The 288,358-nt window shown below is 33.1% G+C and overlaps 9 protein-coding genes and 2 long non-coding RNA genes across 17 annotated transcripts in view; 6 read left to right on the top strand and 5 right to left on the bottom strand.

The window, feature by feature from the left end:
* The window catches only part of LOC143193753 (choline/ethanolamine kinase), a 22,908-nt gene extending 2,378 nt beyond the window's left edge, over window positions 1-20,530 (top strand). The window contains exons 3-9 of the mRNA XM_076400105.1: window positions 13,373-13,563; window positions 13,683-13,828; window positions 16,064-16,218; window positions 16,285-16,409; window positions 16,639-16,789; window positions 16,849-16,993; window positions 19,365-20,530. Coding sequence (XP_076256220.1) covers window positions 13,373-13,563; window positions 13,683-13,828; window positions 16,064-16,218; window positions 16,285-16,409; window positions 16,639-16,789; window positions 16,849-16,993; window positions 19,365-19,466 — 1,015 coding nt within the window. The 3' untranslated portion in view covers window positions 19,467-20,530. The remainder of the gene's footprint in view (window positions 1-13,372; window positions 13,564-13,682; window positions 13,829-16,063; window positions 16,219-16,284; window positions 16,410-16,638; window positions 16,790-16,848; window positions 16,994-19,364) is intronic.
* A 2,174-nt stretch (window positions 20,531-22,704) lies between these two features.
* Window positions 22,705-92,478, bottom strand: ABCD (ATP binding cassette subfamily D). 4 transcript variants are annotated; one of them, XM_076400094.1, is made up of 12 exons: window positions 92,310-92,478; window positions 26,608-27,352; window positions 25,556-25,695; window positions 25,267-25,447; window positions 24,961-25,211; window positions 24,678-24,902; window positions 24,155-24,313; window positions 23,972-24,100; window positions 23,785-23,913; window positions 23,448-23,658; window positions 23,265-23,390; window positions 22,705-23,205 (listed from the first exon to the last, which is right to left on the bottom strand). In XM_076400094.1, exons 2-12 carry the CDS (start codon window positions 27,180-27,182, stop codon window positions 23,016-23,018), a joined length of 2,316 nt encoding a protein of 771 aa, XP_076256209.1. In that variant the 5' UTR covers window positions 27,183-27,352; window positions 92,310-92,478; the 3' UTR covers window positions 22,705-23,015. The 4 variants fall into 4 exon arrangements, with proteins under 4 accessions (XP_076256209.1, XP_076256208.1, XP_076256207.1 ...); XM_076400093.1 differs by lacking the exon at window positions 92,310-92,478 and adding an exon at window positions 75,281-75,549; XM_076400092.1 differs by lacking the exon at window positions 92,310-92,478 and adding an exon at window positions 59,131-59,387.
* A 2,219-nt stretch (window positions 92,479-94,697) lies between these two features.
* Window positions 94,698-99,477, top strand: LOC143193744 (BRCA1-associated protein). The gene is made up of 11 exons (XM_076400098.1): window positions 94,698-94,894; window positions 94,946-95,222; window positions 95,276-95,440; window positions 95,497-95,672; window positions 95,725-95,830; window positions 95,892-96,008; window positions 96,059-96,150; window positions 96,300-96,483; window positions 96,540-96,689; window positions 98,972-99,167; window positions 99,225-99,477. The coding sequence occupies exons 1-11, from the start codon at window positions 94,831-94,833 to the stop codon at window positions 99,330-99,332; spliced, it is 1,635 nt and encodes a 544-aa protein (XP_076256213.1). The 5' UTR covers window positions 94,698-94,830; the 3' UTR covers window positions 99,333-99,477.
* A 3,171-nt stretch (window positions 99,478-102,648) lies between these two features.
* Window positions 102,649-111,090, top strand: LOC143193743 (uncharacterized). 4 transcript variants are annotated; one of them, XR_013005088.1, is made up of 12 exons: window positions 102,667-102,963; window positions 103,235-103,297; window positions 103,357-103,485; window positions 103,535-103,720; window positions 104,867-105,038; window positions 105,198-105,227; window positions 106,627-106,794; window positions 109,485-109,740; window positions 109,791-109,920; window positions 109,984-110,153; window positions 110,209-110,519; window positions 110,573-111,090. XR_013005088.1 is itself a non-coding variant. In XM_076400096.1 (11 exons), the coding sequence occupies exons 1-11, from the start codon at window positions 102,682-102,684 to the stop codon at window positions 110,258-110,260; spliced, it is 1,638 nt and encodes a 545-aa protein (XP_076256211.1). In that variant the 5' UTR covers window positions 102,649-102,681; the 3' UTR covers window positions 110,261-111,090. The 4 variants fall into 4 exon arrangements, 2 of the variants coding, with proteins under 2 accessions (XP_076256211.1, XP_076256212.1); XM_076400096.1 differs by having other exon boundaries at window positions 102,649-102,963; window positions 110,209-111,090; XR_013005089.1 differs by lacking the exon at window positions 105,198-105,227.
* Window positions 111,091-111,991: 901 nt separating this feature from the next.
* Window positions 111,992-113,228, bottom strand: mRpL44 (mitochondrial ribosomal protein L44). The gene is made up of 5 exons (XM_076400100.1): window positions 113,068-113,228; window positions 112,781-113,017; window positions 112,524-112,726; window positions 112,154-112,463; window positions 111,992-112,095 (listed from the first exon to the last, which is right to left on the bottom strand). The coding sequence occupies exons 1-5, from the start codon at window positions 113,138-113,140 to the stop codon at window positions 112,010-112,012; spliced, it is 909 nt and encodes a 302-aa protein (XP_076256215.1). The 5' UTR covers window positions 113,141-113,228; the 3' UTR covers window positions 111,992-112,009.
* A 259-nt stretch (window positions 113,229-113,487) lies between these two features.
* On the bottom strand, window positions 113,488-216,627 carry LOC143193752 (uncharacterized). The gene is made up of 10 exons (XM_076400104.1): window positions 216,471-216,627; window positions 216,253-216,412; window positions 216,064-216,195; window positions 215,725-216,004; window positions 213,973-214,158; window positions 212,898-212,996; window positions 209,963-210,143; window positions 209,735-209,903; window positions 114,405-114,564; window positions 113,488-113,772 (listed from the first exon to the last, which is right to left on the bottom strand). The coding sequence occupies exons 1-10, from the start codon at window positions 216,596-216,598 to the stop codon at window positions 113,597-113,599; spliced, it is 1,671 nt and encodes a 556-aa protein (XP_076256219.1). The 5' UTR covers window positions 216,599-216,627; the 3' UTR covers window positions 113,488-113,596.
* On the top strand, window positions 132,845-133,274 carry LOC143193750 (uncharacterized). Its single transcript, XR_013005091.1, has 2 exons — window positions 132,845-133,078; window positions 133,145-133,274. It is a non-coding gene; the product is annotated as an uncharacterized LOC143193750 (long non-coding RNA).
* LOC143193928 (uncharacterized) lies at window positions 143,529-153,888 on the top strand. The gene is made up of 3 exons (XR_013005141.1): window positions 143,529-143,534; window positions 149,076-149,274; window positions 153,742-153,888. It is a non-coding gene; the product is annotated as an uncharacterized LOC143193928 (long non-coding RNA).
* On the bottom strand, window positions 156,104-156,790 carry LOC143193751 (uncharacterized). Its single transcript, XM_076400103.1, has one exon. The coding sequence runs from the start codon at window positions 156,615-156,617 to the stop codon at window positions 156,396-156,398; it is 222 nt and encodes a 73-aa protein (XP_076256218.1). The 5' UTR covers window positions 156,618-156,790; the 3' UTR covers window positions 156,104-156,395.
* A 77-nt stretch (window positions 216,628-216,704) lies between the features above and the next one.
* Window positions 216,705-217,513, top strand: LOC143193748 (uncharacterized). Its single transcript, XM_076400101.1, has 4 exons — window positions 216,705-216,862; window positions 216,913-217,039; window positions 217,095-217,188; window positions 217,241-217,513. Exons 1-4 carry the CDS (start codon window positions 216,797-216,799, stop codon window positions 217,371-217,373), a joined length of 420 nt encoding a protein of 139 aa, XP_076256216.1. The 5' UTR covers window positions 216,705-216,796; the 3' UTR covers window positions 217,374-217,513.
* Window positions 217,186-218,047, bottom strand: LOC143193749 (mitochondrial import inner membrane translocase subunit tim16-B). The gene is made up of 2 exons (XM_076400102.1): window positions 217,739-218,047; window positions 217,186-217,681 (listed from the first exon to the last, which is right to left on the bottom strand). The coding sequence occupies exons 1-2, from the start codon at window positions 217,966-217,968 to the stop codon at window positions 217,525-217,527; spliced, it is 387 nt and encodes a 128-aa protein (XP_076256217.1). The 5' UTR covers window positions 217,969-218,047; the 3' UTR covers window positions 217,186-217,524.
* Between the last annotated feature and the right edge of the window lie 70,311 nt (window positions 218,048-288,358).

The raw sequence follows: 288,358 nt of genomic DNA, 5'->3' as shown, positions 1-288,358 counted from the left end.
AACATTGTTTTTCAATATTCATATAGTCCATTAAAATTCATACTTTCGTCAAATATAATTCTATAATTTTAGAGGAGTGGTTTAATATAGTCCCGAAATATAAAAGACAACCTCAGCATTCATATAGTCCATCAAAATTCGCACTTTTATCAGACTTTATTGTAAAAACGATAGTTATCATAGAAATCGTTTAGTACAGTCCCGAAATATAAAAAGCAACCTCACTGTGAGTTAAAATTACTTTTGAACACATTTGATGTAATCTCGAAATATAAAAGTAACTTCCGTATGAGTAAAAATTATTTTTGAATATTTATATAACCATCAATATTTGAACGCTCGTCAAGCTTTATTCTAGAAGCAAGAGTCACTATAGGCTTAATCCCGAAACTTTTACTTTAACTTTTAATTTAAAGTGCTAATAGAATATGTAATGTTAAAGGAACATAAAATTGTTAGAAAGAAGTGTGTTATATAAATTATTACGATTTTTATATCTTTTAACACAAACAACAAGAACGATGCTTGAACAAACACACCATCACCCCAGAATCAGAAAACCGATAAGACACGAAAATTTCCACTATTTATAACCGGTATTGACAACCAGTTCGAAGATTTGAACAACGAGAAAAAGATAATAAATTTGTGAAGTTAATCACTAGACAGACTCCCTCGTAAATTATCTTCAATTGTTTTACAATCCTTAGTCACAGCCGTTCAGATAAAACGATCTTGGCCGTTTTAGTGGAAAAGTACTGGACGTAATTATTTATAAAGTTATTGTGAATAACAATCTTCGTTATCAGTCGTGTGTGAAGAATTCTGAATTAGAATAATAATAGTTATGAAACTAAACTGAACCCTAAGAATCACAAACATTACCATAATAGAACTGATCAATATAACATTAATTGGAAAATTCCTTCGAAATGTTGATAACGTTTATATACAAATTGTAAATAAACATTATTTCGTACCATTTTGTAACCTTGTATTTCTAAACTAGATTTTGTTTGTTTAATATATCCAAGACAACTAGTTTACTTGATTATTTTAAGTGTAATCTGGTGGATGTTTTTGAATATTTTGTCATTGAGTTATCTTCTTAAAGTCGGGAATGGAACAGACTGAAGTTTTTTTTTGTTTCTAGCAACTTGTTTTCTAGAAATCAATGTCTTAAGTTATTTACTCTTGTTTCATTGTTAAGATCACTTGGTCAAGTTATTACATGGTAAGCTCGTATATGCAACTGCAAAATTATCGTTAAATCTTATCTTCTATAGATATCTCAAAATTCAGAGAATACTGTGAGTAATAGGAAACTTGTGAACTGTATCGATTCGCTTTTTATCATTCATTTTGCAATATGCCGATATGGGAATGCAGCTGCTATATATCTTGTTTTTGTAGCACGTATACATTTGGAGGCGGTCCAATTTTCAACATCTTTGAAATTGTTTTTGTTTATTTTTGTTTATACTCAAAATGACTAATCATTAATCAATAACTCTTTAATTCAACATCGTCTATATTCATCAAAATATTACTAATAACTATTACTGTTATCTGTTAGAGATCCTTCATGTTTTAATACAATAACAGTCTTAAAAATTTTAAATGAAACCTAAATATAACAAATACATTGCAAAAAATTTACTAAAATACTAAAAATGTGTATGAAGCAACTTGTAAGAACAAAGAATCAGAATACGAACTGACCTCTGTAAAGTGAACGTCTTTAATATCGCCAACAACTAGTATTTCTGCTGTATTATTCTCAGAAACAAAATCATCTAATATTGTTGTTCATAAAAGTCAGTGTTCTCTAAATAAGTGTTTTTTAAATTTGTATTATTTTAGCAATAATTATTTAAATAAGCACCAGTTGTTTGTTCGACGTAAGATGTAATTCACAATAGATAAATATTGAATACATTTTCCTTAGAAAATCTCGCTTATTATCTACAAAACAAAAACAAGCGTAGAAAAATAAGATCAAAACGTTATCTGTTGAGTAAGTACGCTTTATTTTTCAAGTATATACTTGATAGAGATTTGTTTACGGAAATAGTATAGTAGGAATATAGGTAATGCTCAGTAAGTGATTAATAAAACGTGTAATCAAATTTTGATGTATATAAGCTGTAATAAGCATTCAACTTCATCAGACTATCTAAACTTGGTGTCTTATGACTAATATTTGTTGTGATTGATATAAAAATGAACGGTATGAAAATGACTTCTAGAAAACCTTTTAAAAAGTTCCACAAATGAAATTAAAATCTTTTAAAAAGTTTCCACACGCTATGGTAGCGATAGGTTAAAACGCATATTGTTTATTACATCGAAACATAACAAATATACATAAATCATAGTAAAAACAAAATGTATTAAAATAAATTAACTAATAACAATATCAAGTACAATTTCAATAAACAAACTGCAAAATAAATAATAAAAATACGTAGATAACAGTGACTAAGTAAAAAGGTGATATATACTTCTCAGAAAGCAGATGCAAATATTATTTGTTGTTTGTAGCAATTAATAATGATGTCAAAATTGATCCGTGAATGTTGTTTTAGTTTTATTAAGCATTTCTTGAATATTTTTATTTTTTTATTTTATTTTTTTATATATATTTTAAAGTATCCTTTTATCAACTATGGGCTTTATCTGGACTGGGCCTGAACCACGGTCCTCAGCAGACCAACTTTAGAAATCATCCCAGAAGACATCCGGTCTTATCCGGCCTGGTCACTGGCGTGACTGGGATCATTTTCCTTGTCGGATTTTACACACTCGTGCCTAGAACATTCACAAATCTTAAACAATCACAAACATAAATTTACGACCATGCCCCAGCAGGATTCGAACCCGCGGCTATCGCAACAGTAAGAGGACCGTCCCATCGCCTTTATCACTGCGCCATCAAGCCGGCGTTTCATTTTATTGGTGTTCAGTATTTAAATTATTTAGCGTTTTCAAAGTTTTGTTAGAATGCTTTAGATTTAGATTTTTCAAAAAAGTTTTAATGTTTTTTTTTCAAGAAAAACACTCTTAATTTATTATAGTAAATGTAATGCATGTATTATAAAATGACTTAAAACTACAATTAAGTACACAGTTATAATAGTTTGCAGGTTAGGGTTGTTTTTGATTATATTTACATTGAACTCTTTTCCATACTACCTATGAGTTAGAGTTCTAGGCGCGTTTGTAGTTTGTAGAAAGTATCCCCTGGAGGTCCAATCCACCTAATTAACAATTGTATATCCAAGTAATATATTTTACTTTCATTAGAGAGCCTATTTACCTTTTACGTTTAGTTCTTGTGTCTTTCGGTACATTGTTTCCTTGTAAAAACATTTTGATATCACTTTATTTCTCATTAGTTTGTTCTCTTACTATCTTTCTTGGTAAAACCAAATTTAATCTTTGCATTATACTTAATACATTTGCCATATCCGCAAAACAGTTACTATTCTTGCGCTCCTGACACATTTTAATCAAATGCTCTTGTATATTCGGAACAATTACACACATATCAGTGCACATAAATCTTTTATACTCTACAATATGATCTCCTTACAGTTATCATATATTAATTATATACTCACCTTTATTTGTTTTTATTCTCATCACCTTGTCTTAGAAATTGGCAGCGTTGATTTTGAACAAGTGAATAAGTAACTGCTCTAGCTTTTGTGTTACATGATATTATTTAGTAATAATGAACAATATGTTCATCGCTGGGCTAGAATGCCATCAATTTTTTTAAAACACATAAAATATCCGTGACGTAGTCACCTTAGACATCTGGTGATTTTAACCCATTTGAAAAATATTGTGTTTCTTGCCAAGTAATATTCGTTGCATTAAGAGTGGCAAAAAATAAATCGTAAATATAAAAATACTTCGTCACTATTCCGACACTTTTTTCTAATTATCACCTGATATAGCGTGTTTTATTATATTATTGCATTTACTATACAATAATCTTTTTTTTTAACTTTAAAAATGCATTTATTGATGAAAATTGGTATAATATATATTAATCGAAATATTTCCATTCTTTACAAACTTTCCCCATCTTTCTGATAAAATCTATAGCATTTCGCGAATCGTATGCCAGCCAAGCCATATTGAATCATTCTGAACAAGTGACAATTCGAAGACGCTATCAAGTATACTAGGTAGGCCATATCTTTTCATTCAACCTGCAACAGAGTAATATTCTTAACTCTTGCAACGTATGGTTGAACGTTGTCATGCAAGAACATGGTTGCTTGAAAGTCATTGGCTTCGAACTTCTTAGCCGACTTCGAAAAAGGGGGAGGTTCTATATTCGCCTGTATATATTTTTTCTCTAATGTATGTTCGCCGATTTCTCCCTCAAGTATGGACTAATTTTCGAAATTCCTATTATATTCGAAAGAGTGCATTTCTGAGGTGGTACCGTTGGAATAAAATTAGGATCTGATGGGGGGATGGGGGAAAATCGAAGGAAAACTTCAACTTTCAAAGACACGTACAACATTTTCACATATTTGGTAGTAATAGTTAAAATAATATTGTAAATAGATAAATAGGTTTAGGTAGGTATTAAGCTAAATTGTGTGTATATAGTAGAATATTAAATACGTGTAATAGATAGATTAAATAAGGTTTTTGTTTATTTTTATTTAGTTATTACAACGATTATTATGTACATATTTTATTTTAAAACTTTTTTTTGTGTTAAAAATTAAAGTCTGATTATTTTTTACTTTTTAGCAAGTTCTAATAATTATTGAATTTTAATTATTAATAATTTCTTGAAAAATTTTTTGAAAGATTTCTTTCTTAAATTGTACTTAATGTATCTCTTATTTTATGTAAATAATTGCAATATGGAATTAAATGCAAGAACCTACTGTATTATCGGTATTTTAAAATAATTAATTAGGTATCTGTTTTTTTCCTCGTAAATTTCTATCCGTATCAAATTGAATTCTGATTATTTTTTAAATAGTTATAAATCGCCATATTAATGATACACAGTTAGGGTAAAATATACATAGTAGTATTAATGTCAAAAGTAATTAAAATAGTCAAGCTGTTCTGATTAGTGGACGATGAAGCTGAGTTGATGACTGCAATTTCTTGTTCTCTTTTATTCACGAATTATGTATCTCACCAAATAAAATCGGATTTTAATTATTTTTTTAAAATGCCCGTTATTCTTGTATTAGTGTTAAACAGGGTTAAATGCTATGATAATTAAGCAATATGAATGGTTTATGCAAAGGTAAAAGAAATTTTGCAAAGGACATACTACCTATAACCGATTGTCTTGCTTTGGAACAAGTTTTGATGTCTTAAAATTTCAAAACTGATTTTCTTATGTTCACGCAATCTCTCGGAACTTTATCTTGGTAAATTGCAAGTGCAACCGCATAGTTACGCATCGTAGGTCCACAATAGCTTCAAAATTTGTTATTTGTTAACAAAACGTTAAATAGTAAAAAAGTACATGTAGCAGTAAAAAAGATCTACAAATGGACTGGAGACTGGAAAATACAGCTTAACCAAATCTGTTCATGTTAATTTTGCGTTATATCACTTGACGGATGCCCGATTTCTCAAGCAGAATAAGCTAAATACTTCGGCGTCCATCTTGATGATAGATTAAATTGGAAACAATATGTTAGATAAAAAGCAAAGCAGATTAGACTAAAAGTTAAGTAACTGTACTGGTTAGTCAGAAGATACTCTCAACTTGGTCTAAAATCAAATATATTGGTTTATCTGTCAATTATAAAGCCAATTTGGTCCTTAAGATAAGGTTGCACTAAAACATCACACCAAGTATGCAACAAAAACAAAAGTTCTACGATTGATTACCAATGCTTATCACTAAGTAATCAACGAAGGACTGGAAATCAAATGGATATATGAAATGATACATGATTTCGCCATAAAACATGAAATAAGATTGCTAAATCACAGGCAACGTGGAGATGATATGTTCGCATATTGAATTATTCTAATCCACTTCATCCAAATGATTCATTTATTGAAATTCGGTGAATATTTATGAGTTGCAAGACGATTCTAAAAAACAGGAATTTTCATAATCTTTGAAATTGGCAAAATTTAAAAATAGTGTTCAATTTATAAATAATTTGTGGTATTCTCTGGATTTAGCATCGCGTAATTTCTATTATAATTTCACTAATGGCGTGTTCAAAAAAGGGTGTTTGCTGTTGTCTGTATAGGACATCAAGAGGAAAAAATAGTTAGTCTGTTCTGATTATACGTTGGATAGAATTCGATGAGTTCTAATGAAACTTCTTAATTAGACATATCGGGGATTTAAATTAAGCGTCGTTTCAGTTAAGCTCGTTTCGCTTCAATCGCTGATGGATTACGAATTTCATGTTTGTTGTCAATTGATTTCAATTGTCTAAATTGGCAAGGGAAACCAAAATAGCTACATCCACACACTGTTTTCAGGGCAAGGCGTTATAATTACAGTAAAATAATGATGATCTCATACTTTACCTAGAATAAGACATGAATAGTAATGAAAAAATGCATCGTTTCAATCTATATGATCAAATCATGCTTTTATTTTGGTATTCAAACGTTTTATTAAGAGACCGTCTATATTTAGTTAATCTTCGGCCGGAGATTCCTCCCAAAAATAACCGCAACTTACTGGAAATCCCACCCAGTCAACTAGACGAAATTAATGTGGTTTTATATAACTCTCCCAGAGGTTTCTTTGATACGGAATAATATATTGTAATTATTTCCATTAGACATAAAAGTTTTTTATCGAATTATTTTTCTGCTTGCATTTTTAAACTTTCCTTATAACACTGAAGGTGATATATAGTATAAAAATGGCCTAGAATACAATTAACCAAGATACTTATAATCAAAAAGAACTATGTCTTGTTAATATGGAGGGCAAGAAAAGGCATCCCAGCGACGCACTTACAATATGTTGTTAATCAATATAAGTAAGTAACGTGGGTGTTTTGGTAAATTCAGGACTTTTTTACGTTCATTTCATACATCTATAAATTGTTTCCAAGTTTGAATTTGATCTTCATCCAATAACAAGTTTACAGATGCTCTTTCATTGGAACCATGTCGGTCACTATACATTTCAACAAGTAATCAGTGAATTTTAGTGGCTTTTTTCTTTTGATTAACTTGGTAAAACTTTTTTTTGAACCATTTTGTAAGCTTTTTATCGATGGACTTTGATACAAAATAATGAAATGTAATTATTTACATTAGATATCTAATTTTTTATCGAATTATTTTTCTGCTTGAATTTTTAAGCATTCCCTATAGCACTGAATGTGATATATAGTATAAAAATAACGTGCTATTAATCAAGATACTTTTAATCAAAACAATGTCTGGTCAATATGACGGGCAAGAAAAGGCATCCCAGCGAAGCACTTGCAATACGTTGTTAATCACTATAAGTAAGCAACATCTACCTAAGCTTCGTTCTCTTCCTAAAAGCTCTTCCAACTTTCAGTTCTTTTCCAGCTGGGTCTTTTTATAATGGAAAGCCAGAAGTAACACTTCTGTGTATTTATGTATAATCTATGCCCAAATAGAAATCAAACACTAACAAATTTTGCCAGTAAGGAGTGTCTCCAATAAATTTGAATATTTTGTTTTCAGTTAAATACTGAAAAGTTGGTGCTGCTCTATCAGACAGCGGGTTATCTTGATGTAAGATGATTCTCTTCCTTAGTTTATGCATCTCAAGCCTCACCAATATCTGAGTTTCAAAAATTAAAATGATATCGACAAAAAATTGTATATTTTCATAAATATATATTTGTTTTGCATGGTTAACGATATTCATTCTTTATTCTCTGTCTGTAAATCCTCATTTAAACCAAACCAACGTATGGTATATACATACTGTATTATTGTGAACTATGTGACGAGTCTATAATTGAATTTAATGATCCTATTTAATAGCATAATTGCCCTGCTACCATCAGGGTTCATTGTTAACTCGAACATTATTGTATTTTTCTTGAAACTGTACTGTTCTATCTGCTAGTAAATTTTCCACGCATTAACTCGATAGAGTCAACGCTCTTAGCTTCATTGAAACAAGAAAGAGATAATATAAATAACCTACTTATCGTCTCGATCTTAATGATGCTGGTAATTCCTTAGTTTGTATGAGTAAACTTGATGCATTTTTTTAATACTTCACTGATTGCTTAAACATTTCAACATTTCTTACATCCAGCAAGTGCAACTTATTAGCTTGATAAATATTAATTACTGTAATATAACACTGATGTTTCTTTATTGGCTTGATGAACGATGATGGTGGTTTATCATATTTAACTGCATTGTTTTCTATATGTACAGCGTTTGATTTACATAATCTAGCCGAGTAATCTAAATGAATGTATGAATATATTAGTGATGTTTGGCTCATTTTATATTTAACGTGGAAACATTTAATAAATATAAAATATTAAAAAAATTGAACCGACTTGAAAGTGAAAAAATAATCAATCAGTTAGATTTTTAACACAAAAACCACGTTTTTAAATAAAATATGTACTTAGTAATCACAGTACATAGTACACAGTACATAGAAGTCGGTTAAAAATATAAGTAAAAACAGAAAGGTATGTTTTAAATTAAATATTTTATGGATTATTTGTGTGGTTTATTATAATTCATAATAAATGTTTGCTATACATCACGTAGTAAACATATATTGGTTTTTCCATTAAGAAAATACATCTAAGCTTTTAAGTGTTTGGTATATTCCATTTACTGTCTGTATCATTCTCTTGTCAGTTATGTAATTCTCAATAACAACATAGGACATATTTGATACAATTGTTATCTCGTAACCCAGAAAAAAATACCGTTGTAATTTACTTTACATTGCATTTACGTTGGTACAGTTTTATGACATTTGAATAACTAAAGCACCAGTGTATTTCATAATTTTTATATTTTAACTTATATAATAACTTAATAATAACTTTAATTGTTTTTATAACGAAACACTTTACCCCAATAGCATTCACCATCAATGTTGTCTTCATGAAGTTCAAGCCCGTGTTGATCAAACTCCAAATATTTGTTCAAATCAACATGAGATCCCTTGCAGATTGGGGGAATTTTTCACAAGTTGGCAACGCCGGACAGTCCTTAAACAAAAATGTCATAATTTTGTCACGTTATTGGGGCATTATGTCCTTGTAATCTGTCAATAAAATTTCAAGTAAAATATCATTGGCTCGTGAGCAGTTGTATAAAAATCGAAAAATATTTTTTCAAAAACACGTAAATCAACACCAATTCGATTTACATTCCACGAATTAGTTTACAAGAATGTCCGATGCTAGAAAACAAGTTCAACAAACAATATTCTTCCTCGTAATCGTTCAATGCATACAATGTTGTGCGAGATATTTGTTGATTTTTGCCCATTTAATACGCCAGATAGCGATTTGTTTGTTTATGAAATCAATCAGAGTGCGTTTTATATTTAGGTTTGTTTTGTTATGTTACGAAACAGCGGCCACTGGATGGAAAACAACGTAATTATTCGAGTTCTTCAGTAATCAACACCTTTGAGAATTTTTTTTGGATAAATAACGAAGGATTGTTTAAATTGTTTCGTTTAAAAACATAAACAGACGATATAGGTATCGTAATTTAATAATAACATGGATTTAACGTCAACAATTGTTATTGTCACGTAAGTGTTTAGCATGTATAACTTTCTAAAGAGAGAAGTATAAAATGATTTTTTAAAAGAAATTATGTTAATGTTTGCCAAGTATATAAGATCTTAGCATTATCGTCATCCAGTCATTACTATTCAGTGATATGGCTATAAGCCCCTCTATGGTATTTGTCATTTGCTACCTCAATGCAATTTTCCATAATGCTTCCTTCTTAAGTGGTCTCCCGCTTCTGACTTCTCTACAGTAACCTTTTTGTCCATTTATCATCTCCTATCCAGACTTTTGCTATCCGACTCTGTAGTTTTTTGCTGTATAATATCCGTATCCTGAATTTTATCTTCAGATTCTAATTTTCGAAAACGTAGTGAGATATACGAGTCAAATACATACCTATCTAGTAATTTTTTCCTTCATATTGTTCGTAATGTCAATCTAAGATTTTAGACCCAAACTTAATTAACTTTTGATGGATGTACATACACTGGTACACTTTAACTGTACTAGCTCAAAAGGTTTTTGTCTCTTCAACAATATTTTTGCTATTGTGCACTCACTTCTCCAGCTCCAGCTACGATGAATTTGCTATACGTACAAGGGAAAAAAGCCAAAGGCCGCACGCTTGATAAGCTGCCACCAAGAGCCAGCAGAAACCGCTTTCGGTGGCGTTTATGTATCCTTCATATTATCCCTAGATCATAACTACATATCAGTAATTCTGACCACATTGGCATTAGTTTCTGATCTTTAAAATAGTTACAATTTATATTTACAGTTGCAATCATAAAACTATTATCTTTGATTTAATGAAGAATAAAATAGAGGACAAAATAATAAATAAAGAACAATAAATAGAAAATAGTACATCGATAATAATAAATGGAAATTAAAAAAAGAAAGTGAATTACTCTGTGAACAAACTCACTATTTGATGAAACTCAGATTGGACGACACCAAACACAGTAAAATAAACTGAATAAAAAAGAGGTAAAGAGACTCTGAGCGTCGTGTCAAATGCAACCCCCGAAGAAACGTAATTATTTATGTTACTAAATATTCGTAAAGGCAACAGATTCTACAATTAAAAAGAAGCGACCATTTCGCCTAGTTCTTACTCCGCTATAATCCTTCAAACCTTTTTTAAAGAAATATAAAGGAATCAAAATTAAGTTCGTTAGTTCTAAAATATCGAAATACCCGATGAGATTCCAGGTACCATAAATATTCGGAACGATTTATGTATTTGTGTTTAAAAAAATATATCGAGAAAATATAAACAAATAGAAATTGCTTTTACGGTATTAAGCATTTAAATCTTTAGAATTCCAAATTATTATCGTAAAAAGAAATTGCCCTTGAATAGAATAGTTTGCCAAACAAAATCGCCATGCACTTTCGGAGTCTTGCCGCCGCTTCAAATTTAGCTCGTCGATGTGCACCGCCGTTGAAAACTCGTTATTACGACCTCGGAGGATTCCAAAATATTCACGCGAGTTCGTCCCCTGAAACTGACCGAAATAGATACTGTGAACGAACAAAATCCGGCCAATAAGTGGCGTCAGTCCGTAGTATCGATGACGCCAAGAAATCGTTTTATCGTGTGCCGTTGAACTTGGAGTTGTTCCAACATTACTCAATATATTTTTCGATGAAGCCCTGTCCCGAAAATTAGATATTACCGATGCCGCTACGTAACGATGTCAAGATTTCTGAGAAACCGTGTCGCCAGAATTGTTTAGCTCAAAAAAAAAAACATAAAAATACGCTACAAAATTCTATAAAAATGCAGCTAGTCCGCCTGATCTGCGTGGTTAGATGCTTCACATTGAAAATTCCGAGAATACCTTCACTTACTTGACACTGAAGACAGGTTTAAACGTATGACAACGTATTTTTTTCACAAAATCTAGAACTCTAAATTAAAACCAAACTAAATTAAAAGTGTTCCTTTTAACAGAAATGAATTATTATATATAAATCAAGAAGATAACAACTATTACATAGCTATTTTTTATACAAGCGCGTGCCGACTGGCTATAAATAATAGATACAGACATCAATAATTTACTGAAATACTTTAATGAACTATAAATCAACATTAAAACCTTTTTTTATATTAATCAATTTTAAACTAAATCCCAAATTACAAACACTTGAAAATATATTTTAAACCCTGTTTTTGTTTTAAATAATATTAAATTTACAGTATGTACGATAAAATAATCTGTTAATAGTAGGCCTTGTAACAGATGCAATAATCTTGGATCAAATTTAAATTAGATAATTGTTACTAGTGTTAAAATACCTCCTTATATCAACAATAACATACTGTTCATCAATTTACAATATTCATTAAACTTATTGAATGATATTATAGTAGGCTATGATACAGAGATACTAAACTAAAATATATTGGTTCAAATTTAAAACTTTTAAAATTAAAACTATTTATTTATTTGCTATAAATTACAACATACATACAACAATAATCAACTCTGATACGATATTCAGTCATAAATTAATCACAATCAATTGGAAACCGTCAAAAATATTATATTCAAGAACAATTGCCGGTCGAATTGACCTTTCGACCTGCGCTCGTTAACGACAAGTTTATCGTTACATATTCAAAACTAATTAGCAGCGAAAACCGCTAGGCTAGCATAAATCCTACCGATAAGCATCAATAATAAGGTGTTATGTTTTTTTAGACGTGTTTTAAATCACCTTGAACGGATAATTTCGTAAACAAATGATGGTACTGTAAACTTACGGTAACTGTGTAAACAACGGGGGTCAATATTTTCATTATTAATAATATCGAAACGTTTTTCATCACTTATTTTATGCGAAACTTTCGTTTCGAGAAAATTCATTTCTGAGATCCAGTGAACATTCCTATAATAAGGCCAATTACAGTCTTCTGCCGATTAGGATTTTTTTGTGAGGTTATATTTTAATTTGTGCATAAAAGTAATGATATAGAGTGTTCACGTTTCGAAAGAGAAGATACCACGAAAAAAGTTAAGATTAAACCTGATTTTTATTAAAAAATAAATTTTATATATTAACGTTTAGGGTAAAAATGATGTGGCTCAGTGAATGGAGGTAAAACGAAATAAAACAGTGGTGTTTACATAATGTGACCGTTATTTATTGGCAAAACAAAAAATGTGAAAATACAAATAAATAAAACGGATGGCAGCGGAGTTACCTGAAGACGAGGCTTGGGCAGTCGATGGTGGCACGTCTAAACCAAACGAGGGTTGAGCACTGAATGACCGAAATACCCTTCAGTAATATCCCAGATAAATGTCTCGGGGTTGCCGCCAGCTATTCGGTGTCGGGTTCCAATTGGCACCCCGCCCGTGTTCAACATCTGGGATTACATTTCTGGGTATTTTGTAGACCGTTATTCCACGGTGTAAAATTCGACATGCCTCAATTCGCTACAAACGGATTTTTATTACAGTATAAAGCTGAATAAGTGTTCGATTATTTGTACGTATATAGTTAACTGTTTTCGGTGTTTTTTCAATTGCAAATCGTTTTATAAATTCCCATTTTTCTTAATTCTATTTAATAATTTCTTTTATAACTCTTTTAATATATGTTTTGTTCTTTAGTGGAGGACTGTCAAATTTGTTATACCACATCTCCTTACCGGCCAACCTGTATGATTCCTATGATGATACTAAGAAACACCACAACGAGCCTAAGGAAGTCCTCATCCGGATTTATGGACAAACTCATGGAGAGGGTGCACTGGAGGCTTTGATCACCGAAAGTGTTATCTTCACTTTATTGAGCGAAAGAGGTAAGTTCCCATTCTTCTATAACAAATAAGATGATATACTAGGACGAGATAAGTTATGATAAAGATTGTTAAGCTAAATAAATTGTGATTATAGATATATTATATTGGCACTGTTCTAGGACTTGGACCAAAACTACACGGTATCTTCCCAGGTGGCAGAATCGAGGAGTACATCAACGCTCGCCCTCTGCTCACCAGCGAGCTGGCCAACGAGAAGTTGTCAGTTCAAATAGCCCAGAAGATGGCTCAGTTGCATTCCATGGAGGTACGTATCCACCAGCGCTAATCCGTTTAGTTACCCTCTTTGTTTCAGGCTCGAAGTTAAAAAAAGTTATTATGGGAATAGGTAACCATTTTTTTGTTTATTTTTTGTTGTACATGTTGGTCAATTTGTCTTATACACGAGTTCAGTATCAACTGTTACTGAAATGAAACTGTTCAAAGTCGTGGACGATGGTTTTCTTGCTTTTGGTTGATTTTTTGTCGATTATACATTGTTATGCAACCTTGTAATCAACAACAGGTAACAGTTGTTTTAAGTGAACTAGAGAAAGGAACACGGACAATGTTTGAAGCTTTATATAAGTATGAAATATGCAACTCATGCCAAAAAAACCACGACAAAACTTAATATGCGTTACTACTAAGTTTATAGATTCATGAAATATGCTAATGGCGAATATTGATATCCGTCGTATTTAATTATACCACAAAAAAAGTACCTTTTTCACTCAATTATTATTGATGGTTTTACTGGTAGCTGATTTAACTAGAAAAATTTCCATTTATTTTCAACACGTACAGCGGTTATTTATATGCATTTGTTGTTTACCATTAAAATCTTAATTATAGATCAACCAGCAATCTGTGCTGTTGTCAACAGATCCTCTTAATTGGGTCAGTGGAAGATTTTCATCGTCTCACTGTTCTGAAATCCATAAAATTAGACGCACTATATTTTTCCACGGTCTTGACGACCTCGCCATAAACGAAAACAACTTCAAACGTTTGAAATTTCGGCGTCGTCGTTTTTGTCACGTCTGCCCGTATTCGGGAAATGTGTTTTCCTCGAGTTCGCTTGTTGTTTTATCAGGGGTTGCATAATAATGTCGATGAGGACTTAATCGGTTCGTCTCGAACAACAACATGTTGAGATAAACCTCGTTCTGGTTACTCGAGAGTTTTTTTCAAGTTCAAGTTTTCTACTTATTATCAATTGTTCTCTTATCGACACTTTAAAAATACAGCAAATTCACGATGTTATATGGACTGGTTGTAGAATTTATTTTTGCTTCCATTTCCAGTCACGAAGTTGCAACACCAGACTACATTCTAAATCACCGATGTTACGTTGTATGTGATAACGTTTATGACTACTTGGAGCCATAAAAGGCATAGATAAAACCGAATGTTTAACGAACGGTCATTGTTCAACTGTTTGTCTATTTGACATAGCAAATATTTGCCTTCATGTTTCATGTTAAAAGTGTAAAAATTTAAATATCAACGCTAATTACAATTTTATATACTCCTAAATTTCGAAAACTTTCTATAACACCACTGTATACTGTTAAAATAAGACCTATTAACTTCAATTCTTTCATCAATTAGATATCGCAATACGAATCACACCAAACATCAAATAGATCATAGTAACCTTCGCTGAACTACACACTCATTTGTTCCATTATTAATTTGCACAAACAACAACCATTAGCAAGGATCATTTGATCTACTACTGCGAGATAAAAAATGTGTTACTATTGTTTGTATATATTTATATATAGATATATATATATCAAATCATCTATCACACATATGGGGTATGTTGTTATTATTTGTTCTAGCCAATGCATTTTCACCCCTTCTGTCTGACACTAACGGCCCACCAGTTGGTCGCAAAAAGGGGGTCGCCCGGGGAATCTGGGCCCAGGCCCAAACCACGGTCCTCATGGAGTACGCACCAGTGCTCTGGCAGTAGGGAACCATTGATTTTTATTTTTGTATTCTCTCTCAAAAACTAAAACTTAAAACTGAGCCTAAATCGAGAATGTTTGGTCTTGAGGAGCTTTTGTTATTGTTATCGGAGAAATATCGTTCTGAAAAAAATATATATTAACGAATATATCACATGCACAATTTACCCAGCATAATTTGCAATCTTATCACTTTTTTTTATCAGTACTAACACTTTTATCGCACTTCGTACCTGTAACGGTTCTTACAATCAAAACGGATCAATAACCATGTTATTGTTATGTCTATTGTTATTGCACAGTCATTATTCAGTATCAAAATTAAATAAAATTTCTTGTACTACTCAAGCACCCAACAATTTCTCCTAAAACAAACTTAAACTTTAAAAGGAAGATATATATTACTGTTATTAACAAGTAATGCTTCAAAGTTAAAAACTCTAAACTATTCACTCATCAGTATCGATAAGAAACTGAACATTTTTCGTTGATAGGGTCCTAATGAATGGTAATTTCAATTTCAGGTGCCTCTACATAAAGAACCCGCATGGCTGTGGAATACCATCGACAGATGGCTTAAAACTTGTGATAAAAAATTGAAAGGCGATATTCCTCCCTTCATAAAAAATCTTTTGAAAGGTGTAGATCTGAGAGAAGAAGTTAAATGGTTGAGAACAAGGTAATATTCAATTATATCACCTGTTGGAATTATCATTGTTATTAACAAATTGTCCTTTCTTCATAGACTGGAGCAAGAAAATAGTCCTGTAGTATTTTGTCACAATGACATGCAAGAAGGCAACATACTGATGTTTGTGGACCAGCAGGACAAAGAAAACAATCCTCTCGAACAACAAATAGTTATAATAGGTAAGCGCTAATAATACTAGACGTACTATTTAATGTATTTCCCAAATATGTATAGTTCTAAGTGATCTATTATCACATCATGTTGCTAACAGAAAACATTTCTATTTATTCTAGATCAAGTGATAATAGAATGTTTTTCCATGACTATATTACAAATCAGCAATATTTATTTAGATCTTATCGACCAGACTCTTTAAATTTTGTTTAAATCATCGTTTAACACTTTCAGATTTTGAATATTGCTCATACAACTACAGGGGCTTCGACATCGCCAATCACTTCATCGAATGGGTGTACGATTACAAGGAAGACAACGAACCTTTCTTCAGAGCCAACACCAAAAACTACCCAACCGAAAAACAAAGATTGAACTTTATTAGGTATGCGGCCAGTTCGCGTCTATTATTTATTCGAAACAACTAACCTTCGACTGTTTCAGGGCTTATTTGGACGAAAGGGGTTCGCGAGAGAACCCAAAGAAAGTCTTGAGGGAGGTAGAAGTTTTCACGTTAGCCACCAACTTCTTCTGGTCATTGTGGTCCTTTATCAACGCCGAAACTTCTCAAATTCCCTTCGGTTATTGGGTAAGTTTGGTGTTATTTGTTCATTGATTTCAAAATATCTATTCTATTATCTAAAATATTATTCTATTCGTTAATTTCACTAAATGCCAAGATAAGCTTCAGTCAAGTTTCGATAAATTTGCTTCGAATTTCAATCATTTTTTAAATACTATACTATTTGTTTTTACTATACTATTTTTTATTGTGTATTGCTTGTATACTCAATTTTATGTAGGGATTTTAGAAAATATTGGTTTGTTGTAACACTCTTTCAGAGTACTTGAATGAATATCTTCTTTAGATACATAGGACAGAAGGAACACTTTATTTTGAGCCTTCTGAATTATATAGTCTCTTCAAAGTTATTTTGTATATACGTCATTTAAATTTGTGACATCAAAATGTGACAGTGTTGCCGCATCAACTCTGAATTTTAGTTCAGTTTGGCTTTGATATACAACAAAATTCTAATCTAAATAAAATAATTGAACAAATGTTATCAAATATTATTTACTTTAACATCATAGTACATCTAAAAATTACAGTTAATTATACAGCCACAATAGTTTATAGGTTAGGGTTATAGCCTCTTATCACTATTGCTTTCAATAAGTTTGCATACGTCTGACAACCGGACGACTTTGACAGGCTCATTCGTTTACGTACTCGAACTAATCAGACAGAATTGTGTCTCTTTTTAACTAGAAAAAAATTAGAAAGAAACTATTGTCTGGTTCTAAAACGAATTTACAAATTGCGACAGGCAATACATTAAACATCTTGATGGCATATGTACAAAATAATATATTATAGTAGAATAGACTAAAGCTATAATAGACTGGCTAACAGTGCTCCACAGTTGAATTCCATATAACCAAGTAGGCTTTATTGAGATTTACATATGTTCTTTATGAATATAGGTGTCAGTCTACATACAACTAAAAGTCTGGGAACTAATCAAAGATTGTATTTTACAATATTTAGGTCTTCAGGTTTTTGGTTTCCCAGTCTCTGTACCTTTTCTACAGTTTCGTGATTTTATGAAACTTTTATCGGCGCTTTTACGTCATATTTGTAGACCTTCCGATAAAACTGTCAATGCACTTCATCAAAACTTATAATGCAACGTTGCCGCATCAATTTTAAGTTCCCTTATATTTTGATTCTGACAACAAAATACTAACATAATTAAAATAATGATATAAAAATACATTACATATATTTTATTTTAACATTATAGTACATCTAATGCATGTTTATTGAAAGACTTTTAAATAAACAGCAAAAAATAGTTTGTAGGTTAGAATTGTTTTATTATATTTATATTGACATATAACAACGATGTCGATCAGTACCAACACAAATCGAATTTTATAAAGTGATTTGGTTACATGTTCGGACGCATCGACGGCATTCTGTCTCTTTTTAACTAGAGTAATGCTAATTAGCAAAGAAGAAATGAAACTAAATTTAACATTACGTTCGACGGTGTTGATGACGTGCATTGGCTGTTTTGTTGGAAGGACGATACGTCTCTTGTTATTGTATTAAGTCTCTTGATTTATAGTTTCTTAAAACTTTGAAGAACAATAGTAATAAGCTTATGGGTGAACAGGTGGTAGAGATAATTTGAGTCACTTTCTAAAAGTTACGTACAGAATTTATTTCGCAATATTACATTAAATTAAAATGTTATTACTTTTATAGGCTTTATGCTTTTAAATTACAAATGTGATTTAATAAGTTTTGCTTAAATAATTTAGTGTACACCCTCAGTGTCTCGTACATTTTAATAGTTTAGTTCATTTGTATAATAATGAACACCTTAGTTTTCAATAATTTATGAAAATTACGGTCTGTTCTTTACGTTGATTTAATCATTTTAAGTCTATATAATTTTATTCAAGTTATTGTCATAATTACTTGGAAAATTCCCTTTCGAATTTAGTCATAAAAATAGTTATCAAGTGATTCAACAAGTAGTCATTGGTAATTAATAGGCCAATCTATTTATTATTTTCATTAAGACTGGTAACTATTTTATTGGTTTTTTAAACTAAACTATTATTTTGTATATCCTCCTCAATTTAGAATATGTTGAAAATATTTTTAAAACAATAAATAAGTGTTATATTAGGAACAGAGTCACATATATATTTTCTAAAAAGAATTAAGTTATATTTTAATTATGTATACAATCAATTAACAATAAACTCAGACACAGACACTAAGTATAGCCGCATAATGCGGATTTACCCGATATTCAACGAACATGAATCGTCTATCTGAGCTGTCATTGGTTTCGCATTTAGTAAAATTAACGTGTGGTGTGTTTATTCAGTTATAGTGATAAGTGTTATAGAACGTGATATTAACTGATAATTTTTTGCAGGAATACGGTTTCAGCAGACTGTCGGCGTACTTCCAACTAAAGGAACGCCTCTCCTGCAACCTGCAAATAAAGAGAAAGGTGGAATGTCTAAGCCTCGACTGAGACTAAACAACTGTTTTCGTCCTTCAAAGAGAGTATTCTCGCGTCCTCCCGTTTGATACGAATGGGGGGATCAAAAACCACCAACTCCTGCTCCTGGCTGGTTTAAGAGTGCGAGAGAGGCATAGCTCCACACAAGAACTAGCAACGAAAGATAGAAAAAAATCAACAAACCGGGAGATATGCGGCTCTCGTCATCTTAAACCATCCTCTATTTTATTTCAATGACAACTTTAGAAAAGTACAACATCTCGCTTTTCCTAGAGTTTTAGAATTGGTTGATTTGTTCACATTCACGTATTGAAGAAGAAGAAAAAAACAAGCCGTATTAAAGTGGACATTCCGTAAAGATTATGAGACCAATCTATCGATAGAGATCGTTCAATGAAAATTGAGTTTGAGTGAAAGAGACTGTAACATTGTGAGCGAGGAAACCCATCACTTTCCGTGATATCTATGTCGATATATTTTTAATATATATATACCTTAATATTTAGATATAAATATAATGCACCAAACTTAACATTTATGGCACCTACCAAGATACTTTACTGTAGCAGATCTATAGCACGGCCTCTTTTTCCAAATTCTCAGTATTTTCAAGATACATTTTTTGGCTCATTCGTAAAAAAACTCTAAAAAATAATAATCGAATTTAAAAATAAGAATTATTTCGAATATTATGTCTATTTACATTTTTTATAAAAGAAATGTAGGCCTGGAGATAAATTCCGTTACGAGATAAAAGGCGTATTAATTTTATAATACCTTTAAAACGTACTTTAACGGCATTTATATGAAATAGAGCAGATAAATATTACAACTATTTTACTTAAGAATACTTTTTTACCTTAAATATTTCCGTAAAGTTTTTTACGTATTTTTATATACCTTCTCTATTTCATAACCTCTAAAAATGTGCTTAATATTCAAGACTGAACTGTCAAGGTCTGAATGTCAATTGCATTTTGTTTCTAACCGTCGATCATTATATACAAGTATTAGTTTATATACATATTTTGGTTAGTGAATTGTTTTTATTATTTTTTAATAAATATTAATTATAATTTGGTAGTTTTTTTCTAAATACACTCATCCTACATACTGCTGATCATCAAAATTTTACTTCATAAGTGAAAAATAGTTAACTAGTTATTTCATGTCACTCTAGATCAATGACGGTAAACCGTTGACATGGGTGCTATAAAATAATTTGGGCAAGTTTCAATAAACAATTGTACCTAATTTAAGGAAAACAAAATAACATCTAGTCAACTATGACCCAAATAAGTGTTTTCCATTCAAACTTGAAAAAAATCATTGTAGATTCGTGTATATCTAGAGCAATTTCTTAAAATTGTATTAATCGGATATTAATGAGATGGCTATGGAGGAGGTGGGTATCATGTGGGTAAAAAACCCAATTCACGTAGAACACTACTAAACAAGTATCAAAAACTCAATCACTCAACAGTTCTGGATTTAACTAATAACATAAAAGAAAATTTAAGACAGACAGGGCAAAATTCAACTTTACTTATCAAGATACTTTCTCTCAAGAGTCATTCAGTCCAGTGCTTTCTATTTTTCCTATACTTCATCCATGTAGTCTGTTTAAGATAACAGTGAACTCACGTCATCATGAATATCGAATGTGTTGCCTATCACAAATTGTAAATTCGTTTTAAAATCAGACTTTACTTTCCTTCTCATTTGATTCTAGTTAAAAAGAGATACAATGCTATCTGATAAGTTCGAACATTCGAATTAACTTACAAAATTCACCTGGTTGTCAAACGACTGCACAATTCTTCAATACATCAATGATAATAATTATTAAAGTTATAGATATTATAAATTATTATTATTATTTATATTATAAACCGGCAAACTATTTGGTTTTTTGCTTGTTTTCATAAATTTAAATTTGCTACTTATCATTAATTACTATAATTTATATTTTATTTTTTTTGTTTCATTATTTTATTTAATGTTGGATATATAAATAATTGGGTGGATGCGCCTACATCTAACGCCCTCTGTCGGTGTATATATGGCATAGTTGATATTAAAGTAGTTTCCTGTAAATTATAATAAACGCTACGGCGCATGCTCGCACTAATGCCATCCGGGCAGGATGAAGATCCCGCCATCTTGATTCATTCTGTGTTGGGGCTTTGACCGATATGTTTGTCGAAATAAATAGAGAGTGACTCAGTTCAATCCAGTCTTTTAATTGCCCAAACACCTTCACCAAATCGATTCTACACAATCGGTTCTAACATTAAATAATTTAGTTATAACTCAAAATCAAAATGAACAAAAACTCAAAATTGATGCGGCAACAATTCGACGTCTTAACGCCATACATTTAGATGACGTAAGTTCACTCTTTTATTGATTGGACTATAGAACGGTTTGTCTTTGCCTAAAAATGGGCTCAAACTTCGACAATAGCTTTTTCATTTGAGCCAAGCCTCTTTTTGGAGCTTTCTTTAGATTTCTGCAAATAGCCAGCAGTCGAAACTATAAGATGGGTGACAAAGCAATTGGTTCGATTTGACCTTCATTTTAGTTAACTGGTGACAAGCTGAATATATAGTCTTCCAATAAAATAGCCAATGCACGTTATCAATACCGTCGAACGTATTGCCAAATTCAGTTTATAAAAACGTAAAATCCCTTTTAAACTCGGAGCATTTTTCTTTGTCATTTTACTAATTAGCATTGCTCTAATTTAAAGAAAAACAAAACGAAATCTGATGACGAAATCGGCATCTAAAATCCGATTTGTGTTGGTATTGTTAGCACCATTGTCATATGTCGATGTAAATATCATAAAACAACTCTAATCTACAAATTATTGTGGCTGTTTTATTAACTGTAGTTTAAGTCTTTCAATATACATTAGATGTACTATAATATTAAAATGAACTATATTTTATAACGTTATTTTTGTTTCATTAATTTATTTACAATATATGAAAAGTTATCAGAATCAAAATAAACGAAAACTTAAATTTGATGCGGCAACGTTGCATTATAAATGTTGATTATGTACATTGGCTGTTTTATTGGATGGTCTATAAAAATTGTTTCACTAAAATTACTGCAACTTTTAAATTAAAACTAAACGACAGATGTGTCGCTTGAAGGTTAGATCTATTAAGTTAGAGATAGCAACATTAGGAGACGTCATCTACATGTTATGGCCGGGATATATTATAATAAAATGAAAAAATTATTGTAGGTTCTCTTTATTTTTTCTTAACGACGTGTTTATAATATTGAACATTAATGATCACCAATGAAACGTAAAGAATCACATTATTTCACTATCGTCTTAAATATGACAATAAAATTTAAACTATATATTTACACATACATAAAATAAATAAATTCGTTATAATTTCTTCTAAACGCCCACCATAACCAATTTTGTTCGGTGTGTTCGGTATTCAACCTGAGAGAATTTTGTTCTGCTGTGTTTAGGGCATCTTGCAGTGTGAATGGAAGACTTTACATATCGAATGACAATTATTTGCGATGCCATCAGTTGTCACTCTCGTCTTCGCCTAGTAGTTTATTAATTTCGATTAATCTTGCTGCTTTTTCGGGAGTGTCCGTTTTCTTCAGCAACTCCTGTTTTTCTTGCTTAAGTTGCAGGCGATCGGCACAATTCAGTTCGGAAAACTCCCAGTTGCCTTGACCGTCAAACTGAAGAATGTGCGTATGGAATTTCCTAAAATATTTAATATTAACTAAATATTGTACGGTGGTTAATAGATTCTTAAGATATACCATAGAGTCGGTCGGTGGGTGATAGTAAGAAGAGTTATTCCCATATCAATTGCTGTCTGGTACATGTTGCTTTCAACGTCAATGGATACTGCAGAGGTACATTCATCCAGAAGGGCGTATTTTGGCCTACAAATCGAGATTCGATATAGTGTTAATCAATACGAGATGATATTTGATACTTACTTGTGGTAGAATAATCTCGCAACTGCCATTCGTTGCTTCTCACCGCCGGAGAGAATGTCCGTCCAGTCTTTGACCTCGTGGAATGTGTCTCTATCCACTATGTGCTCCAAATATACCATGCGCATGATCTTCCTTAAATCGTCTTCGGTAATTTGTTTGTTGATCATGTCGGCGTATGTGTCTGGATAGATTATTTGGTCCCTTAAATTACCTGAAAATAGTTATAACAGTGCTAATTTATAAAATTTTGATAATTTGGCGAAGGAGAACGCCTTCGCCAAAATGTAAAAATGCGTTATCTAAATCCTTATATATTGTGTTAAAGATATTTACATACCGATAACCATGTAAGGCCTTTGTGGTATATAAAACATTGCATTCTTCGGCGTGGTAAGTTCACCACCATATATAGGCCAAAGACCATTCAATATCCTAAACAAACTGGATTTTCCACATCCGTTGGGTCCTGAAATAATTATCACATCATATATATCAGTGAATTAAATCATTTTGAAACATTTTACCAGTTATAAGTAAGTGTTGTCCAGGTTTCAAATGAAAACTCAATGTCGGACACACTACATCGCAGTTTGGCGTGACTATGGGAACATTATTGAGGACAATTTCATAATTCTTTGAAATTATTAATTTTCCTGAAATAGCACAAAGTTATTTCTGAGAAATATACAGTGGTAATTGAAAGTGACCTTTAGCTAATGGCTGATCCCCTTTAAACTCCACCTCAAAACCGTTGGATTTTTCTTTCTTCATTATAACTGTTTTGTGATATATACCTCGGCTAGCTTCTTCTAATACAGCGAACATGTTTGCAACTCTTGCGGTATGACCAGCTAGTTCAACAATATCTACAAAGACATAATTGATTTATTGTTTTAAGGTATAAATCAAAATAAAACGCTCAGAAATTATTGATAAAACTGTTATGTGTCCATGAAAAATTGATTAATTATGATAATTTTAGACGATCTGGACAATGGATAGAGACATGTCTCTTTAAATAGCTTTGGATGGAAGTTTTTAGCGCATTCACCATATAGACCAGACAATAGTGGCAAAAAAGTTTAGAACCACAAAATATTTCGTTACAATTTTCTACAGGGGAGATTGCTTTCTAAGTCTCTCTATTTTGTGATTAGAACAGAGTAATTTTTTCTAGAGCCTGACAATTTTGTAGTAATAAAATGTCCGTAAAAATTTGGATTAAATTACCTTTATAGCTGCTCATTAATCTCTCTACTGCGTTTGACCCAGTAACAAGAAGATTTTTAGCAGTGGTGAAATAGTGTGTCCTTTCAGCTACCGGATCCTGGGCAGTGTCTAGATCCGGCAAGTTTGATTCATCACTGGTTTTAGTAAGACTCGCGGTTAATTCTTTTTTCGGTTTCTTTGGCATCACTTGTGGTAGAAAAACAGGGAGTGATACTACAATCATACCTGGAAAAGAAATGAAAAATGTTAGAATGGTGTTTAGGAAGGATTTTAACTTTTCTACCTGTTCCAGACCAGACGTATTTCATTAAGAATTGTTCCAACATTACGAACCACAGTTTAACACCAAACATGTGTTCTAAATGTTGTGTCAATATTCTGTAGGCACTTCGAAGATGACTCTGTTCTACTTTGTGGCCGTTGTAGAATGCAATCTCTTCAGCGTTGGATACTATTCGTCCATGGACATGTCGCAGATATCCCTTCTTTTCAGCCTCTTGAGCAACTAAATGACCAAATCTGGGAGATACTAGCCTGCAATGTTTAATAAAGATTAGGTGTTAGGCTTGTAACTAGATACAACATTTACCTTAAAACTAAAGCTGACACAACAACCACTCCACTGATGATAGCAGGTCCCAGTAGCAAGTTTGACGTTTTCGATTTCACCAAACTAGCCAGAGCCACTGCCATCAACAATATATCGAAACATGGTTTAGTTATCTGTCCATACAAATGTGACACGGTGCTGGCTACAGTCTCAATATCGTCTAAAATAAAATCATATTGTATGTTTCACTAAAATATGTTATAAGGGTGAGCATCCTCGTTTTTTCTTGAATTAAGAATAAATCAACTTTCATATATTCATATATTACCTGTAAGTCTTTGAGCGCAGTTATCTAATCTGCCATCTAAAACAGTCACCCGATAATAGCTTTGGGATTTGAAGTACAACTTGTAGGAATGGTCCACCAATCTCGTTCGAAAACTGAGTGCTATTCGACTCTCTAGGTACCTGTAATTATCATAAATGAAAGACACCCATACAATTTGGTAAACAGAATAATTAGTAAAAAGTATTTATGTCGAATTATGTTTTTGCATATTGCGAAACAAATGAATATTCTTGAAATATGTATGTGCGTGACCTTCTCGATTTCTATCGACAAATTAATAAAATATCCCAATAAAGTTTAGAAAGACTCTGGTTGACCTTTGGTTTTTTTATAATAATGGATGATTTTGTTATCGTTACAAAAATTACCGCGTATATCGTCTTTAATTAACAAGCGACAGCCAGCCATTCAAGAATTAAATTTGTAGTTTTCTCAAAAAAAATTGATACAATTAATCACATTAAACTGGTTAAAATAGACAGTTAGAGACAGAAATTTACATTATCGACTGGTATGGTTTTATATTAAATTATATTTTGATAAATACTAAAATTGAAAGTGGATAAATGAAGTCCATGACTCACTAGGCTATGTAAAGTAAGACTAGTAGAAGACTGTAGAACTAGATGAAGACTAAGACTTATAGTAAATGGAGTTTGATATATGTTTGCAGGTACTTCGTTTCTGTAACTACATTTTATTCGGTCATTTTGCAAAAGCCTAAAGAATATTTTTATCTTAGCTTTGAAGATGTAGAATTTAGAATTTACAAAACACCAGTTGATGGATATTGTGTTTTTCTTTGTTTAATTCAGTTTAATGACAGTTTTAGTGGTAGTTGTGATTTTATAACAGCTAAGAAAGAACATTTGGATTGACTTAGAAGTTGTAGGATTATGTGGCATGAATAGACGGTATGATAAGGATAGGAACGTATTGGGATTAAGAGTGTTTGAAAATTTTGTGAAAATAGATAGTAAAAATGTTTAGTTATGAATTCTTGAAATGTATATATTTAGCAAAGGCCTTACCTTATCATACTGTTGATGAATGTAGCTGGTATAGCAACCGCAAACCACTTAATCAGTTGTTTAATAAAATTCTGCGGATCTTTCCTCACTATGTATTTGACAATAGCTCCCTCTAAGTTCGCCACGTATATACTCAATATAGTTCGCAGGAATAATGACATAGTGTGCCCGCCTAGCAAGAGAGTCTCCGTACACAACGGACTGGGGATCATGATCCTGATCAGCTTGATAAATTGCAGAATGAAGGCCAGATTGAAGTTGGGAATGCTGCTCCTCAGGTAATTCCGTCTGGACATCGCGGCGTTGGTTTTAGCATCGCCGTTTTGTTGTACCACCCCATTTTTGGCCAACCGTCCTTTGTTCGAAGGACCGACGCTGTTTGAAATGACTAGATTGTTTTTTAAACTGTCGGCCTCCTTGTTCGGCTTGGAGAAATAGTTCTCTATGGCGGGGTACCCTATTTTATATGCGTAGGCGACTAGAGCCGCCCCAATCACCACGCTGGATATGTTCGATTGGTTTCGATGGAACGTTTCCTCCCCTTTTTGCAAGAATTTCGATATAATCGACGGCATCTCGTTTCAATCTCGCTGTTATACCGGTAAAATCGTAAAATGTGATGTTAGTATCGTTCACTGATATCTTATTTAACTAGAACTGAGGTGTGATTGCTCTGGTGATGTGAAGTTTCTCTTGATGTATGCATTTTCTTCAGTCACAATGATGATTATCAGCTATCGGTAACCTGAAATAATAAAAGATGACAATCAGAAATCTGAAGTATTTGAAAAATGAGCTTTTTTTAAAGTATGTTGGAATAAAAGAATCTAGTTCTGGAGAATCCTGGCATGCGCTCAAGGATTTGAATTTGCGGCGTTGTCAGTTGTTGAAAATTGTACGTATATTTGAAGAATATAATATAAATAGAATGCATTATCTTGAATTTACAAGTTAACCTAATATTTCTATTGTGATCTAAGTTAAAATGTTTTGGTACATTTTTCTTCGCCTATAATAAAAAAAGTAATATGAAGAAAGATAAGCATATACGAGATAAGCATATATTCCTAAGCATATACTATATATAGCATATATCCCTAATCATAATAAATGAAGGACAATCTGAAATGTTAAAAGAAAATAGGCATGACTATATAGAGTTTCCATGCCGTTCTTGTATATCAGAGATCTTCGATGAGGAAACAATGAAAGTATTTTTTAGTGCCGTACAAGATGTTTCATATCTTGTACATGTTATACTTAATACATTATACTATATATTATACTTAAAATAATAGACAGTAAACTTAGTTAAATTTGAATTTCAAGTGAGATTTTAGGTTAGTTTGTGAATTCGGGAATATACATTATACTCTTCATCTATACGAACAATATAAAAGAACCATAACTTTAGTTTGTTATTATAGTGTTTATCTATTTATAAATAATTAAATATTGTTTTATTTTCTCTTTTTTCTTTCCAAAATTATTTTAAAATAAAAGATGTTTATAAAAAGTTCTTCATATTACTTTTTTTTTGTATTATAAGGGACGAAAAATGTACCAAAATATTTTAATATAATAACAGATATCTTTGGTTCATTTCGTTATTCATGAGACTGTTTTCAAAACAAAGTAATGATTATAAAAACTAAAAACCTAGAATTTGATTGATTTATTGGAATAAAAACAGTAGCATCTCACTGTACTGAAGAACAAAATTAAAAAACACCCCAAAATTAAAATCCTTGAATTGTCACTGTCATCATTTGAATCTTTAAATTCGCTACATTTTTCTAAGAAATAAAAACCACTGAATTCTAGATATATTGTAATCCAGTCTCCATTCGATTATCTTTTATTTTTGTCGTTGTCTAGTTTTTTGAAGAATAAAATTTCTTGTTGAATAAATATCATTTTCAAGACGATATTTATGATGATATTTCAATGTTCATAATGTTTAGCAATAACCTAATATGAAATTCACGACTATTAGAGTGTCTAACACAATCACAAAAATATCATACAGCCAGTATCATAACTATTATTTGAACAGCAGCAAAATGAATTAGCATAAAATATTAATAGATATAAAAAAAACGAAAAGACGGGCTTTTGCTTAAAAACTGATGTTGATAAACAAAATTCTTCAAGTAGATCCGTCTTTTATAATAAAAATGCAAAAAAACATATTGAATATTAAATAAATTATTATATTTCTGGACTATGACAGTACCTTCGAATTTATAGATATATTTACAGAATAAATATTAATTTTCCATATATATTATTCAATATTTTAATATAATATTTTTAATAAAATTTAATCTGTATAAAGAGTTGTCTACATATCATTAATTATCGACAATGACACCACCAACAACAATTGTTTTAAAAATGAGCTTTAGCCCCAAGATATTATCGATAGAAATATGCAGCAAGAAAAAAACGACTAGATAAAATCAGTTAGGTTGTTATTTCAGTGTAATAATAAAATTTATTTCGTATTTATTATTACGCAGTTTTAAGTCAATTAGTTTGGATGGATTGTCTGAAGTTTATCAGGAAAATATGAGTGGAATTTTAATTATGTGCTTACTGTTTTAAAGGTTGCCTAAACAAAGAGCATCATTATTGTAACGTAGATTTATAATTAGTGTTTTTGTGTCTTAAATAAGATCTTTTCCTAGAACCGTCAAGTGATGTTTAGAAATCTTGCTAATATATGTGACAACAAAATTTCGTAAAAATATATTGCATGAGATCGTTATAATGTATGAAGTTAAACAATGTTAACGTAACTATATCTCCAATTAATGTTTATGTGCTGGTGTATAATAAGTTATATAATACAAATAGTAATTTTAAAATAATGATTTATACTCAAATATTAGAAATAAGAGAATGTATTAGGTATGACATTTAATATAAACGGTTGTGATAGATGACATTGCTAATATTTAGTAAAGCTTTGGAGTGAAGTACAATAAAAAGAATATTACGAAAGAAGATTACTATTTTCATACTAACGTGGAAGCAATACAACTACTGGATAACGGGCAGTAAATTGAAGCTAACCAAACTATACGAACTGATATAAAGTGTGTCCTTTAGTGTAAACTATACCTTAAGTTATTATAATTTTATAATTGAGGAATACATATTGATGTATTTATCTCGCACTCGTCTTGCTTGTGAATTAATCCAAGTACAAATGTAGTAATAAATCAATTTACAATTAAAATTGTACTAAGCATATATAATAAAGAAGTTATCAAAAAATTGTGTATATACACCTAAGCCTATTTCGGCTGGAGTTCCACAAGTTAGTGTCTCGGGATCACTCCTGTATCTGTTCTACACTGCTGATATTTCAACAACAAAACAAACAGTATTTGGAACATTTGCCGACGACACAGTGATCATGGCAAAAGATTTATCTCTGTCTAAGGCTTTAAAAAAGTATAAGTAGCGGTCAACAAGATTTACAAATGGACTAGGGACGGGAAAATACAGCTTAATAGATCCGAATCTGTCCAAGTTTATTTTGGGTTGAGACCAAATGACAAAAACCTAATTATATCATATGACGGGTGCCTGATTCCTCAAGCAGAATCAGCTGAATACCTTGGAATACATCTCGATGGTACGTTAAATTGCAAACATCATTTTAGACAAAAAGTAGAGAAGATTAGACTCAAAATCAAGCAACTGTACTGGTTAGTTGGAAGTTGCTCAATTATGATCAAGGTTGCCAAATCATAGTAACGTGGAACTGATATATCTACTGGACAACACGCAGGAAATCAGAAGACTGAAGCGAAGTTATAGAGCTTTCCATCACCCGAAAAACTATGCATTAAAGAAATAAGAGAATATTTCAAGTTTGAGAATAAAAACGAATCGAAATATAGTTGAAATATATCTATTTAGGATAGCGTATAAGGACTAACAGGGAATTTTTAGAAAAATTTACTGACATACCTAAGTTACGCCAGTTAAGTTCACACATTATAATTCATAATTTTGAGTATAAGTACACAGAGGTTTTTGTTATCTTCAAATGTATTTTATATCTGTATATTGTCGATTTGAACAAGTGTATACCGGTTTACGTAGTAAGACCTGCAGTGATTATATCTATAAATAACGAGCTGAAATAACAGAATTATTGCTTTAGGATCTTCAGTCAAACTCAAAGATCACAAAAAACTTACGATAGTATAACAAATCAATTGAAAATTTATAGACAAACGTTTAAAGTACCTGGAGATTCTGTAATATCGTGAAACATCATATATTAGTAAAGCAAAACCAAAGAAAAGAACTAATAGTTAGCTACCACTTTATTTAATTTTTTTTAAATATTTATATCATCACTTTATCTCTCTTTATTTACAAGATTTTTAGAATTGTGTTAGTGCCTTTTTAATACCAATTCCAACTTGCAGTAAAGCCAAATGTAATGAGTCTTCATTATTATTCATTGTTGTAGATTTGAAGGAAAGTATGGATTTTTGCTTTAATTGCAATATAATATTACAAAATACAGTTAGAGGTTAGTTTATGTAAATATAATACAACCAATCCACTCTATACTATTAGTCAGTAAAAGAAGGATTTCCTTTCACAAATACTAGATTTTTAAATGTACCTTCTACAAACAAGAGGCTACTTGTTGGGGAATTAATAAAACCTGTTACAGAAAACAATCTTTGTACAGGCCCTGATGGGTAAAGACTTGTATTGTTATATTATATGAACTCATTTTTATATTTGGATAGAACTCTTACTCCATTTTTTATGATCACTGTTCCTGTTAAACTGCATAAACAATAAAATCATCATATTCTTTTCTAACATCACGTTAGACAATAACAGACCAGATTAGACTCAAAGTCAAGCAATTGTACTGGTTAGTCGGAAGATATTCTCACTTTTATTTATCTCACAAGTCAAAGGGATTGGTTTATCAGTCAATCATAAAGCCAATATGGACCTATGGGGTGCAAATATGGGATTGCACTAAAACATCAAACCAACTAGTAAACCAACGCAATGCTTATCGCTACGTAACCAACGAAGAGCTGCTCGATGACCTCGAAATCAAATGAATTCACGAAGTGATCCAAAATTTCGTCTTAAAACATGAAATAAGGTCGCTAAATCACAGCAATGGTGAAGCAATAATACAGCTGCTGGACAACACGTAGTAAATCAGAAGATTGAAGCGAATCGAACCAGAGGTACTTGTTTAGTGTATAAGTGTACTCTTAATAGCTTAAGTAGTTTGGTTTCATTTAAATTTAGAAAATAAATACTGATTGTATATTAATGCAAGTACAACAGAACAGTATTAATGAATTAACTGTAAATTAATCAGTACATTTAATACATTTTTTCTGGACATTGCTGTAAAAGCTATCCAGCGTTAGTTTGTACCCAACGCAGCCATTGATAGGATCGCTAAATGTGTTTTGAAACCATATATATTTTAAATACTATGTACAAAATATCTCGGCATCAGGTATTTGAAATACCAATTACAAATTACATTTTTAAGAACTAAATTACGTATTTGTATTTCAGTTGTGTATTTTAATTTTAAGTAGTTCAAATACTGTCCAATATTAAACAAAACCATGTGAAAAACATACACGATTGACCGACATTTTTTTCCACACATCTAATCATGCGAGATCCATTATCTGCCCGATTGAGCTCCACTTGACTTAAAACTATTTTCACACCACTTTTTGAGGAAAAACGTTGAAAAATAAGTTAATTTCTATGGATTTATGTTTTATTTCAGCGAATTCACCGAACAAACTGTTATATGAATGATTTAGAAAAACAACGTACGAAATGTAACCAATATTATCTATTTTTGACAAATTATTTAAAAAAGGAAGTGAGCAGTCATAAACATCAAGATTATGACACGAGTAAATATTTGAAGGGAATTAAAACATCCCGAATTTGTCAAAAATATCGATTAAAAATTCATATGTAGTTTATTCATATTTTTTATGTACATACGTCATCAAGAGGTTTAATGTAGTGCCTGCCGCAATTTGTAAATTCATTTCAGAATCAGACAATATTTTCCTTGTCATTTTATTCTGATTAAAAAGAGACACAACGCCATCTTAGTCGTCCGGCTGTCAGAGGTATTCTAAATCAATAGTGATAAGAGGTTATAACTCTAACTTATAAACTATCGCGACTGTATAATTAAATGTAGTTTTTTAGATGTACTATAATGTTAAAATAAATTATATTTGATAACATTTTTGTTCAATTATTTTATTTAGATTAGAATTTTGTTGCATGTCAAAGCCCAACTGAACTAAAACTCAGAGTTGATGCGGCAACACTGCGGCGTTTAGACGTCACAAATTTAGATGACGTATGTACAAAACAACTTTTGTTCTAGCGCAATAATACATCAATTTGATTAAACAAATTAAAATTGCCCAATAACCACCTACATATCGATACAGCATTATTTTTCGTTAAAAGTTTAACAGGCCAAGATCACAATTAATATATAAATATTCTGTTGACCCCGATGACCTTTGAAATGGAAGATTTTCGGATAAATCCTGTCTAGTAAGTTGTTTTAACGCAATTTAAATTAAACCGATTATCTAGTAGATTATATGTTTACATTAATATGTTAATAAAAATATAAAGGAGGCTGTGTCTTGCATAATATTAATTTCTAAATAATTATCGACATATGTAAATTTCGTTCTGAAAAAATATTTTTCCCAATATAGATTTAATCGTTTTTTAAACTAAATTATTAGAATAATCTTTGAATTTGTGATACGTGTTTATACGAATAACATTGATGTTTATAAACATAGCAATTATATAACTTAGTTTATTATTAAATACTAATTTTAAGGATATTAAAATAGCCCTGTTTAATTCTATATTTTATCTATCTATCGAAAACAAATATAAATGATAATTTTTTAGATAAATACATATATATAGAGTTGTATGAGAATTTTATGTTGTAAGTATAAATTGTTATAAATATAGAGACAAAGACTTTAAACTGATGGGTTGGTAGTAGTTAAAATAATATTGTAAAAAGATAAATAGGTTTAGGTAGGTATTAAGCAAAATCAATACATAGTATAAAACAAAGTCGCCTTTTCTGTCCCTATATCCCTATGTGCGCTTAAATCTTTAAAACTACGCAACGGATTTTGATGCGGTTTTTTTCAATAGATAGAGTGATTCAAGAGGAAGGTTTATATGTATAATACATGCATAATATACTAAGGCAACATTGCTAATTTTAGAGGTTTCTAACGTGATGTCGTAAATTAACCTATTTTTTTAGGCTTATTTATCAATTAGCAAAAACGCTGCCTAACCCTACGAGTTAGATCAAATTAATGTACTACAGTATTGTACACCATAAAAAGGTCTACAAAAAAGTCCGCGATGGTATATGTTTATCTTTTAGGGATAACCCACATTAACCATTTTTATTGTTTACTTTTTACGTGAGAAAATTATTTTACGTGAGGCTTATTTACGAAGCTATTTTAAGCAATACGGCATTAATCCTTATCGAATTAAGTACCTTAAATACAGTGTGTAATTAATATAGATCAATATGGTTCCTTACAGCATGTAAATTAAACAAATATTTTCGGAGATATTACAAATTTAAAATTTGCGTTTAAAAATGTGTAATGTAATAAAAATTGTATGAATTTAGATATTCCAAAGATAGCAGGAAATCTTCATAGTAAGTATAGGGGAAGAGGAATTGTTTTACTCCAAATTTAATGCGTGCAGGCCAAGGGCAGTAATGAATGAACCAAAAATACTGGATCGATTTTAATCATGTTTTCATTGAGTGACATAGGCATATATATTTTATGCCCGTGCGAAGTCGGAGCGGGCCGCTATGTTTTTATATACAACGTTCATATTTTTTCTGTAGTGTATTTAATTTAGTATCAGCATTGCACCCGTGCGAAGCCGGGGCGGGTCGCTAGTTTTGTATATAGTAAAATATAAAATACGTATTGTAGATAGGTTAAATAAGGTTTTTGATTATTTTTATTTAGTTATTAATTACAACGATTATTATGCATATATAGTATTTTAAAATGTATTTTTTTTTTATGTTAAAAATCTAAGTTTGATTATTTTTTAATTTTTAGTGAGTTCCTTATTTATTTTTTCAAGTCGGTTCAATTTTTTTTGTTAAAAATATTTTATTTTTCCCTTTTTAGTGTTAGATATTTACTCAATATATCAACTCATTTTATTTCATATTACAATGGGTAGGCCAAGTGAAAGTGCAGCCCATATGAGGAAAAATAGGAATAAAGAAACAATGATTGAAAATAAGAAGTGATTGATTTGATAAATGTTCTAACTAAACAACAACAAAAAGCAATTGTCCCTGCTAGGAATTGTACCCGCAACCTCCGTTTGGGAACAAAATGTACCTTACAACCACTTACACCATAGAAAAAGTTGTTTACAATATTTCTACGAGGTCTTATACGTTATAGTTAGTGCTTAAAATAATTTTCCGTCACATCAGCTCAGCAATGACATTATACACAAATATCTGATTATTTTAAAAAAACAATATGAGATAATTTTGCACGTTCCTTTGAAATGTGAGCGTTTCCATCGATTTCCACACCCCCTCCCCCAACACACATCCTGATTTGGTTCCAACAGGACTTCGGAAGAGCACTCCTTCGAATAAAAAAAGAATGTTGAAAATCGGGCAACAATTGACGGAAAAATCGACGAACATATATTTAAAAAAAAATATATATATATATACAGCCGTACATAGAACCTCCTCCTTTTTCGAAGTAGTTTAATAAAAAATATTGTACCGATTTCTCATAATAAGCCACAAAATTAAAAAAAAGTTTAATTATTGGCTTACTATAATGAAAATGATCCTATAGAATCTCCATTTTCAGAGCGTAATGACTTTTGACGGAGTATATAAATGAGGTATCTATAATTTACATCTAGAGTGATCTATGGAGTGGTAACTTTTAAAGCGTTCTAGTATGGCTTCACTGAATAAGTATTACAAAAGATAATCGACTAGAAACCATCTATTAGGAAAATCCCAAGGTTATTGTATGGTTACGTTTTATCAAATTAAATGATTGCTTCTTTATTCAAGATAACTGAAAGCTGTAATTAGTACTTCACTGAGTACATCACAAAAATCAACATTCAAATCAACACAAACAATCTGATTCGTACATTTGTTCATATATGACTAAATTATTCTATTACTAAACTTACATAAACTGTCATACCCCATAGAGGACCAACTAAGAAAAACGAAACACGTCTGCCATCGCCTTTCAAAAGTTTAGAATGACAATTGCATATTTAATTATTTTTGTCTCAGACATTTAAAAAAAAAACGATCTTGGTACTCTCGGCATTTCCAAGATAAACAACATTAATTGTTGTTGTAATAAATGAAGCTCGGCTGACGTGATAACAAATTAATTTACGATGATTAAGGTTTCATTTCGGGATAGACTTTGTTCATTGTCAATCGCGAAACTGATAAAGTATCGATTATTTTGAGGTTATGGTGGAGAAACTTGACGAAATTTGGTTGAGAGTAACAGGTGCGTATATAAATTTGACAGCTGTCAGATCATTAGTTTGTGAATTATAGCATATTGAATGAAGCAACTTTTATTATTGTGAAAAAAATGGATAAAAAGGAATTTCGCGTGTTGATAAAATATTGCTTTTTAAAGGGAAAAAATACAGTTGAAGCAAAAACTTGGCTTGATGCCGAGTTTCTGGACCCCACCCCAGAAAAATCAACCATCAAAGATTGGTATGCTAAGTGTAGACGTGGTAAAATGAGCACTGAAGACGGTGAACGCAGTGGACGCCCAAAAGTGGTTGTTACCGACGAAAACATTTTAAAAATCCACAAAATGATTTTGAATGACCGTAAATTGAAATTGAATGAAATAGCAGACACTCTAAAGAAATCAACTGAACGTGTACATCATATCATTCACGAATATTTGGGTATGAGAAAGCTCTGTGCAAAGTGGGTGCCGCGCGAGGTCACTTTTGACCAAAAACAATGACGGGTTGATGATTCAGAGCAGTGTTTGAAGATGATCAGGCCTAATAAACCCGAGTTTTTGCGTCGATATGTGACAATGCATGGCTCCATCATTTTACTCCAAAGTCCAATCGACAGTCACCCGAGTGGGCTGCATACGATGAATCCGCTCCAAAGCGTGGGAAAACGCAACAGTCGCCTGGCAAGGTTATGGCGTCTGTATTTTGGAATGCGCGTAGAATAATTTTCATTCACTACCTTGAAAAAGGAAGGACCATCAACAGCGACTAATACATAGCGTTATTGGACCGTTCGAAGGACGAAATCGCTGAAAAACGACCGCATTAGAGGAAAAAGAAAGTGCTGCTTCACCAAGACAATGTACCGTGTCAAAAATCCATGAATTGTGCTTCGAATTATTTCCTCATCCACCGTATTCTCCAGATCTGGCCCCCAGCGACTATTTCCTGTTCTCAGATCTCAAAAGAATGCTCGCTGGGAAGCATGGAAAGGGAAGCGCGAAACTGGAGCCTATTTTGAAGCAAAGGACAAATCGTACTACAAATATGGTATAGAAACGTTGAAGTCGCTAGAGTCAGTGATTATTTTAGGGACCATATTTTACTATTATTTTAATTTGAGGGACCGCCTCGGAAGGGCACTCTTTCGAATAAAAAAATAATTTAGAAAATCGGTCCATATATATATATATATACAGCCGAACATAGAAACTCCTCCTTTTTTGAAGTCGGTTAAAAAGGATAATTTCACCTACTAGTGGAATGTTAGTAAAAATTGTAACTTAAAAGCAAATATGTTTTAGAATTCATAATTCATGATAAATTGTGAATAACAGAAACCAGATATCAAATATGATTATAGCATTCCAAGACAAATAGTAAACGGGTTTAAAAAGTTTTCAGAAACATTTTGTTTTACTCAACAATATCCTGGCTGATATAAGTTCCTAACATTTTATAAAATACGAAAACAATAAATAAAATTAATAAAACAGTTTGATTGTATTTAACTTGCCTTAGCATTTCTTCATAAGTGAACAATTTGGTTTCGTAATAATTCAATAATTGTTCAAGGAAATTTTAGGTTCAGTTTTTCTAATGCAAGAGGAATTTTATTCGAGGATTACCTGTAATTTACCTCAGTTTTTATAACAAAAGAATAATTATTTCATTAAAAGAACGGACCTACTCGTAGACATCAAAAAATATAGCTAATTCAAGTATGAAATGCTCCAATAACTAGCTTATTCGCCAGATTTGGCTCTCTCTGGCTTCTGGCCCATTTTCATTATTATCCATAAATTGGAAAATCGTCAGTAAATTTAATTTTAGGGTAAATGATGTGGCTCGGTGAATGTAGGTAAAACGAAATGAAACAGTGGTGTTTACATCATGTGACCGTTATTCATTGAAGTAATATAAAAAGGTGGAAAATACAAAATAGATAAAACGGATGGGAGCGGTGTTACCTGGTCACTAGGCTTGGGCAGTCGATGGTGGCACGTTTAAACCAAACGAGGGTTCAGCACTGAATGAGTCGAAATACCCTTCAATAACATCCCAGATAAACGTTAGCTATTCGTTATCGGGTTCTAGTTGGCGCTGCTGGCACCCCGCCCGTGTTCAACATCTGGGATTATATTTCTGGGTATTTTGTAGACCGTTATTCCACGATGTAAAATTCGACATGCCTCAAGGTCGCTACATAATAATCTAGTATCCTTGGCCGATCAACCTGTACACTAGTAAAAATGGTAATAAAAAAATTGTTCGGATATTTAAGTAGATAGAACAAAATTAATCGGAATATGACGCATTCGTTGCTATTGAACAAACTAACACATTAATTACTATGGTATCAGCATTAATTCCAACTATTTTTTACTGATTCAAATATATACATATTAAAATATATTGTTTTTCCGGTTTAATTACAAATAATTAATGAACCCAATTAATTCTATATATTTTCCTGGTTATTCCATAAAAAATCTTTAAAACTGTATAACGTATACATAATTATTCATAGAAACTGGAATGATAATTGTATTAATTGGTTGGAATTATGCGGGTGATTGTTTCATCAATACATTTGTTTTGAAGATACTTTATTTTTAATGAACCGGAAGGAAAACAAAATGTTATACTAGTTGATACCAGCCTGCTTTGCGGCACACAGGATAAATATTGAGTATGGAATATTGGTGTAAAATATGAATAAAATCCGCGCGAGTTCAATTTTGACCAAAAACGACGACGAATTGATGATTGGGAGCAGTGTTTGAAGATGATCAGGCCTAATAAAGCCGAATTTTTGCGTCGATATGTGACAATGGATGAAATATGGCTCCATCATTTCTCTCCGAAGTCCATCCGAGTGGACTGCATACGATAAACCCGTTCCAAAGCCTGGGAAAACGCAACAGTCGGCTGGTAAGGTTATGGCGCCTGTATTTTGGGATGCGCATGGAATAATTTTCATTGACTACCTTGTTTGAAGGACGAAATCGCTGAAAAACAGCCGCATTTGGAGAAACAGAAAGTGCTGTTTCACCAAGACCGTGCCAAATCCATTAATTGTGCTTCGAATTGCTTTCTCATCCACCGTATTCTCCAGATCTGGCCCCCAGCGACTATTTCCTGTTCTCAGATCTTAAAAGAACGTTCGCTGGGAAGAAATTTTCGTTGAGTTAAGAGGTGAAGAAGCAAAGGACAAATCGTGCTACAAAAATGGTATCGAAAAGTTAGGGGATCACTATAATCAGTGTATCACCCTTGAAGGGACTAGGATTGACCTATTATATATTAAGTATTACTTCTAGTATTCTAAACTTGAAATTCACTTTTAATTATTTTTTTAGTGTTTATTTCTTTTGTTCAGACAGGCGTCATTTGAAAACAAGCGTTATATTTATTAATTGTACAGATATAATGTTCTGAGACCAGATTCTGATGGATAATTCAAAGGTTCAGGGTACCCTCAATAATAGAAGCCACTACAGCGCTTTTTGAGATGATAGTAAAAGGAGCCCAGCATGCGTGTTGATTGGCCAACTAATGCTGATGCCCATTTATTCTAAACTAACTTGACATATTTTACAGCTATATGTTATTATTTACAAGAGTTGTGGTTAGGAAGTAATTTTTATACGAGTTAATTATATAATTACAAAATTTTACTGAGGGAATATTTAGTACAGAAAATTAGCGACCGTCAATTCGAAAATAACTGTATGAGGTATGAATTATTAGTAAAATGTTACAATTTTGATTTTTGCATTGTCTCTGTAAAATTTTGTTAATTGGGCAAAGCTGACTTGAAAAGCGGTTTTCTAAAACTACTTGGTTGAGTTCTTCGTCAAGAAATCTACAGTGACGGAATTATTTAAAAAAATCGCAAAAACGTTAATCGATTAAAGCGTTTGAAATGTATATGAATACATTCCCCTTGAAAAGGTTTAAAAAACCAGATTTTATTTCTTCGTCATCTTATTAGTTTTAATTTATGATATCAAATAATGAAATTTATTATCAATTTACAAGGATGTGGTTAAATGTTAGTTCGACAACATACATATTCCTACGTCCTAAATTTGAGATAGATAGTATAATTGTAAAAAGGTACGATTTGCTTTCTATAAAAGTATCAAGATTTGTGGTTTTTCCTTTATCATCTTAACAAGCGCCAGTCAAAATTTGCCAAGAACCAAAAAAAAATCGACGAGTAAATCATAATTTGGCCAATGATGTTTTAGTTCATTGAGCTCCTCATAGAATTCCGTTCCTCATTCCTTTAGTACTCATAGGTTGTTGAAGCTGTGAAACAGAAAGTGGTAAGGAGGATATTAAACAAGATGATAGAACAGTATTCAATAAGCACTATTTCCAAAAAATATTCATATGGAACATTGTAGACATACAGGACGATTACACATTAAATATGAAAAAGTATGGCACGCAGGGCTGTAGGTTTAACTAAAAGATCTTCTCCTTCATCCTCACAATCAGCTGTTAAAATATTAACTTACAGATAAACAGTTCACATCGACAGTTACAAAACAAGGTGATGTGCCCATCACTGAACTACAATTAATATATCCAGAAATTTTACAATGCAGTGTATTTTACCGTGTATAATGTTGATCTGTCGATGATAAAAACTACTGTGATAATATATGTAGACGAAGAAGTAGATATATACTTATATACATACTTGCTAAACGAAAACTACCTGAACTAAAACTAAACCAAACGTGCTGGCTTGTCGAATATTGGCAAATCGAAGTATATTCGATAACTGTATGCTGATAACTGCTATACAAATCAATGCTTACGCCTGTTTGGTCCTACGGGATCCAACTATGAAGTACTTCTAGTAAATCTAATATAGCCAACATTCAATAGTTCCAAAACAAAGTATTGCCTGTTATTGTCCATGCTCAGTACCACATTTTTGGTGAATTGATACAGCGCTATATCTCTGTACAACCCATAATGGGTATAAATCAAGTGTTAAGTACTTCGAAAGAATATTAGTGCACCCTAATGTACTTGTCTAAATGTGAATGATAACGGTGAAGGGTGTAGATTAAAACATTTACTGCTGTCCTATCTGATGAATAGACTAATATAGACCATAGAGCAAGATTTAGAATAATATATTTTAAACAGGATATAACCATTAAGGGTAGAAAAAAAAAAGTGGCTAGTAAGTATGAAGTCAATATAAAATATTTCAAAATTTGAAAAAAATCAAAGCTAGTTTCCTTTTGTATTACCTACAGTTGAAACAAGAACACAATGGATGGTTTGAACCTCCCTATGTGGTTTCCAAGCAATTTTGAGGCCAAAAACCAACGAAAAACTGCACTTTTCGGACTATATGATCATAAAAATTAGTAACATTCGTAATTCACTCATTTACCAGATTTATTACACTTTAGGGTAAATGATGTGGCTCAGTGAATGGAGGTAAAACGAAATGAAACAGTGGTGTTTACATGATGTGACCGTTATTTATTGACAATATAAAAAAATGTGAAAAATACAAATGATAAAAAGGATGGCAGCGGAGTTACCTGTTGACGAGGCTTGGGCAGTCGATGGTGGCACGTCTAAACCAAACGAGGGTTGAGCACTGAATGACCGAAATACCCTTCAATAACATCCCAGATAAACGTCTCGGGGTTGCCGCCAACTATTCGTTGTCGGGTTCTTGTTGGCGCTGCGGGCACCCCGCCCGTGTTCAACATCTGGGATTATATTTCTCGGTATTTTGTAGACCCTTATTCCACGATGTAAAATTCGACATGCATCAAAGTCGCTACAACACCTTTCGCATGTTATTCATTCAAGCGACAAAATCTTTTGAACAATCTAGTATGCAATTACATTACTTTACAGTATGTACATAAAATTCCTCCTTATAACAGATTTGATACTAGATAATAAAGAAATGTCATGGGCAAACTTAAAATAAATCATTTTTGATAAAAAAAAACTAGAGAATATTTCAATCTTTGAACTGTAAACAATTTATAAATCAAAAATTAAAATAATAATGTTGGATATACCCAAGAAAAAATTTATTTAAAAATATTGCCTAACAAGGTGTTTAAATTACTTGTTATGCCCAACAATATGTTATATATATATTTATATTGGTACGTAACTTATAAAATATGGTAAATGACATTAAGAATTAATGTTATTCAGGTAAACAGGTATTTCAAATCTCAAGTAGATGGCAATTGGTCTTTTAATATACTCGATAAACGCCTGAATCTATCTGGTAAAAATGTTTCGTCGAGACTACTTTAGATTCAATATCGATTATTATGAAATATACTCTTTCTTGTCAATACTATTTTTATTAGTAGCAATTTTTATTAGTACTCTGACCATTTATTCAAAATCAAAGGGCAATGTATCGTAAAAAATCGGTACAATATGTATTATATAAACTATTTTTCATCGTTTTCTATAACTTTCCCCCATCTTTCTATCAATATGACAATTTGACCTGGGTTTTCAAGTTTTTGAGTCCAACAAGTCAGTTGTCATTCGTTGTCTTCGAACTTTTTTGGGCTTCGAAATGGTTCTGCGTCACTGATACCGAAAATCGCAACTTTTAAACTGCTGAGACCAAAGCCATACATTTGAACATCATAGGATCAGCATCACCATAAGGTTTTAAAAGCTGTTTTATGAGCTTCGGCAGCAGATTTCTTCAAATCAAATATAATGAATGTTAAAACCATCGAATAGAACAGTTTGTTTATATTGATAATTTTTCATCAATAGATTTCCCTGATCAAGCTACATATAAGCACCTAATACTTTCACTAAATTATGATAAATTATTCAAATATAATATAACAATCTGCTTTTTTCAGTTGAAAAAGGCAACGTTGGGTGAAAATGGCGGGCAAAACAGGGTTTTTCATAGATTTTCACTAGATTCAAGTCATCATGTCGCAGAACAATTCAATATCATTGTTTCTTCTATACGGACAGTTTGTATTCAATATTTCACGCAAACGTATCAATATCAACATTTTTCACCTGTTGCGTAAAAAATTGAGCTTCCGAAGAGGAAGAATTATTTGAATAAACTTTGAATATATTACATTATACCAATTTATATGTACGACCATTTAAGGATAACCATGTCAAATAAAAAAACATCAAAACTAAAATTTATATATTCAAATATTAAGATTTCAAGGTATATACAGTTATTTAATAATTTTTTTTTTAAATTTTATTAACAAGTTCAGAAAGCATTTAGAATAAACTCAATAATATGCTAGATGTCAAAGAAAAATAGCTCCAATATCCAATCAAATATTTATCTAGAAACAATTAAAAATGACATTTATTTTAATGAAATGCACGTGTGGATATATCTTTCTTGTAGACTCCTAGACGCAGAAGCAAAGCAGATATAAGCAGATTCTATCACATCAGCAACAATTTATTTCATATAAAGCTATTAAAAACCGTAATAAAATATTTTATGATTAAGTAATTATTCTACTAAAGAAAAAAACTAATGTGCCAACGACATAAAAATTGTTTAAAAAAATTATGGGCTTTACAACTGCTTAAAATTATTAAATTTCATGTTAATTCGCTTATAAGTAAATGTATATATATATGTACTTAATGTTCCTTTTTACGATCGTATGATTTCTATGTTCAGCAGACTTTAAACTTTATTAAGGACTTTGATAATGATCTGATATTATGTTGTTTCATATAAGAAAAATGATATAATTTAAAATTGAGAGATAAATTTAAATTAATTCAAATTAATGTTTGTGAATTATAATTATAAATCTTTATGTCCTTTGTTGTTTTTAATGATCTGCTGTAACAGTTTTATTATATACTAGCGACCCGCCCCGGCTTCGCACGGGTGCAATGCTGATACTAAATTAAATACACTACAGAAAAAATATGAACGTTGTATATAAAAACATAGCGGCCCGCTCCGACTTTGCACGGGCATAAAATATATATGCCTATGTCACTCAATGAAAACATGATTAAAATTGATCCAGTATTTTTGGTTCATTCATTACTGCCCTTGGCCTGCACGCATTAAATTTGGAGTAAAACAATTCCTCTTTCCCTATACTTACTATGAAGATTTCCTGCTATCTTTAGAATATCTAAATTCATACAATTTTTATTACATTACACATTTTTAAACGCAAATTTTAAATTTGTAATATCTCCGAAAATATTTGTTTAATTTACATGCTGTAAGGAACCATATTGATTTATATTAATTGCACACTGTATTTAAGGTACTTAATTCGATAAAGATTAATGCCGTATTGCTTAAAATAGCTTCGTAAATAAGCCATTTTCTCACGTAAAAAGTAAACAATAAAAATGGTTAATGTGGGTTATCCCTAAAAGATAAACATATACCATCGCGGACTTTTTTGTAGACTTTTTATGGTGTACAATACTGTAGTACATTAATTTGATCTAACTCGTAGGGTTAGGCAGCGTTTTTGCTAATTGCTAAATAAGCCTAAAAAATAGGTTAATTTACGACATTACGTTAGAAACCTCTAAAATTAGCAATGTTGCCTTAGTATATTATGCATGTATTATACATATAAACCTTCCTCTTGAATCACTCTATCTATTGAAAAAAACCGCATCAAAATCCGTTGCGTAGTTTTAAAGATTTAAGCGCACATAGGGATATAGGGACAGAAAAGGCGACTTTGTTTTATACTATGTAGTGATGTACTTATGTATACTTAATGTTCCTTTTTATGATCGTATGATTTCTATGTTCAGCAGACTTTAAACTTTATTAAGGACTTTGATAATGATCTGATATTATGTTGTTTCATATAATAAAAATGATATAATTTAAAATTGAAAGATAAATTTAAATTAATTCAAATTAATGTTTGTGAATTATAATTATAAATCTTTATGTCCTTTGTTGTTTTTAATGATCTGCTGTAACAGTTTTATTATATACTAGCGACCCGCCCCGGCTTCGCACGGGTGCAATGCTGATACTAAATTAAATACACTACAGAAAAAATATGAACGTTGTATATAAAAACATAGCGGCCCGCTCCGACTTTGCACGGGCATAAAATATATATGCCTATGTCACTCAATGAAAACATGATTAAAATCGATCCAGTATTTTTGGTTCATTCATTACTGCCCTTGGCCTGCACGCATTAAATTTGGAGTAAAACAATTCCTCTTTCCCTATACTTACTATGAAGATTTCCTGCTATCTTTAGAATATCTAAATTCATACAATTTTTATTACATTACACATTTTTAAACGCAAATTTTAAATTTGTAATATCTCCGAAAATATTTGTTTAATTTACATGCTGTAAGGAACCATATTGATCTATATTAATTGCACACTGTATTTAAGGTACTTAATTCGATAAGGATTAATGCCGTATTGCTTAAAATAGCTTCGTAAATAAGCCATTTTCTCACGTAAAAAGTAAACAATAAAAATGGTTAATGTGGGTTATCCCTAAAAGATAAACATATACCATCCCGGACTTTTTTGTAGACCTTTTTATGGTGTACAATACTGTAGTACATTAATTTGATCTAACTCGTAGGGTTAGGCAGCGTTTTTGCTAATTGCTAAATAAGCCTAAAAAAATAGGTTAATTTACGACATCACGTTAGAAACCTCTAAAATTAGCAATGTTGCCTTAGTATATTATGCATGTATTATACATATAAACCTTCTTCTTGAATCACTCTATCTATTGAAAAAAAACCGCATCAAAATCCGTTGCGTAGTTTTAAAGATTTAAGCGCACATAGGGATATAGGGACAGAAAAGGTGACTTTGTTTTATACTATGTAGTGATTAATAACTAATACGATACCATACCATTTTAATCTGAAAAATCTTACAGTAGAACGCTGATTTTTTTGAAATGGAACACTTGGAGTAGCGCAAGTTGTCTCTCAGAGACGTACCTGTACCACATCTGTATTCCGTAGAGGCAAACTGAACGGACTAGCATCTTATACAGAGTTGCTTTCTGGGAGAGCGAGGTATGATACTGTCTGGTGCCAGGGGATAGGGAATTTTTCGATTTGGAGGCGATATGCACGGAACTCCTTCTTGCTGTGAAACGGAATAGCCTGAGTTTTGCTCGGGTTAATCTGCAGTCGCCAGAATTTGTACCACACATTTGTCTGGCTGGGTTGGACTTGGAGCCAGTCGCGGATGGCGGCGGGACTGTAACCGGTGGTGAAGAAAGCTGTGCCATCTGCATTAAATGATGTGTGTGAAAGGGAATGGGTTTGTGAAGTGGGAAATCAGCCATGTAAAGGTTGAACAGGGCTGATGCTAGTGGAGCACCTTACAGGACTTCTGCGGAGATTTGTTTTCGAGGAGACTGCGTCGCCGATCTTTACTTGAAGCTTTAGAAACATCTAGAAAGATGGCTCCAGCTTTGTGACCTTTTATAAGTACCTGATGGATGGTTGCTTTGACGTGAGTAGCTTGATGAGGCTTGAATGTTTGCCACGGAAACCAAATTGTTTGTTCGTAATCAGAAGGCATATTAACACCGGTAGATATTTGTAGTAAGACTTTCAGCTCCTAAGCTTTCTAAAAACTCTTTGATACTTTGATCGGGGTTTTCGTCCAATACGTATCACAGTTCAGTGCCTTCGACGATTCTTATTCCTCCATGCCATCCTTGGTCATTTATATCAAAATAGCCACTTTTAAACAGTCGTGAAGTTGACAAAGTAATATAATCATAAATTGTTATAATTGCCTATAAATTAGTTTTAAAGGATTTTTTTTATTCGAAGTTTTATTGCATTTTATTCAATTTCAAGTATTATTTAGTGATAATTTTTTCCATTTTCCAGGCAATGTACGAATTCCATTTCGATAGGGCAATGTATCTTTTGAGCCTGTGAAGTGAAGTTCCTCAGTCAAAACTTCATCGAGTAATGTCCTTAAAACGTCACCCTTATTTTTTTTTGGTTGTCAAGAACAGCCAGTCCTCGGTGTCAAGAATCACCACTTTTAAAACCTCGAAACCAGTATTCACATGCTGAAATCGATTCATGTTCACAGTACATGATGTAAGCATCACAGAGAATTCGATGATGTTTAGCCACCTTTTTCTTTAAACTGAAGTAAAACAGTAAAACTTCCTGCAAATGCAATTTATTCGGTACAAATGTAGACATTTTCAATGTACTAAGAACATTTTTTCTTCTACATGATAATAAAATTAACATATCAACAAATTCGACTAGTTAATTAATAATAAATTTCGATTTTTTCATAATCTGAACGTAGCTTGGGGGGATCTAAAACACGTTTTGTTTCCTTGAATCTAGTCATCCTTGTAACGTAATTAGACTTAACTCTAAAATCCCTGTCGGTAGTTCCGAATGTTTGCAATTATTCAGATATTAATGGCAGAACGATGGTATATTTAAAGCTGATTGCATTGGTCAAATGCTAAATGATTAATTTATATTCCACCTATGGAGGTTTGAATGCCACATGTGGTATACAGGGTCAAGATCAATACGATCGATGAGCTGGGTACGTGATTGTTTTCTTAAAATATCTGATTGGTGGTTCTTATTGACCTGCTGTTGTTTGTGTTGACGTTGTCATATACTAAGTGACTTGGCAAATACACAATCATAGATTATCTGTTTGTGTCCTTCAGCCACATATTTTTGTGAAGTTTATAGACCATTAAAATTGTTTTTGTATGTCCAAAATTTATTAAAAAAAGAAATTTATTCAGCTATATTTCTAGGCGTAGATAAAGCCTTCAAGTATAACACGAGAGTCTCAACGACAAGTTAGTGACATTAACTATTACATCTTAGATTAGATATACTTAACAGGTTAATTGAAAAGTCCCCGGCCTACCACAGTAGAACAAACTTTTTTGGCAATTTTTTTTTATTCCACATAATTGCCTTCAATTCCCTTTCGATACCATTTTTGTAGTACGATGTATGCTTTACTTTAAAAGAGAAAAATCACCTCTTCATTTTATGAGATTGAGATTGAGATCTGAGAAGAGGAGATAGTCGCTGGGGCCAGATCTGGAGAATACAGTGGATGAGGAAACAATTCGAAGCCCAATTCATGGATTTTTCACACGGTGCATTATCTGGGTGAAGCAGCACTTTCTTTTTCTTCAAATGCGGCCGTTTCTCGGTAATTTCATGCTTCAAACGGTCCAATAACACTATGTAATAGTCGCTGTTGATAGCCCTTCCTTTCTCAAGGTAGTCAATGAAAATTATTCCATGCGCATCCCAAAATACAGACGCCATAACCTTGCCAGCCGACTGCTGCGTTTTCCCACGCTTTGGAGCGGGTTCATGATGTGCAGTCCATTCGCATGACGGTCGATTGGACTTCGGAGTGAAATGATGGAGCCATGTTTCATCCATTGTCACATATCGACACAAAAACTCGCGTTTATTACGCTTGATCATCTTCAAACACTGCTCTGAATCATCAACTTGTTGTTTTTAGTCAAAAGTAAGCTTGCGCGGCACCCACTTTGCACAGTGCTTTCTCATACCCAAATATTCGTGAATGATATGATGTACACGTTCGGTTGCTATCTTTAGAGTGTCTGCTATTACATTCAATTTCAATTTACGGTCATTCAAAATCATTTTGTGGATTTTTGGAATGTTTTCACGTTCACCACGTCTAAACTTAGCATACCAATCTTTGATGGTGATTTTCCTGGGGCAGTGTCTAGAAACTCGGCACCAAGCCAAGTTTTTGCTTTAACTGTATTTTTCCCTTCAAAAAGCAATCTTTTATCAACACGCGAAATTCCTTTTTATCCATTTTTTTTTCACAATACCAAAATTTGTTTCACTCAAAATGCTATAATATACTATATATAATAATAACTAATGATCCGACAGCTGTCCAATCTATACACGCATCTTTTGAGGATTAGGGCTAGCTAAAAAACATACGGATTTAATTTTAGTAGCGCCATCTATGTGTCAAGTCGGGGACTTTCAATTGACCTGTTAGTACAATCTTAATTTACAAATTAATTTATTACAATTGTTCTGTTGTACTTGCATCAATGTACAAACAAGAATGTCAGTTAAATATATTACTATATATTTCCTCAAATTAAAATTGGACTACTTAAGCTATAGTTCAGAGAAACACTTGTACAATATATAAATTCATGTGCTTTGGTTCTGATAATTATTGATAAGTAGAAGTAACGATTTCGGTGTTTCAGTTTTTTAAATTCTTCACATTTTTACTCATATAGAATATTTCCTTCAACGCTAGCCTTGATCATGCTTCCATTACAATTGATAGTTATCGCTCGTCATAATTTTGTTTGTTTTTAACTTATAATTTATCATCTTGATTTTTTGTTTTGAAAAATCAGGTTTAAGAAAAATGTTATTTAGAATACCAGGAAATTACATTTGTACTGTCGGGAGTTGTAAGAGAATTCCGTGTTGGTTGCGCCATCTATTGAAAAACGTTACGAATAAACAATTAATATAAGAAATATGGGTATAAAAAATCAATATCCATGTATTGTGAATAAAATCGAACTGGCAAATATTGTAAGTTAACGCTAGTCCCAGTAGTAAACTAGGTTATTATTACTATCTGACATCCGCTAGAACATTTTAAAATTCACTACGAGTCATGGAACGTGATGAAAATACATAAACCATCAGTGTGAAAATAGTTTTGATCGAACTACTTTATTTATCACAACCTTTATTCTAATTTATCATTTCGGTAAAGTTTTTGACGTAATAGAAAAAACCCGGATGATAATTTCGAAATAGAATAAAATTTCAGAGAATTACTGTTAGAGTCGAAGTTAGATTGCGGTAAAATTACAAGAAATGATTTGCTCGGGTCTCTTACTGACCAGATCTAGTCCTACCGATTATTATTTGTTCCCAGTTGTTATGTAAATGTTTACGAAAAATATTTGATACAAAGTCATAATATAAGTCACATATCTACCTGCTCTTAATTTTATTCATAGAGAAATAGAGATTTAACTTTATGGGATATTTTGGGTATATTTTTCGCGACGTCCGATATGTAGATGTCGTGCCATAAAATATCATCACAGAGAGAAAAAACCTAATACTAACACACTAGTTTGGGTTTATTAACAAGCATTCAACAATTGACCAGGTCCACAGAATAACACATGTTATTGAAAAAGCCTACGAAAGTAAAAAACTATGCTCAGCCATATTCTTAGATGTTGCACAATCCTTCGATAATGTTTGACATGAAGGCCTTGTTCATACACGACAGAAAATGTTAGTAAAACAACAAACCGAACTACTAAAATCGTACATTACAGCCAGAGTTAAACAAGAAGAAGCTTACTCTACAATAAAAGAAGCTAAAGCAGATGTAGCACAAGGAAGTGTACTGGGGCCAATGCTTTATCTACTCTACACTTGTGATATACCACAAATGGAGAATATTACGATGGCTACATTTGCTGATGATACTGCGATTATAGCTGTCGGAAACAATAGTGAAGAAGCCACGCGAAAATTACAAAAGCCACGTGACAATATTAATAATTGGACACAAGCTTGGAAAATAAAAAATTAACGATAGTAAATCTGTGCATGTGCATTTCCCTACAATCAGACCGTACAAGCACCAATAACATTAAATAATACTATCATTCCATATAGCAACAACGCTAAATACCTCGCAATGAATATTGATGCAAAACTTCGCTGGAAGGAACATATAAAGAAGAAAAGAAAAGAACTGGAATTGAAATATAGAAAAATGTATTAGCTAATTGGAAGAAAATCACAATTATCAATACATAATAAATTCCTATTATATAAGCACATACTGAAACCTATATGGACATACGGAGTTCAACTATGGGGATGTTCTGCAAAGAGTAACATAAACAAAATACAATTGTAAAAAACCAAATACTACAGGACTGACTACCTACATTGAGATCTTCAGATACCCACAGTCAGCCAAGAAATCAAGAGAATTGCAAGGAGGCATGAGGAAAGACTCCATTTACATGAGAATATTCGAGTATTGCAAATTTTGGATACCACCAGAGCAGGGCACAGATTCAAAAGAATCGAACCATCTGATCTTGTGTGGTGTTGTGTAGAGAGGCGCATATAATAAAAAATACAGCAGTGACATGTAAAAACATTATTTCACCAGAGACTGAGATAGAGCCGATTGATCCTCCTTGTTATATACCTAGATTTAACTTATCATAAAGACAAATCGTAGGTTATTTTTTAATTTTGGAAATGAATCCCTTTCCGGAAGAAGCTACACAATCGGCCATACAGTTTTATTCTTGGATCAATTATTTGATAGTTGAATCTCCACTAAAATAATAGCTCCTGAATGCAAACCATTAAGAGAGGATTAACCAAAGTTCAGTACACTAGGAAAAAGAGATACAGAAATTAAATACTGCTGAAATTTTATTGGCCAAGCAAATATTACTGAATAAAATTAAATATTACTAAATAAATACCACACCTAATACTGTTTTCCCTTAAAGAAATTATTTAAAATTCAGTTTCTTATACATTTCAAAAATCCACTTAATGCTAGCGCAATGTTCAGTCACTTGTATAACATATTATACGTCTATTTTTAATTTAATCGCCTGCAATATAATCCAATTAAATATTAAACCTAGATATTACTAAATATCAATGCGCTAAGGTTTTGCCAATAACTGACCAAACTGGTTTGATACAGTGACAGTATCATAACAAATATTTGTTTACAAATACATATCGACTCGAATCATCCGAGAAATCGTTTCTTATTAATAATAACAAAATAAAGTAAAATTTTAGTAAGAATTGACGAAATTTTCAATGGAAAATAAAATGATTAAAATATGGTGAATGCGCCACAAATAAATATTCAGTATTCATAATAATATTGGAAAATCGTCTGAATTGGAATGACAAATTCATTACATGAGCTGATTGCATTTTGTCCAAGGATGAGAAAGTCTAAAAGTACTGTCTATTATTATTAACTGCTATTATTGACGACTTTCTAGTAATATCTAAGACTATTTTATGGCTACACAAGAACATACTCATTTTCGATAATGTCCATAAGTCTACATGTCTTCTTTGGACACAAAAATAGATATCACAAACTGGTAATTTCAGTTCTGGAAAAAGAAAAAAAATTACGAGAATGTTTGCAACATTTGTAAAATTTGGCATTTTTCAACAATTTTTTTCTATCGCCTTTCTCTTCATTACAATGATAATCATCAGCAATATCAACTAAATACGACTACCATCTATAGTAAATCCATCATAAAATCCACGACATATAAAAATAATAATCAAGAGACCCGCTCAAAAATATACAACAAATTAACTAAAAATAGAATAACGAAGTTATTATCAGAAATACTTGCATATAATAATCTATTACTTATAATCATAAGATAATAATATATCATGACAATAATAACGTTTCCTGTTCAAGATTTGTTCAAATACTTAAGGATGTTCGTATCTATAATCTATATTATCAAAGTTTTAAACAATGACATAAATTTATTACACAATTGGACGTTGATTTTTATTCGGTTACCAGTCAACTGGTCATAGGTTGGCTTAATGAAGTGCTACAATGTTTATTATGAAGGGACTTATTTTGAGACTAATAATTATAAAAAAAACCTTATCCAAAAGTACTTGAAAATGTGTTTTTAAAATATCCGCCTGCATAAAAAATGTGTTGTTCCATTCCACTTGAGACTTCTACTCAAATGTTCTCTTTGTTAGCGAAAATCTTATCTCTTGAATCAAATGTTTTTTTGCTTGAATCGATTTTAATCAGAGAACAAATGAAGGACAGCTTTAAAATATTTATATTTTTTAAATTCTATAGATACCAAAAGTTGACATAAATGCATTAATTTTCTTGATAATCAAGTCATGAAAATGTTCTTAAATTAATTTTATACTTTCGTTGAGATTCAACTCTCGAAAACAAAAATTGTGCCAAAAACTTTGTAACAAGTGGGCAAAAGTACCGCTACCATTATGTGACGTTCAGCTCAAATTCGCTTTAACTATTGTGTTATGAAGACGTCCAAATTTTATTATGGATAAATATACGCCACAAGAACAAGCAGAAATAGCGACAATATTTATTGAAAATAATCATTCCATTATTTCCACTCTAGTTGTAGAGTCTCCAGAAACATCTATTCAGAAACGTGGTTCCCAGTTGCTTATTTCCGTACGCAGTTTAAGGCTAATTTTGAGAACTGATTTAAAAATGAAAATGACCAAGGTTTGCAGTTACTGTTGCTGCTGAACGGTACCAAGACATAATTCGAATTTTTTGTGTGCCTGAAATGGAAGAGCAAGAACTAGAGGACATATGGTTTCAGCAAGATGGGGCCACAGCACACACAGCTCGTTCAACAATTCAATTATTGAATGACTTTTTTCCACGAAGACTAATTTCGCAAAGTGTTGATTTAGCATGACCAGCCAGATCTCCGGATTTAACAGCACCAGTCTTTTTCTTATGGGGTTTTTTAAAATCAAAAGTTTAAGTGAATAAGACCCAAACGATTCAACATCTTAAAGACAATATTCGTCACGAAATTGAAGAAATTCAGCCTCAGATGTTGCAGGATGTTATAAAAATGCATTAAAAAGAGCAGAAAGAGTTGCGAAATGAATCGCGGTCACTATTTAGCCAATATAATGTTTCAATCACAATGTAAAAAAAATTAAAGGCCAAATAAACTTTGTATGAAAACCAAACTTACTTATCTTTTCTCTGAGCAAAGTTATAGGCAATCAAAATGGTAGCGGGACTTCTGCCCCCACGTTGTACATACAAAACAGTTAGTTTTTAACATATTCCTTCTTCAGTTCATAGCACTTAAATACATTGCATCTGATTATGACAGTTAATGAATCCGTAGTTTTTCTTGTATTTGGCATAGACCTTCATCCACTAATCCTGCCAAGTCTTTTTCTTTACATTCTTTGGTCAGCTCGAAAATTGTGCGTCAAAATTACTTACTGAAGTGATGGTTATATTATATAACGGGAATCAAACAATAATACTTATTGCCCACGGGCAGATTGTTGACTTTCCAAGAGATAAATAGAATTAAAAAAAATTAACTTTATATGTATAAATTTGCTGAGAAAAAAAGCTGTAAACTAATAATATACCAGTAATAAGTCTGTTTTCAATATTTCAGCAATTATACCATAATGTCGTCTTCATTAAAATTATGAGCTAATACAGGCAAAATAATGAATACTATAATAAAATCATTTGTTTTTAAGATTCGTAATTCAGTCAGCCAGTTCATTTCTCGCAGTAAGCCATGTATTGATCGACGATTATTTTTATATCCGTTTTATTATAATACTGATTTTATCTAATTTCGCGGTGATTAGATAAGGATAATTGGTACATCCCAATAACAGAATATATGCATTTGATCCATTGAGTTGAAATTAATACCAAAAAAAATCGTAATTAGTAATATTAAGTACTGATACAAAAACATCGATTCTGTATTTGTTTATTGTCTGGAAGTGATATTATTAAAAATTATCAGAGACAACATATTTCATTTAAAAGATGTAAATAATGATAACCTATTTCCAGTATTAAACCTGCTATCTTCTCTGATCTGCCCTTCTAGCAGACTTCCCATCTCCAGGTGAAACGGCTTCAAGTTTTCCAAAATACGCTCCTCAGGAATCTTAAAAGCTCCATGGTTTATCAAAAATAATCAAATTCACTCAGAGAAATTGACACTCCAGAAATCAAGAACTGGGGGATCCAACAAACGTTGTCCTGCTTGAACATTGGCTTTATGTTTGTATGGAACAAGTTAATTAATAAAATTAATACTAAAAGACAATCACAATCACAATTAGTGACTTTGTTGTGATATGTTTTTATAACCAATTCATATAGCTTATATAATTGAAAAATGTTATACCAAAACAATTCTGGAAAGCTATCGAAGCGCCTCTGTGAACCTAAACCATTTTTAAATCTCCATAAACGCAAACAAAATATTTCATCTAAATTGGTCTAACAATTTAGGAGTTCAATTATATACACATGGGCAGATTGAACGGTGAACGAGAGAGAATGAGGGACCTGTTTTCGAATAGATAAGAACCCTAAGTGTCGCTTTGTATTGCTGTTCAACAAGACGCCTCTTCTTTTTTGAATAAAGCAGTTTATAAGTAAAATAATGATTCGTTACGTCATAATATAGCAACTTAATTTTGGTATATGAAAAAGCTTTTTCCAATTCATTTTCATTATGTATCACTTCAAACTCATTTAAATAAAATACCACTATGGTTGAAAACATGACCATTCAAAACAAATGAAACAAAACCTATCCAGATAACATTTAACCTAGGTAGAAGAATATGCCCACCGGTGAATATCAATAATTGTTATTTCTCCTAGGCAGGGGATGCTAAATATCTTCGCAAGCATCTTGACGGAGGTCTAACTTGGAGGAAGCATAAACTTGCTAAACGAAAACTGTTCAACAAGACTTCTTTCTTTGAATCAATCAGTTTATAAGTAAAACAATGGTTCGTTACGTCATAACATAGCAACTTAGTTTTTGTATATGAATAAGCTCTTTCCAATTCATTTTCATCATGTATCGCTCCAAACTCACATAAATAAAATATCACTATGGTTGAAAACATGGCCATTCAAAACAAATGAAACAAAACCTATCCAGATAACATTTAACCTAGCTAGAAGAATATGCCCACCGGTGAATTTCAATAATTGTTAGTTCTCCTAGGCAGGGGATGCTAAATATCTTCGCAAGCAGCTAGACGAAAACAAAACGACGTTACCAGCAGATAAAAAGGTATTGCAGTATGAATCATCGCATCTACTACTAGGGAAAATTGTAGTAAAACCATGTAATTAGCATTCAACGGTTCCCAAATAAAGTGTTGCGTGGCACTGTTGACGCTATGTCTCTCATGAAGAGATACAGTACGATATCCCTTCATGAGACACGTTTGTACGTTTGTGCTAAATGCTTCGAAAGAATGCGCGAATATGATGTATGTAATTGTTGGCTAGATTGTTGAACCACTAAGAGTAATATTTTTTTTTGAAAAATGTATCAGTATTGTTTTATAAAGGAAATTTCAATGAATTAATTTTAACGTCCGTGCATTCACTAGTTAAAAATAAGGACATCATTAATTTTAATCGATCAAAATAAGTTTTCCTGTATATACATACAAGCAATATATTTCGAAATCTCATAATTATGATTATTGAATTGTTGTTAATTAAGGTCAGTTTTAAGCTTCTCAATTTACAACCTCATGTAAAATGTATTAGTAGTTTGTGGATGAAATAAAGATTATATTTGAAATATATTTGTTGTTTATATTATTAGATACACTTACAAATATGCCGTACCAATTTATGTTATTCGATAGTTTCTCCATATACAAACAATACTGTCTTAAACATATTTATAGAAAATGTTGTTATACAACGTGTCAACATTGACTTAGCTGTCGAGAAAAGCCTCTGGGATGTCATAAATATTCCCAGAATAGATAAATTTTACTTAAATTTCGCTGTGGATAATCAGTACATTGGAAATCCAATATCATACATATTGCAGAATAAAATAGAATAAAATATCGATAACAAATTCCGGGCTACTATCTATAGAGACTTCAGCTCATACTTTAGCTTCTTCCATTCTCATTATCTCATTATCATAATTCGATTTTGCAGGACATGAGGACATTTTTAAATATAATTCATATATAAATATATATATATATATATATATATATATATATATATATATATATATATATATAATAAGACAATTTCCAAGATAGGCGATAAGAGTGGAAACAACTAAAGGCTAGAACATATAACAGTATGCACTTGGTTAAAATATTTGAGTAAAGAAAGAATACTAACTCTTTTGCAGATGTGGCAAATACGTTAGGGAGAATGTAGTTTTATCAAAAAAGATGTATACACAGGTAGTAACAGAACAAAGTAGGGAGAAATACAGTGATATCAAAATGACTTTTGACTGTATAATTAATTGTAGTTTAAGTCCCTCTATAATATATGCATTAGTTGCACATAATGTTAAAATAAATAATATTTGATAACATTTTCGTTTCATTATTTTATTTGGATTAGAATGTTGTTATGTCAGAGCCAAAATGAACTAAAACACGTTAATGCGGTGTTGTTTTGACGTCATCAATTTAGATGACGTGAGTTTACTGTTTTACTCATGGATTTTAGCTGTGATGTGTGCTATGTGATTTGTAAATTTTAAAAAAATCGTTCTTTTCTTATCAAAAAACAACATTTCTAGAATAACTAAGTATATCATAAAGACTGTATTTAACGACATTTAATTGCCTGGTCACTGAATCAAGGAACAATTGATCGTTAAAAGAATGTTGCGAACTATCGACTGTTTAGTAATTGACTACTTTTTACTATCGACTATTTCAGTGGCTATTTTTGTTCGACTGATTTCACCACTTTTTACCAGTGACTGTTTCAGTCGACTGTTTTTAATCGCTTTTGGTTCTACTAGTTTCATTCGACTGATTTTTAACGCTCTAGCTCTGTCGTCCTAGCCGTGATCTTGGCAAAAATGTACCCAATTTATGCTTACATAGATTTATGTGTAATATGTAAAGTTTTATGATTTTTTTGGTAGTTTGCTTGTAAATAACAATATATATTAATATAGCAGAATTTCGGAGCGATTTTTTCAATATTGTTAATGTAATAGGACAAAAAAAATAAAATTGCGAATGATAAATAGTAAAGTACTTTTGACTGTTTTTATGACAATCATAGGTAATATTTCGATTAGTCTCTCGATTTTTGTTAAAAAATATTTCCGTTCAATAATAAATAAAGCATTTACTTTATTTAAAAAAGCTTTAGTTGTTATTGTGCGTTTATTTTTAGTTATGTCATGAATTAGGTTTTTTTCTCTGATTAGGTATATGTTTAATTTTTATTTAGTATATATTGTACTGTCTATATTTATTATAGTATATTATTTGAAAATAGCAATTAACATATTAAAATACGATAAAACATTTGTAGGGTATTATTCCATTCCATTCCTTTTTACACATCCACAGAACACTCAAATATCAAAGTAATTCTACTTCGTTTACAATGCATTAATTGCATGTTAATAGTATTTAACAATTATTTTTCTATTTTCGTTTTCATTTTTAAAGCTAGTATGTGAAGGAATATGTACATCTTCGTCTCGCTTATACTACCGTTGGATAATATAAGCACATATAAAATTAAGTGGTCCGAGCAATTCTTTCCGTCGTTTCCTCTCTCGCAATTTATATAAGAAAGGGTTCGTATATCTTCGTCTGACATCACGAATTGAACAAAACAGTCGAACCGTACATTTGACTATCGACTGTTTCGACTGTTTTCAGTCGATAGTTCCCAACGCTAGTTAAAATATTTTAGCGAGGTCGGACTAAAGCAAGGAAACGAAGCTGACTCAGTCCAGTTGACCGACGGCCGCGAAGCCTATCGAGATGATGTGAAAGTGGATTTCGCGCAGATTTGGTCCTTGAAATTTTCGTTTCAGTTTCGCTTTTCTGGCCAATGTACCACAATTCGACTCAATTCGTATGTGAAATGTTACGTGTATCTCTTACGTAAGTCGGCGTACGGCGATCCGCGAAGGTTACCGCTTCAAAATCGATAAAGACATTAATACTACTTACTCGTTAATATATAATCACCATCGATTGTTCCACGACACCCACTATTACCGAAACAAAATCGAATCTGGTCGGGAAAATGGCCAGCCGCGATTCTACACGTTTCCCGTACGTGAACAACGACGATTTACACGTGGTGGCTCATCAACACGCTCTTAGTCACCCGCGTATCGTGCTTCGGCTTTGCTCTGTTGACTGGTAGCATCAAACTACCGACACGATATGTACCAGGCCGCGAAATGATTCGCGTCTGTTTCCATTCGCCACGTTCTTCGGTTATGTTGTTGTCGTGTTGGAGCAGCTGATAACAAACGGCGCGTTTAGCGACGGGAGGTTGAGGTGAGGAGGGGGGGATTCTATGCCAAGACGTAATGAGACGTCGGGCCTGACGACTGTGAATTTCATTCAGTTTTTCCTGTGAAAAAGTAATATACTGAAAATGTCTTTTAGAGAATTTAAACAAAAAACAATCGAAACGATTGATCAATAACAGGTCAATTGAAAAGTTCCCGGCCTACCATAGTAAAACAAGTTTTTTGGCAAAATTATTATTTTTTTATTCAACATAATTCCCTTCAAGGGTTGATACCAACCTTTTGATAACATTTTTGTAGTACGATTTGTCCTTTGCTTCAAAATAGACCTCAGTTTCGGCGATCACCTCTTCATTCGACGAAAATTTCTTTCCAGCGAGCATTCTTTTGAGATTTGAGACAGGAAATAGTCGTTGGGCAACAGCTCTGGAGAATACGGTGGATGAGGAAGCAATTCGAAGCTCAATTCATGGATTTTGGCCATCGTTTTCACTGACTTGTGGCACGGTGCATTGTCTTGGTGAAGCAGCACTTTCTTTTTCTTCAAATGCGGCCGTTTTTCGGCAATTTCGTCCTTCAAACGGTCCAATAACGCTATGTAATAGTCTCTGTTGATGGTCCTTCCTTTTTCAAGGTAGTCAATGAGAATTATTTCATGTGCATCCCAAAATACAGACGCCATAACCTTGCCAGCCGACTGTTGCGTTTTCCCATGCTTTGGAGCGGGTTCAACGAATGCAGTCCACTGGGATGACTGTCGATTGGACTTCGGAGTGAAATGATGGAGCCATGTTTCATCCATTGTCACATACGGACGCAAAAACTCGGGTTAATTACGCTTGATCATCCTCAAACACTGCTTCGAATCATCAAGTCATCGTTGTTTTTGGTCAAAAGATTCAATATTCAAAGGGTCAAATATTCATGAATGATATGATGTACACGTTCAGTTGATATCTTTAGAGTATCTGCAATTTCAATTTACGGTCATTTAAAATCATTTTGTGGATTTTTTCGTCGGTAACAACCTCTTTTGGGCGTCCACTGCGTTCGCCGTCTTCGGTGCCCATTTCACCACGTCTAAACTTAGCATACTAATCATTGATTGTTGTTTTTCCTGGGGCAGTGTCCGGAAACTCGACATCAAGCCAAGTTCTTGCTTCAACTGTATTTTTCCCTTCAAAAAGCAATATTTTATCAACACGCGAAATTCCTTTTTATCCAAACAACAAAAAAAAGTTGCTTCACTTAAAATGCAATAATTCACAAAATAATGATCCGACAGCTGTCAAATTTATACACGTATTTTTCGAGGGTTAGGGCTAACTAACTAAAAACATATGGATTTAGTTCTAGTAGCGCCATCTATGTGTCAGGCCGGGGATTTTTCAATTGGCCTGTTATTGTGGATTGAAGGTACTTTTTTTATAGGCTTTAGAAAACGAAAAACATTAATTTACTTTAAAAAACAATTTTATTTAATGGACAGAAAAGGCGACTGGTTGAACGGCGATACAACGCGACACTGAGAGTAAAACCAGATAGAGGACAGAAATAGACAGCTCATAGTTCTAATAAAATTATATTTCAGTATCGCTCGTATATGTGCCCGCCGGTTTACCCTTAAAGATGTTCGAAATGGTAATGTTTCTACCTAAATTTCGATGGTTCCATTTCCGACCAAAAATTACGAGCTATAGAAATCAACTCGGAGATTTAAAAGACCAATTATTAGAGTACCGCATATTAAAAATGACAGAAATGAATAGGTTCGACGCAACAATGAAAACACTGGATTATTCGCAGAACATTTAGCTAACGTATCCTACCCGAATGATATAGAATCTACAACGGATACAAATCCTGTTTATCAGCCCGACGTAGCTGTAAATCTGATGTCACCAATGGAAGTTGCCACAGAAATTGACAACAACCTCAATCCTAAAAAAGCTTCTGGAAATGATAATATTTCACCTGGTTTATTGAAAGAGTTGCCACGAAAAGCAATCATCATGTTAACATTCAGTGTCTATTTGAGACTGAAGCCTGTTTCGAAATGTCTTAAGGTTGCTCGAATAATTATGATCAAAACACCTGACAAACCTGGCAGATATCTGGATCTTACAGGCCTCAGCAGCGAAATGCTACCTGCGATATCAAAATTATTTGATAAAATGCTGTTGAAACGTATTAAACTCTTTATAGAAATACCAGATTGCCAGTTTGGATTTCGAAATCAACACTCGACAATCGACCAAGTGCACAGAGTACTAGCGGTTATGGAAAAGAACAGAAATACTACCTGGACATCTAACAAGTTTGCTTACAAACTTTGCAACAACTAATATACATTAATTGTAGGAAATTGTATTATAGAGCGTGAACGTTCCTCGATAATATATGCATTAGATGTACTATAATTTTAAAATAAATTATAATACATAACATTTTTGTTTCATTATTATATTTTGATCAGAATTTTGTTATCTGTCAGGGCTAAAATGTAGTAAAACTCAGAGTTACTGCGGCAACATCACTACGTTTTGACAAGTCACGTGTGTCACTACTGTTTTGAATTGACTATAGTTATCAATCACTTGTTTAAATGAATGGAAGTACAATATAATCTGGTGGGAAATTGCCACAAATTCACTTTTTAAAAGTATAAACTATGATATTTTTTACGACTTATAATGTTTATAATGTCTCCTGAGTACTTTAATTTTATTTGTACAATGCACAAGTTGAATGACCTCGATATTAACATGATGAAAAAATCGTTCTTCATGGCTTCCGACGATTTTGCGTGCGGTTGGTTTGAGCGTGCCTGGGAATACATCTATCGGCGGTTTCTCCAGTAGTAGAACGATACGAGAAGACATACGAGACAATGCAAAAAGATTATCATCGCTGTTTACGAACGTCAGTCATTATGGATCAGAATCTAAAAAAAATAGCAGGAGACGAAGTTTGATGGACGTGGCGTAGTTCAGAGAGGAGTTGAGGAATGATATGATATGTTGCGTGTAATATCCTGAAACCCGTAATTTATTATTTATTATAGCAATCCAGCAAATTAACACTAATAAGCTATTTGTTTTTATCTTAATTTGTTATATTTTAAAAGTACAAAGTATTTATTCTACTATGGACCCTTTGGGCTTAACATCTATATCACGGTTTTTAATTTGCACTTAGTATTTCTTATAACTTCACTGAACCATGTTAGATCAAATGGTTTTACTCTGTTTAATCTTCTGACTAAGCTATAATTATCATCTAGAAGCTTGAAAATCTCAACATTGGCGTGCCGATGAGGCTTCCGTTCATATCTTGGGTTTAGTCCTTGATAACTTTATCGACAGTTTCTGCCTTCAAGTCCTTACGCAGGTAATCGTTACGAAAGTACCATGGAGCATCAACAATATCTCGCAGTACCTTGTTTTGGAATCTTTGTATTATATTTCTATTGCTTTGGATGGTACAACCACAGAGTGGAACGCCATAAGTCCTGGTACTGGTTTCAAGACTTGTTGGTAAAACAAAAGATTATTGCTGATACTTGACTACTTGATGAATCTTATATACTGGCTTGTGTTAATTTCTTTTGTTGATGAATATGCATTAATTTATTTTGATGCGCCATGTGTCTGTCCAGCGTTGTATTTGAGCAATAGCTGTTTGTAACTTTTCGGTTTATTCAGTGTTTTATCTTCAATGGCTAGGATTGCAGTATCATCTCCAGATGCAATGAAATGCTGTGAATGTGGGAATTGTACAATATTGTTTCCTGAAACCAAATTGACGATCCGGAATAAGATGCTTTTCCTCAATGATTGATTTTATCGTTTTTTAAATAATGTGGACATTGTTGACAATAGCGATATTGGTTGCCATGACATTGTTTCATGAGGTGGCTTTCCTGGTTTAGGAATCATAATTGTTTCAACGCAAAAATGACTGAATAATTTTGATGAATATCTAAACTTATTATATAATCAATCAGCAACATGTGATTGAATTAGCTCCTATTGCGAAATCACTGGATCATATTGTTAATTCATTAACTTACATACAACAACAAATAAAAGTGTATTAATATATTATTACTAATTGTTCCTGATGGTGGCTTAGGTACTAGGTACACTACTTAGGTACTATTTTAGAAAAACCTATTAGTCCTTACCTATTATCTAATAAAATAAAAGTTAATAGAACTTTTCAGTGTTTTTAGCATTTAGTACTCTTCCCTACGCAACTAACTACACAAGATCACACGTTGTCCTTCCTCATGTCATGTTGTGAAACGCTTAAATTTCTCTATAACAGCTGGAATCCAGAAGGTAATGTAAGTAATTCTGTAAGTATTTGGATGCATCCTCAATAGTTCTCAGGACTTTGATATTATTGCTCGTAGAATATCCCAATAACTGAAGGTCATATATCCATAGAGATTTTAGTATTTGCTTGTATAGCAGTAACTTATTATGTACAGTCATCCAAGATTCATCCCAAGTAAGTATTCTCCATATCTAGGTCCACTTAAGCTAGGAGGGGGGGTTATGTTGCAGTAGGATAGCTACTGCAACACAACCCCCCTCCCTCAGTCCGGATTTATCACCTCTGCAACTACCACAGCCACTGAAAGAAGCCCTTGGAAGCCAAAGATTCAACACTGACTACGAGGTAGAGGAGTTCGTGCGCACATGGCTGTTCGAGTTGCCTAAGGAATTTTTCGATACCGGCATCAAAAAACTTCCGGAAAGATGGAAAAAATGCGTAACTAGTGAGGGGAAATACCTAGAAAGACTGTAAATTTTTTGACATTTTTGTAAATTTTTTTAATAGTAAATAAACGTGTCAGAGTATTTGTCTCGATCATATATGAAACACCCTCGTATTATTCCTTGTATGTTATGTGTTTCAGAGTCACTCGCAAATAACATTTTCAAACTATAGTACGTCACATGTACAAAGAAGGCACTGGGTCCAAAATACATTCCTTGTACAACAAAAATTGAAAAAACCTCTGAGAGAATGTATTTTAAAAAGTGTTATAGATCTTTCCTCACATAACGTACCCATTAAAATATATTGTTAAATAGTGCAAATCGTAATTAAAGTTAATACTAATGTACGTGTTGCAAACAAAAGCATATTATTATCTCTGTTATTAATATGAAATCATACAGCATACAAACCCAATTAATTTAAACTGAAATCATTAATACTACCCTGAATTAGTTTTTATCAACGCTAAGTTATTATTATAATAAAATGTAATAACAAAGTTTAAATTCATTTGAACTGAATTTGCTACTGTATAAGTACCAGTTGCCATTCTATTACTAGATGGTGGTATATATTGTGATGAAAATGCCAATTATCAATGTAAAATAATAGTTTTCCAACTTTTAGTTTTATATTTATTTAGTATGTACACATTCTAGTAATGGAACGCTTAAAATATGATTTATACATACATTACTTTTGTTGTTTGATTTGGAGAAACTTGCTGTCGAACACTTTTAGAAACTTATGGTGATATTGCCCTACCATAGCCACAATGATTTTTTCAATAATATTAATTAATTCCTATAGGAAGAACACAGTAAGGGGAACAATGGCCCGTAAGAAAAACTGGACAGGCAGATATAACAATTTAGTAAATCCTAAAAAGATACTTTTATCCCAACCAGTCTACCACTAACAGGTCAATTGAAAAGTCCCTGGCCTGACACATAGATGGCGCTATTAGAATTAAATTCACATGTTTTTTAGTTAGCCCTAACCTTCAAAAGATGCGTGTATAAATTTGACAGCTGTCAGATCATTAGTTTGTGAATTATAGCATTTTGAGTGAAGCAGCTTTTGTTATCGTGAAAAAAAAATGCAGTTAAAGCAAAAACCTGGCTTGGTGCCGAGTTTCCGGACGCTGCCCTAGGAAAATCAACAAATATGATTAGTATACTAAGTTTAGACGTGGTGAAATGAGTACCGAAAACGGTGGACGCAGTGAATGCCCAAAAGAGGTTGTTACCGACGAAAACATTAAAAAAATCCACAAAATGATTTTGAATGACCGTAAATTGAAATTGAATGAAATAGCAGACACTCTAAAGATATCAACTGAACGTGTACATCATATCATTCAAGCTCTGTGCAAAGTGGGTGCCGCGCTATGTCACTTTTGACCGAAAACAACGACAAGTTGATGATTCGGAGCAGTGTTTGAAGATGATTAAGCGTAATAAACCCGAGTTTTTGCATCGATAGGTGACAATAGACGAAACATGGCTCCATCATTTCACTCTGAAGTCCAATCGACTGTCATCCGAGTGGACTGCACACGATGAACCCGCTCCAAAGCGTGGGAAAGCGCAACAGTCGGTTGGCAAAGTTATGGCGTTTGTATTTTGTGCCGTTTGAAGGACGAAATCGCCGAAAAAACGGCCATATTTGAACCCAAAACAATGCACCGTGCCAAATATCTTTGAATTGGGCTTCGAATTGCTTCCTTATCCACCGTATTATCCCGATGTGGCCCCCAGTGACTATTTCCTGTTCTCAGATCTCAAAAGAATGCTCGTTGAGAAGAAATTTTCGTCGATTGAAGAGGTGATCAAAATGGTATCGAAAAATTGAAGGGTCGTTATAATCAGTATCACCCTTGAAAGGGACTTAAAAATTAGGACTAAGTTTTGGGGAAAGACTATGTAAACTACCAAATAGGCTTCCAACTATAAACTTATTGCAGCTAATAAGATAGACATGTTGAAAACTATTGATTGTCTAATGGATTTAGAGTACAGTTCTTAAACAATTATCTTGATTTTTTTCTTGAAAACTGAATCCATGTCATATTGTGACAAAATTGTGGGTGATAAACTTTTTGTTGTTGTTCGTCGTTGTCCTACCAGTTTCTAAGGCTGCGTAGTAAAGTAAATCCTTCAAGCAGTAGTAGAACCTTCTTTAAATATATACAGGACTATTCCCAAAAGTAGATTTAGATATAATCAACGTTATAGTTTATCTTTTAAAATAGATTTGATTCATCATCATTTCAGTCTTATAAAGTATATTTAACGATGATTGGATTCTCATTAAAAACATATTTATGTTAATTGATATGTTCCATCAACCTCTTGCATTTACCAATATCATTAAGGTAATAAAGGAACATTATAAAGTAAAGGCGGTAGGATCTGTATGGTTTTCTAATTTGTCTAAATTTAACTATTCGGATACCTGAAAGTGCTATGAACAATGACACTAATATAGATACATACAAATTTATATTATCTGCCATTACGTGCTAAAATAACACAAAAGTAATTTTGTTGATATTGTCAAATTTTTAAATATGTTACATGTTTTTATTAATACTTTAGTTTTACTTAGATTTTTGAAAAAATTTTGAACCAGACATATACAGTATATTAACACATATAGTCCATACAAAATAGCAGTGAACTCATGTCATCAAGATGTATAACGTAATGTCATTTGCAGTTTGTAAATTCGTTTTAATTTTAGACAATATATTCCCTGTCATTTTATTCTAGTTTAAAAAGAGACAAAATGCTGACATAAATGTCTGAAAAATTCTTCAAAACATTAATGATAATAATTTCAGGTTATAAATCCGCAACCGTTATTTTGGCGCTTTGTTTGTTTTTATAAATTTAAAATCACTGCTTATTATTACTCTGGTTTAAAATGCCGAGGCCTATAAAGTCAGTCAGAAACAGATTAGGGGGCCCCTTCTTACTAGTAAAATTTGTTAGAGAGGTCAGTGAAGTTTTTATTGGTAATATTTTTAGTATAATAAACATTAGTATTAAAATATCTCGAAACCTTGATATTAGTTCTGTTCGAGATTAAATTTATGAAATGTATAAAAACAGTTTGTAGTTTTTTCAACATAAACACAATTTAATATAATTATTACAGAGATAGCTGTCACTCTAGAAAGTATCAAAAAATATCCATAGTAGGCATATTTTAACATTTGAGGGATATAATTCATTCCTTAATACACTGTTAGGAAACATATTATTTAAATAGTGTAAAGATAATCCCTGAAGAGGTCTAACAGAACTTCCCGCCATTGCTTTAAAATATTACAATTTTTAAAAGCATATAATAAAATCAAGGGAAGAAAAAGGTAAAAGTTAGAGTAACATTTATTACGTCTTACTGTCGTCACACTGGTGGAAAAGATCTCAAAGGAAATAAAATCTTTAATGAAAGTAAAATTAGGCGATAGCATAGGAGATTTGGAAAAGACTTTAATGTAAATATACCAAAACAACTCTAACCTATTGTCTCTATACTATTGTGGCTGAATAATTAACTGCAGTTTAAATCTTTCGATATTATTAGCGTTAGATATGCATACTATAATATACTTATATATGTACATATACAATAATGTTAAAAGGCAAAATAATCTAAAAGTTAAAGTTAAATGCGGCAACATTGCGAAGTTATGAAGTCATAAATGATTTAGATGACGTTAGTTCACTGCTATGTTGGATATACTATACTTAATGGGATTAATAATATATTAATAAACTCAATATGTTGTCTCAACATACCTATTATTTTTTACATTCTTCAATTACAAATAAAATGGTAGGCAGTTAGCAAATAATAGTTATTATCAGATGTACTATATATTGTTTATTTCCTTGCAGTCCTGTAGAACGATCCGGAGAAAGCAGTTCGATCCGCGGTAAAATCATTCAAGGTCCTTGTATTTTGTCAATGATCATGGTTATGCTTTATCTTTTATTCGTACTTTTTTGACAAAAAACAAAACATCTTTATCCGAAGCGTTTTTCGTCACAGATTCATTCTTTCCCCAACACTTTATTGAATTAATTCACTATTCCAGCCATCTAGTTAACCGTGCAATTGCTATTTTCCTATTTTTAATACTATTAACTTAACTATCCTATTACAAAAGCAACCAATGCAATAACAAATTAATTTATAGGCCAAGTAAACCACATCTGACATAATTAAACTAAATTAATTAATGATCAGTCCAATTGGCGACCGTCCGCTCATTCTAGAGCAATATGATGTCACAATAGTAGCGTGGATCTAAGACGGCTGCGAGCCTTGACTTTCCTTTTTCTCTGTTTACATTTTTAGTTTACCACATTTGATAGTTACCGTAATTTAAAAAATTGATAATATCTAAAAATAGCTATTATAGCAGCGGACTTAACAGCAAATAAAATGATGTTTTTAACGATTTATTATGTTTATTGAAGAAATTTTCGGTATTTAACAATCTATCTACAGTTACAAATCTTTTTTTTTTCGTCAGTTTACGGCTACTTCAATGTTTTTCAACAATATAAAAAAGAACATCTTAAATATATTACGGCGATTCAGCCTTTAGTAGTAGATAACCTGCGATACAAATTTAATATAAATTAGTGTTGGGATGTATCGACTGAAAACGACTATCGACTGTTTAGTAATTGACTACTTTTTACTATCGACTGTTCCAGTAGCTATTTTCGGTCCGACTGATTTTGTTGCTATTTACTATTGACTGTTTCAATCGTGTACTTTTAGTTACTATTTTTGGTTCTACTAGTTTCATTACACTGATTTTTAACGTTCTGGCTCTGTCGTCGTCCTAGCCGCGACCTTGACAAAAATTTACCCAATTTATGCTTATATACATAGATTTATATGTAATATATAAAGTTTTATGATGTTTTTGATAGTTTGCTTGTAAATAACAATATGTTGTATATTAATATAGCAGCATTGGAACGATATTTTTCAATATTGTTAATGTAATAGGGTAAAAAGATTAAAACTGTGAATGATAAATAGTAAAATACTTTTAACTGTTTTTATGACAATAATAGATAATATTTCGATTACTCTATCGATTTTTATTAAAAAATATTTCCGTTCAATAATAAACAAAGCATTTACTTTATTTTAAAAAGCTATAGTAGTTATTATACGATCATTTTTAATTATTTCATTTCTATATATTTTAATAATTTTTATTATTTATTAAAATACGATAAAACATTTGTGGGGTATTATTTTATTTCATAGAAAAATTTCATTCCTTTTTACAGATCCACCGAACATTCAAATATAAAAGTAATTCTACTTCGTTTAAAATGAAATAATTAATTGCATATTAATAGTATTCAATAATTATTTTTTTCCTTTCCTTTTTGTTTTTTTGACTATCGACTGTTTCAACTGTTTTCAGTCGACAGTTCCCAACGCTAATATAAATGATATTTAATAGAGCTTTACTCCAGGATGATTAACGATAATAATAGTAATTTTAGTTAGTGACCCTCGCCAAGATTGAACTAGACTTTTATTATAATGTTTGTTCACCTTATTCTTAGTTGGGCGTAATGGCTTCGTCAGTGGGCGTTTTTTGTTTTTGTATCTTTGTTATTGTCTGTTCAATGACCTGCTGTCACTACTTTTTCTCAGTTATTTTTAGTTCTTTTATATAATTTTACATAATGTTGTTCGGCTTTCAATGGCACTGCATCATAGAAACACTGTGATCAAAAAATAATAATAGAAATTAAAGAATAATCGTCAAGATTCATTACCACGTCTTCTTCCCTCTTTACAATCTCACTATCAGATTTATAAATTAATTTTAAAGGATTTATAACAGATGTTTTCCATACGTTGTGGAACCTCCTCATTTGGACGTCTACTGTGTTCTGCATCATCGGTATCTCTACGACCACGTTTGAAGTCAACAAACCCAAAGTTTTGTTATTGTTTCTGATGAAACGGAGTCCTTATAATACTTTTCAAGCCACTGTTATGCGTGAACAGTATTTTCCCCATCAAGAAGCAATATAAAATTAAAACACAAAATTGTTTTGAAAATAACAAAAGTAGTGTCACTCTTAGTACAATAACTCACAAACTTATGAGTAGAATATCATGACGTTTTAAAAGCTTTATTTTGAATGCTTATACTAACTGAAGAAGAGGTGGATGCAATAAAAAAATAGCGCCATCTATGTGTTAGGCCAGATACTCTTGGCTAGAAATCAATGGAAAATATTGAATAAAGAGTGCATATATGTCGGGAGTCGTGAAAACCAGTACTATTCCGTACATATTAATTACAATTTGACTATTTAATAAAAAATTGTGTTCTGTGTTCAGTTCAATTATTACGTCTATATACGAGAGTCACTATTTATATTTCGGGAACTGGCAACACTGTTGTCATGTGAGTCCATCTGACGGTTCCATCGTGAAGTTTGATATTTTTGATGATATACGTACTCAGAACATTTTGTGGCACGGACGCTATTTGTTTACTTTATATTTAGTTGAAAGTTTCATCTTGTCAAAAAATGGAACTGAATCGTGAACATTTTCGTGCGATGATTTTTTACGATTTTCGACGTGGATTATCACAACAAGAGTGCATCGATCAACTTAACTTGACTTTTGGCGATGAAGCTCGATCAAAAATCGCCATGTATGGCTGGTTTAGTGAATTCAATCGTAGTAGTAGTTCGCTGTCCGACGAGTTTCGTGAAGGTCGTCCAAAATCGGCTGTTGTGTCAGAAAACATAGATGCTGTGTGCGAAATGATAACCAAAATCGTCATGTCACCTATTGTGAGATTGAGGCATCCCTAAGTATTAGTTCTACCATCATATATGCGATTTTACAGGAACACTTAGCTGTGCGAAAGTTATGTTCGCGTTGCATTCCACACAATTTGACAATCGCTCAAAAAAAGGTTCGTGTTGATTGGTGCAAAGAAATGTAAGTAAGAAAGTAAGCAGCAGTCGATTGTATGGGTGTTCCAAGATGAACCAAATCCAACAAAAGTTGTTCGCGCACGAAGCACTTCAAAGAAAATGGTGGCCTGTTTCTTCGGGAAAACTAGTCATATTGCAACAGTGCCTCTAGAGGATCGTAGAACAGTAAATTCTGATTGGTACACAACCATTTGTTTGCCAGAAGTCTTCGGTGAAATAAGGAAAACAAACAAAAGACGCCGGATTGATCTCCCGAAGAAGCTATTGTGTTCAAAAATCATGTTTTGAAAATACCTCATTCGGAATGGAATAAATGCTTTGAAAATTTATTTAAGCGTATGCAAAAGTGTATCGATCATCGTGTCGAGTAATTTGAAAAACAATAAAAATATTGCGAATATATTAACTTTTTGCTTAACTATTTGTTTTTTTCTATTCCCGAAATATAAATAGTGAACCTCGTATAATATCTAAATATAATTCAGCAAAAATAATAATATATAAATTTCTTAACAGTATAGAATGCGGAAAATGTTTCTGTAATAAAACATTATACATAACAAGAGTTTTTGATATCTCTCAATCTGATATATAAGATTTGTTATCGACATCATTATCTTCGCATTTTTTAATAAAACATTTACGACAAAATATTGATGCTATCTTAACAAACACACTTATTTCGCAACTGTAACATTCACACTGCGTAGAAGAACATGGCCACCACTCAATATCAACAATTGCTTAAATGCTAAATATCTTGGTATGCATCTGGACCGACATCTAAACTGAAAGAAGCACATAGTTGCTAAACGGAAACAACTTGGACTTAAACTCTACCAAATGCATTGGCTTATCGGGCGCAAATCCAAGTTATGACTAGAGAACAATCATCATGTAAGAATAAGTGGTGAACAGATTATAGATAAGAAAAATTGTTGTTGCTTAAGAACTAATAGTAATTCATATCGTTCTGGACACGTATATCAAATTACTAGAGGTAATTCTACAGGTTATTAATATTATTCTGTAAATTTTAGTGGTATTAACATGTGATTTCAAGTTTCTTTAGCAAATGCATTTCTTAACAAAGCACTAACCAGATATTGCAAGTAGTAAATAAGTTAATTTGTGCATCAAAAGTTAAAATGAATGTTGCAAGGAATATTAACAATTATAAAATAGCTTCAAAGAATTTGAATTCCCCATTGGTTAGTGAGTTAGTTCCTACCAAGGCCGTAAGAGACAAAGTAGGAGACAGTAGACAACAAAAAAAAGATGAGCTGTCTGCAAGGGGAGATCAAAGAGTGGGATAAATAAGCAAAGAACGAAAATGAATTATTTAAAAATTTAGGTAAAAAATTATACTTTTAATCAGCCTGATGTATTTTATGTTTTTGAAATATATATCTTAGGTGAGAAAAATGGATAAGACTATGTGAATACATAAATGAATAATGAAAATATGTGGTAGTTAAAATGAAACTAACTACATAATTTACATAGATGGAACACATGAGACAAATACAGCAATCATTAAGATTATAAAACTTGTAAACAGTTAAAGCATTTGTAGCGACCTTGAGGCATGTCGAATTTTACATCGTGGAATAACGGTCTACAAAATACACAGAAATATAATCCCAGATGTTGAACACGGGCGGGGTGCCAGCAGCGCCAACTAGGACCCGACAACGAATAGCTGGCGGCAACCCCGAGACGTTTATCTGGGATGTTATTGAAGGGTATTTTGGTATTTCAGTGCTGAACCCTCGTTTGGTTTAGACGTGCCACCATCGACTGCCCAAGCCTCGTCTCCAGGTAACACTGCTGCCATCCGTTTTATCATTTGTATTTTTCACATTTTTATATAGCCAATAAATAACGGTCACATAATGTAAACGCCACTGTTTCATTTCGTTCTACCTCCATTCACCAAGCCATATCATTTACCCTAAACATTGATAAATATTATGATGTTTAACGATTAATGTAATAAGATATGTGACTATATGACATTTTAATCTTTGAACTTTGCATCAATTATTTTGATTATTTACACTATAGACCTAAGTTGAAAAATCAATAGTTAATTTAATGATTGTAACTGTATTCCTTTAATATACATTTCTAAATTGTAAAAAATAAATTACCTGATTGTATTATATTCTCTATTTTATTAAAATCATGTGTTACTTTATTTATTATTCCACATTTGTTTAAAACATACAAGTAAAGAAAGATCATGTGTACTTATATTTGACGCTCTGAAGTTGTTACAGTTCTGAAAATAATCTTACTTTGTTGATTATTGAAACTTAACGGAAATTAAATTTAATCATTTAATATTGTTATAATTTGAAAAAGGTTAGTTAGTGTTGGTTCATGAAATAATTATTTTAATATGTTTCATACAGACATAACAAGTCAATTGAAAAGTCCCCGGCCTGACACATAGATGGCGCTACTAGAATTAAATACATATGCTTTTTTAATTAGCCCTAACCCTCAAAAGATGTGTGTATAAATTTGACAGCTGTCGGTTCATTAGTTTGTGAATTATAGCACTTTGAGTGAAGCAACTTTTGCTATTGTGAAAAACAAATGCATAAAAAAGGAATTTTGCGTGTTGATAAAATATTGCTTTTTGAAGGGAAAAATACAGTTGAAGCAAAAACTTGACTTGATGCCGAGTTTCCGGACACTGCCCCAGGAAAATCAGCCATCAAAAATATGCATGCTAAGTTTAGACGTGGTGAAATGAGCACCGAAGACGAATTTTGAATGACCGTAAATTGAAATTGAATGAAACAGCAGACACTCTAAAGATATCAACCGAACGTGTACATCATATCATTCACGAATATTAGGGTATGAGAAAGCTCTGTGTAAAGTGGGGGCCGCGCGAGCTCACTTTTGACCAAAAACAACGACGAGTTGGTGATTCGGAGCAGTATTTGAAGATGAGCAAACGTAATAAACCCGAATTTTTCCGTCGATATCTTACAATGGATGAAACATGCCTCCATCATTTCACTCCGAAGTCCAATCTGGTGGACTGCACACGATGAACCCGCTCCAAAGCGTGGGACAACGCAACAGTCGTCTGGCAAGGTTATGGCGTCTGTATTTTGGGATGCGCATGGAATAATTTTCCTTGACTACATTGAAAAAGGAAGGACTATCAACAGCGACTATTACATAGCGTTATTGGACCTTGAAAAAGGAAGCGTTATTGGACCGATTTAAGGACGAAATCGCCGAAACACGGCCGCATTTGAAGAAAAGGAAAGTGCTGCTTCACCAAGACAATGCGCCGTGTCACAAGTCAGTGAACACGATGGCAAAAATCCATGAATTGGGCTTCGAATTGCTTCCTCAGATCTGGTATTGTCCAGGTCTGGCTCCCAGCGACTATTTCCTGTTCTCAGGTCTCAAAAGAATGCTCGCTGGGAAGAAACTGACGCCTATTTCGAAGCAAAGGACAAATCGTACTACAAAAATGGTATTGAAAAGTTGGAGGGTTGCTATAATCAGTGTATCAACCTTGAAAGGAATTATGTTGAATAAAAAAAACTATTTTTGCCAAAAAAACATATTTTACTAGGGTAGGCCAGGGACTTTTCAATTGACCTGTTATTTATATTTGATGCTCTAAAGTTTTAAGGTTTTGAAAATAATTTTATTTATGATACTTTGTTGATTATTGAAACGTAATAGAAACTAGATGTAATGATTTAATATTATTATAATTTGAAGATGTTTAGTGAGTGTTAGTTCTTAGGATAGTTATTTTAATATTTTTCATACAGACAAATATTGAAAATACTGTGAAAAAAAGTTTTATTAACACATCATTTTTAAATTATCCCCTTTATTCGGTCTCTTTATTCACGAGACGAACACCAGTATATTATAATCATAATAAATGCTTATTACCCACTAGGCAGATTGTTAAACCACTATGAGTAATAATTTTAAAAAATCGTGGCTGGCTGTGGAATAAATATTATACAATAGAAAGAATCAACTTACGTCTGACACAACACTGGGCATCAAACACAACGCTAGAACTACAGAAAGTCTCTTCTCGCAAGGCGATCACAAACACGTCCAAAAACAAAGGTTCCGTTCGCGATTTAAAATAGCATGCTGCGATTTTCGAATGGCGTTCCTTATCAACTCGCGTTGCCAGAAATAATCGGCTCGGAACTGATCTACGACGCCGGTGAACTGGGAATGAGTGCAGCCAGCGATCACGTCGTACGCGTAACTCCAATTGCACGACTACTAGGTGGAGGAATGAATGACGACAAGATCTCAGCTAGCTCCCTGCTGCTATTGGTCAATCTACGAAGGTGAATGATGGTATCAGCTGATTCGAAAGGAGTGGGAAAACGTACCATGTTTCATTTTATTGATAGTGATTTGATAAAAAAAGAATTGTTGTTGTTGCTACGTACGTACATACATTTATTTACGTAAAAGTGAGTTTTATTTGTTTATATTTTTTCGATATTTTTTTCTTAAAACACAAGAACATGTAACATTCAAGGAAATCATAAATCGTTCCTAACAGATTAATTGAAAACTCCCCGGCCTACCATAGTAAAACAGATTTTTTTGGCAAAATTAGTTTTTTTATTCAACATAAATCCCTTCAAGAGTGATATACTGATTATAGCGACCCTCCAACTTCTCGATACCTTTTTTGTAGTACGATTTGTCCTTTGCTTCAAAATAGGCCTCAGTTTCGGCGATCACCCATTCATTGAACGAAAATTTATTTTCAGCGAGCATTCTTTTGAGATCTGAGAACAGGAAATAGTTGGTGTGGGCCAGATCTGGAGAATACGGTGGATGAGGAAGCAATTCGAAGTCCAATTTGTGGATTTTTGCCATAGTTTTCACTGCCTTGTGACACGGTGCATGGTCTTCGTGAAGTAGTTTCTTTTTGTTCAAATGCGGCCGTTTTTCGCGATTTCGTCCTTCAAACGGTCCAATAACGCTATGTAATAGTCGCTGTTGATGGTCCTTCCTTTTTCAAGGTAGTCAATGAAAATTATTCCATGCGCATCCCAAAATACAGACGCCATAACCTTGCCAGCCGACTGTTGTGTTTTCCCACGCTTTGGAGCAGGATCATCGTGTGCAGTCCACTCGGAGGACTGTCGATTGGACTTCGAAGTGAAATGATGGAGCCATGTTTCATCCATTGTCATATATCGACACAATGACTCGGGTTTATTACGCTTGATCATCTTCAAACACTGTTCCGAATCTATAATTAGTGTATCACTCTTGAAAATATCTATCGAATTATATTATTTCCTTCCCTTTATATTATACTGTTTACATGCTACTTAAATAAACAAACTCGCCTTTACGTTTTAATTAACGCAAAGAAGAGAGAAAATAACTTGTATTTTATTTACAACATTGTTTTTTCTCCTTAACAACTCAACAGGATCCACGATTGGACCGTTGTCGAACCAGCATTATTCTTTCGACAGATAGATAAAGATAAAATAATTCAACATATTTTGATTAATACATGTTGTACCATTACTTCTAAATAAATTCCTTTTTAAAATGAAAAAAAAAAACAAAATGCATTCAAGCGTTTGACTTATCTTTTTAATAACTCAAAATCATATCACATTCGTGTCGTGTTTCACAATCCTAACATTGTAGAGTAGGAAAGTTTTTACATCACGCTGAACGCCGAATATGATGCAACTTCTTCAATTAAATAGGCGTTATTCGACAAACAGTTTTACGATGGTGAAAACGGACTTTTTTTAATTGTTTAATTATGCAAGAAGCTCAAGTTCACTGAACGTTGTGATATTTTACATCTTCCATTTTTTAATTATTCGTTCAACATTGTAAAAACTAACGAGGTAAAGGTCTACCATCAAAGGTCGGAAAGGTAACAGATCAATTGAAAAGTCCCCGGCCAACCATAGTAAAACACATTTTTTGGCAAAATTAGTTTTCTTTATTCAACATAATTCCCTTCAAGGGTGATACACTGATTATAGCGACCCTCCAACTTTTTGATACCTTTTTTGTAGTACGATTTGCCCTTTGCTTCAAAATATGCCTCAGTTTCGGCGATCACCTCTTCATTCGACGAGAATTTCTTCCCAGCGAGTATTGTTTTGAGATCTGAGAACAGGAAATAGTCGCTGGGGGCCAGATCTGGAGAATACGGTGAATGAGGAAGCAATTTTCCATCCAGCCATCGTTTTCACTGACTTATGATGCGGTGTATTGTCTTGGTGAAGTAGCAGTTTCTTTTTCTTCAAATGTGGCCGTTTTTCGGCGATTTCTTCCTTCAAACGGTCCAATAATGCTATGTAATAGTCGCTGCTGATGGTCCATAATGGATGGAAAATCATTCCATGCGCATCCCAAAATATAGACGCCATAACCTTACCAGGCGACTGTTGCGTTTTCCTACGATTTGGAGCGGGTTCATCGTGTGCAGTCCACTAGGATGGTTGTCAATTGGACTTCGGAATGAACTCGTTATTGTTTTTGATCAAAAGTGCGCTCGTGCGATACTCACTTTGCACAGAGCTTTCTTATACCAAAATAATCGCGAATGATATGATGCACACGTTCAGTTGATATCTTTAGAATGTCTGCTATTTCATTTAATTTCAATTTACGGTCATTCAAAATCATTTTGTGGATTTTTTAAATGCTTTCGTCGGTAACATCCTTTTTTAGGCCTCCACTGCGTTCACCATCTTCGGTGCTCATTTCACCACGTCTAAACTTAGCATACCAATCATTGATGGTTGATTTTCCTGGGGCAGTGTCCGGAAACTCGGCATTAAGCCAAGTTTTTGCTTCAACTATATTTTTTCCCTTCAAAAAGCAATATTTTATGAGCACGCGAAATTCCTTTTTATCGATTTTTTTCACAATGACAAAAGTTGCTTCACTCAAAATGTTATAATTCACAAACCAATGATCCGACAGCTGTCAAATTTATATACGCATCTTTTGAGGGTTAGAGCTAACTGAAAAACATATGGATTTAATTTTAATAGCACCATCTATGTGTCAGGCCGGCGACTTTTCAATTGACCCGTTAGCTGCTGTACACTGCTGATATCCCAACAACGCAAGAAACAGTACTTGTAATATTTGGCGACATAATTATTAGGGAAAAAGATATATCTCTGCTTAAGGCTGTAGAAAAAGTACCAGTAGCAGTCAACAAGATCTACAAATGGACTAGAGACTGGAAAATACAACTTAATAGCTTCAAATCTGTCCATTTTAATTTTGCGTTACGATGAAATGACAAAATTTTAATTATATCACTTGATGGATGCCCAAGTAGAGTCAACTAAATACCTCGGCATTCATCTTGATGGTAGGTTAAATTAGAAAAATCGTGTTAGATAAAAAGCAAAGCAGATCAGACTGAAAATCAAGCAACTGCACTGGTTAGTCGGAAGATACTCTCAATTTAACCTAGAGACCTAGAGAATCAAAGAGATCGGTTTGTCAGTCAATCATAAAGCTAATTGGGATTCTATAGAGTGCACTTATGGGGTTGAAGTAAAACATCAAACCAACTAGTAATCCAACGTTGTCAAAACAAAGTGCTAAAATTAATTACTAATGCTTATAGCTACGTAACCAAGAGCTGCACGATGACCTCGAAATCAAATGGATTTACGAAGTTATCCAAGATTTCGACTTAACAAAATAAAGTTACAAAAACCACAGCAATGTGGAAGCAATACAACTATAGCTACAGGACAACGCGCAAGAAACCCTTAAGTACGTAGTTTAATTTTATTTTAATTTGTAAAATATTGATGTATTTATCCCGTACTCGTCTTGCATGTGGATAGGTCCAAGGACAACAGAACAGTAACAATACATTGATTTGTAAATTAAATTGTACTAACCATATCTAACGTAAGATGTAATTAATAAAAAAAGTGCACAGTTGTGGAACAAACGCGTCTCTGGAATGAAAAGTGAACGGATTTCTCTCTTAATTTGTTTAGCCATCGCATTGTAACAAAGCGTTCAATTAAACAATTAAATGGACGAAAATTGGCTCGATTCGTATCAATAAAAAAATGACGTGACGTACCCGTCACACTTGACCTTTAGCAGAGTTAATTAGTAGTTAATGTCCAACAAGCCGATGTTCTAACAATAAAATATCGCAAATATAGAACATTTAGGACCAGTTCGAGTTAATGTAAATTATGTTAATTACGTGGTGTTAGTATAAGTGGACAATTTTCTGTCTAATAAAATTGCATATGCATGGTTTATTTGTTAGGTATTTAAAATACCAAATTCGTCAGTCGTCAAGATGACATAGTTTTCTATTATATAGGTTTTCTGGTATACAATTTTGCCACAATAAGTGTTTCGAAAAATTATTTTGATCAGGTATATTGACCGACTGATCCAGAGAACATAACATCTAACTATATGGAGTTCGAAGAAAACTTTGTCCTAAATTCATATTAAACACCAGTGGTTCTGACAGTGAGTGAACACATAATAAGAAAAGAACAAAATCCAACGATAACAAACAAGAGGATTTGTTGAAGAACCGAACGATCATTGTAATAATTTATTGAAATCATTGTAGGTATCCAACAAGCTGCTTGCAATAACACTCCAGAAATTAAGAGTACAATTAAAGAAATTAAGGACAGCTAAATAATTAAACTGTGAAAAAAAACGGTAAGAAAATACAACGCCTGAAAATAAAAATATTTTTAACAATATAACCCAAAGGTAGAAAAGGAAAATACTGTAAATTAAAAACAAACGCATAAATAATTATTTGAATTGGACACGCAACAATAAAAAAAAAGTGGAAGCATTTGCTGACCATCTAGAAGAAACCTTCACACCAACCGAAACTGACATCGACAGGAAATGTGAACAATCGAGGATTTAATTAGTCACGCCGAAAGAAGAAACCAAAGTTGTTAAAGTTGACATTAATCCAAAGAAATAACCAGGTTATGATTTAACAACAGGGCAATGGTGCCTGGGCTAGGCATGATAAAGATAATGCTGAAGTTTTCTCTAAACACTTAAGTATTTAAACCCGTCTGAAATATCCCCAACAGAAGAAAATAACATAGTTGACTTTCTTAACACTCCGTTTCAAATAGATTAGCCACATGAGAAATTTACTGTTAAGGAAGTTAAACAAACAATAGTTACAAAGAAATTTTGACTTAATTACTGGAAGAATCCTAAAAGAGCTCTCAGAAAAGTGCATGAAGTTAATAGCGTTTATATTTAACGCTATGCTAAGGCTTAATTACTTTCCTAGCACTTGGAAAGTGACTCAAATCATCTTAATTCTTCAGCCAGGGAAAAAATCAGAATATTAGATTAAATACATTAAAAACCCAAAATAATCATAGGCGAGAGAAATATTATTCCACGACCATCACCGTACCTCACAGACAGACATTTATAGGACCAAAGCTTTTTCAATTTAACATGCCCTACAGTGTCCCACACCTTGTCAAAGGCCTGAGAAATATCGAGAATTACAATATTTTATATTCTGTTATTCCGTGTTTCTTACGGAAGCCAAATTGATGGTCTGGAATAATACTACTCTCCTCTGCGGTTATCAGGAGTCTCTTAATGTATAGTTTTTCGAAAAGTTTACAGACCACAGGTAACAGGCTTATAGGACGATAAGAGCAGACGTCTTCTGATTTTTCCCAGATTTAACAATCATAATGATTTGAGCCACTTTCCAAATTTTATGCATATAGCACTCGTAGATATAAAACAAAAACGCACAAATTAATTTAAAATTCATAGCCTCGCATTTATTAACAATAAGGAAGTATTACGATTTGTTTCATATAATTAAAACAAAATGCCGAATTAATTGACATGGTACTCAAAACTGTTACGGATTAGAAGTCATAATCAATCTGGCTTATAAATATAGGCCGTCGTGAAGAACGAAGATCGAAGTACCGTTGAAATGATAAAACATTAAAATAAACGTTGACAGGAGAAATAGATAAAATGCAGAAATATTACAGTAACTTATAAATACTGCAAATATATCTGATATAATTGCATAAACATTTGGTAGGCTAACGGTGAATATCCTGTTTCAAACTGTATGATAATATAATAAGGAAAATGTGGTCATTTTTCATATGGAAGCCAATTTCCATCAGGTTATATTTTAGACAAACTTTTTAACGGTAATGATTTTATTCAAATACGTTTATTCCCCATTTATATGCCAATTCAATTAACTAAATAAGACTCAGATTATCTCCACATTATATTTTCTATAAAATAAATTCAATGGCTACTTTCATTTTTGGAATAAAGATAGGGACAAACGCTGTAGATGGCGCGCATGTATGTTTTGAAGCTCATGGCTTGAGTATGTGATAGCTGGGTCCCTTACGAACAGTGCATAGAGAAATAGAGATTTAACTTCATAGGAAATTTTGGCGAAATGTTTCGCGACGTCCAACATGTAGATGTCGCTCCGTTTAACATATTACTTGTTTTATCCGCTTGTTGAACCGTCGAATTTACACAGTCTATGCCCGGCAAAATTTACAAATATATGTTAAATTGTTGTACATTGAGTGAAAGAAATGTCCAAAAATCCTTTGGAAATGACGTAACTTAACTAATAAGTCTATTGATGAACATCAGAAGGTTACAATAACAATCAAAGTTTATCTTTACCAATTTTAAGGGTCTAGAGTCGAGATACTGATTCACAGTATTGCTTAGAATACAGAATACCGCATTTGACAGCAACAATCCGACTCACACTGTCTAATCAGATGCGTAAGATTTCTACTAATTTTTTCTCCATCATAAACGATCTGATACAGATATATAACACAAATATTTATTTTTACACATTTCAAAGTCAGAACCCCTTTTATAAATAGTATTAAATAATCTTGGGTGCCTCGTATTTAAATTAAATATATAAAATGACACTATCAAGTATTTACATTGTACTTTCATTATCTTTATTGGTTCAACATTTACGGTATGAATCACTAACAATACAAAGGTAACATTATTTGATTTATTAGAATTAAATTCGTCACGAACTAAATTACAGCTACAATATTAAGGTCGTAGCTTTCCTTGATCTATTAAGTCTTGATTTCTTTTAGAAAATGTATATTTAATGTATTTTGAAGTTGTCGTATCATATTTACGATTCCCTACAATTATGTGGTAAACAATGCAAGTTACAACAGCAGTAACTATAAGCACTGGGTATATTTTTCATATTTCCTTGCGACAGGAGATATTTTCACTTAATGACAGTGTTTTATTCAAAATTGTAGTTTTCTACATTAATTACATTTTTACTTGTTTTAAAGACATCCACTGCAGCCAACCATATATTTTTGGAATCGCTATCATATCTCCGCTATTCAACTTGGTTTCAATTGTTTTCCTATAAGGGATATAGGAAGTATGATGAGAAACACTAGTAAATCAAATGAGAACATGAACATGTCTCCAAAATTGTCTATAACGCTAAATCTGTATTTTCACTATGACAACACTAAAGTTATTATGTAGCACAGCTCGCATAATACTCTGCTTCAACACTAGCACATGAGGACCTCTTACGAGTTTTATCACTAAATAACCTTTGTTCGTAGTCACTGGCAAATTTGGCGACCAACCCGGTCAACAGTACTCATGTGAGGATCCTGATAGATGTATCTGATTCGGTAATACAAACAGGTCAACTGAAAAGTCCCCGGCCTGACACATAGATGGAGCTAACAGAATTAATTCCATATGTTTTTTAGTTAGCCTTAAGAGAAAGATGCGTGTATAAATTTAACAGCTGTCGGATCATTAGTTTGTGAATTATAGCATTTTGAGTGAAGCAACTTTTGTTATTGTGGAAAAAATGGATAAAAAGGAATTTCGCGTGTTGTTAAAATAATGCTTTTAGAAGGGAAAAAATACTATTGAAGCAAAACCTTGGCTTGATGTTTTTGTTTAACCCCATATTTGCACCACATAGGTCCAAATTGGCTTTATGATTGACTGATAAACCAATCTCTTTGATTTTAGGTCAAGTTGAGAGAATCTTCCGACTAACTAGTATACTTGCTTGATTTTTGAGTTTGATCGCCTCTGCTTTTTGTCTAACACGGTTTTTCTGGCCTGCTTGAGGAATAGGTCCACCGTCAAGTGATATAATTAGGTTCACCGTAACACAAAATTAACATGGATATATTTGGAGCTATTAAGTTGTGTTTTCCGGTCTCTAGTCCATTTTTAAATCTTGTTGACTGATACTTGTGTTTTCTCTACAGCCAGGCAGAGATATATTTTTTTCCATGACTACTGTGTCGTCAGCAAATGTTCTGAATACTGTTTCTTTTGTTGTTGGGATATTAGCAGTGTAGAATAGATATATGTAGAGTGGTCCCAAGACATTGCCCTGGAGAACTCCAGCTGAAATAGATTTTAAGTGTTGAAAATGCCCCTTTGTGAGAGACCCTAAATTTCCTGTCGAAAAGATATGATATCCAGCAGTAGCGTAGTAATTCCGCGGTAGCAATTTGCTCATTTTGTAGATTAATCCCTTGCTTGTGAGACGTCCAGGAATATTGCAGGGTAGTATTTATTTTCTTCGAATGCCTTTTCAACAACCACTATTATAGTCATGATTTGGGATAATGACGAAAAATTTTGAGAAAAATTGCTGGACGCCATCCACAGTAAAATGTTAACGGTAATAAAAATGACGTGAAACATTTTTCGATACTGTAATGTTATTCAACCGAACACAGTTTGATATCCAACAATTTAAATAATGAGTTGTTTCGATATGTAGCAATTAAATTAATTAATGCCAATTTCCAGCAAGCTAACGCATTAATTGAAGTACCATGAAATAATGCCGCTGCGAAATTTGCTCGTATTTTATTTGATATATATATATATATATATATATATATATATATATATATATATATATATATATATATATATATATATTCTTTGCGATCTACTATGCACAATTTATTTTTGAAATTCCACAGTTATTATAACTGTTTCCTGAACTAATATTTATCAGCCTGTTTGATTATAATTTCTACTCCATAACTGTGCGATAACAACATTATAATGAGATCGGCCTGATTACAAGCGGCAATAAGACTGTTTTTTTGCTAATAGCTCTTGTTGTCCCCATCTATAAGGTAAAATTACCGTGTTTGCTTCATAGTAACGCTGGTATACGTGCTGTTTGCATCGTTCTGATACTATTCCTTTTTTCGTTTTATGAGGAATGATGTGTTTTCTTTTCAGAGCTCATATAGGTTGGTTGCATTATTTATGACAAGATTACTGTTCAGGATGTCAGAGAGGAAATAAGAAACATTGTTAATTCTTATTTTCTTATAATATCTGCCTTTTTATAGCATTATGACGGTATTTTGGGTCTCGCTGGCTGAATATTTTATTGGCACTGCCTGGCTGCTGGTTTACTTGGGACAGGAAAAAACCCTTAAAAAAATTTTTCACTCTTATGAGCTTTTTAAACATGTAGGAGCAGTATTCATAGGAATAGCCTTGGCTTCCATAACGAAAACATCGCTCAACCACAAACATCTGTAGTGGCTCGACAAAAAGTGACGTTGTATAAGACGACAATAAATATTGGCAGGGAAGTTTTGATGCATCCATCGTATAACCCAGACCTCGCTCTATCCAACTAACACTTGATCCGATCTCTGAATTTTTTTATAATGATATAAATCCGTTTTAAAAATGAGTTTGTGAATGTTATTTGGCTCAGTTTTTCGTCCAGATATTATTGACTAGTATTAATGAATTTTGAGTTTTCCTTTGATTTTATGTATATTTTTTTATTAAAAATCTCTTAGAACGTCAACAATCTGCACGTGGGAAATAAGTATTGTTGTATGATTTCCGTTATATAATATAACCATCCTAACATGTAGAAGGTCACTTCAGCAAGTGATCTACTGTATAACTTATAATCAAAATCTTATTTTAGATACTATTCTAACTTATTTCAAAGTCTATCCTAACTTATTCTAATAACTATTCTAACTTATTCTAGGAATTATTAAATCTCACTCTATGTGTCTATTAATCAGTTCGTATGGTAGTTTGCGTTTGAGCCTACGCACTTCACCGTCATCGCGCACATTTAACTGTTTGGCGAGTGGTATGCACTAATAAGCTTTCAGAGTACTTCGCACTAGCACTTCGAACCATACTCGTTGTGGGTTCCAGATTATAGGTCCAGATGGGCCTAAGTATTGACTTATACAGCAAAACCTTGTTGTCTAATGATAATTTAGATTTACGCCCTATCAGCCAATATATTTGGATTAGTTTAAGCCCAAGCTGTTTGCGTTTTGTCACTATATGTTTTTTCATGACAGACGTCGATCAAAATGATTTCCCAGATATTTAACGTTGTCTGCTTGCGGAAGTTCATGATTATTCAATTTTACTGAGGTACATGTTCTTCTACAAAGGATGAATGTCACGTGGGTAGATTTTGTCTCATTGGCTTTGATACGACATGTTTTCAACAACAATTCGGCTTTGTTAAGATGAAGTTGGAGGTTTCTTGCGTCTGATATTGGATCCTCGTGTGATGATAAAACCGCTGTATCGTCAGCATAGCTTACAACAGTATTTCTTGAGGTCGGTGGGCCAGGAACACTATCCTGCGGCAAACCCGAATATATTGGGTGTAGGTCAGTGTATTCGTCACCCTGTCTGACAGCTTTTTCAGTTTAACGTGCAGTCCAGTGTGCCGCACCTTGTCAAAGGCCTGAGAAATATCGAGAAATGCAGTGGAGCAATATTTTTTATCGTTTAAGTTGCAGTTAATTTGGTTGACTAATCTATGTATTTGTTCTGTTGTTCTGTCTTTATTACGAAAACTGAATTGATGGCCTGGAATAATATTTCTCCCCTCTGCGATTAATTTGAGTCCCTTAATGTATAGTTTTTCGAAAAGTTTTTAGATGACAGGTAACGGACTTATAGGACGATAAGAGGAGCCGTGTTCTGATTTTTTCCCAGGTTTAACAATCATAATGATTTGAGCCACTTTCCAAATTTTATGTATATAGCACTCGGAGATATAAAACAAAAACGCACAAATTAATTTAATATTCATAGGCTCGCATTCATTAACAATAAGGAAGTATTACGATTTGTTTCATATAATTAAAACAAAATGTAGAATTAATTGACATGGTACTCAAAACTGTTACGGATTAGAATTCATAATCAATCTGACTGATAAATATAGGCCGCTGTGAACCACGAACATCGAAGTACCGTTGAAATGATAAAACATTAAAATAAACGTTGACAGAAGCAATAGATAAAATGCAGAAATATTACAGTAACTTATAAATACTGCAAATATATCTGATATAATTGCATAAACATTTGGTAGGCTAACGGTAAATATCCTGTTTCAAACTGTATGATAATATAATAATGAAAATGTGGTCATTTTCCATATGGAAACATCAGGTTATGTTTTAGACAAACTTTCTAACGGTAATGATTTTCTTGAAATACGTTTATTCCCCATTTATATACCAATTTAATTAACTAAATAAGACTCAGATTATCTTACCACATTATATATTCTATAAAATAAATTCAATGGCTAGTTTCATTTTTCTAATAAAAATAATTTAATACGAGGGTGATTCTAATATGATGGAGACAAACGCCGTAGATGGCGCGCATGTATGTTTTGAAGGTCATGGCTTGAATATGTGATAGCTAGGTCCATTACGAACAGTGCATACAGAAATAGAGAATTTAACTTCATAGGAAATTTTGGCGAAATGTTTCGCGACGTCCAACATGTAGAAGTCGCTACGTTTAACATATTACTTGTCTTATTCGCTATGCTAAGAGCCGCGACGGAATCTGATTGGTACATTTCGTTCTATGGTTTGTTTATTTCTCACGTCATTTTCAATGTGCCCTATATTGAGAATAGTGTGGTTAGTTTTCTATAACGTTTATTAAATTAAATTTTAGTTTATTAACTTAAAAGGACGGAAATTTTTCTGAGTTTGCGAAATCAGTTCGGTAATGAGTTCCTGAGTAGGGCGGCCGTGTTTAGATGGGCCAAAGCATTCAAGGATGACCGCGAAACTGTCGAGAATGAGCGGCATAATCGTCGACCGCGAGCCAGCATCACACCAGGCAACATTCGCCGCGTAATCACTACATAGTATAAAACAAAGTCGCCTTTTCTGTCCCTATATCCCTATGTGCGCTTAAATCTTTAAAACTACGCAACGGATTTTGATGCGGTTTTTTTCAGTAGATCGAGTAATTCAAGAGGAAGGTTTATATGTATAATACATGCATAATATACTAAGGCAACATTGCTAATTTTAGAGGTTTCTAACGTGATGTCGTAAATTAACCTATTTTTTTAGGCTTATTTAGCAATTAGCAAAAACGCTGCCTAACCCTACGAGTTAGATCAAATTAATGTACTACAGTATTGTACACCATAAAAAGGTCTACAAAAAAGTCCGCGATGGTATATGTTTATCTTTTAGGGATAACCCACATTAACCATTTTTATTGTTTACTTTTTACGTGAGAACATGGCTTATTTACGAAGCTATTTTAAGCAATACGGCATTAATCCTTATCGAATTAAGTACCTTAAGTACAGTGTGCAATTAATATAGATCAATATGGTTCCTTACAGCATGTAAATTAAACAAATATTTTCGGAGATATTACAAATTTAAAATTTGCGTTTAAAAATGTGTAATGTAATAAAAATTGTATGAATTTAGATATTCCAAAGATAGCAGGAAATCTTCATAGTAAGTATAGGGGAAGAGGAATTGTTTTACTCCAAATTTAATGCGTGCAGGCCAAGGGCAGTAATGAATGAACCAAAAATACTGGATCGATTTTAATCATGTTTTCATTGAGTGACATAGGCATATATATTTTATGCCCGTGCAAAGTCGGAGCGGGCCGCTATGTTTTTATATACAACGTTCATATTTTTTCTGTAGTGTATTTAATTTAGTATCAGCATTGCACCCGTGCGAAGCCGGGGCGGGTCGCTAGTAATAAATAAAATAGGCTTGCCCACATTCAATGAAAATGTTGTTGGTACCTTTGCAGATGACACTGCAATCCTAGCCATTGAAGATAACAACAATTGAAGAATCAAGCATAAGTCAGTATATATCAATCAACAAGTAATCCCTACAGCCAATCCGGAAATACAGCCAAATATCTAGGCATGTCCCTTCGTGTTAAACTAAGAAGATCTCATGTTAAAAAAAATGTGAAGAACTCAGGCTCAGGCTATAAAAATTATTGGTTATTGGTTACTAAATATTCAGCCTTGTCAGTATATAATAATCTATTGCTTTATCAACAAGTCTTGACACCAATCTGGACTTGTTGATAAATGGTGTTTAACTCTGGTATTGTACTAGCCAAAATAATAAGAATATCACAAAAATATTCCAGAAGTAGGTGTTGCGAGATATTGTTGATGCTCCACGGTACATTCGAACGACAATCTGCATACCGTTATCACTGTCGATACCGCTATCAAGGAGTATGTGCAAAGACACAAACAGAGCTTCCATCAATGCATCAATGCTAAGATTCTCGAGCTCCTACATAATGATGGCTTAGTCAGAAGATTAAAGATAGTAAAACCATTTGATTATTTCAGTGAAGATATAAGTAAAACTTAGTGAACATTGAAAACAGTGCCAAAGTATATGTAGACTAAAAACAGGTACTTTGAAATTTTAAAACTGTAGAAAATTACAATAAAAACAAATTGCTTAATAGTATTAGTTTACTATATCGCCATAATATATAAAAATGATCTGAATAGATGCAAGCACCTAATATTTCAAAACTAATCGAGATATACGTAAAATGTTGGGACCGTAACGAAAACAATTTCGAATGAGACGAAATGGCCTGATATTTCCACCGCTAATTATTTTATTTTCGATAAAAACAGTCGAGACAAGCTTTCTCCCAGTTACGATTACAGTTTCGAATCTGTAAATCCGACGAGATGCAACAAATTATGCAGGTATTGAGAATTTGTGAAAACGGCGATAAAGAACCGCGCACACGACGTTGACAAGTTATGGTCATTTCTCTCCCTGTTTACTATTGGTGTTAATTAACCAATTCAGGATTATTACTCTATCAGAGATTTATTTTCGTTCTTAGTTACTGCACATCTGGGACAGTTATTTAGATTCATTTGTTTGATAAAGGAATTTTTCCGTTTTTGTTGTGAATATAATAATTGTTGAATTACTTGGTTTAATTCACTAAATAATATTCGAAAAGCTGGTTCAATAGAGTCAAAAAATAAGCCGTCCTGAAGGATATTAGTGATTCACGAAATTGGTATCAATTAGTTCCTTGGGTATTCACTATTATACTTGAAATAAAGTAAACTGTATTTTCATTACGTACATTGTAACAGGTTAATTGAAAAGTCCCCGGCCTGGCACACAGATGGCGCTAATATAATTAAATCCGCATGGTTTTTAGTTCGCCCTAACACTCAAAAGATGCGTATATTGACAGCTGTCGGCGTCTATATTTTGGGATGCGCATGGAATAATTTTTATTGGCTGCCTTGAAAAAGGAAGGACCATCAACAGCGACTATTACATAGTGTTATTGGTCCGTTTGAAGTACGAAATCGGAGAAAAACAGCCGCATTTGAAGGAAAATAAAGTGCTGCTTCACCAAGACAATCCACCGTGTACAAGTCAGTGAAAACGATGGCAAAAATCCATGAATTGGGCTTCTAAATGCTTCCTCATCCACTGTATTCTTCAGATCTTGTCCCAAGCGACTATTTCCTATTCTCAGATCTCAAAAGAATGCTCGCTGGGAAGAAATTTTCGTCGAATGAAGAGGTGATCGACGAAACTGAGGCCTATTTTGAAGCAAAGAACAAATCGTACTACAAAAATGGTATCCAAAAGTTGGCGGGTTGCTATAATCAGTGTATCACTCTTGAAGGGAATTATATTGAATAAAAAAAACTAATTTTGTCAAAAAAATGTGTTTTGCTACGGTAGGCCGGGGACTTTTCAATTGACCTGTTACAAAAAAGTAATCAAAGTTTATCCTAAAAATTTTATGGTGAAAATTTATGATTTCCACGAGTAGTTTTTTGCTAGTAGGAGCTCGTGTCAATGACAAAACATGTCCCATGTATGTGAAATAAAAATCTAAAATTTACGGCCGGCGATGGAAATGTTATCTATCTATATACGAAGCAATTATTATGAAAACGACAAAAAATAACCGATGTTCTATGATGAAATTGCTGTTTAAAATGTGGGACGATGCATTTTGTGCAAGCTCCAACACCAATAGCTGAGTTAGAGGTCATAGTAGTAAATCATTCCGTCGAGAAATAGTACGAAGTACTGGGATACCACTGTATTTGTTAAGTATATACGAATAAATCAGTCTGATATTCAACAAAAAAATGCCACAAATTAAGTAACATAATGTAAAACTGACTTATTTAAATGTCAAGTTGAAGAAATCTGCAGATGTTTATGTAGATGCCAATGTTTTGATAGTTTTTAGAATCGCAATATGTAGTCGTGAAAATTTGAGATTTTTTGCCATTTTCAAGTTTTTTATCATAAATTCCGTTGAAAAAAACCGCAGATTAATGAAAATTATAGGGATTATAAAGAATTCTAATTTTAAGACGAATCGGATGGTAGTACAATAACTTTCATACAACATATTTTATGAGTTATACAATGAATACTGCATTTTCAAGACATGGGTGGCTCTTTGTACATAAAAAAGTGTATAAACAACACACATACAAAAAACTAAAACAAATATTACCCGACATTATATTATTAAATTTCTCTCGATTAATATTCATACTTTTTTGTTCAATGTTTCGAACTGCAAAGGTCAAGATCCTTCAGTTTCCATTCAGCCGACTTTCGCTTCTCTCCCAGCGGGCATTAAATAATGCAAAACGGCATGTAATAGATTACGGCACCTATCAATGCACAAAAGTAAACGGGACCTGCTGAAGGAAACGGCCACTGCAACTTTCCATTTCTCACCATCTCTAATCTCTAGCCGTATAACAAGTTACGTTTCTGACCAGCTCAACACGAAATGTACGCGGCAGCTTTCTTTTAGTAGTTAAACGAGCGAGCACCACGTTGTGTAACAACTTTCTCTGACGACTGAGATGTTTATCTAACAGGTTACTTAACACGAAAAATTACGATTTTCATAAATATTACATAATTATCTAACATTTCCCACGCAATTTATGTATACCAGAAGCGTATTTAAACAACAGTTTCCTTATTTATAATTACAACTGAAAAATTCTGTATTTTAAATGTATTCCAAATGAAATAAAATAATACAACAAAATCAAACCACCTAAATGTGACATTCCAGAATCTGTTTTTAAACTGCAAACATTCATATTTATACAAAACAATAATATTAGCATTTAATAGTAAATTATTACTCAATTAACTAAATGATATGTAGATACATTCAGTTATAACATGGGTATGAAACAGGTTATATTATTTCCAACTATAATTCATAAACAATAAAGGTAAATCATTGATTATATCTAAAGAAAGTATTTCTTATCTGACACATACTTAATTTCGCGGTAAAATTATAGTTATATAATTAATAACTCCCTAATTAATACGATAAAATTCATATAAGATTATGGAAATAAACATTCACTTCAAAAATATATAAAAGCTCAATTGACTGTAATTTTCACCCAGCCAGAAGAAGCTTAAATAACATTTAACAGTAAATATTTGGGTTAATTATTTATTAATATCGTTACAGGCACGTTTTAAAAACCACACTGCATAGTAAAGATCATTAAACTATATTTAAAAATAATCCCATGCGCCGGTAATAAATACTATTATGTTCAAATACTTACCTATCAAAATGATTTTTACCAAAGTTGACGCCTTCATAATTAACACAAATCACAGTCGATTAATATGTAAGACAATAAAATATAATCATTTCAATAAACCCCTAATATAAAAATAAACAATATTACTTCAGAAACAGCTGATTTTGTTATTCTTTGCGAATTTCAACGGACAGACAAAGAAGGAACTATTCTATTTCTAGGTTAAGTTAAAAAGTATTGGTCATAATATTCTCAGAATTATCAAAATTGCTGTTCTATTTTACACATTTTGTATTGAGTTTTATTAAGCTTGCAATATCTTTATTTAATAGAGTTAAATATTACAGAAATATATATCTTCTGTAGTAGTTCAAATGAAATGACACTAAAATTCGGCTTGGTTAAAAACTCGTCGGTTTATCTGCATGCGCGCTTTTGAAATTTGTTTAACTCTGCTCATACTGAAAATACTATGGAAAATGTATGAAAACAAATTTCTGTAATATATCAGTTTTAAATTACTCTCTTTATTATAAGAGAAACATAATTTAATACATTATGGTCGAACTTCGGCAACAGGTCCGTCATTTTTGTTCGAATATTCAACATGTAAACTAGATTTAGCAGCAAAGTAGACTTGTTTTTCTTAACATAAATGTTATCTGATGACTACTCAAAACTTAATGAATTTACTTTTAAACTCTGTCCTATAATCATCAAGTTGGCATTTATGTATGTATGCTATTAATAAGGTTCGTCCATCGATCGATGGACGAACCTAGTATAAATAAATAGGATATCAAGAATAAATATAATACAAGGACAAATAGATATTGTTACAGACATTAAAGAATGTGACCAGTGAAATTTACATCTAATGAAGATTAATTGATATTAATATGATTGATTAAAAGTAGGTAACAATGACAGAGGAAAGTCAACACAATTGACAACTCTTTGATGAAAATGGTAATCAAGTATTCTTTTGTCTTTTATTGGTTGAAAAATATTTTTACTTTTCCATTTTACCTTTGGTTTTCTGATCTTGCAGCATTTTTGTAAAATGTTCTGAAACTATCTTGTGTAAAAGGCTAAGATTCTCATCATTAAGAAGCAAAAGACATTATTAAAACATCTTAAATCCTTTTCATGACCAGCATGTGTCTTCCAATAGTGCACAGTTACACCTCCCTGCTCATGAAAACGACATATTAAACGTGATGGGCACATCCCATTGATTTTTATGCTTTCACCGGATTTCTCTGCCCTTTTTTCATATTTTGGAGTGTATCCTAAAAACAAATCGCGCCCATCATTTTGCACTATGCAGACTTTTAGAGAATTTGAATTTTTCAAGAACATATTAACATTTTTACATTCCAGGATGATATTTGGTACTTGATTTTATATACTGAGCTCCAATTCCTTCATTTTCATTCCATATATTATATTCCTGAACGTTAGGAAAATCTACTAGCACAATTTCAACGTTTATAGAGTGCTTTTCAGAAATATGTGTTCTAAACATTTGGTGTGTTTTGGATATAAATAACGACATATATGAGGTTGATGGTTTGTTTTCCATGTCCCTCTCCATTCTACAATATACTACACAATATGAATAATCAAAATTACAATATACTAACAATAAAACTGTAAATACTAGTAGAGACATACCTGAAATATTATTATAAACTAGATATAGATAGCTATAAGTGTAATGGAACTACATAGCTATGAGTACCGGATTTTGGTAGCTGCTATAAATATACTAGAAAAAACTAAACTTATATTCAGAAGTATTAGGTAGGACTTTATATATAGCTAACGACTTCTACAAGAGAAAAACTATAACAAAAAACAAATAATGAAACAGAGGTTAACTCCTAAACGAACCCTTGAAAAAGTTCTTGAAGAAAAATATTTTAAGGGGCAATTTCGAAATAAGGGGGCGTGCGCAGTGTAGACCAATAATAGTAAATGAATCTTGAATTGACCATATGATTATTCCAATCACGTGACTACCTATTCCAACCACGTGGCTGTTCTGTCAATCGTTGGCGCTCTCACAGATTTAAACAATTTTTCCAAGGTACGCATGTGCAGATAGACCAATAAGAATCCTGCTAAGCCGAACTTTATTGTGGACTCTTCAAATGTACTAAACTAGGGCTGTCGACCACCAAACAAAATATCGATATATCTTTATATATATGGAAGAAAAGAATATCCATAATTTTTTGCAATATATGTTTGATATTTTTAACAAACCCTTACAATTAAGTACTGAAATATACCAAACTTTTAAAATAAAAAGACATGCTTTATTTAAAATATTAAATGGTTTTTTATAATATTTAAAAAATATATTTAATTTAAAAAAATTATCGATAAATCTTTTTTTCTCTACATTCCTATACTAAATATAACTGTATTTGACATTTTATCTTGTATTTGGCCAGAAAATTGTTTGTTGTTCAGGGATTATGAGAAGTTATTTTTCTAAAAATATTTATATATAAAGACAAACAATCAAATTTCAATGTCTGATTTAGTTTCTAAATGCGTTTTACGCGTTGAAGTAAATGATTCAGATCAAAACAATGGTAGTAATCACTTTCTATATTATTTATTTTTTAACAATTGTTTTACTTCAGGATCGCAAGGTGCAGAGGCACTTTCTCAGGACACAGATGTAAGGCAGAAGAATAGAGGACAACGTAAAGCCCGAGATATTAGCGTGGAGACGTTTCCGAGTCGTTTAGAAGGTCATAGAGAAGATTGGGGTCTTTTACCAATATCGTCTCGCGAACAAACACCATTGACTGAAAAGACTGCTATAGAACTAGCAGAAGATAAGGGCGAAATAGGTTTTTTTAGCGGAAATCCATTTGTTGAGGTTACCAAAGGAATATTGCATTTATATAAAGAAGAGTATGGGCAATTTTTTATGTTTTACTAAGGATTTATATTTACATGTTTTGTAGCACCCTAAGTAGTAGAAAAGAAGCTCTGACACTATGTCTTGTTGGTGTTCCTTGCTCTATGACTTGCCATGATATTTTGGCTTTTACTGCACCATGTCATGCTGATATTTCCCACATAAGGGTTTTAAAAGATTCTCTTCCTAATCAATATATGTGTCTTTTAACGTAAGTATTAATTATTCCGTTTTACTTGATTTTTCATACTTTTGTGGGATTTTTAGTTTTCGAAATCACGATGCTGCTATTGAATTTTACTACACATATAATGGAGCGCCATTTAGTACTCTTGAACCTGATATCTTATGTCGCATAGTGTGGGTTTCTAGGGTTGAATGGGCCCATGATGGTGTTGCACCTCCAGGCCACACAGAATTGCCTATATGCCCTGTATGTCTAGGTAATCAGTTGATAACTAGTAAGTGAATTTATACTCAAGCATGTTATTTTAGAAAGGATGGATGAGTCAGTTGATGGTGTATTAACAATATTATGTAATCATGCATTCCATGCAAGCTGTTTAGAAAAATGGGGAGACTCAACTTGTCCTGTATGCAGGTAAACATTACAAGATATAGATCATTTTGATATTTAATTGTTGTGATTGTTGTTTGCATAGATGTGTTCAAAGTCCCGAACAAACGGAAACATCAGAATGTGAGAGATGTGGCAAAACTGCTTTTTCACCAGAAGCATTATGGATATGTTTGATATGTGGGCATGTAGGATGTGGAAGGTAATAAATGGTATTGTTAATATTAATTAATAATATGCGTGCTTTTAAAGATACCTAGGAGGTCATGCGGCATCCCATTATAGAGAAACCGGACACACTTATGCATTACAACTAGGGTCACACAGAGTTTGGGATTATAAAGGTAAGTCAAAACTATTCCCTTTCATTTATTGATCTAGTTACTTATCACTTATAATTATCAGTCCAATTTCCTTTTCACAATGACCAATTAATTACAGATTAATGATAAATTGGAGCACTATTAAATCATAAAGGTCTGGGTTTTTGTAGGTGATAATTTTGTTCATCGTCTGCTACAAAACAAAGCCGACGGCAAATTAGTAGCGTCAGAAGGCCCTCCATCAGAGGCCGAATGTGCCCAGGAAAAAGTAGACTCTGTACAGTTAGAATTCACGTATTTATTGACGTCTCAATTGGATGAACAAAGAATGTATTTTGAAGATAAAATGAGTTTGTATGGATCTAGTCTTTCACTAAAACCTATGTGTACAATAGGACTGTATTTTTCAGGTTAGAAAATCAACTTCTAGAGGAAACAGACCATTTGAGACGTACTGTCACCAATTTGTCAGATGAAGGCAAACAACTGAGGGAAAAGCTTCATAATGTCACCAGGGAGAAGCAGGCTTTGGAAAAAAAGTTGCAGCAACAAAGTGTAAAGTAAGTACATTTATTTGTTCAGCATTATCACCAATTCTGTGTCTGAAAGATTATTTGATTCAACATGAATATGCTGTCCTGATGTTGTTGCAAGACTTCAAATATCCTTCACCAAACTCTGCAATTCCAGTTCAGACTACCTAGTTTCAGAGGCGTTTATTCTTTTTTAATCTTAATTCTCATCATGGTTGTTGCAAAGAAAAGCACATAATTTACCCCAAGCATAGCATCTTCGATTTTGTTATCTGACCGAACAGTGTCCTAGTCCCTTTTGAGAATTATGTCTGTTAATAACCTCTGTATCTGGTTATAATTTTATCATTTAACATCTAGTTCTTTGTCTATCTAACATTAGTTTACATTTATCAAAATTGATGAGTTTTGCTCGTTTTAATTCTACGATTTGCTCAAGAAGTCTTATTTCAGTCAGATATTAACAATTGTGTTCTGAAATTAACTGATGGTTTTTTGGCACATTCAACACTTGTTGGGATACTTATTTTTCTACTCTGTCAAAATTAATATTAGCGTTTCAAATATTTAAAATGTATTCCTTACTGTATATCATTGCGCTTCGATAAATAATGCCAGTTGCGTTTGATAGTAAGAGACTTTTTCCTTTTTGCCCTTTATAGCCATAGTGGCACTGTTTCATGAATGAGATAGTGGTAATATTTAAAGTCAGATCATCACATAAAATTGTCGAAGAATTGTTTAATATCACAACCAGCTGTAATTAATTGATGTCATTTTACTCTTCCATAGCCAACTTTCTTAGTTCTTCTCAAGATTTCAATTCTCTGTTTAAAAATATATGCGTGTTGAAATCTGCAGCAGAAATAATGTTCGGTATGTTTCATTCGGAAAATATATATAGGTTTGTCGCGGAAAGTGTTTATTTTCAATATGATCCAATACATTTTTATTAGTGCCGCAGCACTACTAGTTTACAGATGTCATACTGTAACAGTATCCAAATACCGTTTTTAACGTAACGTAACAACTTTCGAAGCTGAAGTAAAGTGACAGTCACTTCATACATTGGAAAGCTATTTTTTTCGGGTTGTTCTTTGTGAGCGTTTTGAAGAATCATTTATAGAATTCTCATGGTCGCTTTTCGAACAGGTAATATATACTTGTTCTTACTTACTACTTATTCCTCGGTGATTTTACAATCTCAGCCATTTCCTTTTTTAATATTGGAACTATTGTATCTCATTTTGACGGTACTATTTCCCAATAATGTTTCCCCATCGGTCATTTTTTCCAGTTGGTGTTACCTCCAGTATCAGTTAGTCCACTCCAGAAGTTTTACTAAACTTTTATTGTTATCCTTAAAATATCAATTGTTGGCTTGCCATCAAGAAAATCATTCTCTACAACGTCAATTATTGGCCGAGTAGCTAATCTTTGCATTATGGCAATCACTTAGGAGATTGGAACAATATAGCCACTACCAAATCAGCAGCCACGCTATTCTAATAGATCTCCCTTTTTAATTATAACTGGAACATTTTTTAAAATTAAAGAGTATGAGATTAATACATCAGTATAAATTTCCCAATTTAAAATAAAACTACTTAGGTTTCTGATTAGTCTTATGATTTCCTGCGTGTTGTCCAGTAGCTGTATTGTTTCCGCTTGCTGTGATTTAATGACCTTATTTCTTGGATCACTTGTCATTGTGCAGTTCTTCGTTGGTTACGTAGCGATAAGCATTGGTAATTAATCGTAGAACTTTGTTTTGGCTGCCTTTGATTACTAGTTGCTTTGATGTGTTAGTGTCCCATATTTGTAAAAAAGTATAGAATTTATTATTTAAGTCGAGCAACTAACGACTTTGAGTCTAATCTGCTCTGCTTTTTATCTTACATTATGTTTTCAATTTAATCTACAATCGAGATGTATGTCGAGGTATATAGCTCATTGTGCTTGAGGAATCTGGCATCCATCAAGTGATATAAGCAGATTTTTGTCATTTCGTCGCAACGCAACACTAGCATGGATATATTTGGAGCTACTAAGCTATATTTTCTAGTCTCAAGTCCATTTGTAGATACTTTTGCCATTATATCTCAGGTTGGCTGGTCAAGATCTGCTCAAGTAAGTAATTTTTAGTCGTACATTTAAACTAATTTGTTCCTGCATTATAAGTCTAAATGTGTCTTAGTAAAATTGTTAGTAAGATTGAAACAAATGAATACAATTAAATTGAAGATTTTTTATTGAATAATAAAATATGAATAGAGTATAATTAATGTTTGACTAATGTTTTTGTTTAGATTATCCACCACATTACACGAACTTAATGAGGAGAGACAATTAGGCAAGGCACTGCGAAACAATCAGCAACAGTGGCAGACCAAACTAAACAACTTAGAAGAGAAATTCGACGAACTCAAAACATCCAAAGATAAAGAGATAAACGACCTGAAAGAACAAGTTCGAGATCTGATGTTCTTCATTAACGCCCAACAAGTAAGACATCGCTAAACCCGAGAAATTTCTTATTTTAATGAATTCACTTCTATTAAGGTTATCGAAAAATCTGAAAATAAGGACGAAATCGTCGAAGGATCGGTCACCATTGGCGAGGCACCCCCTCAGTCGTCAAAGAACAAGCATCGCAGAAGAAGAAAATAAATATGATTAATTACAATTCTAGCTGTTTAAGTCTATTTATATTTCAAGTGGTTTATTGGCAAAATATTATAAATCATCATTCATTGAAGTTAATGTGATATATATAGTAGATAAAAATAAAGTATTTGTGGATTTTTTCAGGAAATATTTTATTTCGTGTGTACATACAAAATCGTCTTCTCCTTGGATTTTTTTGTAATATTTAAATTGATTATAACTAATTTTATTAAGACGAAACTTTTATTATAAAAATATATGAAATCTATATACACAACTGCACCTCAGAAAATACAACAAAACGACGTCACAGTGAATATGATACATATATAGTAATAGTCGTTAAACCTTTGTAAATACGACATAATCATTGGCATTGTTCTCTAACCTTTTGTTTCTGCCTAATTATCAATATAATAATATTACGAGAAAATTACGTCTAGTAATTGAATGTATAGATTAATAGTAGTGATTAACGTTAATTCTCTTAATAGATGGTTTTAGAGTTGCATATCTATAATCGTACTTATTCAATGGAGCCATGTTATAGCGCGTTTGAAAGCTAACAGTCCATGAGATATTCTAGTTTAAAGCCAGTGCCATCTGTTTCAAACATCGATTATAAAACAGTTTTGAATCCATACCGAAAAAAGATCGTTTTAAGCTTCATGAAATAGAGCTATTCTTGAAAGAAATGATTAGCAATGAAGAATGTAACAATTTCCATAATAATATGCGAAACAAATTGTGGTCCAAGAATCTTCACAAATGGTAGCAAAAGCCGGTTTGGTTGGCGCAATGGTAAAGGCGAAAGGATGTTCCTCCTACTGCTGCGATAGTCGCGGGTTCGAACCCTGCTGAGGCATGGTCGTAAATATATAATTGTGTTTGTCCTTAGGCAAGAGTGTAAAAACCGATAACGAAAATGATCCCAATCAGGCTGGGTAAGACCGGTTGAATGATTTCTTTTCTTAGTCACTCACCTGTGAAGCAGTTAAAGCCAAGGACCGTGGTTCATAGCCCACGTCAGATAAGCACTTGTTCGTAAAAAAGAGACTAAAATTTATATAGAAAAAAGTGGTGAAAAGTCGACATTAACGACAAGGAAGGCGAAGTTAGTTAAACTAAGCTGTAAAAATTGATCACTAGGACATTTTTTCTATGCTAGGAATGGAGTTGTCTTCCATCATCATCACACACATCATGACTATTTCAGAAAAATTGAGAAAAATTACCTTTAACTGTCTTAATGGTGAAAATTTGGTTTTAAAAGAAGCTTGAGAATATCACTCACTTTTGTTGGAAAATTGGCAAAAAGTCATCATAGAAAAAAATGGCAGACCAATCAAAGCAAAGTATTTTCCTTACAGGTTTCTACATAACTATTTTAAACTAACCAATCAAACTCACGTTGTAAGCGCCGCCAATAATTGGACTAAGCGAAACTTTGCCCCACTACTTACCATTGCAGTTGCACACCCCTGAAAGTCATCAATCAAAACGAAATATGTCATTATAAATATATAACCTTTGAAAAACATTTTTCCTAATCCATCATTATCTCACCATTTTTTTCTAATTAGGCGTTAATTAGTAATTAGTTGTTAGTACAGTGCATAATATTGAGAACAAATATACTTAATATTTGAATATGAATTAACACTACTTTATGAATATTTTTGAAGACTATTACAATCAGTGTGAATAATTAGTGTGCCAGTTTAAAATGAATAGTCCTAAATATATTTGATACGAAAGTTGTCAAAAGAAAACTACTTTTTAAAATATTCTTTTTATTTTAAGTAAAATTTGTGCTGCTTTATATGGAAAATCAATCAGTGCAGAACTATGGTATTAATTATTTCGTCATTAATTTGTAAATAATACCGTGTAGATATAACAGTAAAATTACAATGGTGAACAAGGAAGTGACGTCAAAAGCTGATCTTGTTCTTTTCATTGTCAATACGATGTTTACGGATTGCCTAAACACTGTTAATTTATGTCGTATATGAAATATTTAATTATGTGTCAAGGAAACATTTAATACGCATCATAAAGATATAATTCCCCATAAACTGATGTATCTAACGGAAACAAACATAATCAAGTTAATTGACGTGCGTCGAATTTTTTAAATCGCCCGTTTTGTTTCTTTTTAAAAACTTCATAAATATCGAGCATACTTAATTTGTTTTTTTTGTATTTTTAGAAATTGTATTAATAGGAATATTTAGAAATACGAAGCTGAAATATCACTACTCATTTGGAATAATAAGTCATGTCATATAAACAATTACAAACATAAAACATATGTCGCGCGACATCCACAAGAGAAAGCAGTCTTAACATCCGTATTTAAAGAACAAATACAAGGGATTTTTAATATACTATTGGTCAGAATATTTAAAAAAAAACAATGATCTTAATTATATTTTTTACTCATAATTTAATTATATACAAAATATTTTGTCATGCTTACGTATTTCCTGATTTGAGAAATATGTAGAACTGATTTTATCTATCATAGTTTTTTTAATAGAATGGAATACCATTTAGAAATAACCTTTAAACATCCTTGTTATTTTAATGTAAGTATGCGTATTTAGGTGTGCTTTAAATATTACCTCCTTGATTTATATCTAAAATCAATGATACATAATTCTTGTTCGTTAATGTTTTTGTTACAGTGTTTTATTATATGAACAATATTTTCACATTTTTGCTTTTAAATTGTAATGCAAATTGATATAATAAATACCTACCCCTTTATGCTTTTATTAATTTTAACAAATGGACCAATTTATACATCGGTTGGATTTTACAAAAAAAAAAAACAAACATTTATGATCGTGTATAACGAACGCAGATTTTAAAAATTCTGTTGACAATGTCAGCTTCGTGGTTCTATTAATTTTTTCCTCTATGTTTGAACAAGTCTGACATTAAAGGATTTTTATATTTAAAGTCAATGATACTTAATGTTTGTTCGTTATTGTTACAAATTATTTTTTGTTTATTATATGGATAAAATTTTAACGTTTTTTTTAAATGTAAATTGAAACATTAAACACGTACCTCGTCGTGTCTATAAATTCTACAAATGAAACAAATCATTTTCGGTTAGATTTTACAAGTACTCTTTAAGATTATTCATAGAACGGTTATTTATTTTAAAACCGTATTAATGTTATTTATTTCACCACTTTAATTAATTCTTCTCCATCTTTGTCTATATAAACGTCATATTAAATGATATTTGTACGTCAGCTATATATTGTTTGGGACGTTTAAGGTGTAAACTTTTGTTTTAGCCCTGGTAATATGAAGGCGGTAGTTCAATTGTAGTCACATGATCAACTGTCAACAAATACCAACCAAAACAACGCGCAGTAGAGGATCAGCTGCTGTGAGTGTGGTTCGCGTCGCCTGTACTGGTTCTGCGTGTGGGCATTTCGGCCTCAACATGGGAAATCTTCATAGTCATAGCCTCTCGAAGTCGGGCGATAGCACCCCGAATTCCATGACTTCATCCCACAATGGGTCCCGAAAGAGCATTCGCCGAATCAGTTCTGCTGCCGAAATTCAAGAAAAACCGTTGAGCCAAATGCTACCCGTCGAAAGGCTGGCCATGGTGACGCATTTTTGTTCTTATCTTATCTAATATTTTCTTCGTCATTTTTACGTAAATTTCGATTTTCGTGCCACTTTCTCTGGGAAAGTCGCCAACAGAAAACTACATTATTTCGAGATAGCTATTTGGAAAGTTGGTATTAGTGTTTATGTCAACAATATTTTATTTATTGACTCTCGAGCGCGATTTTTAAAAACAGAAAACATAAAAATGCTAAAAAATTACCGGAATGTTTCTTATCCAGTCTGTTATATTATTTGTTATTTTTTAGATATTAACAGACAAGTCACAAACAGAAGAGCATATAAATGGTGTAACAAAAAATGTTTTTTATGTAAGATCATTTTAATCATGTCGAGAGACCAAACAAAAAATTAAATCGCCCTTTTTTAGAAATATTTATTTCCTAGATATCCATTGCTAGCTGATAAATTATACAGCTACTTCTTAACTAATTCCAAAGTGAAAACTGATTTTTTACCAATCGATGTGTTTCGTAGTCAGTGTGATAAATACCTATCCGTAAGTGTTACCTAGCCTTATGGAGTAGTCTCTAAAATCTATTTGACAGATTTTAGATGATGATGTGATTCGAAACACGTTCGTCCAAATGTGGAGCACATTTGACGAAGACAAAAGTGTATATATTATAACACCGGATTCGTTTAATTCGCTACTGATGTGTGCTTATCATGTTAGCATGGATCATTATTCTGGCGGGCCCCAGATGTGCCTGTCCATCAGTAAGACATTGAAGGTAAGTAGACAGCCTGGTGTAGCTTTTTTTTTTAATATAAGCACATAATGTGTAATTATAACTAGTTCCTTCTAACAATAAACTCATTTCTAAATTGAAATTAAAAATCTAACTATCCTGTTCCTGCCAGTAGAAATACACACAAATTTACTCAGAGTGAAACAATGTGTAGACAATCGATATATATAATTTTAATTGTTTTATTTCATTACTCGTTAAGCAATTTTCTTTCCTTAGTTTAAATTGATGATATTTTTATATAAATGTTATTATTAAAAAGTATTTATAGTTGTTATAGATAGAAATTAGTTTCCCATAACATTCTGTTGTATCTAAAATTAATAAAGAAAATAAAGTGTATATATGTACATAGAAAAAATTCCATTTCATACAAACCATTTGATTATCTCATTAACGTATGATTTGTTTCATCGTCTATAGCTAGGTAGTGGTGTAATTTTATATTGTAATATATACGTATTGTATTGTTTGTATGTTAAAATCTTGTAAGGTTTCCGCTAGCTTTAATGAATTCAAGCAGAAATAGTCCAGTCTCCTAACACTTAACTGGAAAAAAAGGGCAGTAGATGAATTAAAGCTTAACTATATCCAGCACTTTTATTTCTATTGTCCGTGAATGTTTTTTTGCCTTTTTTTAATACGTTTATACTTTTGATATTTTGTTTGCGTAAAATATGTGATTTGTTTTTATATTTTTATCTATTATTCACTTGTTTTTATCTTTTATCTTCACTGTCTTCTATTTAAACTCTTTTGTTTTCTCTTTGTTAATTCGTATTTCCAGGTTTTGTTCGCTTATTAATTCCTTTCTAATGCCCCCTAATTTCTTATTAACTATATTAAAATTTATCTTGTGTATCATGGGCTTAATGAAGGTTGGAGTGGAAATATGGGTGATAAATAGCGTAGATGAATGAACATGTTTTTTTTGTTTTATTGCATTTGATGTGAAATAACTAATGTTATATATTGTATGAATATGTTGATATGGTGAATTAATGGGATTAAATTGTTATAGTTTTATGACATCTCATCGATTTAATATTTTTAATGAAATGTTTTTCTTCAAAATCAAACTATTGTTTTAGACAACCCCTTTTTTAATAATAAATGCTTTGCTGGCAGGCGGTTGTTGACGGATGCTTCTATCAAAAACCCAGTCTTTCTACGCAGTATGTATCCCATTGGTTGGCAGACAACGCTGCTCGTTTGTTATTACCGCTGCACAGGTACGCAGTACACTCGATCGCAACATCATGGCGGACCATAGACCAGAACGAGCAACCAGAATCCACAGGTAAATAGAGTTGACTATAGATCATTATGAAATCGGTTCCATACTCACCGAATGGAAGTCTGTCTGTCAGGAAGTTACCTCGTGTTGAAATATTGCTCAGTTATTTTGGACTTTTTTCATTATCCTGATTTAATTATATCCAGAACAATTTTGTTTTAGGGGAATCTGAACGTATGGTTATACCATCAGGTAAATTTGAGATCTGATTAATGTAATTGTTGCTTTTTTATGTTGTGACGTGACGTTTCCTTGTTAATTTTTTCCGATGTTGCTATTTCTTATTGCTAATAACATATATTTTCCATTCATTCGAAACGCTGACTAGGATTATGCAGTAAACAATACCATGAGATTTTTTCTTGTATAGAGTGTTAGTAATTTTAATCTACTAAATATTATGGAATTTACTTCGGTATTTCCATGATAAAATACTTTTAACATAGTTGAATTATTTTAGTAACAATTTAATGAACAGCTAATATGATAAAAACTGCTTGTTGATTGTGTTGTTAAATTGTTAGACCAGAAATTAATTTTTATCATGTATTTTTTTCATTTCAAGAGGCAATTATGGAGGCATGATCACTAATTTTGAAAAATAGTCTAGTGTATTTATTATTTCTGTGGGAAATACAGAAAAAGGCTCGCAGTTGTCATGCGACGTCACGTCTATGTAAATAAATCTGAAACACTAAAAATCAAAGTTAATGATTTTGCTGTGTGTTAATTATGAATTCCAAAGTGCATTGTATACGATAATATGTAAAAGTACTCCTAACAAATTATTTGTTTACGTCCAACATAAGATAAGGCAATTTTTACGGCCTCATTCACTTCATTGGATATTAAAAAAGAAACTTCATATAAATATCAGCTATATTTTAGATTTTACTGTATCCCAGGTTTTCATCGCTTTTAAGATTAATGAACTTACAGCGTCATCGTCATAAGATGTCCTGACGAAACTAAAATAAACGATTGAAATATCATAGCGTCTGTTATAGTTAATAAAAACAACGTTTAAGTAACATATAGCTTCTAATGCTAAACTACCAAGAATGACTGATTTTATGATGTCAATGTCAATGATTCCTTAACTCAAAATCATCAATTTTTTTCTTTCGAATTGATATTATAAACTTTTTTGCCCGACGAGCAAAGAAGCTTCTATTGTGAATTACGTTTACATCGTTTTGGATCTCTCTCAAGTCATGCAATTGTTTTTCATTTGTTTTTTTTATTAAACTCCTAGCCAACTAGCAAGTTTGTCAATTTATTTTTTTCTAATTTTAATATTTGACGAAATTTGACCAGATGAAGAGAAAATTCTCTCTGATTCTTCACTAGTTAAAAAAATACTTTTTAAATTCTATTGCATTGACAGCTGGTACATGATGCAGCAGTACACAAGTTTTTGGCGGATTTACTAGCTGATTTCTTCAAATCAGGCGGAAAATAAATACATGTTGAAAACATATTTTTTATGCTCCATGGAGACATTAAAACTACTTAGGCATTGACAAAAATTAATATCTGGTCGCAATTGTTAGTTAAATAACATAGTTTAGTTACTTATTGACGTCCTTAGGTTTAGAATTAGCTACCCCAGTACTAGAACAGTCTGGACCCTTCGGACAAGGCAAAACGCCCCATCCACACCTTTTGACCATGAGTATGTCCTGGCTTTTAGCTGGCGCTTTGCCACCCATTTATTCTAGGCCTAAGAGGGCTCACTCGCCCAACAGCAGCGGAACAGGTAATGCGTTTTTTTCTTATATGGATGTAATTAATTTGCAGTTGTATTTGTTTTTATTTAAATCCAAGGCTATTTCCATCTTTTTGCCTTTTTTTCGATAAATATCGTACTCAAATATTTCCTTTTGTGTCTGAGTGGGTTATTTTTTTTGTTTCTCGCCTTTAAACTGACGGATACAAGTGCCGAAACTAATTAATGAATTAATTAACTTTGAGAAGTTGGCGTCGCGGCATTTTCGTTATAATTTTGTTTTAAACGATGTGGGATCAATTAGTAATAATAATGTTTTAATGATGATGGCATTTCTAACGATATATATAGTTAAGTTGTTTTTATTAATTATGAAATAATGGTTTTCTAGTGGCACAAAGAAGGAAGTGCTATTTTATACCATAGCATTTTTCCGGATGATCAACGTGGTGGTCATCGGATGGGAAAGTCCCCATACAGGACGGGCTATTATTGGTTTCTCTTTGTGGTGGGTATTTCTATGATTCTTGGAGTTTACGCAAACGAACAGCGGTCAGGTTTGAGGTCCCGCAAATCCACATCTAGGTTAATGGTAAAATAACCACTGTATATTCGGTCACAGAAGTACGAGGAATTGGCCAATACAAGTAAAACAAGTTTACTGCGTATTCGAATTGATTGTATCGCTTTCAGAGTAGCCGAAATGCCAACGAAGAACCCAATTATCAATACATTTTAAAAGGCTTTCTCGGCAGTATGTTGTGTGTTCTCTCGTGTAATCCAAGAAGTGTCGCTCAATTGAAAGTAATATAGAAGAGATATAAGACTTCATCCCTGACAACTTTTTGTACTCTAAAATCTAACCGCTATTACATAGCCCCTCTAATGAAACAGTCAATGCACGCCATAAAATTTTTTGTCAGTATGTTGCAGTGTTGTCCCATCAAATTTGATTTTTAGTTTAATCTAATTATTATCACTAATGTTTTGAAGAATTTTTCAGACATTTGGCAACATCAACCCGACGCATCAGACATTCTTTCAGATAAATTGGGAAGGAAAAATCCGCTCCGGGTTTATAAAGAGTATTACATTTTTACAAACTGCGATTGGCAATATATTTGACGGACATCATATATGATGTGTTGCCAACGAAATGACTGCAATTTAAACAATGAACTTTCTATTTTAACAGTTCCAGCAAATTGGACATCCTTTTCTTTTCGACCAAAGTAATTAGGTCGTTTTGACACATCTTGTATAAATGTATAATTAAAAACGCCAGTGAATCAAAATGAAAAAAAAAAAAAAGAAAATGATTATATAACAGGTTAATTAAAAAGTCTCTGGCCTGAAACATAGATGGCGCTATTAGAATTAAGAGTAAATTGAAATTGAATGAAATAGCAGACACTCTAAAGGTATCAACCGAACGTGTACTTCATATCATTCCCGAGTAATTGGGTATGAGAGAGCTCTGTGCAAAGTGGGTGCCGCGCGAGCTCACTTTTGACCAAAAACAACGACGAGTTGATGATTCGGAGCAGTGTTTGAAGATGATCCAGCGTAATAAACTTGAGTTTTTGCGTCAATATGTGACAGTGGATGAAATATGGCTCCATCTTTTCACTCCGAAGTCCAATCGACAGTCATCCGAGTGGACTGCACACGATGACTCCGCTCCAAAGCGTGGGAACACGCAACAGTCGGCTGGCAAGTTTATGACGTCTATATTTTGGGATGCGTATGGAATAATTTTCATTGACTGCCTTGAAAAAGGAAGGACCATCAACAGCGACTATTACATAGTATTATTGGACCGTTTGAAGGACGAATTCGTCGAAAAACGGCCGCATTTGAAGAAAAAGAAAGTGCTGCTTCACGTCAGTGAAAACGATGGCAAAAATCCATGAATTGGGCTTCGAATTGCTTTCTCAGCCACCGTATTCTCCAGATCTGCTCCCCAGCGACTATTTCCTGTTCTCAGATCTCAAAAGAATGCTCGCTAGGAAGAAATTTTTGTCGAATGAAGAGGTGATCGCCGAAACTGAGGTCTATTTTGAAGCAAAGGACAAATTGTACCATAACAATGGTATCGAAAAGTTGGAGGGTCGCTATAATCAGCGTATCACCCTTGAACGGAATTATGTTGAATAAAAAAACTAATTTTGCAAAAAAAAAGTGTTTTACTATGGTAGGCCGGGGACTTTTCAATTTCCCTGTTAAAATGTCAACCATAGAGTACTTTGTAATTGTAAAACTGTAGCAAATTGGTATAAAATATAGCTTATTTAGTGTTAATTTACTAGATTACTATAATGAATAATTTTAAAAAATATAGTTACACGAGACAAGCAAAATGAACAAAAAATACACAGATGCTATGTTTTCTGATGCCAATAGTTATTTTTGTTTATGATATGTCGTGGGATTCGTATACTGCTTGGAAAATGACAAATTGTATTGGCCGACGACAAACAATACCTTGTGCCATAAGCGTTCAGTTCTTTAACATATTTTGCGACGAATTTCGAGAAAAAAAAAACGCGGGAATCGAAAGTTTTGTACGCCGATTCAAAAACATAGATTATTTTTTGCGCATTTAATATAAAAGGAAAACTATAAAATACTCTTCTGTTTATTTTTGGGCTTTATTATTTCAAGATGCATATAGTGAGTGAAGTCTATCCTCATTCACTGTTGGTGCTTTATTTTTATAGCTTTAGCCAGTATGGCCTTCCTGTCCAAGATCGCTTGCGCCATACCATCGCATTGGGTCCTTATTTACGATTCGGACGAACAAGGCTTGGGCGCGAACAGATTCCTCCACCACGTCCTGGGTTACAAGGGCCCGACCATCATCATTTTCAAGGTGGAGAACGACCAGAAATTCTGCATCGCCGCGCCGTCGGAATGGAAAGAGTCCCATCATTATTGGGGTGGCGAGGGTTCGGCCATCTTCCAACTGTTACCAAAGTAATCCGGAAATACACATTTCAACATATCGTATAACATTCTACTCCTAGGTTCCAGTTGTTAGAACGAGGCTCTAAGTTGCTTTATTTAAATACCATGGTTCGAGGATACGCCCAAGGTCTGAGAGCCGGTTCCGATCCAAGGGCGCCGATAATAACCGTGGATGCCGGCTTCGAAAAAGTAAAACCCTCAGATATCATTCAGGCTATCCGCAATTTTATTTAAATTTTTCGGATTATATAGATCGAGTGGAAGAAGATCCCCTTTTATATCGAAACCATCGAGGTCTGGGGTTGCGGCGACCAGGTGGAGCGAGAGAAGCAACTGGAGGTCAAGAAATGGGAGGTGAAGGAGGCTGAGAAGCAGCGGGTGGTTAAATTGAGCGCGGCCGACTGGTTGGATCATCCCGACAGGTTAGGGTGGTGATTTTCTTTGACTAGACGACGACCAACGGTTTCTTTATTTCAGATATCTATTGGAACTAGCCGGTAGGCCTCAGTACCATCAAAACCAGACTTAGTGCCATGGAGATTGTTCCATAGAAAACCTTCAATATATATTTAAGTAGATCGCCCAATATAAAGTAGACCTAATAACTATTCCTCTGTCGCTACTTAAACTATATTGCTGTTTCAGTGATTGATATTATGGTATAACATGGACATCTAGAAGTAGAGAATCTTACCATGTTATACATTCTTTAAGTGATAGTAGTTGCTCAATTTCTTTGTAATTTTGTTGCACTTAATTGGTGAAATACTTATACATTTTTTTAAACTGTTTTATGCACTTGTTTTTTGTTATAGTAGATTTATGCAAATTTTTTTAATAGATAAAATCTCAACTATTTTTAGAATGTTTTAACGATTTCAAATATATTTTCCAGCCAGCATGGTTTAGAGCTTTGGAGGTTTTAACGCGTTAACTATGTTTTTATACAAACTAATAGCTTGTGCCTTAAAACGCGAGTTAAAATTTTTATAAGTGTACATAGAACTTGGAAATTGGAGATGTTCTCCACATACTCCTTTTCTTTCGTGAAAACTGACATTAGAAACAAAACAGTATTCCACTCTTGTAAATTCCATAATTTTTTTTATTTTAGAATGTTTTATTGGCATTTTGAAGTGTTTTTATTTGGAATCACATGGTACTACCTTATCCGAACATATTTTTTGGTAAGGTGTTTAATAAACATTTCAGGCCGATTTCGTTTTTCGGATCTTATCTTATTTTTATCGCAATGTGCAGGGTGTATTTTACTTAAGTTATACATTTATATTGTTCAAGATCATGTAACGTGTATATTACTTAAAATTTTATTTTTTAATAAAATATTTGTTAACCATTTTTTGAGATATATCTTCATTGTTCATTAAATCCTACTATTTGGGATATAAAACACCTTAAGTGTTTTTAAAGGCTGTATATTCCATTGTTATAGGTTGACTTACAACTTGTTACAGTTACGTTGTCATGGTAACTGTCAATTAACTATCGTTATGGAACAGTTGATAAAGCATTTTCATTTTTAGACGGATTTAGTCTAATTTTGTGTTCGCGAAATACGAATAGGCGATGGTTTGACTTAAAATTAGAATATCCGTTATGTTCTAAACGATTTTGCAGGGTCTGGGTTGAAACCATTTGAAAAAAAAAACAAAATGTTTCATTTGAAGGATTAAGAAGAAATAAATCGGATTAAATGTCAAATTATATTTGACAAATGACTTCATGTATGCTATTTTCACTCACTCGTTTCCAAATGTCATAATGTAAAGTTTTAAGCGATTATATTGTTTTTGAAAAGGAGCCCAATTGATCATGTTATAAAAGTTATATAATTTGTAAAATTTTTGTTCACTATACTAGAAAAACACTTGATTTGTATTTAAATTTTTCAAAATATAGATTTAAAAAAATTTAAAAATAGATGGATTAAAATTACTTCCTATACTTAATACTAATGAAAGGTAAGTTTTTAAAAATTTTGAAGTTTAAAAACCAAGTTATACCTGACGAATGACTATGTATGACTGCTCAATAATATGATTAAATAATACAATATGCTTGTATTTTTCATTATTGATAAATTAAGAAATTGCTTGAACTAGTTTTCTATGAGAGTTCTGGTTTATGAGTTCACAAATATATACAGTTTTTTAATGGGGCTAGCGAATCTTCGATAATAAAAATGGGCATTTCATTAAAAAAAACAATTGAAACAAAGTTAATAATAAATAATCATAAAAACTATTGTCTAAATATATTAATTTGAATTATGTTTACAATAAATTTTCTGAATCGCATCTAATGCGGCAGTATCTTTGGCTATCTTCACACTTTCTCCCCAACCTATAGTGAAATATGTAATATTTATAGTTAATGCTACTTTTGTTACTATATCACTTACCTATTCCAAGTAGCTTTTTGTCAGCTTTATTATATAAACCTACTTGGTAGTTGGCTAATATAGTATTTACTGCACTCTGATTACACAACCTTGGCTCAACTTCTTTTATTCCTTTTTCCTCCAGCAATTTCATGAGATAGTCAAAAGGCCTTTCTGGTGTCCAAATATCATAGACATCCTTCCCATTCATCTGTGCAATCACAAAATCTTTCACAAATAATTGTGCCCTTTCTAGACCACTGGATGATTCCAATGCCGCTACTATAGCTTTGAAAGCATCAGCTAATGTTTTTGTTTCTGGTGGATATTCCTACATATTAATCAAATATAACTAAGAATTACTAATGCATAAATTAAAACAATTACTTACCACAGATTTAACAAGATCTGTAAGACCTAAGTATTTAGCAACATGCCCCAATAATTTATCACTTGTTAAGTAATTTTGAATGGCACTTGTTACATCTTGGGGATATGATTTCAAGTAAACCTCTCCTATATAATTATATATTATTTTATGGCCCTCTGAAGCCAATTGTGTATTGCTTTCCTCCGGAACATATGATTCATTTCCTAAAAAAACATTTTATTGCTATCTTTAAAAATAATATTAATATTACAGCTTACCTTCTTTCTCAGCTCTAAATTCCTCAACATTAGCATATTCTCTTTGTACTAACGCTTCACGTAAGAAATTATCCTTAAATGTTTCTCCTACTCTTTTTCCAAAACAATATAGTTCAACATCATAATTCCATTCTAGGTATGAATACCTTGGTTTAATTGGGTCTGGGCCAACCTTCTTGCGACGTCTGTTGATTTCCTTAATAGTTGGTGATACCCATCTTTTGATATTTCTTGAATCTTCAAAATCAAATATTGACATATAAAGGCTTTAAAGTAAATTTACTTACTTATAAGTTGAATTGGTATTAAATTCTGATTTATTATGCGGCTAGTAAGATTTAAAGTCTGTCGACAAAGCATAATTTCTTGGATACTTGTTTTAATACCTATTTAATTAATATCATAGATTAATATTAAATATCCCTAACCTAACAAGGTTTATTGACTAACCTCAATCTTCCTCTTTTTAGCATGCGCGCTGTTTTGTTAGTTGCCTGGATTATCTGTGTGTTGTTCCGTGCCAATGCAACGCAACTTTTTTAAAATTTATTTTCTGTGAACAAAATACTTAAACACGTCATTTTAGGGTACTAATTTAACTTTTTAATATTAGATTTATTGGGTGACAATACCAAAATTTTTATACACGTCATTTGTCAAATGTGATTTGATTTCAATCAATTTTTTAAATCAATTATTTGTATAGCTTTGAATTAAATAGATGCGATATATTTGCAAGTTAATTTTATACAGTTATTAGAAAGGTAAATATAATAGAATATATAAATATATAAGAATTATATAAATAAAATGTTATCACTTTTGACCAGCAATATCAGCGCCAGATTCTGACTCAGTACTGAGTTCATCTTTCACGATTGCCTTGATAATTTCTGTTTGCATCTCCTCATTGGTTTGAGAACTTTCTCGAAGTACTGTCATCATTTGGGGGCTGTACTCTTCCACCTTATCCAACAGTGTTTCTGGATAACCTATATATCGAAATATAATTTAAATAAATTAGGACTTTTTTATTCTGTCACTAGATGTCACTTAATGACATTGACAATTGATCATTCAATAAGTCCCAGGGTAATGTAATAAAATAACATTTAGACATCATTTAACTTTTATCAAGTTACTTGCCTTCAAAGTGACACATTCAATACTAGACACATCTTATTTTTATATCTTGTTATGTATGATCTGGTACTTAAAAAAAATATTTATATATTGCTAAGAGAGGAAAATATGATAAAGCTTGATTTTTATAGTTGGATGTTTTAAAAATCTTGTACGTTTTACCGGGCTAGTGTTGATTTACCACTAGAATTCCGGAATATTAAACAGTAATATCTTAATAATAAATCAGTTAAAGTCAGTAAGCAAAATATTGATATTTCGGATTTATGTTATTCGTTAATTGTGATTAAAGTTGGCATTGGTTGGCGTTGTTTGCCAATGCCAGAATTTATAGCAGAAATATTGTTAGCCAGTTTTAACGATAAATCTCTTTCATTAACGGTGTAACACAATAACCCTATGGTTTTGTTTACGGCCACTTAACAGGTTGATTTTTTCTTTACGCCGGTTTTTATTGGATAATTTAGTAGATATTTTTTACCTGGAGAATAGAATCGAACAATTTCTTCTGGAAAGCAAGAATTTATTACGTTGATGTACTCCATTAACGTTGTGCCCGGTTTTGCTTCTAACTGTTGTACCTTTTTTAACGCTCCTGACGTAACGAACAGCCTCCTCGCCTTTGCGTCGTGTGGTAAAACCTGTTTAATACAAATGACTTTAATTAAAATTACGAACGAAAGACATAAAATGTGTAAATAAACGAAATAAACTCGATGTTTGACGTATAACCATTGTAAGTTCGTATTACGTAAATAAATTAAATTACTAAAAACTTTATACGTATTTTAATTGATATTGACAGGACAGTAACAGTAGTTCCTGTATAACCGGAAATATATAAGTTATTATATTATCCTTTTTATTTGATTAATTTTGGATATAAAAAATATGTTTATAGATAGTTATAATATCTAAAAGAGACATTTAAGAGACTTTGTGTATGTGGGCTTTTTATATAAAATATTGGGTAAAAATATAAAATAAACTTGACGTTTGCTTTAAATGATATTGACATTGACAGTAATTTGATATATAACGTATCTAACGTAATCGTACGATGAATAATAGTATAAATATTATGCTTTTTATTTGAATAATTTTCAATTTCAAAAATTTGTTTATAGTTGTGTTAGTTAAAATTGATATCTAAAAGATTTTTGGCGTATGCGGCCATTTTTACATAAAAAATAAATTCAGATTAGGTAAAACTATTATAAAATAAACTTAATGTTTGTCTTAATTAATGATAAAGGCAGTCACAGTGACGTGAAGTTTGACGTATACTTGGAAACAAAAAATAAAAACAAAAAATGCTCACCGGATAGAAATTTCGCTCGAATGAAGAGGTTATCGCTGAAACTGATGCCTATTTTGAAGCAAAAGATAAATAGTTCTGCAAAAGTGGTATTGAAATGTTAGAGCGGTTTCCCTTGATGGAAATTACGTTGATGAATAAAGCCAATTTTGAACAAAAAAATCGGGTTTCTTTGTTACGTCCGGAACTTTTCAGTCCAAGTGTTATGTTATTAGTTTATTTTTGGATTAAACATTTTCATAGTTATATTAGTTATATTCATATACAGGATACTTATGAATATTTTTTTACTATAAATTCATACTGCACACAGTTATATAAATATTGAAGGTCAACTCAGTTTCTAATATGTTGTCTCCACAAAATATAATAGTTTAATATCACGTAACAAGTTATTGGTTATTGATATTCGATATACTCGCCATACGGCTAATGTGTAGTTTTCACTAATTTGCTATAGTGTAAAATGACATCCACGATAGGAATTTTATAGTTGTCTTTGTTGTATCTGTTTTATATTTAATGAGTTTTCTAAATATGTAAATAATTTATGACAATAGGTATCTTGTAATGGTTACATGTATAATTTTCTTTATCGAAGGGTATTGGAGATAAGTATATAACGAATATATATATCAAATATGTATTTTAAAATGATACATAATGTTAGGACTGTTATTTTTTTATTGCTCTTAGTGGCTCCACAATCTGTCCAATAGGCAATAAGTATTTCTTATTTTTATATTATATATTATATTATATATATTTTATATTATGGCATGTAGAATATCGAATATCACTTCATTAAGTGATCTATACTATCTTAATTAATTAGTTTTTTTCTAAAGTATATATATATATATATATATATATATATATATATATATATATATATATAACAATAATCAGATCAGATGGTGTTACAGGTTTTAGTTTACGCACTTCACTATCACGTCGCATATTTAGTTGATTAGAGTACATTGGGATGCAATGACACTCTTTCGAAGTACTTCACACAAATACGTTGAATTACACTCGTGATGGGTTCTAGTGGAATATCGCTTGACTTCATAGTACGTATTCTTCATAGTATTCTTACTTCATTTGAAACATAGTACGGAGCATCAACAATAGCACGCAACACTTTATTTTGGAACCGTTGAATGATGGATATATTAGATTTGCTAGCGGTACCCCATAGTTGGATTTTATATGACCAAATAGGCTTGAGTATAGACTCATACAGACAGCAATACCTTGTTATCTAATGATAAATTGAATTTGCGCCCGATGAGCTAATACATTTGATATAATTTTAGTCCCAGTTGTTTTCGTTTAGCGAGTATGTGCTTCTTCCAGGTTAGGCGTCGATCTAAGTGCATACCAAGATATTTAACATCTTGTGCTTGGGGAAGTTGACAATTATTGATATTCACTGGTGGTCATGTTCTTCTACGCAGGGTAAAAGTTAAGGGTGGATTTTGTTTCATTGGCTCTAATGCGCCATGTCTTCAACCACAGTTGTATTTACTCCAGGTGGGTTTCTAGGTTCATTGAAGCTGTAACTGAATCGTTATGAGAATGCTCTGTCGTCTGCGTATGTTGCCACAATAGTTATTTTTGTGGCGGGTAGAAGGACTGTTAATAACAGGTCAATTGAAAAGTCCTCGGCCTGACACATAGATGGTGCTACAAGCATCATTTCAAGATCTGGCCCCCAGCGACTATTTCCTGTTCTCAGATCTCAAGAGAATGCTCGCTGAGAAGAAATTTTCGTCGAACGAAGAGGTGATCTCCGAAACTGAGGTCTATTTTGAAGTAAAGGACAAATCGTACTACAAAAATGGTATCAAAAATTTGGAGGGTCGCTATAATCAGTGTGTCACCCTTGACGGGAATTATGTTGAATCAAAAAAACTAATTTTGGCAAAAAATGTGTTTTACTATGATAGGCCGTGGACTTTTCAATTGAGCTGTCAAGGTCGCGGCTAGGACGACAGAGCCAGAATATTAAAAATCAATCGAATAAAACTAATAGAACCAAAAATAGTAATTAACAGTACACGACTGAAATAGTTGATAGTAAATAGTAACAAAATCAATCGAACCGAAAATAGCGACTGAAACAGTCACTGCTAAAAAGTAGAATATCTGTTGAAGCAAAAATAGCGACTGAAACAGTCGATAGTAAAAAGTAGTCGTTTACTAAACAGTCGATAGTCGTTTTTAGCCGATAGTTCCCAACGCTAATAGTTACACTTCTTCCCAATTCAATCTATTATTTTTCTTCATTGTTATACTTCTCCATGGTGTTACAGACACAAGTACCTACGCATCGCTTGCAACATAACCTAAATATATCAAATTAAACATCACAAGGAAACATCGTCCCGGCATTTTTATAATACGATTAAAGTCCTAGCCATTTTAAACTCGCAATTAGCAGGATTTAACTTCTGCATCCTGCTTTTTCGATTATAAAAACGGGAGCCCATGCTCCTGGCGCATCTAATTACAGATGTTGCGAATTTATGCAAATAGTCTTTGTTCGCCGCTTCCACGAAAAAAAAAAAGAGAACAACAACAAAACAAAATCGGAACTTTATTTGCGATAAAACATTCTTCGAATTCCGACGGGGTGGGTTCGTTTGTGTTTTATTAAAATTCCGCCGGCGCGTAAATGGAATTAAAAGCCGTTCATTGGGCTCGCTCTTGTTTTATTTTTCGTTTTACTGCAACCCGTCCCGTTGCGAGATAATGGTGGATGCGCGCTGGGATGATCGATGCCGTACTTAGCGGTCCTCGTATCTCAGACGAGATTAAACGATTTTATTAAGGACCTAGCCCTCTAGCTTCGCGATGTTTTCATATAATGAATATATGGAAACGACAAGTTTACCAGCTCAAAGCTTTTAGGTGCTTAGGAAGATTAAATAGAGCACACAATTTAGATGTAAAGTGTTAGTAACATAGTTACATATTTCTATATGAAGTTCTTTACAAGACTGAATCAACTTAAGAAGATTTTTATTACCAATTTCATTATTGTGTTGTTTTGATATAATGGTGAATGCGTTTCCAGCTTAATTTACCATTACGAAGAAGACGATTTAACGATAATGAGATGCTAGCCATCATTTCAATCTGTTATTAGAGGAGGCTTTTTTATATTGTCCTAGACCAAGAAGAGGATATTTATCAATTATCAAGAATTAGTTGGCTAGATTGGCATATAATGGTGAATGCGCCAATGCGAAAATTTTTTTTATAGAGGACGTGGTTTTATCGTTGCAAGTAACTGCTGCAACTTATTCTTTTAAATAGCTTCATTATATTGTCAAAATTTAAGATTTTTTCTAAATATTATGTAGAGCTGGCACTGTTTTGATATAATGGCGAACGCGCGTAGAAATTCAGTTTATTTATGGAAATGGCAATTCGATCGGAGATAATTGAATGTCATTTATAACACGCTCGCCTATTTTAATTTGTGATTTATGATGGAGATTTTCATTTCTAAATCAGAACGGGTCACTTCTCTTTCGATAAAATGGCGAATGCGACACCAATGATCTATGGAGTCCTTATCCATCGTCGCATTTCTTGATGGGATTACGTGCTTATATTATAAGGGTCAGCTTTACTTTGTTTCAAGGTAAACGTATGGTAAACGTCAAGTTTATTAGGTCAAGGGCAGGGCTTCTGGATACTTATGGAGATTACACAGAATTATTAAAGATGCGGGCCGCTACGGTATACAAGCAGATGCTAGGTGTTTGAGGTGGCTTAACCTTACGTGGACCGGATAATTTTATACACTGGCAGTGTTGTAAACTTCTGTACAGGGATTTCTTTCGGGTATTGGACATTTTAATTTCGACTCAGGCTAAATTTAAGACGTTGGACTCTATTAGTGCGTGAGAGAAGTATTTGTAACTGCGTAATTATTATTGCATCATAAATTTAATGAAATATTTCCAAAATGTCTCGAATAAGTTGCTCTCATGTTCTTTTACGTGCATGTGTGTATTTTGATCAGCGATATCTATTGGCGAAATTGAGTAATATCAATGAAAATAACTGTTAAACAACTAAACCTAGTTGTTAGTCTTACTGGTCTTGATATATATCTTCATAAAATAATAGCTTTCAATCTATATGATACATAACACCATCATGGAAAGCTCAATATCGCATTTTCGACATTTATGACTTTTGTTATTTGATGTAATGAAATCAGATGCCGAAGCTTATCAAACGGTTTTTGGAAACTTATGGTGACGTTGCTCCATCATAGCCCAACCGTCAGTTTTGGTTTAAAAATGGAGAACAATTCGGAGGACCGAAATGGTTCGAAGACTTGAATCAATTGCTGGGCTTATCGGGCAAAAACCAGTTTAAACTTTCAAAGAACTTCCAGACAGCTTAGCGGTTGATGAATAATAACTATTTCCAAATGTTTACGTGTGATGGGAAATAACCAAATGGATTAAAATGCTGCCAGATAAGTCAAATTTGTGTCAGTAAACTTTGTTTCTTGATAAGAAAAATATCATTTGATAATTTGAATACTTTATTATTTTTTTTTATTATCTTATTATTAGATACGCTTAGTACAATCTTAATTATTATTACAATTAATTTATTACTACTTTTCCTATGTGCTTGATTTCCTATGATCAAAATAAATTGACAATTGTTGTGACTAGTTGATTGTTTGACTAAGTATTTGTTTGTTTAAAGTAATTTTATTATACTGTTTATTTTATGTGGTATTGTGGTATTATACATTTTTCAGAATTTTTTTTCTCGAAAAATGGTCATAATGGTGTCGGAAGAACGATATTGGTTTGGCACTCAGCCAGTCATGGATCCATTTTTGCACTTCTTCAGCATATCGAAATTAACGTTCTCTGATTTAAATGGCATACGTTCTTAGAAGTACTTTCAAAATAAGAGAGTGAATTTAGCGGTTGATGAATAATAACTATTTCCAAATGTTTACATGTGATGGGAAATAACCAAATGGATTAAAATGCTGCCAGATAAGTCAAATTTGTGTCAGTAAACTTTGTTTCTTGATAAGAAAAATATCATTTGATAATTTGAATACTTTATTATTTTTTTTTATTATCTTATTATTAGATACGCTTAGTACAATCTTAATTATTATTACAATTAATTTATTACTACTTTTCCTATGTGCTTGGATTAATTAACAAGCAAGACGAGTGCGAGAAAATACATCAGTATGTATTCCTCAATTATAAAATTATAATTATTAACTTATAGCTATAGTTTACACTAATAACACACTATAAATGTTCACACAAGTTCGTATGGTTTTGTTCGCCTCAATCTCCTGACATCCTGCGCGCTGTCCAGCAGTTGTGTTGCTTCCACGTTAGTATGATTTAGTAATCTTTCTTCGTGTTTCAAGGCGAAATCCTGCACAACTTCGCAAATCCATTTGATCTCCAGGTCATCGTGCAGTTCTTTGTTGGTTACGTAGCGATAGGCATTGGTAATCAATCGAAAAACCTTGTTTTGACAGCGTTGTATAACTAGTTGATTTGAATTTTTAGTGCAACCCCATACTTGCACCCCATAGGTCCAAATTGGCTTTATAATTGTTTTATAGATCATCCTCTTTGATTTTAGATCAAGTTGAGAGTATCTTCCGACTAACCAGTATAGTTGTTTTATTTTGGTTCTAATGTGTTTTGCTTTTTGTCTAACGTGGTGCATACTTTATTATGCATTTTTTATATTATTTAGTTAATACATTGTTACTAGTCGTTTCCGTCTAATCTACAATTTGTCTTTATGATAACTTCAATCTAGGTATATAACTAGGAGGACCCATCGGCCCTATCTCAGTCTCTGGTAAAATAATGTTTATACATGTCACTGTTGTATTTTTTAATATATGCATCTCAATAGACAATACTACACAAGATCAGATGGTTTGATTCTTTTCAGTCATAAATATATGATCTCAGCAGTCGACAGTAATTCCGCAGTAGTAATTAGCCCATTTTGTAAACTAATCTCAAATGCCATATCCGGTCAAAAGCTTCTGAGACGTCTTAAAAGGTATGAATAACAATCATCAACACCTTCAGTCTATATCCAATGTCTCGGAAGAGTACTTTTTAACGTACTGCTGAAAGTTTGCTGTCGATATCACAGGACCTTGAATATTCTTCACCAAACGCCGTTTCTGTTCGTTCATAAAGGACAACACAAACTAAAAACTTTCAGTCGATTTCTTCACCATAATTATCTTCAAAGCAGAAACAGTATGTTCCAATAGACCATTCGTCTTGTTTCAATTTAGGAGCATAGTGTAGATCAAAGTCTCGTCCATTAAGTCGAAATGATACACAAAATCCTTTTAATAATTTTAAAAGTAGACTTCGAATTTGCTTTCGTTCGTTATTAGTACAGACCTCCAAAACCACACTGCTAGAGACATTCAATTAGATACCAGATACTTCTATTAATTTTTGTTATATAACATATTTATTACATACGCTTAGTACAATCTTAATTTACAATTAATTTATTAACTACTTTTCTTTTGTACTTGGATTAATTCACAAAGAAGAGGAGTACGAGAAAATACACTAATATGTATTCCTCAATTATAAAATTATAATAACTCATAGCTATAGTTTACACTAAAGGTATACACTTTATAAAAGTTCGTATGGTTTGGTTTGCTTCAATCTCCTGACATCCTGCAGTTGTCCAGCAGTTGTATTGCTTCCACGTTAGTATAATTTAGTAATCATCTTTCGTGTTTCAAGGCGAAATCTTGGATAACTTCGCAAATCCATTTGATTTCCAGGTCATCCTGCAGTTCTTTGTTGGTTACGTAGCGATAGGCATTGGTAATCAATCGAAAAACCTTGTTTTGACAGCGTTGTGTAACTAGTTGATTTGAATTTTTAGTGCAACCCCATACTTGCACCCCATAGGTCCATATTGGCTTTATAATTGTTTTATAGATCATCCTCTTTGATTTTAGATCAAGTTGAGAGTATCTTCCAACTGACCAGAATAGTTGTTTTATATTGGTTCTAATATATTTTGCTTTTTGTCCAACATGTTGTTACTTCTATTAAATGTCAATATTGATATAAAAGCTTTTAAAATGTTTAAAATAAGGTATCGGTTTTTACAAGAAAACAAGAACACGCGTAACTAAAGTATAGATCGAACCTTAGTAAATATGATATAAAACGGATTAAAATTTGCGGAAATAAAATAGGTATTGCATCCTTTATATAATAGGATTTGCTGGGATTATGTTAAATGTCTATAAATAAATTTGCGTTTTCAAAGGGAGAAACTGGCTCACTCAATAATTTGATTATAACAAGATCCGATTATAACTGACGTATAGACCGGCATATTTTTTCCATGACGATTTTCATGCTCCTACTGTTTCTTTAATTTAAAATTGATAATATGGATGATGGAAAGGTCCCCCGTTGTGACCAATATGTGGCGTCACTAACAAAAAATCGATGGGATGTTTCGGCTGAACCAGTCCTCAGGGTATTTAAAACATGTCAATTTAGTGTCATTTTGATGATTAGATATCGAATTATTTGGTTTTACATGATCAAAATACACTGAAACTGTTTGTGAGTAGTTGATTGGGACAAAGAATTTGTTTATTCTTAATTATTTTACTATACTGTTTATTTTATGGCATTATATATTTTTCAGGAAACTTAATTTGTATAAAAAATTAATGAAATTAGTCTTAAAATAGGCATTTATTGAGAAACATTGATACAATATCAATAACATATTTCTAGTCACTCTCTACAACTACTTTTTTGGCCTCTATGTGGAGTTACTAACAAAAAATTTATATGATGTTTCAGCTGAACCACGGTATACCTCTCAATTTGGTGCCATTTTGATGATTAGACATCAAATTATTGGGTATTACATGATCAAAATACATTGAAAATTTTTGTGACCAGTTGATTGTTTGACTAAGTATTTGTTTGTTTAAAGTAATTTTATTATACTGTTTATTTTATGGCATTATATATTTTTCAGGAAACTTAATTTGTATAAAAAATCAATGAAATTAGTCTTGGAAATATTTCCATTGTTTTCTATTAGATTCTTGTACGTATTCTGATCATATTTCCGCTCAAAAAGGCATTTATTGAGAAACATTGATACAATATCAATAACATATTTCTAGTCACTCTCTACAACTATTTTTTTGGCCTCTATGGAGTTACTAACAAAAAATCGATATGATGTTTCAGCTGAACCAAGCTGATGATTAGACATCGAATTATTGGGTATTACATGATCAAAATAAATTAACAATTTTTGTGACTAGTTGATTGTTTGACTAAGTATTTGTTTGCTTAAAGTAATTTTATATTACTGTTTATTTTATGGCATTATATATTTTTCAGAATTTTTTTTTCTCGAAAAATGGTTGTAGTGGTGTCGGAAGAATGATATTGGTTTGGCAGTCAGCCAATCATGGATCCATTTTCGCACTTCTTCAGCATATCGAAACTAACGTTCTCTGATTTAAATGGCATACGTTCTTAGAAGTACTTTCAAAATAAGAGAGTGAATTTGATGGCAAATTTCGAGGGCCAAAAATGTAGTGGAAAACTAAATGATGTTTGAAGATGTTGAGTTGTAAGTTCAAATGCGACTAAATCGTGTTAATGAAGCATTGAATATGAACTGTCATTATCTAAGTATTTTGTAAAAATCTATGAAAATCTACATGGAAATGATAAAAAAGCCCTATTCCATGCGATGTCCCTCACCAGATATTGTTTCTACAGACAGCTATCAACCAGTGACAATAGACAATGATCATTGCATAACTTTTGCAGAATTATGTCTCAGTTACAAAGAATACTAAACATATATTTGTATAATCAATGATAAAACATAATACTACTAGTAAAAAATCCTGACAGACAAAATATTACGAAATATAGTAATTGTTGCGTGAAAGTGATAGGAGAATTATGTAAAACAATACGGTTGGAGCTTCACAAAGGTATCATTCATGGAAAAAGCTTCGATTGCCAAATACTTTATAACGGAAACCAACATTATGCTGCGAAAGAAGTGGTATAACGATCATAAAACTTGCACAGATGATTGGAGCAATGTGGCATGGTCAGAGGAATCATCATTTTCATTGTTTCCTACAAACGGTCGGGTTTATATATGGAAAACCTCAAAAGAAACCGACCCGGACTGCCTGCTTCTTATAGTAAAGCATGGGGAAGGTTCCGTTACGTCACGTCGGGTGTTCATATTATTTTGGTCACCTTCTGTTGGTTTTATATGAAATAATAAACATAAGTTACGCCAGGATACCTCGACATTCTTATACTAATTGCTTTCTGAAAAGGTTTAAAATATGCTTGTATAATTTTCTTAAAATATTTAAAAGTTCGCAAAAAATGCGACTGTAAAGTTCTTTTAAAAAAATAAATGATAACAGACCTTTCCTGTTTACCAATCAACAATGTTAATAAAAATAAATATGACGTTATTAGAACTAAATTCCTTAAATACTCTAAACGAAAATGATTATCAGGACTGCGAAACGGGCAAGACAGTCCTGCAATTACGAATAATAATCTTGCCTTTGTATAGTGCAGCGTAGGTGTTGTCTCTAGGTTATCCAGAACAAAAGTAAAATCATTTTTATTGTGTCAACGCCAACTGCTGGTTACCATTGATTTATTAGTGGTGATAAAGCGACAGTGACACGTATATGATAAAAATAAGCCGGTATTACTTTTAAGTAATCTTCAAGTATAGAATCAGTTCTAAAAATAAATCGGCTTTTCACGGATATTCCTTAAACTAGCGACCCGCCCCAGCTTCGCACGGGTGCAATGCTGATACTAAATTAAATATACTACAGAAAAAATATGAACGTTGTATATAAAAACATAGCGGCCCGAACGGACTTTGCACGGGCATAAAATATATATGCCTATGTCACTCAATGAAAACATGATTAAAATCGATCCAGTATTTTTGGTTCATTCATTACTGCCCTTGGCCTGCACGCATTAAATTTGGAGTAAAACAATTCCTCTTCCCCTATACTTACTATGAAGATTTCCTGCTATCTTTGGAATATCTAAATTCCTACAATTTTTATTACATTACACATTTTTAAACGCAAATTTTAAATTTGTAATATCTCTGAAAGTATTTGTTTAATTTACATGCTGTAAGGAACCATATTGATCTATATTAATTGCACACTGTATTTAAGGTACTTAATTCGATAAGGATTAATGCCGTATTGCTTAAAATAGCTTCGTAAATAAGCCATTTTCTCACGTAAAAAGTAAACAATAAAAATGGTTAATGTGGGTTATCCCTAAAAGATAAACATATACCATCGTGGACTTTTTTGTAGACCTTTTTATGGTGTACAATACTGTAGTACATTAATTTGATCTAACTCGTAGGGTTAGGCAGCGTTTTTGCTAATTGCACATAAGCTTAAAAAAATAGGTTAATTTACGACATCACGTTAGAAACCTCTAAAATTAGCAATGTTGCCTTAGTATATTATGCATGTATTATACATATAAACGTTCCTCTTGAATCACTCTATCTATTGAAAAAAACCGCATCAAAATCCGTTGCGTAGTTTTAAAGATTTAAGCGCACATAGGGATATAGGGACAGAAAAGGCGACTTTGTTTTATACTATGTAGTGATATTGAGACGGCTATCCTTATTAGGTGGGTGAACAGGGCTTCAGAGTTACAAAATAACTTTAAATATTATTTTATTATTTTATCCTTAAAAAAAAAACCAATCATAGAGGAAAATCATATTATTCCGGATCCCATATCTGGTTGCAGAAAACAATATTCCATAATTGATCAGGTGGAGAAAATTACCAATATCATAGTAATACCAACAAGAAGGGTCAAACAAGAAGATGCCTATTCTGACTTGAGGAAAATACAAGCAGGTGTGTGCCACAGGGATGTGTCTTTTATTGAGTGAATTGAACAGTATCCGGCCTGGCACATAGATGGCGCTATTAGAATTAAATCCATATGATTTTTAGTTAGCCCCAACCCTCAAAAGATGCGTGTATCAATTTGACAGCTGTCTAATCACTTGTTTGTGAATTATAGTATTTCGAGTGAAGCAACTTTTGTTATTGTGGAAAAAATGTATAAAAAGGACTTTCGCGTATTTATAAAATATTGCTTTTTGATGGAAAAAAATACAGTTGAAGCAAAAACTTGGCTTGATGCCGAGTTTCCGGACATTAACTCTGGAAAATCAACCATCAAGGATTGGTATGCTAAGTTTAGACGTGGTGAAATGAGTACCGAAGACGGTGAACGCAGTGGACGTCCAAAAGAGGTTGTTAGCGACGAAGGCATTAAAAAATCCACAAAATGATTTTGAATGACCGTAGATCGAAATTGAATGAAATAGCAGACACTCTAAAGATATCAACTGAACGTATTTTAGTAATTTAATATAGTTGAAAGTAAAAATTAGAAATTAATAAAAAAACCAATGATTTTTTCAAAAAATTTCCAATTTTTTAAGATCCTATTATAAGGTATAGTCGATGTTATAATTGTGAAGGAATTGTGGATAAACTGTTTTCACACCTTTAGTTCAGTAGAAACAATTTTGAAGCTTTCATGATTTCCTACGTTATTCCCAATATTGAAATGGAAAAATATACAAATAGTTTCCGTTTTTTACAGAAACTACGTCTCGCGGAACCCTAATATCCCCAACACCAAAAAAAAAACCGAATTTATTTATATATTTCAACATGCACGTAAGAACTACAAAGATGTTTCGCGAGACTATTAAAGTGCGAAAGAGGAAAAAACATATCAAAGGAAACATTAAAATTCCTCCAGTGGTTTTGAAGTAACAACGTTTCAGCGCTAATGATGAACTAATGCGAGTTTCTTATTAGAAAACGAATATTCTCCCAACTAGACTACATCATATTTAATTTATAAACAACAAGGTCTTGTTGTTTCTCTCCAAAATAAACTACAATAGTAATTATGCCTAAACGTTAAAAGTAACTGCTTTTAGTTGGAATTCCATTGATATTTCTTATTGTTATATATTTACATTTTAGGTGTGTCACTTAATCTTAAAGGATATCTGAGTCTTCAAAAATTATATACATACATACCACTCCAACTTAGAAAATGTAAAAACCTATAGCAAACAGTGCAGAATTGGGTCTGTATAACAATCTTGGCTGATTTTTTTTCTGAAATGTGATTTTGTAGGAATGAAAATTAACAACAACCTGTAACTAGTACCACCAAAAATCCTGTGTGTAGTAGACCCAGCAAAACTTCTGGTTCTGTCTCTAATATCTCAAATAACAACGTTTGAAAACTATGGCGTGAGCTTTGAAGGAGGGTATAGACAGATTTGAGAAGAAATCTGGCTTAATCTGAAGAAGTTTGTTGTCCCTGAGGTTTGGTTTGGTGAGACTATTTATGCATAGCTTTCAAATTTGTATCTGATAGTGCCACAAATATGTGAAATAAATCAGAAAATGGCATCTAGGCATGAGGAATGAACGTTCATATGAGTATGAACAATTATACGAGTAATTTTTCTGTAGAGTCCATGATGGCAAGTTCGAAAAGATGATAGATAAAAATGGAAGAGTTTGCTAGTGAGAAGTATTAGTTATGAAAGCTCTAAGCAGAGGAGAAATAAGAGGATGTTGATGGAAAGGCTAATGATATGATTTGAATAGGCATACCTAAGTGATGATTTTGACACAGAAGAAAAAGTGCGTTCTGTGCAGCCAAAACAATTTGAAGGCATGCTCAATGATGATCCGTATAAAACGTAAAAGGAATATACAGAATTGTTAGGAAACCATTATTAATCGCTTGATGAACATGGAGATAATCTAAAAGCTTGAATATTTTGTGCTGTATGGGTTGTATGATGCCAAGACATTGAAAAGCGTTGGGATATGTGTGAATTGATGCTACAACGGCAAAATCGGAAAGGTTTTATGCATAATATTGCTTCTGGTGATGAAAAGTGGATCCATTATGATAATCCAAAGCGAAAAAACCATGAGAACTACTTAGTCATCCATCAACATCAACATCAACAATAAAGCCGAATATAGCTTAACTAAAGCTCAAAGTTAATGCTCTGTATTTAGTGGGATTAGCTTGGTGTGGGTATCATATAACAATGCAAAAATGTAACAAATAACAATGTTTTTCTTCAGCATGACAACGCTCGTTGCAAATAAGGTGAAAACATACTTAGTAAAGTTAAAATAGAAAGTGCTATCCCGTCCGTCGTATTCTGCAAACTTTGCTCTTTCTGATTACTACTTGTCTCGATATATGATTCGTGACCTGTCGCCGCAACGCTTTATTTCTTTTGAAGATAGCCAAATATGAGTTGATTCGTGGATAGCCTCAAAATATATATCGTTACTTCGATATGGGAAAGTAGCGGCTATTGATGGACAATAGTTGGAATAAAATATATTGTACCGGTTTTCAACAATAATGCTTCTATTAAAAAAATGCTATGAAACTAATTTATAGGTCTAATAATTATGCAGGCGATTATAATTAAACTTTTTGCAGGAGTAGACAGTTATAGATTTGGAAGGAGAGGTCTGAAAACCGGTAGAAAAAGACGAAGGTGAGATATGAGGTTATGAGTAAACATTATTAATTTTTCATAAAGCTACTTTTGAGGTAGACTATGACCAAGAATTCTCTCGTACTGCAAATAAAACTGACGCTAAAACGCTAACTTTGAAACTGAATTTCAATGTTAACCTCTTTGGGTTTATGTTAAGCGTTTTTGGTGTTCGCGACACCAATAATGAATTAGTAAACAAATATGTCCTCGTACATACACTAACTCCTCTCCGAAGAACCAACATTCTTACCAAAAAAAAAACATACGAGTTTTGATTAAGAAAATGCTTCACCAAAACCAGCGAATAAAATGATCGTAACTGCAGATATATTCAAGCAATTCTGACTCAGTGTGTTTGGTTTCAAGAGGATTATTTTCACTGGCCTCAAAAAGTTATATTCGGCGTTTAATTGTATGAATCAGTGAGATACTGAAATACATTTTATTTTAATAAAATGCGCCATGTTATTCGTCTTTTTTTTTCGGTGCAGGCACAGAATAATTGAATTAACATCAATATGACTAAGACCAATATAAAAATAAAAAACAAACCTGCTTGGATTTGTGCATTTTTACAACTTTCTTTCTTTGTTTTTCTATGGCAGGAGGTTTTGGTTTTTATGTCTAAAATAACATATTTTATGGTTTCTGGCGTGCATTCGATATATAATATTATTTTTGACATCACTGGTCTAGCCATGATTGTTAGCTGAATTATTCTATCGTTCTTGAATAGTATCTTCTGTGAGTTGAAAGATTTAGTTTATGAAATAGGGTAGGGTAATGTAGCTGTTTAGTGAATTGGTTTGGTCTTTGGTAGTAAAAATAATATTGCCAAGAAACAAATTTGAATTTGTGCCTTTTTATTACTTTTTTTTGTTTTTCTATGACAAAAGGTTTTGGTTTTTATGTGTAAAATAACCTATTGCAATAAGAAAAATAGCAGTTAAGCGTTAAAAATGCTATTTTTCCACTAATTGATAAATAAAGGGGATATAATTTTTATACATTATATTTAATATCTTAAAGAATAAAACTTTCAGTATATTCCCATTTAAAATTGTATTATTGGGTTAATGACAAATTTTTCATGTTTGTTAAAGATAATAATTGTCAGATTAGATATTGTTTTTTTGTGCTTTGAAAATGTTTCATATGAGTATTAACCAATATATAAATACAATATTATTTTAAAACAACTTTTTGTTAATTTTTGTTAATAACTGATTACTACTTTATATATGGTAGAGCGCATTCTATGTTTTTTTATTTTGTGATCGATACTTTTGGCACATTTAAGAAAAATGGCGTATGAAAAGTAAAAATTCGTAAAACATTATATTGGCGGTATTTACCAAACATTGACCCATCTGATCATTGTCTCTCTATTACTCTACGTAGTTTAGTTGGCACCGACTAGTAACAATAACAGGTCAATTGAAAAGTCCCCGGCCTGACAGCTAAATTTCGTTACTAGAATTAAATCCATATGTATTTTAGTTAGCCCTACCCTCAAAAGATGCGTGTACAAATTTGACAGCTGTCGGATCATTACTTTGTCAATTATAGCATTTTGAGTGAAGCAACTTTTGTTATTGTCAAAAAAAATTGATAAAAATGAATTTCGCTTGTTGATAAAATATTGCTTTTTGAAGGGAAAAACTACAGTTGAAGCAAAACTTAGCTTGATGCCGAGTTTCCGGACACTGCCTCAGTAAAATCAACTATCAAGGATTGGTATGCTAAGTTTAGACGTGGTAAAATGAGCACCGAAAACGGTGAACGCAGTGGACGCCCAAAAGAGGTTGTTACCGACGAAAACATTAAAAAAATCTGCAAAATGATTTTAAAAATATCAACTGAACGTGTACATCATATCATTCACGAATGTTTGGGTATGAGAAAGCTCTGTGTAAAGTGGGTGCCGCACGAGCTCACTTCTGGCCAAAAACAACGACGGATTGATGATTCGGAGCAGTATTTGAAGATGATTAAGCGTAATAAACCCGAGTTTTTGCGTCAATATGTGACAATGAATGAAACATGGTTCCATCATTTCACTCCGAAGTCCAATCGACAGTTATTCAAGTGGACTGCACACAGTCCAGGCTGGCAAGGTTATGGCGTCTGTATTTTGGAATGCGTATGGACTAATTTTCATTGACTACCATCGAAAAAGGAAGGACCATCAACAGCGACTATTAGATATCGTTATTGGATCGTTTGAAAAAGAAAATGCTGCTTTACCAAGACAGTGCACCGTGTCACAAGTCAGTGAGAACAGGTCGGTTCCTCATCCACCGTATTCTCCAGATTTGGCGCCCAGTGGCCATTTCCTGTTCTCAAATATCAAAAGAATACTTGCTGGGAAGAAATTCTCGTCGAATGAAGAGGTGATCGCCGAAACTGAGGCCTATTTTGAAGCAAAGGACAAATCGTATTACAAAAATGGTATCGAAAATTAGGAGGGTCACTATATTCAGTGTATCACCCTTGAAGGCAATTATGTTGAATCAAAAAAACTAATTTTGTCAAAAAATGTGTTTTATTATGGTAGGCCGGGGACTTTTCAATTGACCTGTTATAATAAGTGATTTAAAAAAACGTTATTTCGATAAGGCTTATGCTCCTAGTCTAAAAGTTGGATGAAATCGCTGCAAGAACGACAATAAATTGTTATAGACAATATTTTGGATACAACAGAAGATTCTCTGTTTTATAATAAATGCCTAGTTTATGATATATACAGTAAGAGCGATGAGATTGGAATTTTGAATATTTTTCAATTTCAATTTCCAAATAATCTGAATGAAATCTAAAAAATGTAGCGTGAACATAAGAAGACAGGTATTACAGTGTACTTTATAACGGTATTATTTACGGTGAATAATCGCAGCTACGTCTATCTCTGTGTGGAGTGCTATTTTCAAATATTTAATCTAGCTTGGGTCCACATGACAATATCGACGTCACGATACCAACAAATCCCCAAATGTTTACACGACAAATTTTTCATAAAAATTTAATGATAGCGCCGATAGGCTTGGCTCCAATGAAAACCAATTTCTGCGATGAATGTTAAAGGGGTCCGGGAGGGACAAGCGCGAATATTTCGTATAGTCGCAGTGGAATACTTTTCCAAATGGAACCGGCAGTTGTAATTTTTTTTTAACACGAAAAAGCTTTTTATTTCTGTTGATTCTCAATAAATTTTTAAAAATATCACGGAACGTGCAAGGCTACTCACTATTAATATGAATTTTGTTATTCATTAAAAGCAAAATTATTAATTCTTCATAAAGCTACGTTTGAGATAAACTATGACCAATAATTCTCTTGTACTGTAAAAAAACTGATACTAAAGCACCCACTTGATTGATTTTTAAACACTATAGTTAATGTCCAAAGTTAGTCCGTGTTAGTTAGTGTTCAAAGCTAGTTTGAAGCTGAATTTCAATGTTAATCTCTTTGGATTTATGTTAACCGTTTTTAGCGTTCGCGACAGCAATATTGAACTGCTAAACCAATATGTCGTCGTACATATACCAATTCACCTCGGAAGAACCAAAATTCATGCCAAAAAACATATGAGTTTTGATTAAGAAAATTCTTCACCAAAACTAGCGAATAAAATATTCGTAACTGCAGATATATTGAAACAATTCTGACTCAGTGTGTTTGGTTTCAAGAGGATTATTTTCACTGGCCTCAAAAAGTTATATTCGGCGTTTAATTGTATGAATCAGTGAGATACTGAAATAAATTTTATTTTAATAAAATACGCCATATTATTCTTTTTTTTTTCGGTACAGAAATTAGGGACATGCAGCTTTTTGAGGGATATAAGGCATCCTTTTATACACTCTTACAGGGCATAGGGTTTAAATGGTGTAAAGATAACCGTCGTACAGGTTTAATATAACTTCCAATCATTACCTTAAAAAGAATTAAATTTTTAAAGGCATAAAATAGGACCAAGGAAGAAACTATTTGAATTTGTGTATCTTGATGAAACTTGGATATTTCAAAATGGTTCATTGTGACACTCTTGGCAAGACGGTAACAAAAAAAACTGTAAAGACAACAAAAATTGATGGAAAAAGGTAAAAGTTACAATAACATTCGATTAGGTTTTGTTGATCATTATATTTATTAATAATTAATTGCAGATGTATTACTGGTCGAGAAGGATATTCCATCAAAAACTGCTTGGATATGTGGGAGGAAGCATTTTCAACCATAACACCTTGGGATGGACCCGATTAGATATACAAAGGAAGTAATTGATAAATGGGGGAATTCACAATGTCACATACAATTCACAAAATTAACAGTTTAGTTATTGAATTGAACAATGAGTGGGAAAGTGAAAGAGACTGAAGGAAATTTTCAGGATATGTGATAATGCTGTACAATGCTAGAAATTCCTGAGGCAGAGTGATGAGAATGGAAACAACTAAAGATATGAACATAATTAATTGAATAGAACTGTAGAAAATGGTATTGTAGGGCGTAAAAGATTTGTGTGCACAGATATGATTGTAATTGTTCTAAGTTATATGTAAAGTATTTTGTAGATATGGTAAATGTATTAGACAGAATTCAGTGATTAATTTTATGAAGATTGGTGTACACAGATAGTAGCAGAAGAAATTAAATATACAGTGATACCAAGATGACTTGACAAGTAAACACACCATTGAAGGAAATAAGAACTAAACGAAAAAAGTAAATTTGCTCTCGAATGAAAGTAAAATACGTTTATCAGATAAACAATTGTTAATTAGGTGGATTAGGCCTCCAGGGGGATACCACTACATAAAAAACGTGCCTAGAAACTCAAAGATAGTGCGGAAAAGAGTTCAATGTAAATAAACCAAATCTTACCTGCAAACTATTATAGATGCGTTCTTAATTGTAGTTTTAAGTCTTTCGAAAATATATGTATTAGATGTATTATAATGTTAAAATAAATTATATTTGATAACGTATTTGTTCAATTATTTAACTGAACTAAAACTCAGAGTTAATTCGGCAACATTGCAATATTTCGACGTCACAAATATCCATGATCCATTACTAAAAAAAACTTTGAATAGACTATAGTAGTGTGTTTTCATCCTTACCAAAACCAAAAATACGAATTAATTAATTTATTTAGAAGACGAAAAAGAAAAACACGTTAATAATTCTCCAGATCTGACCCCCAGCGACTATTTCCTGTTCTCAGATCTCAAAAGAATGCTCGCTGGGAAGAGATGTTCGTCGAATGAAGAGGTGAGTGACGAAACTGAGGCCTATTTTGAAGCAAAGGATAAATCGTACTACAAAAATGGTATCGAAAAGTTGGAGGGTGGCTCTATAAGTGTATCACCCTAGAAGGAAATTATGTTGAATAAAAAGGACTAATTTTGTCAAAAAAATGTGTTTTACTGTGGTAGGTTGGGGACTTTTTAATTGACTTGTTGGAAATTCCTTTCCCGTCTTCCTTATCAATTACTCTCAAGGGGAACTGCAATCTTTCCTTTATCAGCTTTGATTTAATTTATCTCTGAAGGCAGAATGCAAGAGCGGCATGATTATAGTGTACGAAAGCGACCACAAGCTATTTATTCCTTTTGAACTGATATGGCGCTGTACGATTAGTAATAATATAGTATGCTGAAATCAATGTTAATTAAAGCCTAAATTGTTTAATAACATCTACAAAGAATCTATTGTCATATCTCCGTGGAGCACTGTTTACCATAACACGGTTACTATTTTAATTTTGAATAATAATATCATCTGTTGTTCACAACATTCTATATTACAACATATCTGCCAAAAATTATATTTGATAACAAAGTTGTTCAATTATTTCATTTAGATTAGAATTTCGTTGTATGTCAAAGCCAAACTGAACTGAAACTCAGAGTTAATTCGATAACATTCCAATATCTCGACGTCACAAATATCCATGATTCATTACTAAAAAAACTTTGAATAGACTATAAAAGTGTGTTTTCGTCCTTACCAAAATCAAAAACACGAATTAATTAATTTATATAGAAGACGGAAAAGAAAAACACGTTAATAATTCATTTCTAAAAGTAAGTCGATATTTGCATATTCCAGTTTCAAAACTGCAACGGACAAAGAACAATATGCACGCCTAGTTCGCCTCGTGAATAATTCATTGGGGTTTCAATCAAGGCGCATAGTTTACCTAGACTGAGCGAAAATAAATTTCCAGCCAGTGTTTTTCTGCTCGATTATTACGCCGGTCCGGAATGACACGCAGCACTCCAACAAAAACAGACACCCACCAGAGGTTATAATCCCGCTGATGTATGGTAATAAATGCGTCGCATCCACTCGCCCCTTAAATTCATCTTCGTCAGCTTTCGTCTATAAGTTAAAGCACGTGTTATGTAGATTTTTCTCTCGGTGATAACGTTTTACCACTCTTTGGTATCTTCAACGGTATTAATTATAACAGAAACTGATGGCGGGCATTGCTCGATATACTATTTATCTCATTTGGGAGTCATTCCTTCAGAACAGTAAACCTTTTTACGATCAGCTATATTTTTAAACGTAGCGAAAGTATTTAATAAAAGGGACCATATATCTATAAACTCTTTAAAATGTTAAATTCAGAATAAAGTTCTGAGAAATATTGTGGATGCACCAGCCTGAGGAAATTAAGAGACTCGCAACAAGATACGCGGAAATACTCTATTCCCATGTAAACATCGTGTGCAACAAGTGCTGTAACTCTTAGACAACCAAACGGTGTGATCTTGCGTAGTTTTGTAATGAAGTGAACTAAATGATAAAAACACTGAAAAGTGCTATTAAGTAATTATTTTATTAGATACTAAATAATATATTCCTAGTCAACTATCTGGTTTTCAGTCACTGCAGAGACAAATTTGAAGTTGTAAGTTAGTATGATACGTCCGAGCATGTAACCTAATCAGCCCATAAAATTTATCGGATTATTAGATGTCTCTAAAATTCTTCAAAAAATTAGTGATAATAATTAAGCAAAAAGTTTAGAATTTAACAGGTCAATTGAAAAGACCCCGGCCTGACACATAGATGGCGTTACTAGAATTAAATCCATATATTTTTTAGTTAGCCCTAAACTTCGAAAGATGCTTGTATACATTTAGACAAAAAGGAATTTCGCGTGTTGATAAAATATTGCTTTCTGAAGGGAAAAATACGGTTGAAGCAAAAACTAGGCTTGATGCCTAGTTTCCGGACACTGCCCGAGGAAAGTCAACCATGAAGGATTGGTATGCTAAGTTTAGACGTTGTGAAATGAGCACCGAAGACGGTGAATGCAGTGGACGCCCAAAAGAGGTTCTTACCGATGAAAATCTACAAAATGATTTTGAATGACCGTAAATTGAAATTGAATGAAATAGCAGACACTCTAAAGATAGCAACTGAACGTGTACACCATATCATTCACGAATATATGGGTATGAGAAAGCTCTGTGTAAAGTGGGTGCCGCGCGAGCTCACTTTTGACCAAAAACAATGACGAGTTGACGATTCGGAGCAGTGTTTGAAGATGATCAAGAGTAATAAACCCAAGTTTTTGCGTCGCTGTGTGACAATGGGTGAAACATGGCTCCATCATTTCACTCCGAAGTCCAATCGACAGTTATCCGAGTATACTGCACACGAGGAACCCGCTCTAAAGCGTGGGAAAACACAATAGTCGGCTGGCAAGGTTATAGCATCAGTATTTTAGGATGCGCATGACAGAATATTAATTACTTTCAAGGGGAACTGGAGTTTTTCCTTTATCAGCTTTGATTTTATTTATCTCTGAAGACAGAAATCAAGAGCGGCATTATTATAGTATACGAAAGCGACCCCGAACTATTTATTCCCTTTGAGCTGATATGGCGCTGTACGATTAGTAATAATATAATATGCTGAAACCAATGTTAATTAAAGCCTAAATTGCTTAATAACATCTGCAAAGAATCAATTGTTATATCTCCGTGGAGCACTATTTACCATAACACGGTTACTATTTTAATCTTGAATAATAATATCATCTGTTATTCACAACATTCTCTATTACAACATATCTGCCAAAAACATTTCAAAATTAAATTAATAAAAGACCCATTTATGTATTATTATAGCTTACTTTGATAGTATTTATTAAGTCAGTTCAATAAAACTTTTGATAATGTGTTTAACAGTTAAACAGTCTCGAAAAAAGTATTTTCGAGAAAAACGCGTTTGAAATGTTGCCTTTGGACGCTGAGTTAGATAGTTAGAAAACAGCTATATCTCCGAAAATAATTTAATTTTTGAAAAATCCTCTTAAGGGCATATTCTTACCTTTTTTTTTAAAGTTTTTTCAAATTTCTTGACCAGAATATCCCCTTAAAAGACAATAGGACGTCGGTAACAACTATAAACACAACAAATTGATAATTAGGAAGCCCACACAATCAATTACATGACGTAATGGCAAATTAGCAAGTTTTATCCACAACAGAGCAATTTCAACGTCAGTTACAAGCCTATATTAATCGAAAACATGAGACAATACACTTCCAATTCAGCGAACGACAGATATTGAACATGTCAATTAGCCGTTAATGAAACTCCGACCGGGCAATTAAACGAATGCATCTCCAGTAAAGTAAAGGCAGCCCTGTTTGTATTTAATAAAATGCATCCGGTATTGTCGAATACCTGGTAAACCATTTCACCATTTCCTCGTTTTAACCGGAATAAATCATTGAAGTCAAGGTAAGTAGAAAGTTACGAGGTGATAGAAGATTAAGGTTAACTGGTATTTTATTTGTTATATCAAGGAAAAATAGTACGGATTTTTCTCTAACAATGTCAGTCTCGTATCCTCGGACCAAAGCATTCTAGGTAAAATACATTACATGGAAAATATAACGCTAAGATTTTTTTCTAAGAGTTGTTTAGGTTTTGTGACGTTATCTTTAAATTTTTGGGGTGCTGAATCCTAAAATGATTTCGTTTTTGTCATAGGACTATACGTTTCTTGACAATTTGAGACATTACAGTTGAAATAAAAGAGAATACACTTTACAAATATTATTTACAAACCATTATCGATACACATATTTTTTAATCTTATATACGTTCACGAAAACCTTTTATTTTTCCCAGTGAGGTTTCTGTTTTTATTTGTTTTGTCCCCCTGAAACGTTTAACAGTAGTCTTATATCATTGAGCTACTCCATTTACTTTGTATTTTTCCTCCATGCTCTTCATTCTCATCTCCAAATTATTCGGAAAGTAGTTGGAGAATGAAGAAGGCATGAATGAAAAAATATAAGACTCATTAAGCAACGTAAAGCTAAAATATTTTTAGCATTATTTTGACGTTTTGTTTATAGCTAGGATTTTTGTGTTTGTCTTCAAATTTTTCTATAGCCTTTTAAATGCAATCCATCCTTCTTTTTGATGACCGTGATGAATTATGGGTAAGTCGTCTAATGTCTGACCTGACGAAAACACTTTCCTTCACCTTTGGTTCTTAGAGACATGGAAAAGTATATGTATTTGAAGTAATTTGTAACTTTGGGAAGTGATTTTATAAATTGCTTTATCAATCTCAACTTTATATACAGCGGTGGTAAAAGAACTTTATGTTCCAATACGGTAGGGATGCCAATGCTTCTTGAAGTACGTTCTTCTCGCTAACATTAAGACGGCCAATGCTTTTTGTTCATATATAACATAATATGTCGCAAAATATAACTTTTTGAACCACCATTGTTCAGATTATAGATTTTAGTAATATTATTGAGATATTGGCAGATGTAACAGATTAACCTTAAAAATATATGAGGCGTGGTTTCAAAAATTCAAGTGGTCTTTTCGATGCGCAAGACAAAGAATATTCTGGTTGAGAGAAAAAGTTTGAAAATTCGAAACTACAAAAGTTATTGAAGTTAGAGGCTGATTTAGAGTTAAGAGGCCCAAGAAACGATTAGCGACTGATTACGGGCAATGGGCAATACGACCACATCAATTGAATTACAGGCAAATGGAAAATCGAAAAATCGTCTGTGAAATATTTCTTCAAGGGTATAATCGAAAGTTATTTCTGTATCGAGTAGTAATGAGTGATGAAAAGTGGAATTATTGTGAAAACCCTAAGGGCCAAAAATCATGGCTATAACCTGGAGAAGCCGGCTGATCGACTCCAGGACCAAATCGTTTTGCTCAAGGGACAAAAAAGTGTGCAAAATGTATAGAATCAAATGGCTAATACTTTGAATAAATAAATTATTTCATTTTCTTGAAAATTATGTAGATTTTTTCGAAAAAAAGCGGTACACCTGATATTAGTAATTAAGAAAAATTATCTAAAAAACTATCCGGAAGCTTTTCCTGGAAATATTTTGGTTTATTTTTATTAAAATTCATTTTTAATCGTAAACAAGAAATATATTAAATTGTACAACTTTTCGAATATTCTTCAAGACCTCCATAGACAAATGGAAGGACATTTAATGATTTTATAAACAAGCGCAAACGTAGATCCTCATCACGTATCGATCATCACGTCCTCAATAAATATAACAGCCGACTCCTGTGCTGCATTTTGCACAGATAATAATATCGATTGGATGACACGTTTTATTTGCCTTTTCTCCCTCTGTTACTCCACGTTCCGCACATACCCTATCATAGGATCGATCGATATTTTATCTCTCGCTTTATAACGTTCCGTCTTAACCTCAACCTCAACCTCAACTATAAAAACGACCCCGTCTCGCAGGGGAATTGCGTTCGCTGTTTATTATTTTATTTGTTGGCTTGTTTTGCGTACGCTTAAAAATACACGTTCTAAACTCACTCACCACAAGGTCGATGCGGTCTTGGGGAGATGTATTGGGGTTTTGTGGGGCAGTAAATTTGTACCTTTTTTGCTTTTAAATTGATGATTTTATGGAAACAAACAAATTTTGTAACGAAATATCCGAAATATGTAGTTAATTGGAAGAAAATCTAAATTATCCGTATATAATAAGTTGCTGGGTCTATGTACGAGGGTGGTTCAAATATGATAGAGAAAAACGTGCTACCATCTACATGGCGCACACATGTATGTTTTGGAGGTCGTGGCTTGAGTATGTAATAGCTGGGTCCCTTACGAACAGTGTGGTATAGTTTTCGTCGGGCGTGCTATGACCATGAGTGAACGTCAAGTGCCGAGCGCCGTAGCGTAACGTATTGTCATTCGTTTTTTAGTGTGGAAAGGCGTTAAAACGACGGAATTTTTTCTGCGTTTGCGAAATCAGTTCGGTAGTGAGTGCCTGAGTAGGGCTGCCGTGTTTAAATGCGCCAAAACATTCAAGCATGATCCTCGACCGCGAACCAGCATCACACCAGACATCATTCGCCGCGTATAACAACTCATTTTGGAGGACAGTAGGATGAACGTTCAAGACATTTCGGCCGAAATCGGCATCAGTATTGGTAGCGTAGAGTCTATCATTCCACGAACACCTTCAATATCGCAAAATAACGGCGCGATAGGTTCCTAAACTGTTGAACGAGCAAAAATTTACGCGGTTAAATGTTTCTCGCCGCTTGCTGACCCGATACGAGGCGGAGGAGGACGGTTTTTTAACGCGAATCTTCAGTACAGACGAGACATGGGTACACTATTGCACTCTCGAAAGCAATATGTTGTGTAACGAGTGGAGGAAGAAGGAGAAAGAGGCGCCAGTCAAAACGAAGACAACCAGGTCCGCGGGTAAGGTTCTGTGTACGATGCTCTGGGACTGGCGACGCGTGTTTTACGTCGATATCCTGCGCACCCAACGTATCATTGATGCTGCATTCTACTCCAACCTTCTGAAGGTTACGAAGGTTACTTCACGAAGTGCGATTCTTCTCCAGGGTAACGCTCGCCCTCATACCGTGCGTCTCACGCTCGATACAATATCGGAATTAGGGTTGGCGGTATTGGAACACCCCCTCTATAGTCCGGATTTATCACCCTGCGACTACCACATGTTTGCACCACTGAGAAAATCCATTGGAGGCTAAAGATTCAACACCGACGACGAGGTAGAGAAGTTCGTCACATGGCTGTCCGAATTGTCCAAGGAATTCTTCGATACCGGCATCAAAAAACTTCTGGAAATATGGAAAAAATTCGTAACTGGTGAGGAGAAATACCTAGAAAAACTGTAAATCTTTGTAAATGTTTTCAACAGTAAATAAACGTGTCAGAGTATTTGTTCTATCCACCCTCGTATAATGGAATTCAGTTATTGGATGTTTTCTGAAAAGTAAAATCAATATTAAAAAAAAATCTATTTATTACATTTTTACTAGTCGTTGCCAACTAAACCTAGGTATATATCTAAGACGACCTATCAGCCCTATCTTACTGTCTGGTGTAATAACGTTTATGTATTCACACTGCTGTTTTTTTATTAAATGCATCTCACTATACTGCATTATACAAGATAAAATGGTTTGATTTTTTTGAGTCTGCGTCCTGTTCTGGTGTTATTCCAGAGTTGTATTAATTCGATATGAACATGAGAATGGAGTCTGTCCTTATGTCTCCTTGAGACTTTCTTTCTGAGCGACAGTCCGTATCTGAAGCTCTCTGTATAAGTACTCAGTCCTGTAGCATCTGGGTGCACCTACAATACTTTTCAGGGCTTTGTTCTGAAAAACTTGTTTTGTACAACGTAGGGCAAAAATCCAGCATTCATTTTGATTGCTTATAACTTTGCTCAAAGAAAAGATAAGTAAGTTTGGTTCTTATTAAAGTTTATTTGGCTAAACATTATCATAATTATATTAAATTTATCTGTCTATTTAAGGTATTTTTCATGACATCCTGCAACACCTGAGGCTAAATTTCTTCAATTTCATGACGAATATTGTCTTTAAGATGTTGAATCGTTTGGGGCTTATTCACATAATTTTTTAAGTTAAGAAAACCCATAAAAAAAGTCTGGTGCTGTTAAATCCAGAGATTTGGCTGGCCATGTTAAATCGCCACTTTGCGAAATTAGTTTTCGTGGAAAAACGTCATTCAATAATTTAATAGTTGAACGAACTATGTGCGCTGTGGCTCCATCTTGCTGAAACCACTGAAGGTTCTCGCTCTTCCATTTCAGGCACAAGAAAATTTCGAATCATGTCTTGGTACCGTTCAGCAGTAACAGTAACTGCAACACCTTGACCATTTTCACAAAAATAGGGACCAATGATGTTTCCAGCATGACTACCACACCATACAGTTATTTTTAGTGGATGTAATGATGTTTCACATGAATTAATTGAGGATTGTGTATTCCCCAAAACCGACGGTTCTGTTTGTTGATGTGGCCACTGAGAAGAAAATGAGCTTCATCGCTCAGTATCAATTTAGGCAAAAAATCTTCAATTTCACCAGACAGCCTTAGCATTACTGTGCTTAACTCGTTGATCAGGATCTTTCGGTAACAATTTTTGGACAAATTGAATTTTGTACGGGAACATTTTCAAATCAGTTTTCAAAATTCACCATAAATGGCCGTAGAAATATATAGAAACTGGGAATCACGTCTACGAATTGATGTTTCTGGAGATTCTGCAACATTGTCGCGCACCAGAGCCATATCTTCAGCGTTACGAGGCGTCCGTTGTTCTCCAGAACGAAGCCTGTCCGCTGTCGCCTCGTATTGTATTACGAAAATATGTAAACGATAAATTGTGGTTTTGTGAGGCACTGGACGATGAGGATTTTCGATGCACTGAGTGGCAATAATGGAACGATTATTTTCAATAAATATTGTCACTATTTCTGTTAGTTCTTGTGACATATATTTATCCATAATAAAATATGGACGTCGATACAACCCAATGGTTGAAGCAAAAATCTAATATCTCTAGAGATGTTGATATAAAGTTTTTAAAACACTGCAATTTCTGTTCATACTGTTTCTGTGTGATCTTAATTACGTACAAAACAAAACGACGAAAGCTTATTGAAACGAAATTTAACATTTTTATCGATTCGTATAAATGTGCGCCCGAACAATTTTATAAAACCCACACCACTGGAAGTCGGATCATCGATATTTCTACGTTTTACAACGAACATATCTTAGTCTCAACTATAAAACGCCTCCATCATAGCATAAATTGTGCTCGGTGTTTATTATTTTATTCTTTGTTATCTGCGCACATGGTATAATTGACCTCAGACGTTTGTTAAATATCATTTCGGACTGTGGAGCATATTTTAAATTTATTCGAAAATCACGATCGGTTTTTGTTGTTTCGGGTTAATCGTTCTTGTGAATTAAAAATAAAGAAAATTCGCTTTTTTCTTTGTATATTTATGATAAACGTAACGATCTTGATGCAAAAAATAAACCATCAACCTTTTGGATATTTTACTGACTGGATCTGAACATGAAATACAAACAAGCGTTGCGGGATTCGAACCCGCGACTATCGCAGCAGTAGGAGGACTGTCGTATTGCCTCAACTACTGCGGTACCAAGCCGATACCAACAAAAGACGCACATAATGGAAGTAATTTAGTTTTTTTTTTCAACTTTTTTTATTCAACATAATTTCCTTCAAGGGTGATACATTGATTATAGCGACCCTCCAACTTTTCGATACCATTTTGTAGTACGATTTGTCCTTTGCTTCAAAATAGGCCTCAGTTTCGGCGATCACCTCTTCATTCGACGAAAATTTCTTCTTAGCGAGCGTTCTTTTGAGATCTGAGAACAGGAAATAGTCGCTGGGGGGCAGATCTGGAGAATACGGTGGATGGATGGATTTTTGCCATCATTTTCACTGACTTGTGACATGGTGCATTGTCTTGGTGAAGCAGTACTTTCTTTTTATTTAAATGCCGCCGTTTTTCGGCGATTTCCTCCTTCAAACGGTCCAACAACGCTATGTAATAGCCGCTGTTGATGGTCCTTCCTTTTTTTAAGGTAGTCAATGAAAATTATTCCACGCGCATCCCAAAATACAGACCCAATAACCTTGCCAGCCTACTGTTGCGTTTTCCCACGCTTTGGAGTGAGTTCATCGTGTGCAGTCCTCTCGGAAGACTATCGATTGGACTTCGGTGTGAAATGATGTAGCCATGTCACATATCCATTGTCACATATCGACGCAAAAACACGGGTTTATTTCGCTTGATCATGGGATGGTAATTATGGTCTTGCAATACCTATTAATTTATATAATTTTTCCACAAAAATCATAATACCTAAACAGCATTTTCTATTCATCATGTTTCATGATTCACCGACTAATGAATGACTTTGATCATTACAATCTTGAAATGTTTGATTATTTCCATTTTAGAGAAACAAAAGACACTCTAAATTGTGGAAAAAGCAATGGAGTATTCATTAATATAATGCTCTTACTACATTATTTCGCAAGTCAAATCTGTCTCAATAGTATTACTCGCCTGATTTTATGTGACATGTATTTTTTCAATGCCTGTATCCAGATCTGTGTTCAATGGGTCAAGAGTATAGACCACTGAAGCTGTGACAGGGAATGCCACAAATTGAGAGAAAACTCTGAAGAAGATCATTTCTCATCCTTCACGACTTTAATCGTGTGGAAAAACGAATGAATTATTCATCAGCAAATGATTCCATAATGATTCCCATTATTTTACAGTCAGACCTCGTATAATGAAACAAAGGTCCATAAATCAAAGTTGCTTGTTGCTTTTAGCAACATATCTGTGGCGAGATCCGCTATAAATACACTTTAGTTGCTGTCTTTTGTAATCATTTACATAAATTACAATTTATCAGTACATACGCGATATTCGGTAAATAAATAACGAATATGGGAATATGCATATTACCGCTGCATTTTCGGAACACGCGGAATACATAAACCGAACTATTTAAAACACCGGGAAAACGATATTACCGTACTAATTGAAATAATAACCTGTTGCTTCGACGCCGTAATGAAAACAATACGGTTGACGTCAATTTGCGAGAGTCAAGGCTATTTTCAGAGGTCCAAAGGCGTTTTCACATCAAATTGGTTTTCGTGCAAAATATATAAATGCACAAAAATATAGTCCGGAAATTGAATACCGTTTCGTAGTTATTAGTATTGATTTTATGAATGAGTTTAAATGCAAGTTTGGTTCCGATGCAGAAAATACTCTTTAAAAATGTATGTACCCCACGGCTTTTTTATATATATATTAATGTCTCTCTTTTACCAACGAGGGTTTATTTTGACTGGACCTACTATTTAACGTGGGATCCGAACCACGGTCCTCGTTATTAAGCCTCGCCATGACCGACTGGCTAGTGACCAACATAGACGAAGACATTCGGTCTTACCCAGCCTGGTTATTGGCGTGACTGGGTTATTTCTCGCCGGATTTTCCACTGTTGCCTATAAACACATTTATAATTACATTCACTAACATAAAGTACATCCATGCCCCAGGAGGATTGGAACCCACGACTATCGCACCAGTAGGGGGCGACCCTGCTGCCTTTACCACTGCGCCAACCAAGCGGGGCCCCCCCACAGCTTTTAAGGCCTTTCAGAGCAGATGCCAAGACTAATTATACGGAGTGACTTAGAAACAATGATGCTAACATCTTAAAGAATGGAGGCTGGGGAGTTATCAGTGCCTAATACCCCACAAGGAAAAACAACGAGCGTTCTGTAGCCATTGTTATTATAATTATCTCCGATCTTATGATATTTTTCGGTATTTCTTCCATGTCATATTCGAACTAAGACCGAATACCCTAAGTTTCAGCGCATTAAGTCATTAAGTAACAGAGTTAGGCATTCAAGGGAACAGGATAGGCACAAAAGACGCGACTTCAAGATTGCAAAACGGTTATATACACTGAAAATCCTGCATAAACGTTACGTAAACGTTACTCTGCTTTAGATCCACGTTGCAGTAACTTTTCCAACTCTCTTTTCAACTGTATTTGTATAAGATTCAATTAGTTCGACTTCGAAATTGAATTAAATTTTCATCAAGAAGATGAAAACATGCATAAAAATCTTCAATAGCTTGTTTTCACACAATTTACGGGTTTGCTGGTATAAATTTGTTCACGTTACAAATGTATCAAATTAACAGGTCGATTAAAAAGTCCCCAGCCTGATACATAGATGGCGCTACTAGAATTAAATACATATGTTTTTTAGTTAGCCTTAACCGTCAACAGATGCGTGTATGATAGCTGTCGGATCATTAGTTTGTGAACTATAGCATTTTGAGTGAAGCAACTTTTGTTATTGTGAAAAAAATGGATAAAATAAAATTTCGCGTGTTGATAAAATATTGCTATTTGAAAGGAAAAAATACAGTTGAAGGAAAAACTTGGCTTGATGCAAATTTTCCTGACACTGCCCCAGGAAAATCAATCATCAAGGATTGGTATGCTAAGTTTAGACGTGGTGAAATGAGCACCAAAGACAGTGAATGCAGTGGATGCCCAAAAAGGTTGTTACCGAAGAAAACATTTAAAAAAACTACAAAATGATTTTGAATGACCGTAAATTGAAATTGAATGAAATAGCAGACACTCTAAAGATATCAGCTAAACGTGTACATCATATCATTCACGAATATTTGGGTATGAGAAAGCTCCGTGCAAAGTGGATACTGCGCGAGCTCACTTTTGACCAAAAACAACGACGAGTTGATGATTCGGAGCACTGTTTGAAGATGATCAAGCGTAACAAACCCGAGTTTTTGCGTCGATATGTGACAATAGATGAAACATGGCTCCATCATTTCACTCGGAAGTCCAATCGACAGTTATCTAAGTGGACTGCACACGATGAACCCGCTCCAAAGCGTGGGAAAACGCAACGGTCGGCTGGCAAGGTTATGACATCTGTATTTTGAGATGCACATGGAATAATTTTAAATAACTACCTTGAAAAAGGAAGGATCATCAACAGCAACTATTGCATAGCGTTATTGGACCGTTTGAAGGACGAAATCGCCGAAAAACCGCCGCATTTGAAGAAAAAGAAAGTGCTGCTTCACCAAGACAATGCACCGTTTCACAAGAAAGTGAAAACGACGGAAAAATTCCATGAATTGAGTTTCGAATTGCTTCGTGATCCACCGTATTCTCCAGATGTGGCCTCCAGCGACTATTTCCTGTTCTCAGATCTCAAAAGAATGCCCGTTGGGAAGAAATTTTCGTCGAATGAGGTAATCGCTAAAACTGAGGCCTATTTTGAAGCAAAGGCCAAAACCTTGGAGGGTTGCTATAATCAGTGTATCACCCTTGAAGGGAATTATGTTGAATAAAAACACTAATTTTGCCAAAAAATGTGTTTCACTATGGTAAGCCGGGGACTTTTCAATTAACCTATTATGTTGTTATAACAAAAAAAACAACACAGTAAACTTTAAAGCCCCTAAACTGTCGTCTTCATCAAATTTGTTATATAATAAGAATCTATATTAGGAACAATTTTTCATAATTCGCAAGATTTGAATGCATTAGAAAATCTTTCAAAAATAACCTATACTTTATACAATACTATTTTCAAATTATTTTTAAACGACCAGCTTGGTACTTATATCTCAACTGCTTGTTATGAGCCACGTAGTAAATAGTCACAGATGTTTAATTAATTAGCCAATCGAACCAATTGATCTGATCAAAATGGCGTTTGCTTTTTAATTTTATTCTAGGAATATTATCGATTGCCTGGATATAATAGTTCTATAAATAGAATTTAAAAACACTGCAATTAGCAGAAGGATTTAAAGGAGATTAGAAACTGATTGGTCGATCGTAAAATTGCACGCAAGTTAATTTGGTACGCTAATAATAGGTTAATGTTAATATTGAATAAATATCTCATTACCAGAAATAGGAATACAAGTAATAGTTTTTGTCGTAGGAAATGAAAGGGCATGATTTTATTGCTTCAAATATATTTCATATTTCAATATGGTATGTACAGGGGTTGAACAAAATAATATAAATACTTGACATGTACACAATATTTATTCATTAATATAATGTTGAGCTGCCATTTTCTTTTAAAACACCTGCAATTTTTGGCAGAATAGATTCTAGTAGACTGTCTGAATAGTTTTCAACGGAATTTTGTCACATTCTTGTATCAAAATATCCACCAAATCCTCCTCTAACACTCCTCAATTGTATTGAAGTCTGGCGATTGTGCTGGCCAAGGAAGATGCTTGATGAGTTAGGACAAAATAAAACTGGAATGAAGGTTTACATGAGGTGACCGTTGTTTATTGACAAATAAAAATATTGAACATACAGTAGATTAGAATTTTTTTGTATGTCAAAGCCAAACTGAACTAAAACTCAATTGCGCCGTTTTGACGTTACAAATCTCGATGACGCATATATAAATCAACTTTGAATAGACTATACTTTCGCTCCAACACAGGAAAATATTTCAAAGAGAGAACCATGGGTACATGTTTTGTTTATACATTATTTTAATAATTTTGTGTTATAGTTAGACATTTTATAGTATATTGATGGTGTCAGGGCCCCTATTGTAATTATACATCGGTAGAAACTCCCAACAAGTTGTGTATTTATCGGTAATTTATTCACTGAAATATCATTCTAATGTAAGTATTTACTATTTTAAGTACCTTTAATTATGTTCAAAGTCTAATTAACATAATATCGAGGTAAATAACACTGTTGATAACATTTGGGGTTAGGCTCAATTGTTTTGCTTATTGTGTATATGGCTCCCTAATAATTTTGTTCTTTTTTCAGTTACCAAATAATATACAAAATTATATTCAATATAATGCAACTGGTTTGGTTGTATAAGTGTGCATGAAGTTAGTATATGTCTCTACAAAATACGAATGGCAACTGGACAGAAGAAAATGGGCTTCTCCATGAATTCACATTGATGATTTAAACATGATGTCGATATATATATCGACCTTGCTGAGAATTTCGCCATCTAACCATGATGGAATTTGATTGTTGAATGGCTGAATTTAATTAATATTTTTTTAGAGACAGAGAGGGAGAGAGAGAAGAGAAAGAAAGGGAAGATCGACAAAATATTTAGCCAGTATTAAACCAGCTTGAGAGATTGTTAGTTAAATTACAAACCAACAGCTTATATGGAGTTCCTTATAAGCTCTCGCCATATAAGGTAACCGCAAAAGATAATCATCGCGTGGCGGAACTGAAGAAGACAACCCTAATAACCTACAAATACTTCCGCGACCTACGTGGCAAAGTTGTTTGCCTCACGCCGAAAGGAGGTAAGGCCGCAAATAATGGCATCGAACCGTTTTTTTACAACTCATTAAAAGTTTGTTATTGTTGCAATATCAGCCCACATGCCGATGGCATTGGTGGTTTATTTTTAATGGTGTTTATTTTACATAGGCCAATAATTTGTATTTTTAAGAGAGATCTAATTTTAAATATCGAATTTAGTATGAGATGAGACACTGTATCTAGTTTATAGTATGTCGCTGGTGGCATTTCGAGATATGAGCTCGAAATATTTTGTTAGGTTTTGGAGTCGGTTGCGGCCGCGACTGAAATTATCAGGCCTATCAATTAATTTTAAAGGATTTACAATAGCAGGCACTGTTACAGTATATTAAATCACATCGGGTACTTTTGTGTCCAACTTCATGGTGAAACCTCAATGATAGGCTTCATTTTTCGTGTCATTTCTTCGGAGTATGAACAAAAAATGTTTTCAGTCAGTTGAAAATGTCTGAATTTGTACTGAGTAAATTGAATTTGTGGGAGGTTTTATTTTTTTGACTTGAATTTGAAGATCGTCGAAAGCTTATGGCAAACATACTGCATGGGTTTCAACATGTGAATACTGGTTTCGCTGTTTTAAAAGTGGTAATTTTGACATCGACGACAAAGAGCATTCTGGAGAGCCAAACAAATGAATTAGAGGATTCGAAGGCATTATGATCGACAAAACCATCAGTGGGCATCGCTGTCGACTGCTATTCATGCACTTAAGCTGACCATTGCGGCAGTAATGAAGCAGCAGACACAACAGTGTTACTTCTTCAATTTGATAACACTCGACCATATGTTGTAAAACCGGTAAAAATATACTTGGAAACATTAAAATAGGAAGTGTTTTGTATAACTGACGTATTCTCCAGACTTTACTCCTCCTGTTTACTACTTGTTGCGACATTTGAGTCATTACCTATTTGAGAGGCGCTTCTCATGGAGATACCAAAAAATTGTCGATCCTTTCGTGATGCAATCCGTAAATTACCTGAAAGATGTGGAAAAATAGGTGCTATCGATGGATAATAATGTGAATAATATAAATTATACCGAATTTTCACAATAATGCTTCAAGTTAAAACAATTCTTTAAAGCTAATTTAAAGGCCTAATACTTAATCAAAGATATGTTGGATACTTTTACATTAAGTTAAGACAGAATAAATTAATTAAGTTAACACACAGGATTATTTAAGCTGCAATACTGAATAATAATCCAGTAGTTCATATATGAGAATATTGCTAATCACACAGTCATTATGACAAAATACAGATACTCTTCCTAGATCTATAGAAAAAGTTCAAATGGGAGTCAAGAAGATTCACACATAAAGCTTAGTGTAGTGAATAATAAAATAAAAAAGTTGGGTTAATAAAAAAGGGTGATACACTGATTATAGCGACCTTCCAACTTTTCGATACCATTTTTGTAGTTTGATTTTTCTTTTGCTTCAAAATAGGCCTCAGTTTTCGCCATCACCTCTTCATTTGATGAAAATTTCTTCCCAGCGAGCATTTTTTTGAGATCTGAGAACACGAAATGGTCACTGGGGGCCAGACGGTGCATTGTCTTGGTGAAACAGAACTCCCTTTTTGTTCAAATGCGGCCGTTTTCCGGCGATTTCGTCCTTCAAACGGTCCAATAACGCTATGTAATAGTTGCTGTTAATGGTCCTTCCTTCTTCAAAGTAGTCAATGAAAATTATTCCATGTGCATCTCAAAATACAGACGCCATAACCTTACCAGCAGACTGTTGCGTTTTCCCACGATTTGGAGCGGGTTTATTACGTGCAGTCCACTCGGATGACTGTCGCTTGGACTTCGAAGTGAAATGATGGAGCCATGTTTCATCCATTGTCACATATCGACGCAAAAACTTAGGTTTATTACGCTTGATCATCTTCAAACACTGCTCCGAATCCAAAATTGAGCTCGCGCGGCATCCAATTTGCACAAAGCTTTATGCTTTATGCACAGAGTGATATAATGTACACGTTCAGTTGATATCTTTAGAGTGTCTACTATTTCATTCAATTTCAATTTAGCGTCATTCAAAATCATTTTGTGGATTTTTTAAATGTTTTCGTGGGTAACAACCTCTTTTGGGCGTCCACTGCGTTCACCGCCTTTGGTGCTCATTTCACCACGTCTAAATTTAGCATACCAATCCTGATGGTTGATTTTCCTGGGGTAGTGTCCGGAAACTCGGCATCAAGCCAAGTTTTTACTTCAACTGCATTTTTCCCTTCAAAAAGCAATATTTTATCAACGCGCGAAATTCCTTTTTATATATTTACTAGCGACCCGCCCCGGCTTCGCACGGGTGCAATGCTGATACTAAATTAAATACACTACAGAAAAAATATGAACGTTGCATATAAAAACATAGCGGCCCGCTCCGACTTTGCACGGACATAAAATATATATGCCTATGTCACTCAATGAAAACATGATTAAAATCGATCCAGTATTTTTGGTTCATTCATTACTGCCCTTGGCCTGCACGCATTAAATTTGGAGTAAAACCATTCCTCTTCCCCTATACTTACTATGAAGATTTCCTGCTATCTTTGGAATATCTAAATTCATACAATTTTTATTACATTACACATTTTTAAACGCAAATTTTAAATTTGTAATATCTCCGAAAATATTTGTTTAATTTACATGCTGTAAGGAACCATATTGATCTATATTAATTGCACACTGTATTTAAGGTACTTAATTCGATAAGGATTAATGCCATATTGCTTAAAATAGCTTCGCAAATAAGCCATTTTCTCACGTAAAAAGTAAACAATAAAAATGGTTAATGTGGGTTATCCCTAAAAGATAAACATATACCATCGCGGACTTTTTTGTAGACCTTTTTATGGTGTACAATACTGTAGTACATTAATTTGATCTAACTCGTAGGGTTAGGCAGCGTTTTTGCTAATTGCTAAATAAGCCTAAAAAAGTAGGTTCATTTACGACATCACGTTAGAAACCTCTAAAATTAGCAATGTTGCCTTAGTATATTATGCATGTATTATACATATAAACCTTCCTCTTGAAACACTCTATCTATTGAAAAAAACCGCATCAAAATCCGTTGCGTAGTTTTAAAGATTTAAGCGCACATAGGGATATAGGGACAGAAAAGGCGACTTTGTTTTATACTATGTACTGATTTCACAATAACAAAAGTTGCTTCACTCAAAATGCTGTAATTCACAAACTAATGATCCGACAGCTATCAAATTTATACACGCATCTTTTGAGGGTTAGGGCTAACTAAAAAACATATGGACTTATTTCTAGTAGCGCCATCTATGTGTCAGGCCGGGGACATTTCAATTGACCTGTTAGTGGTGGTAAAAACCTTTTTGGAAAAAAGACGACATATTATAGAATATTAATAATAATAGTACATACATAATTTTTAGAAAGGAATAAAAATGCTTAAAGCAAATATACTAAAGTGCAATTTCAAATCCTTTTGTTCAATGGCGCAGGAAATAAATAATGGCGAAGAACGGCTACTCTTCATAAACAATATATGAAGAAAATATAGATTATAAATATATCAAGCGAAGCAAAAAAAAACTGGGACCATGGGAACCACAAGAAAGTCGCTAATTGAAGAAATATTTATTCTGTAACAGCCGAAAACAAGGCAATAAAAATTCCTTACTTTTTTCACTAACTCTTTTTCTCGGTTTATTTGAACAACATAACACACAATGTTGGAAGTCTGATAGTCAATTTTTAATGGTGTTTGTTTTTATAGGCAATAAACAATAAATGAATGAGTTTTCATGTTTTTTCTGTCATCATTAAATTTAATAATTTTTTTAAAAAATATATTTTCTCCTTTTACCAACTATGGGTTTATCTGGACAGGGCCTAAAGTTTAACGTGGGCTCTGAACCACGGTCCTCGGCATTATACTTACCGACTGGCGAGTGACCAACTTTAGAAATCATTCCAGAAGACATCCGGTCTTACCCAGCCTGGATAATGGCGTGACTGGGATCATTTTCCCTGTCGTATTTTACACTCTTGCCTAGGATCATCACAAATATTAAACAATCAGAAATATAAATTTACGACCATGCCCCAGCAGGATTCGAACCCGCGGCTATCGCAACAACAGGAGGACCATTCTGTCGCCTTTACCACTGCGCCATCAAGCCGGCTTAATATATTTTTAAAAATTTTTAAACCATCAATTCTTCTTTTTGAAGTTCGTAAATTTTGTTTAGTTTCAAAATTTTCCATCTGAATAATCCATTCATCTTTTATATGGTATCATCATTTCATTACCTAATACCTACCATCTGTATTTACCGGACACTATTTCTTTTCATTAAGCAACAGAAGAGAATTACTTAACCGCATAATTTTCGTTCAGCCCACAATAAAACTTTGTTTTCCTTTTTACTAATATATTAATAATCTTACTATATTTCCAGTTTTAATTCTGAACAAAATACCTTAACAATGATGTCGAAACATTAAATGTCAATGCCAGTGACCTTCTGAAGGTTTCTAGTTTATTATAATGATGTTGTTACAAACCTCTTCCGGATATAACGGGAAACCAGAATACGATCTATATAACAAAGATTCATTTTAGAAGTACATTGGAATATTTTTGGATGGTTTATTTATTACTTTACAATAAGCTATAAAGGATAAAATATGAAAACTTCTATATTTCTTGTATTTGTTTTTTGTGTTTATATATAATATATACAAATAAAATAAGAAATGTATTTTAATATAATCCAAATATACTTCTTATACGTCTGCCTTGCATATGTAAGTAAAATATATTGATTTTCAGCATAAAAGGTGGTTGTTATTTTATATCGTCGATAAAATAGTTGATATTTTTGTTTGGGTTTAAAGAACAACGTTAGTAAACATACAGATAGTAATAGTTAAAAAAAATGTATGCAATCCATATTAAAAAAAATATCATTTAAGGAAAAATCCAATTCAACTTTATCAAGATGCAATTTTTTATCAAAAGTTTTTATAAATTTTCATCTGCAGTGCCTGTAATTTGAGTTTAAATGTATGCTAAATGTTTACATGTCTATTAAAATAAAATAAATTAACTCACGGTGAAGGGAATAAAACAACTTATTTAAAAAAATAAAATAGATATATCAGAAAAAGTAATATTCAGTCCTATTTTATTTACCATATATAAAATTAATATTAATACAGCAGTTGCTGTATTAATATATAAGATAACAACTATTAATTAATTATACCACAAATCTATTCATAAAAAGTGTTAATAAACGGTGTGTGACTCTTTAGTAAACGGTTCTAAAAAAGAAATTTAATAATTTATATATCATATAAAGATAATTCAATTATATCATATATATTTTTTAAATTACAATATTTGAATTTCCCAGTAGGCCTTGAAACAAGTCCTATATTATTTATCATATAATATTTTTTCTTTAAAATATTATTATTTAAAAAATGGTCAAATTCATAAGAAATATAAGATATATGAAATGTTGGGTATTAATGAAATTTTTTATCAATAGTTTATATTAGGATTTCTTTTATTATCATATATAAAATTGATATTACTACAGTACTTAAGCTGTTAAATAACAACTATCAATCTATTATACCACACGTATTATTTAGGATAAATTATTTGAATTGTCTGGTAGATCTTAAAACCATCTAATACCAATTAATCAATCTAATGTGACTCTTCAATTAACGACTTTCAATATAGTTTTATCATAGAATATGTAATTTAATATAATATTCTGTTATTTTCTTTTAAATAATATTGATTAAAAAATTGAATTTATTAATATTAATATAGTAGTTAAGTTGTTAAATAACAATTATGATTATTAATGAATTACACCACATATATTATATAATATTTCTGGTGGACCTTAGAGCCATCGAATATCACTTAATCAATCGAAAATAGCTCTTTAGTCAAGGATTTTCAATAAAGCAATTATTAATCAACAACTAAATTAAGTTCGGTCCTGTGTTATTATGTCCGTATATTTTGTTTAAAAATTGTTATTTTGAAGTTTCGTTATTTTCATAGCAATCCTTATAATATATAAAAAGTATATGTTAATTGAAAATATCTATATCGGCATTAACTTGCAATCCTTTAGTTAAAGGTCTAGTTATATCAAATTACAATTGTGTCCTACGTTATTTATCATATATCGTGTAAAAGAAATTTATTTATATGGGTATTATATTGAAATAATTTAGTTAAGGATTTATGAAATAAAATCTTACTTAAAAATAAAATAATTTATATATGATATAAAAATAAATCCATTATGACATATATATTTTTGAATTACATTATTTAAATTGCCCAGTAGACCCCAAAACAATCTATTCAATATCACTTAATTAATCGAATGTCATTGAAATTAATACTACCTGTTCTTATTTTCTTTAAAAAAATATTGACTGAAAAATGGTCAAGTTTATTGATATTAACACAGTAGTCAATTTGTTGAATAATAATTATAGTAATCAGTCATTTATACCGCATATATTATACAAGTTGCATTATTTAAATTATCTGGTGGACTTTACAGCCATCCAATATCAATGGGAAATAGCTCTTTAGTCAACGATTTTCCATAAGGAAAACGATTATTAATCAATCAACAACAAAATTAAATTATACCTTGTATTATTATGTTCTTTTATTTTCTTTAAAAATTGTTATTTAGAGGTTTATTTATAGAAAAATATTTATATCGGCATTAATAAATTGCAATATTTCAGTTAGAGGTTTAGGGAATAAAAAACTTATATAAAAATTAGATAATTATATTAGAAAAAATTACATTATGTCCTACGTTATTTATCATATATCATGTATATATAAAATTGATATTAATACAGTAGGTAAGCTGTTGAATAACAACTATCAATCAAACATATTACATATATATATTTGGTATCTTACATTATTTAAATCACCTGGTCAAATGTAACACCATCTTCATCACTTTAATCGATATACATCGATATGTATCGCTCTTTGATCAATAATTTACAAGACGCACGCACACATAATACACTCGTGAACCACCGCGACTCATTCCTCCCTCGTCTCCACTTCGTCCCCGTGCTTGACCACGTTATAGTTCGATTTTTTGTTCTTCAACATCCTGAGGAAGGAACCCATGGCGAAGATCGACCTCCTGTGCCTCTGGATGATCTCCGAGTACAGCGTCTCCCTCAGCACCTTCCTGTCGACGTCCCGCGGCTTGATCTGGTACTGGTTGCTGGCCAGAGGAATCGCCCTGCACTCCATCATCGATGCTAGACTTGAAGGTTCGCGAGGAGACCGTCGAAGAATCTTTCGAAAGGAAGTTACGAAACTAGACTTCGCCCGTACGCACCACTGAGACGTTCTGCTCCTGGCGGCGATCGCTTTTCGAGTGCGCTTTGATTTCTGACAGGAGCGCGCCTCACTTGTCTCCGGCACACGCGATTATTATTTCGTCTAGGCCGTGTTGATTGTTTCGCGGTCGTGCCGTCGCCGCTTCCGGCAAAAACCGAACGTTCGATATACGTCGGTTTTCAAGAAAATTTTCAACGGGAACTGTTCGATGTGACGTAATAATAATATACATCATCGGTAGGTAGTTGTTTAGATATTCTTGGAATGAGGAAACGGAAGTGGATGTATGTAAAAAATTATTTTTGATTTTATATTATAGGGCCTGATATTATAATGTAGCGTTGGGAACTATCGACTGAAAACAGTCGAAACAGTCGATAGTTGCAAAAATGTCGAAACAGTTGATGGTCAAAAAACTAGCGAGTGAAAATAGTAATTACTATATATTCAGTCAAATGCGCGGGTTCAAGTGTTTTTCAGACGAAGATGTACGAATCCTTTCCTGTATAAATTTTATATGTGGTTACAGTTTCCAACGGTAGTATAAGCGAGTCGGACATGTATAAATTCCTTCACGAACTAACTTTAAAAAAGAAAAAGAAAACATAATTACTGAATACTTATAATTATAATAATAATACATAACATGCAATTTATAATTTAATGTTACACGAAGTAGAGTTACTTTTATATTTGAATGTTCTGTGTGTCTGTGAAAAGGAATGGAATTTTTCTATGAAATGGAATAATACCCCACAAATGTTTTATTGCATTTTAATGTGTTAATTATTATTTTTAAATAATATTCTATAATAAATATAGACAATACAATAGAACCTAAACAAAATCTAAAAACTAAAGATGTACAACAACCATAAATATTATATAAAAATTAAACATATACCTGATCTGTAGTACAAAAAAAAACTGATCCATGATATAATTAAAAATGATTTGAATGAAATGATCTGAAAGCAGTCGATAATAAATAGTAACAAAATCAGTCGAACCAAAAATAGCGAGTGAAACAGTCGATAGTAAAAAATAGTCAATTACTAAACAGTCGATAGTCAATTTCAGTCGATAGTTCCCAACACTAGCCTAAAGGTATCTAACACCTTAGAGTTTAAAGATTATGCGAATAAATTCGGTTTGAAGGACATGGAAAGAACAAATTACTTTTGCCACCTAACCCATCGTATCCATTTTTAATTAAAAACTTATTTTTTCCTTTTTAAACAGAATTTTGATAACACGTGGAGATACTTAAGATTAAAACGAATCAAATCGTAAATGGGGTGTACAAATAAGTTTGCCGTGCTTTTTTTCTAATTTTAAAGTTTTGTTTTAAAAATTAGTACTTTATATTTTAATTATAGTGTTATGTATAGCAATTAAGATTTTAATCAGAAAATCGAAAATATATGGGATAACTATATCAGAAACTATCGAGTCCATAAACTTCACTGTGGACAATCGGTCCAATGTATTTTATTTAAAGTTACTTTTTCTTTTCTTCAGGCAATTTAAGGGATCCATCTCGAAAGAACGACGTATCTTTTGAAGTTATCGACGAATCGAGCCATCTTTTTGGTATCTTCATAATGAGTGCGAGCTCAGGCAGGTTACGACTTTTATGTCGGAACAATTAATAGTCAAAAGGAACAAGGCCTGGTCAATATGACGGGTAGGGTAGCACTTCCCATTTGAATGTTTTTAAGGTATGTTTATGACGTTTTCGCTGTGTTTTCGGCTCAAACACATAAATTGTGGTCGTTGGCGATTAGTGATTTCATTAGGTTTTAGCAGCTCATAGTATATTGCACCAAGCTGATCCTGCCATATACAAAGTAGAATTTCATATATGATCAAAAGCCTTTCAATGTTTCTTGGAACAACATCACTATAGCTTTCAAAAAATCCCTCATGTGCTAAGTGAAAACTGTATAATTTCAAGTCAACCCACTACAAAAATGTATTAAAAAAAGAGTTAATTAAACATCTTAAAAATGAAAAATGATGACGAAACACAATGTCAATGCCTGTGGCACACCTCTTCCGGACATAACAGGAAATTAGAATAGGATAGAGATAACAAATCTATTTCAGCAATACATTGGAATATTTTTTGTGGTTACGTTTAATTTTTACAATAAATTATACAAGATATTAAATATTATTTTTGCATCTTATATAATATATCAAAACTTTTTGTATAGTGTTTACACCATATATACTACAATTAAAATAATAATACAAATGTTATATGTTTCATTATTATAATATTCTATGTGATACATTTGCCTTGCAATATAAAACCAATATATTGATTATCTTCTTTTTAATTTTCTAGGTTTTATGAAGTTTTATTGTGAAAAATCGGTACATTGCAACAGGTCAATTGAAAAGTCCCCGGTCTGACACATAAATGACGCTACTAGAATTAAATCCATATGTTTTTTAGTTAGCCCTAATTCTCAAAAGATGTGTGTATAAATTTGACAACTGTCGGATAATTAGTTTGTGAATTATAGCATTGTGAAGCAACTTTTGTTATTGTGAAATAAATATATAAAAAGGAATTTCGCGCGTTGATAAAATATTGTTTTTTGAAGGGAAAAAGTGCAGTTGAAGCAAAAACTTGGCTTGATGCCGAGTTTCCGGACACTGCCTCAGGAAAATCAAACATCAAGGATTGGTAAGCTAAGTTTGGATGTGGTGAAATGAGCATCGAAGACGGTGAAAAAGATTGTTACAGACGAAAACATTAAAAATACACGAAAGGATTTTGAATGACCTTGATGAACTTTTGAAATTGAATGAAATAGCATACACTCTAAAGATATCAACTGAATGTGTACATCATATCATTCAGGAATATTTAGGTATGAGAAAGCTCTGTGCAAAGTGGGTGTCACGCGAGCTCACTTTTGACCAAAAACAACGACGAGTTGATGATTCGGAGTAATGTTTGAAGATGATCAAGCGTAATAAATCCGAGTTTTTGCGTCGATATGTGACAATGGGTGAAACATGGCTCCATCATTTCACTCCGAAGTCCAATCGATAGTTATCCGAGTGGACTGCACACGAGGAACCCGCTCTAAAGCGTGGAAAAACGCAATAGTCGGCTGGCAAGGTTATAGCGTCAGTATTTTGGGATGCCCATGAAATAATTTTCATTGGCTACCTTGAAAAAGGAAGGCCCGTCTACAGCGACTATTACATAGCGTTATTGGACCGTTTGAAGGACGAAATCACCGAAAACCGGCCGCATTTGAAGAAAAAGAAAGTGCTGCTTCTCGAAAACAATGCACCGTGTCACAAGTCAGTGAAAACGATGGCAAAACTCCATGAATTGGGCTTTGAATTGCTTCCTCATCCAGCGTATTCTCCAGATCTGGTCCCCACCGACTACTTCCTGTTCTCAAATCTCAAAAGAATGCTCGCTGGGAAGAAATTCCCGTCGAGGTGAGAGGTGATCGCCGAAACTGAGGCCTATTTTGAAGCAAAGGACAAATCGTACTACAAAAATGGCATCGAAAAGCTGGAGGGTCGCTATAATTAGTGTATCACCCTTGAATAGAATTATGTTGAATAAAAAAAACTAATTTCGCCAAAAAAATATGTTTTACTATGGTAGGCCAGGGACTTTTCAATTGACCTGTTAATTTATTCAAAGTATTGTCCATCAATATGCGCTAGATTAGTGTACGAGTTAATTTTGAGGAGTGAAATATATTGATCAAAAGAGGAGTTCTTTTATAATTTTCTGTTGCCTATAACCAACCGTTAGTTGTATAATTAACAAACCAATAACAATAATAATCAAATGAAAAGCAGGAAACCTTCTGGCTTACTGTTTATTATGCTTCATTTTTAATTCAGATTTCATATAATTTCACTTCAGCCTAGTATGTTTTATTTATACATCTTTAATACTTTAAATTTTCTATCTATCAATTAGTCTACCCTTATTGACCGTCCTTCAGTATGATTTTTTAGATATTTTGTATACTGTATATTTTCTATACTATACAGACATAAGATTCAGATATAAACATAGCATTTGGACCCTAAAAAATCCATGAGACTGATGGGTCTATAATTATTTTAATACCGTTGCTGTAATACTTTTAGAGAATAAAAAGAAATTTCGTTTAAAACATAAAATTTAAGCTTCCAAAAAACATTCGATCAATATTTTCGTCTAATCTTATAATACTTAAGTAGTTTAGAAGCGTTTAATATTAAGTACAGTTGTGAATATAGGTGTATATGTTATAGAGTGAATGACTGGTATTTAATTTCAGATGTTTCAGTGGATAACTAATTGTTATAATTTCCCAGATGTTTGACAAAATTTGAAGTTTATAACTTCTGAAAACTCCGCTTGCTTCGAGCTTGAAATTGTTGCAAAACATTAGCAGAAAGACTTGTTTTAGATAATTAAGACTATAATTAATTTAATTATTATAATTGTCTAAATTTTTTAAAATTATATTTAGTTGTGGTAACTATAAATATGGTAATTACGTAAATTTTAACTCTATGAAGTTCTTTTCCATATAAACATTAACTAAGTTATATAACATACCCTTTCATGTATTCAATGTTCTTAAAAAGGGAAACAAAGTTCTGGCTGTTCCTTTTTTATATTTTAGGGTCTCAACTCCTTTATCAACTACGGTTTACCTGGACTGGACCTACTGCTTAACATGGGCTCCAAACCATGGTCTTCAGCATTAAACCTACTGGCCAGTGACCAACTTGGATGATCTTAGTCGGCCTGGTTACTAGCGTGACTAGGATCACTTTCTTTGTCGGATTTTACGCTCTTTCCTTTCGTATAAAATGACCGTAGCTCGGCAAAATTCGAGCCCGCGACTAGCTGTTATATTGTTAGGTTGTCGGAGTTGCCATTTGAAATTGCAATGTTTTCATTTTTGCATAACAACTTTTATTGTAAATATTACACGACGAATTTCGGTATACCTCCGACAAAATAGTTAATCTACCGTAAAAAAAGTAGAAATGACAACACCGCCTGGTTTTGTGAACGTACCTATTTGTAGCACATATTATATAAATTTGAACTATGTGCACTTCATTTCCGTATAAACTTTAACTAAGCAAAGAAAAGCCGATCATAGTTTTGACTTTAAGAACTTATAACGCTAACTCTATGCCTTTTTATATTTTTATGCATTTCGTGACTGACTTGAATGATATTAAAATGCTTAAGGTTAACCAGCTTTTACAAGAAATTAAAAAACATATACCATCACCGATTACATCTTCCCCTCTAGGAAAATTATTTAAAAGTGCCAGCGCATACACCGTAAAGGGCGTACTGATTTCACTTTCGCTTATTCTAAATTAATAATGGGCATACGCTTCGCAGCTTCTGATTAGATGTTCACTCTTGTTCATAATTCAAGTGCTTTAGCTTCATCCCTGATTATCTCTTCCTTCTTTCTGAGCGTTACAACGTCTTTACACGGTGTCCAATAAATGACACGACATTATCATAGTAGTCTTAATTCCATATAAGAAATCGAGCATTGAAGAAAATATTGTGTTATTTGTATCACGAATTTCAGAAAGTTGCAGTTTACTACAATTTAAATAATATTTAGAAGTTTTTAAATAGCTCAAAGGGTGAACATTATTTGCTATTGAATGGTAGATATTTATTTGTACAACTAAAACTTACAACTAACTAACAACAACTTAACTTGCTTAAAATTACGTGAATTATGTAAAAATTTAAAATATTTAATATTCTATGGTTATAATATTTTTCATATTGAATGGATTAATTTCTAATAAGATTCATCCGAAGTTGACGAAGACTCTGCTGCTTCCATGTCAACCGTTAAAAATTGCACATCCATCCTCCAATCACGCCTACTTCAAGTACGGTTTAGGTATGTTCATAAAAACCAAACAGTGTTGCCAGTTCTACCTCTTTTACGGTAGATTTACTATTTCTTTCGTGTCTGATTTTGTAATTTCTATTGCAAAAATTCTAATAAAAAAACCTGTAAAAAACAACAACATCCTGACAATATAACAGCTACAAACTTTGAAAATTACAATAAGTGAGGAAGAAACAACGCATTTTTATTTAAGAATACATACAATAAGTTATTCGATTGTAGAAAAAATAACCGTTATGCTGATTTTTTATTATTTTAAGATTTTTTAAGAAAAAATTAAGTAATTCCCGTAATTTGCATTGATAGAAATTTAGTTTTAATGTATTTATTAATTAATGCCATAAGATATGTATTAGGTGCCTAGATGTATTTTAGTCAGCGATATCTACTAGTCAGATCTCTGGATTTAACAGCACCAGACTTCTTCTTATGGGCTTTTTATAATCAAAAGTTTAGCCGCTATATTTTTTCAATCATAACGAAAAAAAATGTAAAGACTAAACAAACTTTTTATTAAAACCAAACTTACTTATTTTTTCTTTGAACAAATTTATAGACAATGAAAATGGTAGCGGGACTTTTACCCCGCCTTGTCTAAACTAATTGGACTTTTACAGCGCATCATATACTTGTATCATATCTAACTATTAGCTTCATGCACTTTTCCATATAAATTTAACTGTGTCAAGTCTCATACTTTTGTGTGTACTAAACGTTATCGAACCAGGGATTCAAAATTTTTCCTTATCTTTTTATATTATACCTGAAAATGATCTGGTCTTTGAATGACCTCAAAAGACCTGTGGTTTCCCGACGTAGAAATCAAGTGGTGTCAGAATGATGGAGAGCAGCGTGGGCTAGCGATAAACAATATTTTGAAAAATAATAATCCACACGATTCTTCAATAAAATAACCTCGTTTTTATTCAAGAAAATCACTCAATAACAAAATAATATAAAAATAGAATCGAGAATAATAGATCATTAAAAGCGCGACTGTTTATTGCCATTAAAATTACAAGATATGGTATTGAAATATGGTTTAAAATAAATGATCCCGTAAATATTATTATGATACAATTTAAAACATATTCGAAGATGCGTATAATCGAGGGTATAATGCAATAAATTAATATAGGTCGTATAGTATTCCCTGTTTATTTCACTAATTGATTTTCTGACCTAGAAACTACAAATGCTCGATATGATAAACAATAATAATGTTGTGTTTGAAGTGTTATTATTAGGTAGATTATTATTAAAAGCACTTATTGAGAATAGCTGACACAGTATATATTAATAGAAATATTTCCTCTCATTTCCTGCGAATTTTTCCTATTTTCTTGACAACATGGCAATTCTTTTAATGTTGTCTTTGTTTCCCACTCAGCTCCTGTGTATGTTGCGCAAGTCTCTTCTAATAGTATATACAATAATGTATTATTTTCTGTTTTACTGTTTGCACACCGATATCCAGATACATATACTTGTTGCTCAGGCTTTGAGAAATATTGAATAAGTTCTTTAGAGTTTTGCTCTTGAACATTTCCAATATTTATAATATATGGGCTGGAAAGACCCCGGTCCCTAACATATAGATGATGCCAATTTCATTGTATTTACCACTTTTTCAGTTAGTATTAACCTTCGAAAGGAAGCTGTAAAAATTTCATGATATTCTACTCATAAGTTTGTATGTTATAGTGCTAAGAGTGACACTGTTCTTGTTATTTTCAAAACAATGGACAATAAACAATTTAGTATTTTAATTTTACACTGCTTCTTGATGGGAAAAATACAGTTCAAGGAACGCAATGGCTTAAAAAGTGTTATAGGGACTGAATACCAATTACCAATGACCAATTGGTTTCCTGACTTTAAATGTGGTCTTAGAGATTCCGATGATGCAGATTCAGAACGCAGTGAACGTCCAAATGAGGCGGTAACACCAGAAAATATCAAAAAATATCCATCAAAATCAATCCAACGTCCAAAACAAAGTTCTACGATTAATTATCAATGTTTATTGCTACGAAACTAACGAAGACCTGCACGATGACCTTGGAATCAAATAAATTTACGAAGTTATATATAGAATATCATTCATGTTGATTTTCTTCACTTATTGATATAATTATATAATTACGATCAAAAATTTACATCATCATTTGTACACAGTATTTACCTGAGCTGGCACCGTTATGTCCACGTGAGGCCTATCCAAAAGGATTAATCCATATTCTCAACGATACCTCTAATAAATAATGAATATACTCAATGTTTTCTTTTTGAAAAGCCGTGCTTACTTTGTAACAAACCTTGTAGATGTTTGATTAATCATAATTATTTAATCGATTGCTTTTTTACGTAAATAATTGATTAATAAATCAATCAATAAACAATAACTTATTTTGAGTTTCAAAATGATTATAGGATGCTTCGCTAGGTTTTTCGAAGCATTAATATTTTCCTGTGCCATTAACTGAAACTTCTAATTTATTTAAAGACGTTTTAAATTAATTCTAAAATCCAATGAATAAATATAGCCCGATAAATCCTTCAAACTATTGATTAATGTGCTCTCATATGGAGGCTTTGTTAGATTTGAAATTATCTTATTAATTTGGCTACCTTCAAGTTACAAACGATATTCTACGGAACACATGGACTTGCCAAAGATGGAGATATCAGCACTCAGCAAGTGAGAATAAGACTTTTTGTTGTTTCTAAATGAGAATATACTATTATTGCATTATGTGCTTACATGTATTTTCATCATTTTTTTTTGCTTCTTTTGAGAAAAGTTTTGTATTAATAAGTATGTATTTATTCACAGATACTTCGAAAAAAATGTATTTTGGAAGTAGACAAAGATTACTTGCTATGGAAAGCAACTCGGCTATTTAAAAGATCAATTATTAGAGTAGCGCCTATTAACAATGATGGACATGAATGGGTTCGACGCAACGATGAAAAAGCTGAATTATTCGCAGTACATTTAGCTAACGTCTTCCAAACAAATGATATAGAATCTACAATAGATGCAAATCCTGTTTTTCAGCTCGATGTATCTGTAAATATGATTTTTCCAACGGTTCCAAGTTGACAGAGAAATGGACAACAGGAATTGATGATATTTCACCTGGTTTATTGAAGGAGCTCCCACGAAAAGCAATAATATATATTCGATGCCTGTTTGAAACTGAACCATGTTCCAGAATGTTTTGAGGTTGCACGAATAATTATGCTTAAAATACCTGAAAACCAGCAGAACAAGTTGGATCTTATATATTTCACTGCTACATGCAATATCAAAATTGTTTGAAAAACTGCTGCTTAAACGTGATAAACCATTTACAAAAATACCATATTTTCAGTTTGGATTTCGGAAACATCATTCGACAATCGACCAAGTGCACATAGTAACAGCGGTTGTTGAAAAGGCATTCGAAGAAAAGAAATACTGCCCTGCAATATTCCCGGATATCTCACAAACTTTTGACCGGGTATGATAATTGGGATTAATCTACAAAATGAGCAAATTGCTACCGCGGAATTACTGCCGACTGAATCATATCTTTTCGAAATAAAATTTAGGGTCTCGCACGAAGGGGCATTCTCAACATTTAAACCTATTTTGGCCAGAATTCCATAGGGATCAGGAAGTTCTTGAGACTCGTTCTTGAATTACTGTCGACTGTTGGAATCATATAATTTCGAAAGAGTCTCGAATTCTCAACATTTAAAAGTATTTCGGCTGGATTTCCACATGGTAGTGTCTTGGAACCACTCCTATATCTGCTCTAGACTGCTGATATCCCAACAACAAAAGAAACAGAACTTGGAACATTTTCCAACTACAAAGTTATCATGGTAAGAAATGTATCTCTGTCTAAAGCTGTAGAAAAAGTACAAATAACAGTCAACAAGATCTACAAATGGATTAGAGATTGGAAAATACAGCTCGGTAGCTCCAAATATGTCCATGTCAATTTTGTGTTGAAGCCAAATGACAAAAACCTAATTATATCACTTGACGGATACCCGATTCCTCAAGAAGAATAAGCTAAATACCTTGGAATACATATCGATGGTAGTCTAAATTGGAAACATCATGTTAGACAACAACAAGACTTTTCAGTGAATCCAACGAAGGGCCGTACGATTACCTCGAAATCAAATGGATATACGAAGTGATCTAAGTTTTCGCATAAAACATGATATTATGTTTCTAAATTACAGCAACGTGGAAGCAATAGAACTACAGGACAACAGGCGGGAAATCAGAAGATTGAAGCGAACCAAAGCATATTCTTAACTTTAGCTTAAGTAGTTTAGTTTTACTTTAATTTGGCAAATACATACTGATGTATTAATCCCGTAAGTACAACAGAAAAACAGTAATAAATTAATTTGTAAATTAAGATTGTACTAAGCATATCTAATGTAAGATGTAATTAATAAAAAAAGTATTTATTTACATTAAGCAAAATATTTTCCATTATTTTCTAGTAACTATGCAGTTTTTTCGCCATTCTGAAAATGTATACTAATGAAGATATACTGTTTTGATCTGAATAAGTGATAATTAAAAGGTGCTATGCCTGGGATGTACGCTGGGTGCAGTAGAATTTCCTATTGACTTACAATAATGTATCATTTACAACTTTTGTAGTGTTCTGTTTCAGAGACCTAGCGTTGTCATATTTAGTAAAATATCTTTTTGATACTGAAACATCTTTATTGTCCCACAGTGCAGGAGAGAGGAGTCAATCAGGTTAAACGAACTGTTTAGTAAAACAGATGCGAAAGTTCATATGAAGGGTCTCAATAGGCAGTTGACCCAATTCGGTTGGGACCTTCTCACAAAAAACAACAAATTGTGGGAAATTAAGAGGATCTTCTATCAATCCATAAATTATAATAGCATCAGTAGATATAAGGCAAGCATCCTCGCCCGATTACGAATAGGGCACTGTAAATTAACTAATGAATATTTGTTGAAAGGACGGAGCCCACCCCTGTGTGATTTATGTCAGATTCAGCTTAGCGTCAGACACATTCTTCTGGACTGTCAAAAGCATGATGATCTTAGGAGACAACTGAAGATGCCGAGAACATTGGAGCAATTGGCCCAACCTGAACAGCTAAACCTACTGATTGATTACCTGCAGACCTGCAGACTGCAGGTAATGCAGACTGCAGACCTACTTCAACATTTGTAACAATCATTTATAATTATGTAATTTATATATTTTATAATAATTGTTTTATAAATTTATAAGGCTATGGAATTTAATTATTCAGATATTCCAGAACAAAGCACTGACGACCGTCTGCGAATAGCTGGTACGTCAAAATCAACCCACATCTCGCGATGAACATTGAATATATCTTTTATATAATTCAGATTTAATTTTAATTTAATTTTAATATTATTATATTATATTATATAATTGATAATACTATGTAGGAATATATAATAGGTATTAATACACGAAAGTTTTTAAATATTATCTGTGCTACATAACTGTTGTCGAATCTTTAAATAAAAAAGAATTTTCTCATAAATATATAGGGAAAATCCTATATAGGTACAAGGTAGCTTTTCGAAATTCTAAACAATCTAACCACAAGAGTCAGAAAACATTCAATAGTGTAAAAGTCGACTGATATTGTTATAAATATTAAGAAGATGGGTAGCTAAAAATGTTTAAGGACTAAAAGATTCAGGTTAGCGTCAGACACATTCTTCTGGACGGTCAAAAGCATGATGACCTGAGGAGACAACTGAAGATGCCGAGAACATTGGAGCAATTGGCCCAACCTGAACAGCTGAACCTACCGATTGATTACCTAAAGACCGCAAACCCACTTCAACATTTGTAACAATAATTTATAATTATGTAATTTATATATTTTATATTTGTTTTATAAATTTATAAGGCTATGGAATTTAATTATTCAGATATTCCAGAACAAAGCACTGACGACCGTCTGCGAATAGCTGGTACGTCAAAATCAACCCACATCTCGCGATGAACATTGAATATATCTTATATATAATTCAGATTTAATTTTAATTTAATTTTAATATTATTATTTTCTCATAAATATATAGGGAAAATCCTATATTGGTACAAGGTAGGTTCTCGAAATTCTAAATAATCTAAACACAACAGTCAGAAAACATTCAATAGTGTAAAAGTCGACTGATATTGTTATAAATATTAACAAGATGGGTAGCTAAAAATGTTTAAGGACTAAAAGGACTGAACTGATCCAAAATGAATGGAAAATAACTAATACTTAAGCTTACTGTCAAGATTATTGTAACCAGTGATGAAAAATGAATCTACTTTGACAAGTATTAACCTATATCCCGACTAATTGAAGAATGTAAACGAAAAGTGAATAATAGATGCAAATTTAAAAGTGAGAAACATATATAAAGCCATGTTCTTATCCGTTACTAATATAAAATTGGTTGTTATTTTTTTTTTTTGCCAAATAGTTGGTATTAAATATTCAGTTTATACCGGAATAGTTAGATGAATGCATAGTTTCTAAAGCAACACATTATTACTATATTTCAAGAAAGACAAAACGAAAAATGGACACATTTTGATTAAGCTTAATTTGCGCCGGCTTCGTCGCGCAGTGGTAAAGACGATGGGACAGTTCTCCTACTGTTGCGATAGCCGGGGGCATGGTCGTAAATTTATGTTTGTGGTCCTTTAAAATTTGTGAATGTTCTAGACAAGAGTGTAAAATCCGACAAGGAAAATGATCCCAGTCACGCCGGTAACCAGGCTGGGTAAGACCGGATGTCTTCTTGGATGATTTCTAAAGTTGATTACGCGCCAGTCGATAGGCTTAATGCCGAGGACCGTGGTTCAGAGCCCACGTTAAACTTTAGGCCCAGTCCAGATAAACCCATAGTTGGTAAAAGGAGACTTTAAAATATATTTAAAAAAAATCTTAATTTGCAGTAATTTTTTAATCGAATTTCTCAGTCGAATAAATACTAAAAATTGTTCATCAGACCTTGAAGAGCATACTAATGAGCGAAAACCTATTTTTAAGGATTTAATTACACTGTCCAATAACGAAAATCTTTCGGATCCAAAAATAACGAATTTTCATTAAAAATATATTTTCCTCCGCTGAATGTAAAAATTGCCATCAAATAGTATTGATTACCTCTAGTTCTAGAGATACAGGTGGCATTTTGTAATTTCTCTATTCTACGTTTTTAGTTTTAGTGAAATATATTTTTCAATATTGAAAATACAAATAATATATCTGTTTGGAGTTTGTAAACAGTGATGTAACTGTAAATTTCTTATTAATTTTTTTTTTGAAATTGTGTAAAATATCTTCTTTTGGAGTGTCTTAATACTAACACTTATAATAGAAAACGTTATGCGCAAATATAACCTTTTCTTTACATACTACCTAATGGCATTATTTAGGAGGTATGAAAGTAGAGATCTAGTGTAAATCGAAGTATAGCCTATTCAAAGTTTTTTTGTACATACGTCATCAAGATGTTTAATGCACTACCTGCCGCAATTTATTAATTCGTTTTAGAATCAGACAATATTTTCCTTTTCATTTTATTCTAGTTAAAAAGAGACACAATGTTGTCTGATTAGTTCGAATACATAAACCAATGAGCCTGTCAAAGTCGTCCACTTTTTCCTACCAGTCCAATTCTTGAAAGCAATAAACTAACCTATAAACTATTGTGGCTGTATAATTAACTGTAGTTTTAAGATGTACTGTAAAATTAAAATAAATTATATGTGCAAGCAATACGACGTTTTGAACTGACTATATATATATATATATATATATATATATATATATATATATATATATATATATATATATATATATTTATAGCAACTCATATTCAGGTATATCACAAAAAACAAATAATAATTATTTAGTTTTTATGTCACATTTAGAGAGTTCACCAGTTCTTACTCTTTGATGAATGAGAAACTAGAGCTATAAAAATTTTTTTCATATGCATTTTTCTTAGTCTCGAAATGCTTGAGTTCCTTGAGCAGTATTCAAGGTCAGGTTGGAATGAAATCGAATTATTGACAGGAATCTAATATTAATAAGGTATCCTTAACGGGCGTTTTATATATAAAAACATCCACTCATTTATATTTCTTTATTGTTTTATAAAAGGTATACAGGTAATTCTAATCAATTCACTTTTTATCGGAAACTGTGACAAACAGAACGCTATATCGAAAAACTGTACATATAATGACAATGCAACGTTAATTAATATATAATTAAAGCCATTTAATTAATGATAACAACAACAATATTGAATTACGCGAAAACAATCTCTATAAATTTACCGCGGGTCCTTATACCACCAACAGAAACCTACGATAAACAAAACAGCTACGCCAAGCCATGTTAACCCTAGTCGCACACACTGGATCACGAGTCTGTTTATATCACGGTCCTAGAATCGCACTCACACTTCCCGACCAAGCACCAGGTGCTGCTATTCGGTTTCGGATTCGCCCTCCTGCTTGATGACGTTGTAGTTCGACTTCTTCGTCTTCAGCATCCGCAGGAAGGAGCCCAGCGCGAATATCGACCTCCTGTGCCTCTGGATGATCTCCGAGTACAACGTCTCCCTCAACACCTTCCGGTCCAGGTCCCTGGACTTGATCTGGTGTTGCGTGTTCGTCGCCGGAGGCGGCCTGCACTCCATGTTCGTGGAGGAGGACGAGGAGGAAGTCGACGCCGTGTCGGTGATGTCGGTGGTACTGGTCAAACGTTAAACTCGTCGACGGCTCGAACTTGACTTTCGGAGCAACGACACGCGATTGGTCGCGGTTACTTATTATTAAAAACAATGGCTAAACGGCGGTTTCCGTTTAGTATGCCAAGCAGAAGCTTACATCACGGTTACGTGTGTTAATTACGCTAGTTGGTTCAGGTAGAAGGCAGCGAGTTAATTTTTTTTGTTACCTTAGGAAAAATTCGAACGGAAAACACCCTGTAGATATCACAGAATTCAACAAATAATGCAAGCGGTTAAGGCGTATGTTTGTTCTTACTTATGTTAATATTATTTATACAGTCCCTACATGTCTCGGTTCGGAATTCAGTGAGACTCGTCCTCGTCCTGGGCCTTCTTCACCATATCCTCCAGGTAGTCATAATGTTGTCCGAAGAACTCCTGGTAAATCCTCTGATTCTGGTAATGCTCCAAGATATCGTCGTCCTTCCTGCTCTTTTGGATGCACTCCTTCTTCAGCGTGAGGAAATGGTCGTTTCCGCATAAACTCCGGAAGATCCGTTCGAAATCCTCCGCCTTCGACGTGGACTTGATCTCCTTCAACGATTTATTTATCAGGTCGGCGTTTCGAAGTTCTCTAACGGCGGTTTTGAGACAGACTTTCTTCGCGTACTTGTCCGGTTTTTTAGTGGCGGTGTCCCGATGAATGGTGCATGGTTTTCGAACGATGTACAGCTCGTCTGAGTCAGCTGGGTCCACGAACAGCGTCTTCCGTCCGACTAACGTCGGTTTCCGAACGGTCAGCGACTCGGTCAGCCTTATCTTGCTACCTGTTATTTCCAGGTTGTTCGGCGTGTATGTCTTGGTACCGCTACTGCTGATGGCACTTCTTCTCATGCTCCACCACACTTTTGACACGATATTTTAGTTACGAAAGGGGGTTATTTCGGTGTACGTGCATGGAAAAGCGTCGCGGCTAGGGAAAATCATTGGGAACGGACACACGAACATCAGATCACTGTATACCATCGAAGATCCGAGTGTAAACAACCTCGATGACCATGTCGGGACGTAGGTCGACGAAGGGAGTTACGTGTCGTCGGGAGTTCAGTCGGTTACTGTGAGAATGTTCGCGGCAGAGCTGACGATCGATAATTCCGCTTTGTCGGTCATATGGAAGTTTTCAGGGGTGTATTCGTATTTTCAGGAATCAGATAAATTCAGGAAACGGCGTACACGTTCGACATCTAATCAACGTGTTACAATTAGAATTTTAACAAAACATACCCTACGTACGGACAATAGGCGAATGCTACAATGAAACAGTGACGTCATCAATTTTTTATTAACCAAACATTCAACTAATAACTAGGACAGCTTTAAATCATAGAAAATCCTTAAGATATTTATAACAGTAAATATAATAATTATAATTATTAATTTGTATGTTATGGAAGAACATTTCTATTATTAACTGACTTCTTTTAGCTCTTTTCTTCATTTTTCTTTTAGGATACAGTTGATCAAGTTAAATATATAATTAGAAATTTTTGTAAATAATTATTTCTTATAGCTACCTAGTAAATAACACTGTTTTTAATGTCTACCGAATTTGACTAATTCACTGAACTAGATAAAATAATTTTATTCTTTTTACTCTTTTGACTAAGCCATCATTACCTAGAAGTTGGGGAAGTCAACAGGACAGTTCAATAGTGATGTGCTGATAGAGCACATCACTATTGATCTTTGGGTATAGTCCTTGATAACGTTATCGATCATTTTTACCTTCAGGCCTTTATGCAGATTATCATTATGATTGTAACAAGGAGCATCAACAATACCTCTCAGTATCTTGTTTGAGAATCTTGTATGATATTTCTATTGCTTTCGCTGGTACAACCCCAGAGTTGAAAATCTTAAGTCCACAATAGTTTACAGATTGATTGATAAAGTAAAAGCTTATTTTATTATATAGTGACAAGGCTGAATAGCTACCCAATAAACAGTGATCAAATCTAGCAAAGCACAAACCAGTCGGTGTCGTTTGAATATCAGTAATTTATTTACAATAATGAGACCATCCTAATGTAAGTATTTACTATTTTAAGTACCTTTAGTTATGTCTAAAGTGCAATTTTTCAGTTACCCAGTAATAGAATATTTTATTTAATATGATGGAATTAGTCGTACAAATATGTATGAAGTCGGCATATATTTCTATAATTCGACTGTTAACCAGAGAAAAGAACATTGACTTTTAACTGAGAAACTAAGCAGAAATCTAGTTTAGGAATTTACAGAAAGTTTTAATGTTAAGGTATGTTTAAAAGACATATTTTAAAGTATTTGATGAAGTATCTCAATAGCAGGTGGTTATACGATATTAATGGTATTATTAAATAAATTTGAAAATTACAATTAGGGTATTTTATTTATCCAAATATTACAAGGTAATACAATACTTTATACAATACCGGATAGACATTTTTGTCCCACAGAGGTACCAAGAGTTTAAGAAAATAAAAGATCCTTAATCAAATGTATATAATTTAAACCTATTTTTGTGCTGTAAAAACTACCAACTAAGTAAAATTAACGTTTTGGTAGCACTGTCTAATAAATTTGCATCTGTATCATCAAATTGTCATCATAATATTGTTTTCGTAGATTTGTCACAGATATAGATGGGCATCAAAGCGATTTTGAATCGAAAAATAATAAGACGTAACAATCGTTATGTTTTTTTATCATGAATTTCTTCCCTTCGATCAAGCTCTCAATGAGTAATTTGCATATTCTGCGTCGTTTACCTAAAGATATTTGCTTCAAGACATTGGCGAACAATGGACCGATATTCGCGGCTTTAAAAACTCGAGCTCATATTATTCCGTAACCGCTCTATTCGTCAGATACAGTTCCGAGTGTGTTGGAAAGATCGTTTTGAAACAGTCGAAAATAATTCAACTGAATTGAGGAAGCTCCTCAAAGCTATTCTAGATATAGAGTTAAATTGCGAAGGCTGGAAAAATGTTGAGGGTTAGGAGAAATACCTTGAAGAGTGCCAAAAACCTTGAAGAAAGCTTATCGTTTTTGTTAAAACATAATATATGAGTTTTTGTCGGAGCTAGGTTAAAATGAAGAGTATTTAAGTTAAATTATTTTAACTTCTGTACGGTTGTTGTGTTATTTATTTGTCAAATGACGACGAAAAAAAAACGAATCTCAATTTTATAAAAGTTATGTCACATTTTCCTCGTGGAAAATGAATCTGTTTGTAAAGAGGGAAGCATTTATGGATTACGTATTTACGATTTCATTTCTTGCCGGTCAATGACCGACCATATTACTTTTCCATGACACTACGCAAACATTTTCGAAAAATGTATTCCACTGTTCTAATTTATTAATCAATCGACATTGTACATAGTTCCCTTAAGTAATATATTGGCATCTTAAATACGTCTTGGTCGTAACCACTAAGTCGTATTGTTGAAAATAGTGTTTATTGATAGTCAGATCTTTTTAAGAGACTTCCTGTTTCTATTCATATAGTAATAGAGAGACAACGCAATAGGGAGTTCTAGAGAAAAGTTTTGCTTTGCCCAATATCCATATCAATAATTAAATCGGCCATTTAAGTAATTTGATTGGTCAATTCAAATCTCCATTATAGGCACCTGTAATGAAAACATTTTGCGGTTATAACATTTGTTAGGCTCTTTGATAAAGTTTGGTAGGTGACTGCCCCGACGTCACTTTTAATTGACCAATAAAATTTAAATAAAAACAATTTAATATCTGAAATAAATTTACTAAATAAAATTCAATGAATGAAATAAATATAATCTGTAAAACTACATATTATGTATAAAATATAATTATAGTATAAAAATAAATATATCGATAAAATATAGATATTATCATAAACAAAGAACTTGGGAATATATCAATATTACCTCTTCTGTTTTTGCCCTTTTTCGCATTTGTTTGGGACCATCAATTTAATAGGATCTATTAGAATTCTGGCTTTTCGTTTTTTTTATACTGAAAACAAACTTTGTGTCTTTCTCTGTTAAAATTCTGTTTACCTGTTTTATCCAAAAATATATGGTGCATATTTATATTATATTTTTTACATTCTATCTGGGAGATCATCAGTGCAAAATTAAAGGGTTTTAAATTTATATATTTTTAAAAATATGTTTGACAAAAGATATATTATATTATTGTCGTGGCAATATCGTGAGATAAAATAAAAATGTTATCTCAAAGAACTACTGACAGTATAATAAAAGAATTTTCTGGGGCATGTGATATTGCATTGCTTCGTTTGTTCATATAGGAACATCTGCAATTGAAGGTATAGTGTGAAATGCAATTTCTCAACTCCTGGTAATACATCCCCCGTCAGTATGGAATTAATCCTCTTTAAAATTTCTTAAAGATTTTTCCTACCCTTGATCCAATATATTTATTCGAATAATTACAATTGTTTTTTCTATAATAAAATAAACGCCCTCAAGGTGATTATTACATTTTTAATTTATTATAGCAAATTTGTTCTTACTTGGGCAATCAAATTTAAGCACTATTTAATTCCTGCTACCTTTGAACCAAAATTCCTAGTGTATTGAACTTTGGTTAATCGTCTCTTAAAGGGTTTGCATTCAGGAGCTATTATTTTAGTGGAGTTTCAACTATCAAATAATTGATCCAAGAATAAAACTATATGACCGTTCGTGCAGCTTCTTTCCAAAAGAGATTAATTTATAAAATTAAAAAATAAATATTTGATAGTTTTTATGATTATTTATATCAATAAACGTACGTCAACTAACAACAACAAAACACGCTGCAACGATTATAAATTTCTTTGATGATTTATCCAGTCAGATTGGGATTTTTAACCTTATCAACCATTTTTTAAAGACAGCTAAATACTTCATGGATGTAAAATGATTATTCGTTTCTTTACTAGCTATGCATCTGGGTACATAACACTTTCTAGATCGATAATTGATTTTACTTATTGCTTATTGCTAATTATTACTATTTACTTATTACTTACCGTCTTATAAATACTAATGAACTAATAACTTAAATCTCTATACGTTATAAAAATCTAAATCCACTGTTCCTTGGGGTAGGCACACTGAAAATGGTACCTTAAAAGAATATACAATAAAATGAACCAATCGAATTCCGTTGCGGCTTATAGCATAACGATTAAAATGAGTAATAAGTTAAAAGTAGCAACATCAACATGTTGGACGTCGCGAAACATTTCCCCAAAATTTCCTATAAAGTTAAATCCCTATATCTCTATGTTTATATTTTGGGCGTAAGGACGAAAAGACACTCATTAATTAACGAAAACTGTATTATTATTTTTTAAAGTGTTCTGCGTTATTTTTTAAATTTCTTTATTACATTTTTACTAGTCGTTGTCGACTAATCTACAATTTGTCTTTGCAATAATTTAGATCTAAATATATGTCGAGGAAGGCCCATCGGCCGCATGTTTCTGTATTAACACTGCGGTTTTTCTATTAAATGTACCTCACTACACTACACAAGATCAAATAGTTTCATTATTTTGAATATCTGACCTGTTATGGTGGTATCCAAGAGTTGTGTTACTTCGCTGCTGACATGAGATTAGAGTACTCATTTCTCCTTGCAATTCTCTTGATTTACTCAGAGAGAGTCGGAAACTGAAGGTCTCCGTATAAGTAATCAGTCCTGTGAAATCTGGGTGCAGAATAGTTCTCAGGACTTTGTTCTGAGAAACTTGTATTGCATTTATATTTACCTTAACTCCATATCTGCATATAGGTTACACACTTGCTTGTATAATAACAATTTATTACGTACTGATAATTGTGATTTTCTTCCACTTAACCAATGCATTTTCCTGTACTTTAACTCCAGTTCTTTCCTTTTCTTTTTTACATTTTTCTTCCAGCAAATATTAATTCCGAGATACTTAGCGTAGTTGCTACATGGAATTATATTATTATTTATTGTTATAGGTGCTTGTGCGATCTGATTATACGTGAACTATATATGAACATATTTACTTTCGTTAATTGTAATTTTCCAGGATTGGGTCCAATTATTTATATTGTCGCTTGCCTGTTGTATATTTTATGCGGCTTCTTTTTCGTTATTATCGCTGTCAGCAAAAATCGCTTTGTCATCGATAAATGTTGGCATCGTGATATTCTTTTATTTATGATTTATTTCTTGAGTAGCTAATTGGTTAAATATGCTTGCTTATGGTAAACTTGTAGCTTTTTTTTTATCGTAGAATAGGTTTCCTATTATAGTAATACTTCATGTTAATTGTAATGGTTGTATTATTTCGGTAACATTTTCTATAGCTTATGAACAAGGCTGTTATGCCATATCTCATCGAATGTTTTTGATATATCTAAGAATATAACTGAACATAACTTTTTACCTCCACAGGCATTCTGCATGATGGTAAAAAAACTTTTGGATGCGCTTGAACCAATAAACGAAATACGTTTTCAATCCTGATTGAGGTAACCTTTGTCAAATTATATAAAACGGAATGTAACGTGAACAAATATTTTCTCCAGCTAAATGTTCATACATATTTTATTAATACTCGCCATTTCAATGCCCATGGGTGACTTAATATCACTGTGAGTCACATGATGATCCTGTAATCTTATTTCAAGTACGGTATCAATGCTTTCTAGAACAAATACTGATTCTTAACGAACTTCATGACTTTCGTCTCATGAGCTAATTCGTAATAACATTTCATAGTAATCAAAGATGGAGTTTCTTCGCCAAAAGTCGAGGTAATTTGAGGGATGCCCTTCTCTCTTTATAATTCATATTGAAAGTCATAAACAGTTATCCTGTTTCCATTATTATGTAATTTTCAACTCACTGTAAACAGTGCCAGTTGTGCTGAAATAAAAACAAAAACAAAACGTTCTGAAGCAAGTTATTGTTAAAACGGTTCAATATTCAATTGAAAACGTCGGATGAAGCCTAACAACAGTTAGTACAGTACTATTAAGGTTTAATATTATATATATATATGTATATATATATATATATATATATATATATATATATATATATATATATACTAGCGACCCGCCCCGGCTTCGCACGGGTGCAATGCTGATACTAAATTAAATACACTACAGAAAAAATATGAACGTTGTATATAAAAACATAGCGGCCCGCTCCGACTTTGCACGGGCATAAAATATATATGCCTATGTCACTCAATGAAAACATGATTAAAATCGATCCAGTATTTTTGGTTCATTCATTACTGCCCTTGGCCTGCACGCATTAAATTTGGAGTAAAACAATTCCTCTTCCCCTATACTTACTATGAAGATTTCCTGCTATCTTTGGAATATCTAAATTCATACAATTTTTATTACATTACACATTTTTAAACGCAAATTTTAAATTTGTACAGAAAAGGCGACTTTGTTTTATACTATGTAGTGATATGCTTAGCGCAATCAATTTATTATTTAAATTTGTAATATCTCCGAAAATATTTGTTTAATTTACATGCTGTAAGGAACCATATTGATCTATATTAATTGCACACTGTATTTAAGGTACTTAATTCGATAAGGATTAATGCCGTATTGCTTAAAATAGCTTCGTAAATAAGCCATTTTCTCACGTAAAAAGTAAACAATAAAAATGGTTAATGTGGGTTATCCCTAAAAGATAAACATATACCATCGCGGACTTTTTTGTAGACCTTTTTATGGCGTACAATACTGTAGTATATTAATTTGATCTATCTTGTAGGGTTAGGCAGCGTTTTTGCTAATTGCTAAATAAGCCTAAAAAATAGGTTAATTTACGACATCACGTTAGAAACCTCTAAAATTAGCAATGTTGCCTTAGTATATTATGCATGTATTAAACATATAAACCTTCCTCTTGAATCACTCTATCTATTGAAAAAAACCGCATCAAAATCCGTTGCGTAGTTTTAAAGATTTAAGCGCACATAGGGATATAGGGACAGAAAAGGCGACTTTGTTTTATACTATGCAGTGATATATAGTAACTTTCGTACTAGTTAATAAATCATATAAAGTATGTGTAGTTATGAAATTAAGAATGTGTAGTATGACAAGGATGATTGGAATATAACTGTTTTATAATTAAGAAAACTAGCCAACTTAAGCAGTTGGTCCAACCCAGATACACCTCAGATGGTAAAACGAAGAGGGCACAATTTCGATCATCGACATTTCTTTCACTGGCTTCGCAGGCCAGAAATATAAACAACATCCCTCGTATTTCAGATTACAAAATAACAAAATGAAAAAACAGCAATATCTATATATACAATGGTTAAATTAAAATAAATGTTCACAGACTGGCCACTTTCAAGTTTGCCGCTAACTTGTTGAGGTTCTGTTAATAGATCGAAAGAATCATTTCTATAGAAACCCAGACCAATCGATACGGAGATTGAACTACAGGGTATTATCAATTTACAGTTTACTGTCTCTGTTATGAATACTGGCCACGCTGATAATAAATATATGCATACGATATCTCAAATTGGAACTGTTTAACTCGATATAGAGCTCATTAATGTTCCTCACTGTCCCAGATAGATAGTCGGGCGTCAGATAAAACCAGTTTACTGGTACATAAACTATGTTAAACGGTGTAAAAAAACTAACTCATAAATTGCCATGACTTGAACGACCCCATTAAAAATTTCGAGTCTCGTAAAATATCCCAGTCTTGGAGCGCTCGTAATATTTTCCGAAATATGGCAATATGGATTTATCGATATAAATACTGTAACTGCGATTAATTTTGATTGATTTTCAAAGTTATACTACTGTTCTTTCCGGTTTTTTTCCGATAGAAAACACGTTTTTTACAATGGATAGTTAAAATTTATTTACGCAAAATATTGGCCATTTGATTTTGCGAATCTTAGGCCTTTTTATTTATGCTATTCTAAAATTACAATTTCTCCTTCGAGCTAAATCATTAATTTTATCCTTTCTTAACTTCTTCAAAATTGACGGCGTGGTACTGGTATGCAAGTGCGTATCCCATTGATGTGAAAAGGTGGTAGTCGGATGGATCCAGGTTTGGATGGAACCTCCCACCCAGGTGATTTCAAAATTTATTTGACTGGTTTTGCTGAAGTCCTATTCATGCCATGCCACAAAATCGCCTTATCAAGTCTTTGGATATCTTGTTGTTTTTCTTTAAATCAATGTACGGTTCATTTTGATCAGATAGTCAGTACCTATCAGAATTTATTGTTTTTTCAACTGTTCATAATCTGAACCCGCCAGAGGCAGAGCCATGCGATCAAAGCCATCTTTAAGGCTTTCGAGCTACCAGGTTTGTCTTGAAATTCACACATTTGAATAGTCGAAGCCACGTTTCATGTGCTCTTATATTTGGAGTATTTGCATTTTATAGCGCATGTTAACTAAGTAAGTTTTCTGTGACAAAAAGCATTAATTCTTCGGTGAAAGAGTTGGCTATACCAGTCTCAAACACCATGTCGTAAATATCTCGAAAAAATTATTAAAAAAAACCAAATATCCCGAATAACCGAATCAACTTTTGACTGCGTTGAAAAAATAAATGGCTTTATGGGGAGTTACTTGAAGAAAGTAGTAGATATTTATTATGGATTAACACCGTATGATACATGAAAGTTGGCATATGAATTTGCAAAAAAAAACAAATCCCTACCTGACTCGTGAAAACTGATTGCTGGTGAATTTTGGTGTTAAGATGAAAGTGATGAAAGTATTTTGTTTATTTTCCGATACTCAAGTTACAAACATTATTTGAAGGTCTGATTGTTTATTCTTATAATTTGAATTTTATTGTGTTTAATCTAGTGGCGAAATATCACATATTAATTCATAAATGAGATGAGTAATACATTTTTGTGTCTTTTATCTTATTTTCTCGTCAATTTTACCCTAATCCTTTTACCAATTTTGCCTATTATACAAGAACTGGCCTGCACTCTATATCATAATGAATAACATGCATTTTGTCACTTTTTCCAAAGCTCAATAGCAAATCTATTAACTGAGTCCGTTTTTAAATTAATATAAAGGGGCAAAAGTCCCGCTATCATTTTGATTGTTTATAACTTTGCTCGAAGAAAAGATAAGCAAGGTTGGTTTTCATAAAAAGTTAATTTGGTTTTTACATTTTTTTTCGTTATGATTAAAAAATTATATCAGCTAAATGGTGATCGCGATTCAAGGCATTTTTCATGACATACTGCAGCATCTGAGGCTGAATATTGTCTTTAAGATGTTGAATCGTTTGGGGCTTATTCACATAAACTTTTGATTTTAAAAAACCCCATAAGAAACGTCTGGTGCTGTTAAATTCGGGGATGTTGCTGGCCATGCTAAATCGCCACTTCGCAAAATTAGTCTTCGTGGAAAAACTCATTCAATTCTTGTCATTCAATAATTGAATTGTTGAACGAATGAATGAATGAATGAATTTAACGTTAAATGAATTATTCTTCTGACGTATATTTATCTATAATAAAATGTGGATATCTACACAACACAATGGTTAAAGCGAAACTGAGCTAAACGTCACATAACCAAGATGACGTGCCATTAAAATGGTAGCGGGACTTTTGCCCCAGCTGTTACTATAAAGAAATAAAAATAGAAACCTTTAAGGTGAACCTTGTTCAACCAACCCCGGTCTGTTCCTTTGCGATTTATACTTTTTAATTGTAATTAGTTAATGGTTAAAATAATGAACTTCTTGAATATTTTGAAAACTAGAACCAATTTAAAAAACGGGCTGCTGATTTGGATTCAGTCCTCCAAAACAGTATATACTTGTCTTATTGTCAAGGCTGAAAATATAAATAGTAACTGTCATATCCTATCTCATCGATAACGACGATCAATAAAGTAAACAACGCATTCGTATCCGATATATCGATGCAAACAAGCTTCTTCGCGAAGATTATAAAATTCCTCGATTAGCACGCAAATCGAGAATCTAAAATTACCATTCTCTGGAAATATATACATCGAATAATACGTGATTGTTTCTGACGAAGTGGTCCAGGATTGTGTTCCTTCTCGGAAAACGCGCGCGTAGAGGCGCGCCACCAGCTCGAGGAGCCGACGCCAGATATATCCACCCGCCGCTATTTTTTCTGTATCCGACCGGCTATTTTCCTCCCGCCATCAGAAGTTCTAATTAATAAATATGCCTCGAGAGCGTAATTTTAGCGAGGGCTATTCAATGGAAGCTTTCAAAATACGCGTGTTCACGAGAGGTTTTCAAAATAACCGTATCCAGTTGATACGGTCTTAATTTAAATCGTAGGTCTGGAACGGTCCTTTTAGGGTTCTCGATATTAGGCGTGTCAAATGTTACTCCACGTTTCTCTAACTTCATATATTTTGATTAACGATATCTATTGGTGAGAATTCAAAACACTATTGTAAACAATTCGATGGTTTTGATATTTTTCTACAAAAATAACTCTATTCCATTAAGTATTAGTGAGTCATTCGGTGTAATTACTCAAGTCAGCATTTGTTACTTTTGTTTGACTTGTAAAAATCTGATGCCGAAGCCCATTAGACACTGTTGGAAACTTGGCGATGCATGGAGCAGCATAATTACATTTTAGGTTTTGGTTTTAATGATTTCAAAGTAGTTATTTCAATGTGAATGATAAAAAAGACTTTGAGTTCATAAAAAGTTGAAGACAAATGGAAAAATGTCTACTGCACGAATTAAATGTAATTATGAATCGGTTCAAAATCGCGTATTCATTGCTTATCACGTAAAAAAAAGAAAAAATTTCGGCGTCTTGTGATGCGGTTAAAGGTGAAACTATTACGAAGAATCCAAATGCAGCAAAGCCCAGGAAAAACATATGCAGGCCTACCGGAAAAACATTATCGTTTATTTTCTGAAAAAAACTACATAATTTTCAAGAAAATGGAAAATATATTTGTTCAAAGTATAGGCCATTTGATTCTATACATCTTGCCCATCTCTTAGGCAATTTATGGATGCCACCCAAAAAAAAAATTATTTATCCTTTGAGAAAAACCAGCCATCTTCCATCTAACTTCTTCGAAATAGGCGAAGTTCTGCAATTGCGTATACCATTCATAAGAAATGTTAACATTCCGACAGGGCAAGGTCTGGAGAGTATTTTTATTTCATTTCATTATTTCATTAATGCCTTTAATTTGAGATGATTTATTGGAGTTCTATCTTTTTGTTGTATAATTATTGAAAGCAAATTCCTCATTCCTCCTTCCGTGTCATAATTCTAATAACTTCTTTGATCCAAAAATACATAATAATTGTAACATTTTATCTTGGAAACCATTACGTATTATACATCGAAAATTTAAAATTTAAAACAGGTCAATTGAAAAGTCCCCGGCTTACCATAGTAAAACACATTTTTTTGGAAAAATTTGTTTTTTTATTCAACATAATTCCCTTCAAGGGTGTTACACTGATTATAGCGGCCCTCCAATATTTCGATACCACTTTTGTAGCACTATTTGTTCTTTGTTTCAAAATAGGCCTCAGTTTCGGCGATAAACTCTTCATTCGACGAAAATTTCTTCCCACTGAGCATTTCTTTGAGATCTGAGAACAGGGAATAGTCAAACCAAAATAGTACAAATGCGGACGTTTTTCGGCGATTTCGTTTTTCAAACGGTACAATAACGCTATGAAATAGTCGCTGTTGATGGTCTTTCCTATTTCAAGGTAGTCAATGAAAATTATTCCATGCGCTTTCCAAAATACAGATGCCATAACCTTGATTTTCCTGAGGCAGTGTCCGGAAACTTCGCATCAAGCCAAGTTTTTGCTTCAACTGTATTGTTTCCCCTCAAAAGGCAATATTTTATCAACACCCGAAATTCCTTTTTTCCATTAACAAAAGTTGCTTCACTCAAAATGCTATAATTCACAAACTAAACAATCTTTTGAAGGTTAGCGTTAACTAAATAACATATGGATTTAATTCTAGTAGCGCCATCTGTGTGTCAGGCCGGGGATTTTTCAATTGACCTTTTATATAAATAAATAAATATAAATAATAAATAAATAAATAAATAAATATATATATATATATATATATATATATATATGTATATATATATATATATATATATATATATATATATATATATATATATGTATATATATATATATATATATATATATATATATATATATACTTAGTCCAGATAATTTGAGAGTTGTTATATGATCTATCTGTTAAATAAAAGTTGGAAACTTCTTGAACGCCTGGTTACACTTCTTGGCATGAATATGCATTATAACGAACTAATTTTTATCATAATCTATCATTGATGTGTAAATATTATCAAGAAATTTGTAATGGTTTCATTGTAAAGATCATATTGAAGAAATATCATTTAGGTTCGTATCTATTCAATTTTGAAAATTCAATATGTATTCAATAATATCTTAGGCATAATTGAATCTGTACAAGTAAAAATTCAGTGAAATATCACACAATGTGTTATATGTGAGCATATCTGATCAAAATTACAACTTTATGATCATATAGAGTTATTTCGCAACATTAACATAGAACAAAAATGTTGAAATTTAATTCGTGTGAATATTTTGAAGTTTGGAATTATAATATTTAAAGAGAAACTGAATCCTGAATCTGATCTGAATAGATTACAGTTTTCTATCTTGGTAATTATACTACCGCTTCTAATTTTGAGCATAATATATCAAAAATTTAGAGTATATCAAATGTTGGAAGCATTTGAAATCACAGGAATGTATTAACATAAACTCTCATTATCTGGCTGTTATAAAACTGAAACAAAAGGAATGGGACTGTCAAATAGAATACATCAAAACGACGTGGAAATTACTCAATGTAAGTTATTTCTTTTAATATCAGAGAAAAATATGATTGTAGCTAAAATTGCAATGAATTTGATTGATGATTTGATGATGAATTTGATGAAAAATATTTAAAAAAATTCTTTAAATAAACGCAGAATTTATAAAAATGATAGGGAATATATTAAATAATGTATATTGTACTAGCTTTTCTCAATCTATGCCTTTTATGGTGAAAAAAAATATCAGGATATATGCAAGCACGTAATATATTGTCGAGCGATTGGTACTTAAATTACAAGAAATGCATGACAATATGATCTGCAATAGATCAAACCAGTCAAGTAACTTTTTCAGCAATGATATTTGATGGATATCTGACCTTTTCTTCAAACGCCATGATCAAAATTAAAATTTTATCAAACCCATGTAAAAACTTGATCACCCTGAAGCATATCATGAATAGCAATAAAAAATCTTATACCATGCTGTATAATGCTGTATAATGTAATTAAAAGCTCTATTGTTCTGACAAATAAATAAAATTAATATTGATACTAAAAGTTATACACCAGTTTCACAAAAACCAGTCAGATGTATATGGGAAACTTCATGAATAAGGAACTTGGCTTTTACTTCATATATGTAACAACCAGTACATGCATTATTAATAGTTGCCTGTATGAAGATAATGGAACATCAAACAATTTTATCAAAGCAAGTTTCAGTTTCTATTTGACAAGTTCGCGCGTTCGCTAACGTTTTGAATTATTGATCAATTTTCATTATGCCAAGGAGGATGGGACGTGAAATTGTAGTAAGAACGACGTAGTTACTGTTGCAGTTACGAAATAAATAAAATGGAAATAACCCAAAGATCGCGGGATATGAGCGTAGAGTTTTTTCTTTAATTATTAAATAACATTACCGATCAGTGTTAAATGAAATAATTGTAAAGTAGTTTTACAACGTATTTTGGGTATCAAATAAAGCGACGAAATAGTTATTTTTATAGTTAAATAAAGGATTATTACTGAGATAAAATGTTCTGTATTTCGTTATAAATAAGACTAGAAAGTTAAAGGAAAATTAACATGAAACAGAAAAAAATATTTGAACTATATTCTGTGATGTACAGTATATGAATTTTTCAGCTTAAATAAACCCAACCAATGCTTCATTAAACCCAGCTTGATGTGTCTAGATAATATAACAATATCCTTTAGATTCAGTAGCTGTTCTCAGTATCAGTATCATGTAGCAGATCTCTTGTATCAGTGCATATTGATTTCCTCAACAAAATCAAGCACAAGCCAGTATAACAGGTCAATTGAAAAGTCCCCGGCCTGACACATATGTTTTTTAATTAACCCTAACCCTCAAAATATGCGTGTATAAATTTGACAGCTGTCGAATCACTAGTTTGTGAATTATAGCATTTTGAATGAAGCAACTTTTGTTATTGTGAAAAAAATTGATAACAAGGAATTTCGCAAGGAAGGGAAAAAATACAGTTGAAGCAAAAAATTGGCTTGATCTCGAGTTTCCGGATACTGCCCCAGGAAAATCAACCATCAAGGATTGCAATGCTAAGTTTAGACGTGGTGGAATGAGCACCGAAGACGGTGAACGCAGTGAACGCTCAAAAGAGGTTGTTACCGATGAAAACATTTAAAATATCCACAAAATGATTTTGAGTTATCGTAAATTGAAATTGAGTGAAATAGCAGACAGTCTAAAGATATCAGCTAAACGTGTACATCATATTATTCACATATATTTGGGTGTGAGAAAGCTCTGAGGAAAGTGTGCTACGCGAACTCAGTTTTGACCAAAAACAACGACGAGTTGATGATTCGGAGCAGTGTTTGAAGATGGTCAAGCGTAATAAATCCGAGTTTTTGCACCGATATGTGACAATGGATGAAATATGGCTCCATCATTTCACTCCGAAGTCTAATCGACAGTCATCTGAGTGGATTGCACACGATCAACCCGCTCCAAAGCGTGGGAAAACGCAACAGTCGGTTGGCAAGGTTATAGCGTCTGTATTTTGGGATACGCATGGAATAATTTTCTTTGACTACCTTGAAAAAGGAAGGACCATCAACAGCAACTATTACGTAGCCTTATTGGACCGTTTGAAAGACGAAATCGCCGAAAAATGGCCGCATTTGTAGAAAAAGAAAGTGTTGCTTCACCAAGACAATGCACCGAACTGTTTCGCGACCTCCAATATGTAGATGTCGCTACTCTTAACTTATTACTTGTTTTAATCGCTATTCTATAAGCCGCGACGGGATCCGATTGGTTCACTTCGTCTCTATAGCACCTTAATTGTTTATTTGCCTAACCTAAACAGCAGTGCATTTAGATTTTTAAAACGTTTAGAGACTAAGTTATTAGTTAGTTACTATTTATAAGACGGTCGTACAATAAGTAAAATGAATTCTTGATCTAGAAAATGTTGGATACCCAGATGCACAGATAGTACAGAAATGCAGAATCGTTTTACTTGGAACAAGTATTTAGCTGTCTTTCAAGAATGGTTGATGATGTTAAAAGTCCCAAACTGACTGGATTAGCCATCAAAGAAATTTATAATCGTTACAGCGTGTTTTGTTGTTATAAGTTGAGGTACGTTTATTCATACTAATAATCATATAAAATATCAAATATTTATTTTTAATTTTAGAAATTAATCCCTTTCTCTAAGAAGCTACACAAACGGCCATATAGTTTTATCCTTGGGCCAATTATTTGATAGTTGAAGCTTCACTAAAATAATAGCTCCTGAATGCAAACCTTTTAAGAGAGGATTAACCAAAGTTCAATTTACTAGGAATGTTGGTGCAAGTCGATTCAGGAATTAAATAGTGCTTAAATTGCATTGCCCAAGTAGGAACAATTTTGTTAATGTCCATTTCATTAAAGAAAAAAATGTGTAATAATCCGAATAAATATATTGGCTTAAGGCTACTTAATCAAGATAATTAGAATTTTTTTTGGGTCTAATAGAGTTCATAGATTGAATAATATATATTATATAATGGCAAATCATTTATAACGCTCATAAGTTAATTTTTTTCATCTCATTTGTCTTTAGGAAATTTTGAAGAGGATTAATCCCATACTAACGGGGGATGTATTATCAGGAGTTGAGAAATTGCATTTCACTTTATACCTTCAATTGCAGATGTTCCTATATGAACAAACGAAGCAATGCAATATCATATACCCCAGAAAATTCTTCTATTACACTGTCAGCAATTAATTGAGCTATCTTTTTTATATCTCACGATATTGCCAGGTCGATAATATAACATATTTTTTGTCAAACATTTTCAAAAAAAATGACAATTTAAAACCTTTTAATTGAACACTGATAATTTTCCAGATAGAACGTTAAAAATAATATGCACCACTATACACCACATATACTTTTGGATAAAACAGGTAAACAGAATTTTAACAGAGAAAGACTCAAAGTTTGCTTTCAGTATACGAAAATAAAAAGCCAGAACTGTAACAGATCCTATTAAATTAATGGCCCTTAACAAATATGAAAAAACAGAAGAGATAATCTTAATTTATTCCAATGTTCTTCGTTTATGTTAATATTTATATGTTATAAATATATTTATATTTATATTTATATTTTATATACAATTTGCAGTTTTACAGATTATATTTATATCATTCATTGAATTTTTTTTAATAAATTTATTTCAGAAATTAAACGTGACGTCAGGGCAGTTATATCTTCACAACAAAATGTTTTCCATACAGGTGCCTTAACCCCATCTGGATATTGGGCAAAGCAAAGCTTTTCTCCAGAGCCCTCTATTGGATTGCCTCTCTATTACTCTATGATGTTATATATGAAATGTTAAAAGAATTTTTGCCATAAATGTATTAAACTTGTTCTACATACAGACTTGATGCATAACGAGTCAAATTGCATTCCTTGCTGTAATTGCAGTTGTAAGTGCAAGATATATTATTGAGTAATATTGAAGAAAAATTGATACTTATGTTTTTATATTTTGATATATAAATTATATTTGTAACCTTACATGTTGTTTTTTTTCCTTTTAAAATTAAATATGATTATAAAAGGTACATTTAGACATAATATATAAACTTAAACTAATACACAGTAAAGAATAGATAAAATTAAATATATGACATATAATAGATACCTTTGAACTTGACATTCAAGAGAGGCTTTAGGTTAATTTTTGTATTCAAGAATATATTTCATATACACTTCAAATATAGGAATAATTTACAAGAAGTATAACTTTGGTTTGTTATCTTAATGCCTATATATTAATAAATAATTACATATTGTTTTATGTTCTCTTTTTCTTCTCAAAATTATTTCAGAACTAAAGATGTTGGCGATGAAAAATGCACCAAAAAATGTTTACTTGACTATTAAAAGATTAATTAAATTGCAAATTCAATATAATTTATTCTATTTATATTATGTCCTCTAAGTGTATATAAAACTGTTGCTAATTTGACCTGTCTTATATTTTGAATGAGCCTAACATATTCAAAAGAATAAGATATGATAAAAAATTTGAAAATGTTATTATTAAGTCGCCGGTGGGCATTAAATAAAATAACTTGTCTGCACATAGCGTCGGAGTCTGAAAATCTAAAGCCTAACAACTAGCATTTCCTAAATAATCCATCAAATAACGATTCTCATTCGTAAATCGAGCTACGTGTGTATAACACGTCTAACTAATTATTTCTCAGGTGTTACCTGATTCCGAAAATTATCAGCGTCAATCTTTTAATGAGTTAAGTTCGCGATATATTGCGCGCAGAAATTTGGTACAGCTGGAGGATCACATAAATTCGCGTAGAAATCACTTTATTATTTGTTCGTTATCGGCACCAGGTGTTCCGCAGAGAAAGAGCCATAAAACTTTTTAAGGTCCCCGTATGATCTATGATGGTGGATAAATATTTCGCGGATATTGACAAAAATATTGCATATGGCTCGTAAAATGCTGTTTTTTTTTCAGTTTTAACTTAACATCTGTGTAACTTTTAACACTGCGTCTGCTATTTTGATATACTGCGTAATATAATGGGTTTCAGTAATCTGCGGTCTAATATAAACATTAAATACAATTATTTTATTAATGAATGGACAGTCCTTTCAAAATAACAGTCAACTCGCGTCATAACAACGTCGAACGTATTGTCTATTACAGTTTGCAAATTCGTTTTAAAATAAGACCATTATTTTTCCTTCTTATTTTATTCGAGTTAAAACGAGATACAATGCTGTCTGATGCGTAGTTAGTAAATATAATTAAAGGCTATAAACGGGCAAACGTTGTTTAGGTCCTTTGCATATTGTGATAAATTCAAAAATCGCTGTTTAACATGTTGTTTAACAAATGCTGAAACAGGAATGAGATAATGGGGACCCCCATTATCTCGGCCACTCCTTCGCCAGTAAAAGACGTTAAAAAGGTAAGTATAGATATTATTAAATATTATAAAACTCTTTATAATAATAATTTACTACAATTATTTCATAGGAAACTGTTAATGGGTGAACATTTTAAGAAAACTCAGGAATATGCAACTATTTCATATTATTACAGTTCATATGAATTAAATGTTTGTGTTTTATGGAATTTATTTTATGCACAGTGTATTACGCCGTAATCTTTATCATTGAATGTTTAATCGTACCGAATTGATATGCGGGGTGACAAAGAACTATTATAATTAACATGCTAGTCGATTTGAACAGAGATTCTAATAGTAAAATAATACTAAATATAGCTGTAATAGTTCAGAAAATAAATAAACATTTGGTTGGAATGCATGAGGATGTATGGATAATGACATTTTGAATGTAGTGATTATATCAGAAGTTGTGAAAGAAATCAGTAGCCTCTTGCAAGAAAAATGCAAACAGATAGTTACAGAAAGACAGTTAAGGAAAAAAGAAGATATATATATTTAAATCAAAATGACCTGATAAGGAAAGGTGAGATGGAAACACAACAACAAAGACAACAAGAACTAAAAATCAATTCAGGGGGCTCTTCAATTAATTTAACAGTTTTTTCATAAACTTGTGATGTAATGCATTATTAGTATCTTCTTGCTGATTTTGGTCAGTAAAAAGTTTATTGATGCTTTTAGGACTGCATTTAAAATCAGAACACTAGTCAATATTCAGAGACTTTGTCGGTTCAGAGACTTCATAAAGACACTTATCAAATCATTGTTTCGCCTCAACAGTATTTTTACCATCAAAAAAAATATTTAATCAACACATGAAATGTTGAATATGTGTTATCTCAATATGTCGTAGGAAGGTTAGAATCTCATAAGAGTTAATTTGTGAAGACGCGACTCTAAGAGTCACTAGCTGTTTTCTTCTTCAGTTTATTTTACTGTGTTATGTACCGCCAAAGCAAATGGTGAGTTTGTTCACAGAGTAGTAGTATTAGTAGTATCACAGAGAGTAATATTATATATTTACAAATCTATATATGTTTTAACATATTCTCTTCTGTTGTATTAATTCTTCGTATTTTCGTGTCTTTCCCATAATTTTTAACTTATAGTAAATTGAAAATAATAGTTTTAGGGCTACAACTGTAAATATAAATTATAACTATTTTATAAACCAGAAAATTATACCAAAGTGGCCAAAGTTACTGATGTATGGTTATGATCTATTGATATTGAAATAAGGAACGTATCAGGTCCTGGTGTTTATCTAGTCTATGACAACTATTCCCCGTCGGGAATCGAACCCGCGAATTCTGCGTGTGAGCCGAACGCTCTAACCATTACACCATAGAAGTAGTTACATGCATTATTCCTACGACTTCTCATATGATATGGTTAGCGATTATTTTAGGTAAAAAAATAAGTAAAAATGTTGTACGTGCCTCTTGCGTGTGACGTTTTTCTTGATATTCACCATTCCCACCAACAGATTTAGTTCCAATGGGACCACTTCGGAAGTGCACTCTTTTGAATGGAAAATAAATTTTGACAATCTGCCCATAATTGACGGAGAAATCGGTGTACATACATTAAAAAATATATACAGTCGAACATAGAAGTCAGTTAAAAAGGGAATCATTTTCAGATTCAGGACACCCAAGAACGTAAAGATTACGTCACAAATCCTAAACGGATTTTTCGATTTTTTTAGCGGACATGCGTTATTAAATGATGCACCTATTGGAATTAGAAAATTCAAGAACCATTCTGTTACGATCGCACTATTTCCATTCCCCGAAAGCCGACTGATGTCAGAGGCTGAATCCGATTCCCGAAAAAACATTCCCGCGCCTCTATTTATTTAATCTGGACGTTCGGCTGGAACGACCCGATCGTAAAGAGCTAAGTGTAAGTAATTAATAAATATATCGACTTGAGAGCGTAATTCTGGCGAGTGGATTGAATGAACGGTCTAAAAATATGCGTGGTTTACGATGCGTGGTTTACGATTCGGGGTATGCCAAAAAAATAAACCGCCATAACAACACCATCGGGCCCGAATTTATTATGTGCGTAAAAGAGTCTAGAGTTGTAAAAGTTCGCATAACCCGAAACGAGCCCGTAACGCTGTTCCGTTGGCTTTTTACGGCTTTGTATGCTAAATATTTAGGCTTTAAAAAGTAATATCGTAGGTATTTTCTAAAGCAGCGCTATTACACTAAATGCCACTAAAATCAAAATATAGTAAATAGTACGTCTGTACAAGACAGAAGGGCAAAACTATAAAGAGAGGAAATCGGAAATTGATAATATACGAGGAGCACCGGAAAGTTATTACACCGGTTTATTTATTTAAATCTACTAAATTTTTAATCTTAATCTTAATCTTAATCTTTAATCTAATCTACTTATTTTTTAAATAAAAAAGACCCAACATTTGTATCAGCGAATATAACAGGTCAATTGAAAAGTCCCGGCCTGACATATAGATCGCTCTACTAGAATTAAATTCATACGTTTTTTAGTTAGCCCTGACCTTCAAAAGATGCGTGTATAAATTTGACAGCTGTCGAATCATTAGTTTGTGATTTATAGTATTTTGAGTGAAGCAGCTTTTCTTATTGTGAAAAAAAAATGATAAAAAGGAATTTCGCGTGTTGATAAAACATTGATTTTTGAAGGGAAAAAATACAGTTGAAGCAAAAACTTGGTTTGATGCCGAGTTTCCGGACACTGCATCAGGATAATCAACCATTAAGGATAGGTATGCTAAGTTTAGACGTGGTGAAATGATTGCCAAAGACGGTAAACGCAGTAGACGCCCAAAAGAGGTTGTTACCAAAGAAAACATTTAAAAAAAACAAGGTGCTTTGAATGACCGTAAATTGAAATTAAATGAAATAGCAGACACTCTAAAGATATCAACTGAACGTGTACATCATATCATTCACGAATATTTGGGTATGAGAAAGCTCTGTGCAAAGTGGGTGCCGCGCGAACTCACTTTTGACCAAAAACAACGACGAGTTGATTATTTCAAGCAGTGTTTGAAGATGATCAAGCATAATAAACCCGAGTTTTGCGTCGATGTGTGACAATGGATGAAACATGGCTCCATCATTTCACTTCGAAGTCCTATAGACAGTCATCCTAGTAGACTGTACAAGATGAACCTGCTCCAAAGCGTGGGAAAACGCAACAGTTGGCTGGCAAGATTATGGCGTCTGTATTTTGGGATGCGCATGGAATAATTTTCATTGACTATCTTGATAGTCCTCAACAGCGACTATTGCATAGCGTTATTAGACCGTTTGAAGGACGAAATCGCCGAAAAATGGCCGCATTTGAAGAAAAAGAAAGTGCTGCTTCACCAAGACAATGCACCGTGTCACAAGTCAGTGGAAACGATGCCAAAAATCCATGAATTGGGCTTCGAATTGCTTCTTCATCCACCGTATTCTCCAGATCTGACCCCCAGCGACTATTTCCAGTTCTTAGATCTCAAAAGAATGCTCGCTGGGAAAAAAATTTCGTCAAATCAAGAGGTGATAGCCAAAATTGAGGCCTATTTTGAAGCAAAGGACAAATCGTGCAACAAAAATGGTATCGAAAAGTTGGACGGTCGCTATAATCAGTGTGTCACCCTCGAAGCAAATTATGTTGAATAAAAAAAAACTAATTTTGCCAAAAAAATATATTTTACTATGGTAGGCCGGGGACTTTTCAGTTGACTTGTTAGTGCTATCATCAGCGAATATCAGATCTGTCAAAGGGTTTGTAGCGTCACATTGAATAAAATTAATTTTCTATCATGATGCCACAATGCACGCTTACCATGTTATTGTAGAATTTACTACATAAAACATCAGGGTTTCGTCGATACTGCGTTGTAAATAAACGCACACTAATCAGTCGGATGTTGTTCGTTCATTGTCAGTGGGAGATTTGAAATATTTACTACCGTTTATTTTTATTTTGTGTCTGAAACAGAAGCAAACCAGACCCTGTTGTTCTGATGAAAACATAAAGAGTTCGAATTAACTTTGAGGTTTTATTAAGAATGCACTTATTTTTCATAGATTTGAAATGAAACTATATATGACAAATATGAAGGTAAATGTGACTATTCTACAAGAAAATTTGTATGGCAAAGTCAATCAACATTTGAACAGTGTCAAGTTGCATTGTATTTTAAAAATGTGCTTATTAAACCAGTATCAATTAATTAAAGGGTTAATTCATATAAAGAAATATGTTGTAGCGTAGGGCTACTTAACCAAGATAGTTAGGATTTTTGTTTTGGATCTGGAGCCAAAAATATATATGCCTCAACAATTATGTAAAAAAAGAAGTTAAGTGAAATTTGTCTGTATAATCTGTTATAATTTGTGCTAACTCGGTAAACAATGATAACATAAAGTTTATAGAGGCAAGGCAAATATCTCACGTCATACTTAGCAACTTCGTCGAGATTGTTTTATTATATGTAGGTCTCTAAGCTGTCAGATTTATTTTATTTTCAGATTTCGCCATGTTACAGTAAATTTACACATTATTTTTTTAAATATAAAATTTAAACCTTTTCGTTCTATAACACACAATGGTTTTCAACATAAAATGTTACAATTGTTATGTTAAGAATATGAATGATAAATGTATAAGATATTTTTGGATTGAAGAAGTTTATTTAATTATAATTATAACAAGGTGGTATGAGGAATTTGAGTCAATATAAAGAAAAACAAAAAAAACATATCTCTAACAGATCCTATGGAATTAAAGGCGCTATTGATATGTGGAATGCAGCAAAGTATATATTGTATTTATATTTAATAGATTTATATTTAACAGCAATCCGTTTTCTTTACAGTTGCCTATAATGAAGATTTAAATTGACCAGTCAAATTACTTCAATTGGCGATTATAGCCCCATCTACATATTGGACGTAGCGAAACTTTTCTCCAGAGACCCCTATTGAGTTTTCTCTCTATTACTCTATGGCCCAGATTTAGCAAAATCACCTGTCATTTACAGATACTCAAAATAGTCAAGTACTATATCTTGGTACTAACTTCAATTAATGATACAGCCATGATTTTCATAGATCTTTTTGGCAGTTTTTAAGTTCTAAAAAATTTTGTGTATGTTATAACATCCTTACTAAAAACTTGTTGAAGCACTTAACTTGCTGACTTGTTGAAGCGTGTGCGTTGCCGATTTTCAAGCAAGGGCCAAATTTCAAACACATTTTTCATTGTTATATTACATTGAGGTGTTAGCACCCCGCCCGTGTTCAACATCTGGGATTATATTTTTGGGCATTTTTGTAGACCGTTATTCCACGATGTAAAATTCGACATGCCCCAAAAGGAAATTCAGTCGTAGATCTTGTTGACTACCACTTCCATTTTTTTACAGCGTTAGGCAGGGATATATCTATTGTCATGTCTGTGTCATCGGCAAATGTTCCAAGAACTGTTTCTTTTGTTGTGAGGATATCAGCAGTGTAGAGTCCAAATAATATAAAAACAATAATACAATATTTTTAACAAAAATTAATAAAATAATAATAAAGGAACTCAAATTATCAAACTTAGATTTTTAACAAAAAAAAAACGTTTTAAAATAAAATATGTACCTAGTAATCGTTGTAATAACTAAATAAAATTCAAAAAAAATTATTTAACCAAACTACTACGCGTCTTTTATATTCTTCTATATACACGCAATAACATTATACATAAATATCTTATTTTTAGATAAAGAATATGTGAAAGCACTATACGTGCCTTTGAAATTTGAGCTTTTCCTCATTCACGATTTACCCCCCAACATATTCTAATTTGATTCCAATAGAACTACCTTGAAGAAGATAAAAGTGCACTCTTTCGAATAAAAAAAAATTTGGAAAACATACATTAAAAAATATATACAGCCGAACTTAGAGCCTCCTTTTTTTGAAGTCGGTTGAAAACTGACGCTTTTAGGTAGAAATATTGAATATTTTGAAACGAAGAAATATCTAGAGCTTTCTTTGTATTGCAGATCTAGAAAGAAGCGTCAACATTTTTTTTTCAGCGTTTTCCGATATATTGACGTTTTTCTTCGACATATCTATTTCTGGGAATTTATTTCTTGAAGGTCTGTATAACTCAAGAACTCTCTTACATTTACATTTACGAATGCCAGTGCTTTCTCAGTCGAATTTCTGAGCCGCCGTCGTAATTATGTAAATAAAAACTCAAATAATGCAAACCGTATGGGTAAAAATAACGAAGCGCCTTGAAAATTAAAAAACCATACATAAAGTGGCCTAAAACATTATCATAATTTTCTAAGATTAACCGAGTTTAAAAATCCGATTTAATTATAACCTGGATAACCATCATTTACGCCTATGCATATACACTGATTAACAACAAAGACCAGATGGTTTCGAGACATTTATGATTTAGAAATTCATTAGCGAGGTCGCAGATAGTGAGACACACCTGCAGTCGTTGCTGCTACTGTGGCTGGCTTTACGGAGAAAGCAATTATCCAGGTTACAGCGACATGTTACACGACTGCCAGCGCCACGTGTGTATTTTCATTAGTCGGACGGATTGGATGTAGTCGCATTAAGGGTCATAATGGCTGATAATCGAATCTGAATTTGGTTACGGACTTGTTATTGGCCGTATGGTCGCAAGGTTATGGGCATAGCGGCCGATGTATGATTAAGTAAATGGCTGTTTTACGAGAGTCGAGTGTAGTATCGCTTGTTATAATCGCCGAATTCTTGTAATTAATTACTTCTTACAATGGATATCCTTAGTACAATCTCAATTTTAAAATAGATTCATTGCCACTCTTCTGTTGTACTTTCCATACAGCTTTAATTTAATTCATTCAACTGATTTCATGTTTTAATAACATCCATTTTTTATCATGCAGTTAGCATGCTCATCATGCAGCTATTCGTTGGTTACGTAGCGTTAAGCAGTTGTAATTAATCGTAGATCTTTGGATTTCTAGTTGGTTTGATTGTTTAGTGCAACCCCGTATTTGCACCCTGTAGGTCAAGTCTAATCTCTTTGATTTTAGACCAAGTTCAGAATATCTTCCGACTAACCAGTACAGTTGCTTGATTTTGAGTCTAATCTGTTGTGCCATTTGTCTAACATGGTGTTTCCAATTCAACCTACCATCGCCGAGGTATTTAGCTGATTCTATTTGAGGAATCGGGCATCCATCAAGTGATATAATTAGGTTTTTGTAATTTCGCCGCAATGCAAAATTATCATGAACAGATTTGCAGCTAATTAGTTTTTATTTTCCAGCCTGTAGTTTTTATGGTAAATTATATGACTCGATGAATGGAGGTAAGATGAAATGAAGATGAAACAGTGCTGTTTACATGATCTGATCGTTATTTATTGATATAATAAAAATATGGAGAATACAAATACATAATGGGTATCGCCGCTGGGCTTACCTGTAGACGAGGCTTGGGCAGTCGATGGTGGCACGTCTGAACTGACCGCTAGTATCGAATGTACCCTTAAATAATCACATACAATTGCCCAGATAAACGTCTCGAAGTTGCCAGATATTCGTTATCGTGCGCAAGTTGGTGGTGATGCCACCCCGCCCGTGTTCAACATCTGGGATTATATTTTTATTTAGTTTGATTTTTATACTGATTCTATAAATTTTGACCAATTCTCGGCAATTTAGGGATGCCATTCCAAAGTAAAAACAGTTTCTTTTTTGAGCTACATCATTTGCTATTGTGCCCTATTGATGTGAAAAAGTGGTAATCGAATGCAGACAGGTCTGTCGAGTACGGCGGATGTGATAAAACTACCCACCCAAGTAATCCAAGGAACACCTCTTTGGCTGGTTTTGCTGAATAAGACATGTTTTTGAGCATATTGTTGACGTTTTTCGATCAACCCACGGTTCAAACCGATAACAAAACATTGACTACGTTCCACACGTTCTTATAGTTGGGGCATACTCACTGTAAGTCGTTACCAGCACGATCACTTTCAGCGACTTTTCCGTACAAATGTATGTTTTTAGCACAGAACTCAAAATTCGCGGAAAATATGACGCTGTTATTTTTATTAAACGTATTTGTAGTTTTTAGGTTAATTTCAGATGAATAAAGTAGCATATGTATCAAATTATTGTGTTCGTACTGTGAATATAATCGTCACTCGGGAGGGTGTCTCAACCAATACGATGGTATTGCAGAAAATGCTTACATCTCACACATCGTTGATTTTATTTGATTTATTTTATTAATTGATTGAGTTAGAGAGATTCTAAGTTATCTTCCTGCGTTGTTTAAATATAACCTGAGGTTCTATTTACTTGCTTTGCTCTTCCTTTGTTATCTTTGTTCATTTCGTGGATTTTCTATTTATATATCTTGAACTGTAACTATTTTGAGGAAGCTCTTAAAGCTCTAACTCATCTATTATCATATGACCAAAGGTTTCCAAAAGATATTGCAATTAGAAGTACGCTACAATGGAAATGATGTGAAAACAAAACTAATAATATGAATAGAAAAATCGAGTTTTTTACCTTAGAAGTTTTCAAGTGTTTGATTACAATTTGTAACTAAAATAAAGCTATATAAAATATTACATAATGTGTATAGATATGATATAAGTTTTCTTTCGAAAAAACTACGTTGTTTCCGATGTATGTTGATACATTACCATAACTGTCAAGGATGGCATATGATTGCAGAGTGTGTGAGAAATTCTAAAAAATAAAGAAAGAAAAACGTTAACATAAAGAAAGAGAAAGGCTCATATCCAATCCCAACAAGCTATCTCCTGATGATATTTTCATAAATTTTATTAGATCATTTCTGAAAACCTCAGGGGTTGGCCATTAAAAACTTAGTACGACTTTGTTAGTGACTTATCTACTACTGATTTTAGACGATTTTCTATAATTTTTTCCTTTAACTTCATGACTGCTTGCAACCGTGTAATCCCTCTACAATTATTACAGTCTCTTTTATCTCTTTCTTTTTGCATCGGATAATCATTCAGTAGCTTTCTGACCATTTTTTCAGCATTTCTTATAGTATCTTATCTGCGTTATCTGCCTATATTTATCGAATCATTTGGGACTGGTTTGTATCTACAACATTTGTTTCTCCTTCAAAAACAAAACGAAAATAAGCGATCCGACTGATTAGTGGGTGTTTTCTTTGAGTGCAGACAGCATCAACAAAACCCCCGACGTTTTACATAGTTAATTCTACAATCGCCACGTGAATCTGCATCTATCCAAACAACGATCGTCAATAAATTAAAGTACACCCCCACAGGTCGCGCGCGCTTTTTCGTCAGAAAAAATGTCGGTACTGGAAAAAGGCCAAATCAAAGCCGGCCGAAATAATATCGAAACGGCCTGCCGATAGGAGCGTCTAAAGTTAGACCGGTTCGAAAGCACCTCCGCGAGCTGTTTGTTGACGGTCCGGATTTAGGTTTCGTGTTGTTGCACTAGGTCAAAAATATAAACATTATCACATGTTTCGGTCCAAAATTAGTCAGAAGAATAACAAAACAGGTCGCGCTTCATCGGTTTCAAGGTCGTTGGTCGTACATCTCTGATGGTGCCAGTTTTTTTTTATGTTGTATCTTGTTAAAGTATCAGGCCTATAAATTCCTTTTAAATGATTTACAACAGATGGTGTTACTGAGTATTAAATCGCATCAGGTACACGTGTAGCCAACTTTATGTTAAAGCTCCACTTTTCAGTATGTGTCATGTTGTCGAAGTGTAAACAGAAAACATTTTCAGTGCGTTGAAAATATTTGAATTTGTAGCAAGTAAATCGCATTTGCGGGAATTTTTTATTTTTGACTTCAATTTGACGAAAAACTCGACTAAAGATCATCGAATTCTGTGTGAAGTTTATAGGAGCCATTGATAATCCAATGGGCCATGGACTACCTGGCCATACATCAACATCATCGGCAAAGCTGAATATTTAAATTAATGATTCGTATTTGATGGAGTCAGCTTAGGAAAACTGACAGAAAAAGGTCGGAATACGAGCAATGACGCAACAATATTATTCTTCAGCATGACAACGTTCGACAACCTATTGCAAAACCGCTGAAAACGTACTTGAGAACACCATCCGCCGTATTCTCCAGACCTTGCTCTTTCTGATTACTACTAGTTCTGACATATGAGTCGTAATTTGTATAGGCAGTGCTTCACTTCTTATGAATATACCAAAAAAATGGTCGATTCGTGGACAGCCTCAAAATATACATTGTTCTTTCAAATGAAACCCGTAAATAGCCTGAAAGGTGGGAACAAGTAGCGACTAATGAGGAACAATTAAAGTATTGATATTAAATTAATGTAGTATATAAAACATACTTTACCAATTTTCATAATAAAGCTTTAAACTAAAACCAGTTTCAATCAAGTCAAACTTTTAAAATTAATTTATATCGTCTATTTTTTTAGGTATGTTCAGGCTTTTGCTGATGCTACCACTAAGTAAGATGCCATGAAGAATCGCTACATATTAGTTTGGATTTATTAACAAGCATTTAAAAATCAGATGCATAGAGTAACAGATGGGTGTAGTTGAAAAGCCCATAAGGGTATACAGCTATATTTTTAGTTGTAACACAAATCTTTGATAAGGTATGACAATGATGGCCTTGCTCATAAATTGTACAAGATGTCACCGAAACAACAGACTGAACTATTAAACTCTTACATTACAGCCAGAATGTTTAGAGCCAAACAAGAGGAAGCCTAGATTATGGTAAAAGAAACGAAAGTAGGTATACCTCAAGGAAGTGTATTAGGATCAATTCTTTATATATATATATATACTCTACACATGTGATATATCTCAAAATGAACATATCATGATGGCTACATTCGCTGATGATACTGTGATTCTTGCTGTCTGAGGCAGTAACGAAGAAGCCACACGAAAATGTCCACCGGCAAGTGACATAAATAAATAGACACAAATTTGGAAAATAAAAGTTAACGAAAGTAAATTTGTGTATGTGCAGTTCTCGTATAATCAACAGTTTACTTGAATCTTGATGCTTAACTTCGCTATAAGAGACATGTAAAGGAAAGAACTATAGTTCGTATGGTTCGTATGTAGAAAAATCTATTGGTTAATTGGAAGAAAATTGCAATTATCAGTATATAATAAATTGCTATCATTCATTCCGAAGTGCCAATGCGAAGTACTCTGAAAGACTATTAGTGCATCTCAATACACTCGCCAAACAGTTAAATGTGCGCGAAGACAGTGAAGTGCACAGGCTCAAACGCAAACTACCATACGAACTGATTAATAGACACATAGAGTGAAATTTAATAATCTCTAGAATAAGTTAGAATAGTCATTAGAATAAGTCAGGGTATACTTTAAAATAAGTTAGAATAATATCTAGAATAAGATTTAGATTATAAGTTGTACAGCAGATCACTTACTGAAGTGATCTTCTACATGTTAAGATGGTTATATTATATAACGGAAATCAAACAATAATATTTATTGCCCACGGGAAAATTTTTGACGTTCCAAGAGATTAATAAAAAAAAGTTTTCCAGAACATAGTCCTATGAAGTAGTGTAGGTACATTCGGATAATTCAGGACTGCTCACTTACATCGAGACCTTCAGACCTTCAGTTGCCTATAACTTTGCTCAAAGAAACGATAAGTAAGTTTGGTTTTCATAAAAAGTTTATTCGGTCTCTACGTTTTTCTTCGTTATGATTTAAAAGTTGATATCGACTAAATGGTGACCGCGATTCGCTATGCAACTTTCGACTATTTTAAGGCATTTTTCATGGCATCCTGCAACATCCGAGGCTGAATTTCTTCAATTTCATGACGAATATTGTCTTTAAGAGGTCGAATCGTTTGGGGCGTCTTCACATAAACTTTTGATGTTGAAAAACCCATAAGGAAAAGTCTGGTGGTGTTAAATCCGGACATCTGGCTGGTCATGCTAAATCGCCACTTCGCGAAATTAGTCTTCGTGGAAAAACGTCATTCAATAATTGAATTGTTGAACGAGCTGTGTGTATTGTGACCACATCTTGCTGAAACCACATGTCTTCTAGTCCTTGCTCTTCGATTTTAGGCACAAGAAAATTTCGAATCATGTCTTGGTACCGTTCGGCAGTAACATTAACAGCAACATCTTGCTCATTTGCAAAAAAATAGGCACCAATGATGTTTCCAGAATGAATACCACACCATACAGTTGTATTTACTGGATGCAATGATGTTTCATGAATTAATTTAGGATTCTGTGTTCCCCAAAACCGTCTGTTCTGTTTATTGTGGCCACTGAGAAGAAGAGGCTTCATCGCTCATTATCAATTTAGACGAAACACCTTTTTTTCACCAGACAACTTTAGGATTACATTACTGTACTCAACTCGTTGATCAGGATCTCTCGGTAGCAATTTTTGGACTAATTGAATTTTGTATGAGAATATTTTCAAATCAGTTTTCAAAATTCCCCATAACCTGCGTGCAGAAATGTGTAACTGGGAACCGCGCCTCCGAATTGGTGTTTCTGGAGACTCTGCAACACTATCGCGCACCAGAGCCACATTTCCAGCATTACGAGATGTCCGTTGCCTTCCAGAACGAGGCCTGTCTGCTGTCGTAACGTACTGTCGAAAATTCGTATATAAACGATAAATTGTGGTTTTGTGAGACACTGGAGGGCTAGGATATTTTTGACGCAATTTCCCCTGAGTGGTAATAATGGAACGATTATTTTCAATAAATATTGTCATTATTTCTGCTCGTTCTTGTGGCGTACATTTATCCATAATAAAATTTGGACGTCTACACAACACAATAGTTAAAGCGAAACTAAGCTAAATATCATATAACCAAGATGGCGTGCAATCAAAATGGTAGCGGGACTTTTGCCACACCTGTTAGGATAACAGTAGTGTTAATACATACATTATTACACTAATACATTATTACACCTGAAACTAAGATTTAAATTATCGTAAAGACAAATTGTAGGTTAGTCAACAACGACTAGTAACAATGTAATAAATAAATTATAAAAAACTGTACCAATAAAAAGAAACGCAAAAAGATCCACAAATAAACGGAAGCATATGTTCATCTCCGTAATATTTTCGGTACCATGTGATAAAAGTCCAAACAATAGCCTTTGTTGCGGCGAGCTATTTAACGAATATCGATAATTAATCCGCATAAACCAAACATAATAAGCTTGATGTAAACCAAGCAGGTCCAGATGATATCGGACCGAGTTTCACACGAAAACAAATCTGGAATGTCGGTCGCGCATATGAGGTCAAATGCGTCGAGAAAAAATCGAATTCCGCCTGAGACGTGGGCGGCGATCTTTTTTCCGTACCAAAGGAAAATATTTGCGATTCCGTGAAGATTATGATTTTATTATTCCCGATATTAACTACAGGAACTGCCTCGCCCACCGTCATCGTAGCCAAAAATTTTAATAGCAAACATATATGCGTATGCGCCCAGGGTACAGAAATATACGCGCGGTTGAGATCACGGCTCTGGAATATTGTACTGTTCAGTTGAGTGATATCACGTACTCTTATTCATTTTTTGATTTATGGACGACCGATTTTTCTCGGGTCATTTTTGACGTCAGCTCATCAAAGGATTTTTTGATTTAAAATATCATTAATATCTTTCTGGAGTCCCACCTAATATTACAAGTCATTACTAAGAACTTCTAATAAAAAATTATCAATTTAAAATAAAAGTAAAACAGAAAGTATGGTTAAATTTATAAGGTGATTACATGCATTCTAATCAGCTATATTTATTAATCAAAAGGCAACATATTAATATAAACAACTGTTAAAGAACATAAAATAACAGTCTTTTTTTTTAATATTATTGAGTTGTTCAGTGTACACGGATGTTTTGTTGTCTCGTATGAATAAATATGCTGCCGAAATATATCAAACGCTATTAGAAACTTCTGGAGATGCTGATCCACCATATCTCAATTTAATTAGTGATTTACTGTCAAGGAAAACGACCTGCACAACTAAAAATGTTCAAAGGCAATGAATTGGAAAAACTTTGGAGGAAAGGACAACCCAAACTGTTAAAAAGCTTCTAAGCAGCTTCGAAATTGATGAATAAACGACCATACGACGCATATGATGGGAAAGATCCAAAAGTTACTACATGAATTAAATTGAAACTGAATCTACTACGAAAACCTTAAGCACAAAAATAATGGATTAGTGTGAGGCGATAAAGCCTGATAATGATTCATGGGTATAAAGGCTTGATGTATACATATGGTAAAATTAGGAAAATATAGCGGACTGAGTATACGGAACATAAGGAGATTAAACACAATAGGCAACTTTGGAGAAATGTTTCGTGACGTTCAGTATCCAGATGACCCAACAATAAACCCCTTGTCTTTCCATTTTATTGGTTTGAATCCACAAAGACATTTTATTGATTAATTTCGTTTCTATTGTGCGTTTGTTGTTATGCTGCATTATTATTATGCAATTAGTTCGTTATAATGAATCTTCGATGTAAGAAGTGTTATGATCCAAAGAAAGCAAAGAAAAGAAACAACGTTTTTCCTTCAAGAAGTTTACAGCTCTATTAAAAAAACTGGTATATCACTTTACAAACCTGAAACTATTGTTTTTATTGTATTGTTTTTACTAGGTATATACAAAATTATATACATCGAGCTTTTATATAACAGGTAAATTGAAAAGTCCCCGGCCTGACACATAGATGGCGCTACTAAAATTGAATCCATATGTTGTTTAGTTAGCGCTAACCCTCAAAACAAGCGTGTATAAATTTGACAGCTGTTGGATCATTAGTATGTGAACTATAGCATTTTGAGTGAAGCAACTTTTGTTGGAAAAAGAAGAAAAAGCGATGAAAAGTAATTTCGCGTATTGATAAAATATTGCCTTTTGAAGGGAAAAAATACAGCTGACGCAAAAACTTGCCTTAATACCGAGTTTCCAGACACTTCCCCAGAAAAATCAACCATTAAGGATTGGTATGCTGAAGTTGGGACGTGTTGAAATGAGCACCGAAGACGGTGAAGGCAGTGGACGCCCAAAAGAGGTTGTTACCGACGAATACATTTAAAAAATCCACAAAATGATTTTGAATGACCGTAAATTAAAATCGAATGTAAAGATATCAACTTCTCGTGTACATCATATCATTCACAAATATTTGGGTATGAGAAAGCTTTGTGCAAAGTGGGTACCGCGCGAGCTCACTTTTGACCAAAAACAACGACGAGTTGATGATTCGGAGCAGTGTTTGCAGATGATCAAGCATAATAAACCCGAGTTTTGCGTCGATATGTAACAATGGATAAAATATGGCTCCATCATTTCACTCCGAAGTCCAATAGACAGTCATCAGAGTGGACTGCACACGATCAACCCGCTCCAAAGCTTGGGAAAACGCAACAGTCGGCTGGCAAGGTTATGGCATGTGTATTTTGGGATGCGCATGGAATAACTTTCATTGACTATCTTGAAAAAGGAAGGACCATCAACAGCAACTATTACATAGCGTTACTGAACCGTTTGAAGGACGAAATCGCCGAAAACGGCCGCATTTTAAGAAAAAGAAAGTGCTGCTTCACCAAGACAATTCACCGTGTCAAAAATCCATGAATTGGGCTTCGAATTGCTTCCTCATCCACCGTATTCTCCAGATCTCGGCCTCAGCGACTATTTCCTGTTCTCAGATCTCAAAAGAATGCTCGCTGGGACGACAATTTCGTCAAATGAAGAGGTGATCGCCGAAACTGAGGCCTATTTTGAAGCAAAGGACAAATCGTACCACAAAAATGGCATCGAAAATTTGGAGAGTCGCTATAACCAGTGTATCACCCTTGAAGGGAATGATGTTGAATAAAAAATAACTAATTTTGCCTAAAAAATGTGTTTTACTATGGTAGGCCGGGGACTTTTCAATTGACCTGTTATGTACACCTCATAAAACAGAACAACAATAAAATACGTACGAATAAGGACACCGCATCGTGGATTATATCAATCGGTTCCCTTCATTAAAATATATTTTTCTAATGATATTTTTTGCGGTAAAATCGCCCGCCACAGTTCAATTACCAAGCCCAAATTTGCCCGCCTTTTATCGTTATTGCTCACTTATGTAACTCAACGCCGTAATTGACTGAATAATTGTGTAAACACAATTAACGGCATGTAATTTGTCGGATCTTAACAAAAGAAACAACCGCGTATTCAAATTTAATGCCCAGTAATTTTTGTCTAGACCAAAAACGAGGCATCTTTTATATCAAAGTAGGCATGTTTTATAACTGTTGCTCAAATAACACTACAAATAATACGTATCATATTGACATTTGACGATTTCTGCCTGAATCGTCTAGTATCGATTGAAAATATTAATTTAAAAGTAAGTGAAATTCTAGTAGTGGCCACTCTCAAGACAGTGGCCGGAAAACCTCGGAAAACTTCGGCTGTTACCGTCTCATATTGCGACCTTGCCAATCAGCAGAATATTGCCATTTTTTGTTTTAGCGCTGAAATTAATATGATCTCTAATAGTACCGGTTTGTTTGTATCGAATATAAAGCCATTTTTTATATTCTTTAGTTGCCGTGTTGTGTTTTATTCTTAGTTTATCGTTATTTTGTTTATACTTTTATATTACCCGAACTTATTAATTTTTTGTCTTTTTATAAGTAAGGTTAAGAAGTTGGGATAAAACGTTTGTATTTGTTTTATTCGCCTACTTTACATATTAAGTATTATATTATTATGTGTTTTTGGACCGTTTAGATTTTAGTTTTATATGGTAGATAATAATAAATAAAATAATTTAGTTGTGAGTATTGTCAAACCAACAAACAAGTGTATGAGAAGCATTTAATACATTAAATCTTGGGTAAAAATGCATTCATGCAAAAAAAAGATATATCAGTTGTGTGAATAAGAAAATTATTCGATATATATATATATATATATATATATATATATATATATATATCGAATAATTTTCTTATTCACTTATTTCTTATTATTACTTATCAATAAATTTTAATGCATGTTTTAGGTTAATTTTTGAATCTAAGAAAATATATTCTCGAATATATTCTATATTCTTTCATGTAATTTATATGAAGTTTTATATGATGAGGTCTATATGATTAATGAGGTCTATATGAGTTAATTCACCTTGATCTGATTGGTCCTGTTCGATATGATACTTCCAAGTATACAAATTCATACTGTAAAACATAAACAGTTTATGTAAGATCATCTACCTCTTATAGATAATAACAATAATAAATCTAATTTCATAGATGATGTGAAAGACAGAGAGAGAATAGTCATAAGAAGATGACGATGAAAAGAAAACGTGAAGACGAGAAATTGCACGCGGTACTCCAGACTAATAAACGAGAATATATAGAATAAAATGATGGCTAGAGGTTATGCAACCCAGTATTATCTTGATAAAATCTTACAAACTTTTTATATTTTGTGAATTTTTTATAATTGTTTCATAATTTATTTCTTTTTAACTACATATAGGATTGTATTAAGTTAAAAAATATTAGTTAAGAGATTATTAATGTCTCTTACTCAAGCACAGAATAAAATGGCAACATATATTTTAGTATTTGTTTTAGATTCGAAGATTTAGAAGAAATATTTCAACATTAATGTTACTATGATATTTATAATTATATAAAATATAAAAGGCAATGAGGCCATAGAGTGTCCACTACAAACCTGGCAAAATAGTGAATGATAAGGAAAATAAAAGTGCTTTTGGGATATCATAGGAATTTTTGGGGAATAAAAGATATCAGCATTTTTGAGACAGACAGAGGGTCCCAATAAGGTGACGTTGAAAAGCGTGAAGATGAGAAATTGAAGGCGTTACTCCAAGTCAAACAAAAGAACTGTGGACTTATTAAATATTTAATCAATAACTAATAGACCATCTCTAGACGTGTAAAAGTCATTGAAATCATGACTCGAAAGTAGGCGGATTTAATTCTACATATCTTGAAGCCAAAGTGGTGATAAGTAACCGTATTGTAATAAATCGAAGATAAAAAGTCACACATTAAATCTGGTACACCATCAAAATCCATGATAAAACAATATGTTTCACAAGATAACACAACAGCAATAATTTTTGAATTATATCCTCAATTTTCTTAAGGTTTTACCCAAATTAATACATATCAATATAACAGGAACAAAATACTTATAAACAGGAATATAGTAAAATGTATGGCTAATGGTTATGCAACCGAATATTATCCAGATATAATCTTACAAACTTTTTATATTCTGTATATTAGAATTGATATTATTAAGAATATTTTTGTAAAACTTTTATATTTGTTTCACAATATATTCTTTTTAACAAAAACCTTAAAACATCCAAATCTTGACGACTATTCAAAAAGACAGTGAACATTAAAAAATTCAGCATTTTTGAGAAATTCTTAAGGAATACTATTGTATTTGATTTACAAGATTAAACACAAGAGAGTATGAGAATAACTACATAACACGAAAACTCGTGTTAGCCCTGGAAATCACAAATATCTGATGCTTAATTCTTTTGATATTTATAAATAATTGGAATAAGTCAAACGGTTCAATATTTCATTTCATTTTATATATGTAAAAAAAATCAATAAAAACCCAATAGTTTGGAGTAAATTAAAATAATATGATCACAGAATAGGCAACCAGATATTGGCTTAAATAAATTTCTCTCTTTTCAACTTATAATAGATCGGTGGTAATTATCGCACTTACCTTACTGTACTGGCCGAGGACATACTTCAAAATCTCCGGAGGAGCCTGGAACAGCAGCGGCTCTAGGGCGGAGATCAGGAGACAGTTCTGGAGACACAACTTGAGGGTGTTCTGACACTTCGCTTTCAAGTCGGCTGATGATTCCGGTCTCTCGTACAGTTCCATCAACCTGCATCAAAATAAAGGAGGAACAACGTGGCAATTCGAGTAAATTCTTCGCGGGACCACCTCTGAAACACGTTGGTGCTGGCCACGGCTTGGGAATGCTCCGGGCTGTGCTTGCCGATCTGGCCCAGAGCCCAGGTGGTGGCGGTCAACAGGCTGTCGTCGCTTGATGAGTTCAGAATCCCCACGAGAGACTGAACTGTGCGGCAACCGATCACCGTCATGGATAACTGCGGAGAATGTCCTAATAAAGCAAAGAAGCTATAATGCTAAAATGTGCAGTAAGATCAAGAATCTTCAATCAGTATTTGTATTGAATAAATATAATAGTTATTTCAAATACTTAATGCTGATTTATTTTGTAGTTAATATTTTATATATCTATGACCTCCATATACATTTAAACATAAATACATTTAGAAATCTTTTTAACTAAAAATAGTGGCTATTTCTGAAGAATCCTTTCCGGCTGATTTTGCGATGCTGTCATTTACAAACAATCGCGGGGTAAAATCCATCGGAACTACAACAGCCATTTTGCATAGAACTCTGGTACTAACAGGTCAATTGAAAACTCCCCGGCCTACCATAGTAAAACACATTGTTTTGGCAAAATTAGTTTTTCTTTATTCAACATGATTCTCTTCAAGGGTGATACGGTGGATGAGGAAGCAATTCAAAGCCCAATTCATGGATTTTTGACACGGTGCATTGTCTTGGTGAAGCAGCACTTTCTTTTTCTTCAAATGCGGCCGTTATTCGGCCATTTCGTCCTTGAAACGTTCCTCAATAACGCTTTGTAATAGTCTGTTATGTTGATGATGTTGGTCCTTCCTTTTTCAATGTAGTCAATGAAAATTATTCCATCCGCATCTCAAAATAGAAACGCCATAACATTGCCAGCCGAGTGTTGAGTTTTCTCACGCTTTGGAGCGGTTCATCGTGTGCAGTCCACTCGTATGACTGTCGATTGGACTTCGGAGTGAAATGATGGAACCATGTTTCATCCATTGTCACATATCGACACAAAAATTCGGGTTTTTTAGCCTTGATCATCTTGAAACACTGCTCCGAATCATCAACTCGTCGTTGTTTTTGGTCAAAAGCGAGCTCGCGCGACACCCATTTTGCACAGAACGTTCTCATACCCAAATGAGATCAAGAATCGAGAATGATATGATGTACATGCTCAGTCGATATCTTTAGAGTGTCTGCCCTATTTCATTCCGTTTCAGTTTACGGTCATTCAAAATAATTTTGGTGTTTTGAACTGGGTCTAGTTTCTTCACATAGAAGGGGACTGCAGTGATATAGCACTGACTTCCATAGTCTTCTTCTTGTCATAGCTTACTTCTTGTCAATGCTTTGAATATATTGCTTAAAGATGTTCGATGTGCTCCCCAGTAGTGATTGGAGAGAGAGTCTTAAGTAAGCGTTTGTCTAATAAACATTTGCTTTTAATGTAGTTTATGTGTGAAAGCCAATGGTCAAATACCAGAGCAAGGAGTTTATGTTCCTATTTATTTGCCAAATTCTTACCATCCATTATTAAGATAGTCGTCCGTGGGCAGTTCCTCGGTCTGCAAAATTGGACACTTACGAATAAGAACTAAGAACAAAGACAGAAAGCTAAGAACTTTAGACAATTTTGCTCAGCCCATATAGGTATTTCACTGAGGCAGTTCTGTAGGAGGTGCTGGCTATACTCATGATCTGAATGTCTGTGATATATAATTACACCATCCGTATAAATCCTAGCGTTGATGTGAGCCGGGACAACCTCGTTTATTGAGTTCATAGTAACGACAAACAATAACGGACTGATACAGCAGCCCTGAGATACTCCATTCATCTGGTGGTAAGGCGATAAAATTACACCATTCCCTGTGACCCGAAAACATCTGTCAGCCAAAAAGAAGGCAATAAATCTATATATTTCCCCCCGTTTTCCTGTACAATAGTCGTCTTTGGATGCTATTGGTGTTAATGGTGTCAAAGGCCCTTTTCAAATCAAGAAAGACAGCAGTCGCCTGTTGTCCCGAGTTGAAAGCTACACAGAGATCCTCCTGAAATCCGATCAAGTGATCGAGTGTTAAGTATCCCCTTATGAAGCCCAGCTGGCGATCATTTAGTAGTTTCTGTCTTTTAATTATGTTGTCTGCCTATTGCTGACCATGCGCTCTAGTACTTTGCACAAATATGTCTATAGCTAGAGACTGAATGTCGCGGTTTACCTGGCATATGAATAGGGACCAGGAGTGATTGCTTCCATGATAAAGGTAAATACCCCTTTCTCCAAACTTCGTATATGATGAGCAAATGTAGTAGTTGGGAACGCGTTAGATATTTAATTAGTGTAAATTTAATGCATACCTACCTTTGTCTTTGAATATAGCCATTAATGTATATCAATCTGTATTGCATTCCTTGCTTTTATTGAATGAATTGAGAGAGGAGTTCATTACTGAGTAATTTTAAAGACAAATGTATGCTTGTTAAATAAAATAAGTAAAATTATAGGGGACGAAAAATATACAAAAACCTTTTAACTTGTGAACGCAAGATGATTTATTCGATATATATTATATTCCTTAAATATACGTATAATTTTCAACAACTGGCAACGTTGCGAATCCAAATCTTTGTGCTCATTTCGGGATTCTCCAAACTAGACTCTTGTAGCAATAAATATGTCAATTATTAACGTTGGTAATACTGAGCCTGTATTATACGTCAAATTGTCAATCGTGTATGTTGCCAATTGTCATATTATTTATTAAACAGTTATTTTCACCAATTTTTTTATATTAATTAAGTTGATTAGTACGAACGTTATTACTAGTTAGAACATTAGTTGTTGCTATTACAAATTTTTACCTATTTTAATGTCTATAAGAGACAGACTGACTATGCAGCTAGTGCCATCTGCTGACAGTTTATCAGAAACACAAATGTCAAATACGATACTAATCATAAAAGAACAAAGATGTTGTAGTACCTGCAATAAATCCCAAAGCTGTAACGCAGGGCATTCTGGCATCGTTATTGAGATCGAATTCTTTGGACGGCTGTTGCAGGATTATTTGCAATAGAGCCGCTGTAGAACGAAAAAGATATAGTATTTTCAAAGTTTTTTTATACATATGCCACCAAGATGTTTAATGTATTGCCTGCCGCAATTTGCAAATTCGTTTCAGAATCAGACAATATTTTCCTTCTCATTTTATTCTATTTAAAAAGAGACGCAATGCTGTCTGATTAGTTCGAACACTTTCCAGCCTGTCAAAGTCGTCGTGTTGTCGGACGGATTCAAAATTCTTGAAAGCAATAGTGATAAGTAAGAGGTTATAATACTAACCTATAAACTATTGTGGCGGTTATTGTTGTACAATTATTTTATGTAGATTAGAATTTTGTTGTATTGCAAAGCAAAACTGAACTAAAACTCAGAGTTGATGCGGCAACATTGCGACGTTTTGATGTCCCAAATTTAAATGACGTATATAAATAATAACTTTGAACAGGCTATATAATAGTTTTGATCCTGTAGGGATTTTTAAAACTGATTGGAAACTTTCTTTTGTGCATGTGGGCAATATATCTTTATAAAAGTGTGATTTTTTAAGGATTTATTGGTTAAAATGTAGTTAACAATATCCCTACAAATTTGAGAACTGGGGGAAGTATTCTGTGGTCAGGATTTTTGTATTATGATAATAATTGTGAACTTTTAACTTATGGAAGATGTGGAATTGCAATCCCCACTGGATGATAACTCAATACAAAGCAACAAGAGCTTGAATTTCAACTAAAAACTACTTAAACAATTATTATCAGGCCTTAGCCGCAAATGGACCAATTTCAAGTTCTTGTTGGGTATAACTTAGGTCTCAAATGTTTTGACTGAACAGAACTTAAGACAATGTATGAGTCGTGCCTTTCAATGATCACCCAACAATATAGAAAGGATTTTTTGTAGAAAGTAGTGATGAGTGGTGAAAAGTAAATGTGATGAACGGATGTAATGATAAGTTAAAAATTGACAGTTTTTGACTTGTAATTAGTATGCCTACCAATTCCACCACTGTTTACCACCAGCTGTGTAAGTTCCTGCGACTGCTTCGATATATCTCTGATAACGGCAGCGGCATTTCGACGCACGACTGGACAGGGATGTGACAGATGCTGCAGAACCGTCGGAAATATCTCGGCTTCGACGACGACTTCAGCCAATTCGCTGGAGTGCTTAGCAATAGCACCTTAGGCACAAAATCACAAAGAACATATTTGTTAGTATATCAGGGCGTTGACGTCCTTCGCTTTATAAAATTATGCTTTATGTAAGCATTAAGTCATTTAAAGCAGTAATAAGGCTGTGCAGGATCACATAACAGATCAATTGAGAAGTCCCCGGCCTGACACATAGATGGCGCTACTAGAATTAAATTCATATATGTTGTTTAGTTAGACCTAACCCTCAAAAGGTGCGTGTATAAATTTGACAGAGGTGATTGTGAATTATAGCATTTTAAGTGAAAAGAAACTTTTGTTTTTGTGAAAAAAATCGATAAAAAGGAATTTCGCGTGTTGATAAACTATTGCTTTTTGAAGGGAAAAATACAGTTGAAGCAAAAACTTGGATTGATGCCGTGTTTCCGGACACTGCCCCAGGAAAATCAACCATCAAGGATTAGTATGCTAAGTTTAGAAGTGGTAAAATGAGCACCGAACCGGTGAACGCGGTGAACGCCCAAAAGAGGTTGTTACCGACGAAAACATAAAAAATCCACAAAATGACTTTGAGTGACCGTAAATGAAATAGCAGACACTCTAAATATATCAACTGAACGTGCACATCATATCATTCACGAATATTTGGGTATAAGAAAGCTTTGTGCAAAGTGGGTGCCGCGCGAACTCACTTTTGACCATTAACAACGACGAGTTGATGATTCGGCGCAGTGTTTGATGATGATCAAGCGTAATAAACCCGAGATTTTTGCGTCGATATGTGACAATGGATGAAACATGGCTCCATCATTTCACTTTGATGTCCTATCGACAGTCATCCGAATGGACTGGATACGATGAACCCGCTCCAAAGCCTGGAAATACGCAACAGTAGGCTGGCGAGGTTATGGCCTTTGTGTTTTGGGATGCGCAAGTAATAATTTTCATTGACTACCTTGAAAAAGGGAGGACCATCAACAGCGACTATTACATAGCGTTATTGGACCGCTTGAAGGACGAAGTCACCGAAAAACGGCCGCATCTGAAGGAAAAGAAAGTGCTGCTTCACCAAGACATTGCACCGTGTCACAAGTCAGTGAAAACGATGGCAAAAATTCATAAATTGGGTTTGGAATTGCTTCCTCATCCACCGTATTCTCCAGATCTGGCCCACAGCGACTATTTCTTGTTCTCAAATCTCAAAAGAATGCTCGCTGGCAAGAAATTTTCGTCGAATGAAGATGTGGTCGCCGAAACTGAGGGCTATTTTGAAGCAAAGGGCAAAACGTACTACAAAAATGGTATCGAAATGTTGGAGGCTCGCTATAATTAATGCATCACCCTTGAAGGGAATTATGTTGAATTAAAAAAACTAATTTTGCCAAAAAAATTGTGTTTTACTGTGGTAAGCCGGGGACTTTTCAATTGACCTGTTAACTGGCCTAAACAATGCATTGCAGAATTTATTTCGTACAAAAAAAAACGTTTATATAGCTCATGATTTTAATTTTATTTTATCAAAATATAATATATCGTTATTAAAAGGAAACCAGCTCGTTCACACTATGTAACAGTAAAACTAAGACAAAACTTACTCAGAGCTGCTAAAGACTGTCGCTTCAATTTCTCGTCGCTGTTACGCAAGTTATTCACCAGATGCGGAACTATACCCGCATCGCCAACGCACATTGCCAGATCCTCGCAATGTTTAGCGATGTCCGCCACCGCACTGGTTGCTATTTGCTTCAGGCTGATCTCAGGTTCTTGTAGGCAGAGCATCAACAAAGGTAGAATGCCGTTGTTGACACATTCCTGAGCCAATTTTTTACTGTGCCGCGAAATATAGCCTATGCCCCAAGCAGCTGACTCTTTAACCTGACGACGAAACATCAAAAACACACCAAAAATGGATTAAATATCAGCAAACTACTCACAGTAGGTTCAAAATCTTCCAAACAGTAGACGAATGTTTGAAGCCCGCCATTTTTGACAACTATTTCGGCCAGTTTCTCGTTATGTCTGCAAATCGAGCGTAACACAAACAGCACAGCGGCTTTCTGATATTTCTACATCACAAAATTATATTGAATCACAAAACATCACGCAATACACTGGTAACATACATTTCCGGAAGTAGCATTTTGTAGCAATGTTGGCAAGAATCCGATTTCTATTAGTTCCATGGCCATATCCGAGTCGCTGTGAACAAGACGACCTAAAGCGATCGCAGCGCATTGTTTTATAGCCGGCACAACATCATTTACCAAAGGTTTCAGTAAATCTGCAATAAATTATTTCAATAAACGTCATGTTTCTTACATAGCAAACAGCAAACTTTCCTAATATATTCGCTTTTTTCATTATTTCATTGTTTTGCGATCTCAAAGCCAAATCGGCTACAGTTTGTACGAAAGTTAATCGTGCTTTTTGATAGTTTTCGAAAACCTGCAGAATCGAACGCGTGGTCATTATTACGAATCCAAATATAAAAAAAATTTAGTTTAAAAGATGACATTTCTGTTACCATAAAACACAAAACATCCTCGTTGTTAGATAACCATATAAACAAGTTCAACACGGGTTAAATTAATCCTAACCCAATATTTCATTAGGTTCAATTTCGAAAAAATTAAATAGATAACCTTTTACCTTTTAGCGAACAGAATAATGCCCGTAACAATTTCTCATTTATTTAGATATCGTCCTATGTACAAAAGGTCGTTATTTTTGAGGGTAAGTATTTAATATGTTTGTTTTTTACATCTGTTGAGAAACAATTTTAGCCATACAGTTCAAAAGAATCATCAGACTTTCCAAAAAATAAATTAGACCAAGTGATTTCTGCAGATAAACAAACGGAAAATGGAATTGTATATGAAAAGAGGCCCTTTAGGATAACATTAGAAGCAGGTTAGTTTGTTAGTTGTATATTGGAAAAATGAATTCAAATATGTTTCAATTGTAGGTAAAAAGTACTCATGGTGTTTATGTGGTAGAAGTCACAAGCAACCATTTTGTGATGGCACTCATAAAATGCAACAATTAAACATTGTACAAAAGTAAGACATTATTTATTTTTTTATCTGTAATAATACAATAATTTTGCAATAGACCTGTTCGATTTGTTGTTGAGGAAACAAAGGACTATTGGTTATGTAATTGTAAGCAAACCAGTTCTAGACCCTTTTGTGATGGTACACACAAGTCACCAGAGGTACAAGATGGACCAAGCCTCATCCGATGATCTCGATCTTGCCAATAGTATAATTCGAATCAATTGTAGCTAAATATTACACCTCAAGTAATGTCCACTTATGTAATATTATTTATATTTAAAATATATATTATAACAACAAAGAATAAACTTGTTTCTACTAAACAGAACTTTTATTATACTACGTAGCATTTCCACTACTTATATCTTCCTTAGGGTTCTGTGACTTTTTCTGGGATTCAGCCATGAGTTCATGATCTAACCTTTCTTTTGCTCTAACCACCTTAGATTGTAAGTATAATGATGTTTTTTCATTAGCTTTAAACAATGATTGATATCTAAAAGGGTAGTAAGTACATTCTTATAAAGAATTCCATTATAACATACACTATTACCTTTCTTCAATTTCTTCCCTAGTTAATTTGCTAACATTTAAAATTTGCTTGGCTTCTTCTAGAGACAATCCTAGTTTTTGATTTGCTACTCTTTCACTTCTAGTTCTTGTGTTATTTAACCTTTGAGCGGCTTGCTGGGAGGCTTCTATTTCTTGTTTGACAGCTCTGGCAAAGGCCCTACCTACCACCTGAGCACCGGCAACTATTAATTGAGCTAGAAATTTGGCCATTTCTATATCTATTAATCATTTAAACTGCTACAATTTGTACGGATGTAATATAACCTCAAAAAGACTTCTTGTCATTCGAGTGATATTGACTAACTATCCAACAGATATCTAATATAGTTCATAGATGGCGCAAAAAGCAGATACAGATTTCTTATAGGATAACTGTTTAATTAACAGAACATGTCGGTAGATGACGCAAGGCAGATCAGTAATTTCAATAAATATATTATCTCTCTATTTGAAGACCTGATTGGGATTTATCGAAATAATTATAAGTTTCTCTTTCCGTTGGACATCAAAGGCCGACTGGCAATAATTATTTTTCGAAGATTATTGTAAATAACGGGGTAAAAAAATTTGCTTTTATGACAAAGAGAAATAGCGGTATTCAATGGCAATTTAAAAATGTAAATTTTATGAAGCAAAAGCAATATTTAAGCGCTATTAAGACAACTATATTTTGCATAATTTTTTAATCGTAGCATTATTTATAACAATAAATAAAATGGAGTAAAGTTTACTTTAATAACTTAATTGGTGTTATTAACTTTATTTAAAGTAAGTCATTTTAACTATGCTTTTTTTGTTATGAAAAAAGGTAACGTTGCAGTTCTGCTGCACTAGATATTAATATATGGGTTCATATTACCAACTATAAAATACGTAGAGTAATAATAATAGCGTAGTCAAAAGATATAGAAAATTAAAATAATTTTCATTTAATAATTTCATTTTCTAACTTTAAATTTCTTTTGCAAATTAAATCAATATGTTATACTCATTTTTACCATACATTTATTTTAAACTATTAATATCTATGGTCTACATGCTTTAATGGTCTAACGCAAAAAACAATTGTAGGAGTGATTTTATGTAAATCGCATTATATTATTTCTAAGCGGTATTTCTTTCAAATAGGGGTAAATTACAATTGTATTATTAATATATGTGGTATTGGCGCCACGCATACATTACTCAGTATATCGATTGAGATTTAATTGATGGTTATTATCCATATTTTTTAATAAACTAGAATCTTAAAGTTTAATATGATAAGTAGCCTATGGTAAATGCTTTTTTTATCATTAGTGGAATGATAAATTGCTTTATGCATGATTAAATATGATAATAGTTGTATAACTGATTTTTTCTGACGATAATTGATAGGGGCTGATACGTCTGCAACCAAATATACTGTTACAAAAGTATTTTTTGTGTTATCACACTGGTTATTAGAAAAACGGTTATAATGTTTAAATACATTTTTATATATATGTGACATTTTGAATTGTTATCTAATAATTTTCTTCGTGTTTCCCGCAGTATGAATTAGATGTTTAAAAAAACACGTCATTTTAGGTTATACATTGGATGGATCGCAATCATACATTGTGCACTGTAATTGTGTATTATTTGAACTACTCGGATTGCTACATGGTCTTCTTTACAATGCATATTTTTTTCGTCATGTTGTCATGTAATACGTCAAAGTGACACAGCAGCATATCAAATAATTTTGACATGTCAATCTTTGATTTAAAAGAAAATAGAAGTAAATAATATAGTAATATAATAAATTTTAAATTAAAAAGTGATAAACAATTTAAATAATATTTATGATGTAAAAATGAAGATGATGCTTCAAAAAGTCAAAAACTATAGGTGTACTCATCTTTATTCATCGTATTGAATAAGACAGATGTGGCATCACTAAAACAGTTCTAATTAGTAGACTAATAGTTGGAATGACATTAAACTTTGACAGTTATCGTTTGAATGTTAGTTATGTCAAATCCTATGGGTCTATATCTGTATGTTTTTTCGTTAATGAAATAATTTGAAATAATTCAAGGTTTTTGTTTCTATTAAGAACGACTAGTCATTATTTATAAATTGTCATCCATTTTAACTTTATACTGAATGCATTTATAAAGTTGTTAAGCATTAGCAATGCTAGTTACGAGGATCTAGCTACAATTATCGAGAATAAAAAATTGATACAGGTTTTCAGAATTCTGATTTTAAATATGCACTCAATTTAACAGCGTTAATAATAATTCTATTCTGTTTTTCCACTTTTAAAACTAGTAAGCTGTTCAACCTGTTGCGTTGAAGAATATTTTTCAAAATTGCCTTTAACAGTACTATAGATTTCTTGCCTTGACTGGAACCTTTGGTATGTTCTCTTGAGGATAATAAACAGTGTGAAGCTAAACATCGCAAGTTCGTGTGAGTACCAGAAATATCTTAAATAATCAATCAGCTTCAGAAGCAATCTATTCTTTGCAAAAATCTACTTACAGTGCATTTTAGTATTATTTGTTAAAAAAATCTTTATCAAATATATAATACGAGGTTGGTGAAAAGGTAATTTCGTTTTTTTTGTAATATATAGTTTTATAATGTAGTAATACCATGGAGCAATAGGGAGAAAAATCAATAGGAGTTTTTGGAGAAAAGCTTACGTCTGCTAAAAGGCTATATCCAATATGTAGATGGGATTATAATCGCACATTAAAGTAATTTGATTGGCCAACGCTCCACATGTTGCAAAACCGGCGAATACATACTTAGAAATATTAAAATCGGAAGCTCGACACCAACCGCCGTATTTTCCAGACTTGTGATTACTACTTATTTCGACACATGATTGGTGACCCGTCTGGGCAGCGTTTCACTTTTACGATTATGAATTTTAAAAGATACATTGTTCGTTTGAGATGGAATAGTAGCTGCTATCGATGGACGTTACTTTGAATATAAAATATTTTTAACAAAAAAAATGATCCGACTTCAAAAATAAATGAGAAACTCACCAAAAAGTAAGAAATAATCAAACTTAGATTTTTTACACAAAAAAAACATTTTAAAATAAAATAACAGTCTTCGGCATATCACAGTAAAACACATTTATTTGGCCAAATTAGTTTTTGTTATTCAACATAATTCCCTTCAAGGGTGATACACTGATTTTAGCGATCTTCCAACTTTTCGATACAACTTTTGTAGTACGATTTGCCCTTTGTTTCAAAATAGGCCTCAGTTTCGTCGATCACCTCTTCATTCGACGAAAATTTCTTCTCCGTGAGCATTCTTTTGACATCTGAGAACAGGAAATAGTCGCTGGAGGTCAGATCTGGAGAATACGGTGTATGAAGAAGTAATTAGAAGCCCAATTCATCGATTTTTGATACGGTGTTTTGTCTTGGTGAAGCAGCACTTTCTTTTTCTTCAAAAGTGGTCGTTTTTTCGGCGATTTCGTCCTACAAACGGTCTAATAATGCTATGTAATAGTGGCCGTTGGTGGTCCTTCCTTTTTCAAGGTAGTCAATGAAAATTATTCCATGCGCATCCAAAAATAGAGATGCCATAATCTTGCCAGCCGACTGTTGCATATTCCCACGTTTTGGAGCGGGTTCATCTTGTGCGATCCACTTGGATGACTGTCGGTTGGACTTCGGAGTGAAATGATGGAGCCATGTTTCATACATTGTCAAATATCGACGCAAATACTCGGGTTTATTGATCATCTTCAACCATTGCTCGGAATCATCAACTCGTCGTTGTTTGTGGTCAAAAGTGAGCTAGCGTGGCACCCAATTTGCACAGAGCTTTCTCATACCCAAATAATCGTGAATGATATAATGCACACGTTCAGTTGATATCTTTAGAGTGTTTGCTATTTCAATCAGTTTCAATTTACGGTCTTCAAAATCATTTTGTTGATTTTTTAAATATTTTCGTGGGTAACAAACTCTTTTGGACGTCCACTGCATTCACCGCCCTCGGTGATTTGACAAATGTTCTAACCAAATTAGAACAACAACAAAAAGGTGTTGTATCGGCCGGGAATCGAACCCGCGACATCCGCGTGTGAGCTGTATAGACAACATAGAAGCAGTTGCCTACGATATATCTACGACTTACCATATGACATGGTTAGTGCTTAAAAAGCAAACTGAATGGTTTTTGCACTGAGCGACTTTGGATTTTACGTCACATCAGCACAGCAATAACATTACACCCAAATATCTGATTATTATAGATTAGAAAAATATATGAAAACATCGTACGTGCCTTTGAATTGACGGAGAAATCGAATATAGAACCTTCTTCTCTTTTAAAGTCGGTTAAAAATACACTGTATCGATTTTTCACAATACAGTTTCAAAAAATCCTTCAAAACTATTTTATAAACCTAATATATGTTCTTAATTATTTTTGACTACATTATTTTTTAATAAAAATACGTTTAATAATATGTTTTTTTTGGGTGGCAATCGCATATATACTGAATACTAGGACGAAAAAATATCGATATTTTTGGTCGATTCTTTTTTGACTGATATATCGATGTATCGATATTTTTTTCATCCGATATTTTTCAATTAAAGATACTGCTTAAAAATTATAAAAAACATTATAAAATTGATACTTAATTTTAAGGGAATTTTTAAAAAATTCGATAGTTTTTTCGTCCGATATTTCGATATATCGATCGATTTTTAAAAAAATATCGATAAATTATTGTACTAAATTTTTCTCGCCGGCCGACACCCTTACTGAATACTAAATTGCTTTGCACTTAGTTAAGTCAGTGGCGAACAAAAAAGCAAAGGAAAAACCGACGCGAAAAAAAACCTCACCTACGCTGATCTTCTGGCGAATCTGAATCGCTAAAACTGACAAATGCCCAGTAAAACTTCGCACACGGTCGTTAATTCCAATACAGAGTCTAATAAATTTATTGCATCAAATGCATTTTTCTTTTAATGCAATTTATTGCAACCTGTCATTATCTTTTCGGGAATTGGGTCGTGTTGTCTGGACTCTAAATAAAAATTTGGTCGCATTCATTAGGTGGTCCTTTTGCAGTCTTCAAGCGCAGGGGCGTACCGCGAAAAATCTTCTTGGCGGGGATATATATATATATATATATATATATATATATATATATATATATATATATATATATATATAATCCGGAATTTATTGTTACATTTGATTTTGTGCTATTAGTATTTTATTTGTGATTTTTTTATATTCGTTTGTTTGTTATATTTTAGATATCCATTTTACCAACTAAGATTTATATCATAGAGTAATATATAGAGGGTTAACTTAATACAAATAATTTCAAAATTGTTTTGCGTGGTCTCAGCCGGAGGGCGCTGCGAATATCTTGTCGCTGAATTTCATAGGTTAGTTTAAATTACCATTACAGGCACCTGTAAAGAGGATATGTTAATAGAAAAGCATTTCATTGGTCGAAGACTTCATACGCATCACGTAACTAACCTCTGACGTCACACTCTACTGACCAATTAATTTTGAAATAAAAACCAAATGTAATTTTTTAAGATAATTTATTCAAATAAAATTTTATATGAATACAAATATTATAAAGCTAAAATATAATTATATAATGAATATAAATAAAAAATAATGAAATTTATATATTTCATTTAAAAATAATTAAATATGAATATATTAGCGACCCGCCCCGGCTTCGCACGGGTGCAATGCTGATACTAAATTAAATACACTACAGAAAAAATATGAACGTTGTATATAAAAACATAGCGGCTCGCTCCGACTTTGCACGTGCATAAAATATATATGCCTATGTCACTCAATGAAAACATGATTAAAATCGATCCAGTATTTTTGGTTCATTCATTACTGCCCTTGGCCTGCACGCATTAAATTTGGAGTAAAACAATTCCTCTTCCCCTATACTTACTATGAAGATTTCCTGCTATCTTTGGAATATCTAAATTCATACAATTTTTATTACATTACACATTTTTAAACGCAAATTTTAAATTTGTAATATCTCCGAAAATATTTGTTTAATTTACATGCTGTAAGGAACCATATTGATCTATATTAATTGCACACTGTATTTAAGGTACTTAATTCGATAAGGATTAATGCCGTATTGCTTAAAATAGCTTCGTAAATAAGCCATTTTCTCACGTAAAAAGTAAACAATAAAAATGGTTAATGTGGGTTATCCCTAAAAGATAAACATATACCATCACGGACTTTTTTGTAGACCTTTTTATGGTGTACAATACTGTAGTACATTAATTTGATCTAACTCGTAGGGTTAGGCAGCGTTTTTGCTAATTGCTAAATAAGCCTAAAAAAATAGGTTAATTTACGACATCACGTTAGAAACCTCTAAAATTAGCAATGTTGCCTTAGTATATTATGCATGTATTATACATACAAACCTTCCTCTTGAATCACTCTATCTAGTGAAAAAAACCGCATCAAAATCCGTTGCGTAGTTTTAAAGATTTAAGCGCACATAGGGATATAGGGACAGAAAAGGCGACTTTGTTTTATACTATGTAGTGAAGAAGGCAATTTAATTGAATAAATAAGATATCTCTTGGCAAATATAATCCAAATTGTCTATAGCTCTTTTCCCATTTTTCATATTTCTTGTGAGCTATCAATTTAAACAGGATGTATTAAATTTTATATCTTTTTGTTCCCTCATTCTGAAAGCAGAGCATCGCAGCGTAAATGTATTGGGACAAGTTATTTTTACAACTTATTTTACAAATTTGACAAATTATTTTTACAATGTTATTGTGAAAATTGTGGAAACAGATATCATATTGTATAATACACGTCAGGATGGAGAAAACATACCAAACAGCAATACTTACTGTATATAATAAAATATATGAATACAAATGCTATATAAATAATTGTATACGTACCAGGTAAAAGTAATACTAAATCACACACATATTCTTAATTTAGCTAACTTGGGTTGTTTCTTCCAAGCAAAATGACGCCTGGTTCTTTTATTTCCGCACAAACACTGGATACATAACACTTTTGGGAATGAATATATATTGTAAACAAATAATAATGATAACTAAGGCACAAAAATGTTGATTGTACTCAATATCGATATTTTTTATACTTATTGAAAAACAATATCGATATTTTTATTTATTGATATATCGTTTTCGATATTTTTTAAAAATAAACGACAGCCAATCGTAAAAAAAGTAATAAAATTACAACTACATGTATGATGATACGACCATACGAATCAAGATAAAATTTTAATAATGCACAGAACTTGAAGCATATATTATTGTGCTTGTCCACTATTGTTGTGCTTATCCAAGGGATGTTTGAATTTGTTTAAGTGATAGAATTTCCTTCATGAACATATGTTATCATATATATCAACATATGATGATCAATTACAAATCTTGCAACATGTGATCCAGTGTTGTAATATATAAGGATGACTCTCCATCTATTACGCACAATTTCTGGTCTTTTTGCAACAATATGTAGTTCAATTTGCTCACATGGCATTAGTAAATATATACGGCAACACTTTAATTACCATCTAATTAAGCCTTGACTTTTGGTGCTTGAAAATTTTTATTATCCGTCGCAAAACGCCACAGAAAACCTTTCCTTTTTGTTTGGGAAGCAATGAGCTCTGAACTATACTCAACTAATACATGTGGTACCTATTATTCCTCAGTCTGGAAGCATTTGGAAATGCTTGGATAGGGTTTCTCCAACTGTTAAGTTGTTCTTTGGGATATTGTGCTGAGTTTTTGCTTGATGAGTCTTGCAACCCAGTGTCTTAAAATTTTTGTTTTTGTCCTTTATGCGTTTTTTTTTGTCATTCACAAAACATTTGAACATTTGAGTCATTTGAACATCTGTATTAGATACGCTTAGTACAATCTTAATTTACAATTAATTTATTACTACTTTTCCTATGTACTTGGATTAATTCACAAGCAACACAAGTGCGAGAAAATACATCAATATGTATTCCTCAATTATAAAATTATAACAACTTATAGCTATAGTTTACACTAAAGGTATATACTTTATGTAAGTTCGTATGGTTTGGTTTATTTCAATCTCCTGACATCCTGCGCGCTGTCCAGCAGTTGTATTGCTTCAACGTTAGTATGATTTAGTAATCTTCTTTCGTGTTTCAAGGCGAAATCTTGGATAACTTCGAAAATCCATTTGATTTCCAGGTCATCGTGCAGTTCTTCGTTGGTTACGTAGCGATAGGCATTGGTAATCAGTCGAAGAACCTTGTTTTGACAGCGTCGTATGACTAGTTGATTTGAATTAATAATGCAACCCAATATTTGCACCCCATAGGTCCAATTTGGCTTTATAATTGTATTATAGATCAACCTCTTTGATTTTAGATCAAGTTGAGAGTATTTTCCGACTAACCAGTGTAGTTGTTTTATTTTGGTTCTAATGTATTTTGCTTTTTATCTAACGTGATGCTTCCAATTTAATCTACCGTCAAGATGGATTCCAAGGTATTTAGCTGATTCTGCTTGAGGAATCGGGCATCCATTGAGTGATATAATTAAGTTTCTATTATTTCGCCGCAATGAAAAATTAACGTGGCATGATTTGGAGCTATTAAGTTGAACGTTCCAAACTTTCGTCCATTTGTAGATTTTGTTGACTACCACTTGCACTTTTCCTATTGCCCTTGGCAGATATATCTTTTGGCATAACCGACGGAGCCTGCTGTACATCGATTTCCTGCGCACCCAACGTACCATAATGCTGCATACTACTCTAGCCTTCTGAAAACACACGTAAAACCGCTTGTCGCTCGAAACGGAAGAGCATTCCAGCACAAAGTGTGATTCCTCTGCAGAATAACGCACTCTCTCATATCGCGCGTCTCACGCTCGATAAAATATAGGAATTAGGGTGGGGGGTACTGGAACACCCACCCCCTTCAGTCCTGATTTATCACCCTGCGACTACTACATGTTTGGACCACTGAAGAAAGGCCTTGGAGGTCAAAGATTAGACACCGACGACGAGATAGAGGAGTTCGTGCGCATATGGCTGTTCGAGTCGCCCAAGGAATTATTTGATACCGGCGTCAAAAAACTTCTGGAAAGATGGACAAAATGCGTAACGAGTGAGGGGAAATACCTAGAAAAACTGTACATTTCTGTAAATTTTTTATAAAGAATAACCTACCGCATAAAAGTTACCCAAAATACTTGGTTATATATTTTGTGTCAGTGGTCTGACGGTTATTCCAAATTTGGCTTGATTTAGGCGTATCTCATTTTATTGGATTTATTCTTAGTGCATATTACAGAAACATTTCAGACATAAAATTCTCGATATTATAAGCTTCGTACCTGTCAAATTTCATGCCAAAAGGAGGCAAAATCTTCGCTAAAAGAAAGATAAAGTAAATCTTTTGAATTCAATCCACGACAACGTATTATTTGTAAACCATAATCCATTTTCTAATTTTAGCTAATCAATTTTGTTTGTGCGGCATAAAAACATACCTGGAACGATATTTTAGAATTGTAGGTTGCATCGTGCAGCCCGCGCCTGTATCGACGCGATAGGACTGGTGCCGACCCGCCAGCTGATTTCGAAGTCAAGTGAATAATGAGATTAATTAGGGATTAATAAAGAATTCCAGCGTTTTATTCGAAATTTGACAGATATTGCTCGTTCGCCAATTTCTTACGTAAACAAATCGAATCCTAATGTAACGCGGGATTGTCCGTAACCCGTAATGTCGCACGGGAGCAACCGAATCTATTTTTGGACTTCATATATATCGGAAATTTACATTTTTATATTTGTCGATTTATTTTCGTTCTTTCGCCGTCCGGCTTTTTTTTTTGGTAAATCGTTCGAGTTTGACGGATCCGGTATTGTTTACGTACATATCGGGCCGATAATCTTTGCGCATTTAGTGGATACGTACGCTCGTGGCGGGATGTTTTATTAAAAAAAATCATTAACGCAATTGCCCGTTCCGGGCTTACCTTAAGTCCTTCTTCCGGGATATTTTCAGATATTGTTTGTTTATGGAACCGCTTTGGTTCGAGTTAATAATTCTGGATATGGAATTTTGTTTAGAAAATTTGCTGTTGTAGTGCGGTTAGCTATACTTTTGACCAAAAACAACGACGAGTTGATGATTCGGAGCAATGTTTGAAGATGAAGTGATTGAAGAAGCGTAATAAACCCGAGTTTTTGCATCGATATGTGACAATGGATGAAACATGGCTCCATCATTTCACTCCGAAGTCTAAACAACAGTAATCCGAGTGGACTGCACAAGATGAACCCGCTCCAAAGCGTGGGAAAACGCAACAGTCAGCTGGCAAGGTTATGGCGTCTATATTTTGGGATGCGCATGGAATAATTGACTACCTTGAAAAAGGAAGCAGCATCAACAGCGACTATTACATAGTGTTATTGGATCGTTTGAAGGGCGAAATAGCCGCGGTCGCATTTGAAGAAAAAAAGTGCTGCATTGCCAAGACAACGCACCGTGTCACAAGTCAGTGAAAACGATCGCAAAAATCCATGAATTGGGCTTCGAATTGCTTCCTCAACCACCGTATTCTCTAGATCTGGCCCCCAGCGACTATTTGCTGTTCTCAGATCTCAGAAGAATGCTCGCTGGGAAGAAATTTTCGTCGATTGAAGAGGTGATTGCCGAAACTGAGGCCTATTTTGAAGCAAAGGACAAATAGTACTACAAATCTATATCTATATATATATATATATATATATGTATATATATGGATTTAATTGAAAAATATATATGAAATAAAATGAAGGAAGACTTATTATTTCAATTTATGTATTTAGATGAGACATGGATATTTCAGAACGCTGGAATAACAATTGATTATGTTATATTAGTTATAACATTTATTAATAATTCATTGTCATATCATATCATTAATTATCAGAATAACTTTGGATATACTATATATCACTATCTTTAATGTCCATTGGCTTTTATTTATAGCTTCACTGAACTGGATCACATTAACTCTCTTTAATCTTCTGACTAAGTCATCGTTATCAAGGAGCTTGAGAACCTCAACATTGATGTGCTGATGGAGCCTCTGCTTATGTCCTTGGGAATAGTTGTTGATAACTTTATCGGCAAATTCTATCATCAAGTCCTAATGCAGATTGCCGCTACGGATGTACCAAGGAGCGTCAACAACACCTTGCAGTTTTTAAATATTTGCATGATATTTCTCTTGTTTTGCCTGGTAAAATCACAGAGTTGAACGCTTATGGTGTTTATCATACTGGTTTCATGCCTTTGGTAAAGCAAACGTTTATTATATACTAACATGGACACAGGGACATCATTTTTTTTCTACTTCAGGCTAAGTTCTTCACATTTTTCCTTAACACCTAAATCAAACTCAAACAGGTCAAAAGGAAATATATATTCTAAAAGAACCGAAAAAGTAGGTCTTTAAATTTCATTTGAGAAAACAGTATTTATGACCGGCAACAAATTAACACCAACATTTTTAAAAATTATATGCGGCAAAATCCAAAGAGTTTCTCACTTCAAATGTTTGGGCGAAACTATTCAAGAAACTGGACCTGTAAAAAATGGATACAGCTTTTAGAGTTACAAAAGGCATCTACAGGGTGGGGCAAAAGTACTATCGATGCAATTTTCGCTGAGTGGCAATAATAGAACGACTATTTTCAATAAATATTGTCACCATTTCTGCTCGTTCTTGTGGCGTATATTTATCCAAAATAAAATTTGAACCTCGACATAACACAATGGTTAAAGCGAAACTGAGTAAACGTCACATAATCAAGATGACACACAATCAAAATAGTAGCGGGACTTTTGCCTCACCTTAGTATCAAATCAAAATCTACCATCTAAAAATGTTTCTCTAAAAATAAAAAACTGAGAAATCCAAAAGAAAGAATGAAAAATTTGACAAACATTTTGGGCCTAAAACATACTGAAGAAAGAACATACAGGCTAAGGGCAGATAAGGAAGTGGTCAAGTTTAGCAGGAATTGTTTCCAAAGGTAGTTTGCTACGAGAGCTATCAAAGAAGTTCTCCAACGATTATGAGAAAACTAGTTTTATTAACCTTAGTGTATACGGAAGCTAGCCATGCAAAGTTTAACATTGAATTTCTGACATACATTATTTTTGTTGTTTGATTCGAATAAATATGCTGCCGCAGCCCATACAATGATTTTAAAAACATGTGGTGATATTGTTTCATCATATCCCATTTCTAGGTTTTCGTTTTAACAATGTGGAAATGGTGATTAAGATGCAACAATTAGGGTTTTATTGCCAGCTAGGCAAATAAGATGAGTGACTGTGGCATATTGTATCTGACCATAAAAATTACATCTAATACAACAATTTCCACTGCAAGAATTCATAGTGTATTCCCATGAGAGTCATGCACGTCTATACCAATTGTGTATATGGCCACAGGTTTAAAGGTTGTGAAGGATACACTGCTGCGATTCACCAGATATAGTGCCTTCTGGTTACAATTTATTCAGTTCTATGCAGCATGCCTTCTCTGGTACATTGAAATCAATCGCCGCCAAATCAACAACGTTTTTCAACGCGACTGCCTTGTCAGAAACACGAGAAAAAGTTGTAGAAATAAAGTAATATATTTGATTAATATATAACGAACCAATTTATCTCAATAAATACTTTTTAAAGTGAATAATAAGTACATGCGAGTTTAATAATTTTCGAAATCAAAGCGACTGAAATGACTTAATGTGAATAGGAAATAGAAAATCTTGTAAATTGTCGATACTTACACCTCACCTGTCAGTCAGAGAAAATCGACTTAAATAACTTTTAAGTTGGACTTCTTAAATTTCCTCTTACTAAGAGCTTTAATTTTAGCGTTAGTTTGGTACATTATAATATGACAGAATCATCTTGGATTGTTTTGCTAACTGGCATGGTCTTCTTCTGAGAACAAACCGGCGTTTATTCAGGCGAAATGCTCTAACACAGAACAGATCTGCTTGTATATTTGGGTATGCAAAAGGTTGAATGTTATTTCTTATGCGAATGCAGTTAAGAAAAGATCGACGATACTTCGATCAAGTCATAGTTTAGATAGTTAGTCATCAGTTGTCATCAGATAAACAGCCGCTGCTAGCTGCAAAAGTTACAGCTCCTAATGTATGATGGGAGGTTTATAATAAATTATGTTACCTATCTTTATTTATATATAATTCTCCTATTCGTGTATACGTTACTAAACTTCTTATAAACGATTAGCCAAATTTCGACAGGATTTTGTGTGTGTATTGGTTGTGTATTTTTGATTTAAATTGGCGTATATCCGTTAGAATAATGTTGTTACCCTCTCGGCAATTTCGAAATGGAACTGAGAAGGTTTAATGGGCCTGTAGTCAGATGGAGATGACTTGCGGTTTCCCAAGACGTCGGGAAATGTTGCATCCTCATAATGGACTCAATGATATTTGCCCGCAGTGATAAGCAATGTTAATTAATAATCGTAGAAGTTTGTTTTCGGTACGTTGGATTACTAGTTATTTCGATGTTTTAGTGCAACCCCATGTTTGCACCCCATAAGCTGTAATTGGCTTTATGATTGACTGATAAACCAATCTCTTTGATTTTAGGTAATGTTGAAAGTATCTTTCGACTAACTAATACAGTTGCTTGAGTTTGAGCCTAATCTGCTCTGCTTTTTATCTAACATGATGTTTCCAATTTAATTTACCATCGAGATGTATGCTCAGGTATTTAGCTGATTCTGTTTGATGAATCGAGCATCCGCGAAGTGATATAATTAGGTTTAGAGTAAAATTTTATATGGCTCGGTGAATGGAAGTAAAACGGAATGAAACAGTGGTGTTTACATTATGTGACCGTTATTTATTGGCTATATAAAAATGTGAAAAATACAAATGATAAAACGGATGGCAGCGGTGTTACCTGAAGACGAGGCTTGGGCAGTCGATGGTGGCACGTCTAAACCAAACGATGGTCGGTTACTGAATTATTGGAAATACCCTTCAATAACATCCCAGATAAACGTCTCGGGGTTGCCGCCAGCTATTCGTTATCGGGTTCTAGTTGGTGCTGCTGGCACTCCGCCCTTGTTCAACATCTAGGATTATATTTCTGGGTATTTTGTAGACCGTTATTCCACGATGTAAAATTCGACACGCTTCAAGGTCGCTACGTAGGTTTTCGTCATTTCGCCGTAACGACAAATTTACATGGACAGATTTGGGGCTACTAAGTTGCATTGTCCAATCTGTAGTTTATTTGTGGATCTTGTTGACTGCTACTTGTACTTTTTCTAGCTTTAGATTTAGACATACTGTGTCGTCCGGTAAATGTTAAAAGTACTGTTTGTAGTGGGATATCAGCAGTGTAGAACAGATACAGTAGCGTTTTCAATACACTATCCTAAGGAACTATAGGCGAAATATGTTTAAGTGTTGAGAATGTTGCTTCGTGCAATACTACAAATTTTCTTTCGAAAGAAGGGTTTCCATTAGTTGCCAGTAATATCGCGGTAGTAATTTTGTAGATCCATAATAATCCCAAATTCCATATCCAGTTAAAAGCTTTAGAGACACTCAGAGGTCATTGCAGGTCAGTATTTGTTTTCTTCTAATACCTCTTCAACAGTCGCTGTTACTCAGTGCACCTTGTCGATAGCTGAGTGGTGATTTCGAAATTCTTTTGGAAATATTCTCAAACCATTTTGATATTGCAGGTAGCGGCGAAATAGGCCTGTCAATTTGTCAGGTTTTTTGAGCATAATTATTCGAGCAACCTTAAAACATGCGTTGCATTATATGTCAACATGATGGTTGCTTTTTCTTTCAATAACCTAGGTGTAATATTGTCAGTTCCAGGTTCTTATTAATTTACGTGTGGAAATCATATTTACAGCTAAATGGGCCTGAAAATATGACTTATATTCATTGTAGATTTTATATTATTTGGTTGGAATATGTTTACTTTTAAAATTTCTTAATGATGAACAATTCATCACAGAAAAGTTGCCTCAGATGGCATTAGATGTCGTCTGACAGAATAATGTAAAAGGGAAACGATTAGGTTCAATATATTCGTCTAATAGAATAAAATATTATTTCAAGATATCGTCCTGATATGTTAAATATGCCAGTCGTCAACAACAGCATGTATGAAAATGCACCTTCAGATCAAAACATCCCCGGCCTCATTGAAACAATCTGCCTTTCGAACCGCCACCGTCCGAAATCCATAAACATCTTCTAATGCATCAAACATTTTGCAATAGGCGGAAACTGATCCATTGAAAAATGTATGAGCCGTTGGAACTTTGCAAGTTGATGATATGAGGCGTACGCGTGGCATGACCCACAACAATTCGTTATTTTGGCTGTTGACCCACAAACTCCATCCCAGTCCGAGATGCAAAGATATGATAAAATATTTCGAATTTTCTGTTAGAATAACCACCGAATTCGGATCGGACGGGACGGGTCGCGAGCCACGTCCGTTTAGGATGAACGATCACGTTCGATTCATCTAATTTCACGTGATTAACGCCATGATTATGTTACCAAGTCGATCTGTAAAGTTAATTAATTCACTCGCTTCTTTTTTCGGTGAATTTGGATTGTAAAGAGAAGAAGAACTCGAGATGGAACTTTCGTTAGTTCGGCGCTTGATAAAATATACGGCTTTAAATAAAAATATAAACAAAATGTCGGTAACATAAGTGGTTCTTTTTTATATATTATCTGATATATATAGTCTCCTTTTTACCAACGAAGGTTTGTCTGGACTGGACCTACTGTTTAACGTGGGATCCGAACTTCGGTCTTCGGTACTAAGCCTACCGATTGGCTAGTGAATAACTTAGAGATCATCCCAGAAGTCATCCGGTCTTACGCAGCCTGGTTACTGGCGTGACCGTGATCATTTTCCTTGTTGGATTTTCCATTGTCTCCCAAAGACATTTACAATTACAATCACAAACAAAGTACATCTAACAGATCAATGGAAAAGTTCCCGGCCTGACACATAGATGGCGCTACTAGAATTAAATCCATATGTTTTTTAGTTAGCGCAAACCTTCAAAAGATGCGTGTATAAATTTGATAGTTGTCGGATTATTAAATTGTGAGTTATAGCATTTGGAGTGAAGCAACATTTGTTATTGTGAAAAAAATGGATAAAAAGGAATTTCGCGTGTTGTTAAAATATGATTTTTGAAGGGAAAAATACAGCTGAAGCAAAAACTTGGCTCGATGCCGAGTTTTCGGAGACTGCTCCAGGAAAATCAACCATCAGGAATTGGTATGCTAAGTTTAGAAGGGGTGAAATGAGCACCGAATACAGTGAACGCAGTGGACGCCCAAAAGAGGTTGTTACCGACGAAAACATTTAAAAAATCCATAACATGATTTTGAATGACCATAAATTGAAATTGAATGAAATAGCAGATACTCTAAAGATATCAACTGAACATATACATAACATTCACGAATATTTGGGTACGAGAAAGGTCTGTGCAAAGTGGGTGCCGCGCGAGCTCACTTTTGACCAACAACAACGACGAGTTGATGATTCGGAGCAGTGTTTGAAGATGATCAAGCGCAATAAACCCGAGTTTTTGCGTCGATATGTGACAATCGATGAAACATGGCTCCATCATTTCACTCCGAAGTCCAATCGAAAATCATCCGAGTGCACTGCACACGATGAACCCACTCCAAAGCGTGGGAAAACGCAACAGTCGGCTGGCAAGGTTATGGCGTCTGTATTTTGGGATGCGCATGGAATAATTTTCATTCACTACCTTGAAAAAGGAATATTACATAGCGTTATTGGACCGTTAAAGGACGAAATCGTCGCAAAACGGCCGCATTTGAAGAAAAAGAAAGTGCTGCTTCACCAAAACATTGCACCGTGTCACAAGTCAGTGAAAACGATGGCAAGAATCCATTAATTGGGTTTTGAATTGCTTCCACATCCACCATATTTTCCAGATCTGGCCCCCAGCGACTATTTCCTGTTCTCAGATCTCAAAAGAATGCTCGCTGGGAAGAAATTTTCGTCGAATGAAGAGGTGATCGCCGAAACTGAGTCTTATTTTGAAGCAAAGGACAAATCGTACTACAAAAATGGTATCGAAAAGTTGGAGGGTCGCTATGATCAGTGTATCACCCTTGAAGGGAATTATTTTGAATAAAAAAAATTAGTTTTGACAACATAAATGTGTTTTTCTAGTTGTGACATCACTGGTAACAGAGTATTAGGACGATGGGACGCTGGTTTAAGAATCATAATGATTTGGGCCATTTTCCAAGTGTTAGGAAAGTAATTATATCATAACTTGACATTAAATATAAGCGTCATTAACATCATGCACTTTTCTGAGAGCTCTTTTAAAACCCTTCCAGGAATTAAGTCAAAGCCAGACGTTTTTTTGGCATTGATTTCTTTCATTGTTTGCTCTACTACCCTAATAGTGAATTTTTCATGTGGCAGATCCATTTGAAACGGAATGTTAAGAAAGTCAACTATGTCATTTTCTTCTGTTGCGAATATTTCAGAAGAGGGTATGGATTAAATACTTGTATAAAGTGTTTAGAGAAAACTTTCGCCTTATCCATTTTAATGTTGTTGGGGGTTTTTTAAATATTTTTTACTTTCCAGAGAGAATATTCTGTTGCATCAGTAATTTCTGGTAATAAAGTTTTCATCACCTTTGCATTTCGAATTTTAGTCTCTCGATACGAAAAATATTATTTTCATGGAAAAATGTTATTCACTGTTAAGTGATTAATCTTACAATGAAACTACGAGATGAATAAATCAATGAATCATATCTGATTCAAAGAAATTGCGTTTGAAAAACAACCAAATTTTCCTGATTATTTTCCTTAATCGAATTTGAGAACAAACAAAAGTACCAATTTACTTGTGCGAAAAAAACAGGGGTTGACCTTTAAGTTTCGGGAATATGTTAAATTAGTTTCGCATGCTGGCTCAAAATACGTGTAAAATAAGGTCATTATATGAAAATAAATAGCAGGTCAGTTGAAAAGTCCCCGGCCTCACACATAGATAGCGCTACTAGAATTAAATCCATATGTTTTTTATTTATCCCTAACCCTCAAAAGATGCGTGTATAAATTTGACAGCTGTCGGATCATTAGTTTGTGAATTATAGCATTTCCAGTGAAGTAACTTTTGTTACTGTGAAAAAAAAATGATAAAAAGGGATTTCACGTGTTGATAAAATATTGTTTTTTGTAGGGAAAAAACACAGTTGAAGCAAAATCTTGGCTTGATGCCGAGTTCCAGAACACTGCCCCAGGAAAACCAACCATCAAGGATTGGTATGCTAAGTTTAGACGTGGTGACCGAAGATATTACGATATTATTACCCACGAAAATATTTAAAAAATTAACAAAATGATTTTGAACGACCGTAAATTGAAATTGAATAAAATAGCGGACACTCTAAGGATATCAACTGAACGTGTACATCATACAAATATTTGGGTATGAGAAAGCTCTGTGCAAAGTGGTTGCCACGCGAGCTCACTTTTGGCTAAAAACAACGACGAGTTAATGATTCGAAGCAGTGTTTGAAGATGATCAAGTGTAATATACCCAAGTTTTTGCTTTGATATGTGACAATGGATGAAACATGGCTCCATCATTTCACTCCGAAGTCCAATCGACAGTCATCCGTGTGGACTGCACACGATGAACCCGCTCCACAGCGTGGGAAAACGCAACAGTTGGCTGGCAATGTTATGACGTCTGCATTTTGGGATTTAGGTCTGTCTGGGTCTGTATTTGGAATAGATTCATTGACTACCTTGAAAAAGGAAGGACCATCAACAGCGACCATTACATAGTGTTATTGGACCGTTTGAAGGATCGAAATCGTCGAAAAACGGCCACATTTGGAGAAAAAGAAAGTGCTGCTTCACCAAGACAATGCACCGTGTCACAGGTCAGTGAAAACCATGGCAAAAATCCATGAATTGGGTTTCGAATTGCTTCCATATCTACCATATTCTCCAGATCTGGCCCCCAGCGACTATTTTCTGTTTTCGTTGAATGAAGAGGTGATTGCCGAAACTGAGGTCTATTTTGAAGCACAAAGTAGGACAAATCGTACTACAAAAATGGTATCGAGAACTTGGAAGGTCCCTGTAATCAGTGTATCACCCTTGAAGGGAATTATGTTGAATAAGAAATATTAATTTTGGAAAAACAATGTGTTTTACTATGGTAGGCCGGAGACTTTTCAATTGATTTGTTATAATTGAATAAGCCACTTTTTAGTTCTGCAAAACTCATCAGGTATTGAACGCTAGAGTATAGTTAGTAATCAATATATTGATACAGATGTCTCTGATTTTTTTGTCATATTTGCCAGACAATTTACCTCAAGAAACTTTTGATTATAAATTTTAATTTTAATTCGTTTGACGACGGACTTTGAAGCTCCAGCAGTAACTCTTATCTCTCTTTGGGGAGCGTAGGTTTGGGGAATATGTGGAGTGTAGCAACAATACTTGTATCTCCCTACATTTTCTTGGAGATATGCCCAAAGTCTTACCATTCCCGAAATGTTGACAATTTGATTTAATCGCGTCGAACTATTCATAAAATATTATCAAAACATGGAAAAATTGTTACTATATGAAGCATTACTTACCTTTTGATTATTTTAGATACAAAAGTCGGTTAAAATCAATAAAATTATAATATCCAGACTATATAAGGATAACACTTCAAAGCAAGCCCTTTAGCGGACAATTACTGAATGAAAAGAACCGTCACACAATTGACAAATGTCGCAAAAACAATAATAATCATAGAATAAAGAAATTTAGAAGTGAAAGTTATATGGAAAAATCGGGTCCCACGTTTAAGCTTTTCGGAATCTCGGTATTAATAATTCTAACCTAAGTAGTTAACGGCCATTTTTAGGTGATATAATTTGTGTTGTTTATTTACAAGCTTTTCGGTATGTGTTTTTATATATATTTAATAATGACTTTAGATTATTCTGTGTATTTTAATTTATTAGTGTAATAAAAAGAAAACCTTAAGGGGATCTCTTACGATCTCCTATGTAAGTCCAGGAAAGTTTGTAATCATTTTAAAGATGAAGGCTATAGACCAAAATGTGGAAAGCCATGGATGAAACAAGATGTAATTCTATGTAATTATTGTATTGAAATAATTAAGCAATATTTATTGAGATTCTTTACTTTTACTACAAGATAAGAAACATATGCCCCCAATGGCAATATTACAATCACATACGTTCTTTGAGGCTGATAGATATAAAGGAGATTCTTCTACCCCAACAAGATCCAGAAGTAACTATATAAGAAACTTATGTTTATTATTAGAGAATGGAGATTCTAACTTGAAATTTATATGTTCATTTACAGATAACTCAGCCTGTCCCATCAGTTTCGTTTTAGGTTGGATGAAAAACTAAAGGCTTTATCCTTATTGAAATGCAGGGAGAGGATATAAACTGTTATCGAAGATACTATGCTTGCCTTCTAGAAGAACATTAATGCAGACACTAAATAAGGTTTCTTTTTGCTACTGGAGTAGTAACCTCTAATTTTGGTTGTTGGTTCAGAAACTTGACTTTATAGACTGAAATGAAGTTGTCATATTTGATGAAATGTACCTCAATTTAGGTAGGTTGTTAATTTAGTTCTAAAAAATAAAACAACAGAACCATTAATAGTTACATTATCTTATTTTAATATTTGTTTTTAATATTACAGTAAACTACGTATTTTGGGTAGTGGAGATATCTCTGTGATTACATCAATGTATTTATGGTCAAGGAAAATTAATGTAATTGTAATATACTAATAAAATATATTTAAATATATTTATTTTTTTATTTTCCCAGTAAAATTAATTGTTTTTTTAAATTTCCCGCTAAATTTTTTTACTATACATTTTTAAATTTCCCGCCGTAACTAACTGTCATACGACGCATGCGTAAGCGCCCTCACACGGGGATTCCGGGCATAACTTCTAAGAGCTTCTAAGTTTCTTTATTCTATGATAATAATGATGCCAGTACCTATTTAAGATAAAATAACCCTTTAAAAACAAAATCATTTATTCAAGCAAATATAATATACGCTAAAGTACATAAATACGAGTACTGTTCTCAATAATTTGGCCACCAACTGTCCCTCATCTTTAAATTCTACTAACATTAAAAGAATAAAATAAAAATTAAACAGTGACATGCAAAAATTCGCAATTCTCAACCAAATATTATTTCTGTATATTAATTCGTTCGATTTTTTTCGGCGTGCTTTCTTGATTAGTTTTAAAATATAAACCTTCTTACTTAGTGTACGTGATCGCATCTGAATCAACGCCGGCAGACACGAGGATTTGATAGATCGTCGAATGGAAATCGGGCATACTTTACCATAATTTCGACGCTTGGGAATTGATCAAGTATGCGGTGGTCAACGGGATAGAAATTCATTGGGAATGTCGTAATCGTTATGCGGAATGTAAATTCGCGATTTTTTGGTAACGCGAACGGCACGAGCGATGCTGCATAGAAACGAAGAGGTTTTATTTTTGGGCGAAAGAATCATTCTCGAAGGTAAATATTTACATTTCGAACTCTGTGATATATACACGATTTTTTTTCCTACATTGAATTGAGGAAAAACGGACTTGTTAATACAGTTCAAATGTTTTAAGTCATTCGACGTTTATTATGTTATCGGATTAGTATATAGTTTAATTAAAGTTTTTTTAGTAATGCATCATGGATATTTGTGACGTCGAAATATTGCAATGTTGCCGAATTAACTCTGAGTTTCAGTTCACTTTGGCGTTGACAAAAAAATTCTAATATAAATAAAATAATTGAACAAAAATGTTATGAAATATAATTTATTTTAACATTATTGTAAATCTAATTCGTATATTATCGAAGGACTTAAAACTGCCTTTAAGACACAGCTATAATAGTTTGTAGGTTAGATTTGTTTTATTTATATTTAACTCTTTCCCACGCCATCCATGAGGGAGAGTCTCTAGGCGCGTTTTTTATATAGTGGTATCCCCTTGGAGACCTAATCCACCTAATTAGCAATTATATATCTGAGAAACGTATTTCACGTTCGTTTTGTTCTTGTTTCTTTCAATGGTGTGTTTACTTGTCAAGTCATCTTGGTATCACTGTATATTTTATTTCTTCTGCTATTATCTGTGTACACCATTCTTCATAAAATTACTGAATTATGTGTAATGCATTTACCATATCAACAAAACAGTTACTTAATATTTGTACACACAAATCTTTCACGCCCTACAATACCATTTTCGACAGTTATGTTCAATTAATTAGGTGCATACCTTTAGTTGTTTCTACTTTCATCACTCTGTCTCAGGAATTTCTAGAATTGCACAGCATTATCACATGTCCTGAAAGTTTCCTTCAGTCACTTTCATTTCTCCACTCATTGTCCAATTCAATCACTAAACTGTTAATTTCTAATCTGTCTGAAACATATTCACAATTCCACCATCTATCAATTAATTCCCCTGTATGTCTTATCGAGTCCATCTAAACCCAACGTGTTATGGTTGACAATGCTTCCTTCCACATATTCAAACAGTTTTTGATGGGATATCCTTCTCGACCAGGAACATATCTTTAATTAATTATTAATAAATATAATGATCAACAAAATATAATCGAATGCTATTGTAACATTTACCTTTTTCCATCAATTTTTGTTATCTTTACACTTTTTTTGATACCGTCTTGCCAAGGGTGCCACAATGAACCATTTTGAAATGTCCAAGTTTCATGAAGATACACAAATTCAAATACTTTATCTTCCTTGGTCTTATTTTATGCCTTTAGAAATTTAATTATTTTCAAGGTAATGTCTGGAAGCTCTATTAAACCTCTCCGAGGGTTATCTTTACACCATTTAAACCCTCTGCCCTGTAAGAGTGTATAAAAAGAGGTCCTAATAAGGAGGTGTAAAAGCTGCACGTCCCTAATTCTTTTATGTATACTTTTCAGACAGACAATTTTCTCCAAAATAATTTTGTTAAATTATGTTTACATCGATAAAATAGTTTGTGTACTTACTGTTCTTATACATTTCGTATATTTGGTCTCGAATAGAGCCAATATCAAGATTAGTCACCCACTTTGTATGTACACGGGTTTTCTTCGGTGAATCTAACGTATTATTCTTCATTTTGTAAGCGATGTTACATAGTACCTACATTAATATTTAGAGTGGCAGCAACCCGCTAAAAACATTTTAAATAAAATTGTAGGGGCTTATATTATTTAATATCATCAAATAATTACCTCTCTAACGGAATTTACCAATAAAACGGGGCCTACATTATCTCGTTCCTTTTCGAAATAACCTATTAAAGCCGCAATCAATTTGTGACCCTGAATATCTATTGTTTACGGCATTTTCAAACAAAGTAATATGATATATTACGGAGCGACTTCAAATTTATCAAAATAAAGGACTAAAATAATATTTGCTGGTTTATAACCTGTAGTAATTATAACTAATATTTTGAATAATTTAGCGTACATCTGACAATAAGACGGCGACGACGGCTATCTATAGATTATTGTGGCTATATAATTCACTGTACTTTTTAGATATGCTATAATATTAAAATAAATTATATTTGATAACATTTTTGTTCAATTATTTTATTTAGATTAAAATTTTTTTGTATGTCAAAGCCAAACTAAACTAAAACTCTGAGTTAATTCGGTAACATTGCAATATTCCAACGCTACAAATATCCATGATGCATTACTAAAGAAAGTTTGAATGGACTATGCGTCTACTTGAATGGACTTATATGCGTATAACATATACACAAAGATATTTTAATCAAATAACATAAAGAATTTGGAGCCTTATTTAAAGAAACTGTGTTCGATCAATTTCAAAGTACTGCCGGTGCTTATCTGATGATTATTTCTCATCATTTATTTATTGTACGAAATCATATCTCACAGACAGACATTTCATTTTGAAACAGGGTGACGAATACAATGACCTCCATTCAATATATTTAGGTGTTCCATTGTTGTATCTATTGTATACAGCTGACTTACCGATCCTAAATACACTGCTGTAGCAACATATGCTGACGATACAGCGATTTTATCATTACACAAGGATTGAATATCAGCCACAAGAAATCTCAAACTTCATCTTAACAAAGTCAAATTGTGGTTGAAAACATGGCGTATCAGAGCAAATGGGAAAATCTACACATGTAAGATTCACCCTTTGTAGAAGAAGTTATTTCTCAGTAAGAATAAATAATTATTAATTAAACTCGCACAAGCAGACAACGTTAAATATTTGGGAATGCATTATGATTGACGGTTAACGTGAAAAAAACATATAGTGACAAACTGCAAACAGCTTGGGCTTAAACTCAATCAAATGTTTTGGCTGATCTAAATTATAGTTAGATAACAACAGTTTAACGGTTTTGTTGGATAAGCCAATACTTAGACCCATTTGGATATATGGTATAGAACTGGGAAGTACTACTAGCAAATCTAACATAGATATCCTCCAGAGGCTCCAGAATAAAGTGTTGCGAGTCATCGTCGATGCCCCATATTACGTGTCCAACAAACTGATTCAGCGCGATATCCCCGTAGAACCCATAACGAGTGTGATTCGAAGTGTTAGTGCGAAGTACTGTGAAAGACTGTTAGTGTATTCCAATGCCCTCGCCAAACAGTTCAATGTGTGCGCTGACAGTAAAGTGCATAGGCTTGTGGCGACCGCCACGACCCTTTAGGCCACCACCAATTCACCATCAACAACTGCAAAGGTTGGCAACGCCGGTGGATTGGTACCATGCAGTTCCGGAGTATAAAAGGCCATCACGAGGACGTCTCGCTCTCTTTTCTTATCACCGTCCCCCTGTAACAGTACCACTTCCACAGCGCTACCGTACTTCCTTCACCTTAAACTAATATCCTGTCCATTCTCCCATCGACCACATGTATCAATCGTAAGTTAGAATAAACAACTTTGATTCAATCAGTGTTTTTAGTTCCCGTGCAAATTCCTTCCAAAGATAGTAGTGAGTGTTCTGATAAACAATCGCAGCGGCAGCTACACATTTCGACCGACCGACCGACCCGACGAACATTCCTACAATTGGTGACCCCGACGTGATCAAAGTGCCTAACAGGTAAATCAACTCAACATAAGCCACTCGACAGGTGCTTGACACGTGCATGGAAGGATAGCACGAGGAACGGAACTCATCAACACCACGTGGTCGACGACATCCCACGAGACTAGCCTGATGGACGAAAACCACAGAAGCCCATCATGTATACCAGCAACACATGAGCACCCTCGCATCACGAAACGGGACACGTAACACATTTACAGGTACCCTCAAACAAAGCTAAACGCCTCAAGACGAACGACGTCCTGCTACAGCTCCGATGGCAGCTGATCCCGTAAAACTCCTCGCTCAGGTTGGGATCCCCATCTCATCAGCAGTCCCCGGGCGTTTGTTTGCGTGATTGCGGGTGCATTCCGGAACTTGCACCACATATAGGTACGTTCCACGGCTGTTCCACTAGGAGGGGAGTTATGTGGCGACCGCCACGACCCTTTAGGCCACCACCAATTCACCATCAACAACTGCAAAGGTTGGCAACGCCGGTGGATTGGTACCATGCAGTTCCGGAGTATAAAAGGCCATCACGACGACGTCTCGCTCTCTTTTCTTATCACCGTCCCCCTGTAACAGTACCACTTCCACAGCGCTACCGTACTTCCTTCACCTTAACCTAATATCCTGTCCATTCTCCCATCGACCACATGTATCAATCGTAAGTTAGAATAAACAACTTTGATTCAATCAGTGTTTTTAGTTCCCGTGCAAATTCCTTCCAAAGATAGTAGTGAGTGTTCTGATAAACAATCGCAGCGGCAGCTACACATTTCGACCGACCGACCGACCCGACGAACATTCCTACAGGCTCAAACGTAAACTATTATAGGAAATGGTTAGTTAGAATAGCCTTAGAATAAGTTAGGACAGACTTTAGAATAAGTTAGAATTGTACAACAGATCATTTACTGAAGTGATCTTCTACATGTCAGTATGGTTATGTTATATAACGGAAATCATATAATAATACTTATTGCCCACGAGCAGATTATTGAAGTTCTAAGAGATTAATAATAAAAAAAAATTGTACGAATACTGCGTTCAAAACTTTCGATTCCGAAACATCGTCGTCATACCAATGACCAAATAACTTGCGTATCTTTTATTGAAAAGGATAAAACCAATCATTAGGAACAGCTTCTTATTCCGGATCATCGATTTGGTTTTTGGATATAACATGAAGGTTTAAAACATATTAAACATATTCAAAACATCGCATAAACAATATTCGAAAACCTTAGAATCATATATAACTTCACCATTGAGATATAGGAAAAAAAAATCACTACTAACAGTACATAATAAATTGCTATTATATAAGCAAATATTGAAACTTATATGGACACACGGAGTTCAATTATGTGGATGTTCGGCAAAGAGTAACATAAAAAAATAAAAAAATTTCAGAAAAAAGTCCTAAGAAGTATTGTCGGTGCACCCAAATACTATAGGACTGATTACCTACATCGAGACCTTCAGATACCCACAGTCAGTCAAGAAATCAAGAGAATTGCAAGGGGGCATGAGGAAAGACTCACCACCAGAACAAGAGACAGGCTCAAAAGAATCAAACCATCTGATCTTGTGTAGTGTTGTGTAGTGAGGTGCATATATTAAAAAATACAGCAGTGACATATATAAACATTATTTCACCAGAGACTGAGATAGGGCCGATGGGTCCTCCTAGTTATATACCTAGTTTTAAGTTCACTAACCGGTACTGCGGAGTCAAACAAGAAGATGCCTATTTTAACTTGCGAAAAATATGAAAAGGTGTACCAGCGAGAAATTTATTGGGGACATTCCTTTATCTGTTGTATACTCAGTATAACATACGCAAATGTATTAACATGCATGAATATGAAAATGTATATATTTTATTTTAAAACTTTTTTTTTGGTGTTAAAAGTTTGATTTTTTTTTATTTTTTAATGGGTTACTTATTTATTTTTAGATGTCGATTTAATTTTTTTTGTCAAAGATATTTTATTTTTCTCTTTTTAGTGTTAGATATTTACTTAATGAATTACGCTGTTATTTTATTAAGTATTACAATTGAAGCAAAATTACAGCCCGCATGAGAAAAAATAGGAATAAAAAACAATGATGTTTCAGGTCCTGGGGTCCGCTACCTAGTCTAGGTGACTTGACAAATGTTCCAATGTTTCTAAGACATCTCATATGATTTGGTTAGTGTTTAAAATGCAAACTGACTAAATTTTACACTGAACTACGTCCGATTTTTTAGTCACATCAGTTCCGCAATAATATTATACACCAATATCTGATTATTTTACAAACATACTGTCAACGGATTCTAAGTTGGTTCCAATGGGACCACCTTGGAAGTGTACTGTTTCGAATAAAAAAGAATTTTGAAAATTGGTCGATAATTGACGGAGAAATTAAAAAATATTTATACAGCTTTGGGTGTTCCATTTTAAAAAATGTTAATAACATTAATAAACCATTTTTTATTTGTATATTTTCGGTATAATATCCCCCAACCTATTTATTCTATACACTCATTACAATCATACTGCAATTTATGGCAGTTCTTAAGACTTTATACAATCCTTTTTGATAATCAGTTGGTTAACTATTTTACTAGATATTTCGCTCAGATGTATAAAGAACAAAAAAAAATTATACGTAAAAAAAATTGAACGTCTTTATCTGAAAAATATCTCAGGAAAACCGGCCAACGTTTTTTCTGCTGCTCTAACTGAAAATTGCTACTGGAAAAACTATAACTGACCGTAATAGTTATCGGTCGGTTTGTTATTCATCGCCTCACGAGCCTATAAATTAGACTTAGGTTTTCTTAGAAAAGTGGCAGTTACTGGGCCTTAAATTTTTTCATCCTTCGTACATTTATTTCGTCCATTACCATACAATGACGGGAAAATGTATGAACATGCATGAATATGAAAATGTATATATTTTATTTTAAAACTTTTTTTTTGGTGTTAAAAGTTTGATTTTTTTTATTTTTTAATGGGTTACTTATTTATTTTTAGATGTCGATTTAATTTTTTTTGTCAAAGATATTTTATTTTTCTCTTTTTAGTGTTAGATATTTACTTAATGAATTACGCTGTTATTTTATTAAGTATTACAATTGAAGCAAAATTACAGCCCGCATGAGAAAAAATAGGAATAAAAAACAATGATGTTTCAGGTCCTGGGGTCCGCTACCTAGTCTAGGTGACTTGACAAATGTTCCAATGTTTCTAAGACATCTCATATGATTTGGTTAGTGTTTAAAATGCAAACTGACTAACTTTTACACTGAACTACTTCCGATTTTTTGTCACATCAGGTTCGCAATAATATTATACACCAATATCTGATTATTTTACAAACATACTGTCAACGGATTCTAAGTTGGTTCCAATGGGACCACCTTGGAAGTGTACTGTTTCGAATAAAAAAGAATTTTGAAAATTGGTCGATAATTGACGGAGAAATTAAAAAATATTTATACAGCTTTGGGTGTTCCATTTTAAAAAATGTTAATAACATTAATAAACCATTTTTTATTTGTATATTTTCGGTATAATATCCCCCAACCTATTTATTCTATACACTCATTACAATCATACTGCAATTTATGGCAGTTCTTAAGACTTTATACAATCCTTTTTGATAATCAGTTGGTTAACTATTTTACTAGATATTTCGCTCAGATGTATAAAGAACAAAAAAACATTATACATAAAAAAAATTGAACGTCTTTATCTGAAAAATATCTCAAGAAAACCGGCCAACGTTTTTTCTGCTGCTCTAACTAAAAATTGCTACTGGAAAAACTATAACTGACCGTAATAGTTATCGGTCGGTTTGTTATTCATCGCCTCACGAGCCTATAAATTAGACTTAGGTTTTCTTAGAAAAGTGGCAGTTACTGGGCCTTAAATTTTTTCATCCTTCGTACATTTATTTCGTCCATTACCATACAATACGGGAAAAAGAACAAAAGTTGGGCGATTATTGCAGGTTTTGCCTTGGATATATATACGGCTATATCAAGCATGGAAAACTTCGCTGAAACTTTGATTGATTTTTGGACGTGCTTAGTCAACTAGACATCGTTGTGTAAAGTGCTATTTATGTGATAAATTTACTATCTATTGGTTCCTCTTTCTATTTCATACATATATATATATATATATATATATGTATATATATATATATATATATATATATATATATATATATATATATATATATATATATATATATATAAGAAAATAAATATATAAGAAAAGGGATAAAAAGAATTTCACGTGTTGATAAAGTTTTGCTTTTTGAAGGAAAAATACAGTTGAAGCTAAAACTTGGCTTGATGCCGAGTTTCCGGACACTTCCCGAAGGAAAATCAACCATCAAGGATTGGTATGCTAAGTTTAGACTTGGTGAAATGAGCACCGAAGACGGTGAAGGTGGTGACAGTGGACGCCTAAAAGAGGCGAAACATTAAAAAAATCCACAAAATGATTTTGAATGACCGTAATTTTAAACTGAATGAAATAGCAGAGACTCTAAGGTTATCAACTGAACGTGTACATCATATTATTCACTGCATAGTAGGTGCCGCGCGAGCTCACTTATGACCAAAAACAATGACGAGTTGATGATTCAGAGCAGTGTTTGAACATGAACAAGCGTAATAAACTCGAGTTTTTGTATCGATATGTGACAATGGATGAAACATGGTTGCATCATTTCACTCCGAAGTCCAATTCACCATCATCCGAGTGGACTGCACACGATAAACCTACCCCAAAACGTGGGAAAACGCAACAGTCGGCTGGCAAGGTTATCTGTATTTTGGGATGCGCTTGGAATAATTTTCATTGACTACCTTCAAAAAGGAAGAACGATAAACAGCAACTATTACATAGCATTATTGGACAATTTGAAGGACGAAACCGCCGAAAAAGTGCCACATTTGAAGAAAAAGAAAGTGTTGCTTCACCAAGACAATGCACCGTGTCACAAGTCAGTGAAAACAATGGCAAAAAACCATGAATTGGACTTCGAATTGCTTACTCATCTTCTGTATTCTCCAGATCGGGTCCCCAGCGACTATTTCCTGTTCTCAGATCTCAAAAGAATGCTCGCTGAGAGGAAATTTTCTTCGAATGAAGAGGTGATCTACGAAACTGAGGCCTAGCTTGAAGCAAAGAACAAATCGTACTACAAAAATGGTATCGAACAGTTGGAGTGTTGCTATAGTCGCCCTAGAAGGGAATTATGTTGAATAAAAAAAAATTCCCAAAAAGTGTGTTTTACTATGGTAAGCCGGGGTACTTTTCAATTGATGTGTTATTAAAAATGGTAAAAACACTGAAAAGTGCTACTAACTTTTATTCAATTTAGTACTACAATTGTATAATAATATTGCAAATGTCTAAATAAGGACCAATGGGTCTTCCTAAATAAGTAGCTAGTTTTAAGTCACTGTAGGGAAAAATTGTTAGTTAGTTGGCAACGATTGGTAATAATATGTTAATAAAAATAAATTAAACCGAAAGCCATTGCTATATTAATGAAACGTCATCAGAAATGAAGTTTAAGACCAAAATGGATGAATGTTACGTATCAATTGGGATGCAGCGTTGTTTATTTTTTGTCTCCGTTCACCGAAATTACTCACGGGCGCGTTAGCTTCACTTTTAACACGTGTTTAATTTCGTGACACATATACGGGCCGCTAGGTCGGCGGCACGTCAAGTCGAATTAATCAATGACCGGACAATCGCTCTCCGCAACACACACGCCCAATTTTCTATTGGCCGACTGACCAGCGAGCGGTCCTTCCCGGCTACCTTTAATGATACGGTTTCGGGCGCATCTCTCGAATCGACCTCCGGAGTCTCCGATTCTTTGCTCGGTCGCCGATGCAACCTTTGTCTCGCTGAAATCATAAATCGAAACCGATGCCGGTTTGGCAAATCAATTTTTTTTTGCTCTCGCCGCCGTCGTTGTCGGATCGGAGTTCGCGGATTTAAAGGCCTCAAGAAAAAAGAACCGTCGTCCGTAAATCAAATCGGCGTTTTTTGCGGGCCCGTCCCGATCGAAATTGAGGGGAGCCATTTCTTCTTGTGTTCGGAATTCGTTAAATGTGTACATTTCGCGACAAAACTTTAGGACACTAAAGATTTTTCATTTCAATCATCAATGTATTCGTTTTTAGATTCTACTATAACAGGTTAATTGAAAAGTCTCCGTCCTACCATAGTAAAACATATTTTTTTTTGCAAAATTAGTTTTTTATTCAACACTAGCGACCCGCCCCGGCTTCGCACGGGTGCAATGCTGATACTAAATTAAATACACTACAGAAAAAACATGAACGTTGTATATAAAAACATAGCGGCCCGCTCCGACTTTGCACGGGCATAAAATATATATGCCTATGTCACTCAATGAAAACATGATTAAAATCGATCCAGTATTTTTGGTTCATTCATTACTGCCCTTGGCCTGCACGCATTAAATTTGGAGTAAAACAATTCCTCTTCCCCTATACTTACTATGAAGATTTCCTGCTATCTTTGGAATATCTAAATTCATACAATTTTTATTACATTACACATTTTTAAACGCAAATTTTAAAATTGTAATATCTCCGAAAATATTTGTTTAATTTACATGCTGTAAGGAACCATATTGATCTATATTAATTGCACACTGTATTTAAGGTACTTAATTCGATAAGGATTAATGCCGTATTGCTTAAAATAGCTTCGTAAATAAGCCATTTTCTCACGTAAAAAGTAAACAATAAAAATGGTTAATGTGGGTTATCCCTAAAAGATAAACATATACCATCGCGGACTTTTTTGTAGACCTTTTTATGGTGTACAATACTGTAGTACATTAATTTGATCTAACTCGTAGGGTTAGGCGGCGTTTTTGCTAATTGCTAAATAAGCCTAAAAAATAGGTTAATTTACGACATTTAGAAACCTCTAAAATTAGCAATGTTGCCTTAGTATATTATGCATGTATTATACATGTAAACCTTCCTCTTGAATCACTCTATCTATTGAAAAAAACCGCATCAAAATCCGTTGCGTAGTTTTAAAGATTTAAGCGCACATATGGATATAGGGACAGAAAAGGCGACTTTGTTTTATACTATGTAGTGATACTGATAATTCCCTTCAAGGCTGATACATATATTATAGCTGCCCTTCAACTTTTCGATACCATTTTTGTAGCACGATTTGCCCTTTGCTTCAAATTAGGCCACAGTTTCGGCGATCACCTCTTCATTCGACGAACATTTCTTCCCAGTGAGCATTCTTTTGAGATCTGAGAATAGGAAATAGTCGCTGGGGCCAGATCTGGAGAATAAGGTGGATGAGGAAGCAAACGGTCCAATAACGCTACGTAATAGTCACAGTTGATGGTCCTTCCTTTTTCAAGGTAGTCAATGAAAATAATTCAGACAAAAGACAGAAATACAGACGCCATAACCTTGCCAGTCGACTGTTGCGTTTTCCCACGTTTTGGAGCGGGTTTATCGTGTGTAGTCCACTCGGGTATCTGTCGATTGGACTTCGGAGTGAAATGATGGAGCCATGTTTCATCTATTGTCACATATCGACGCAAAAACGCGGGTTTATTACGCTTGATCATCTTCAAACACTGCTCCGAATCATCAACTCGTCGTTGTTTTTGGTCAAAAGTGAGCTTGCGCGGCACCCACTTTGCACAGAGCTTTCTCATACCCAAATATTCCTGAATGATATGACCATAGATTCTGTTTAATCCCAAAATACCTTAAAATTAAGTACCGTCCATTTGTATGCGTGCAATTAGAAATCCGACGTTATATAAAGGGGATAAGTAACGATATATTCAGTTGTACGACCATGGACAAAATCGGTGGTCCGATATCTCGTTTGAAGAAAGCCGAATCGACCGGACCGCCTTCGATCAGCTTTCTATCTCCTTCGGATCTGGTTTGAAGTCGTGGGTGTCCGCGAGTTTTGTCAGCTCTCAGGTCGACTTGTTGTGTTTTATTTTCGGTTGCATCGCTCGGTTTACTGATTAGGCCGGAGCCGAAGACCAGAAGATTTCGGCGTTTTTTTCCCCTGTTTTTTTTTTTTATTTCGATGAAATATATGTGTGTTTTTTTTCGCTATTATGCTTACGGTTAATTTTACCAATTAAGGCGCGTTTATGGTTATTTGAATTGGAGATATAAACAGTGTTTTAAGAACGAGAAGGTACTGTGATTTAGGTTTGTTGTTGTAGATCTCAAATGCTCTGATTTTTGGATAGATAAATTTGAAGAGATTTTTTTTGTTGCTATATACTACCGGTCAACGGTATTGCAGATGTGTTAAAAGAGCGTTTTTTAGAGAATTTCTCATTAGCATCAACTGTGTATTCTTCAAGACTCTTGTGGTCGAGTCTTGTCATGCAAGAGGATGACATTGTGCTGTCACTATTGCTCTTTCTAGTCACATTTTTGCTGTCAGTAACTGTTATAATACACTACAGTTTATCCAAAGTTATTTTGTACATGGGTCATCTACATTTGTGACGTCAAAACATCGCAATGTTGCCGTTCAACTCTGAGTTTTAGTTCAGTTTGACTTCTTCAAATCTGTTTTGTACATACGTCATCAAGATGTTTAATGTATTGCCTGCCGCAATTTGTAAATTCATTTAAAATTAGACAACACTTTTTTTCTCATTTTATTCTAGTTAAAAAGAGACACAACCCTGTCAGATTAGTTCGAACATGTAAACGAATGAGCCTGTCAAAGTCGTTCGGTTGCAAGACATATGCAAAATTCTTGAAGGCAATAGTGATAAGAGGCTATAACTCTAACCTATTAATTGTTGTGGCTGTATAATTAAATGTAGTTTATAGATATGCTATAATGTTAAAACAAATTATATTGGATTTAACATTTTTGTTCAATTATTTTATTTGGAATATAATTTTGTTGTATGTCAAAGCCAAACTGAACTAAAACTCTGAATTTATGCGGCATCATTGCAACGTTTTGATGTCACAAATTTAGATAACGTATGTACAAAATAACTTTCAACAGACTATATATGTTATTGTCTATAAAGAAAGAGTGCAAAATCAGACAATAAATGTTATCCAGAAATTATGCTGGGTAAGACCGGATGTCTTTTAGGATGGTTTTTCAGTTGGTCACTCGCCAGTAGGTAAGCTTAATATCAAGATCCTTTGTTAGGAGCCCACGTTAAGCAATAAGTTAAATCCAGGTAAGCCCTAGTTGGTAAAAAGGAAACTCTAAAAATGTATAAACATATTTTCGTATTGACCAATTCTTATCATTTTTTAATTTAAATCTTTTGCATAAGATGACAATAAAAAGCCTAATTAATCATTTGGTAAGGTTTGCTTATAATGAAAACCTGATTTCCGATCCTATCAAATACTGCAAATCAATTTCCTTAGCCTCAATGAAGGTTTTGCAACGGTTTGTGAACCTCCTGCGGGTTTCGACTACGTCAGTGTCATACAAGATTCACTCTTCATCGCTATTAATAATTCGTCTTAGTTAGAGAACCTCACACTGGGTATGTTCGTGAATTCTTCACGAACGGGATGCCTGCTTCTAGGTAAGTGTTGACGTTCCTCACCATGGGGTATTGAGTAATGCGCGGAATTTTTAGGATTGGAACACCATTGTCTTTGTAGGTAGCGTGCTGGATTTGGGCTGATCATTGGAACCTGCAGTCGAATTGGATACCGAGGTATGCTACCTTGGATAAGGGATTCTTCTTGGTGGAACAGAATAGCCTGAGTTTAACTTGGGTTAATCTGCAGCCGCCAGAATCGCCTCATCGAACACACAATCGCCTGGTTCAGTTGGGCATAAGTCTGTCACGGATGGCGTCGTGGCTGCAACCGGTGGTAAAGAAAGCTGTGTCATCTGCATAAAATGCTGTGTTGGAATGTTTGTGGAGTGGGAGATCAGCCAAATAAAGGTTGAACAGGTTTGGGGCTAGAGGAGCATCTTGAGGGACTCCTGCGGAGATCTGTTTTCGAGAGGAGACTGCACCACCGATCCTCATTTGAAAGTACCTACCGTCTTAGTATGAATCAATCATGGAGATTAGGTCATTCGGTAGACCAAGCTGGTTCGCTCTGAAGATTAGACCGTTGTGCCAAACTTGATCGAAAGCTTTGGAAACATCTAAAAATATGTAAGGCTCCAGCTTTGCGACCTTTTGTTAATGCCTGGCGGATATTGCTTGAAGAAGGCTTGAATGTTTGGCACGAAAATCGAATTGTTCGTTCGGGATTAAGCGGTGTGCATCTGTGAAGCTGTTTAAAGCGTGTAATATCGCTTCTTCAGATGGATTGGACTTGGCTGTCTTTGAGCTTGAAGAGACAAAAATCTGAACCAATATAGTTAAATTAAGTGTGAAAATTGTGCACTACTCTAAAATTATATGTAGTGCATCAGTGGGAGTACATCCATCCAACGCTAATTAATTTCGAGTCTAAAATATTATATCTAGACTTCAAGAACAACATGAAGAAAAGAATTACTAAATAGTTATAGGCAATATCTAACTTCATAAGTGAACATTCCAATTACATGGTTTAAAATTATTTAGGATCGAATTTTAGTTCCTTAGCAAGGTCATGAGAGGAAATATATTGATGTATTTAAGAATTTAATAAAATTTTTCGATGATTTGCTGGTAATGGCAAAGATCAATAAGCTTCTCTTGAAATGTTCTTAATGAAAACAAACAAACCAATTTTGAAAATGATGCTCATTTAAATTAAAAGCAAAATATGGCCAGATCCTTACCATATAAAAAAATATATTTAAAAATTTAGTTATATGTTATTTAATCTTTTAAAAGAACTTATGGGATTTAAAAATAAACCGAACCGTTCGTATTAAACGCCCTTTTCACCATGGGTCTCCGTTTTATATCTTCCAACCATCCTGTACGCGCTTACTTTTTGCTTGACTAACTATATAGCTTCCGAATGGTTCGCGGGCGACACGTTTTTAATGAGCCGTCAGCTGTGGTTTTAGATTTATCTATTACCCGCTAAGATGTAAATGCCAGGCAAAAAAAAGAACGAAAATGTATTCGCATCGTGAATAATATACCATTAGAATAGATAAATATTAAAGGATCTCTCCATTTCCGGGACAGTTTGGGCATATCAATGTCCCACGGTTGAACCGTTGGAGAATATTTTGAAAATTCGAATTTGTACATACTTATCTAGGAAGACCCATTGATCCTTACTTGGTCTTTAATAAAATATATAAGTTAGCAGCACTTTTCAATGTTTTTACTATTTAGTGTACTTCACTACCCAATATTTGGTTCTTTTGAGTCTCCGTCCCAGTTCAGTGTTGTACAAGAATTGCAGTATTTCGGTGTTTACATGGAAATGAAGCCTTTCCTCATCTCATGTTGCGAATCTCTTAACTTCCCCTATGACAGTTCGAATCCGACAGTTTCGGTGTAAGTAATTTGATCCTATGGTATCTGAGTGCACCTGCAAGATTTCTCAGGACTTCTGAAAAATTATTTTGAAATACTGATATTCTGAATACTGCACTACTGAGTTCCATATAGGTCCAGGTAGGTCTACATTCGTAGGTCCATCTAGGTTAATGGTATATGATAAGACAAGTGATTTCAACATACACTGATTTATTATCTCTTTATTTTACATATCTGGACCCACTTATTTACATTATTACAATTTTTTGATTTCTTCTTTATTATTTTCCCCAATAACAAGTATCGCAGTGACATCAGAAAATGTAGCCATAATAACATTTTATATTTGTGGTATGTAACATGTATCGAGTAGGTAAAAGATATGACCCAAGACAGAACCTTGCGATATAGCTATTTTTGTTTCTTTCATTGTTGAGTAAAATTCTATTCGTTTAATTCTAAATATTTGGCTGAGATATAGGTGTTTAAGAACTCAACGTATAACGGTAACATTTTATGGAGTTTATATATGAGTCCCTTATGCCAGACTTCATCGAAGGTTTATGTTATGTCCAAGAATATAGCTGAGCAAATATTTTTCTTTTCGTAGGTTTTTTTCAGTAACGTAATTCTACATACCTGGTGAATTGTTGAATGTTTGCTCATAAAAACATATTAATATGCAGGTATTAAATTTATTCTATCTATAATTTTAATCTTTTTACCAAATTCCGTAAATATAAGCATATTTTTCCACTGACGTCCAAGATAAGTCTCTTTGGTTCAATAAAAATTGTATTTTATAAATGTTAAAGTTGTATAAATTTATACTGATATGACAGGTACTGTATATCATTCACCGTTCATAATGCATTCTTCATCATTCATAACAGCGGCATAGAAATACGCTATCTAAGCCGAAACGAGCTCCATTATTCGACACTATGTTCTCAGATGGGTACGGGTACCATTTTCAGGGTTGGGCAGCGTTATCCACGTTTTATTAGCCAAACTCCAATGATAAACGACACGGATTTTACACCATTAAGGATCCCTTGACCCTCGTGCGAACACCCAGAAAAAAAAGGGTTAAGGAACTACTTAAAATTTAAATTATTCACATATCACTAATTTGAATCGAATTTTTCGGCGTTTTTTATAACGATTTTTTTACCTGCCGTGAGATTGGGGGCCCATCCAGCCAGGTAGATGGGTTTTTGTGCATGCGGCTTCTACCAGAAAAAGAGTTAGAAATAATGGAGATTGCATTTTTATATTTTTTTCACGAGGGGTGCCTCCGTTCGTGTGTGTGTATCCGCTACTAGAGGAATAGTCAAGCTGCACTGGAGGGGTGTTATAGTTTCTTTTCCCATTCCGATTTTTTATGGTAGGTTATTGACATTGGTGGTTCATATGGGGTAGGGAAAGATTTAGAGGATATACGGTTTAAAATAAAGAAACATTTTATACAATTATATCATATTTGTGTTTTACAAGAATACCAATTCAGATAAGGTATATATAGTCAATTCAAAACAGTAGTGACTCGTGTGTTAATATGTGTCTGTCTAAAGTTGTAAATTCGTTTTACATACAGACAATATTATTCTTCTCATTTTATTCTATTTAAATAGAGATAGAATGCTGTTATAGAAGTTCGATCATGTAACCGAAAGAGTCTGCAAAAGTTGTCCGTTTGCCAAACGTCTGCAAAATTCTTCAAAATATTATAATTACCGGTTATAAGAAAGATAAGAAGAATTATATCAATTTATATATTTAAATGAGACATAAATATTTCAGAATAATACATTGGGTCGCTCATGGCAAGATGCTAATAAATATGCTAATAAAGACAACAAAAGTTTATGGAAAAAGGTAAATGTTGGAATAACTATCGATTAGGTTTTGTTAGTCATAATATTTATTAGTAATTCAGTGCAGACATATAGTTCTTCATGCTGGAAACAGGAATGGTTTTATATCTGGTGCAGAATTAGTCCAAGGGTGACTATCATGAAAAAATGAGTTATAACTTGTTTTTGCAGTAGTTTAAATATCAGCTTTTAGAGAACTTGGAGGAACCATCAGTTATTGTTATGTACAATGCACCATATCTACCATATATATAGTACACTGGTGGGGAAAACCCCAACAAATGCATCAATAAAGGCTGCAATTAAGGAATGGCTTAAAGTACATAAAATAAGTTTTGAGGAAATCATGTTAAAGAAAAATCGAAAAATATTTATGAAATATTTAATTGCATTTTATGTAATTTACTTTTTTATAAATAAGCCTAAGAAAATATACATAGTAGATCAGATTATTGAACGTTATAGCCACAGAGTATTATGTCTTCCTCCATATCACTGCATGTTTAATCCAATTGAGTTGATATGGAGTATTGCAATAGACATTCAGTTCGAGAAGGATATTCAGACAAGAACTGTCTGGATTTATGGAAAGAAGTATTGTCAAAAATAACACCTTCGGTTTGACACATTGAAAAAGAAATTGACAAACGGTAGAATCTTGAGCAATTTATTAATAGATTGAAAATAATCTGCTTGGTTATTAACTTGTTTAGTGTTTCTGAAAGTGACAGTGATTGAATAAAACTTTATGAATATTGGTTTATGATTCAGTGCTGACAATTACCAAGACGGGGTGATGAAAAAGGAAACAACTAAATGTCAGTATACAATTAATATACTTTAATTGTAGGAAATTGTTTTACAGTGTGTGAAAGCTTTATGAGTATGTGTGCTATTGTTCGGAATATACATGAACATTTGGTTAAAATGTATGAGAAGAGTATAGTAACTGTTTTGCAGATATGGAAAATGTTTTAGGGAGAATGCAGTGATTTTAATGTAGTTTTATCAAGAAATATGTATACAGGTAGTAACAGGAAAAACTAAGGAGAAATATAGTAATATCATAATGACTTTGTGAGGAAACATTGCATCGAAGATAAAACATAAATATTCTAATGAAAGTAAAATACATTACTCAGATATACAATTGTTAATTTGGTGTACAATGCCTTCGGGGGACACCACTACATAAAAAAGCGGCTAGAACTCTACCTATACTAGTATGGAAAAAAGTTAAATGTATATATAATTAAACAACTCTAACCTATAAATTATTCAGGATGTATAATTAATTGTAGTTTTAAGTAATTAATATATATATATATATATATATATATATATATATATATATATATATATATATATATATATATATATATATTAATCGGCCTAGTGAAAATTTTGCCTTCCTTTTTGAAAAAAAAGACGGGGACACTTGAAAGTGTGAAATTTGCCACGGTCAAGACTTATATCGAGGAAGAAATTTTAGATAGGTGATATTTTTGTGTAATATGCGGTTCAAATAAATATCAAGAGTCAACAGTCCAAGAGGTTTATTAGAATAGAATAGTGGGTAATTGGTTTATCTAGTGATTTCATTGATTTTATAGAAATATTTCATTCTGAGAAAAACCAAACTATAATTTTAATATTCATCAATTGATGTATTCTTTTACCCATTGATTGTTTATTTTAAAGTCTCCTTTTGCCAACTAGGGAATATTTAGACTGGATCAAGCAGTAGTCCACGTGGGCTCCGAACCATGACCCTTGGCATTAAACCTAGCGACTGGCGAGTGACCAACTTGGAAATCATCCCAGAAGACATCCGGTATTACCTAGCGTGGTTACTGGCGTGACCGGCGCCATTTTCCTCGTCGGACTATGCAATCTCGCCCTTTGGACAATCACAATTATAAACAATAACGAACACAAATTCATTATTTCTTCCGGGACACTGCGGCAACCAAGCCGGCCAAGAAAGGTTGTGTCTTCATATACCGATTGGGGTCGATATTTACATTTGGTTATTTACAATTTGTTTCAAATATACATTACTTATATTAATAATATAAATTTCGATGTATAAATACAATTAGGCTAACATATTACAAACTGTTCTTTGAAACGAAATTATATAGAAAAGTTGTACAACACAGAGATGTCAGATTTTGATTTCAATAAAACTAAACAGTTAACGCCATAGAATATAAAACAGGATTGTATAAATTGTAAAACTACCTATACCAACGTATCAACAAGTATACTCTACGTATTCTTCTAATGAATAGTGATGGACTTAATTATTGGAATTATATCTCTGTGTATAGATCAGTATCCTTCAGGAATACCATTGCCTCATCCAGTTCGAGGTTGGCTTCAAGTCCTTTTCCTAGCCCAAACCTATATTTCTCTCTCATCCTTATAGCTCTTGCAGTGCCAATAGGTGTCTTATGGCTTGAACTGAGTTGCATCCTGCACAGATAGGGGCGTTCAAGTACAACAGAACAGTAGTAATATATGTGATTAATAAAAAAAAAATTGACTGGGACCGAGTCTAATGTGAGGTATCAACTGAATCCTGAAGCACATCATGTCAATGACAAAAGTCTAGTATCTTAAAACATGAGTTTTATAGTAAAATCTGAGACCTTACTGGGTGAAATATATATATATATATATATATATATATATACTTGCTCCGATGGCAATCCGAAAACTTCTTATTGGATTTATATCTGTGATCATACACGTCAACAGTTCATCCACTAGGAGGCATCAAATAAATGAGTTGGAATAACTTGAGCAAATCAAAAGAAGTTTAACATGCAGTGGGAACGAACGAAGACAGCCATTCGTTACAATGTAGGGGGCTATAAATATACCGAATATCATAGAAACAGTTCCAATGTAAAGTTACGTTAGATATGAAGCTTGTGGCGGTTCTGATTTTCGTCGATATTATTTTGGATTTTACGGTGGATATGTAAAAGGGTTACGCGGATAATTGATTGCATTTGTTCGTTTTACATTCTACGTTCCACGTTCCTGATTTATTATTATTAGTTTAAATGATTTCGGAAAATATTTTAAGTTTTATATTTTAAGTTTTTACAGTAAATGGTCAAATTCATATTTATGTTTCAGTCGGACAGCACTGGTATATATGTAATTTATAGTTTATTATATTTGTTTGAATAATTGATGTTGTTTTAAAAGGTTATTTTATCTTAAATAGGTATTGGTATCATTATTATTTGTTTTTGTGAAGTGACAATACAGCATATATATGTGTTTATCAATTGTGTGACGTTTATTTTCATTCAGTCATTGTCCGTTAAAACGCCCGCTTTTCAGTTTTATTGTATTGTCTAGATATCATAATTTCACTAACTTTAATCAACTTTTGTAAAGTAAGTAATACTTTAGCTATATTTCTACATTTTATTAATGGTTGGACGCGATTACTTGAAATTTTTCGGGATGGGGAAGGCATTTGACACTTGTCCAGGAAAATGTAGATAGATACAAAGGCTGTTACTGCACTCTACATATTCCCAGGGAGAGATAGTAGCTATCGCTGGAGTTTCAAAGTCTGTCGTAAATCGAATTTACATTAAAATTGATTACAAAATGCCTCTTGGGGCACATGATATTGGCAAATATGGTAGAAAAGAATCACACCGCATACCGATCAAAAAATCAGAAGTATCTGTCTCGAAAACCGCAAAAAGATTCATTTGATTACGATAATAAACGACGAGAGTATAAAGATTTAAGGCGTCAGACTGTTTCTCAAATCTCACGAATATTAATTCGGAATCTTGGTTTACTATAATTCGTGCTCAATTATCATAAAAACTAAAATTCAATCACCCAACATGTCAATATTTGGTATGGATTCAGGACTAATAATAGTAATCAGGAAAATAATAGTTAGTGAGTTTCGGATTCGGACTGCTAAAGAGGAAATCAAGAGAATAGCAACCAGGCATGAGGAGAGACCCGATTCCCAAGTACTACAACACTTGAACAACACTGAACTATTACGCAGATTCAAGAGAACCAAATCCTATGATCTTGTGTAGTTGTTTGGTGAAAAACACTACGAAGGTACTACTAACTTTTGATTTATCAGAGAGTGGATAAGGGCCAACGGGTCTTCCTAGATGTCGGCATCAACCAGTAATTATATATTAATATAAATTTAAATATAAAAATTTTATTATAAAAAATATGTTATATTTATGTTATATAAAATTATATTGTATAAAAACAAATTAAAATATAAATATAAATATAAGAAATTTCAGGTACTCGTACATAACTGATTTTTTACTTAAACAAGAAGATATTTATATGGATATCAAATGGCTATAGCAAAATATACTCTGATTTTCTATTTTCTTGTTTCAGTGATCAGTATTGGACCCATAGATTATGTGATTTAACGCCACCACGTTATTATATTTCTCCGTGACTAGTATTCACATGTTGGAATCGATGGAGCGTAGTTGCCATATGCTTCATATAGCTTCACACAGACCTTCAGTAGTCTTTTTATTCAGAGTGGAGTATAAAGATGAACTTCGATGAAATCACACATACTTGTAACTGAAGCATCAACATGAAGTTGGTTAAAAATGAATCAATACACAGTAACACTATTAGTTGTAAACCATTTAAAATTAATTTATAACAGGGCCTATCATAGTAAAACACATTTTTTTGCGAAAGTATTTTTTTTATTCAACATAATTCCCTTCAGGGGTGATACACTGATTATAGCGAACCTCCAATTTTTCGATACCATTTTTGTAGTACGATTTGTCCTTTTCTTCAAAAAAGACCTCAGTTTCGGCAATCACCTCTTCATTAAACGGACATTTCTTCCCAATGAGCATTCTTTTGAGATCTGAGAATAGAAAATAGTCGCTGGGGGCCAGATCTGGAGAATACGGTGGATGAGGAAGTATTTCGAAACACAACTCATGGATTTTTGCAATAGTTTTCACTGACTTGGGACACGATGCATTGTCCATGGTGTTATTCCATGCGTCCAAAATACAGATGCCATAACCTTGCTAGCCGACTGTTGCGTTTTCGCACGCTTTGGAGCGGGTTCATCGTGTGCAGTGCAATCGGATGACTGTCGATTGGACTTCGGAGTGAAATGAAGGAGCCATGTTTCATCCATTGTCACATATGGACGCAAAAACTTGGGTTTATTACGCTTGATCATCTTTAACCACTGCTCCGAATCATCAACTCGTCGTTGTTTATTGATCAATAATGACCTCGCGCGGTACCCACTTTGCATAGAGCTTTCTCATACCCAAATATTCGTGAATAATAGGATGTACATGTTCAGTTGATATCTTTAGAGTGTCTGCTATTTCATTCAGTTTCAATTTACGGTCATTCAAAATCATCTTGTGGATTTTTTTATGTTTTTGTCGGTAACAACCTCTTTTGGGCGTCCACTGCGTTCACAGTTTTCGGTGCTCATTTCATCACGTCCAAACTTAGCATACCAATCCTTGATGGTTGATTTTCCCGGGGTAGTGTCCGGAAACTCGACATCAAGCCAAGTTTTTGCTTTAACTGTATTTTTTCCCTTCAAAAAGCAATATATTATCAACATGCGAAATTCCTTATCAATTTTTTCACAATAACAAAAGTTGCTTCACTCAAAATACTATAATTCACAAACTAATGATCCGACAGCTGTCCAATTAATACACGCATCTTTTGAGGGTTAGATCTAACTAAAAGACATGTGGATTTAATTCTAGTAGCGCCATGTGCCAGGCCGGCGACATTTCAATTGATTTGTTAGCACTGATTTAGGAAAGTTTAGCCGCGTGAATGTTGATTCACCCTATATAGTAGGATTTATATTGAGATGTATACTAAATGGAGATTACATCGTACAGGTGATTGGTAACACTCTTCAAACAAATGCCGATCATGCAGGCTTAATTTTATATCGCGTATAAAAATTTTGCACATTACACCAAAAATTCGAATCCTCAGCGTGACACTGCACGAGCCGTTAGTTACATAAGATCCTTCGTATTTCTCTTTTATCTTAATTGTATTTAAATAAGACTTAATTCACGGCGATCGCGACACTAATAGCCTTATTTAAATTTACTGGAAAAAACTCGATAAACGACAGTTTATATAACAATTTTTAATTGTGTCTTATTCGATTCACCAACCAATCGAGTAAATATCAAAACCGCCGTTTTTCGATTTGATCAAGGCCAAACGAGAGTAACACGTGTAACTGACACCTGGTCTCTCTTTAAGACGACCTTGAACCAGATTCCGTTTGGGAAGATTCGGTAGATATTTGATTTAAAATTAGAATATCCGTCCATAAAATGCAACAGTGTAACTAAGAGATAATTGTTATAAGATTCAGAAATAAATTTTTATGTTTTTTTTTAGTAAAATCCAAGTCGTATATATTCAGGTAGCATGAGGGTCCTTTATTGATAATACAGCTTAACATTTGAGCTTGGTAATAGAAATACCCTTTTGTTATGGGTTTTGGGTACCAATTATTGTTAGTATGATCATGCTTATCTCTATACTACATGTAGAGTTGTTAGTTTTTTGCTATAAATAGTCAATTTGGTCGCTTAAGTCGATGCATAGCTAAATTTACTCCCAATATTTTGTTCGTTGGTTTACTATGATGGGTACAGACCTGAGCATTCATGGCGAATTTCGTGATGAACAGGTTTCAAAATTGGTTCAAAGTCGTAGTGCGCATGCATTGTGCATAGTTCTGGTGTTCGCCACAATGATTTTCAGCGCTTGGCGACGGACAGAACGCAGTTCCAGCAGCCTCGGATCTGGTCAGAGAATTTGAGCGAACGTGTGAAAAATCGGCGGGATTTCGAATAACATATGTTTTGGTTTCGAGAAAATAACCCTGTTTTTCCTTGTAATTTAATTATTAATATAAAGATGTTTTTGAATGATAAATATGCATTTTATATTTATTAATGATTAATAATAATATATATAATTATATAAAAACCTCATAAAAAACACGAATAATTAAAGTATTTATATTTTACTAGCAGGAATCTTATTATGATATCTGAAATAATATTGAACTTATTGAAGCGAATTACCTTTAATGATACTATAGTACAAATTTTGTGAAATAATATGGAACAAGTATTTCACAACAGGTGAGAGAAAATATGTTTAATTGGAATCTCATATAAAATAATTATTAACAACATCAAAATATTATGTTTGCCAACTAAATTTATTTAATTTATAGAACAATGGAAACATTTAAAAATGTGACTAATAAATCAACATGTAAAAATAACCACCCACTAAATACTCAACAATCAATCCTTAGCTTTTTTCTAAAAAGTGTTTAGTAGGCTTAATGCTGAGGACCGTGGTTCGGAGCCCACGTTAAACTTTAGACCCAGTCCAGATAAACCCATAGTTGGTAAAAGGAGACTTAAAAATATATATTTAAAAAAAAAGTGCGAACTATCAATATTTTTAATATTTCTTTAGATAATGCAACACTTATTTGACTAAAATGTAACTTAAACTCTCAGGTGTTGGGCGTTTTCAGGCAGCTTTGCAGGTGATACATTAACTTTTACCAGACCTTATCAGGAGATGAAAAAAAAAAGAGAACAATGAAGAAGAGAAGAAATCTAAGAGAAGAAAAAATACCAAACAAACTGGCCGAATATGCTCTTTGGAACCGTTGTAACACCGCAGTTTCATTGCTGTTTTGACAAAAAGAAAAGTTCCTTGTGATCTATTTATTGACGTTGAAATCTGAAGCTTAAGAAGCCATGGGTTAGCTCATGAAAGACATTTATTTTAAGAGTGAATTGAATATTCATGGACATAGTCTTGCTGCGTACACGATGGGATCAGCAAGACTGTGTCTGTAACAACTGTCACTGTAGATGTCTACTAATGTCAAGTGAACAAACGGGCAAAACACGTAAAGTAAATAAGATGTACCAGACATATCACTTTTTGATCAATAGCTATTCTTCGTTGCCGCATAGTTTAACTGGTATACAGTTTTACATTATATTATGAGAACAATATGAAAAAGCAAAGAAATTTTTCTCAATAAGTGCCTTTTAAAATAAAAAAAACTGATTATAATATTGTGTTTATGTATTAGAAGGTTTTGATATAGTACACAATCCAGAAAGACTGCTTGAAATTACTTGTTCAGTCTCTTCTAACTTTTCAATAAGCATCCTTGCATATTCTTTGTAATTGGTGTAATATCTCCACTTTTGAAACTTCGAAATCAGCATCAGCATCGGATATCCAACACCTGTCTGTATATATATATATATATATATATATATATATATATATATATATATATATATATATATATATATATATATAACATTGCATTGTGTGTTGGAAAGTACCGAAGCAAACTACTAAACTTCTTCTATTTTCATAAAAAAGGCACTGTAGTGGTAAAAGCAAATTTCGGTCTTCTAATTATATACTTCAGGTATGGAGATTATGTGAAGAATTATGAAATTGTTTTTATAGTGCATATTTAAAACATATTTGAAATAATATAATCGTGTGCTTCTTATCTAACGACAAATATTATTAAACAACCTGATATTTACATATTCATTATCTTTTCATCAGTGAGGGTACCGGAGATAGCTGAATCATCCTCTACCACTTATATCTAAAATAATTATGCTAATTAGGGGTTTATATATAATATATATTTGTGTTGGGTGGGTGTTTTGAAATTTGATACCAGTCTGTTGTATCGTGTGAAATTGTTACACAAATACCTCATATTTATGAACCTAATTTCTATGGGTTTTTATATATATCTATACAAATGTGGAATAAATAAATTCTACACATCCACATTTCAGCTAAACAACTGTTTTTGAATGATTTTGAAAGACCGTAAATTGAAATTGAATGAAATAGCAGACACTCTAAAGATATCAACTGAACGTGTACATCATATCATTCACGAATATTTGGGCATGAGAAAGCTCTGTGTAAAGTGGGTGCCGTGCGAGCTCACTTTTGAACAAAAGCAACGACGATTTGATGAATCCATGAATAGGGCTTCGAATTGCTCCTCATCCGCCATATTCTCCAGATCTGGCCCCCAGCGACTATTTCTTGTTCTCAGATCTCAAAAGAATGCCCGCTGGGAATATAGTTTCGTCGAATGAAGAGGTGACCGCCGAAACTGAGGCCTAATTTGAAGCAAACGACAAATCATACTACAAAAATCGTATCGAAAAGTTGGAGGGTCATGTATCACCCTTGAAGGGAATTATGTTGAATAAAAAAATAATTTTGCCAAAAAATGTGTTTTACAATGGTAGGGGACTTTTCAATTGACCTGTTATATGTATGTGTAACAAGTATTATATGGATAGCAATATGTATATATATATATATATATATATATATATATATATATATATATATATATATATATATATATATATATATATAACATTGCATTTATTAGTGTGTTGGAAAGTACCGAAGCAAACTACCAAACTTCTTCTATTTTTATAAAAAAAGCACTGTTGTTGTAAAAGCAAATTTCGACGGTCTTCTAATTATATATTTCAGGTATGGAGATTATGTGAAGAATTATGAAATTATTTTTATAGTGTATCTTTAAGACATATTTGAAATAATATAATCGTGTGCTTCTTATCTAACGACAAATATTATTAAACAACCTGATATTTACATATTCATTATCTTTTCATCAGTGAGGGTACCGGAGATAGCTGAATCATCCTCTACCACTTATATCTAAAATAATTATGCTAATTAGGGATTTATATATAATATATATTACGTTGGATGTTTTGAAATTTGATACCAGTCTGTTGTATCGTGTGAAATTGTTACACAAATACCTCATATTTATGAACCTAATTTCTATGGGTTTTTATATATATCTATACAAATGTGGAATAAATAAATTCTACACATCCACATTTCAGCTAAACAACTGTTTTTGAATGATTTTGAAAGACCGTAAATTGAAATTGAATGAAATAGCAGACACTCTAAAGATATCAACTGAACGTGTACATCATATCATTCACGAATATTTGGGCATGAGAAAGCTCTGTGTAAAGTGGGTGCCGTGCGAGCTCACTTTTGAACAAAAGCAACGACGATTTGATGAATCCATGAATAGGGCTTCGAATTGCTCCTCATCCACCATATTCTCCAGATCTGCCCCCCAGCGACTATTTCTTGTTCTCAGATCACAAAAGAATGCCCGCTGGGAATATATTTTCGTCGAATGAAGGGGTGATCGCCGAAACTGAGGCCTATTTTGAAGCAAACGACAAATCGTACTACAAAAATCCTATCGAAAAGTTGGAGGGTCGTGTATCACCCTTGAAGGGAATTATGTTGAATAAAAATGTATGTGTAACAAGTATTATATGGATAGCAATATATATATATATATATATATATATATATATATATATATATATATATATATAAATATATATTGCTAATTATTATTTTAATTCTATATAAAAATATATAAATATAGTTTTCACTAAACTTTCAAAATTTTCAAAAATCCGGTAACATACAATCTCCTATATAAATTAAGCAAAAAGCAATTACACATTTAACAGTTTCCTTATTTTTTATTAATAATTAAACACACTATGTGATATGTGTTTTTTTTTATCTACTTCAAATAGGATTATGTTCAGTCACACTGTGCTAAACGTTACCGCAAACTTAAAATTAGTGAAAAGTAAACACGCGTTTGATAATTAATACTACTATATATAAATGATCTGTTTGATTAGACTTCTAAAAATCAAATAAAGGAGATAATAATAGCAGGAATTTCATCTAAAATTAGACGGCGTTAAATTTTATAGCGATGAATTCTTTGTGGATGTTCAAGGCTGTGTATACGACTATTATTTATTGTCTTTTTGTGTATAAGAGTATTCTTTTGAGTAGCTAGGGTTTATCTGGGCTCCGAATCACCGTTCTCGAGAGGAAGCCTATCAACTGATGCATGGCCAATTTAAAGATCATCTCAGAGAACATCCGTCCTTACCCAGATTGGTTACTAGCGTGACTGGGACGAATTTCCTTGTTACAAACATATGTTTATCACCATGCTACAGCAAGATTCGAACACGTGACCATTGTCTCAACCAAGCCGGATTAATTATTGTCCTATATTAGCTATTACTAGACTTAACTGGTTCAGATTATTTTTGGTATTAATTGCATTTCAACTAGAAAAAGTGCAAGTGTCTACACTACCAGGAGATGATGTTGCTTCGACAGTCGGGTGGACAGCTGTGGGGTTATAATTTCGTGAATTGCGGTAACATGGTGCCACCGAAATAAAATGTTACAGAAAATGGTTCGGCTTGAATATCATCCAATTTGACAGCTTTGGCGACCTAGTAATATTATAAGTTGACATATAACAGTAATATTTTCCTAGTGATTGCAAAATATTGCAAAAGACGCGCTAAGGATATTAAAATAATATTATGCATAAAAATAATTTTTCTCAACTGCTAATTTTTCAATAAAATACAATGAATAATCGTAGTAATTACCGCTGAACTCTTCGTGATATTCAGAGCTTTATTCTACATCACAACACAATCCTCCCGAAATGCTCTCGAATGTTTTCTGGAACAGAAGTTCAACAATCCCCTGATGAGCGCGCGGATAGTGCTGCTAAATCGGCAGCCTCCTTTCCCCTCCCCCTCACGACCGTTTGTGACCATACTGGCCTTATCCCATTCATTTCTTGTTTTACAAAGATCGAGGTACAACGTCTTTGGGCCCGGGAGGTTAATCACAACAGGCTCTTTGAGTGAGTCGATGTGTGACAATGGATGAAACATGGCTCCATCATTTCACTCCGAAGTCCAATCGACAGTCATCAGAGTGGACTGCATACGATGAATCCGCTCCAAAGCGTGGGAAAAAGCAACAGTTGGCTGGCAAGGTTATGGCGTCTGTATTTTGGTATGCGCATGGAATAATTTTCATTGGCTACCTTGAAAAAGGAAGGACCATCAACAGCGACTATTACATAGCGTTATTGGACTGTTTGAAGGACGAAATCGCCGAAAAACATTATGGGGAATTAATGAAATGGCAATAGGTTTTCATCTCTAACACATAAATATTATATATGTCATGTTTTCATATTATTTTGTCCATCCCCTGTATATATAATTAACGTCGGTTTGTGCTAACATATTTTTTGACGTTCTTTCGGTAACTATTGGCTTGTGAAGGACATATGAGCAGTATGACGATGCATTAATAGATCGACATAACACAAAAAACGCTATAGGATGGCTATTTAAGGAAATTTTTCGAAGAATTATATTAAATCGAATACATTTTTGCTTGTTCTCGTTGCTGCCGTAGTTAAAAACCGAGTCACTTGTTCGTACGTATGATGCTTTTTGTGTACCGTTCTGGTTTCTAATAGGATATCGGTTGAAGTGCAGCATAATCAATATTCCAGGAAATATTTTGGATATACGTAATGTTAAATACTGAGAAGGTGGAGGTTCGAGGAACTATTGAATTATGTAAGATAGGTAATGGACGGGTTTTATATGAAGTTTTTTTGTCGATTTATTAGGTAACAAAGTCGAGTGCATGTTACAACAATGATAAAGACTTCCATAGTTTTGTGGTTGCTTATATACTGTACAACAGTGAAAGTGTTTTGATCTCTATAATTGTTGAAGGAAAAATATTTTGAATATTTCACTGGTATTTGTTTTTGGCATATATTAATAGGCCAATTGAAAAGTCCTCGGCCTCCCATAGTAAAAAACATTTTTTTAGCAAAAATTAGTTTTTTTATTCAACATAATTCCCTTCAAGGATGATACACCGATTATAGCGGCCCTCCAACTTTTCGACACTTTTCACCTCTTCATTCGACGAACATTTCTTTCCAGCGAATATTTAACAGGAAATAGTTGGTAACAGCTTCCACTGCGTTCACCGTATTCGGTGCTCATTTCACTACGTCTAAACTTAGCATACCAATCCTTGATGGTTGATTTTTCTGGAGCAGTGTCCGGAAACTCGGTATCAAGCCAAGTTTTTCCTTCAATTCTATTGTTTTCCTTCAAAAAGCAATATTTTATTAAGACGCGAAATTCCTTATTATCCATTTTTTTCACAATAACAAGAGTTGCTTCACTCAAAATGCTATAATTCACAAACTAATGATCCGACATCTATCAAATGCCTACAGGCATCTTTTGAAGGTTAGGGCTAACTAAAAAACATACGGATTTAATTATAGTAGCGCCATCTATGTGTCAGGCCGGGAACTTTTCAATTGATATGTTATTAGATACTTGAATGGTATTCTGATAATTTTTAACATTTAAGAAAAATTGATACAGTATATATTAATCAGAATATTGTTTGTGTTTTTCTATATTTTCCCAATATTTTCAATTAATGTTCCTACTATTGGATCTTTGAATTGTGCTCCAGTGGTGATTTCTATGACAGATAGATCATGTGTATATAATATATATATAATATCGAACTCAGTACAGCGTTTTCAGTGTATTTCTTATCTATTTTATTGCAAAATGTCTATTTGTGAGATAAGATTCTAGTAATTGACAGTGATTAGTAATTGACTGAGATATGTCTAGGAATGGTGTCGAACAATATCTCTTGATACTTATTCTATAGCTCAATCCTTGTTAGCAAACCCAAATTAATGCCGAGGAATAGTATTTCTTTTTTTAATAGTAGTATTTATTTTTCTTCATATTATTAAGACTCTTCATGTATAATTTCTCAAAAATTTTGTGATGGAAAAGTATCGGTAATAACGTTATATACTGATACGAGGTAACATTTTCTGCTTTTTCTTTCTGATCTAGGAAAATTACTACTACTAATTAATTAAAATACTAGGAAAATTATTAATTCTAAATATTGCGATAAGTATGAATGTTATCGATTTTTCACCTTTATTATTACTGTCTTTTATGACTATTTATTTAACTTCTTTGATAGTAATTTTGAAATGAGGAATAAGGATGTTAGTTGTTTAATTTTCTACATTATTTCGATTATTTTATTTCAAAGTTTGAACGCTTTTTTTCTCGATATCACTATTGTTGTTAAAATGTTCGGAAAGGTCAAGAAACAGAGGCAAAAGTGTGTTTTCTTAATTATCGTCATTTTACGAAGAAACTGTTTTATTTTCCCTCCAAGGTCTGGACCGTAACGATGTGTTTATTAGCGAAGAATTTAACGAATTTTTTGTTATTTTTTCTCAGTGGATTGTTTTGGATTCTTAAAATGTCTATAAAAGATGACTTAAAATATCTTGCAAACAATTGATGTTTTTATTTTTTTTAAATCTTGCCTGAGAAGGCGACTAAAATTAGAATTCTAGATAAGGAAACCTCCATAATTTTAACGACAGTAGTTCCAGGTTCGCGCAGCGACAGCTTCAGTTCGGCTAAACCTTTGTTGGTAAAAAGGAGCTAATGATCTTGGATAATATTTCAGAAATGCAGGTTATAGACAAAGTAACATGAAAACCGTGCAAAATATTTCATCTTTTTGTTTGGTAATACTACTTCATTTTAGATAATATTACGCATATTTATGATTTGGTTTACATATTACCTTATAGGGACTCTTTTTGTAAATTGTTATTAACGCTTTGTTCTGCGACTGTTAGAAGATGCGATCGGTGAAATGTGTAATCTCGCAGACTTGGAAAATGAGCGAAACTTTGAACTGAGTGAATTTGACGAGAGTTAAAAAAGACTGCGACCCGTCAGCATAAATTACCACGGCAAAAGCGACAGCAGAGCTCAGTACTCACTTGAGTAATGTCGTTTTTACGAAAACCGTACTAAGGAACTAATATTCATGGAAGTGCTGTGAAACAAGTGATACGATCTTAAAATCCGGATACTTGATGATTCGAAGTATATGGCCTGGTATGATGAATGACAGCGAATAAATATCTCGACATTCTCACCGAAGAAATTCTTTCTATCACTGACATATTGCTGTCAAACACTGCCTTATTACAAGATGATAATGCGCCCATACAAACAGGCAAAAGAGAAGATCATCAAATATATTACTAGGTCAGAACGATCGCCAAAGCTTAACATTATTGAACCTCTATAGAGAACAGAGGGTGAGTGCTAGATTTCCATCTCCAACATCATTGAAGTAATTGACGGATGTTTTAGTAAAGAATGGGACTGTTCGGAAATCATCGTGTATATAGGCATTCTATATATATCAGGCATTCATATTATTTTATTCACGCTGGTGGATCCTAATTTAACATATTTTTAACATTATTTGATTCCTATTATAGATGGCCCGTATCCTACGCCCACGCAACTAAATTTAAAATCTCCTCGCTACATATTTTGCCGTGAAACTTCCCTAACTAACTTCACCTTTATCCGAGATCTGTCGATTTTGAAACGGTTCCGAAAGTTTCCGCGGAATGTTAAACATTCCTCCTCTCCAAGAAACGGATCGGACGCCTACCTACGACAGAACACGGAAAAATACCAAAGCTCCTTACCCGAATTTAACTGCTAATTCGTCAAACTTCTATTAATAAACGCTCAACAATCTTAAATAAAGCTTTAATTAAAATAAATATCTATAATCCGCAGAAGCACATTCGTCTTCAGGAATTATTGTTTTTCTCCTTCTGGCTTTTTTCCCTGCTCTTCGTCCCCCTGTCTCCCCCCCGCCCCCCGTCTTATTTTGAATAAAAAAGAAAATAATCGTGGCCGGCTTAGGCGAGTGTCCGTTTTCACCGATGGCGTGTTTTTGTTTTTCTTAAAATAACCATCGATTGATGATGAACGGAAGAAGAAGGAAAACAACCTGAATGGCACTGCGACAATGGGAAGTAATTCCACCTTATTAAAGATGGCGGCGGCCCACGCCGAAGCCGAAACCGGTAAACGATTTAGCATTTTCCGAAACTGTCTCGAAGTGTTATCGTTTGCATTATATCTGGTTTATAATAGAACGAATTAGCATATTTCGGTGTAGGGTCGAGAGGAGGGAAAAGTTCATTCAGCGGCGGCAGTGGGAAAAGGCGGATTAGTTGGGTTTTCATTCAGGGAATTTTACGGCGCGTATGCCGTCGGCTTGAATGAACGCCGATATTACGTCGGGCGAAAGGGGACGCGACGTTTATTCGGAGTCGTAATTGAGATTTAATGATTGATTGATTTTCGAAATAATAAACGGAAATAAATATAGAGACAAAAATTGTCGAATAAATCAGGTAAAACGGGGATTAAAAAAATTTAAAGGACGTACAGTCTGTTGTACATACGTCATCTAAATTTGTGACGTCAAAACGTCTCTGCTGTATCAACTCTCAGTTTTACTTCAGTCTAATATATATACAATAATTAAACAAAAATACTGTTCAAATATAATTTATTTTAACATTATTGTAAATCTAACATATTATGCCGAAAGATTTCAAACAATAATTAAGTACACAATTATAAAATATTTTACATATTCTCTTTCCATACATCCTATGAGTTAGAGTTCTAGGCGCCTTTTTTATGTAGTTGTATCTCCGGTAGACCTAATTCACCTAATCAACAATTGTGTATCCAAGTAATATATTTTACTTCCATTAGAGAGCACATTTACTTCTTACGCTTAGTTCTTGTGTCTTTCGGTACAGTATTTCCTTGTAAGGACATTTTGATATCACTGGATTTCTCCTTAGTTTGTTCTGTTAATACCTTTACTTGTTTCCACTTTCATCACCTTGTCTTGCATCACCTTGAAATTGGCAGCATTGAATCATGTATATTGTCAGAATCTTTCATTCCAGTGAATAACTAAGCTGTAAATTTCTAATCTTTCGAACATTTGTTCACAAAGTAGTCTTCCTTCATTTTATTATATACTTTTAAAAATTGTATTCTTTAAAATGCAATATCTTGAAGTTCTATAAGACCTCTTCGATACCTTTAATAAAAATCTTTCAACCGGACGACTTTAGCAGGCTAGTTCGGTTACACATTCGAACTTATCAGACATTGTGTGTATTTTTGACTAGAATAAAATGAGAAGGAAAATATTGTCTAATTCTAAAACGGATTTACAAAAATGCAGCAGGCAAGACATTAAATATCTTGATGACGTATGTACAAAACTTCTTTGGATAGACTGTAATTGATATATAAGAAACCTCATGATCTATCATATGCTTGCATGTATTGTGATCATTTTTTCTTATTTTAATTTATTACAACTAGGGATTTATTGAGAAAAAAATATCGATATGTCGATATTTTTTCAGCATCCATAGTTGAAATCACAAAAAAGAAGCCACAATGATTTGAAATGGTTTGAAATGTGATAGCTATTCCTCCATTTGAACCTTTCCTGTCGCATATCTGGACACAGTTCATTCATCCACTGCTAAGATGTGCGAATGCTTGTTAATAGTTTGTGCTAGGTTTCATTTTTTTATTAAATAAATACAAATTAGGTAGAGAAATCGATCTGTTAAAAGCGAAAATTCATTCTCTAAATGTATGAAATGCCAATGAATTTGAGAGCATGTATACTAGATATATATAGATGTAAAGGGAACCAAATAAGACGCATATGATGCAGCTGATTGAATGCAATGCAATGCAATGACAAGAAGGGTTTAAATGAAAGGGGCTACAGTTCTGATGGAGTTCAGTCAATATAACTATTACTAATTTAATGATATTTTACTTTAAGATTTGTGGTTGCTATACTGCCAATATAATGCTTCTTTTTCGTTAGTATTTTATTTTAACAGTGGTTGATATATTGATATATCGACTGGTCAAGGAGGATTTAGTGTCCTCGATCTATCTACACCACTAGCCTACACTGCGTACTGTCTATAACGTTTTCTTATTTATCAATTCCCTCTCTTTATCTCTAGTATTCATATCAAAAACGAACCATCTTCTATCCAGTGAAATGCCATCTTTCGCTTTATTTTTTTAAAATTAATATTCATCATCGTATTAACCTTTTTTAAGTCAAAGCCATTATTAACATTATTTAAGTCAGTCAAAGAAAAGTCTGTGATTGTCTGTAGAGGTAAGAGGATATCCAACAGGAATTCTTAAACACGATAACCAGAACATACAGCGTTATTTTCGTATGAATCAGCAAAAAATGCATAAAAAATGTGAAGCCCCTACAAATTTATCTTCAATCCAACAAAAACATTTTCGACAAATTCATTTAATTTTTTGTATGTTACTTTGCAATATTTTTACACATCACGATTCGTTATAATATATCATCAAGCTAAAGAGATTGATTACTAAATCGATTAGAACCATTACCGAACCAAATACAACAACACATATTTGTTATATAATTATTTTTTTATAAATATAGCTCATTAAAATGCATATTCCTTTGTGTTTGTAAAACCGTTGGTCAAACATCAATCTCAAAATTAGTTTGGAAAATCCATCGTTTTTTTCTCTTCTTCACTCTATAACGAATGATTCTCAAATTTTACTTTCGGTTGGATTTTGTTTATCATGCACTACTCTCTGCTCTTCGACCAGTTATCAATTACATAAAAGTTTCGCTAAATAAAAAAAAGACGGTTGTGTACTTTCCAGTATCCGTTTCAAAATACCTCAGGCTTTAACTTCCCAACAACTGGCATGCTGTGTCGTTGTAAGAGGAGGTTTCATTGTTGCATTGTTAGTGTTTTTTTTTTGTTGTTGGAGAGAAAAATATTTTTTCTTGTTATGTGTATATGTTCATATAAACTGTATAGTGTGTTAATTTTTAAAATAATGGATTCAACAGAGTCTCGCTGTTGTGCCATTATTGTTGCCATTATATATATATATATATATATATATATATATATATATATATATATATATATATATATATATATATATATATATATATGTATATATAATGTAAATATGCAAAAATAGCTGCCTGATAAGATATTATATACAATTCTTTATATACCCTTTATATAATTTAGGGTAATTGATTTTGATATCTCTCATATAACTCTATTATATAACTCCCAACATCTATTATATCTACCTAATCGCATCTATATATCTAACATATCTATAATCTATATATCTATGAAAGATTTCCTGTTTTTTTTAGATTTCCTCATAATATTGATTAAATTGAGTTTTTATTGAGTTTCATGTCATTTGAGAACCAACAATTTTTAACATTTTTTCCATGTATATACTTGGAATTTACTTTTTTGATATTTTATAGAATTTTTCTTATAACCCTGGTTTATAGATTTTGGATAACTTTGGGTCTCTCCAAAATTTACGAGATATCTAAATCAACCTCCTGTTGTCTCCCAAAAATAGTAAGATTTAAATTAGTATTTGAATGCTATAGTGTTTTTGGGGGCTATTTGCCTGAAGAGATTGGAATTATAGCCTAAAACTTAGGATCATTTCTTCAAAATTCCAAACCTACCAGAACTTATCTCCATCAGACTTTTCTATATCCTCAACATTTCCTCGTATTTTATTAGTTTTGAGTCGACTGGTTAAAAAAAAAGAAAGAAACTGGATAAAAACGGGACAAGGAGACGAAATAAATTACCATTAGTGGTTTATTTCAAGATATTGTCATTTTCTAATCACAGCAGATATTTCGTATATTTAAATATATATCAATATTTACGTTTTCCTAAAACATTCAATACATTTCAACACCAAAATAATCGAAATTCTATAGTCGATCGGCAGTTCTACGTATCGAATTAAAGAAAAAAATTAAAAGATTAAGTAATCGAAATTTCAACTTCTCACACATTCCGCAAATGTGTTCTATAAATAGTTCGAAATAAATCTTGATATATGATCCAGTTCTATTTTCATTAAGTTTATTTATGCGTAAAATATTTATAGGGTGTATCACTTACGGACGACCGGTTTGTTTTATGGGCGACTACTTATGCAGCTAGATCGGTAATTTTACTACAATCACAATAAATAAATAGTTCTAATTCGAGCTATCCACGAATATATTTGGAATTAAAGAGGTTTTTCGATTGGTCTTTGTTTGACGCGAGTGTGCTGGGTGGGATTGTTTGGATAGATGTTAAATATTTGATAATTTTTCTTTCATTTTTCATTAGAGGTATTTCATATTCATTACAATAACATTATTATTCATAATATTTAAAAATATATTATGCACAACTGTGAGATCGCCTGCTACTGTAAATCTCTGCAGGATCCAGTTGTGAAAAGTTGATCCAAAAGTGCAGGAGATCAAGTAACATGTCAATTGAATCCAATTCAAAACAAGTCAATTGAAACAAGTCCACGGCCTGACACATAGATGGCGCTACTAGAATTAAATCCATACGTTTTTTTAGTTAGCCCTAATCCTCAAAAGGTGCGTGTATAAATTTGACAGCTGTCGGATCATTAGTTTGCAAATTATAGCATTTTGAGTGAAACAACTTTTGTTATCGTGAAAAAAAAAATGGATAAAAAGGAATTTCGCGTGTTGATAAAACATTGCTTTTTGAAGGTTTTTTTTTACGATTCTGCTAAGCGACCAGCAGTGTATTGGTTGAGAAGTGGACATTCTCTCCAAGTGTCGGCTCTTTGTGTACGACTTTTTATCACTTCCAGTGTCTTTATGGGCTTTAGTTAGTTCTGTATGTTGAAATTTATTTATTTTAATTGATTTACATTCACTCTTATCTGAAGCTCACTCAGCTTATATTCTACAAGCAGGTACGTATTCATTTTCATACAGCTCATGGTTTTGGCGCAAGAAGAGTTCTTGCTATAATTTGTTATATATGAGTGTTTTATGATGTAGCTGCTTATTTTGAAAGTTGTTCAATAAATTTGAAGTTCGGCAAGGAAAACACAATCTCATGATCAGAAATACATTATATTGTTCTATATAATCCCCTCGATTTCCAATGAGCATGTTTCGATGGCATTGGAGAGAGATAAATCTGACGAATACGGAGGATGTTCAGTAAGTGCTTCTTTATTTTTATATAGAGTTGGCTCAGGAGGTAATAGCCCAAATCTGGATTATATATTTTTACTAATATATTAAGTGTGTGATGATTCTAATAGTTTTATGTTTAATTTCTGCATATTAACTCACTTTGGAGACGAGCTATTGGGTTCTGTTGATATCCTGTATGTTCAATGTAGATTTCTGGCTGTTATTTACTTATTAGAATATCCATATTTTAATAAAAAATACCTTAGAGAGTTCTTAGATCATCACTTTGGATGATATCACTATGGAGACGAGCTATTGGGTTCTGTTGATATCCTGTATGTTCAGTGTGGATTTGTGGCTGTTATTTACTTATTAGAATATCCCTATTTCAATAAAAAATACCTTAGAGAGTCCTTAGATCATCACTTTGGAGGATATCACTTTGGAGACGAGCTATTGGGTTCTGTTGATATCTTGTATGTTCAGTGTAGATTTCTGGCTGTTATTTACTTATTAGAATATCCCTATTTCAATAAAAAATACCTTAGAGAGTCCTTAGATCATCACTTTGGACGATATCACTTTGGAGATGAGCTATTGGGTTCTGTTGATACCCTAAAAAATACCTTAGAGAGTCCTTAGATCTTCTTCAAATTATTACGAAATTTTTTTATGACTGTTCAGTCCTAGTGCTTCAGGTGGTAAAGTTTGGATAATAATGTCTATAATTATACATTAATAATTTTGAGTTATTTCACTGTAAAGTATATATTTTAAAATATAGTCAAAATTATGTGACACATGATTATCTCATTGATTACACAAATACGTTTATTTTCTGACAACTGTGTATTCTAAGTTCAGTTTTCTCAAACTAATTTAACTTTATGATAGGAAGTATTATTATAACATTATTAGGAAAATGTCTTAATCAGGAAGGATAGACGAAATCGTAAAGTTTGGTGAGACTGAGGGGGCGTTCGAGGTTTCTATATTGTGTGGGCAGGAAATATGTATATATGAAATGTATTTTCCAACGTCATGATTTTCCAAAAAATACCCATAACTTATAATTATTTCCTCCAACAGATTCTTTAATGGATAAAAAATAATTGCTTTATAGTAACACACGTTATCGATATGTTTTAAGCAATATTTTTGTATCTTCTGGAGATAGACAAAATAATATAAACACCATGTAATATAGTTCATCTTGTTATATTCTGGCAATACTGCTATTTGTTTTACGACGGCCGAAATAAGCGGTAGACTATCGGTGAAATATGTGATCTTTCAATTGTTTTTTACGAGACATTTTAAAAACTAATAGTATTTCGACAGAAACAATATGGCGGGAGCTCCACAAAACTAACATTGATGGAAAGGCTGCGAGAGTAAAACCCTTTATAACGGAACACTTGATGATTGAGGGAATATGGTATAGTCCGATGAATTATCCTTATATTTCTTCCTATATTTAGCTGGGTTTATGTATGGAGAGGCCCAAAAGAAGGGAGAACCATGGAAGAGGTTCTGTTCCGATTTGGGCGGTTATATCGTGGGATTCAGTTGGCCCTCTATAAATCACTAGCTGGATTACTGCGAATAAACATCACGACATCCTGAGATTGATGAAATTTTTACTGCGATTTGGTTGTCTTAGCTTTAAGAGTAATCATAATTTTACCAAGCAACTTCTCCGGCCAGCATAATAGTCAGACCTCAAAATTATTGACCGATTATGGGGATTTCCAGGTGTTTTCTAGTTAGCCCTAACCCTAAAAAGATGCGTGTAGAAATTTGACTTCTGTGGGATCATTAGTTTGTGAATTATAACATTATGAGTGACGCAACTTTTGTTATTGTGAAAAAAATGGATAAAAGGAATTTCGCGTTTACCAACACGCATATTGCTTTTTGAAAGGAAAAATTCGGTTGAAGCAAAAACTTGGCTTCATGCCGAGTTTCCGGATACTGTCCCAGGAAAATCAGCCATCAAGGAATGGTATGCTAAGTTTAGATGTGGTGAAATGAGCACCGAAGGCGGTGAACGTAGTGGACGCTCAAAAGAGGTTGTTACCGACGAAAATATTTAAAAAATCCACAAAATGATTTTGAATTACCGTAAATTGAAATTGAATGAAATAGCAGACACTCTATAAAGATATCAACTGTACATGTAATTTATATCATTCACGAATATTTGGGTATGATAAAACACTGTGCAAATATGATGATTCGGAGCAGTATTTGAAGATGATCAAGAGAAATAAACCCGAGTTTTTGCGTCGATATATGACAATGGATGAAACATAGCTCCATCATTTTACTCCGAAGTCCAATCGATAGTCATCCGAGAGGACTGTACACGATGAACCCGCTCCAAACCATGGGAAAACGCAACAGTCGGCTGGCAAGGTTATGGTGTCTGTATTTTGGCGTGCGCATGGAGATATTTTCATTCACTACCTTGAAAAAGGAAGGACTATTAACAGCGACTATTACATAGCGTTATTGGACCGTGTGAAGGACTAAATCGCCAAAAAACATTTGAAAAAAAAGATAAGGCTGCTTCACCAAGACAATGCACCATGTCACTAGTCAGTGAATACGATGGCAAAAATCCATGAATTGAGGTTTGAATTGTTTTCTCATCTACCGTATTCTCCAGATCTATTCCCCAGCGACTATTTCCTGTGTCAGATCTCAAAAGAATGTTCGCTGGGAAGAAATTTTCGTCGAATGAAGAGGTAATCGCCGAAACTGAGGCCTATTTTGAAGCAAAGGACAAATAGTACTATAAAAATGGTATCGAAAAGTTGGAGAGTCGCTATAATCAGTGTATCACCCTAATTCTTATTATGTTGGGAATTATGTTGAATAAAATAATTAGTTTTGCCAAAAAAATTTGTTTTACTATGGTAGTTCATATAGAACCTTAATATTTGCAAATTAAAGAATGATATGGCCCTTATACAGAAATGGAAGGAGAAGAGGTCAAGGCGAATGTAAAGGCCAGAAAGTAAGGGGAGTTGGATAGTGAAAACAATGATTGACGAACACGCAGACTCATTAGATTTATCTCTGAAGTAGAGAATAGGATAAATAGACAACAGATGGACGTCCTGACTACCATTGGTCCCAGGCTCTGTCAGGACACAGCTGAATTAATAAATATAGCTACATAATCAATGCCAATTCTTGCATATATTATGAAAGAGATGATGCGGAACATAAAGGTTTAGTTTGATGTCAAGCCTGATAGGACCGGTTTAGATGTGGAATTGTGCATATGCAACGTTCTGCACGATTACTGAGAACAAGAAAAAGGTAACTAGAACCATCAGGAGGCTGTGATAATAGTTTATTAACAATATACAATAAAGCAAGACAATCCAATCTATGTATTGTAGTAATACTGTCGCGGTTTCCGATATGATATGATGCAATTGTTAAAACAATAAATAGTGTGTATTTTAACAGGTAAAAATTCTTATAACTTTGAGAAAGAGATATCTGATAATATATTATTTATTTATAAACATATAATCACGTATATATGAATGTTTTTCACTGTGTATGTAGGGTCTTAGCTGAGATGCGGTATAGTATTTTTCAGTGTCCGGTACGACCGGGATTATAACACAAACGTATTAGATTTCAGGGCTTGTCCGATTTGTTAGAGTGAAATCACTTGTTTTCCGCATGCCTCTGTGTAGGTATTTTCTCAGATTGCCGGGGTTCACCTTTGTGTGTTGTTGCGGTTTCGGCTTTTCCTCATACGGAACAAATTGTTATCTGTTGATGTTTGATCAAATGTCACGCAAGTTGCTTTTGCGTGAAATCAGGGTTTATATTTTTAAATTTATAAAAGAGGGCACCTTTATTAGATACGCTTAGTACAATCTTAATTCTAAATTTATTTATTACTACTTTTTATTTGCAGTTAGACTAATTCACAAGCAAGACGAGTGCGAGAAAATACATCAATATGTATTCCTCGGTAATAAAATTATAATAATTTATAGTAGTTTAAAGAGAGACACCTTGCTGTGTGATGAGTTCGAACGTTCGAAAGTTTGTCAAAGTCGTCCGGTTGTCAAACCAATAACTTAATACAATTATTTCAAAGGAAACTGTTAGTCTGAAAAGTATCGAAGATGTCTAATGGTATTTCCGGATATTGCTTTTTATATTATTTTATATTTATTTATTTAGATGAGACAACAAAAGTTGGAAAAAGGCCCATCCAGATATGGAAAAAGGTAAACGTTTATTAGATTTTATTAGTTATAATATTTATTAATAATTCATTGCATATGTATTGTTCATGCAGGAAACATGAATGGTTAATGACACCTTCGGTTGGGATGAATTCGATCAGATACATCGAAGAAGAAATTGACAAATGATGTAATTGTGAATAAATAATAAATTGGAAATTAACAGCTTAGCTATTCACTTGAATGAAACTTTCTGAATATGATATGATTCAGTGCTGCCAATTTCTAGGAGCTGAGAGTGGAAACAAGTAAAGGTGATTATATAATTAATATATGATAACTGAAGAAAAAGTTATTGTAGAGTTTAGAAGATTTATGTGCACAGATAATGGGTGCAATTGTTCAGAAAATACATGAGCATTTGGATGAAGTGTGCCATGAGGGAAAGAATAGTAACTGTTCTGCAGATATGGCAAATACATTAAGGAGAATGCAGTGCAGTGACGTTTTGACGTCACAAATTTAGATGGCGTTTGTACAAAACTTCTTTGAATAGAATATATGTTAGTTGTTAACTAGTTATAGTATATTAAAAAAAATCTATAACAAGTCATAAAAATTATAAATAAATATATAGGTATATTATTATTATATATAGATAATATATATTACCTTGTTGTTTTGTTTGTCACCTGATGCGTATTACTTACCATCCATTATGGTTCAACATTAATAAAATCAGGAACATTGCTCATGGTGGGTGTAAAAAGGAACGAGAATAAAGAAGGTGGTAGAAATGGTTGATAATTTGCACGAAATGGAAATAATACGGATGTCTGAGCCGCAGAAGATACGTAAAATAAAATCAGCGGGGAGTTGTGTGTTTGTCGGTGTTTCGTAGGTGTTCGCAAACTTGCCGGCAAAGCTAATTGGAGCTGGAACGTTCTTTGATATATATTTTTTCATTGTTATATGATGCATATCGTGGACGGTAAATACTACTTAAATTTAATGAAAATGAGTTAGTAAAATATGGATACTATTTAAAAAGTTTTTAGGGGGTATTCTAATATAACAATTTTAAAGGATGTACAACAGATTCTGTTACTGTCTACTAAAGCCCATCGGGTACATTTGTAGCTAACTTCGTGCTGGAGATTCAGTAATTTTTGGGCTTTACTTTTCAGTATGTGCCATTTGGTCTAGGTGTGAACAAAACATTATTTTAGTGCGTTGAGAATGACTGAATTTGTACTGAGTATATCACATTTGAGGAGAGTTTAATATCTTTACTTCAATTTTAAAATAAAAGGCCACTAAATTATCGAATCTGGATAGTTAAAAAAATGAAGACGAAGATTTGAAGGCATTATTGCTGATGAAAACTGTAAAACGCAAGAAGAATATGGAGAATTCTTGGAAACATGCAAATTATCCGAAAGCTTGACTATTTTATTCCATATGAATTAAAGACAAGATACATGGAAAGGCGTTCAGTCATGTGTGAAATGCTAATTCAATGACAAAATCAGCAAGGTTTATTGCATCGTATTGTTACTGGTGATGAAAAAAAAACTATGGGGACCACCTGGTCAATAGTTCCAAGCTGATGCTCTGTATTTTCTGGGATAAGGTTGGTATGGTATGCTATGAGCTGCTAAAACCCAATGAAACCATCGCTATTGACTGTAATTGATGCGTTTAAGTCGAGAACTGAGCGAGCAACTGTTGGAATACGAGCAAATACACAATGTTATTCTTCAGTATGACAACGTTCGACTACATGTTGGAAAACTGGTGAAAACATACTTGGAAATATTAAAATGGCAATTGCTACCCTACTCGCTGTATTCTCCAGACTTTGCTTCTTCTACTACTACTTGTTTACAATGCTTTTTGAAGATACCAAAAATGGGTAGATTGATATGAAATCTGTAAATTGGGTGACAGATAGGAAAAAGTAACGGCTGTCAACTGGTTTCCTTTAATGCACGAATTAGTAAAAGTTAAAGTGATTTAAATAAAACATATTATTCGCTTTGAAACCTTTAGGAATATGTCCATAAAAGGATTTCTTGAAATTCCCAGTTATTCACATTATTATTCAGTTATTCAGTTATTATGGATAAAAACTAAATTAGTTCATTTATGAAAATCCCTCGTAATTTGTATCTTGAACTATAACTTTTCAACAAAAGCTCTATACTGATTTTAAAACTATGAACTTCATAAGAATCATTGACCCTAAAGCACATGCATTTTCTCTGTCTCAAATCTGAGCTTGTTATGCTTCAAAATAGGTTAGAACTTCTGGTTTAAGTGACAGTAGAGCAAAGCCAATTATATGGGGCCGCAATAGTTGTCTAGCAAAATATATTAATTACGTACATGATTTAACTATCACAATTTAGACTTTCGGAAAGATAAATATTATTTAATTTAAACATTTTAATAGTATAAAAGTATTTATCAATAAAATACTCTTTGATTATTGACACAATAACTTAACTTTTAATGAACTGAATTGCACCGCTAAAAATATCATTTTTTATAAATTTTTTTATCAATCATAAAATATTTTCCGTGACATTTTTCACATCTTTGGTAACCATTTTGGTTTGGCAGTCAGCCAATCGTCGATCAATTTTAGCACTTTTTCTGTATTTGGTAACCATCTGTCAGTCAACCCATCTTATAGCGGTCTGAATAAGTGGTAATATGAAGGTGATAGATCTTGTGAATACGCTGGGTACGTATATCCTTCATAACCTCTACAATGTATAGTCGAGCGTTGTGTTGGTTTAAGCATTTCGTCATACTCTACACCTTGCCGATGCCTTCATATTCACAGGAAGAGATTATGTGGTGTCGATGTGGATGGGCCTTTACTTACGTCACAGAAAACATCTTTGAACCCAAAGCTCATTCACCAACAGCTAAAAAAGTTTTCTGAAAGTCCTTTGGGGGTTTGAGATGAGTTTTCGGCCAATAAGTTTTGCAATTCATTGTGTTTTTTAGTCTCCAGGTCATTCTTCGTCATTGTGATATAAATTACTACTTTTAAATTGTTGAAAAAAAACTGCAATTGAGATGTGACGGAGCAGCAACAACAAAATTTTTCTAAAAGTGTTTGATGGGCTTCGGTAGCAGATATCTCCAAATCACACACCAGAAATATTGAAAAGTAACCAAAAATCTTTTGACGCACGTACTGTTTTGACCTTTATATGATTAGTGCTGATGCAGACTGAATAGCTTTATAACACTGGGTAGAAAACAGTTAGTTATTGATGGAAATATATTAAAATTACTAATAAAATTCCAAAGTTTGAAATGAAAATCTGAATTGCTTATTTAAATACCTAATACGTATGTAAAGTGGGTTTAGTCAAAATAAAAATCCGTGGTGTTTTGTTATATCTAAAGCTTTTCTTAAGAATAGTGAAAATATTTTGAAAACTAAAACAATTCTGTTATAGTTTTTCACCATTTATAGATAACATTAATTTCTATATAGACCAAATTTTATTTCAGTTATATCTTTCAGTTCGTACCGTAGCTAAGTGATATTATGCAAATTTCTTTCGATGATAATAAGTTTTGTATACTTTTACGGTGTAGGTGTACCATTTTTGGAATCAAGCCAGACGAAAGCAAAACTCTGGCCATTAATCGAAACTTTTTTTTACGTCGAACCACCCAAAGGTTGGAAATGGCGAGTGCTCAGCTTCAGTCAGAAGGAAATTAAGTTTGTTAAAGGAAATTGCTGCGAATTTTGATCAGGTGAAGGTATTTTTGACGGCCTGCTTCGTGGGTGGTTCGGAATCCGCGAAGTATTTAAACATTTCTCTGCAGAGGAACGGAACTGATTTTTATTCGATGTCATGTTATTAGATGGGTACGGGAGGGATATGTTGTGCGTAAATATTTTTCCCATATAAATTGAGCGTATGTTATTCAATAAGTTACGATTTTTTTCATGGATGTACAGTATCGGTCATAACTGGAGAAACTTTCGAATAATATAAATTTGTCTGGCCAAACATTTTTCTGACCTATTTTCAAGCATAATATAATAACCTTGAAATAAACAATATATACCACATATACAATATACAATATATACAATATACAATATATAATATATATACACATATACAATATATACACAACAAATATATACCACATATATAAGATGGAAGAAAAAGTAATTTCGTTTTTTTTTCTGATTGATGATTTTAAAAATATTCGATTAAGCTATTCTATAGGGTCTATGATAAAGGACGGTCCATATAGCTCAAAACTTTATATTTAAATATGGCGACATTCCTTCAATATCAATAACAATAACGCTAGATCAGACACCTTTTTGGAGATTCAATGGTTGTACTCAGTTGGTTTAACAACCAAATCAACCAAAAGGGAGTAAAAAAAAGAAGTAGAAAATGTTGCAAAACAGGAAAGAAAGAAGAAGTTAAAAGTTTAAACAATTCTTAGCAAATATATCTGATAATATATTTCCAATTACGTTATTAATGTAATTTTTGTAATGTTTTTTGTATTATTAAGTTTCTTCCTACGATTTTCCATTGTAGCGTTTTAATAGGCTATAAGTCCTAAGTCTAATAGTAGTATAAGACTTTTTTTTATCAGTTTTTTTCTTTCTCCAAAAAATAATGAAATTATCAGTCATATTTTGGAGGACGGCTTCAAGACAATTTGTTAATGTTCTTGACCATCTACTCAACATATTTTTGGAAGCTATATGATGACTACCATTTGCTCTGGCCTTTGAAATTCCACTTGGTCCAGCTTTTCGCTCAGAAAAGGAGCAACAAAGGAAGTAAAAAAAGTAGGAATGAAGAAGAAAGAAAGAAGAAGTTGAAATTCTAAGCAATTGTCTATAATATATTTCCGCCTACTTCATTAATGTAATTTCTGTAATTGGCAAGCGTTCCTTCTGACGATTTTCTATAGTAGCGATTACTTAAGTGCAGTATGTACTAATCAATGTTCTCATCATGTTCATTTATATTAGACATTGATTGGTTGAAGCTGTTGAACCATTATGTGGTAGTTATGAACTCTGAAGTGCACTGTCAAATTACTGAATGCTGAAATGAGTGAGATGTATCATAGTTTATAGGATGTTTATTGATGATAAGAATTTGTGGTTATGACTTTGGAAGAGCTATAATTTTCCAATAATGTTAATTTTTTCGACCTGTAATCTATATAAGTAACTAACGTTCCTAACCCTATTTATATTGGGCCTTTTGGGGAGGATTGAACCCAACTGAAGAACATTTTAAAAACCAATCTGAGTTGCGAATTCAACAACTTTCTAAAAAAAAAACGATAATTTCAGGAAATAAATTTGAAATAAATCCGGCTTGGTTGGTGCAGTGGTGATGGCACGAGAACTGTCCGCCTGTTGTGTGCTGGGGTATTTAAAATTTATCTTTGTGACTCTTTATAATTATGATCATCAATAAGGCAAAACCACAAAATCTGACAAGGAGAATGAAAACACTTACGCCAGTAACCAGGCTGGGTAAGACCGGATTTCTTCTGAGATTACCTGTAAAGTTGACCGCGCGCCAAACATCAGAGCCTACGTTAATCAGTAGGTCCAATCCATAGTTATCCTAGTCCTAGTTGGTAAGAAAGAGACTCTAAAATATAGCAATATGGAGCAAAAAACTTATGTTTTTAATCAGAATAGCACATAAGTGATTCCAGCTAAACCATATTTTATGACCATAAACTACAGTTAAATTTATTAGGAAGTCGTTGTTACGAAGAAAACTATATTAAATTTTATATACACAATGTATCGGTTACATAAGTCATCACCGCTAAGACAATACATCAAAAAAATGGTCATGTATACCGAATGACGACAAATTCAAAGTAATGTAACGCAAATCAGAAAATGAAAATTCCCCAAAAATCGTACGTAACAGATTTTATTTATTTATGCTAATGCAACTAGGTACGACCCATAATAGAACTAAGCTCAAATTTAACTGTTATATTTTCATGGAATAACAATACAAAATATCTATTTTTAACTTACCCGATATTTTTATACCCGGAATGAATTAAACATATCTATATTTTTAAGAATCGATTGATTTAGTTGTAACTAATATTTAATTAAAATTCTTCAAAATATAGTTTCGCCTTTTTTTTAATATTGATATTTTATTTGGTTTCTGTCATACTCTTCTATTCTATTTTTGAATTTAGTGATCGAAGAAAGTAATATATTTGGTTTATATAAGCAACACTAATTAAGGCAACAGCGAAAACTATGTAAAACTTGGTATATTTTAAATTTTAATCGAAAAAGGAGTCTACTTGAAAGGTAACTTATTTTTTAATAAAATACGTTAGTGAACGTAGTTTTAATATATAAACAAGCCGGCTTGGTTGGCGTAGTGGTAAAGACGATCCACCTACAGTCGCGATAGTCGCGGGTTCTAATTCTGTTGTTGATTGGTTAATATTTATGTCCTAGGAAAAAGTGTAAAACCTGACAAAGAAAATGATCACAGTCA

Source organism: Rhynchophorus ferrugineus, unplaced genomic scaffold (assembly GCF_030347505.1).
Source record: "Rhynchophorus ferrugineus isolate W39M unplaced genomic scaffold, kcgeb_rfMv2 rfM3, whole genome shotgun sequence".
Classification (NCBI taxonomy): Eukaryota; Metazoa; Arthropoda; class Insecta; order Coleoptera; family Curculionidae; genus Rhynchophorus; species Rhynchophorus ferrugineus.
The sequence above is the reverse complement of the archived record's forward strand: the minus strand, read 5'-3'. Positions and strand labels throughout refer to the sequence as shown.

Coding starts and splice junctions, on each gene's coding strand:
- ABCD (XM_076400094.1), bottom strand. CDS start 27,182: ATGCCGTCGATTATATCGAAATTCTTGCAAAAAGGGGAGGAAACGTTC. Junction 25,696..26,607: donor TTCATCAACAGTATGATAAG/GTAAGGCCTTTG, acceptor TGATAATTACAG/GTACCTAGAGAGTCGAATAG. Junction 25,448..25,555: donor CTGCGCTCAAAGACTTACAG/GTAATATATGAA, acceptor ATTTTATTTTAG/ACGATATTGAGACTGTAGCC.
- LOC143193744 (XM_076400098.1), top strand. CDS start 94,831: ATGTCTGATTTAGTTTCTAAATGCGTTTTACGCGTTGAAGTAAATGAT. Junction 95,441..95,496: donor CAATATATGTGTCTTTTAAC/GTAAGTATTAAT, acceptor TGGGATTTTTAG/TTTTCGAAATCACGATGCTG. Junction 96,151..96,299: donor CAGAGTTTGGGATTATAAAG/GTAAGTCAAAAC, acceptor GGGTTTTTGTAG/GTGATAATTTTGTTCATCGT.
- LOC143193743 (XM_076400096.1), top strand. CDS start 102,682: ATGATCAACTGTCAACAAATACCAACCAAAACAACGCGCAGTAGAGGA. Junction 103,298..103,356: donor TAACAAAAAATGTTTTTTAT/GTAAGATCATTT, acceptor GCCCTTTTTTAG/AAATATTTATTTCCTAGATA. Junction 106,795..109,484: donor GCCCAACAGCAGCGGAACAG/GTAATGCGTTTT, acceptor TTATTTTTATAG/CTTTAGCCAGTATGGCCTTC.
- mRpL44 (XM_076400100.1), bottom strand. CDS start 113,140: ATGCTTTGTCGACAGACTTTAAATCTTACTAGCCGCATAATAAATCAG. Junction 112,727..112,780: donor ATTTAGAGCTGAGAAAGAAG/GTAAGCTGTAAT, acceptor ATGTTTTTTTAG/GAAATGAATCATATGTTCCG. Junction 112,464..112,523: donor CAGATCTTGTTAAATCTGTG/GTAAGTAATTGT, acceptor ATTAATATGTAG/GAATATCCACCAGAAACAAA.
- LOC143193751 (XM_076400103.1), bottom strand. CDS start 156,617: ATGATGGAGTGCAGGGCGATTCCTCTGGCCAGCAACCAGTACCAGATC.
- LOC143193752 (XM_076400104.1), bottom strand. CDS start 216,598: ATGACCACGCGTTCGATTCTGCAGGTTTTCGAAAACTATCAAAAAGCA. Junction 209,904..209,962: donor AGCACCAACGTGTTTCAGAG/GTGGTCCCGCGA, acceptor ATTTTGATGCAG/GTTGATGGAACTGTACGAGA. Junction 114,565..209,734: donor TCCTCGGCCAGTACAGTAAG/GTAAGTGCGATA, acceptor TGTATTAAACAG/GTTTTACCACACGACGCAAA.
- LOC143193748 (XM_076400101.1), top strand. CDS start 216,797: ATGCCCGTAACAATTTCTCATTTATTTAGATATCGTCCTATGTACAAA. Junction 217,040..217,094: donor TAGGATAACATTAGAAGCAG/GTTAGTTTGTTA, acceptor TTTCAATTGTAG/GTAAAAAGTACTCATGGTGT. Junction 217,189..217,240: donor CAATTAAACATTGTACAAAA/GTAAGACATTAT, acceptor ATTTTGCAATAG/ACCTGTTCGATTTGTTGTTG.
- LOC143193749 (XM_076400102.1), bottom strand. CDS start 217,968: ATGGCCAAATTTCTAGCTCAATTAATAGTTGCCGGTGCTCAGGTGGTA. Junction 217,682..217,738: donor AGGGAAGAAATTGAAGAAAG/GTAATAGTGTAT, acceptor CTACCCTTTTAG/ATATCAATCATTGTTTAAAG.